The sequence below is a fragment of the Mya arenaria genome, chromosome 12 (assembly GCF_026914265.1).
Source record: "Mya arenaria isolate MELC-2E11 chromosome 12, ASM2691426v1".
Classification (NCBI taxonomy): domain Eukaryota; kingdom Metazoa; phylum Mollusca; class Bivalvia; order Myida; family Myidae; genus Mya; species Mya arenaria.
Genome location: NC_069133.1, coordinates 65,604,883 through 65,869,050, shown reverse-complemented (window position 1 = coordinate 65,869,050; position 264,168 = coordinate 65,604,883). Strand labels below are relative to the sequence as shown.

The 264,168-nt window shown below is 34.2% G+C and overlaps 2 protein-coding genes across 7 annotated transcripts; both read right to left on the bottom strand.

Annotated features, from left to right (window-relative positions):
• Positions 1-75,306: 75,306 nt before the first annotated feature.
• On the bottom strand, positions 75,307-198,362 carry LOC128210975 (guanine nucleotide-binding protein G(i) subunit alpha-3-like). 6 transcript variants are annotated; one of them, XM_052915336.1, is made up of 9 exons: positions 198,145-198,362; positions 88,003-88,126; positions 83,836-84,020; positions 83,111-83,299; positions 81,107-81,216; positions 80,617-80,745; positions 79,405-79,534; positions 77,080-77,233; positions 75,307-76,634 (listed from the first exon to the last, which is right to left on the bottom strand). In XM_052915336.1, exons 1-9 carry the CDS (start codon positions 198,193-198,195, stop codon positions 76,447-76,449), a joined length of 1,260 nt encoding a protein of 419 aa, XP_052771296.1. In that variant the 5' UTR covers positions 198,196-198,362; the 3' UTR covers positions 75,307-76,446. The 6 variants fall into 6 exon arrangements, with proteins under 6 accessions (XP_052771296.1, XP_052771297.1, XP_052771295.1 ...); XM_052915337.1 differs by lacking the exon at positions 198,145-198,362 and adding an exon at positions 184,367-184,568; XM_052915335.1 differs by lacking the exon at positions 198,145-198,362 and adding an exon at positions 178,942-179,168.
• A 29,382-nt stretch (positions 198,363-227,744) lies between these two features.
• On the bottom strand, positions 227,745-254,277 carry LOC128211820 (ferric-chelate reductase 1-like). Its single transcript, XM_052916895.1, has 14 exons — positions 254,089-254,277; positions 246,426-246,572; positions 245,988-246,139; positions 245,662-245,753; positions 244,615-244,711; positions 244,078-244,275; positions 243,380-243,475; positions 242,903-243,071; positions 242,538-242,654; positions 242,143-242,258; positions 241,533-241,622; positions 229,885-230,053; positions 229,247-229,399; positions 227,745-228,440 (listed from the first exon to the last, which is right to left on the bottom strand). Exons 1-14 carry the CDS (start codon positions 254,141-254,143, stop codon positions 228,286-228,288), a joined length of 1,806 nt encoding a protein of 601 aa, XP_052772855.1. The 5' UTR covers positions 254,144-254,277; the 3' UTR covers positions 227,745-228,285.
• Positions 254,278-264,168: the final 9,891 nt, after the last annotated feature.

Here is a 264,168-nt window from a genome sequence, read left to right as displayed (position 1 = left end):
GCTATAAGATATATGCCCAAGTGCCTTCTTGATATATGATGAATACTCTTCCTCAATGTCCAATATGAAGTGTACTGAAGCATTCTTGTTTTCGAACCGAAATCATTAACACTAACGAGTGTGTAACTACTCTCCCCCTGCGTATCAAATACCCGTATAATTTGTACCCAACACCTGTGTACCGAAGCGATAAGATGGATTTGTTCCGAGTAATGGAAATATACTGTATTGTCCGTATACATCGATCCGAGATGCCAAGATAAGCTCCGCCCCCTTAGATATTGTTACTACGGGCCCCAAGCGTAAATTCAAAATGGCGGCTCTCGCTGCTACGAAAGTATCAGAATCCGATTCTCTTGCGAAGATTCCGGACAATATATCAGTTAAATATTTACCAGATCAAGCCAAATCATCGGGAAAGGTGTTAGAAAGGGGATTAAATTACATTCTACAAGGTTATATGCATGACATTAAAGTTTTGGAAGAGGAAATTATCTGCCATGTAACCGCGAGATGCTGGACTTCAATGAGAAAAAACGACAAGCATCATAATTTTGTTAAGTGTCGATGTGGACAGGGATTCCATACGATATACGTATTGCTCATGAAAGGCAGGGTATGTGGATTTCCAATTGTATTTAACAAATTTTATTATACTAGTAGCTTTATTCTTAAATATACATCGTGTAATATAAGCAATTTTGGATCGCCATGTCTTTTGCATTTCATGCCGTAATACGGAATGCGACAAAAATGCTTGCAAGTCGTCGAGTAGAGAAAGAAGTAATATACTGTATGTTGTATTTCAATTTATTGGTTTTCATATTTCTAGTTACTGCCTCATTTTAGACATTTAACATCTGGAAAGTCAAATGATACTTCACGGATCAGTGTAGGATAAACACATGCCAATTTCACAGCATGATATCCTGCTTTTGTTTTGATAACTTCTGTCAACAATCTCTGTTTTCACTTTTTTATATATTGAGCGGTCATTGTTCACACGTGATTGGCTTAATCAAGTCACTTTAGGAACTCAAGTTGCACAACTTCACCCATGTTCCTGATCAACAAAGTTACACAAGTATTCCCCAACAATGGAATGTGCCAAAGGGATCAAAAGTCAAGCCAGTTCCAGTGAACCAAGTCATAGTAGCACAGTCAGAAAAGGAAACCTGTCCTTTACCAGATAGATACACAGACCAAGTTTACAAATTTTAAATTTAATTAAATAAATGAACTACAAACACACAATTCACTTTACAATGCTTTATTCCAAACATGAATAAACTAACAGTTATTCAATTATATCAAAGAAGCAGAAATAAAATCATAATTTATTATTCCTATATAATATGTAAACAAATTTTAACTCATACTTCTTTGGGCTGAACTATATCGACATTTAAAGTTTGTTTATATTGCCACCAGTTTCTTTAAAATCTGAATTTCACAACACTCTGATGAAAGTGCAAACTGTATTTCTTCAACTTGGACTTCTTTTTGTGACAACTGTTCTTTTAGGGAAGCATTCTGAGCGGTAAGTGCAAACAAATCCAAAGGTGATGTCCCTGAAAATAAATGCATAATAAATTTTACATTTAAGACATGATGTTTAAAACTGACTCCTACCATTTCTCAAGAGTGTGGGAATACCTCTGTTTTAAATGCAGCACCTATTGATTTACCGAAAGAGTTCACACCATTAAATTACCACTCAACCTGTGAAGACCCAAGTAAAACAGAACTGACAACAAGATCACAGGCATTGTTAGAGTGTTGGTTTCACTGACATGGACATTCGGTCTGTGTATCTACTCCTGGTACAGTGTCTGCAGGATCCTGGACCAGCTTTTCTCTGAAAGAAATTGTTGATATATTTATATGTAAATTTACACAAAAAACTGTATAATTTCCGTGTAATAATGTTCTCCTTCAGCTCTTTTGAGTGTTCTGTTCTGTAACATACAACATACTTGTATTAAAATATATGTAACTATAATGCTGTTGTTTTGTATTGAAAAAGGAACAGGGGCATTTTAAAAATGAGTAGAAGTCTACAAAATAATACAGTCTCAGTTTTGCAATTTATCCTACATGGATACTCTTTAGATGATCCATTTCCTCTATGAAAGTGCATAATAGTAAAATATAGTTAGTGTGACAAGACTCCACAATGCCAGTCAGTAACACATTATATAATAAAACAGTAGTTTAAACTTGACACATTCAGAACCTGATGGAAACTGTTTGAGGTTTCAACTAGCATGATCATGGAGGTCAATATTTAGGACATAATAAAGTAAACACAATAAACATTTGCAGAATTCAGAATTATACTTGAAATGATTGTATTTTGATCGTTTTACGATAAAACCAAATTTTAATTTACTAACCTTCGAGCAGACATCTTCATGCTGGTTTGTCCTGTTAACATTCAGTTTCTCGTGTGGCCGTCCACAGGCTTTAATCCAGCATTTGCACTTCTCAATGTCGGATTATAGGTCGGAAATCGTTTAAATCGGCCTCCATTTAGTCCCTCCGGATACCTTTCATCCACATAACATATTTCCCATCCGCATCGTTTAACCATTTTCACAAATAAGTCTTAAAACTTCAATAAAATGTCCGGTTGTAAACAGTTATCGCTGCTGTGTGTGGGGGTAAAGATGGCGGACGGGACTCGGTGAATACTTTGCAGCTTTCACATTGGTCAGTAATGATTAGTTTGATTGACAGGTATTTCACTCCAATGCAATTTGGCCGAATTCCAATCTGCTGACGTCACATCATAAGCGTTTAAATTGCGCGATGTTAAAATGACGTCATAAAACAAAAGAGTGCGTCGTCAAAATGACATAGATTATATTAAAAAAACAAAATGTGCTTTAAAATGGCTTGACGAGTAGTGAATACACTATTGAAAAAAAAGAACTTTGTTTTGAACCGGAACGTCGTATTCACACACCTCTCATGGATCTTTGCAGATATTGATTTCAGTCGGCAAACGCCTCATGCAATCCGATTCTGCAAAAATGCACTCTAGTTGGTTTCAACCTTCGGATCCAACGCAGCCCTAAACCCCCAATTTTCTTCGAAAATGAAATCCTGCAGAGGCACACACTTCAAAAACCCAACACATAAACCATCCGTCTCGGTAGGATCGAACCTGTAGATTGACAACAAGACTAGGTGCCAAAACCCTTGCACTTGAACCTTCTTATATGAATAACACTTATCCATTCTCAATTTGTTTATATTCTTTTTTAGGACAACTATCTTGTCAATAGAGTAAACAATGTCCTGATAATGTAACTTCAAATCAGAAAATATCCAAGAAACGTGTGCAAAATTAACCTTCACTACATAAGTACAGAAATGTTTCGAAAAGTGCTATCACCCTAAACCCAAAAATCATTTGTCATGGTTTAGTGCTATTTTTGTTCTTTAAACCAAAGTAACTCTTGTTAAATTAATGCGTAATATTCCTTGACGCTGAAGGAAAAGTTTTTTGGACGAAGCACAAGCAATTTTACAGCGGCATCATAGAATTGTAGAAAAATATAATTGTTTAATGTAATAGTCATATCTGTTTAACTTAAAACTGATGTTTATTTTAATAGACAATCATTTATGTACAAGAACACGATTTCCATTTCATGTCTGAAGTTATAGAGCCTTTTCAGTCAGAAAATAATTCAGTTCTAATATTTTAAGTATCTTCTTGGGGGAGAGTGTAAGATAGGTTCATCCCAACCCGAGCGTATGGTGTTTTTGCGGAAACGAGGTTTGGAACATATCTTACACGAGCGGTTATGGTAGATGCATTTTTCCCCATCTCAGTTAATTCAAACAAAATAAAGAAGAAACGTATTTTTTCGCTGGAACTCTTTTGTGCGTAGTGATATTAAAATAATGCGTATAGATATTTGAAAACTCGCGGTTGTCATGGATATGCACGCGGTTATTCAGATAATGTTAATATTCAAATTGCTCGTTATATGGTTATGAGGAGAGTGCAGCATTGATGGAGCATGAATACTTTTTTCATTTTTGGTATATTTTAGGCTTGTGCTTGCTATGTATTTATGCATCCAAATTACGTTTACAAATGAACAAAGGTCATTGTTTACATATTTCATTGTGTATATTTGTTAAAAACAAAATGAATGTTGTTCTGTTCTGGTTTTCATGTTCATCTATTTTTTATAAGTATAAACTTAGTATACATTTGATAACTGTTGGTCATGACGCGTAGCGCTCATGATTTCAAATATAAAATGGTATTTTTTTCACGCTCACGTCTCCATCTCCTTTAGTTTATGTCAATGGCGTTGTATAAAGAAACGTAGAATTAGCATTTATCTTCTATCTACAACTCCGCCCAAAATCAATTACATGGTTGATTTTAATATAAGATAATGTTTATTAGCCAGTGTCTAACAATAAATGGTTCCTATATTTTGCGAAGTTTTAAGACACTGCCAGCAAAGAGACATAACTGCTTTTTCCCCTTAATATATTAAGAATAAATTACCGCTTTTGTGCCAAGAAAGATAAATCAGCCAGCGAATAAAGTTACCTAAAGTAGTTATTTCCATTCTATGGCAGTATTCAATAATGAGTCCATTTTTAATACGAATAGAACAATGTTTCTGATGTAACAGTTAAGTGTCCATGCATTTTTCCGATAAATTGTACTGCTAGTTGATTTTCTTTAAGCAAAATGAGTATTTTTGCAATGTTAAGCATAACTATTTCCAGTAAAACAACAATATATGTACAATATTTGTATGGTTTCATTTACTATCAACTAAATGATGTTTGGTGATTTAAAGAAACTATTTTCATGACGTTTTAATGACCATACAAATATTAACGTGAACCAAATATTTGCAACTCTAGTCAGCCGTTTAAGTAACGTATGATTAAAAACAACTGTTGAACGCCACTTAACAAAAATATAAATAACGTCGTGGTTGAATAGACAAAGTTTGATAATGATTTCGCGGCTGATAATTTGAAGACTCTTGGTAGATGTTTACGAGATTTAACCACTTTATGTTAGCTTAATTTGAAAGTATTCCACTTATTTCAGAAGGAATTTGGTTCAAATGGAACAGTTAACATTGCAGTAGCAAATGCCTGTATGTACTCAGGGTAGATATTACGGAAGTTATAACAAATGTATAGCTGTAAGAAATAGGCAAACAATCAAGAATGCGCATTGTTAATTTTATAAACTGATGGTGTTTATATACTTTTTATTAAGAAATCAACATAATAACAGCTTACAAAACGGCAAATATATTAGATATACATATAAAAATCAAGTGCGTGTCTTTTGAATGTTCCGTCATAAGAACAAAGCTAGTAGCTTACGCATTTAAGAAAACTAACGGATATTTGTAATAAAAATGTTTTCATCGCTCCTGTGTGTATCAACGTGATTCATGTTGGAGTATAATGAGTATCATTGCATTTTCAAAAGAACCATCTGACGCCAATAAATCAGTCCAACTTAGTATCTATCTATTACATATTTTGATATAGCGATTGTCCTCTTTATACAGTTTCTATGTCATGCAAGTATGGCCCTGCTAATAGTTATCTGCTACAACAAAAGCATGCACATATGAGCATTCTTGTTTTTAACGAAACGTTTCATTGACAGAATATGTTATAACGCACCAACCAACGAAGGGACTCTGTACTAAGATGATAAAATGACACATACCGGACATTCAATAAACCTTTGAAATAAATCATGAACAAGTGTTTTATTAATTATACACGATTGTCAAAAGGGCTTAACATGGAAATCATCGAGAAGTCAAGGTAAAACAATGCTATGTGACATGAGGAATGAAGCTTACCCCTTCATCATTTACATCAGTTCAAACCTCATCTATAGCCGAATAAAAATGTAATAGATCTAGCTAAACTACGAATATGTCTCAAACTTATTCACAGATAATATTCTAAGCATTAAATAACAGCAATCTACTGAATGCTGTTGTTGTAAAATAAAGCCACATTGCGTTGGTTCAGAAGAGGCAATTAACTTGTAAAGTTGAGTGTTTTCTATCTTTCCCTAGGAGTATTAAACCACACGTCGTTATCAACATTGCAGCATAAGTGATAGTTACTGAAATAGATATATATATACCATATACTGCCAGATATAGACGACATAAAATATTTATCCTCAATATTATATCGTTTTCGGATTAACATCGATTGCACATACATGGCTTATATCCGTGTAGTCTTTTGACTCAATCTTTACGTGTTCATCAAACAATTAAACAATTCAACAACTTTATATAATGTTTTATGTATATGATAATAATTTTTGCCGTTTTGGGTGTATTGAACCAGCAAAATCATATCAAAGGACCAACCAAAAGTATCGGTTTAACTAATCAAACGCATTGGGGCTACTAAACTTTAAACAAAAGACACACTGTTACATTCACATTCGCAACCAAAGCTATCTTCACATGTAATTGCAGCATAACGTGCTATAACCTTACGTTTCGGTTTACTCTGGGATCTCATCGAATGAACTTCTGAAAAATGGTGGTTATTTACAAAACAAGTTTATTTTCCTCCACTCTTAATCTTACGCGTTAATATTTTGTGTTCCTATGGCTGCAAAGAGCAGCACAACGTTCACATTGTTAACCCATATCATATACTCACATTTTTGTATATCGAACTATAACCTAACGTACCAATGTTTCTCTTCTGCCTATGTCTTATCAAAAGTACTGTGAGCCCCAAAGAAGACGCTCATACACATTGATCGACTTCCATCCCTGTATTTTCTGATGCACCATATCAATCACCTTTCAAAAGGGGTTATCTCAAACTGTTCAACATTAAGCTCTGTCCAAGAAATATTCTCTAGCTGGTACATGAGTGAAATATGTAAATTTGATATGACTGGTTGCGTTGACAAGAGGTCGGCATATCCCTATTCAGGCTACTCTTAGCACCACCTTGTTAAAGTAAATGTGATAGAAGCCTTATCTTCGTTTCACAAACAATATTGAGCGCAAGCAGCTGTACATCAAACTGTTATTAGAGCGTGACAAAACTTCGTTCGGTAGATAATCAGCCGTTTCAGTAAAAAAGGTAAGGCATAAAAGAATGGACGAGGAGAGAGCGAAAGGCTGTCCCCTCATGACTTGCAACGCCGTGTTTGTGTTAGATATTGTAACAACAAAGTTGCAAGGGGAGGTGTCTCCCCTCCTGACTAGCAACACCATGGCTAAATGAGAGCTGCGAATAGAACGATTGAGGCGAAGTGGTGTCCCCTTTCCAAGAAACACAATGGCTTAGTGAAAGAATGTGACTAAATATAAACGGGGGTGCCCGGGGATGTCCCCTCCAAGGAACGCCATAGCTGAGTTAGAAAAACATTATTCTTGTACCTGCACCTTTAAATTTTGATCTTTTGTTATGGAATATGCTTAGGCCATAAGAGGCTGATTATTTGTAGGAGCGAGCGAGCGAAAAATAAACACTTTTATTTAAGCCAATCAGAGGCGAGCGAAAGCGAAAAGCAATTTTAAAAAAAGGTATATTTCTTATCAAACATTTCATACTTTAACGTGAATTAATGTTATTAAAATGCTTCAAAAGGTTGTCAGTTATAATGAAAAGGTTTGTTTCACATGAAAATCCTTCTCGGTAATCAACAAATGGAAGAAAACAAAATAAAGTCGGCGCAGCCATCACAAATGTGCGGGCGCATACTTTCCGACAAAAAATGATCCACTTGCTGTATCCTTAGTCGTTTTGTAATATATATAGATAGTGTTACAAATCTGCACACCATAGCTTTAGGTTGTTATCTTCAACAGTCAGAATTAAGGTGCTAGTCGTGTCATATCAATCGTAACAGAAAACTAAAACTCTTTTGGGATTTGATAGTAAGGCTTTTGTGACAAAAGATTTGAACATAGTATCAAATCTAGATATAGATTTTAAATGTTCGATAATTCCGAACGAAAACAAAACACTTTGTGTAAAGTAGAACAATGAAACATAAATACAAAACAAACACAACAACAAAAACAAACAATCGTCTTATTCAATACAGTTTTTTGTATAAAGCAGCATATACTCAACTATTTCCAACAGGGCAAAATAAGATATTTAAATATTAATGTATAAACGTATTCTGCACCATTAATGCGTCGTTGTCAAATTTTATGTCTTCCTTCAGCATGTTGCAATAACTTTAATGACGGCCCTTGATAAGTGTGCACCTGTCTTGCTCTCGGAAATCCGTGCCCTATTTTACGAGTGAGCTGTTGCCCGAACATACACCGCATATAGTGGCATACCATTCATGTGGTATTGAAGTTAAAGAGATTGTAAGAATACATCAGTATTGGAAACATGTTTTCACAAAGGTTGCGAAACGTAACTGTTTACTAAATCTATTCACTCGGATACTTTTCTGGTGGGTTCAATATGGGACCTGTTAATGTGTTCTTTCGACAAATGCTGACCCCCCTGAACTATATTCTTCAGGCTCATGTTTCATTGACATTACATATAGTATTTTACAATATCTCCCTGAACAAACAAAATGCTGACTGTTGCAAAGTATCCAAATGCAAACAAGACAATACCGGGACAGTCATTCACAACAAAAGAGAAATGCGATATAACGAAACAATACTTAGCATAAAACCCTATTCCGTTTTCCCGTCAGGCATTTTGCGAAAGAAACATCATATGGTGAATGTGCTTCTCATGTTATCACATTGTTTAAGCTATATGATCAATTGGAGAATACAGAATAGTCAGTCATTCTCGCTACAAACGCAATTCCTTAATATCATCATTCTAAAGAAATGTAGGTATCATATTAGTATTACTAAGTGTTGATATTTAACAAGCTATTCATTTCCGGGGAATAAATTGTTAAGCGTTCTAGAATTCTAAATGTCACCGGTGTCATATGTTACTTTTCTGAGAAATAGACGTAGATTTTCTGACACGCAATATTTGTTTACTTTTGTTTAATTTAGAAATCAAAAATTTCATACTCATTAAATTTATTAGCATGACTGAACGAGATCACGAAACTATTCGCTATTAAAGACAACAACAGAAGAATGTAAGAAAATGCAAATCAAGAATGTGTTTTAATTTAGGTAATAGAATAAGAAATATCATTATCAGATTCGTTTGTACAACGTCCGTCGCAGATGATTTTGTTTATCAATTTTAATAATTGGGACCAAAAATGCACTCTTAATAAGTGAAATTATCATGCAAGTGTTTTTCTCGTAGACTAAACCTAGTAGAACATCAAATGTTGTCGTCAACAAAAATAAAACATTAAACTGAAAGAACATTTTTCACTTCAAGAAAGAATGTAAGTAGTGTCTATGATATTTTGTCATTCTTATATACGAGACAACTGTCTAGCAGAAGTAAAAACAATACCTTTTATACTTCTGTTCACATTATACTTAAACACGATTAAATAATGAATAGTTTATGACAAAATAGGCTTTGCTAGTAAAGCACATGTGAAGTACAGAACCTAGATATAATTTTATTCAATTAAATGTTAAAAACAGTGATGCAACTACTGAGATTGAGACACCCGTTTTTTAATCAATTGAAGAATTTGGTAGCATCTGGTTATGCAACAAAATGAATAAGTATTATGTGTAGGGTTATATGACAATAAAGCCTTAACCCAAATGGGAGACTTAAACCGTTAAACAAGAACTTATCACAGACAAAGGAGAATTTTATTATATTCATATCGTATAAACAACGTCTGATATTGTCATTACTAACGTTTCTTTAAAGTACATAGCAGGCAAAAGTAGTACTAGGTGTTAATATTTCAACACACTCAGTTTTTTGTCAGTAATACTGTTGGTAACGAAAGTAACGTGTTTGGTTTATAATAAATCACGCTGATAAACATGTGTGTTTATGAATCCATTTGAAAACGCTAGGCATAACAGTATTAAAAACTGTTCCCATATTGCCCAGATCGTTCCAACAGCTCTTCAGTGATCGGATCGCAGAAGCTGTTGTCCGACATCGATTCGCAGCAACCAGAAATAGTTGACATCTTTTCAAGATTGTTTTTACAGAAAAACATACAAAGAGAACAAAGTCATATAAGGAATGCATTAATCTAATGAAAAATATCGGTCAGGCTGATTGACTTAACTGCAGTGCAACATATATTCTTATAATATCTCCCTTTATAAACAGAGCAGAAAAAATGGTTTTCACAGATGCGTTCACACCCAAATAGCAAAACATATCTTCGCGTACCTTCAAGATAGACAATATCAAAAAGTTTTCGTTCTAGATTTGTGTGCGAGTTTGAGGCCCGCAATTTCTTTTAGGTCAAGGGTGAATTTTAAAGGCAATAACTCTCAGTCTCCCGCGTGTTACATTTTTGTTTGCATTAAACTTTTATTTCTATTGATTGTTGACTATTTGTCTCATTTTTATATATTGTAAATATAAAATAAAACAATGAAAACTTCAAGAACAAGCTAAGTTGCATAAACGTTACTATATCTTATCTCTGGAAATTTAATTGTTGCTCTTTATTGGACTTGAAAGTATCATATCAGGGTAGCCATTCTATTTTATCAACTTCGTGTCTTACATGAAAATTTTACGAGTCGGAAAAACTATTGCTTCCGTAGAACATCTCCTTGTAGCAGGATGTTATTTCATATGGTATTATAATGGTTTTTAGAATGAAACATTATTCGTAAAAATGTAAAACATTGTTTTGTCGCTAGTTTTATATTCCTACACTCATTTATTGTCTTATCCTGAATGATACATATAATTGTCATTAAGACAAATTTGTCAATGACTTGAACCGGTTTTGAAAATTAAATTGAAAAAAAATGAGACAAAACAAATTGGTTTTAGATGGCATTAGCTATTAAAGTAACGAGTAATTGGAAAATAAATAGGAAAACATTTCTCACGGTTTATCGGAGTTGGACGGCAAACATTTCCATTCTTCAAATATTTCTTGTTTTTACATCGACTGATCTTGACGTTCATTTCAATATGTGAGCACAGCTGGGGTCAATCAAGCCTAGTTTCATAAGACTTTCGGCCTGAATGACCCAAACGATTTCGCTGTAATAATTTGCGTATTCCAGCACCTGGACGACCGATTACCAGGGTAATAAAATATTTTGAGATCGTTGTCCCCCCTGACCGTCTGCAATCTTAAAGCGATTTGAACGCAAAGAAAAACTAAAAGTACTGTTAAAACTCAAAGTAGCGGTTACTTCCCTTAGCTCTAAGTTACTGCGCTAAATAAAGTTGGAAATTTACTAGATTCAAGCAAACTTTTGTTCCCGATTATTCGATTATGAAACGATGAGGTCGCCGATCACCGAGTTACGAATGTCTGCCGATATAATCGATTATCGGCGATCATCGGCCCATCACTACTCATTAACATATCGGCTTTGTAAACATTCATTTTCGAACGCAATATATGTATTTGATATATATATTACCTAAGTAAACAATTGCGCACAACAAAAACCGCAGCAAGTTTTATCAGTCTACGAACACTGATATGGAGAATTTGACTAGTGGGTATTAAGCTAGTTTTGATACTATTCTATTTCATTCGATTAAGCTTTCCAAACATTTAAATTTGCAGATATTCTCTGACGATAAACTGTTTCAAGAAATAGAGTTTCAAATATATGTTGCCATTGATAAGGCAGCAGCATCCTGGCACCGATCCGCGTCATATACACTATTGCTGTTCGATCGTTTATTTATAAAATAAAAACAACCACGTCCCATGATATTAGTTGTATTTTTAGCAATTATCTATATCTTTGTTGTCGATTAATTTATTCTATTAAAATAGAGCAACGCTGATTTTCAGACCTTAACCAGGCAGACTGCCTGAACCCCGTTCGTTGACCTCAAGACTAAAACTCAATAAGATTATCTCAGATTTTAACTATTTGGACAGTACTTAAATTAGTCATTGGCGGTTGACTTAGGGTTGAAGTCGATTTATCTCCTATGGTTCCAAGAAAGATACGAGTTTAGCAAAACGCAGGACCTTTGATAATTATAATTCAAGTATTTGGGCCATCCCCATCATATGCTATAACGATTAACTGTTCCATCTATTCTGAAAATATCTAATCAACACCTGCCAGTAACGGTAATAAAGCTCCTAAAATATACGCTTTTGCATTCTTACCACTTAGTAGGTCAAGAAATGTATGATGACCTAAACTTATATATAATATCGGCGAGGATCATTGTATTACAATGCACAGCACAAATCGTGTTCATACAGGTTAAGTTAACATACGCTTTCATTTCGTAAAGTAGTTTCCTGCTGGGTTAGATACAGATGCACAATTTGATTTTGATTGGCAAAGGTTTCATATATATTTAATTTTGTACATCGGCCCTGAACCCTATGATCTGGAAGCACCGTACTTTGGAAATGTATATTGATTATGATCAAAATTGCTAGCGCTACCACGGCAAAACGCAACAACCGAAACCACTGCCACCACTGCCACCACCTCATCCAAAACCAATGAGCATTTTTGTTAAGTAATAATATATAACTTGATTTAACCAAAATGAGTTTCATTTACTTGCCTGTTAGATAGTTGTTTTTCTAGTCATATTCTATCCAAGACATGCTCGTTGTTAAACAAAATACATTTTGCTTGGTTGATTTTGCGATATATCATTTGTCATGGTTTTACATGGATGTCCTGCTGCAGAGACCGACACTCTCAAACTGAGCTTTGTGAGCGGTCATATGGGAATATCATTGCCCTTACCTTATTATCTACTGACCTAGCGACAAAACATATCCATTAGACTTCCATTTTTCTGTCAAAATGCACCATCCACGGTATTTCTTATTCAGCATTTGGAAATTGGATTGGCGTCTTTTTAACAAAGACAGATACGGAATTCTCAAGACAATAATACCACTTAGACATAAGCAATATTTCACTTTGAAGGATAATCGTCCCTATACAAAGCATGTAGGACCTTGTTATTCCCAGATCATATTCTTCACAGGTCTCGGAAAAATAGGATCCTATTATTCACAGTTTCAAACTGTGACATATATGATTGACGAAAATGGTGGAAAGCAAGAAAATCATATTCTTCACAGATTTTGTCAATGACTCTGCTGATAGATAAATTTGATATAAAAAATGAAAAAGAAAAAGAAAAGAAAAAATTATAATTGGAAAACAATAATAATAATAATAATAATAATAATAATAATAATAATAATAATGATAATTATAATAATAGCATGATAAAAGTAATAATAATAATAAGAAGAAGAAGAAGAAGAAGAAGAAGAAGAAGAAGAAGAAGAAGAAGAAGAAGAAGAAGAAGAAGAAGAAGAAGAAGAAGAAGAAGAAGAAGATGAAAAAGAAGAAGAAGAAGAAGAAGAAGAAGAAGAACAACAACAACAACAACAACAATAACCAAAGCAACAACAACAACATCAACAACATCAACAACAATAATGATAATAAGTAGACGGGGTGGTACTACTAGTATGAGGAGGTTCAGCAATAGATGGTGGTGGTGCTGGTGGTGGCAGCGGAGGCGGTTATGGCAGCAGCAGTAGTTCCAGAAGCTGCAGTCGTAATCGTAGTAGTCGTATAACGGGCTGGTTCGAGAAAAGTTTGCGGTTGCATATTGAATCGACATAATCACTACAAAAAGTGCTAGTTGAAATAACATATTTTTAACATATTGTTATACTATATTTCACTCTGTTTCAAACATGAACAAATTAAATTTGAAAGTTTTACCTTTGGCCTGCTGAGTACAAAATATTGTTTGCGCATACTTCACTTCTCATAAAGCTTATGATACGTAATTGTCACAAGCTCCGAAGTGTATATAGTTTTCCCCTTACGCCGAATACCAACAATAACCTCTTCTACGCCATTGAAAAAAAACAAAAAAACAACAACAACATCACATATTCTTAAAACTATACCTGATACTAAAACAATAAAACATATTCTTACACCAACAATATCAACAACACCACCACCAATTCTTAAAACTAAAATCTTCTCTATATTTATCTTGGTCGGATTGTGTCCCCTAATGGTGAATTGTAACACTATCGCAAATGCTCGACCATATCAGTCAAGCTCGGAACAGAACTACATTGAATCGTTAAACCAAAGCTCTTCTAGTAATGCGGTATTTATTTCTTGCACGAAATTTAGCCGTTGAATGCGTTGGAAATATTTTTCCAGTACATCTGTCTTTGCCAACATAACTCTCGACAACAAACAAAATGCCATCTACCATTACTAGGCATACACCAACTATTACTGTGCCAACAAGAACCAAAACTGTTCCTACTTATACCACTAATACCCGTACAGCAACAACATAAAAAAATCTCTACAACAACCGCCTACGCGTCTAACACTGCAGCCAACTAACAGCAACAACAACAACAGAAACGACAACAACATAATCAATAATTATTTATGACTAGAATATATACGCATACATGTATATCAACAATATATATCTGCCATACAGGAAATAGCAATCTGTGGCAAATGTGACTCAGTTGTAAAATTTACTTTAGTTTTTAAGTTAAAAAATGATGCAATTTTTTACCTGTGAAGAATGTGTTTTCATGGTACATATAAAACTGGCTTCGATCACAAATTTGCCAGGAGCTGTGACATGTATGTTCGAAATGGGATACAAATGAGATCTTATTTTTCCCAGCTGTGAAGAATAGGATCCTACTTTTCCCAGGTGGGAAGAATATGATCTGGGGAAAAAAGGTCTTACAAAGCGAAACAAAGAGAGAAAGGGTATATCCATGAAGAAAATGTATGTGTTTCGTATGTATGTGTTTCGTTTTGAAACAAAATATTTACTGAGGATTAGTATTTCAGTTAAAAAAAATGATATCATCTTTAAATTAAGAGGGCGGTTACACATTATGGCATCAGTATAAAACTATACAACATCACATTTACAATGTAGCCTTCTATTTACAAAAACATATCAATACAACATAAAAGCAATTGGACAATAATATCACATATTTGCAAACTGATTTTTTTATTATAACATAACCATTAATTTCGCTTATTCACAGACGAATACCCGATCGTTACATGATATCTTTAACTAACACACATACGATAATCGATGTGTTTTCAGATAAGTTAAATGTCTGTAAAGTTTTTTTTCATTTTCATGATGTAAATCCTATGTCGCATTTCAATTGTTTATGAGGTCTTGCACCTAAAACGGCACTGAGTCCATTAGACAAGCTCTATAAATGAATTTCTTATCACAAGTCTCTGCATCAGTACAGTAATGTCGCATCTAAACTAATTGCTTTCGGGAAATTGCTGAAATTTAATCATTTTGCAAGGCACGTACTCCCAGTATGAAATATTTCATGCTTGTCACAATCAGTGATCCAATCATCTATCTAACAACGATGTTTACTTGAAAGGTTATTTGCTGTCTAATTTGATAAAAAAAATGCTTTAAAAGTTCTTTGTTTTACATTTTCGTGATAGAACCTGATTAACTACAACACCGGTCTTGCTACACGCAGATCTTTGTCAATTTCAGCAAAAGTCCAGAGCTATGAAAGAAATATATAGCGCACATAGTTGGATAACACGATCATAGTTCTTAATACTTATCTACAACTACACGCAAGTATTGTGATTTAGTACAACCCCAACTCGAATCAAATCATTGTCCGATAATGTTTGGAAAACTCCATTGTGAACACTTTCCACTGCAAAACGGGTGTGATTTTCACCCAGCTTAATTAGTTCAAGCGCTGTACGCACATAATCACCTATCATTTTTATGGGTGTCACCTTACGTATAATCCATGATCGATTACCCCGATATTATAACGACGTTTAGACAGAACGAAAATACAATATCGCAGTAAAAATGATGACTTTATACAACGTTATTCTGTATTTACATAACATAATGATGTTTTCACATAACATAATGGTGTATTCACATAACATAATGATGTATTCACATAACATAATGGTGTATTTACATAACATAATGGTGACTCGTCAAAATATTATGATGGTTATACATAACGTTATCATACTTTCACACAGCGTTATGTTGTATGCACATACTGTAATGACGAAATAACAGAATAAGATGAACATGTGCGAAGCGAGGCAGTTACCGCATTTCATACGTCTAGCCCATTATGGGCAATGGTTATAATATACAAAGTATATGAAGTTGTTGGCTGATTTATATTAAAAATACTTTAAATTAATTACAATGTATAAATGTTTACAACTTATAAACAACGGCGCCATATAATGTGCAGATAAAGTAACATATATTATACAACGTATCCAATGCTTGCCTGACAGTATCATAGCATCTGTATAGGTACTGTTCCAAAGTAATTTACCGTCAAATTATCTTGTCTCTATTAATTCATTATGTTTCATATAACGATTTTTACTCGCTATGTCAGGCAATTTTCGCCAAACTAATCAGTTATCTGTATGATTTGTAACAATAAAAGTCTCAAAGACCAATACCACCAAATACGGTTAGTACAAAGACATGAATAACTATCGAGAAATTGCATTGTTATCAAAGCAAGAACAGCTTATCTACAATATTGACTCGACAAGATTTTGTCAGGGGTTATTTTATATGATTGTTTAATTCAACAATTCTTCATTGGTTAACTTGTACTTTGTTTAGGTTTCACATATATTTAGTTACATAATATCATAAATATACTGCGACTAAATATGCGTTTTTGAATAGAGTATAATTAAACAGAATGTAACAGTAGCTGGCTTTTCCATATGTTTTAATGTTTTAATCAAGCAAAAGAAAGGTTTGACTGAAAAAAGATTGCAATCTAATTGCCATGTACCCAATGGCATATAACCGACGATAAACATACCGCCATAGGCCTTAATAAAAATCACCATTTTATATAAAGCTATTTCAAGGAGTGTGTGATCTGCTTGTATAATTTGTTTTTGTGTGTGTGGTGTTTTAACCTCAGTGTCTCTACTTGTTGTTTTGGCCCTTGCCTTGTTCCTCAAAGCAACGTTTATTTTTGAAGTTTTGACTGCTTGACTTGTCCTTGTCTTAGATTGTCCGTGTCTTGGATTGTCCTTGTCCTAGATTGTCCGGGTCTTAGATTGTCCGTGTCTTGGATTGTCCGTGTCTTGGATTGTCCATGTCTTGGATTGTCCGTGTCTTGGATTGTCCGTGTCTTGGATTGTCCGTGTCTTGGATTGTCCGTGTCTTGGATTGTCCGTGTCTTGGATTGTCCTTGTCTTGGATTGTCCTTGTCTTGGATTGTCCTTGCCTTGAATTGTGCGTGCCGTGAATTGTCCGTGTAGTTTTCATTGTATTATTGAACTAGATGTGTTTAACTTCCTGCGTAAAGAGGTAGTTCTTTGTTTAGGAAGACGAGAAAATCAAGGTAGTGATTGCTGACAAACTCATGGAACATATGCATGCTGATCTCACGGCAGTTCTGAGGTTTGCGAATAATGAGTGATTCTTGTTCGCAATAAAGCAAAATCTAATGACATAAAGACTTATTTAGCACAGTGGAATTACTCGAATATTCTAGAAAGGTGATTATTCCGCAAAATAAAAAAGCAGGTTCGGTTTGACTAAGAATGCTCCTTGTGTTGTATAGAATATAGTACTGTTAATGCATTAAAGCAACGACTTAAGCGCTGTTGTTTTGAATCATGTAATTTTTATATGAAATGTTTTGTGTTACAATAAAACTGAGCTGTATACAACACTTTATTGTGGAAATTTGTGGTTTAATTAATGATATTACATTATATTCTAGGAGTCAAGTTAATGCAATAATTCTTTTTATATTGGTGCATACACCACATATAGCTGGACACACATACTATATTAGTTATTCAATTAAGAAAATTTATATGTAAAATACGAAAACTCTTCTAGGGTTTAGAAAGTACAATTCATGTGTATACAAACAAGTGTTTTATCTTCTCTTTCCTTAGTAGTATAACACCAAACTCAAGTATAAAAAAAATGTCGCGCGCGTAATTAAAAGTAATTTAAATATTGATCTAGAGATCTAGTATTTTATATGCACTGTTGTCAACGTAGAAACATACCGCTGTTAAATCTCCTTTTTTCTTATGGCGGAATGTGTTCTTGCTTATTTGAAAATGACCCAATCCAACGAATTAACTTGTTGAACATCTATATAATGTATCCTTGATACGTGGTAAATCAATATAAGATGTACTAAGACCTCAAAGGTTATCAAAGGTACAAACAGACCCAATCTTTCATCTCATCAAATTAAGCATTAAGAGACAAAAAATGACCGTCAACATTCAACATAACCTTACGTACTAATGTTTCATTTTACTCCTGGATATCACCAAATGCACATTGGACATGTAGTGGTTATTTAGAAAACGAACGTCTCATCATCTGTTTATGAAACACTTTATTTCGCTTCGCCCTTCATCTCATCAATTAATCCAATGCCTTGAAACAAGTATTTTATTGCCCTCGGACAATTTGCCTTCCACTGGGGGCAATTAACAACCAAAATCCATGGTCAACCATTTGTTATTGTATAATTAATCTCACCATTAATATATCCAAATTTAATCGTACGTAACAATGCTTTAAAATCTGCTTATGCCTTATCAAAAACTACGGAGAGATGTATAAAATGATACGGCCGTCACATTCTTGAAAGTGTGGATCCACCATTTCCGCTGGATTATGTGACGCACCATGTCAATCAACATGTCATTCAAAGGTGCTCTTAAACATTTTAACATCAATTTTTGTCCAAGAATTACTTTCCAGCGGGTACCTGTGTCCAATATGTAAAATTTATTTTACTGGTTATGTTTACAAGATATATATTATATTGTATCGTAAGTCATTGATCTGCGTAATTGTGAAAATCTTATAAGTATATATAATCTAAAAACGTAAGAAACTTTCTATTTCTAATCTTAACTCCATGTGAAAACAAAAACAATGGAACAACAAAACATATGTTTAAAGAAGATCTTATTAAACCTTAAGTTTGAATTTAAATCAGAAGGATCTAGCTTCCTAGAATATCAACCAAATCTTATATATGTATGTTCATGTTTGTTTGCCGGTTACTGTGATTGAACTGTTCATAACTTCTTTAATAGCTTTTTTTTCCTGTTAAGATTGAGGTATCTAATCCACTTCCGTTGTTGATTAATCAAAAATGGGAAAACTAATTTTTTTAAAATGCGTGATCTAGGTCTCCAGTGGCCACATCCCTGTTATCCTGTGGATCTCATTTGTCAAGAAAATAAACGCTTATGAGATATAACCACGCAATGTTGTCCTTAAATCAAACCATAACCAATGATTACAAAACGCAGGGCTTTGTTAAAAGAAATTGAGAGTAGCGATTTCTCATTAATTTTGAACAAAAAGACGTTAGCGAGCTGCACCGAAGTGAGATTTTACATTAACAATACTGAATAAAACTGGCAGATACTAGGTCAATATTACGCGGTATTGTTACAACTAGTACGATTTAACGCGTTGTTTAAACTCAGCTTAAATACTGAAAACAAATAATTTACAACAAACATTTTTATGTAAATTGTCGTCCAAAGTAGTTTATCAATTCAATAAGATTATTATTGCATAAACATAAGTCGTTTGTTTATAGATTTCCAAATTTTTCCTTCATTCAATATCAAGAATTTATTGTTGTTATGTTAACATAAGTACGTGGTTGCTTTATCAAAGAGGAGCTTACGAAGTGTTATGTATCTGCTCTTCGTTAAATTATAGTTCAACTGCTTGCTTATAGATAGTAACCAGCACATGGGCTGTTCGTGCAATGTGATTCGCAATGCTCGTTATATATTTGCGAAGGAAAATGACCGTGACTTTGTTAGCCTATCTGCAAATATTCTGTAGAGTGGGGAAACAAATGTTCAATAACATTCGCTTGGGTTTACTAAGGAAACTAAGGAAAAAAGAATTCTTTTTTGGACTGTCTATGAAAATTGAAGCAGTCATATGCAGTGAAAATGTGTCTTCCTGTCACACAATGAATATAAAAATGAGTATGTCTTCCTGGCCTCTTCTCGGCTGCTAACAACGGCCATATGCACTGAATTCTACATTAAATGGATTCATACCAGCTCGTCAAGTCACAACATTTACACATACATACACTAGATACGAACGTTTTGAACATTGTAAAATAACAAATCAATTTATCAATTTAAACATATAACCTTTTTTTCTCTATTACAATTAAAGCGACACTCGTATTCAAAATCAGTACAAACACATGTATAACAAACATCAGTTTTGACTGATAAACCTTAAACTACTTACTAAATAATGCGTTTATGGAAAATATTTATTACTGATAACAAGATTATAACCGTGTATCTAATACAGAAAGCAGAAGGCGCAAACATTTTAAATAATTGGTGAATGCTAAAAGATTCACTGTGGTCTTCTATAGTCTCATAAGGTAGGAATACCGTATTTTATGCTCATTTCTTTCAAATTAAACTCGGTATCCTTCATAAGAACCATTGTTTTCGACATTTATTCATCCTATTTGGAATATTTACACAATATTATTAATTGTGGTAAATCATATCTGGGAGTAAGAGTGCATCTTTAAAGAAATATGTTATAACTTGTAATGCTCCCTTGACTTATTTCCAACTTTCATTTCCTCAAGCCTTTGCTTAGATTCCTGAAGTAATGCTCAAAGTACGATTAGATCACTGCTCATTTAAGGTAGCGTTTCTGACTAAGAAAGTCGCTAAAAGGTTGTTCAGCTATAAAAATATGAAAACAGCAGCCAATTGTATAAACGTGGATAAGTCCTAACCGGCGGTTATCTTTTGGTTATCTTCCTGGTTTGGTCAAGTTATTCGAAAACCGATTGTATAAAAATTAAGTTATCCTAACCAGCGCGTGATTCAGCTAACTTTTGGACAAAATTTAACCGACCTCTGGGAGTATGGTTATCTGACCTATCCAAAACAAAGATGGCGGACCAGACATAAAAAAGCTTGATTCCCAACTTATTCAACGATATTACAGACACATGGACTCTGCCTAAATAGAAAACAAATGTTACAACATCGATATCCATGACAGTCATGAATATAGAGGTGAGAAAAAAATCTAATTCTTATTTGTGACCCAATTTATGTATGAAACTTATCCACAGAACCTTGAAACAAAAGCAGTGACAACAAGCTGCATTTTGAGAACGATATTTACCTTGTTATTGTGTGCATATTATTCCATAATCTTACACAAGTCACGAATCTGGGTCGAGACCAACAATTGCTTGCAGGTCTCGCCCTTACTGTGTATAGATATACCCTCTCTTTAAACATATTTTGTTTCATTTGCACATATTTACAATCAAAATAAACCGCGTGTAAACATTGAGAAAAGTTGACAGCAATGACGTCATTTTCAAGGAATCTTACCCATTCTAAAGACTATTTCTACAACTATCTCTTAATACACCCTGATAGGGGCACCCATGAGGATAATTGCTACTGTTCAGTAGTATGTAATTATATTATTGAAAACACATACCAGGTAAGGAAGTGTGTGTGTGTGTGTGTGTGTGTGTGTGTGCGTGTGCGTGTGCGTGCGTGCTTGCGTGCGTGTTTGATATAAATGACTAAATGTATGCATAATTGTGATTTGAGACCTTAACTGTAGGGTTAGCAAATAACATGTCATATATAAAGAGATAGATACATTATTTATCTCGTATTGTATATAATAAATGTATGTTTCAGTTGAGTGGCTTTAACAGCCAAAGTCGGAAGAACCAGTGTTGATTAGTGCAGATGTCTGCTACAGTAAGGAATGGAACCAACACCAGATCTAATACATCAAGAGCAGTGAGGATATACATAGCATTATCAGGTTAGTTTGTTAACAAAACTACATTGTGAAATTGAAAACATATTCCAAAACATAAAGTACTCAGAACAGTCATTTGAATAAAAGAAAGTATATATTTATTTATAATTCGTTGCGTCTTCATAAGTCAACCTTCATTAATGACAATGAACATAACTGTCATATAATAAAGTGAGAGCAATACTTTATAGGAATTATTAAGAATGCCTACCCTACCCCATGTTATGGGTAGGATGTTAAATACCTGTTTGTCTGTCTGTCTGACTGACTGATGTCCAGTTGTCTTGAATACTCCACTTAAGGGAAATGGGAACATTTTAAATGGAGTTTTACAGGAACATTCAAATGTAAAGCATGTATTTTGATACTTAATTGCTTATTAAATAATTTAAAATTGAACATTGGAGTACTTTAGAGACCAAATTGCATTCTGTTGTATTAAAATCATGTTTTGACCTTCCAGTTCTTGTAACTTATATAGGTGAGTTTTCATGGTGTTTTAAAGAGGCTTTCCCTTTATTGGTAATACTATCATTCATCTACCTTTAAAATGTGTTCAAATGCCTAAACTGATATTGACACAGGACTGAATTTACTGTTAAAATGGTTTTAATAATTCAAAAGAACATTAAATGTCTAAATGATAAATGGTTGGTTTAAAATAATAATCTTATTACAAATATGATAAAAATAAATACATTATTGCCACAGTGTGGTTTTGTTGACTTGTTGTCATTTTAATAAATTTGCATGTCTCTTCAACACTAACATAAAATATTTGATTAATCTTGAATACATGTGTATGTTGTTACACACTGACTTGAAATTTATTTCCATAGTTTTATGAAAATAAAGACAAGAAATTATATTCCACGTCTGTTGATGTTGTGGTCCTGGTAAGAGGAAATAGAATCACGCAATGCTTTATCTAAGGCCATATATAGAATAAGTTAAGTATAATATAATATTATGCCGAGTGGTTTAAATTGTAAACTAATAATGTCTCTGTATTGATACTGATACCAAAGTAACTTATAATATAACTGACTTTAAATTCGAATAATAATACCCATAAACAATTACAGTTAAAGCTACTATTTTGAATAACATATAAAACTAAACGTTTTAATGTCAACATTTAAAAACATGATAATTATATTAAATTAGTATTATAAGGAATGGCCACATACAAAACTCATTTGATTTTTTCAAGGACAAAGTTAAAATTGACTATACATTCCTTAGATGGCATCTTCTACAAAAATACACACACTTGAATGGACGAAGCCATTGCATTTTATTGAAAGTGATGCTTTTTATTTCGGGTTAGCAAATACAATTTATTGCCAGCTGATATTCACTTAAAACTTGTAACGGTATATTAAAGAAGTTATATAAATGATATTGGCATGCTCATGCCTTTAGTTGCTGCAATATCAACCATATTGTGCGAAGTAAAAGTTCAACACCCCTGTTTCTGGAATGAGCTTATCCCTTGAGATGTTGCATGTGTAATATTTGTCAAACTTATTTTGACAGAAGGAGCGTATACATACATTGTTGACAGTTTTTTTCAGGTATTTGGTTGAATATTTACCATTTTAATATGCTGGGCAGATTTAATAAAGTTTGTCATTAAATCTGCCGATGCACAGAATTCTATAAAGAGGAAATATGCACTTGAAAAGGTAAGTGCGATTTTATTGAATTGGTTTGGTACTGTACAGTACCATGATATATTAGATTTTCATTTGTCATTTTCATTTTCAAAGGTTCACCATAAGCCCTATATATTGGTGTACATTAAAATAATAGGTACATGTTTACGCTACTGTGGTGTTAAACGCAGTTATGGATTTGATCGGGTTTTTTTCATTTAAATTCAACGACATTTTCGTAATGTCGTGGTATATGCCGAAAAGGTCAGCGATGTTAACAGAAAAATGCGGTAAACACGCACTGACCGGAACCATGTTAATCAGTGCATTGTGGGTATTTTTATGAAGTATTGGCTAGGTTAAAGTTGTCCAAGTTGGTTAACTTAGCCGGCGCATTTTCTGCCTTTATACAAACGGATAAACGGTTTGGATAAAATGGCCAACTTGGTTAAAGTTAACCGATGGACAACTATAACCAGCGGTTAAATCTAACCAACTTTTATACAATTGGCTGCAGATGCTTATAATTCGGTTAAAATCATTTCAGCACTAAAATGGACATGCGGCAGGAGGTAAAAAATAATCGGATAAAAAACTATTCAATATATTTTTCGTCATGGGATTGAAGACAATGTGTACTTAATAACGGATGCACTGACCTTTATTGTTATCAAACCTATCAGCATATATACACAGCTAAATATGTTCTAAATATATCATCGGGTAAGAAATGTTTACCGGTTTGATACTGGGAAATATGCTTATTCATGTTATTTTAACTAATTATAGAGTTGAACATCACCGAACATCTGTGAACAGGCACGAATTGCTCACAGGAACCTGAATATATATTCTAGTTAACATAATACAGATTAAGGCATAAATGGCAGGACGATTCTTATTTGTTCTGACAATATAAGTATACCGTCCTTTTAATTAAAAAAAATACTTAGATTCTGTATATAAAGCTTCAATTAAAAATTACTCAGGACCTTCTGTTTTCACAACATCATCAACCAGACTATTAAGAAGGAGTCGTATCATTAAAATGGTTTACTTTAACTTTCATCATGTGTAAATGACATAAAATACCAAAGGACTAAATCAAAGCGAATTGTTTTGATCATTCAAAATGCAGTAAAGATACATGCATGTTTTTATTCTCATTCTTTTTCACATCTGTTTAAACAGTAAGTTGATATGTTTTCCTTTCGATTGGGGTATCTACATCATCCTTGACATTGAAGGTCAGATGTTATCAAATACCGGTCTAATTTCAAATGTGACATCATTATAATCAATAATACTCCTCGTTACACATACCCGTCCATAATAACAGCATTCTAGAGGAAAGTCAATCCTTATTTTTTATTTAGTATCTGTTTGTATTTCGCTTTTAAATGTCACTGGTTTCATCTACTACTGTTCTTGGAATATACGAAGTTTTACTAAAACGCATTATCATTTAAATATGTTGTGAAATTCCTAAAAAAGTTTTAAGTTACTCAATTGATTAATTAAAAAATGTAGATATATCTTTAGAAGCATCGTATACTTCATGATCAGTCATCGAAAAGATTAATCAAACTTGATATAAGCGTAAGTCAAAGCAAGTTCTGTATATGTGATACGACGTGAAACAAAAAAGAAGACACGTAATTTTGTCCAATCCGTGTTTGTCGAGTTGTCCTAAAATTCAATGCCAGATAAAAATAAAACAAAAATGTAACTAGTGAATTCGTGATCTTGAAGACAATAAATGAAACAAAAATACATCTATCTTACAATAAGAAGAAAATATAAAGTATGTCAGTTTTTAAAAGTGCAATCTCATGAAAAATCGAAGAAACAACGCATATCTCAAATATTGGCCATATTGTTAATCAAAGAAGTCAATTTGTAACCGAAAAGCTCCTTGGAAAGCTCAACTTATCAAATGAAAGTTCATTATGGACAAAGATTAACAATTATTTTTTGATAATATTTATTTTTATTTTTTGAACAGCATGTTAAACCTAAAAGATAATAATACTATTGTATAAAGTCTTTAAAATCAGTGGACGTGCAGTCGATATTATACGGCTACCCCATACAGTTTATTTATGTATTGTTGATAGTTAATAAACTTGTTTATTAAAATGTCCAACCAATAACCTGAATTAAGAACTTACCACATCCACAGATGAATTCATTTTTATGATGTTGTTTTTTTTAACAATAACGTCTGATAATGTCTCATTAGATTAAGACATGCGTACAATACTATCTAAAACAATTTTTTTTAGATATTTCCAATCATGCTGACGGGCAGTGACACGCAGTCAATACGGAATTTGTAACGGAGCTTAAAATCGTGAAACGTAGTTCTTACACTATGGTCCTTCTTTAAAAAGATATAAGAAATGAGTATAAAGTACTGCCTATGTGACCATATACAATAATTATACGGTTACAATTGTTAAAATACGTTATATGACTATTTAAAATGGTTAAAAAAGTATTTTTCTATGTCAAATATCGGGTTTCGTTGTTACATTGGTTTAAACCGGTTACATCGGTGACATCGAAATGTTAACATAATCTGCTTTTTCATTGATTCATTTCTTGCCTTTCACTTTGCTTGAAATTGTCCTTGATATATTTGATACACGCTTGATGCATATTATCTTCTGAAAACACTTATGTTTACTCGACAAGTCTTAACAGGGTTTCGTTCCTTCTATTTTGAAAATTATTCATTATTGGTACAACTTGTACTACGTATAGGTCTTTCTTATATTAAGTTACATAAAGACACACATATTATGTGACCAGATATATATTTTGAAATATATTTAGAGTTTGAATGGAATGTTAAAGCTACTGGCTTTTACATATAATGAATGTAAATAACGGGTTTATCTTTACTCGACAATTACGGAATGACTTGAACTTCTACTTGTTCAGTAAGAGTTGCAAGTCAGTGCGTTCTAGGTATTTATTTTGGGAAACCTCATGGAACATCTACAGGCTGTCCTCGATTAAGGTCTGATGGCAGAGAATACTTGTTCCTTATCAAAGTAAAGAATGTAATAGCAATGCTTGAATTGAGTTACGTATTGGATTGGTATATCAAATAATTGATAATTGTCGGAAAAGGTCTTTATATTTAATTTAGTAATTTACATTAGAAATTAGTGAAATTAGGAAAGAAACTCGAGCCTTAACAATTTTAATGATTACAAATTATTACAAACCGCACCTATAACTGGACAAATTGTAATTTGAGTTGTTCAAAATTATATAAATATGGCATAGAGCCGTCAACAGAGAATATTTATAGTTCATTATGTGTCATTACAGTTTCTAATATCGATCTTGGAAGAAAACAAGAACACATTGCGTGGGCTAATACGAGGTCATTTGCTTGTTAAGTTGTTTTTATATCGTCTTTTCTTGGGAATTTTATACCAGACGTCGTTTTCAACAATGTCGCATAATTGATATTTAATCATTTTTAGATCTAGATACCATTTATTGCCAGATATTTACGCGGAGATTGCGCAGCAACAACTATCTTCAATATTCGGAAAATTCTGTGTTTTATCTGTATCATTTTATTGCTCAATGCTTACTTGTAAAATCCAACCACGTATCTACAAACTAAGTCTTTAACAATACATGACATTAATATAAACGATTGACACGATTGAAGAAGTATGTATTATTTTAACTCTCTTAAGAAAAGTCAGAAACAATCATGCCAACACAACATATGCGATGAAAGATCAAAATATTTACGAACATTGTAGTGCAAGTACATGTTGACGGTAAGCTTTCCGATTAGGACTCGATATGTGTACACTATAAAATAATGATTTAATTTTTGTAGCATTGGTTACGAATTGTTTCATAATCTAATCTTTGCATACGTTGCATACGGGTATCACTTTATTTTATAAAATACTGTCTGGTGGTGAATATAATAAAATGCATATTAGTGTGATGATGTCAGTTTAATGTCCCAGTAGGTAAGTATATTCAAATAACAACGTCCGTCCGTGGGTCCGGCTCAACTTCTCGCGCGTGTACGGTAATTTCCTCTTGTATGGACGTATTTTAGAATAACTTATGTTCGACATACCAAGACGACGTGTCGTGTCCGTCCATCCGTCCCCTCAATTTGTTGTTTCCAAGCTGTACCTTTGGTAAGGGCAGATTTTAAAACAACATTCCACATGTGTCCAACATACGAAGAAGACGTGTCGCGTGCAATACATGTGTCCCTGTCGCTAAGGTCAAGGTCAAATTTCTCTTAAATGGACAAATTATAAAGTAACTTGCCACATGAGTACGACATACATAGACGCCGTTTCGCGTGAACGATCTATGACTTAACATATTTTTTGCCATTTTCTTAATTTTGATAATCGTGTGTAACTTCACTACTATTACCTTTGGAAAAGAACAGCACCACTTTTATTTTTTTTGATATACTTTCGAGTGATAATATGTCAGATTATGTGTATTTTTATTGTTTTAATTCTGTTTTGTCAATTCAAGATAATGATTGCGAATATTCTGTGATGGTTTGCTATTTAAACTATTTGATGCAACACTCACATATAAAATGAAGTCTATTTGTTAATATCAAAATGTTGGACTAAATATAGATCCTAGTTATTGATTCTTTCAAATAAAAATTGAACATGAACATTTTGCATTTCATGAACATCAAATTAGTAAAACAGATCAAATGATATTTATTCATTATTTTGATTGCCTGTAACTGTGATTAAAGCTTTAAAAATAGCTTTTATAACCTTTACCAAAAATTAAAACGGCAAAAGTACCAGGTCCTGACCCATTACTGTTGTTGATTTAACGAAAACAGAAAAACTAATTTGTAAAATTGCGTGATCTTGGTCTCTAATGGCCACAGAGCTGTTATACCAGAGAAGTAATTTGCTAACGAAATGAACGCTTATGCGATATATACACGCAATGATGTCCTGAAACCAAATCTTAAGTAATGATTTAAAACGCAAGGCTTTGTTCAACGATTTTATAATAAAGGCATTGAAAACAACTGGAAGACACTTGGTCAATATGGCGTTTTTTTAACTAAGGCACGTCGTTAAATTTAGGATAAACTAACAAATTAAAATGTGTAATCGGAGTCCATATCATTGTGCCATTTTAATAATATGATCCTTGCGACAAAATCAGCATATTTCAACTGTATTTAGATCATGTTCGGTTATATCAAATAGGACTACAATGTTGTTATTATAAATACCTGGTTTCATATAACGAAATGTTATGTATCTTCTGTAAGACAAATTTATCTAAAAATGCTTACCTAAAATACGTTCTGGTTGTTGGTGCAATTAATTTAGAAATGTTCTTTATGTATTTGCGAACGCAATATGTACTAACCTGGTTAACCGGTATATAAGGTCGTTCGCAATAAATAGGTGCTCATTAACTCCGAGTGGGGACCTCCAGATATTTAAAATGCCCTGGATCGGTATTTCTTTCTCCGACAACATTCTTACTAGTTTACTAGGCTAACTAAATAAATTGTGGTATAGTTTGATTAACTGTTTGATTATTGGACGCAGTGATAGTTGTCTAGTGGTAAAGGTGTCTGCTTCAACTTGATTTTAAACTAACAGCGACAACCTTTACAAAGACATTCACATTTGTAAAACTTCGAGACGAAAATATAAACAAATTAGTAAACAATTCCAGAAATATGTTATGACTTTTGGTTTTGCTATGACTCATTTCAAATTCCAATAAAGACAATGATAGCGATTGATATTTTCCTTAAGCATTTGCTAGTGTTTCTGAGATAATGAACTAATGTTTTATTAAAATAATGACTTTATTATCGATTATTTAAGAGTTCCTGATTAAGAAAGTAATCAAGGTAGTACAGCCAAAGGACAAAGTCAAAGGTGCAAATATATAAAACAAATCCTTCATGCAGTAAAAACACAGGTAAAAGGTGGTCGTACATTGTCAAATGCAAAACCTCTACAACAGATTTATACTTGGTAGTTTGCGTAATTAGAGTGAAGGACTTTCTTTAAGGTAGCATTTAGTTGGATTCGATTACTCGGATACTCTGACCCTATCCTCATCCGTCCATAAGCCTTATGTGTTAAATATCCTATGACATTTCGTTAATCATACTTTCTGCATAATCGAGTTGCGATTTGCTTTTGTTTATTGAAATAAATTCATACACTTAAACTTGTTCACTTCGTTTATACCAAGTCAGATATGGCAATATAGGTATTGCATACTGTTGTTTATGTGTTAAACATCTTTGTTTGTGTAATATAAAATAAGAGATGTCTGTTGCTGGGATTCAAGACTCAATATGTCTCGGTATAAGATTGATAGTCCCGCAAATTCACCACTTAGCTACGGGAAATTATACATTAGCAGGTTCTTTTTACAAATATAACAAAGTTGAACAACGCCGAAAAGCGACATAAGTGATCAGGAGTGTACGAAACACACACCTTCTCCAGTTAACGAATACAATGTCAAGGAATAAATGTCAGGAACAAGTTAATTTGTTCTGACAAAGACAAACATACCGTGATTTTTATGAATGAATAGTTTCTACATTCTGATTTTAGATTTATTATCACCACCCTTAGGGCTTTTTAACATATAAGAAATAGTTTTCCAACACTTGATTGGATATTCATATTTAAGAATAGTATCATCTCATTAAAAATGGTCATATTGCATCAATATAATACATTATGGGACCGCAAATGCTGTTGTACGGCATAGTGTCACTTACTGCATAAACAATTCACATTTTCTACATAAATTTCATTCAGAATCGCAAAAAGTACAAATAATGTTCATTAAGAATGCATTTCATTTTATCGAAAAAATCGGTCAGACTCATTTTCAATGCAAAATATATTGTAAGAATGTCTCCTTCGATACACCAAAGGAAGCTTTTGCATAGCATGTTTTACATGATAATAGCAAGCTATGTTCTCGCTACGCCATTCTACGAATTACGTCGACGAACATGTTGTTTACAAACCACAATGTAGGGCAATACCAGACAATTTTTATTGAGGGGATGTGTATTTTAGAGGCAACTACTATCAGTTGTATATTCTCCACGTTTTTACTTATTTTATTATCGAACTCTTATCTGCATTGCTTGTCGTTCATTTGTGGTCCGTATTAATAATATCTGTCATGTGTTTCCGTTCCGGATAGAAAAATCTGACCCGAGGGCACCTGCGTTGCCAGGTAACGAGGTTTGCCGAGTTAACGGCCACGCAGCGTGCCCGAGGGTCGGATTTTTCTATCCGGAACAGAAACACATGATTGATATTTTTTCTAGCACACCTTAGATTACATTTTTTTGTGAAAAAATAAATAGAAAAGCGCATTATTGTATTTTCACCAAAAAGCGCGTGCGTTGATGTTTACTGACGTCATGACGCGCACTAATTTTTATTCACTGCATACGTCAAGAAGTTCCTTCAGTATCACGTCTTTTAAGGGTTATTTTGTTTTGTATTGAAGGTTTATTTTTGTAAAGTTAATGTTTATGGAACTCATCTATTGAAATCTCATAATTATGGTTACAAAGAGTGTAAAATAAAAGAAATGAAAAGTATTACGTCACAGCGCGTGACTCATCTGGCATGGGGGATGCCAGATGGAGTTTTCCAGCACGGCTGAATTCACTGGAAATGCCTATCCGGTGTGCTAGAAATACATATATAGGACGACACCTACATATGATAGCAGTGCAAATAGTTATGCCACAATATTTTACTAGCATCGTTTATCAGATGAAATTGCTTTGTGACGGAAGAACGGAAATTACTATTTCTGTAGAACTGCTCAAAATAGGTGAATGGAATTTCTTGGTGGAGTTTTACATTTTTCGTTATTATGTACCAACTTGTCTTTTATTTTCATTTCCTGCACTCATTGCAACACCTACTGAGTAAACATCTTAGGAAATTCAGTATGCCAATGTTGGTAATACCAATTTCGTAGTAGAAGCTACTCCAAGTAACATACAAATGAATTATACACATACACATTTTAAATTGTATTCAATTTGTTATATGCCAGCAAATATCGTATATGATGTGGACAACCTGATTATTGTCTCCTATAAGAATGTCATATATAGAACAGTTAGCGAGAGGGCTCAGTTGTAAAATAAGATCACTAATTTATTCATTATTCCATCGATTAACTCGATCTTAATAATCTGATTATGAAACGATTTTTGCACGGCATCTGTCTAATTCAACCTATCTTCAAGACCGATATAATCACTTATCAGGAATGTGTTACCAGATGGCGCCATTATGTTTTCGTTTATTTACTTGAATATCCATACCTTAACATCTACTAAGCGACTTCCAATTCGTACCATTGTTTGGTACCTGTTATTTAACATTGATCTACATTAGTCTAGATCGGCCCAGCGTTTCATTCCGCCAAGAATACATGAAAATCACGATGAGGTACAAATTGTTCGAAGTATTTAGTTGGACGTTACTAACGCTCGGGTCGGAATCATCCTTTGTTACACTCTCGGCCATGGAAGATACTTATACGTATAAACCCATAAATTAGGACGGTTATTTGCGAGAAAAAACAACAACTCCGGAATATTTATCCCCAGCAATTAGTTATCCTTGAATGGGCTATCTGGTCCCCAGATCTCTGGCCTACAAGCCTAAACTATAATATCATCTGAAAAATGTTTACAACTTTGAAATCTTATAAAACCATTAAGTAAAACATTAAAATCTCCTGAATTTCAAGAGAAATATATGCCAATAATAATTATCAATGACGCTCTGGGCGAACAAATATCTTGCCCGAGTTAATCTTACGAACAACATTAAACATGACAGTTTCGAGATATTTACGACAACCAAACTGTTCTTGTCTGTATGGTTGACGTGTTAAAAGGCTTTTCTTAAGTAAAGTGTTCGGTTCTAAGATGTTTACACGGAGTGGCTTTCTTTAAAAAAATCGGTATAAAACTCTTATAACTGTTGTGTTTTTCAGAGCCTTATCGGATTTCAGTCTCTTTACAAAACCAGAATAGCAATCAAATATGTGTTTTGTAAAGTTACGTTTGTATGGACGTTTGAATTCTGTTATCGATATATTTTACATAAAATAAAGCCAATTTTAAAAAAAAGTCATATAAACATGAGACTTTAACAAACCTTATGTTTAGTAACAGATCTTGTTATCAAACATCTCCAATGTCAAACAGTAATAAAAACATATAAAGAGTCGACTTATGTACGAAGAAATCATATTCAAGGAATAAACACAATTAAGGAAACAAAAACACAGAATATCTATTTCTGACTGCTCATCCGAACTAGACATAGCTGTTAGCAAAATGATAAAGTAAAGAGCATTCCATTTGGCTGGTTCTTAGAAATCGACCATAGGGAACACAAAGATGTTTATTTTCAATAAGCTTGGTGTTTTCGACATGGATTATTCAAACGTATTAGAGACACTATTCCTACGATATGCTCGGAAAGTAGAAATTTATGCAGGTTTCGAAATTTATTAGTAAACTGTTTGAAAGTTTGCTTCTAGAACGTTATTCAATTTGTAAAAAGGGATGGCTTTCATTCAAATACCAAAAATGTATCAGCGGACATTTTGATAATGAATAATAATTATCAAAATTAAATAACAAGCGCTATTGTCTATCAATTACATATATCAAATACATACTACTTGTAGTTTTTTTGTTTGTTTGTTTTTTTGTTTTTGGGGGGGGGCAGGTTTTTAGTAAAGTGTTACGATTTGGTATATTCAATTATCCTTCATACACAGTGGTAGATGCTGATATGCTGATATATGCTGGCAAAGATAATGATTGACCAAATCATAGGAGCAACCATTTTCTTGTAAGTAACTGTTCCTGATAATGTCAGCAAGTTCTAGTAGCATTTAGGTTTAAGTACAATACATATTTTTACTTTACATCTCTAAACCATGCTGTAATTCCCATGAATGTCATGCTACTTACAATTTTGTTGTTTACCATGTAAACTATTATTAACCTTAATAAATACTCCGGAATTGAACCGACCATTTAACAGTGAAATCACCGGTGTTGAGCAAAAAAAGTCACGTGACCACAAATGCAAACGCCAGTAGTATTTTTGCTCGATTGATCGTCAATCCAGGTAACATTCTTATCGATATTTTTGTTATACGCGAGAGTTCGTTAAAGCGACTTAGCGCAAAAAAGAATGCATTGTTTTGTCTTTCGATCGGTGTAATGGTCACCATTCATGTCTGCATAGTTTCCGAGAACACTTCGATACAAATATTTTTCAGGAATGCAAACGCACGTAGCTAGTGTTAAAATGCCATAGCTTTAGACAAAACGCAACATTGTTTTCAACTGTATTTCTTTTAATTGCTCAATAATGGTTTTTATTTGTTTTATGAATATTTTGTGCGATGCAATTTGTATAAAAATGCATTTTCAGAAGTATTTCAAATTTGGCAAACGCATGTTGGCATTTTCATAAAGCAAACGCAAGTAGTCTACGTAAAATGGCATTTTAACACTAGCTATGTGCGTTTGCATTTGTGGTCACGTGACATTTTTTGTTCATCACCCGTGGAAATGCCAACTAGGGAAACCGTGTGCGTAAGAACTGGCCATACAGCCGCGAAAACGAGTAGATGTTTCATTGTTTACAGTACTCTAATCCATCTTACTTTTTTTGCAATTGTTAGCATCAATTTAATCAAAACGACTTTGAAAGTACAATTTCAAATATGTAACCTTTTTGACACTTTATGCTTTAATTTTCAGGTAACCATTTAACTGTTTTGGTTTGTTATTTTATTCAAATTGTACTTCATGTCGGAAAATAGCTCATGAGACTAAATATTCTTGTGATTATAAGTCGGATTTAAAAAAAAAAAACATTCTTGTATCATAAATCTTGGACGTTTAACATTTCTTTGAGAGACGTATTCAGAACACTAAATTCGCCGGCAGCCGAAATCGAGAGCCTATGCTAACAGTGTCTACAAATGTTTTTGCATATTTTTGTAAGCTATCCTGCTGAAATTTCTTATTAGTTATCCGGACACAAATACTTGAATTGAATTGAATTATATTCTTTTCATAGATGTTTTGAATAACTTATTGTTTTGCTAGGCCTTTATGCTTTTGAGTCACGATCAATAATACTGGTAATCCTGAATCAATTTATGATAAACTATTCAATAAAAACAGATCCATTTAAGTATGAATCCTGAATATTGCAGTCTTGTTTGGTGAATACCAACTTCATTTTTGCCAAAAGCTACATAAACAAGCTCAGTAGCAAAATGTTTAAACATTGCAAACGAAATTAATAAATTGATAAAAGTAAGCTCTTCAGATAATGTAATAATTGCATTGAATCTGTATGCATTATCGTTACTAGTAACAAGTGTTGTATTTTGTTGCAATTTTTGACATATTGGGACGGTCCCCAAATTACGGGTTTAATGGAAGAAATTTGCGATAACTTAAACATAACATTAAGATAATGAATTAAGATATGATTGAATTTAAGCGTTTACATATATAACGATAAATCCATCTCATTCTGACACTTTCACTATGCAAATTACTACGTTCCAGACGATATTCGACAAATAAATGCCTACTTTTCTATTAATGGGCATTTTGTTTCTAGGTGATCCATCGCTACTCCGAGTTCCATGAATGAGCCAATTAGTAGTGACACAGACCTGTCAACTTCTGTACGTCCTGTTGCTAATCCAAACAGTGTATGTGACTATAACAACGATATTTGTTCGACGTTCTGTTGCTAACTCCCAACAGTGAATGTTATTTACTTTTATTCATTACACAAATCAACCTCTATACTATCTATTGCTTAGTCAAGCAGTGAATTTGACTATAATCGGACATCTAGATATAGAACAACCTCTTTGCGTCATTTTGCATAGCCAAACAGTAAATGTGACTGTAAACAATTTTACAAACAGAACAACCTTTTATGAGTTCCGTTGCTAAGCCAAACAAATAATGGGACTATAATCGATAATTTCGACACAGAACAACCTGTCTACTTTCTGTTGCTAAGCCAAACAGTGAATATGACTAAGTCCATCAGTTAGACACATACTGAACAATATATACGTGCTGTTGCTAAGCCAAACAGTGAATATGACTAAGTCCGTCAGTTAGACACATATTGAACAATATATACGTGCTGTTGCTAAGCCAAACAGTGAATATGACTAAGTCCGTCAGTTAGACACATATTGAACAATATTGAACGTGCTGTTGCTAAGCCAAACAGTGAATATGACTAAGTCGGTAAATTCAACACATAACAATCTCGCTACGTTATCTTCCATAGTCAAACAGCGAATGTGACTTTAATCGGTCAGTAAGACACAGATCAAACCCTCTGTATATTGAGTTGCTTAGTCTAACATTGAATATGACTTTTATCGATTAATTATACACATAACAACATTTCTACGTTCTGTCGCTAAGCCAATCAGTAAATGTCTTAAAGTCACATGACGGATAAACTGATCCATTGTTTATATTTAAAGAGCTCTAAAGATTGTTTGGAGCGGGTGCCAGTTGTAATGAATTAATCAAAATAATGTTGAAATTAAACATTATTGTCATTCACTACGTATTGCTAAAAGCTCAGATAGATAATTATATTTAAGAACTTCATACATAATTGAACAAAAAATTTGCATTTGAATAGGAATTCAAATGCGTTTTCTCAACGTTCTATGAAGGCATGCCGATCATGAGATGAACAACGTACGTGTCCTGAATGTTAGAAGAATAACCTGATTCTTTGATCGGTTTCAAGTTGAATGGCTCCAAACAACATCTGTGTTTTTGTTCATCGGCTCTTAATACTGTGGTTTGGTAGCAACGTACTCAAAATAATGTATATTGATTATGATGAACCTTCGCAACCACAGCAAACACAACGACCATCATCAATGATGATTGTTGTTAAGTAACAATATTTTCCCCATTTTATCGAAATGGATTTAATGTTCATGGTTTGTAAAAATATTACTAGGATGATCATACTAAATTCTAATGCCTCTCGTACCATTTCTTATACTTGGGATTGAGTCAGGAATTTCCAGCCTTGGAATCCGACACTGTACAACTGAGCTTTGTGAGCGGTCATACAGTACTTTCATATCCGCGCGCCATTCTTATTTATAAGTCTTAGACAATTATCAAAACAAATTTATTACACTGTCATAAGTCCGTCCTTTCTCTTCAGATGCACCAAACGCCCTTTAGTTTTCACTTTCTCAGCATTTTGAAATTGATTTGAAGTTTTATTTAAAAAGGCAGATACATAATTCTCAAGGCAATAACACTGCTTAAACCTTAGTTAGCAGTATTTCTCATTTGCAGGGTAATTTGAACTGTTAAAAGCGTAACCTCGGTAGAAATGTTATTCCATTAAAATGTGTTGTTTTTTCAAATGTAAATCCTTACACTGTAAAAAATGGCTGAATATACGGAAAACGCTCCACGGTAACACACATTAAACAACTTACACAACTTATATGAATTCCATTCTGCGAAATCGAGGCTTCAGGCCATAGATCAAGCTATCCACGGGTATCAGGTGACTGCAAAGAGAAATTATACAAACACAACAAGCTTATGGCTTAGAGACATTTGGAATGCAGATTTGATACGATACAGCGATATGGCAAATTTATGGCAATACTTCTGTGAAAAACTGCGGAAACAAGCTCAGTAGAACAAAATATCATGCAGTAAGAAAATCCTATGATGAAAACCCGTTAAAAAATGTGACACAACCTATGTACTTAAATAGACAATCATAACTCTAGTCTTTTTAGGATACACTCTCAAAGCATAATAAACTGTAATCTTTGGCAGATTCTTTAGCAATTAGGATCTGTTTTATTGTGATCTTTGTCCTTGAATTGAAGCAATTTACACACATTTATACAGCTAAATTTGAGACAAAAGTAGTCCCTGATGTGATGATGATACATAAAAAATAAATATTAGTTGGACATGACAATTGTATCAAACATACACTGAATGCAATGCAATATATTAATCATTAAGTTATATTTAATTCAATACATAGCTTGTAGTAATTTATATAGGCATAACTATCAATCATATTTTCCATCTCATAATTGTACCAGCGTTGTTGTTGTTGTTGTTGTTGTTGTTGTTGTTGATGTTCTTATTGTTGTTGTAAAACTATAAGTCCTTACCTTAAGGGGTGAACCCCTCACCTCGTACTAAATTCGCCCCACCGGTTCATCTTATACCGGGATACTCCAAACTCACAAACCCTAAGCGCGTAAGGATGTCCGTGCTTCCAATTTGTACGGAATTGTTAGTTGTATATTTCTGTACATTCATAATATAAGGTGTATATTCACGCCCGTATATGCATCATGTACGGAAAACTAAACATTTCCTATCCCAATCCTCCCAGCTTTATCGAATTCAATTTTATTGTATCATCTAACAGATGTCGCTTTTAATTTCTTCAAAGACTGTAAAAAGAATAAAAGCGTTAATATTTCTATAAATCACGATTTTTTTTCTAACACCTTCCAGTTACTCTGCGAAACACGGAACATCGGTCGCACATGTCACTGGTATATATGATAAATGTTATTCATAAAATGTGTGCTGGATTATGAAACACCCTAGGGCAGAGTGATTACAGAACTCGAAATTATTGTATAAAATGGGTATAAGGGAAAGAGTTCATTTCAGTAGATCTTTAGTGTTACTTTTCTCTACACTCAGCGTGTACGGGAATTTGTTTATTTCCGTACATCCATGATAAAAGGGAACAGTACACGCCCGTATATTCGAATTTGTATTGAAATAGCATAATCTTGTATTCTCAAAGTGAGCATAAAATCCCGTAAACTCAACATGTGCGGAAACCGTACATGCCCGCCCATTAAATATAAACGATGATTGGTAAGTCGTACATTCATCAAAATATTATTAGTGCTATTTGGTATCAATCAACACAGCATTGTCAACTTTCATGATCTTTATGATTAAGAAGTCTTTTTAATTTCATAAAAAGCTGTTAAAAACACAAAAAGCATTAAATTTTCTTCAAAATTAATGATTTTTAATAACACTTGCCTGTTTTTCTACGTGGAATATTAATATGTCAATGGTATACATGTTGTTCACGTTATAAATGCTGTCAAATGAAACCCTAAAAGACCTAACTTGACAACAGAATTCAAAAATCTTTCCTAACATAACAGGTAAGTACACGCCCAAACATCGAGTCATGTATATCAGAATCAACGAGTTGGATGAATGTACATCCCGTACACTTCCCTTACACGTTGACTGTATATTCTACCTTTTTCGCAGTGTTACTGAGCGTAAAGCTTTCAGTTTAAATAGGTTTTCACCAAAAGTGGAATTATAATGTAAAGGATTTGATTCAATTAAAACATCATATTTTATCATTTCAAACAGCAGTCCTTTTAATAGGTAAGCTTTTAAATTTAACAAAAAGATGGTTTCAGTATATTAGGCTTAGTGTTCGAAATTGTATTTTGGCCAATGAGATAACATCACTTGTGTTCAAATCTGCCTTACTTAATTTGGTTAATCAAACGTCAGCCGTTATTGATTTTTGATTGGTAGGTTTAACCGGAAGTTGGGATAGTAGACAAAAACATCAAACAGTAAGTCAAATAAAACAATTGAAGGTAATTAATGTGTATTCACATAATTACTAATAAACATTTTAATACTATCTAAGTGTAACAACCAATTACAAATTAGTTATGTGGAAATTTACAAGACATTACAAACAATATCTTACGAATGATTTCTCTATAATAAAACATATATTGTAAATTGACATTCTCGTACATTTCTCGCTGTTTCTTTGACATCACAAAAGTATGCAGCAGTGAGAAATCATTTGTCGAATGAAAACCATTCAAGGTCTCTAAGAGTCGAGTCTTACTTTGTTTATGAGATTCTATTCAAACGGCACCACATCCATTAGACAAAAGCCCCATCAATGCCATTAATCACACGCCTCTATAACTGAATATTTAATCAAAAACTAAACTAATTGCCTTCGGGAATGTCCGGGAGATTTAAACAGTTGGTATAGTATAAATCTTAAACAAATGATCGCAGTTTATTGAAGCTTTCAAAAAGACTCAAACTGTTCTCAAAAATGCAATGGACTATGTAACACCGATGTTTAATCGATACAATAATTGGTCAATTATATTATGTTTGTGATCAACAATTCACTACCAAACATATCGTGCAACACGTAGTTTCCGGTACAGGTCAAGCACACTTAGGAAAAATATTACATAAACAAGTTTGTTGATTTTGTCCATGTTTAAGTTATTATTAGAGATCAATTAAAATCCGAACATTTATTTTTACATTGTTCCTTTTGCGAGCAGCTAAATATTTTTACAATGAAGTATACATATCAGTAAATTAATCAAACAAACCAAAACAACGCATACAGTTTCGTACTTTGAATACTTATCATTCCTGGTCTATCATTTCTACGAAGGGTTTATTTATACATGAAGCTATTGTAATATATACTCGTTGTTGAAAATATTTTCTTGTTAAACGTTTTTTTTATTTGTTGCGACTTTTTCTGAAACATGTTTTCGATCAATGTATGTTTATTATAATGAAACATTTCGTAATGATAGTTTCCCTTAGAAAACGGCATTCTTATTATCACAAAATAACTGCTAACATTTTAATCAGTGCTTAATAGTACACAATTCTATAGTTTTGGGGCTTGTTAATCGTCACTTATCGTGAATATATTCTGGAATTTGAAGTGGGTATGATGATGATTAGAAAACTGTATTCTTGCCTTGAGAGACTTATTTTGACAAAACTGGTGACATTGCATCAATACATGATTAGATACATAAATATTGGCACGGACTGGTTCTTTAAGCTAAAACATGAATCGGGTATACGAAAGATTTATGAATGGCAATAAAGGTATCTATGCAAATCTTCTAGAAGTCAAACTTGCGCATTCTTCCCTTGAAACGGATGCATATACCGCCTATAGCTAGACTAAAGGTTCATAAAGGTTGTTCAATTATAAATATGACGAAGGGAGGTTCAAAACATTCTAAGCTCATAAAGGCACTTTTCTACTTCAAGCTCTTGATATAAAATATGAACACTTAGCGAGGGTTCAGATGATGCAATTAACTTGTTAATATTGGGTTTTATCTCCATCCATAGGAATATTATACCAGACGCCGTTATCAACAATGCCATGTAAGTGACAGATAATTATATATAGATCTTGATACCGTATATGGCCAGATAGCTGCAGTTTTGATGGCATACAAAAATTTATCTTCAGTATTTTATCGCTTATAGATGATTGTTATTGAAGGATATTTTCTTAATATCCATATTTATATGGCAATAATACAGAAACAATCTCATTAGCCGAAAGTTTAAACATAAAATCCATTAAATGACGCAGGGTAAAGGCCAAAGACATATAACACAAAAACAAACAATCATAAACCAGAAACATGGAACAACAGCACAAAACATATCTACCAAAACACCATGTCTACATATGACTCAATGTTTAGCTGTTCATCAATGAAGTAATGAAACAACTTAATTAACTTAGGAAAAAGTACTAAATATATATCTTATACTAAGGGAAACAGTTCGCGTTGTACTGAACTATCTAAAGTTTATCAAAGGACCAAACATACCCATCGTTTCAAATCACAACACGCATTGAAGTTACGTTATTGGTAACTAACCAGGCTAAACGACTTATTCCCTGTACGAGGAAGCATATGAATATTAATGGGAGGATAAAAGAAGCGTAATTATTAACAACACGGGCGATCAGGGGATTAAGAAAATAAAGACATGTCATGTTTGTACCACATTTATAGAATGCATATAGGATTTATTGAACTTGAATTCAATAACTTAAGAATTAATAACGACGATAATGGTAAGTAATACTCATTAAAATCATCAATAAAACATTGTCGATTTGGCACGCAGAACAAGATCTTGGCGGCGCATGAACTTATCAGCCCAAGTTCGACTGGCTTTAAAGTCCGAGTTTGTTGGCTGAATCAACTCAATGGCAAGGTTACATATGTCATAAATTGACAAAGGCAACTGAAGATCGCGTTGTTTCAGAACGCACGCACACAGTTTGGCGTCGATGTTTTCGCTATAGGTGAGCGGCCTGCCCGACTTCGGTAAATGTTTACTCTTATTTCTTTGGCCAAGGTCGAAATTGGTTTTTACCTAATCCGTCTCGGAACTCTTACTAATATTAAACTGACATGCAGCACACCTTACTCCATGTTCTTTCACAAATTTCACTACTTCACTCCTTGTTTTGCAGTTAAGTTGCGATACGCACCCCTGTTTGAGGGGGTGACACCAGAACACCCGTTTTCACTATTACGAGCACTAACTGACACTTTATAATCATCATGCGACCGCTTCGACGGAGTGACCGGCGGATCGGTTTCGCTGTCAAGAGGACGTTTCTTCGGGCGACCGACCGGCGCTTGTTCTGTGCTGTAGGCAGCGGTGACCTTTTCAAAGACGCTGGGACAGCAGCTTCACTAAAAGCGAATTGTACTAAGAACTTATCTATGATTGGTGGTGAAACTTCATGAAAGGGCCTTATAAATTATTTTTGTAGTCAAGGTATATCTTTGACTAAATTTAGCATAAAGGTGATTGGATTCTTCAAGACCAAACGCCATTGTATTTTAACGCTTTATTCAAAATAAATATCAGACAAACTGCAAGTGGGTTTTTTGTCGCTCCATTTACCGCCTTGCAATATATACTTACCACACGCCTTTAATCTCTAATCCGTGCGCTGTGACCAAACACAGAGTGACTGTTTGATCTGAATCCGACAGAATTTATCTCAATGTATGTGTTAATATTTGTAAACTCAGTAAAATTTGTTGGGGTTTTAATTAACTTGATGAAGGCTTTACACTTTAATGCGTTATAATTAGCCATTTATAACTACCGTTAAATTAATTATCGTGCAAACACGCGAAACGTTGAAACGGTTTTATTCTTATTTCGGACAAAATAAAATGTAAAATATCGTATTTTCTATGAATTTGGATAGCATTTTATTTATAATTTTAAGGTGTCCAAATTTGAATTACGGTAAATATCGTATACGGATCGGCATAATGTCAATGTCTAAATAATACAGGTGATTTAAAAATAAATATTAACAATCGTACCATTACTGTGTGATAAAGAACACTTGTACCAAACAGTCTTAGGAGCATTGGACCGTCGTCAATATCGTATGACCGCAATGAAACAAACAAGAAGTACACAAAAGTAGCATCTCATTAAAAATTGTCTACTTTCACTTAAAACTTAAAAATGCAAAATATCTCAGTTTAACAAACCCTTTAGCTCACGGACATATGCAATACATGCTTTCTTTTGTATTCACCTCTCAATTATACCCCACATTTATATAGGCGAACCAATTCCACAGCTCTTTACCAGCTTTTGGCGGGAACGAGTTAACTCCCTCGCTCGGTTGTTGATGGTTGTTGGCAGTGCTAGTTTTTTAGAGAAACTCGATAAAATCCAGCATCGGGTTTCGGATTTGGAATTGCTTGACTTGATTCAGGTATGCAATTTTGAAAATGTAAAGAATCAAAAGTGTAAAATTGGGGAAATACTTTTGTAAAATATATAGAATGTATTTCAAATGTGCAAACCATACCTTGCTGTGACGCAGAAAATGAGCATAAACATGAATTGAGATTGGTATTTCAATATTTGATCATTCACAAAAAAAGCGGTTATATGTAGGATAAAAATCGCATTCAAAACATTAGTTGAATATGTCGGCATTTACTAAAAACAGTTTATAAATCGCAAAAACAAACAATTATATAATTAGTCTAGTACCTTATACCATAAGTGCGTCGTTTTATGGACGGCAAAATATGTTCCCGTGCTTATATATATAAATATATATTCCTACCTTCCTACAATCCGTCCACAAAATCATCTTTACTTTACAATGTCGGTTTGCGCCGCAACCAAATCATGCATTGTCGTTTAAAACTTGGGTGTAGTTCGCTTAACCATGATCTTGACAGAAAAAAATATCATTGACTCCCCTTCATGTACATGCACCGCAATTGGAGATGCATCCCATTTCCTCATGATATGTCCTTTATACTCCACCCAGCGACAGCGATGTTTCAATGACCTTCCTTGTGCACCAACTATTCATATATTATTTTTCGGTGACGATCGCCTAACTTTTGAACAAAACAAGGATATATTTCTGTGTGTGCAGAGGTTCATATCAAGTTCAAAGATATTCGATGATTGATCCGGTCTGTTCGGATAGTGTTCGGTGTCGGGGGCAGTGTGTCATGCATGAGATGATAGACGTTCTATATAGCTACATGTTAAAGAAATGATAACAGTATGTAAGCATATACACCACATATGTTTTTTAAGCATCATGATCGGATTTGATATGTTTATTGAACTAAATAACTCTTAGGAACGGAATTTACATAAGATTTAAGTAGCTTGTTTTCCAATCCTTATTATTTGTATCGTTGTTAAATACATTGTATATTTAAATTTGAAATAAATACTTTTTAAACTAATCCGTCCCTGGCGTAGCTAATTTACGAATTTGGTCTTGTCAGCAAACAAACCGCCTACCATGAATTGTTCACGATCTATCGAATTTAAGGAGAGTGACTGTCAGCATGCATTTGTTATGGAAACATATTGTAACATGTTGCAAATCGATGTATGTGAATCTTATGGAAACTTGTTGTTACATGTTACAGGTTACAAATCGCTGTAAATGAAATCTAAGGAACATGAGCTTACATGTTACAGGTTGCAAATCGCTGTAACTAAATCATGCGGGAACATTTGTGTATAAGTGTTATTTATGGAGTCAGTTTTTTCCGAAAAACATTTGTTTAGCTGTAAAATGTGTCTTACCCTGGGGCAGATATTGTTGAGTCGCAGTGAATGAATAAAACCGCATTTTAATTTACCTCCCTTAGTAATTTCACTTGCCGTAAGAATCCATGCATCATTTACATATACCCCTCTTTCGCTTTTATTTCACACAACATCCTGTGCCTTAATTATGTTTAATACTCTTTCAACCAGTATCGGGTTTCGCATAATATAGAGGATATTTTTATAACAGTGAAAGATTGCCGTATGTGTTACCAAGTGAGCACTAAAACCGTTTTTTCATGAATAGGATCATGTGGTGAAATATATTGCGATTTTACAATGAAACCAACACTGTTGCTTTTCACAATATGTCTTAAAAGGAAATAACATGGCAGTTAATGTTTGTGTTTTTATAATTATATTTGAACTGTTTGCAAAGGATGGCCTTGTAATTGTGCCTCACACCTTTGCTTGCCAACGTTTGATTTGAACCTAAGGGCGAGCTAAACAGTGAAAAATATCAAAATGTTATTTCACTGTTTAAAACAGTGACCTATCATTCTTATTTCGTTTATTTCGTTGATGAAAATATATAAACCACCAGAAAGCATATTATCAATTAAAACGTTTGAAATTAAGCTCTCCCTCTTGATGTTTGTGCATCCTATGTGATAATATTAAGTTATATAGTCAATAGATGTATATTTGATTAATCAGTATTGTGTGAATGTCTCATAATTTTACAAATTAGTTTGAGTAGTATAACTAAAGCAATGAAGATAGTTGATTAGTATTCTTATAGAAATGTAATAAGTCGTTATTCATTTCCGGCAGATACATTGAAAATGTTCCATAATTCTTAATGTCACTTGTATCATATGATACTTTTCCGAGAAATAGACGAAGATTTTACCGAAACACAATATGTTTATGTTGTTTATTTCCCAAGCATTTTTTTCAAAGAAAGATTATATGTTCTTTCAAATTATTATACACATTAAAATATTGAGCATGCATCACCGAAATTACGCAATTAGTGTTTGCTATTAAACAAACATAAAAAGAACGTTAGAAAATGCAATTACTTTGTGTGTGATAAAATGGGTTATAAAATAAGAAGCTACATTATTTCGTCTACAGTGCCGTTCCCAGAGTGTCCTAAAATTCAATTTCAATGAAAAATGAGGTTAGACATGCAATCTTGATTTGGTTTAATTGCCAAACAATGCTGAAAAAGCCTACTCGTAGATGAAACCTTCCATAAAGGCATCGGAAATTGTCCTCAACAATAAATATAGCAATTTAGATTTTTACTTGATGAAAGGTCGACTGTTGCTATTGACTATGGAGTTTTGACCGTTAATTTATTACTAGCAAACGGGACAACAATAATGCCATGTTCGTCTATACACATATTACGATGATACACCGCGGAGCTCAAATGTCCAACCGCAAATTATATGACTGTTAGTAAGCGAATGATCGCTTGTATGGCAATAGTCATCTTCATCCTGAACCTTGATTTAATTTTCTTAAGAACAGTTTTGGACAGTCCTTTTTTAATAAACCTTGTCTCATATTGTCATTGACAGTCTGTGTTGTTTGAGACATACGCATCATAATGTTGAAAACGGAATGCATCTTCTTTTAATTAAACACGCTGAAGAGCATATTCGTTCATGAAGATTTACTGAGCCCACTCCCCCGCCATTCGATATTGAGTAATGAATACATTCTTTGAATGCGGAAATAATTCATTTCAGACTATAACTTATATCCTCGACTTTCACTAAGAGCGTCTTAACGGGTGGTCAGACAAACAGTTGAGTCTTGTATAATGAACAAATTAGTACCTAAGTCGTTCCGAAACTCTTTAAAAATGTAACAACAAAATTATTTCAAATCGAGTTGATTTCAAAATCATAATACTTTTCGAAAGAGACAAATATAAACTGTGTTTTAAACAATAACACATAAATGATATTTTGTAATATCTAACAAAATGTTGGTGCCAATAAATGGACAGATTTTAACTTCGTTTATATATTTTGACATGAAATGGCATACACGAAATGACGTCAAAGCCACTGAACCAGAATCATAGCATCATCGAAATTATGTTAAGAGCTTCATTGTATGCTTATATTAACTTATTTTTGTCCCCTCCCCCACCATATAGAGTTATTTTGTGTTTAAATAGCACAAATAAGCATTCCATAACACCATTTTTGTACGATAATAATAAGAATTGTAACAAATGTTTTCGAACGTTTCTGTCAAACAGAACGACAGTATTTGATGACTTTAAAAGTCACACTGTTGACTGCATACTTGCTTTTAATACCTTTGTGTCATTTTACACTTGATTCTTTAAGAACATTTATCTTTCTCTAACAAAAGTTAAAAATTGTGATTTTGAAGATGTACCCCGTTTTTCTGTTTACACTGTCAAAATCTGGTGTTTGTTCTCAATATTCTTTCTGTACATTGAAGCGTGTTCATTTCAAATGGGAAATAATAAATAAATAATGAAGTATTAATTTATATAATATGAGACAATATATGTTTCAGGTTTACTTAATAATTACTGTTATCCTCATTATATCAAATTTCTCAAAGACAGACGATATAAACAAAACTACCAGGCTTTATCCTGTGATTTTTTAAATGGATTTTTTAAAAACACATCTTTTATGTGTCTTTAGGCACAAACAGTATCAAAATTGTACTGTATACCTATTTCATAGATAGTTCCAGAATCGCTTCCGTTATGAGACTGCAGCTGCTGTTCTCCGACTTCGCCTTATCAACCGCCATAAATTGTTTCGTATCTTGTACATTAATCTAACACATAATCACAAAAAAGAAAACCAAGAAGTCACACTAAGAACGCATTTTTTGATGGAAAGCTAAGAAGATAATTTAGGATGCAAGATATAGTGTCATAATGTCTCCCTACATAAACCAAAGAGGTAAAAGAAGGGTTTGTACGAGTCTGAGTCACTCAATTAGTTTAGAAAACGGGGACTAGGGTAAGGGTGTCCTTCAGTGTCAATAACGATCAGTCTTTTTGTCATCCGCGATATTACTTGTTTAAAATTGAACTTTAATTGATACTGTTTGTCCTTGAGTTGTGGCCTTTCTACAAATACTACATATATGATAAAGCAAAGAAAACTACAGGTAAAAGCCCAGTAACTAAAATAATCGCTATATGCCTCTCTGGAACATTCATTTTCTCGATTTCTATATACATTATGAAATATGATTTGCGGGTTATTACCAATAGATTTATATTGGACGACCTACGTTTGAAAGCAGTACGTATATTAATTCGATCAATTTTATCAGCATCGTTTATTAGATCAGTTTGTTATGTTCTGGAGCCATAGAAAATATCGTTTCCGTAAAACATCTCTTTGTAGCAGAATAAAACTGCGTATAAAATTTTGATGGAATTTATAATTCAATATGATTAGTAACTATGTAACAAATTAATTGATTCCAGATTTTATCAGCGGCGTTTTTTAGATGAAATTGTTATTAGCCGTAACAGCGGAAATTATTGTTTACGTTAAACTATTATGTGTAGTAGAATGAAATCTCAGACGGAATTATGATTGATTTTAGAAACTAACCGTGACTATGAAACAATTATCTTTGTTGTTTATTCTTAAGTCATAAACTTCTTCCAATGAATGCATTGAAGACATTCATTTACTAATGCAATCCATTCTGCCACAATGCTTGTAATATCAATACCTTGATTGAATCACACCTAGCTACCTACCTGATATATACATATATACATACACATAAACTACTAAATCATTTTGTAAATTGAAAATGAAACTAGATTTGGGTATCACTGCTTTCCCTTTCAAGCAAAAATGTAATCGGCTGGTAATGGAAAGTTTTAAGAACGGGTTCGATTGAGATAACGTCATCAAATTCATTTTACTTCTTCCAGCGAATGGGGCAAACTTAATAATCTGATAGGAAAAATATTTATGCACGGGCTCAGACATAGTTAAGCTATATTATAGGCCGTTATAACCATTTATCCCCGTCAACAGGAGAGTCGTGTTGCCGGTTGACGTCATTATGTCTTTGTTCGTATATTCACTTAAAATGTTGTACTTACACATCTGCTATGCAATTCCCCATTCAAACCGTTGTTTGCGTCGGTGCTTTAGCATGGTTGTTTATCGGTTTAGTTTTGCTTTGTACAGATTCCTTTTCATGCTGCCGATAAATAAATGTACATGAAAATCACACAATAACATCTGGATATTATTGAGAAAAGTTAAGGGATACAGACTAAAACACATCATGGTTTTGATAAAGCTGTATATAAATGCAAAAAACAACTAGCGATTGTATTCGAATGTAACATAAAACGTTGTCATCTAAAGAATATATGTCACTTTGAGGACAACGGAGACCATGAAAAGGTCATCAATGTCAAGAGAAAAATATGTCTATTATAACAACCAATGACACTCTCTCATATATTTACCGTGGTGATCTAACGAACAACACTCGATAAGACAGCTTCGACATATTTACGACAGCCAAACTATCCCTGCCTGTCTTTTTGAAGTGCATCGAGGCTTCATCTCAGATTAAGATGTTTTGTACTACGAATCGGAATGTTTACAAGGAGTGGCAGCTGAGGGACCTCACTTCTTTGCCCTTGTTTATATACTGTGGTTAAGGTTTTAAACGTATTTTTATAATTAAGACTAGTATTTTTGTTAGGTCGTGCATATTATAGCCGCATTGGATCTAAGTTTCCCAGCAACTGATAAAGACCGTGTAGAAAAACGTTTGCATGTCCTGTATCAGAGGAACTTCAGGTTTATTCTTTTATTAAACATTATAGAAACAACAATATGTATTTGAAATAAAAATGGGTATTGTTCGATAGTTAAATGTTAACATAGTTACAAATTATGTTATTTTCAAGACCTGGCTATAAAAAAGCTTCAATTACAGAGAAAAACAAAACAACATAAAACAAGTCGATTGGCAGAATGTATTGTATATTGTCCTTGTTAGATTAAACCAAAGACACATTCAAACTGCTAGCCCGAATAAGAAGACATTGTTCAGAAAATGATGAAAATTGTAAATAAATATGCAATACGACCAACAAATTGTTAGAAATGAACCGTTGTAAAGACGGTGATCTTCGTTTATGTTATTTGGGATTCCATCTCGTTATTATATAAAGATATGAGCGACATTGTGCATTAGTATGTTTAACTTATTTGCTGAAAAATGATTTGTGTACTGATAAAAACTTATTTTTAAATCAAAAGCTCCGCTTTGAGAGGCGTATCCAACAGTAACTAAATAGTCCGGCAGCCGAAGTCGTGAAGCTTGTATGGTGAAGTATAAAACAGTCTCTATATGTTTTGGTAGCATATATCCTGTTAACATATAAATGCTTCTTTTAATTGGTGACAGTTATCCATTGGTTTAAGTATATCTTCTTTTGTTGAAATGCCTTTACCCTTTAAACAAACCGGGCAAAATGGTTAGATTTTCAGATATATTGATTATTTGTGATGTATGCAATGACAATAATCATGTAACAATGTCAAAAGCTGCCTTCATTTTTTTGTGATAAAGACGTAGATGTAAATCTAAAAGAGTTTTCCTTCTGCTTTATGCTGATGACACTGTTTCGCTAGCTGAAAGCTATTTTTAATTGTGAACCGCTTTGAATACAATACTTTCTGATGTAAGATGTGTAATTGAGTGATTAACAATGATAAGAAAGTGATAAGACAAAAGTTGTTGTTAAAGAAAACATAAGGTGAATAATGATCCTGATACATTTTTATAATGGAAAAAAACTAGAGATAATGGAAGAGTTTGCAATATATTGGTGTATAGTTATTTATTACGGTTACCTTACCTTTTAAAAAAACAAAAAAACGATTTGTTAAGCAAGCTTTAAATTCAACTTTCTGTCAAACAGACATGGACTTCATAGGTCTCTTCATTCAAACTTGCTAAATGCCATGATTGCCCCAATTATGTTGTATGGTAGAGTGTTGGCTTTAAAAAGACTTCATTCTCAAGATCAATTTCAATTAATGTATTGTAAAATTATAGTAAATCAGTGCACTTCTTATTTCATTGTGTTTGTCGAACTAGGAATTATACCTTCATCCATTTAAGCGAAAGGCAAAATGCTTAATTGCTTTTTTACCCCTGTCTTGAATTCTTCTTCCCAAATTTGGGGATTTACTTAGTCTTAGGAAATTGATAGAATCCATTTAAAGTTTTGTACTTTTGAGCCAGTATGGTTTTGCATACGTATTCAATAATCCTAATATGATATGTAGACTAAGACTTTCTGCACACCAACAGTTGCACCGGAGCAAGGCTTTATAGTACATGAACATTTTATTAAGCACGTGGTATTAGAAAATGGAACGTCTTACTGGATGGTGTGAAACAAGATTTAAATACAATCTAGTTCATACAATACAGGTATTCTCCGACGGTTACAGAAGTCTGAAGAAATGGAGCTGCGAATAGATATTTATTGCCAGTAATGTTTGACCCCACCACTAAGCATGCTCATTAAGTTAACATTCGCTTTCATCTCGTTAAGATTTTTGCTTCCTTGTAGATATGAATGTTCGATTTGATTTAAAGCATTTAAGTGACATTTGTAGGTGACATGTCAACTCGCTCCATAAAGCAGCCTTGGTATTGTAAATTAATTCTGAAAGCGGTGAATTTATAAACTGGCTTTGCAACTTGTGTTTTCTTAAATCGTGTGTTTGTGTAGCATTGCTATGAGAAAATGAATGTTGATTCTGATCAACATTTCTATCGCCACAGCAGCAATCACAATTACCACCGTCACAACAACGATCCTCATTGATAATGGTTGTCAAGTAACAAGTTTCCTCGGTTGATAATGTCATGTAATAGTTCTATGATAACAGTACAACCTTCTAATACCAGAAACTGCGACCGTTGGTATAATTTTAAAGCGTCAATTATAACTTTATAATCGGGTTCGGAAGACAACTCTTCCCTTCCACTCTTCAACTGAGCGTAGTGAGTGGTCATACGGGACTCTCCTATCCGCCAATCTTTTGTATTTACTAGTCTACGACAACCTTCATGAATTATGTATAACACTACCATGAGTTCGTCTTTCCTCTAAAATAAACTCATCGCCTTTTACAGTATTTATTATTTAACTATTTTTTAAACTAGTTTTGAGTTGAATTCACAAAGACAGATACTAGGTTCTGAAGACAACCCATCTACTCCAAAATTAGCAGTGTTTACATTTGAACGGTATTCGAACAGTAGAAAATATAAGCGTAAAAATGTCATTTCCTTGAATAAAATGAATGTGTTCTCTGAAAAAATTCTCTGTGCGTTAGGATTTCAATTAAAATATTCTCGGAATTCTACGTCACTTCATTGTTGCAAAACGAATCAGAAAAGCAAGACTGTCCTGAAAAATCTACTCACAAATGATTTCTCTATAAAAAACAGTTATTGTTACGCACCAGTCTATTGTAACCACGTCTCCCCCAGGTCCGGGGTATACCGGGGATAGCCGGGGAAATGGGCCGTGTTTTTACCTTTCAGGTGGCCCCGCAGTGCCGGGTGAATGCGGTGGTCTTACCTAGGCTTCTTGGGGGCGGGGGCATTTGGCGGGGATTTGACCATCAGTTCGTCCCCGCAGGGCGGGGATTTTACCCGGGGTCGGATTGACCGAAAGTCAAAGTCCCCGCTATTCCCCGGACCTGGTGGGGGGCGTGGTTACAATTGACTGATGCATTAATTGACATAATCGCGTTGTTTTATGATCATTTTAAATTGTCTGTACTAGTTTAGGATCATTTTAAGGATGTAAAAAAATAAAGTGTATAGTTAAACATTGTTTCTGAGATCTAAATAAAACGGCACTAAATCCATTAAACAAAATCCCTATGAACGTCATTAATATTCACATAACTCAACATCTGTACAGGTATGTGGCATCAAATAAAATTGCCCCCGGGAAATCAAAACATTTCGAAATGCAAATACTCTCAGTGTTTGATAGTTTTTGAACAATTCAAGCTGTTCACAATAAGTCCGATGACCTATTTTACACCAATTTAAAATGGAAAGGTGTATTGCTGTCTCCCATTACACTGAACGAAACCTCTACCCTTCAATGTTTCATTTTCAAAAATATTATATTTAAATCAAATCATCATACTTGTATCAGCAACAACTAAGGAAAAACATGGCAGGGTGATGCAAATGTTCATGTAAATTTAAAATCATGTTCCAGCGAGCTCATGCTATATTACATACTGGCTTTTACCCTGCAGTTTTAATAGAAGCACTCTAATCGAAGTTCCACCGACTAAGCTTCATCGTCCATGTGTTAGCAGTTTTGATCTGTAATTTACAGGACTTGTTTGAAAACATTCCCCTCATTTAAAAAGGAAATTCGGTCCAAGGAACCGCTGAACAGCCCAGTAGCAAATGCATGTATGTACCCAGAGAAGGTTTCATGGAAGTGACATCGTACGGCATATATATTACAATTATTTTGTACAAAGCAACTGATATGGTTGACTGATTTCTATTAGAAATACAACAAAGTAATAACCAGTTTCAGCTGTAAACAACATTACTAACATCAGTTATAACAAACAATGCCATATAATGTGCAAGTAATGCAAGTAATGTAAAATATACGCGAAAGTGTCTCTTTTAAATGGTTTGTCACGTTTTTAATTAATACAAGGCATTTATAAAGATTAACATATTTACATATTCAGATGTTAAAATACTGACAGGCATGCAATAAAGTTATACCTGCCTTTCGGTATTAAAACATCTGAATAAGTAATGCTTTAAACTAATTGAACAACGAATTGATTATCATTTTCTAGACGTTCTTTTAATCTGTTTTTCTTTCTTACAAAAATTGTCATTTTTATAGACGCTATGTCTATGGCTAAAAAACATCAGTAATATGTGTGATCTGTTACTGTGTTATTCTTAACGCTCTTTATACAATTACTACAGAGACAAATAAACCTAAAATATATGTAAAGCCTCTTGTTATCTGAATTTAACAATAAAACGTGCTTGAGCACAGCCTTTCAAAATGGTATGACAATGTAAAAAAATAAATTATTTTAATTAAAAATTAAATTAATAACTACATTGCATAGAAATAGATAATTACAATATTTATACAATACTACAGATCATCTTTGTATAAACATTTTTTTTCTTACACTTTAAATTGTCATAAACGGAACCGAGTAAAGACTTACATACCAATATATCTGGATGAAAGCAGCATACATTCCGTCAACATCTGTATCATTTAAAAAAATCCTCTCTTTAAGTTATGTAATATCATTACATTTCTGTGATAAATCAACGTATATCATAATAATCACGACATTGTAAAATCAATATTGGATTTATTGCAGCGTCAAACAATTAATCTTATTAATTTCAACAGTTTTGAATACGACTGAATCATTTCAAATGTGTCAATCTTCAATTACTGTGTTACATCTGAACACTTTACATATAGTGTATCAAGTGTACCGTTTTCTGATTTTTACACTTCAGTTCGCGCTTAAACTTCCGAGTGGACGAAGACACATCGTCAGAAGTTCCAGCTCAGACAAAGAAATTAATTCGCACTTATTAGCTAATTTAACTAACGCTTACATAAAAACATAAGCTACTTCAGGGATCTAAGGTTTTTGCATTCAAAACAGTACTCCAGTTTTTCAAAGTTAATTTCCGCCTCGATATTACGAACTTTACGAGAAGACGTCTGCCATCATTGTTACGTCAGTGGCGCACGCAACGTGCGTGTACACGTGCTTGTGACACCGGCGACTTTGCTCGAACTGGTCCTTGATGTATTTGATACACGTTTCTGGACTGTTATCGCCTGAAATGAGATACGTGTACTTAATTAATGAATTTTCAATATGGGCTTTATCACTAATACTGACTCGACAATTTTTTGACAGTTTTTCTTTCGTTTACTCGATTTTAAAAGAAAATTAATAATTTGTGCAACTTATACTTTACACTTATATTATATATACTTGAACTTATTTATCTTGTCCATTGTGATGCGACCCATTGCTCCTTAACAGGATTGAGTTTTTGTGCGTCTACAGGGCTTGTCCAAGTAGTTCTCAGTATACTATTATCCTATGTTTAGGTGTTTTTAGTCACGTGATTACATAACGTTTGCGTCGTTTTAGAAAATGTTAAGGGTATATATTTTACACTTCAGTTACTGGCTCTTTCATATGTTTCACCAAGCCTAACTGGTTTGACTAAACGAGGGCATTTCAATAGCACAAAAACCAATGATGTAAAACCGAAACTAAACATACCACCATAGGTCTTGAACTGGACGTGTTTGAGTTTCTCCGTGAAGAGATCGTACTTGTTCAGGAAGAGAAGGAAGTCTGTGCGTTCAAGATAGTGATTGTGTGAAACTTCATGGAACATCTGCAAACTGTCCTCAAGGGAGTTCTAAGGGTAGAGATTATAACAGTGAGTCTTGTTTTAATCAATTGAACATAAAGGATAAAATGAAATATTTAGCACAACAAAAATACTTGAAAAGACAAGAAGAGTGGTTTATCCCAAACACCAAGACAAGTACATCAAAAGTATCAAAACACAGTCTCGGTTTGACTGAGAATGTTCGATGGCATTTACTAAGTTACATGACATAATACTGTCAACTTTCACTGAAATGCTTTCAGCGATACAGTCATGTTTGAAAAGAATTATCTGTAATGTAAAATGTTCATAATAATTGCATTACAGTTTTATTACCACCAATGAGATAATCATGGCACGTTAGGATGATTATGGCAGAATTGCTCCAAAATACGAGAACGTGCACAATGACTCCATTTTCATGAAATAAATATGGCCCATGGATACCTGGTAGGCAAACCATTTACAAAAGCAAAGCCTTTGAAGGATTTAAACGGAATTATTGATGCAAGGGCAGTGAAAATAGTTTTACCGTTATGACACGCTCCGTGTTACAGTAACGAGTATCACCGGAAACCGTACCGAATGGTTACAAGCGGTGAAGGTAAAACAACAGTGAGACAAGGAATAGTTTTATCGAAAAGCTTTTGTTTAATCCTTTTACTGAAGAATGTCTGTAAAGTGCTAGGGTCATTCCAGCCTAGATTCTCATGAAAATGCTCGTAGGGTTGATTGAACCTAGCTGTGTTCTCATATTGAAATGTTTATCAGAACTTGTCGATGTGCAACAGAACGAATTTTGAAGAAAGAAAATATTGCCGTCTAATTCCACACAAACATGAGAAAAGGACTTCTACTTTAATGTCCAATTACTCGTTGTTTCAATGGCTAAAGTCATTCCAAAACAATCGTTTATGTCTCATAGGTACCTTTCAGTTTTCATATTAATTCAGTAAATGATGCAGTTATTAAATCCTTTATATGTCTACAAAATAATTTTCAAAATTATTTATTTAAGTAATTGACAGATGACAAATATACTGGATAAGCCTAGATTGACCTTGACTTTAGGTTGATAGTTGGCTTAGTGAAAACTATTTCAACAAAGCCCTCGGGCAATTCTTTCCACTGGGGTCAATTACCAACCAAAAAGCCATTATCAACCCTGTCGTTTTCTATAAGTAGCCACCAATATGCTGTTGGCATTTGTCTCTTTTTGATAAATCATTCTGGAAATTATTGACCACATTCAATGCATAGAGAATGACAACGTTATTCTTTTTTATTGACACAAATTGTTAACATTACACCAATACGCGAATAGACTTTGTACTAAGATGAGAAAAAACACATACTGGGCATTTTTCAATCCTTTTTAATGAACTCTTTTTTTTTAGGAGCGTATTCCTGAAATAAAACTCATTATGAATATCTTTCATGAATGCATTGGGTATATTAATAATTTATGAATCTCGGTAAATGTTGTTACAGAACATGGTAAAACGATACTTAATGTCATTATGACAGAAGATTGCGTATTAACCCCTTTCTATTGGTGAATACACCATTCAACAAAATTAACGTTACCGTCATATTGGTAATTGGTAACTCACGCCAGGCCTTTCATACAGTAAAACCGTCAGAACGACCGTCTCATCATCAATCTATGAAATGCTTTATGCCGTATCACGATTAAACTTACCAACTCTTCTGTGGTCTCGTCATAATCGCTGAGGGCCCCAAAGAAAACCAAGGGCGTCACATTATTATTCCACGTTATACACTCACCAAACTATAACCTAACGTACCAATGTTTCGTCTTCTTCTAATGTCTCATCGAAAGCACTGGGGGCCACAAAGAAGCCTCTTGCTTCTCTGACCCGCCACGTCAATTACCCTGCAATATTTATTCAATTTGGTAAAACTGCCCAACATCTTTCCGACATTTCATTTTTTTGCAATACATATTGTAAACCTGGTTCTTCAATTAAATAATTGTATCGGAAACAAATGGTTATATTGTAACTCATATCATGAATGCCTGCAACATTTTAAGAACACTTTAGGGAAGAAACTTTTGAAAATGTGCACATCTTTAACATGGCATGACTCCACGCCTCGGTCCATAAACACCTTCGGTGGCTGACTGGCCGGTCCATATAAAGCCATATGACCCTCAGTGGTGTGTTACATTTCTTAAATATTCTTGCAAGAATAGATTACGATTCGGGCGGCGAATAGCGTACTGGCTTACGTTGCATATAACAGACAATAGAAATGAATATTTTAAACGTATCATATTCATTCCACGCCACGCCAATATTACCATATCAATAGTGTCAGACTATATGATATTATTTCCCACAGCCATAATTCAGGTTCCTTGCCTGTAATACTATACGTGACCGCTAAGTAAATCTCTTTGGGAATTACATATTTGTAGTGCCGTGACGCAGGATGTGTGAACTTCATTGCCCGTTTTGATAAGTGTTATTTTTATGTACACACTTTTATTGACAATATTATTCGTTTCAAACAGAATTTAATCAAGTATTTTTTTTATCGCACAGTAAGATATTTAATATAAGTGTTCTCTGTACCATATATGCGTCGTTGTCAAACTTGACGTTTTCTATTTAAATATGGCCAATAACTTTATGGACGGCCCCGGATATGTTGTCATGCACCAGATGCTTATACGACCCTCTCTCATCCTCCGGAAATCCGCCCCCCCCCCCTAATGGAAACGTAACTGCTTAACGAATGTGCTCTTTCCAGAGTACGCCCCACCTGCAGTGGGAAATAGATAATTAGATTAAATTATTTCTCTGTCGACAGTATCCCTTTCGCGCTATATGACGTCAGTGGAATTTCCAAATTTTATTTTAAAGCGGCATATCATAAATGTCTTTTCAGTGTTTTTTCTTTCTTTTTTATCCAATTTCTTCCATAACATTGATATGTGTCCTTCCTACTGGTCATATATTAAAACAGAAATATATTTATTTAATACCGCACGTTTTGAAAGTAATATAATTATATATATATGTGTGTGTGTTATCCACGTGCATATTTGAGAAATTATTCATTTCCGAGAAAGACATTGTTAAATGATTTATCATTTGAAACTTCACTGGTGTCATTTCGTATTTCTTACAAAAGATGCAAACCCACTGATACGCATTTGTCTTATTCTGCTGTAAGGTTTCCATTTTCATTTCACAAGAAAAGAGATTTGCAGGTTTATTCAGTGTGAGAAAAGCTTTCAAAGTATCACAACCATTTTATGCATAAGCATGCATCAAATACAACACGAAGCCGACTTTAGCTATTAGAAACTAAAGGAACAATGCAAATCCAATAACTGTTCGTGATAAGACGTGTTAAATAACGAGTTGCATTATTTCGTCCGATCCTTGTTTTGCCAAATTATTTTCTTTCGTTCCATGAGTGTTCTGTAGTTCAATTGCAATGGCAAATAAGATAAGAAATGCATTCCTAAATGGTGATCGTGTGAATGATGATGACAGTTCACTACTCACGGACCAACACTGGTTTAATTGTTTCACTTATGCCGTTATAAATGACGATGATCATATGACATTTTGATCTGAAACAAGCAACCGTCAAATAGGAAAAACAAAAACGTTTGATTACTTAAATAGCATACTCATATTGTAAAGATCAAACTACGCTTTGTGTAATTGTTTTTCGACCGTTATCCAAATTCCACTATTTGTTTACTGAATTTTCAACAATAGTCAATTGAATAAACATGATGAAACTAAAAATTGTTTAAGAACCGTTCCGAATAGTGAGGGGTCGATTGGATTTAACCAGTTAGATAACGTTTACATGTATGAGGTAGCATCATGTTACCCATGAATGTCTTTTTTATTTTATGTTAAGTTATGTGACGGCATTCCTGTTATCAAAACGTGAAACCATATCATTAAAGTCACTACAGAAGAAATAAATGTCACACGAATTGTATAAATTAAAAACATATTGTGTATGCTAGTTTAATTTTGAAAACAAATACTTACCAAAGATATGATATGTGTCAAATCAACGGTCTGCATGTCTAAATGCTCAGCCGATTATTAAAAAATAGGTGAACATAGTATATTAACTATATACGTCAAAAATAAACTATAAAATATCTCGTATCATTGCTCAGAGTGTAAGCAGTGGTTTTCTTTTTGGAGCAAAACATGTTGGTCATATATTAGATTATAAAGTATAGTTGTACATTAACAATGAGCAAGCAGTCGATAAGAAACTGAAAAGGAACTAAAACGATCGTAGTTTTGTATCATTTTTATGGAAATTCTGTACGTATTCAGCGAGGTGGAAGTTATGCTAAACGATGTTTATGGTATTCAACCCTCTTTATGGTATATGATGACAAAAGGTCTGCAATACTGAAAAGGGAAATCCTGGATAACGAATGGAATAGTTTTTGCTGCACGGTCCTATTAGAATTGCTTTTGAATGTGCTTCAAACGACTTTTATGCCAACCCCCAAAATGGACGATGTTTAGGCCATCAGATAAAGCACTAAATAAAAAGTAAGCAAGCAAATTTTGACATCATAGTTTATTACCTCAGCAGTCAAGAATGTACAATAGCTGACAGAATACAAAAATAAAATATATCGCAACTAATTCTAACGAACTATATGTGAACACAACGAAAACTTCAATCAAACACAATGGTAATGCAATTTTTGTTCTTAAAAGTATATCAACCTCTCCGATTTCAAAAGGCGCTCAGCTACTAGGCAAATACATCACCCGCAATGACCTAAGACCAATTTTACAGTATAATCCAATATTGCAGTCTGGCCTTTCGAGTCAAATGGATCAGCTTGGAAATTGACCGGTTCTTACTTCTCAGAATAATTATTTAAATTAATGGTAGTATTGTATGCAGACTTTGATCGTTGCTCACGCTGGGGAATTGTCGACATCTGGTTTAAATGGTAAGAGATAAACGAGATGATCATTAACAAAGGGGTAGACTTTAGGAGACCGCCATAAAACACCACACCAAATACAAATATCAATTTATCTCTGCATTTAATATTGCTTTAAAACTTCGTAAGAAAGTCGTTTTTCGAACTAGTTTTCCATCGTGGTACCCTTGTACTTGCGAAGCTTATGGAATATACTCAAACGACGTGTTATACAGTGACAAGACCTACATACTTACCTAGCAGTAGCATTGCAATTTCGTTTGTCAGTTTTATACGTGTAGTTCCAAATTACTTGTCATGGTTAGGAATTCAAATACAATGTATATCCATGTATCCATTTAGCATCTAGCTCGCACACACGAGGCAGCAGTGTAACCTCGCCCTTCCTATATGTTCTGCCTCTGATCGTCTAGTAACCGATACTTTGCAATCTGACCTGACACAAATATACACAGTTTCAAGTTTTTTTTCTTCCTTACTTATGTTCTTTACTCGTTAACTTCTGACCTTGTTGTAGGTAGAGTGGATATTTTGACTGTTCTTACATATAATGATACGCCTGTCTAACTTAACGCAGTAACTTTATAGTTGGCAATTGGCCTACCTTTAACTTCGTTTTCCTTTTTCTATATAACTAGAGGTTGTAGCTTTTTATTTTTTATAACTTTAAACGTTTTTTATGATACATAGGGAGTATATCGGCCTATACATCAGTATGTTCGGTCTCTTTGTGTTGCTCGCTGTCCCTACTTTTCCTGTTGGTTCTATGAAGTTATAAACACTGCCAACTTATCAGTAAGATCATTCTGTCTTCTGAAGTTGCTCGCTGTCTTTACTCTGCCTGTTAGTTATATATAGCTACCACTCCTGCTTACCTAAGAGCAGAAGTGTCAGTTCATTTTATCTCTGTTCCAGGTCTAGTTGCAGCTGATGGTCGATGCTCCGACTCCTCTTGAAAGCGTCCTAGGACATCTTTCCCATGGCTGACACCGACAACGCTTGTAAAGAGATAAACTACGAAAAGATCATTGGAGGAAGCTATTTGCAAATATGAAAATGGTTTTGATTTTAAAGTTAACAAAACTTTTTGTATACACTCATAATAGGCACAGACAAAATTCAAGACTTTAATATTTTAATTGCTGAAAATATAAAACGGTCCGCATCAAAAGTATTGTTATTTATGCTTATCATTCTTTAATTATACAAGGGAAACTGCATGGACAAGCCAAGAAGCCAACAACTTAACAAGTGCCTATTTAATGGTGCACAAACGAAGTCGATGGACTCATTGACAGAAACTAACCGTCAAACATCAAGCAAGACAGATAAAACATGCAATAAAACATCATAGTAAGTTTAAAGAAGTTATAGCGATATAATGTTAGCTCGAATTAGATTCAGTATTAATCACCGACGAATACCAAACGTTGACAACACAATGTTTCTCAAGGTCAGTGTATTTGTTTTGCTAGTCCATAATTTGTAAATTATATTATATATCAATGGTCTTTGCAGAATTATGTGTTTTCACTCCGTCTCCAATGAGTTAAGGTTTATTTAGGTTGTTGAAATATAATGCATCAAACACATAATTATATTTAAAACAGTCTTCATACGAACTTTAAATGTCTGTCTTGTTAATAATTAGTTTTAACAATTTTCAAGATCAGTCTATCAAGTATCTGTAATAACCAACACTAATAAAATTAGAAAACGTCCACTATGTATTATGAAAACCCTTTACAAGAATTAAACACAGTCTGAGGAAACAAAAACACGTTAAAACTTGTTTCTGTCTGCTAGTCCGTACTAGACAAAGCTGTTAGCAAACTGATAAAGAAAATTAACATGCCAGCTGGATGGTTCTTCGAGAAAACAACCGCTGGGAAATCTCCAAATTCATTGTACAATATGCGTTGTGTTTTCGTCCCGTAATAAAACATGCAATAATGAACGACATTGTTTTATGTAATAATAAAGGGGACGAGCTTTATGCAAACTTTTAAAGTTAATGCTTAACATTTGCTTCATGAAAGTTCTTCATTTTGTAAGAAATTTAGTCATGGTGTAAGACGCATTTCCGAAAGAAAACAAAAGTATTGAAACAAGTTATTTGGGAAATGATAACTTGGATTATTGTTATGCTTACACAATAAATAAAAATAAAAACTGTATTAATTGATAATCATATTCTTCAGTTTAAATGCGGCTCCATTTTAAAAAACACACATCTGTATACCGTTTTTTTCTTGTGTCTTGAAAAGGAAGAAATGCAAAATACAATAATCAAATAAAAAGAAAAATAATACTCCCACGTTATGACGCCAAGAAAAAAAGGAATGTCTAACGTTTCTTCGGAAAGACCGATGCAGTGACAAACAACTATTGTTTAAAGCGATTGGCAGTTGTAATGCAATAACTATAAAGCTAATGACATTAAACGTTCTAGTCATTGATTACTTAATGCTTTAAGTTAAAATATATTCTGGCGAATAAATAACATTTGATTGAAAACTGAAAGCACTTTCGCAACTTCCTATGAAGCCATACTGAGCATGTAATAACCAATACTTTCCTGTGGCATTTCAACAAGTAACATCAACGATTAAATGACAAGTGGGTGTGTTAGCTTTATTAAACTCGCTCTCAGGCAAGGCCCTTTCGGCAAGTGTTCCGATAAGATTGTTAGTTATTTTAGGTTTCTTAAGCATAGTACACAGACAGAGTGTAACCCTGGTAAGAGCTACCCTGTTTTTTTTAACTTGTACCAGTTTATCGCACTGTCGCACGGGACCCCCATTTATCATCCTTCGCGGAAAACGATTGATATTTTAGTGGTGCGACGGGAAATAGAACCTGCGATCCCTGGACACGGATCCGCCAGTTATAAGTGATAATAAGCTGTCCTCTTGTTGAATACTTAGGTCCTGGGCTAATGACTGATGTTCCACTTGATCTGATTGAAGAAAACTTCTCCTTTATAGTTTAAAAAGGACATTGTTATTTACTACAAGTTACAAGATTCAAGATACAATTAACGGTAGTTAAATCCAGGTATAAAAACACTTTTTGAAATTTGAAGCAGCGATTTTGGTCTAGTGGTAAATGTGTCTGTCTTCTTATGCAAGAAGTGCTGACAGGAGTAGGTTTGCCTGGTATCTTAAAGCTGACATAAGTATTGGATTCTAAACCAAGAATAAATTATAACAGCCCGTCAATTAACAACGTTAACGAGACATTCACAGGCTAACACATGAGCGTCCATCAAAGTTTAGAACACTGTAATATCGATTAGAGAAAAGAAGCAAGGTAGGTCATCAATTTAAACGAATATGTTTTGCCAAGGAAATAACTATATAATTATGTTATATCTTAATTATTGATCACTTTAACACGTTTTTTCAGACATAAAATTTAACACAGCCAAAGAAATGGTAAAACGGTGCATATTTTTGTATGTATAAAGCATAATTTCACAGCTAATTTAAGATCTAAATTAATCATCGGATTTGTTCTTACTGGTTTATGTTACTCGGTGACTTCTTATCACCACATATTCAAGTTGGAAGGTAGCTTGTATCTAAGCAATTCTGATTGTATGAGTAACATCTCCCGCATATTCCTGAAATGTTAGATATTTTCATTTTCATCGCGTTGGTCGTATTTTCTGTCAGAACGAGTTCCGCGGTATATTTATGAATTGCTGCAGACCAAAATGTACATTTCCTCATGTCCAGATATATCGTGAAGATTAATTCAGAAAAGCAACAAAGTGCTTGCATGTTATTGTCGATGCGTTTAATAACTTTGTTTAACCGACACTACTAATAACATAATAACATAAAATGGCTTTGGCCGGAATAGTAACTCCGACTTGTCTGGGCAAAAGATTGATAGTCCTACAATTTAAGTAGTATCGCCGAACTTGCTATCAACGTGATCAGGAATGTAAGCTCTCGGAAACTTATATAATCTTGTAGACGCAGTTTATGTTCAGGAATTAAGGTTAATTCACTACGAAAATGAAAGCATACCGTCAATTTATTGAAAATACCCTCTGACCTTTTAGATATTAGAAATAGTTTAGAATTTATAACAAAAGTCATGTGGATAGAAAATCTTGGGAAAATACTATAACACTAGTATCATCTTAAGATATAGTCTACTTTTACTTACAACTTAAAAATGCAAAATCTCTCAGTTTAACAAACCCTTAATTTTACGGACATATGCAGTATATGCTTTCTATTGCATTTACCTGTTCAGTTTAACGTCACATTTGGCACTCACATAGGCGAACCAATTCCCAAGATCGTTGCCGGGAGTAGGTTTACTACCTCGCCTGGTTGTTTCAATTCTTCGGCCGTGTAAGTCTTTAGGAGCAACTCGTTAAAATCCTGTAAAGGGTTTAGTTTTTGACAATAATTGGCTTTATTCCGAAATATAATTTTGAAAATTGTAAACAATTAAATTTTAAAGATTGGGAAATACTTTTGTGAAATATGCTGAGTCGTTTTGTCAAATATAGATTGTGTTTCTAATGTGCACACCATTTCATTAAATAGGCATATATATTCACTACAATAACTAGGGCACGGAATGGTCTAGTATAAAATGTACAAACATTGACAACCTCATAATTGTGCATATCTCGTTTGTTTCTCTTTCCTATATCAGCAAAATTGAATGTTTCAAAATACACATTCACATTTTACTAATTATCTTATTGCCATACCTATAAAAAATGTAAACCAAATGCCGAAATATTTGTTGTTAGAGAAGAGGCTCTTATAAAAACAATAACATTTTGAAGATTCACGCGTAATGACCATTCGCACGGTACCACTGCCCTAGCATGTACAGAAGTTGTCAGTTCCTTGCAGAGGTGAAGGCACCTAGTACTGGTTAACCGCCCAGGATAGGTTTGAACTGTCACTCTGGGACCCTTCAATGTGCTCACGACGGGACTCGAAGTATAAACTACTAACACCACCACCATTAGTGTACTAGTTTTTTAATATAGTATATCCCTAAGCAATAACTAAGATGCTATGTTTATAATACCAACTTAGACTCTTTGTGGATTCGATGTTCAGGCTGCTTTGATGCAGAACTTGAGAAGAAAAATAAATTGATATTGCCCTTTCAATATTCATCAAACAAAACCGAAACGGTTTATTTGGCGTAGAAAACAATAAAGTTATCGTATTTTAATTATTAGTTGTATAAATTAGCATTAATTTGCTGTAATTTGCTGTAACTTAATTTTATGGAAACATGTTGTTACATGTTACAGGTTGCAAATCACTGTAAATGATTCATTCGAGAACATTTGTGCATGTATGTTATAAATGGAGTGTTTGTTCCGAAAACGTTTGTTTAGTTTTAAAATATGTCAAACCCTGAAAAAGATTGTATATATGCGCAGTGACTGACTAAAACTGCATGAAGAATTTATCTTTACCTCCCTAAATAATTTGACTTGCCAAAAGAGTCCATGAAGCATTTACATATACCCCTATTTCTCTTTCATTTCAGGGATCATTCTGCGCCAAAAATGTGGTTAATTCTCTTTTGGTTAGTATCTGGTTTGGCATTTAATTAGAGATTTAAATAGAGGATAATTGTTAAAGTGTAGGATTGCCATGTATGAAACGTTATTTCATGACTTGGATCATGGGGTGAAATATATTTTATAATGAAAACAACACTGTTGCTTATCATAACATGCGTTAAAAGGATAAACAATTACAGTTGTTCGAATATTGCAAAAAAAGGTGTCGTTAAAATTGAGCCTCTGCTCTATGCTCGCTAATGTTCGATTAAAAGAAAAAATGGCGAGCTGAACTTTTAATACAGTAAAAAATATCAGAATGTTATTTCATTGTTTAAAACAGTGAAATATCATTCTTATTTTGTTTATTTTGTTTATAGAAATATATAAACCACCAGAAAGAATATTACCAATTAAAAAGGTTTGAAATAAAACTCTCTCTCTCCTTTATGTTTGTACTTCCTATGTGAAATTATTGATTTATATAATCAAAAGAAGTATAAAGTACATTTAATTAATCCGCATTTCGTGAATGTGACAGTATTATATAAATTAGCTGAAGTAGTATAACTAAAGCAATGAATATTGGTATTGTTGAAGAACTGTAGTTAGTCCTTATTCACGTCCGGAAGATGCAATGAAAACTTTTCATAATTCTAAATGCCACTGGAGTTATATGATACTTTTCTGAGAAATATGATTTTCGTAAAACACAACAATTGTGTATAGTTTATTTCCTTAGAAAAAGTTCATTTACGCATTTGTTTTAAGAAAGATGATGTTTTCTTTGAAATTATGATACACATTAAAATATTGAGGATGCATCACCGAGAATACGCAATTAGTGTTTGCTATTAAACAAACAAAAAATGAACGTAGAAAATGCAATTACTCTGTTAATGTGATAAAATGGGTTATAAAAAAGAAGCTACATTATTTCGTCTACAGTGCCATTTGCGGAGTGTCCTGAAATTCAATTTTAATGAAAAATGAGGTCTGACATGGAATCTTGATTTGGTTTGGATGTGAACTGATGATAAAACGGCCTTCTCGTAGACCAAGCCTTCTATAAAGGCATCGAATATTGTCCTAAACAATACATATAGCAATTTAGATTCTCACTTGATGAAAGATTGACTGTGGAATATTGGCCGTATTTTTATCACTAGCAAACGGGACAATAATAAAGTCATATTCGCCTATTCCTTGAAAGGATATACAAATATTATGATCATACAGCTCATATAGCTCAAATATTTGTCCAACCGAAAATCATATGAATACTAGTAACCGAATGGTCGCCTGTATGGCACAAGTCATCTACATGCTGAACCATGATATAATATTCTTATAAACATTTTTAGACAGTGAGGAAACTACTGTATTGAACCACTTTTATATATAAAGCCCTTTCTATGAACAATATCAGACCAGGGACTATATAGCTATCCAACAAAATGCATTGCTATGTGATATTAGGTTATATGACTACGCATTCTTTACGAAAAAAGGGAAACTCCAACCTTGAAACAAGAACCAGCCACAACCAAAGAAGACATACATTTTATTCGATTCGTAGAAACAACGTCACATATAGTCAATGATAGTTGGTGTTTTTTCTGGTGAGGCATAATGTTGAATAAGGAATGAAACTTTCCTTTAATTAAACACGTTGAAATGCATATTTGCTCATTCAGATGAACTGACCACAACACTGCAAGCCCCCCCCCCCGCCATCCCGCTATAAGACATCTAGTAGTCTTTGACTGCGGAAATAATTCATTTGACACTATAACTTCTCGACCTCCACTAAGAGCGTCTTAACCTGGATGCCAGACAAACAGTAAGAATCTTATATAATATACGAATTAGAATTTGTTCCGAAACATACTGTCGTAGGACGTTAGTGGTGAAAATCTTTAAAAACAAAATCGAGGTTTCCAATCTCATAAAACAACTTTTCGACAGATGCAAATACACTATGTTTTAAACAATAACAAATTAATGAATGTTTATATTACCTCACAAATTGTCGGTGCAACCATATGGACTTGCACTTTGCTAAGATATCATCACAAAACGGCATGCACGAAATCTGTCAACCTGTCAGCTCGTGTGACTTTTGTGTGATTTTACACTTTAGAGTTTAAGAACGTTTCTCTTGCAAAAGTGAGAAAATGAAGATTTTAAAGATGTATGTTTTCCTGTTTAGTGTTTACAATGTCCAAAGCTGGTGTGTGTTCTCGATATTATTTCCATACATGGTTGAAAAGTTTAAATTCCAAATGGGAATGAACTGAAACATTTTACCATTATGATATTAGACAATATATGTACTAGTATTAGTTTTATTTGATAATTATAATAACCCCCATAATATCAAATCGCTCAAAGACAGGCGGAATCAACAAGCCTACCCGACTCAACAATTTCAGCGCGACGTTACCGGCTTGTAATTGACCAAAGATTACAAACATTTACTTTTATCTTTATTAAGCAATGGCCTCCCGCATTAATTTTGAATGTATTCTGGAAAAATTAATGGGCATGCATGGTAATAAAGACAAGATCTGTCAAACAGTATCAGTATTGTACTGTATGTATATTTCATAGATAGTACCAGAATCGCTTCCGTTATGGGATTGCAGCTGCTGTTTTCCGACATCACCTAATCTACTGCCATAACTTGTTTCACATCTTGTACATTAATCTTATACAGAATCACAAAAATATGAATACCAAGAAGTCACACTAATACGAATGCATATTTGATGGAAGGCTAAGTAGATAAGTTGCGATGCAAAATATAGTGTCATTTCGTCTCCCTACATAAACCAAAGAGGTGAAGGATGGTTTGTACGGGTCAGAGCTAATCAATTAGTTTAAAAAATCGGGAGAGTAGGGGTAAGGGTGTCTTTCAGTGACAATAACAATCAGCGTTTTTTTGTCATCCGAGATTTTTTACTTATTTAAAATCGAATTTTTAATTATATTGTTTGTCGTTCACACGTGGCCTTTCTAAACTAAATTTTCCATCGGAACATATATTATAAAGACTGATAAAGTTTATAACCCCCATTAATTCTGTAATTCTTTTCTGCCTTAATATACCCATGCTTCCCATAAATTAAAAAGTACCTAACTAGCTTGTACCTTACTATTGCACTGATAGGAGAAGTCGATAGAGATCGCCTGATAAGCTCCAAAGTTGGCAATGATGAAATTATGATAGATTTTAGTAACAAACCATTTTTGTGACATTTTTATGTAACAATAATCTTCCATGCGATGTGGGCATTAACTATCGAAGGCAATCCATTCTGCCAAATTGTTGGTAATATCAATGCCGTAATTATATAACACCAAACTACCTATCAATGATAAGTGTATATGCATATCAAATACTGAATCATTTTAAAAAGTGAAAGCAAAACGAGATGTGAGAATCATCTTTTCCCTTTCAAGCAAAAAAGTAATCGGCTTTTAATGGAATATTTAAAGAACGGGTTTGATTGAGATAACGTCATCAAATCTTATTTTTCCTCCAGCGAACGGCGCAATCTTGATAATCTGATATGAAGAATATATATTAGACGTCAATATGTCTTCATTCGTCTATCACTTAAAATGTAATGGTTTTACATCAGCTATGCAATTTCCCATTCAAACCGTTGTTTGCCGCGGTGCATTAGCCTTGTTGTATATTGGTTTAGGTTTGATTTGCATATGTACACTGATACATTTCCATGCTGCCAAGAATGAAGATATAAACAAATAAATGAAAAACTTGGTAGTATTTAGTTAGAGAAACACACGTCATGGAATTATAAAAGCAGTAAATGACTGAAAAAACAAGCGTTTGTATTAGAATGTTACCTAACACGATGACATCTGAAGAATAAATGTCACTCTGAGGATATCGGAGATCATGAACAGGTCATCAATGTCTAGAGACAAAACGCCAATTATAACGACCAATGACACTCTTGTGCGAACTCATATATTTCCCGTGGTGATCTAACGAACAACATTCGATAAGAAAGCTTCGGCATATTTACGACAGCCAAACTATCCCAGCCTGTATGTTTGACGTGCTTCGAGGCTTCATTTCAGATTCAGATGTTTTGTAAACTACGGATTAGTATGTGTACAAAGAATGGCACTTGAGGGACCTCACTTCTTTGCCCTTGTTGTAAATAATTATGCAATATGATCAACAACTTGTTAGCAAATAACCGTTGTAAAGACAGTGATGTTCGTGCATATCTTATTGTGTTTCCGACGCGTTATTACACAAAAGTATGAGCGACATTGTGCATTATTATGTTTAACTTATTTGCTGAATTGATTTGTGTATGGATAAAAACTATTTAATCAATACCTTCGCTTTGAGAGGCGTATCCAACAGGAAACTAAATAGTCCGGCAGCCGAAGTCGAGAAGCTTGCATGGTGTAGTATAAAATAGTATTTATATATATTTTGGTAGCATAGGCCCTGTTAACAAAGGAATGCTTGTTTTGAGTGTAGTTCATGATAGATATCTATGGATTTTAGTATATCTATTTTGGTTGATGTGCGTTTACCCTGTTTAAAAAATGGCCAAATAGAAAGCTTTTAAGATATATTGTTTATTTGCGATGTATACAATGCAGGTTATCCTGCAACAATGTCAATTGCTACTTTCAAATGTTTATTTGATGAAGACGTAGATGCATATCTAAGAGTGTTTTCCTTCTGCAATATGCGGATGACACTATGGGCTGAAATCCATTATTTAATGTGAACCTCTTTGAATACAATATTTGCTTATAGTAAGATGTGGAATTTAGTGATTAGCAATGATAAGACAGAGATAAGACAAAAGTTGTTGTTGTTAGTAAACATTAGGTGGATAATGTCCCTGATATAGTTTTCATGATGGAAAAAAATAGTTAAAGTGGTTTTTCTTGGTGTATAATTAAGTATAACGGAAACTTTAAATAAACCAAAAAAACAATTAGTTGAGTAAACTCGAAATTAAATGTTTTCTGTTATACATATACCAAGAAGGCTTGGGCCTTTAAATTAAACTGTTGGCTACTGAGCTTTTTTCTGTACTTTTTCATATAAATATTGGTCTTCACAGGTCCCTTCATTCAAATTTGCTTAAAGCCATGATTTCTATATTGTATGGTAAGGAAGTGTGTGCTTTAAAAAGACCTAATATTATAGATCAATTTCAATTCAAGTATTGTAAAATTAAAGTGAATCAGTGCATATCTAAATGCATTGGAATAGGCGAATTAGGCATGATACCTTTTCCATTCAATGCCTTTTTACAAGGGGAAATATTAAATGCTGGGGATAGTGCAATATGTATAGTATTGAACAATACTATGTTAGTTTTTCAAAATAATAATAGTCTTATTTCTGCTTGGATATCTTCTGTTCAAATACTCTACATGATCTTGGTCTAGCTGAATTTGTTTTTAAATGAAATACTTGTTTTCGAATTATTTCTAGATATAATTCCGTATTGTCTTTGTGTATTACAATGTAAGTTAAGAACAACAGACATCTAAATATTGAACAAAACCCTAGATACTTGATAAATACCACTATTAGATAAAGTGTTATCATTTTCATGATATAAAAACTTTGTAGCGCAATATTATTATAACCATCCATCTAAAACTTCAATTACTTTTGAATTGTAAAAATTTACTAGTAATATATATATTCTAAGAAAATTATGTCTTACTTCCATTATTTTAATTGATTTTTTAACATCATTCTCCATAATCACTAATAAGCTCTTAGGCCGACTTTATTAGTTTTATTATAACAATACTATTTAATTTGTTAATTTGTTAAACCTCACATCAGTAAGTCAATTGTCATAGCCTGATATTGGTGTATTTTGTTTATTATTTTCAATTGTATCTCAACTTAAGTGATAATTTATGTTTCACTGTTTTCATATTTTTTATGCCAAAGATGTTTATAGAGCTTGGAACTTGAAGAATTCAATATAAACTACGTAAATATTGCTACCTACCTACTTGTTAATGTAGTTTACTCAATGATTTAACGAATTGGTAACAGTTAACTCGTACAATAACATGATAATGGCATTTACATCAAAGGCAGTATCATAACTGCACATAAATCTTTTATTTTCTTTGTAAGGCTTCATGGGGATGGACCATGGGGAAAGGTGTCCTTGATTTCTAAAATGAAAACAAATGAAATAATGAAATCTCCTGAATTTTATGTATTTACTAATATGACGGTAGAACCATCTTTATCATGTTTAACACGCCAGTTAGTACGTTGAAGGTGCGATGTGACATGTCTTAAGATTACTTTCCTTATAACGACGTTATAACAACATACATTGCGCTTCGGGACAATTAGTCATCTAGTGTCTATTATTTTTGCAATCAAGTATTCCATCTTTGCTGCCAAGTAGCGTAAAGGTGACTTTACTCGATTAGTTGAACAAGAACCCTCCCGCACTTCGTTTAACTAAGTTAACGTTCCTATGGATAAATCGATGGAGGAACTCAACTCTAAAAGTCTCACGAGAGTATTAAGCAACCAACAGTTGTACTGGAGCAAGGCTAATTAGTGCATAAACACGTGATTAAGCACGTGTAATTAGAAAATGAGGCATTTTACTGGATGGTGTGAAACTAGATTTAAACGCAATCTAGTTCATACAATTCAACTGATACATACCTATTTGCATGACTTTTTCAGACGGTCACAGCAATCAGAAGAAATGGAGTTGCAAATAAATATTTATTGCCAGTGATGCTTAACACGACCACTAAGCATGCACATTAAGTTAACATTCGCTTTTATCGCGTTAAGTATTTAGCTTCCGGGCTAGAAATTTATGTTCGATTTGATTAAAAACATTTATGTGATTATTAATAGGTGGCATGTCGAATCGCTCCAAACAGCAGCTGTGTTTTTGTAAACTGGCTCTGAAACCGGTGTATTTAAACATTTGATCAACATTTCTATCGCCACAGCAGCAATAGCAATTACCACTGTAATTTAACAAGTTTTCTGGGTTGATCATGCCATGTAATAGTTCTATGTTAACAGTACAACCGGTCGTTGATACCATTTTAGAACGTCAATCGAAACTTCCCTTTTGCAAGTATATTGTACTGAACAGTCTACGACAACCTTCATACAATATGTATAACACTACCATGAGTCCGCCTTTCCTCTCGAAACAAACTCATCGCCTTTTACAGTATTTCTTATTGATCTATTGTTTTAACTAGTTTTGAGTTAAATGTAAAAAGACAGATAATAAATTCTCAAGACAACCCATCTACTCCAACGTAAGCATTGTTTACATTTGAAGGGTATTTCGAACTTTATAAAATGTAAGGTGAAAAATGTCATTTCCTTGAATGAAATGAATGCGTGTTTTTTTTTTAATTGAACTTGTGCGTTAGGATTTCATTAATGTATGTACACAAAGAATGTTGTATTAATGAAAGCATGTGGATAATTCAATTCAATTTTGATAGCACATTTTATCATTACAAACAACTGTCGCATTAAAGATGCTCTCTCACAGATTTACCAAATTTTTTAGTAAAAGCCAATGTACATTCTTTTTTTTGTCTTGGAATGAGTTCATTTTCGCGTAAATATCTACAAACCAATAATATAAGATTGCTGACAAAATATCAGATCGAAGATTATCATATTTCCGTTCAAAAATTAATGTTTTACGGCCTAAACTGTTACTGAAAATGCATTAAACATCAATTTTTGAAATTAAATATAAAAATCTGCGATCTTATTTTTGGTCAGCAATCTAATTTAACTGGATTCAATGGATTTTCGCAAAAGTTGGCTCATTCCAATACCAAAAATAAATAAGTTGTCCAACGTTCATTCTGTGAGAGTGCAGCTTAAATAGGGTAGTTTTGAAAGGAAACACTTTTATTATGTGTTCGAAATTGAGTTTTGGTCAATTAGTTGGCAATATTTTTCAAAACCGCCATACATATTTGGTGGATCATAAGTCAGCCGTTATTGAATTTAATCAAGGAATCGGAATATACGACAGCGGGGTCAGTATACGAAATAAAAAATCAAATAGTGAGCTGATTAAAAGATTTTAAGACACTGTTGATCTAATGACGCCCCGCTGATTGAGACACACAAGGCACATTTATTGTGGTAAATGCATTCTTATAACCTTAAAGTTTAACAATTTCTGAATATTCACGGAATTCTACGTTAAATCGTTGTTGCAAGAAGACTAGTCTGAAAAATCTGCTCACAAATGATTTTTCTAAAACTGATATTGTTAATTGACACAATCGCGTTGTTTAATTATCATTTTAAATTGTCTGTACTAGTTTTTAATCATTTCCCGGATGTAAAACCTTTCAAAACAATAAAGTTTATAGCTAAACATTGTTTATGAGATCTTAAAAAAATGGCAATAAATCCATTTGACAAATTCCCTATGAACGTCATTAATATTTACAAAACTCAACATCTGTACAGTTATGTTGCATCAACTATAATTGCCCCCGGGAAATCAAAACATTTTGAAACGCAAACACTCGCAGTGTTTGATAGCTTTCGAAACCATTCAAGATGTTCACAATAAGTCCGATGACCTTTATAACACCGATTTTAAATTGAAAGGTTTCTTGCTGTCTGAGTACATTATTGGTGTGTTGTAGTAATGTATTTTATGATTTCGCAATAGACGATTGTTGACCACCAAATATAACTTGCAACACGCAAATCTTCGTCAATCCAAGCACAAGGCATTCGATATATCATTTAAGAATACCGTTAAAACATGTTTTCCAATTCCACACCACATAAATAAAATTAAGTATATTTAAATTAAATCAGCATAAGTGTTTAAGCAAAGTTTAAGGAAAAAACATGGCAGGTCGATGAAAATATCCATGTAAATTTATATTCGTGTTCCAACGATATCTTGTTATTATGTAGTGTGTATGTGTGTGTGTGTGTGTGTGTGTGTGCATGTGCGTGTGTGTGTGCGTGTGTGCGTGCGTGCGTGCGTGCGTGTGTGTGCATGCGTGTGTGTGATCTGTTTGTCGTGTGTATACGTTCGTGTCTCCCGTTTCAAGTCATTTTGGTCATTACCGTAAGTCTATAAACTGGTTTTAACCCTGCAGTTTTCATTGTTTTAAGGGCGGCACTCCCATCAAAGCTTTATCGACTAAGCTTCATCTTCCATGTGTTTGCAGTTTTTATCGGTTATTTAGAGGACTTGTTTAAAAACATTCCCGTCATTTGAAAAGGATATCCGGTCTAAAGAAACACTTCACAGCCCGGTTGCAAATGCATGTATGTACCCAGGGTAGATTTCACTAAAGTGACATCGTACGGCATATATTTTACAATTATATTGTACAAAGCAACTGGTGTGGTTGACTGATTTATATTAGAAATACAACAAAGTAATAACAAGTTACAGCTGTAAACAACATTAATAACAACATTGATAACAAACAACGCCATATAATGTGCAAGTAATGCAAAGTATACGCGAAAGTATCTCTTTTGAATGGTTTGTCACGTTTTTGATTATTAAAAGGCATTTAAGGAGCGTTCACAAGAACATTACTTATTCAGAAGTTGAAATACTAACATGCATGCAATGAAGCAATACCTACCTTTCGGTATTTAAAGATCGGAATAGGTAATGTTCTAAACTAATTAAACAACGAATTGATAATTATATTCCAGACCTGCTTTTAATCATGTTCTTCATTCTTACAAAGATCGACATTTTTATAGACGCATTGTCAGGCAATTATGGCCGAACACATCAGTAATCTGTGTGATCTGTATTATTCCTAAAGATCTTTATACAATTACTACAGAGACAAACATAACTAGCATATATGTACAGCCGCTTGATGGCTGAAATTTGCTATCTACAACAATAAAACTGTGCCTGAGCACAGCCTTTCAAAATGGTATGACAATGTACAAAAATAAAATATTGTAGAACTACATTGCATAGAAATAGATAATTACAATACTTCTACAGATCATTTTTGAATAAACATTTTTGTTCTTACCGTTTTAATTGTCATAAACGCAACCGAGTGAAGACTTACATATCAATATATCTGGATGAAAGCAGCATATTTTACGTCAACAACTGTATCATTTAAAAAAATCCTCTGTTTATAAAGTTATGTAATATCATAACATTTCTGTGATAAATCAAAGTATATCAAAATAATTCACCACATTGTACAATTAATAATGGACTTATTGCAACAGTTAACCCTATTAATTTCAATACTTTTGAATACCATGAATCATTTCATATGTGTCAATCTTCAATTACTGTGTTAACTCTGAACACTTTACACACAGTGTATCACGTGTATCGTTTTCTGAGTTTTATACTTCACGCTTAAACTTCCGAGTGGACGTAGACACATCGAAAAAAGTTCAGCTTAGACAAAGAAAATAATTCGCAACTAATAGGTACTTTAACTAACACTTACATGAAAACATAAAGTACTTCAGGATATCAAGTTTTTGCATTCAAAACAGTCCTCCAGTTTTCCGAAAGTTTATTTCCGCCACGATATTAAGAACTTTAGAGAGGACGTCTGCCATCATAGTGACGTCAGTTGCGCACGCAACGTGTGTGTACACGTGCTTGTGACACGGGCGACTTTGCTCGAACTGGTCCTTGATGTATTTGATACAGGTTTCTGGACTGTTGTCGCCTGAAATGAGATACGTGTACTGAATTAATGAATTTTCAACATGGGTTTAATCAATAATATTGACTCCACAAATTCTTTTGACAGTTTTTTTTCTCGTTCATTCGATTTTAAAAGATAATAAATCATTGGTGCAACTTATACTTTATACGTATAATAACTTATTTATCTTGTCCATTGTCGTTTGACCTCTTGATCCTAAACAGGATTGATTTATTTTACTTGGCTTGTCCGAGTAGTTCTCAGTATATTATTATCCTATGTTTAGGAGTTATATGTATTTAGTCACGTGATTACATAACTTCTGCGTCGTTTTGGCAAATGTTAAGAGTATATATTCTACATTTCAGTTACTGGCTCTTCCATATGTTTCACCAAGCCAAACTGGTTTGACTAAAACGAGGGCATTTCAAAAGCACAAAAACCAATGAACGTAGAATAAACATACCACTGTAGGTCTTGACAAATGTCTTGAACTGGACGTGTTTGAGTTTCTCCGTGAAGAGATCGTACTTGTTCAGGAAGAGTAGGAAGTCTGTTCGTTCAAGATAGTGATTGTGTGAAACTTCATGGAACATCTGCAGACTGTCCTCAAGGGAGTTCTACGGGTAGAGATTATAAGCGTGCGACTTGAATCAATTGAAAATAAAGGATACAATGACATGATTTTATTTAAAATACTTGAAAAGGCTAAGACAAGTACATCAAAAGTATCAAAATACTGTCTCGGTTTGACTCAGAATGTTTCTTGGCATTTACTTATTTACATGACATTATACTATCAACTTTCAATGAAACGCCTTCAGCGATACAGTGATGTTTGAAAAGAATAACTCGTAATGTTAATTACCGTCCATGAGAAAATAACGGCACGTTAGGATGATAATGGCAGAATTGCCCAAAATGACGAGAACGTGCACAATGACGTCATTTACGATATAAATATGGCCGACTGATAACTGGTAGGCAAAACATTTACATTAGCAAAGCCTTTAAAGGGATTTAAACGAAATTACTGATACAAGTGAAGTGATTTAATGACACGCTCCGTGTTTTAGTAACGAGTGTCACCGGGAACCGTACTGGAAAGTTACATTCCGTGAAAGTAATAACACAGTGAGACAAGGAAGAGTTTTATTGAAAAGCTTTTGTTTAATCGAGAAATAAAGTAAAGTGCTAGGGTCATTCCAGCCTTGATTCTCATTAAACTGCTCCTAGGCTGGATTGAACCACGCTATGTTCACATATTGAAATGTTTATCAAAATTTGTCGATGTAAAACAGTAAGAATATTTAAAAAATATGGAAATATTGCCGTCCAATTCCATACAAACACGTGCGAAAAGGACTTCAATTGTCAATTACACGTTGTTTTAATAGCTAATTTCATTCCAAAGCAATAGGTTATGTCTCATGGGTTACAGATCATCAGATTACATTTTTTTTAGTAAATGATGTAGCCATCAAATCCTATGTTTGTCTACAATATAATTTTCAGAATTATTTAATTTAATTAAATGACATAACACAGAGTAAGCCAAGCTTGACCATGACTTCCGGTTGATAGTTGTCCTAGTGAAAAATATTTCAACAAAGCCCTCGGGCAATTCTTCCCACTGGGGGCATTTATCAATCAAAGGCCATCAACCACTTATTTTTATAAGTAGCCACCAACTTGCTGTGGACATTTGTCGCTTAACGATAAATCATCATGAAAATGATTGACCAAATACATATAGAGAATGACAAAGGCAGTCTTGTTTTGAATTGACACAAATTGTTAACATCGCACCAATACGCGAATAGACTTTTTACTAAGATGAAAAAAACACATGCTGGACATATTGGCATTTCTCAAACCATTCCAACGAACTATTTTAACACAGCTGTTTATTGCTGCAATCAAAGTTATTATGAATATATTTCATGAATGCATTGGGTATATAAATAATTTATGAATTTCCGCAAATGTACTTATAGAACAAGGTAAAACAATACTTAATGCCATTATTGCAAAAGTTTGCGCCTTTACCTATTGATATTTGTGCATACAACAATTGGACAAAAATAATCTGAATATGGTCCAGAGCCTTCCACAGAGAATATTCTTAGCTCATAATTTTATTTAATAGTATCTACTTAACGCCCTTAAAGTAAATACATATTGCGTTGGTTCAGACGAGGTCACTTGCTTTGAAATGGGTTTTTACTCCATCTTTCCTCATGAGTTTTATACCAGACACCGTGATATTCAATTATATGAACAAAAAGGTACAGGATATGGACAGATATTTGCAGTATTGACAACGCTGAAACGTCTATATTCAATTTACATGAACGTTAATTGGAAAATTACGGGTCATATCCGTGTTGACGTATGAATCAATGTTTACTTGTTAATCTTAATATATAACATTTCAACAACAACACAAAAATTCAATTAAAATGTTTTATAAATAGTTAATAAGTATTTTATTTTAAGTGGTACGATATTAGAAGTTCTAAACTCCCATAAGGTTATCAAGTTAGCAAACATACCCACCGTTTCATCTCATCCAAATCATGGGGCATACAAACCATTACACAGAATTACCGCTACCGTCATATTGGTAACCAACGCCAGGCCTTTCATACAATAAAACGGTCTGAACGCCAGTCTCATCATCAATCTATGAATTATGCCGCATCACGATTAACCTTACCAACTCTTCTGGGGTTTCGTCATAATCGCTGAGGGCCACGTTATACACTCACCAAACTATAACCTAACGTACCAATGATTCGTCTTCTTCTAATGTCTCATCGAAAGCACTGAGGGCCACAAAGAAGAGTACGACTGTCACATTCTCGAACACATGGATCCACTTCTTCCTCTGGCTTTTCTGACCCGCCACGTCAATCACCCTGCAATATTAATTGGTAAAACTGCCAAACACCTTTCCGACATGTTTTGCAATAGATATTCAAAAGCTGGTTCTTGAATGAAATAGTTGTATCGGAAACAATTGGTAAATATTGTTACTCTTATCTTGACTGCCTACAAAATTTTAAGAACACTTAAGCGAAGAAACTTTCGAAAATGTGCGTATTTTCAACATGGCATGACTCCAATTTGACCAACCAGAAAAGAAGTTTACGTTGAACATAATTAACTTCAAAATAAACGAAAGAAAGATTTACAAATTATTAAAAATGATCGACTGCACTGTAAATATTACTTCATTTTGTTGTTTGCCGGCTACTGTTATTGTACCTTTGAGATGTCTTTCAACAAACAGAACGAAGGTTAAGTTACCTTATCTATTTCGGTTGTTGATTAGAAGACAGTTGAAAAACTAATTTGTTAAATAACGAGATTTAGATCTCTAGTGGTCACAGAGCTGTTATCTCTATGACGTAATTAGTCAACAAGATGAACGCTTATATGATGTAGTCACGCAATGTTGTCCTTAAATCAAAGTCTGTGTTTTAAACGCAAGACTTTGTTTGGAGACTATTCAGAGAAGAAATCTCACGCGAATATTGAACCAAAAGGCATAAGCGAGCTGCACCGAAGTAAGATTTTACATTAAAACTATTGATTCAAACTGGCAGATACCGGGTCAGTATTCTTGCGTTTTTACATCGAAACAACTTGATGATTTCGAAAAACACGCTGTTTTAATGGCTTTTAGTTTCTCACAAAGAATTATTTCCAACAGAATCATTTAAATGTCAAATCAACGTCCAAAGCAGTTTGCCAATTTATTATAATGGTCCTTGCGAATAATTCAACATCAGCAATTTCTTCAATACAAGTCGTCTCTTAATAGAAAAGATATGAAAGAGAAGCCTACGCAATATGTCGATGTTCTCTAAGGCAAATAATTTACCTCCAAATGCTTACCTAACGTATGCTATTTGTCTGCAAATGGATTGCTTGTACAATGTTATTGGCAATTTTCTTGATGTATTTGCGAACGCAATATTTATGTTGCTTGGTTTACCTGTATATGAGGTCGTCCACGTTAAATAGATGCTCAATAACGCCGAGTGTAGGCCTCCGTATATAAAGAATGTCTTGATGCGTTGGAACGTACTTCTCCGACAACATACGCTCTAGGTTACTTAAGAAACTGAAGAAATAACAGGAGAAGGATTTGTTTGACGTTTCGAAACATAAATAAATGAGGGTGGTCGAGTGTTCCAGTTTTAAAAACTGTTTAGTTCTGGATTCTAACCAAAATCTGGTTCTTACTATCAACAGATGTAAATGCTTCCATTAGCTTTGTTAACAAAGAATTTTACAGGGCTGGACCCATGGATTGTCATTAACGATTGTAGTACTCAAACATACGAGCTGAAAGCAAAATGCGTCTCCAATCTTCAATGAACGATAAAATAAATCAGTCATTTATTGATGTTTTCATTTGACTCAGTCCAAACCAACTATTTGTTGTTGTTATATCTTGAATTTATGAAACTTAAGTGACGTACTAAACTTCCTGCGGCCTAAGGCAAGCTGATTCACCCTTTCTGTGAACAAGTTCGGTGAATGCCCGCTGAAAGCCGCTGTCATCCCATAATGTAAGCAATAGTCTCTGATCCTGCAAGACAAACAGATGCAAATAAATGGCGAACCCTTTTATGACTATTAACTAATTTAACAAATCTAATATTTATACAATAAAATGATATGCTGCCGAACTTCCGGTATAAAATAAGCTGAACGTTAGCTGCTTTTTTCGATATGTTTTGTCGTAGATGCTTGTTCCTGACACGTCAGCGTTACAATTATCTGAACACTATAATGCTATAGTATTGCAAGTCTATATTATAATTCGGGCGGCAAATAGTGGCTTGCTTACGTTGTATATAACAGACCATGCATATAAATGAATATTTTAAACGATTTAAATTCCAATGTGTCTTCAAAAGCTTGTAGAAGCAAACATTCGTAAATTGGTGGCCATGATCGGTTGGTACAGGCATTTGAATTGTTTTAGTTTCATTGTGTTGTTTACAATAAACTCGAGTCCAATGCTCAAATAAAATGGATTTCACTTGTTTGCCTTTGCTAATATCGTTAAGATAGAAATAGTTTTAAGATAGCACTGAGCCCGAATTTTTATTTTAATATTTATTTGAAAAACTATTGAAAAAAGCTTAGAAGTCAAAGGTTTCAATATAAAGCCCGTTTAATGGCACAGGTTAAACGCCAAAGACATAGAACATATTACGATCGAACATATTATTGCTCATTCTGATCCTCAAATTTGTTTAGAAATAGTACAGACAACTAAAGAAGAAGACATTTTCAAAAAAAATACTAGATATTTAGCAGTAAAATACACATTAAATAGGACGCTGCACAGTTCTTTACCCAGTAATTCTAAAATACAGCTATTTTTCGAAATGATAGTGAGGTTGAAACGCGTTCGATTAAATTATTTAATCAGATTGACCTGATCATGCACCCTAAATAGCATAACATCGCAGCTGAATGAAAATATAAATATAACGTAGGATCTTTTTGAACTTGTATTTTTATTTAAATCGTATTTTGTATTATATAAAATGCCGACTTAAATTATGATTAATAATTATTATAAATGTTATTGCATTTATACATTCATAGTGCTGACATATAGATAATTTATTGTATGTCCAAATATGGCCGTCTATAACGAGTTAGAAATGCAATATATTTTTTGCAAGGTTTTCACTATGAGTTCAATAGCTTGCCTGAACATAAATAAAAAGAAACAACTCTGGCTGGGATTCCAACCCCGAACATAAATAAAAAACAACAACTGTGGCTGGGATTCCAACCCCGTTAGGACTGCACAAAAGATCAATAGTTCTAAACATTTATGACTTCGCTTCACGGAATTATAATTTATTCGTGCTTATAACTGATAACATTGCTAGGCATAGCCGAACTTGCCCCAAAAGTATTCGGGAATGTACCAATCACTCATTAGCCATCTGATAACTAGTCATTGTGTAATATATGCATGCATGTGAATCAAGATCAGACCTATACAAAAATATCATCCATATTCTGAAAAGATTGTTAACCTTCTTTTTTGAAGTTTCTGGTTTCCACTCTTCAATAACTATACATCTTTTAGTAAAACAAAAAGTTTTTGCTTTCAAAGCATGTGATTGGAAATTTATGAACAATGCTCTAAAATAGTACCGTTTGATTAAAAAGATGGTCTTCTCTCGCTTTCAACAGTATAAAGCAACTCTAAAGCTACGGTCATGTCTAATAAATATAAATTAGGCTTTACGAAATGTTACGGGGATTAAGTATTCTCGATCATGTATCAATTTACTAATGATTTGTCAATGATTAAATAATAGTGTGGTCAATTCTAAACACCGCACCGCTAAATGAGAAAAAATCTAAATCTCGGAAGATGATACAAATCAACTAAATCATTCACAATTGTTACATGACAGTTTATTTATATAATACAAATATATATATATTACATGTTCGGATATACCCCCACATTTCACACTCATATATGCGAAGCGTTTGCCCAGTTCTGTACACGCCATTGCCAGAAGCGAGTTAGCTCCCTTGCCCGGTTGTTGCAAATCGTCAGGGGTGTAAGTCTTTTTAAGCATCTCGTTAAAATCAAGCACCGGGTTTCGTGTCTGGAAATCTATGGCTTGATTCTGAAATGCAAACATGCAAATGTAAGCGCGTGAAAAAGGTATAAACACATGCAACATTTTGAATCATATTCTGCTTATATATGGTAAATTGAGTTGAGATTGATATTTGACTTGAGTACTTTAGTGATATTGGGGCCGGTACTTTAGAAGAGATATGGTTCAGGAGAAGAGAGCATTCAAGAGTCACGCGAATATCTTGCCTTTTGAAACCTAGTGAATGTATCATATTCATTCCACGCCTGCGTAATATCAATATTACCATATCAATAGTGTCACAAGTGTATACAGTATTATTTCACACAGCCATAATTCAGGTTCCGTGCTTGTTATACCATACGTGACCGCTTAGTAAATCTCTTTGGGAATTACATATACGTAGTGCCGTGACGCGGGACGTGCGAACCTAAATTGCCCACTTTAGTAATCGATATTTCTATGTACTCACTTTTATTGACAATATTATTCGTTTCAAATAACATTTAATCAAATATTTCTTTATTGCACAATATGATATTAAATATAAGTGCACTCTATACCATATATGCGTCGTTGTCAAACTTGATGTTTTCTATTCGCATGTGGTCAATAACTTTATGGACGGCCCCGGATATGTTGTCATGCACCTGATGCTTATACGGCCCTCTCTCATCCTCCGGAAATCCGTCCCCGTAATGGATACGTAACTGCTTAACGAATGTGCTCTTTCCAGAGTACGCCCCACCTGCAGTGGGAAATAGATGTGAAGTTAATGGGGCAGTTATAATACGTCTTGTTGTAAAACATGTTGATACACAGGTTGATGCTGTAACTGTTTGACACTCTACTCATTCGGGTACATTTCTGCTGTGTTACATATGGAGCCTGTTTATGTGAAGTGGTAACATATGCCCTACCCTGTGGAAGGTATTGTTCAGGCTAAGAGATTGACTAAAATGAAATAGTTTACTTAAATGCGTGATTCTTTACATAAATAAAATACATTATTCTTTGCTGTTTTACATGAAAGCTTTCAATTTATGTTGGATTAAATTATTCTTCAGTCAACAGTTTCCCTTTTGCGCCATATGACGTCAGTGGAATTTCCAAATTTTATTTTAAGGCGGCATATCATAAACTGTCTTTTAAGATTTTAACACCTTGTTTAACCTGTGGCATTATTTCAGATGTCAACCATTCTACCTCGGGACATCAGTTTTGAAAAATACCCAAATAACCATTATTTAACTGTTTGTTTTTCACTAAACAAAAAAAAAACGTGTCGCACTGCATGACTTACTACAGCAAGGAAAAATGTTTTGGATGCAAACTCGATAAATACATTGACTTTGGACAATACCGGGAAATAGAACAGATATTAACAATATATGAAAAGTGCGATGTATCATCTTTACAGCAATTAAAACCCTTTTTTTCGTTTTCTTTTAAAACAAAAGAACATACAATGTTTTTGGGTTTTTTTTGTCCGATTTCCTCCATAACATTGATGTGTGTACTTCCTACTGGTCATGCTAGTAAAACAGAAATAATCTATAATTGTATTTATTTAATACCGTACGTTTTGATAGTGATATAATTATATATATATTGTGTTATCCACGTGCATATTTGAGCATTTCTTTATTTCCGAGAAAGACATTGTAAAATCATTCATGGTTTGAAACTTCACTGGTGTCAATTTGGTTCTTCTTATAAAAGATGAAAATCTACTGAAACGCATTTGTCTTATTATGGTATAAGGTTTCCATTTGTATTTACGCCATGACAAATGTTACAACCTTTGCAAGTATATTCAGCCTGAGACTCTTTTGTATTATCATAAGCGGTAAAAGCTTTCAAATCTATCACAACTATTATATGCATAAGCATGCATCAAAGACAACACGAAGCCGGCTTTAGCTATTAAAGAAACTAAAGGAACCATGCATATCTAATAACTGTTCGTGATAAGATGTGTTAAATAAAGAGTTGCATTATTTCGTCCGATCCAAGTTCTATCAAATTATGTTATTTTCTTTAGTTCCATGAGTGTTCTGCAATTCAATTGCAATGACAAATGAGACAAGAAATGCATTCCTAAATGGGTTTCGTAAGAAATGATGATGAAAGTTCACTTCTCGAGGACCAAGACTGGTAGAATATCACCAACCCTGGGGTCATAAAAACAACAACAATATAATTACAAGGAATAATAAATAGTTTCACTTATACCGTATAAATTACTATGAGCATATGTCATTTTGATCCGAAACAAGCAAAAGGCGCCAAATAAGAAATCAAAACGTTTGATTACTGTAAGAGCATACTCATATTAAAAAGATCAAAATACGCTTTGCATAATTGTGTTTTCGACCGTTATTCAAATAACAGTATTTGTTACTGAGTTTCGAACAAAAAAAGCACACTCTATCAATTGAAAAAACATGATGAAACTAGAAATCGTTTAAAAGCAGTTCCGTATAGGGAGTGAACGATTGGATCTTACCAGTTAGATAATGTGAAAATGTATAAGGAAGCACCTTGTTACCCATGAATGTCTATTTTATTTTATAATATGTTATGTTATGGCATTCCTGTAATCAAAATGTAAAACCATAACCGTGAAGCAAATACAGAATAAATAAATGTCAAACGAATTTTATAAATTAAAATCATATTTTTATGCTAGTTTAATTGAGAAAACAAATATTTACCAAAGATATAATATGTGTCAAATCAATGGTCTGCATGTTTAAATGCTCAGCCGGTTTATTGAAAAATAAGTGAACATAGTGTATATTTACTATATACGTCAAAATAAAACTATAATAATGTCTCATGTCATTGCTCAGCGTGTAGGCAGTGGTTTTATTTCTGCAGCAAAACATGTTTTGGATATATTAGACTGTATACTATAGTTGTACATTTACAATGACAAAGCAGTCGATATGGAACTAAAAAGGAACTAAAATGATCGTAGTTTTGTTTCATTTTTATGGAAAATATGTACGTTTGTTAAGGAATGTTAAACGAGTCCATGGTATTTATCCATTATTATGTAATTGGTTGATAAAGGGTCTGCAATATTGAAAGGCGAAATCCTGGATCACGAAGGAATAGTTTTTGTTGCACGAACCTATTTGAGTTGCTTTTGTACGTGCTTCAAACGTCTTTTAGCCCTTCCCCCAAAGCCAAATATGCCAGCACAAATTTATTCCCTAGTTTAAAAGCACAAAGTTGTTTAACTCATTAGATTAAACAATAATTAAAAAGTAAGTAAGCAAATCCTGGCATCATAGTTAACCACCTCAGCAGTCGCGAGTGTACAGTAGGAATTTGTCAACGTAGATAGTTGACAAAATACAAATCTTAAATATACGACAACATATTCTGACGAACTCTATATGCACAAAACGAAAACCTATAATGGTCATGCTGTTTTTGTTCTAAAAATTATACAAACCTCGCCGATATGAAAAAAAATAACTATTAGGAAAATACACCACCCGCAATGCCCTAAGAATAATTCTACAGTGAATTACAATACTGTAGTCTGTCCATTCGAGTCAAAGGGATCAGCTGGGAAATTGACCGGTTCTTACTTCTCAGGATCATTGTTTAAATTAATGGTAGAATTGTATGCAGACTTTGATTATAGACTGACCATTGCTCACGCTGGGGAATTGTCGACATCTGGTTTTAATAAAAGAAGATAAACGAGATAATCATAAACGAAGGGGTAGACTTAAGGAGACCAACAATAAAACACCACACTCAATACAAACAACAATTTATCTCTGCATATACTATTGCTTTAAAACTTAATTTAAAAAAGTCGTATTTCAAAGTAGTTTTCCATTATAGTACCCTTGTACTTCCGTAGCTTATGGAATAGACTAAAACGACGTGCTATACAGTGACAAGACCTACCTACCTCGCATTGGCATTGCAATTTCGATTACAATTGTCAAAATAACTTGTCATGGTAACGAATTCAATAACAATGCATATCTATAAATTAATTTAGTATATAGCTCGCACACACGAGGCAGCAGTGTAAGCCCGCCCTTCCTATATATTCAGCCTCTGATCGTCTAGAAGCCGATATATTGCAATCTTACCTGACACAAATAAACACAGTTACAAGTGTTTTTTATCAAAGTGAATGTTCGTTTCTCGTTTATCTCCGACCTTGTTGTAGGTTGGATGGATATTTTGACTGTTCTTACATATAATGATACGCCTGCCTACCTTATCGTAGTAACTATATAAGCGCGTCAATGTTCTGGTTTTCAGGTCGTTTGGTAATAGATGGTCTGTATCCTGATTGTTGGTTCCCCAGTGACAAGTTGGCCTACCTTTAACTTTGTTTCTCCTTTTTCTAACGGTATTTTATATAATTGGAGGTTGTAACTCTTTAATTTTTATGATTTAGAGTGTCTTTGTATAAATAGTGAGTACATCTACCTACCAATCAGTAAGATAGCTCTGTTTCTTGCTGTTGCTCACTTTCCCTACTTTGCCTGTTGGTTCTATATAGTATAATACTGGGCATACTTATCAGTAAGATAAGTCAGTCTCCTGCTGTTGCTCGCTGATGCTTTTCAGCCTGTTGATTATATATAGAAAAAAAAAACCAACCTATCAGTAAGATGGTTTTGTCTCGTGTTGTTGCTCACTAATCTTACTCTGCCTGTTGGTTCTATATAGTTACAACTCCTGCCTACCTAGGAGCAGTAGTGTCAGTTCGTTTTTCCTCTGTTCCAGGTCTTGTTGTAGCTGATGGTCGATGCTCTGACTCCTCTTGAAAGCGTCCTTGGACATCTTTCCCATTGCTGACATCGACAACGCCTGTAAAGAGATACACTACAAATACAGCATTGGAGGAAGTTTTATATATATTCTTGCAAATATGAAAATGTTGTTCAATGCTGTTGATTAAAATTAACAAAGCTTTTTGTATAAATTCATAGTAGGCACAGACTAAATTCAACACTTTAATACGAATTACGAATACGACTTTGAATTGCTGAAATAATACCACCATCTGCATAAGAAGTACTATTGTTCATGCTTATCATTCATTAATTATACAAGGGAAAATGCACGGACAAGACCAAGAAGCCATCACCTAAACAATTCCCTAAATTATGATGAACTTGTAAAGACGATGCACTCAAAGAAAGCTATTTACCGTCGAACACCAAGAAAGACAGATACCACATGCATAAAACATAATATTATAGAAATTATAGAGATATTATGTTAGCTCGAAGCAGATTCAGTAATAATCGCCGACGAATATCAAACGTTGTTTCTCAAGGTCAGTGACATTGTTTTACTAGTCCATATTTTGTAAATTCCTTGATTGCAACGTTTTAAAAGCACGTTTTAACTGTGTTTCTCCTTGCAAACATAATTATAAGATATAAACGTTGTCTAGAAATTCCGAATCATTTTGATTTTATTGCAGGAAAACAAACTAGAACATATAAGTAAACCACATTAAAGCTTTAAATTATTTTATATTCATATACATAAGGTAATTGCATTGGGATTTCTTAGGGATATCATATTGCATAGTGAAAATAATGTAGAAGTGTAATGCATTCAGCGAATAACTTCAATGACGCTATCTGCTGCTTGTTGGTCTATGATAATGTGTTTGTTAACTCAGTTTATTAGTGACCGATAGCAAGACAATTGAATTTATCGCCAGTATTTTGTCAGTCTTCATTGCTATAGGAAATAAATCAATCTTCGTTTTATATCATTGCGTTTATAACAAATACATAAACTACGATCTGGTTTAAGAAAAGAAGACACATAGCGTCATAGTGCATCAAAACAAATAAGAACAGATAATCAAGATGTTAACATCGTTGTCAAACCTGTAACTAAACTAAAGACTGTTGTTTCAGACGGCCTACTTTTTTACAAATTCACGCTTCTGCCAAGTAAAACTTGTTTGACTTCATTTTGGTAAACCACTCATGCGGTAAACATAAGAATGTGCCAATACACCGGTCAAATATATTTCGTAGAAATGGAAAATTTAAATACAGACTTTAGATATGTGAAAACAAACCAAATGTGTTCATTCTTGAAGCGAATGAAGCAGTTTAAATAATCTTATAAGGAAGGATTCATACACCGGCTCTGGCATATGCAACTTATAATAAAGGTCTATATTACCGCTAAACGCCGCCAACAGGAGACCGTTGTTACTAGTTGACGTCTTTGTATCATCGTCCGTATATATGATTTAAATGTAAATACGCAAGCCTATTTTCAATTCATAAATAATGTTGTTTCCTGGTGTTAGCATTGATATCACGTTTCTTTAGAAATGTTTTTTTCATATACTGTCAATAACACAAATACCACGCAAGATTCTCCAGTGATTATATAAAAGAGATAAGAGATACAGGAAAAGAAACCTAACCAAGCGATTGCTTCGAATGACCGTTTCTGTACTGAAAATCCCGAATTTGCACAATGGATGAATATTCGCAAACCTCAGCGAGCTTATGTATTTGACCGAAATCTCTAAAATGTATGTAACTGTGAGGTCAAACCATACAGTAGACAATGAAAACGTCTTATTTGCCATAATCATTATACGCCTTCAATACAAACTAGTGACGCTCTGTGAATAGTTGTTTCTATGGAATTCTTACGAACAACATTAAACAAGGCAGTTTTGACATATTTACAATAACCCAAATGTTCTTGCCTGTATAGCTGTCGGATTTCGAGGCCTTTTTTCTTCTATCTTGTTTTAAGGTCGTAATTTGTATTTGTGAACGGTGTGGCAGTTAAGTGACATTAACTTTATGCTTGGCTTTGTAAGCCTTTTTCGTTTATTAAGATAAGTTTCATTTCTCATATATTGTTACTTTTTCAGTAGTGTATTTCAGAGACTTTCGAACCTACGGTAGACAAGCATACACCAATGGTCTATGGTCTAAATAAAGTTTGTACTCTTCGTTTCAAATGAGTTGAGTCTTTTATTATGTTGTTAAAATATAATACATAAAACAAATATATTTAAAACAGTCTTTATACAAATTTTAAATGTCTGTCTTATTAATAATTAGTTTTTACAGTTTTCAAGATCAGTCTTTCAAATATCTGTAATAACCAACACTAATAAACCAGAAAACGTCCACTATGTATTAAGAAAACCTGTTACAAGAATTAAAGACACTCTGAGGAAACGAAAACACATTTATACTTTTTTCTGTCTGCAGCAGCCCGTACTAGACAAAGCTGTTTAAGAAAATAAATATGCCATTTGGATGGTTTATCGCGGAAACGACCGTTTGAAAATCCCCAAATTCATTGTTCAATATGCCTTATGTTTTCGTCTCGTAATTAAACACGCAATAATGAACGACGTTGTTTTATGTAATCACAAGGGGGGAGAGCTTTATACAAACACAGATAGTTTTGTTCTGCCTTTACTCACTTTGAATTCGACGGTAAAAAATTCGTTAAGTCCAACATTTTATATTTAGCAAATGTGAATTACATCCTGCATTGATTGATATTCGAATTATTTAATTTATATGCGGTTCCTTTTAAAAATGAATTCTATACTGTTCTTTTGTTGTGTATTGAAAAGGATGAAATGCAAAATAAAATAATTGATTAATATGAGTAAGCGCTTATGAAACCTGAATTACTGCATCTACATTGTAACCTTTATCAGTTTTGTGCATATAGGCTGTATTTCTTTTGAAGAGCATATGGTGATGACCCTTATATTACAGGGTAAATGGAAACAGTTCTCGATCAATCAAAAGGATGGAGAATAAGAAGGCAGAATAACTGAATATAAGTCTGTACATATATGGCAGTGTACTATTTGACACATCAATGCCTCTTTATAAGGACGGTATTGCGACAACACTTCCGAGACGTTATGTTACAATTAGTTTTCAAATGACTCCCGTTACTGTATCTAGGTGAAGTGCTACCGAGTACCATCAATGTGACAATAATCGATTAGAAAGACAAAACTCCTCCCACGTTATGATGCCAAGAAATAAGGAATGTCTAACGTTTCTTCGGAAGACCGCTTCAGTATCCTACATAAAACGATTGTTTGAAGCGATTGGCAGTTGTAATTCAATAATAATAAAGGTCATGACATTAAACGTCCTAGCTAGTCATTGATTACTTAATGCTAAAAGTACAAATAAATTCTGCGAATAAATAACATTCAATTGAAAACTAAACGCACTTTCGCAACCTCATATAAAGCCAGCCAGAGCATTTAAAAACCAATACTTTTTTGTGGCAATATATATTCAAAAAGCTACAGAAACATGCTCAGTAGCAAAAAGTTTAAACATAAACCCGGTTTAGTGGCAATGGGCAAACGCCAAAAACATAGAACACAAAATCACAAACAAGAAACATAGAACAGCACAAAACTCTACAAACAGCACAGTGCATAAATACTATATATATAGATATAAAAATAATTGGTATTTTTATCAAGAATTGTTAGGTATCGCCTTGGAACGGTCAGTAAAATGTAAATTTACTGGGGGTTTAAACAAGTTTATGTGCACAAACCTCACTCTTATCCCAACAATTCTTAATAAAGATAAAACGCAAAAGGTAAATCTTATCAAAGTATGCATTAACTTGAGGAAACTTATCAATAAAACAAATAATAATAAAAAACGAAAAGGTAAACCCCAAGTACTTCAATGATAAGAGATCCCAACTCTATCTGCAGACGGAGGGAAACAATTCAGAGCACCTAATGCAAATACTTTTCAAAGATACGATGCAGTCATCGTAAGAAACCAAAACATCACACACAGTCTGCCTTATAAAATAAAAGGTTCAAAACTGTGTGATCATAGAGTTTCATAATAAAAAGCATCATTGTACTAAAACTGGGAATAAATAAAGAAAACATTATTAGAAATAAAAGCGACATGTTTATGCTATTCTCTCCTTCCAAATGATTTGAAAACGTAAAATATTTGAAGAAAATTAAGTCACAGCCAAAACACTCTGAGTCAGTCAACACGTGCCCGCCAAAAAAGGTTTTAAAGATAACATGAATTAGCAAATTCTTCATAAAAATCAAAGCACTGAATGTTTAGTTATAAAAGGATGCTATATTCAACCCAATATTTTGTTTCAGGTATTCATCTTCAAAAACAAGAAGGCAAGTGCTCTTCAAAATATTACCTTTATATCCACGGTTTAAATAAAATCCAAGTAATTCATTAAGTCTATCTGCCCAACTACCTGCTAGAAACATTTTAATTTTACGAATTTTCTTTAAAAAATTCACCATAAAAATCGGGATGAGCAATACTATCAGCAATGAGCGATTTAAGACTACTATTGTACTTTGATATGAGATTATAATGACCATTAACAAATTTTGAGAAAGTTTTCCTTTATTTAAAATATCGGAAACCCTGCTTTAGAAGTTTTTGCGGCATAAGTTTACTGCGAGAGCTGATTTTTTTACATCTGTACATATTCTAGCAAATCGTATCAACTGTGCAATAAAAACACCATATGATGGTGAAATAGGAACATCACCATCTAAAGAAGGGTAATTAATTATTTTAAAATTAAAATCATCACGTTTATCATAAAGATTGATGCTCAATATATCTTCCTTTACTTTTAGTTGCAAATCTAAATAGGATGCTTTTAAAACGGATGTATTAGATTTATTAAGTTGCAATTGTGAAGGGTATATCGATAGAATGTTATCTGTAAACACAGGATTATCTAAACTTAGAATATCATCAATATATCTAAACGTACTATTGAATTTATCAACAAGAGCTAGATCTCCAGACTGAAATAATTTTAACATATATTCACTTTCATAGCAGTATTAAAAGGGGTCTGCAAGTAAAGGTGCATAATTGGCACCCATCGGAATTCCAATAGTTTGATTATATAAACATTTACCAAATTTAAGAAAAGAATAATTGAGTACAAACTTTAAAACTTCAATGACATCTGTGCATGTCCAATAGATATATTTATCTGAGCGATCATTAGTAAAAAAAAAGCTTTTTTAACATTAACTGCCATGAAAGTAGTTTTCTCCCTCGCAAAAGTGTTTTCGATAAGAGGAGTCAATTTGTTTGTTCATAAAGATTGTGGAATAGATGTATAGAGCGTTGAAAAGTCATAAGTATTAAGTACTGAGACTTTATACCGTCTATTTTCAAAATCATTAACTAAATCTAAAGAATTATTGATAGACCAAAAGAGATTAATTCCAGAATTCTCATAAACTTTACTACAGTATTTTTTCACATGAAACTTTATAGCAGTTAAGCAGGATGTAAGTAAAATTGAAACTTGTTTAGTAGAGCAAGAAATAGAATTAACAATATATCGTGATTTATACGGATATTTATGCATCTTAGGCAACCAGTGTATTGTAGGAATGTTTTTATGATCATCATTCAAAAGAACTTGAAATTTAGCATTATAATCAATATGATTTTTAATAACACTTTCTTCATCGAGTTGGCTAGAATTGTAAGTTCTGGAAGATTGTAACTCTCCAATAATAGTATTTACATAATATAAACGTCAAACTATGATTACATTATTAGCTGCTTTATCAGCTGGTACAAATACAAGTTTTTTTATGTAGGGATTTGATATCCATTATCAACTTTGGAGTTATCGAAATAGACTTTGGGGGAAGTGCCAACGGATTATTGTTGAAAAACTCTATTTTCTATTAGGTACAATATTTTATTCGTCCACGGTAATAAGGCATTTGGTTCAACCCCTTCTCTTTTGCACCAGCTTTTACTATATTTGGATAAAGTGTCTGTCAATTCTAATTTACATGTATGGAAATTAATTTCAGATGCAATCCGATATTTAGGACCTTTAAATATTTAGGGCGCAATTCAACAAGTAACATCAAAGATTAAGTGACTAGTGGGTGTGTAAGCTTGTTTATACTCGCATTCGGGCAATTTATGACCCTTTCGGTAAGTGCTCCGATAAGATTGTTAGTCATTTTAGGGTATTGAAGCATAGTGCACATACAGAATGTAATCCTAGTAGCAGCTACACTGGTTGTTTTAACGTGTACCAGTTAATCGCACTGTCAAATGGGACCAACATTTCACGTCCATCCCGGAAGACGAGCAGTATTTTTAGTGGTGCGACGGGGAATCGAACCTGCGATTCCTGGATCGACAGTCAAGTGTGTTTCCAGTAGAACAAGGATCCGCCAGTGCTTTAAATGTTGGCATCGGGGTTTTGGTGTACTCCCAAAAGAAAAGTCAATGACTAGTCAGAAAGGATGAAATTTGGGCGAATTGTATAACTTTTTTTACCTATATCGAAGTAAAAAGTAAACTTGGATGCATTAAGGGGGAGGCACCCACACCCCGCTCCACCCCTTGGATCCCCTATAGTGGTATAAAATTGGTACTTTTAAGTTACATGTCTTAAATGCTGCAAGGCTTTAAACATATTTTGCTGAAAGGCTTTGAATATATTCTGTTGATACCGCATGATTCAGATACCGCACTGACATTTGTCTGTTTCAAAAGCGGTGCATCTTACTCTTCTAAGATGTAATGTTGGCAATTAAAGCTCATGCTAAGTTGTGTTGTATTGTTGTCAAGCTACTTAACTTGTTTCTGTAGCTTTTCATTTGAAGTTCCATTGATAACAATTTTAAAGCTCTGGTTAAAATCCTTTCTAAAAAAATTCTCAGTTGACCTTGTGACAAAAAAGCAAATAACAGGACAGTAGTTAAAATTGGATCTGAATTATTTTTACAAAAGAAAAACTTAGTATTGAATATTTTCCTTTCAAAAGGAGTCGTTTCTGAAGGTAAGGAATTTATGGTTGCGAGAGTCGCTAAATCAAATTGACTCAAGCTTTGTTGTAAGTGTTGGCTTACGAATGATGGTGTATGGATAAAGCCATTTTGGTCTACACGATAATCGCCCAGTACTCTGTTCGTTTGTTTCAATTTTCTGCAATAGTTTAATGCATTCGATAGTGTTAAACTTTGTTTATGAAATGTTCAAACGGCAACTCCATTTATCTAATAGGGCAGACATGGTTTCACCAAACACAAGTTTCTACATTTTGACTGTTTTAGTGTAGCACAAGTAATTCCTCCAGGGAATTGCCGAAATTCAAACAGTGACGCGTTTACATTTCGCCACACATGAACTTGCAATGTTTGCAAGTTTATCGAAAAGATTCAAGCTGTTCAGAATACGGCCAATGTTTAATTTAAAATGAAAAGGTTATTTTTGGCTAAAATTGATAAAATGATGTGCTACAGTACTGCAAGTACCTCATGCGCTTTACTTTGGCAAACTAACGCGATTCTCTGATAACAGAAACCAGAACCTGTCAAGTAATAGAGCAAGAGAGAATATGAACAACCATTATGTGATTTTCGGAAATATTGTTTGCGAGTTTATTCTTATGAGAGTATAAAATTGGAAATGTTAGACATAAAGATAAATGTCAGGTACACTTGCTGATATAAATTTGAAACCATTATTAGATTACACATCAATAAAACACAACAAAAACAGATATGTTTTTTTAAAAAGTATGCATGCTTGGTCAGTGTAACATTGAAGTGATGCCAATGCGAACACAGATTGTTTATTTTTATAAATTTCTAAACTCTGAAAAAGGTCTCCACACGCTAAATATAATAAATAGAGTTTATTGGAATATTGACGTCATCGTGCTGTAGCTCGAGACAGCTTAATTACTTAGTGATCTGTCGATTACCTTTGCTGCTTTCCAGACCTTATTAAATTTTCAGTCTTTAACATACTTTGTGTCAGAATGAATAGCCTGACGAGATTTAACAATGGTATGAACACACATGTTTCTGACAAGAGACTTGCTTTGGTCAGTTTGACCTTATCAAATTTCACCTCTAAATATCATTTATCAGACAATTGTTCAGGGTAAAAGAATTATCATTTTGCTTAATAGTTTGCTATGATATAGTTATGAAATGGAGCAAAGTTATACTGTTTTATCACATTTGTATTCTAGTACTAGTTCAACATCCAAATTCATCATATTTCAAAAGTAGGAATATGCTTAGGTGCTGTCTTTTTAAATCCACATGTGTATTTGAACAAACATTAACATGTTTTCGAAAAAGTTGGTACGTGGCATTTATTTGCTAAAGTTGTACACACAACTTGAGGTCCGGAGGCGTATGTTTCATTGTTCACAACCACGCTTCATATGAACGATATTGTGATTCGGTGCTTTTTGAATATATTGTCACTTATTCTGTCGATGTAGTATGGAAATGCCCATAGCAATCAGTGAAGACATGGTGTCCATTTAATTTTTTCTATGTTTTTCTTTTTTTTAAACTTAACGGATTCTGGTTCTACTTTACTATTCCGACATGCGACCGTTTTTGGACAGGAACTATTTTAAAATATGTGTTCTTTCGATGTTATATGTTTTAGATTTTTAATTGGATATAGACATTTTTGTTTAATTGTAAGAATCTCACAAGACGCATAAGAAAGACATTTAAAAAGTTTTTATTTCTATGCTTATGAGAGAAACGCTATCTCCTGTCAAAATGCTTATAATGTGTTTAATATATTTATGGTTTGGCTTTCAACAGTTTGACACGTTCATCCATGTGTTTTAGAAAAAGGTTATCATTAATCTGCACATGTGGAACCAGTTCATTGTCTTTACATTGTTCGACCATTAAAAAAACAAAATTAATCTCAATTTCAAACTGATATATGTCCTAAATAATGAATATTCTAACAATGACATGCCAAGCAACGAGTTTTTGTATATAAACGATATACAAGCGTCTTAACAATTAAGGTTCAAGTATCACTTAAAACTGTCCTGCTTGTTTGGGTATAACACATCAATCTACGATTTAATTTGCTTTACAAAGTATGACCTTAAAATTAAATTTACCTTCTTAAAACGTTTCAGGCTGAGCGTGTTTTTCGATTTTTCACTTTCCATGTCTTCTGAGTTGTTACGTCCTCTTGGCATTGTATCTTTTGATAATCCGTATAATATTGCTTTTATAATATAAATTATCCGTTCCTCTCGAAGTTCGAGAATAAAATCAAATATTTGTATATGCTACTTATGCGTTCAAATTTGTACCAAATTCCATATTAGCTGGATTGACATCCTTTCGAAACACAGCCGTCCGAGAAACTCCATTCCGTATTTGACAGCGGTATTGGTATTTAGGAGAGCGTTTCCAATATACTCTATCTGACTTCGGAGAGTTATTCAATAAGGCCATTCTGTACATTGTATTTGCTTTGCTTCGTTAGTATGGGGAACCATTATTAAAACCGAGCTGAATCGAAATCATTATTGGACTTAAGTTATGCAAGTGTGTTATACAAAAACAAATTAGGACAACTGCGAACATTGAATTGTCTAGTTGTTTAAGGCATTGAAGTATAATTATATTTAATTGGTGTGTTCGGTTACTACAATAAATATATATACATACGCGTATTGCGTCGACAACTTATTATAAGCATATCATAGTCAACATCAATTAAGATTTTAGGTTTTGCTTGTATCTTTTCATCATTGTGTTCATGTAATGAAATGATTTACGCCTACCTGATGTAGTACTGCCTAAATTGAGTAAATGAGAAGGTTATGTAAGGCTACAGGACGGAAGTCTAGCATTTCGTGTTAAAGATCCTTCTACATCATGGCTTTTTCCAGTGGAAATGAAAGAATGTTTAGTGTTACTAATAGATACAAATCTCTGCGTTTGAACTGTAGTCAACATTATTTTTTTAATTATCTTATTGGTACAATGACACACAGGTTCTAGGTGTCACGAATAATACCATTTCATAACGCTTAACTGTGGAGCCATTGTAAGAAAAAAAATCCCTTTTCTGAATGGAATACAGAGACAAATTTCACGTATTTATGGCGAAAAAATACAATTTGCCAATTGTGGCCTCTCTGTAATAAAGTCATTATCCCTTTTTCTGTTGCCTTAGCTTTTCTAACTATTCATTATTGATAGTGTAATTGCTTAAGAGTGTCTTTGACAAACTGTAGCACGTGATCAACGTAATGTAAAATGTTTGATGTGTTACCACTCCATTTACCCGAATGTAAGGTAGCACAGTTTTCTTCATCGAGACATTATATATCCAATTTAACAAAAGGAATGAAATACCTTTTTTTAAAAGCAAAACACATTTTGATACCATATGTCTGTACTATATCAAAAAATGACTATGAAAAGATCAGTCTGGTGTAAGAGTATACAAATAAGACGAAACAAACTAAAATGTTAAAATAAAAAGATCATAAAATGAGTCATTTCCTTAACGGCCAATGTTGGTCACTTTAACGACTTTATTTATCGCTTTTCACCCGACAGTATTATCCTAGGAAGCATGTTTTCTTAAAAATATTGGAGCATAAGACATTTGTCAATAGCTAAACTGTGTCTATGCCTTGCACGAAGGTGTTATAAAAGGCATTCTTAAGTTAGAAAAATTGATAAACCTGGTCACCATGTCAGATAGAATTTTCGTTTTATAAGTTTCTTTTCCGATTGAAATGCATTCAAAGACATAGTGACTGTTTACGTGTAAGGGTTTCCAATTATTCTATATTTTTGCTTAAATTACATCTCAAACTACGACGATGCAGTTTTATTGATGCGTCCGTACTCATCCCACTATTGCTTGAATAGTAAGTCGTTTCAAAGAAGCTTATGCCATAAAAAAAGAATCCCTCTTTTAAAAGCTTATTGCAAAAGTCCGCGTAAAATGGCTATTACCCTTATAGTCTCAATATAAACTTTCATTGCTATCGGGAAAGATAGTTGTGTCAATAATCGATTAGATCATCATTTATCCGCCTCCATATTATATTGCTTTGTCACACGGGGAATGCCATGCATTCCAACGGATTAGCCATCTATAGTGGTTCCGTATTAGTGGTTCAAAGGATTGCTATGACAGGACAACGTGAGAAATTTATCACAACACTCCTGACATTCTTATTTCCGTATATTGACATTATAAATATCTTGCATTAAAAACTGGTATCTTGTACAAAGTTTGTACTTTATAGATCGATCGAATAAATTACATCCCATTATCAACTTAACATGAAACCCTGAATAATTGCCAGAAATAAATATATTAGAGGTGCATAATGGTCCATAATATTGGATTGTGTCACTCTAATAAAAGTGTTATCTGTTTTTATGTTATCGTTTTTCGTTTGATTTATATTTGACTGTATAGTATTTAAATCAAGTGACGCCCTACTCGACTTCTCGTATCGTATGTATGTGTAGATAGAGGTCCTTGTGTTGGCTTATTCAATATTCCCTTTAATATTTATGCAAAAAGCTACAGAAACAAGCTCAGTAGCAAAAAGTTTAAACATAAACCCGGTTTAGTGGCACTGGGTAAACGCCAAAGACATAGAACATAAAATCACAAACAAGAAACATATCAGAACAGCACAAAACTCCACAAACAGCACAGTGCATACATACTATGTCTACACATTTCGTATATAATTTAATGGGAAATGAGCGATTGCAAAATATGACAAAAGAACATTCTTTAAGTAAAATGGAGGGCAAGAAAAATCCACTTGAAAAACAAACTTTTAAAGTTGGAAAGGCTGCCATGACAGTTCCTCTAAAATTTCCTTTTAACTCAAAATAATACATCAAGCAAGAATTGATACTCAATATAGAGAAGTTTCAGGAAAAATACATTTTTGATGTACAGTGTATTGAGCAAGTGGAAACATGTCACAACGGAACTACATATTACGAAGCAGCATTCTGCATCCATCTCAAGCGCTACGAAACACTTTATGTCTGATCCCTTTAATACCTTGGTAGCATATACGAATGATCGGTTCAGCTTGTGCCGTTTAAATTAAATCCCGAAATCCGTTAAAAGTAAACAGCTTTGCAAATATTTTAAACTTTCACGAATTAGTGCAAATATCAATCTACCAACAATGACAGCTAAACGTTATGAAACATTTTCAAAATCATTCTATACGATAACTGGTTCTTAAACCAGAACTGGCCTGTTTTATTTCTTAACAATACGCCTAAACATCTATAGCAACATGAAGACCTTTAGACTTAAGACTTTCCTAAAAGGGCCAATTTGAGGTAATGGATTTGCGAATGAATATTCATTACCTGTGATGAGCCTCCATTTAGCCATAGAAACCATACTTTTTTTAAAACAAACAACTATGGAACATTAGCTTTATGGATCCAAGACACAATAATGTCATATTTTTATGTCTGGTAACCTCATATTAATTTGTTCATTGAACTTCCGGTTTCAATTAAAATAAAAAAAAACGAGAACCATCAGTTCATATGTAATACATGTTAAGCCTTTTTTTTACAGATAATAAATCGATAATCCGAACCCCTTATAATATCAAAGATACCTGGCATCCATATTCAACGTCAATGCTGATGGCTGAATGAAAAAACAACAACACTTATTTGAAGCAGTAACAGACAGAATGTTCACCGACTTACACAAGGAGAAAGGAGACTGGTAACATGACTTACGCCAGACGGATTAAGACTAAACGTTTTCTCTTGCTTCTTTTCGCTCGGTGCTTGTGAATTGACCGGTATATAAGGCCATATAGGACGAATACGATGACAAAAGATAGCAGGTATGTCCCAGCGTACGCACGTTGATGAATGAAAAAATACACTTATTTGTAAATTAGATACCTTAAATGTCGCAAGTAAAACAATTTTGTTAGTATTCGTCGTAAAATAATATCATGAGAATACAATGGTTTAAGGGTTCAACAGTTCAAACGTGACAATCTAATACAACGTTCTATACAAACTGATTAATCGCACATCTCAGGTGAACTCGGCACCTACTCTTACAAGATGTGCACCGCTGTTCAATGTTTTTCAATGATTGTTCAACGCTGTAGTCAATAGCTTACCAATGTACCGGAGCAGTGTTATATGGCGATAATTCAGGGATCTCACCTATCTTCCTTATTTCTATACACAGGATTGATTGACCAATTCACAGGTTGTTTTTGTATAAAAGCTGTTTTTTAAGGCGATATTGAACAGGTTATTATCTATTCTGTCACCGCCATATGGATAGGTATTATTATTTTGTAAACGTTACTTTCAATTTCTTAAAGCGTTACTTCGCTATCTAACATATTATTTTTTGCATCTGCTTCAATAACAACCAAGAAGTGCCCATATTTTCATCAGCATATCCATCATTTATATCGTCTAAGTTTATATATATATATATATATATATATATATATATATATATATATATATATATATATATATATATATATATATATATATATATATATATATATATATACAATGCGCAATGCATTCAAATTGCTGCCAATGAAAATGACAACTGCGTCATTTGCAAATATAAACAGTCAATATTCGGATTTGTGCCATTGATAGAATCATTGTGCAGTGAGACATACATTGTCTTTTCATTACAGCCGTATTCTGTTTAAGCTGTTTATTGACTTGAACAACAAAAACAACTTTATCAAAATGTTTAACGAGTTCAAAAACTAAAATTCAAAACTTATGTTATATTAACAAAATAGAGGGACGCTAGGGTACCGATATGTGTAAGTAGAATTGCGTTTAATTATTTTTGCTGAATCGTAATATATTCGATATAGGTCCGACGGATGGCATGGGTTATTGCAGAGAGCTTTTTAAGCGCGTGCTGTTGTTTATGGCTAGACAGAAAGTAGGAAAGTATGTTATGGTTGTAAAACAGTTTAACTATTCATCTTATGTTGAAGCATGTAACCCAAGATACGTTTACATGATACTAATTTCGGCATATATGTAATTCTTATGCTTAACAATATGTATGTACTGCAAGGAAAAAATAAAACATATTTAGTAATGACCAAAAGAGCTATTTTTCGTGATGGCAATGTATCTATGCATATACTCTTGCTGTAAGATTCTGATCTTGTAATTGTATATTGTTTTGAAACCTATTTTCACATCAGAACCGTCTTGCACGAGCGATAATTAGGGACGCAACAATTTAAAAGCGCAAGACTGGTAATAAGTATATTCATAGGATAATCACCCTTCTCCTCAATATTTTATTTTAAACATTCTGTTTTAGTTTTAAATAGATGCTATGTTATTATGCGTTCAAGATTCATAGTTTCGAATTAAACAAAGCCTGGATCCAATGAACAAAATGTGCTACAAATGCAATTAACAAACACAAGGCTCTACATCAGCACTGTAATGGCGTAACAAAACTAATTACCGTCAGGACAAGCGTCTGCATTAAAACAGCAAACATTGCTAATGTTTGTAACAAAAGCCATTAAAAGTGTATGTTTTGAGTGATTGATTGTTTTCTAAAGAGTAGTCAAGCCTAAACTGTTTATAATTAATTGTATGTTTACTTCTTCTTGCTGTTCCTGCTTTACATTATATATATTGGCAACATATTTGTGAGTGTTGTGTTGATGCCATTAACTGACCCATCGTTTGTACATTATATAACATAAATATTGTTGTTGCTCCTACTTATCATCTTGCTATAGCTCAAGACAGCTTTATTGCTATTTTTGAAAACTACTAGCTCGCTAATCTGTCGTTTGCTAATTGGATTTATAAGAGCAGGACATCTAATCAGTATGTTATTTGTCATTCAGAACGAATTGTCTGATGACAGGTTACGACTGTGTATACATAAAAATATTTGGTAAAGATGCACCTGTGTCAGTCTTATCCCTCAGCAAAATAACTACACTTCTCTCCGAAGAAGTTGTCACACTTGTGTTTTATCCACTCCACAAATCAAGACTGATCAGGAAGAGAAACCTTAGTTTGTTTACCGTCATTTTGTTTATAATAAATTATTACTAGATTAAAATTAATTTGTTTCTTTATGGTTTTGTACGTTAGAAAGTTGTGTATAAAATGGACTATTTAACGATAGTGTTGGGCGCACCAAAACGCAAAAATCTATTGACAATATGAGCACACTTATTTTCCACAATGTTACAGTCAAGATCACATCAAAACTATCTAAGCGCCGTTTGACAATACAAGCTTTTTAAAATAAATATTGAACAATAAATGGCATCATTTTTTCCGGTAACGAGAACAATTCGCTTCAAATATCTGCAATCATAAAACGTGCACTGAACGTTTCACTGTTTTTCAAAAATGTGTTAAAACAACTTTTTGTTTGTGCTTGTGCGATGTAAATTTTGATTGTGGCAATGTCAAAAACAAATATTTGTTTACCTTCTTTAATCGTTTGATGCTTAGCTTCTTCATCGATTTGTCACTGTCATTCTTTTCTGACATGTTAAGTCTTATTCGCAATTTATTAATAGATACTCCTCTATCGCTTCAATATTCTAACTGATAACTTCACTTGGTTTGAAGTCATGAGCTAGATGTCAATCCATTTCATCACTGAAATTTGATGTCTTAATTGACACGTTGACGTTAACACAATAATTATAATTCAAACAGAAAACGGTTCCTTTAATTAAGTGGAAACAAAAGAATAATATAGATATCATATATAGATATTTTGTTCTGATGAAAAAAAAACTTCCGCTAAACGTTTTTCGATATTTGACAGTGTTTGAATATGGAATAGATAATAGCGCTATGAACAACGAATTACTCTATCTGAATTGGACAGTTATTCAATATTGTCACACTGTAAGCCATATTTGCTTTGCTTGTAAGTAAATGGTTTCATTATCTTCAAACTGAATGGAGATCATTATCGGGTAAAATGTGCCACATGTCCTTTCATTCGATACATTTTGCATCAATAATAGCTATATACATTGAATACATTAAACACTAAATACAACCGATTTGTTTTTTATGTTAAGGCAGAAATACATATAATTAAGGACAAGACTAAATACACAAACGTATTGCAAACCCCCACAAAACTAAGTACAGCAATTACTGTTAATAAGGGTTTTGAAGAAACAAATCAATTTGTGTGTGTGCGTGCGTGCGTGTATATATGTATAAGTATGCATATTGTGTGTATATGTACGATGCATAAAATTATGTGAAGTATTTGCACTGCATTTCCTGCATTTATTGTTTGATGTATACTAAAATATATTCAAACTTGTGTGTATTATTGATAAATGCATTTGGAATAAACTTATAAACGACAACCAAAACCTTCTGCTCCTTATGGTAAGCGTGTTTTGATTATCCTGTGCATTACCAAATTGTTTTTGTTTTTTTTCTACCTATACCTCACTCGGTCGACTTCATAACTGCCTTCATTTTCGTTTGGTCACATTAAAATTAAACACTTGATATTTGTATTTGATAAATTGAAAGGCTTATACGGCTGGGAAATGAAATTAATAAAAACGCAACCAAACCAATAAAGTCACTAATAAGTCAATAAATCTAACCATTTCATTTAGAAAAAAGTTCGATTGGAAAGTCGTATCCTTTGGAAAACTTCAGTATAAATCAATTTCTTTCTTAATGGCACACAATGTATTGCTTCCGAGAAACTATGCTACATTATAAAACCTTTCAAACAGGATTACACAGATCATTGTAGTTTATGTCGTATTTGAACGACAAGCCTTCTTATAGGGGATCGCTATTCGTGTCTCCTTGTGATCGAAATTATTTCAAGTACATCTACTTTGACACTAATCGATCAGTGAGACAGAAGTTCTCCCCCAAGCATTAGTGGGAATGACAACAGGGACATTCGCATGAATTCGTTTTAGCATTAAAATGCTCAAAAGAACTTAAAAGGCGCGGTTATAATGGTCTTGTAAAAAGCTCCTGACATTACATGTTTTGGTTATTGATGTCTAATTGTTCGACGACATGTGTATTAAATAAACAGATGTTTTAAATACAATTATATTTCGGAAAACGTTGTCCTTTGCGACAAAGCGTTGACAACTTTTCCCTCTTTGAGCACGTACAACAATGAAATGGTGGCTCTTAATAAACAGGCATAAAAGTTAATGATATCTATTGATGACTTTTTATCGAAAAACGACCGCCAAGGCATATTCACCGAAGACGCATGCACCCGACCCAGCTGTTCAAGAATTCGATCAAGCACTATTAGAGTTCACGTAGTCATACGCCTGAGCATGTACTGCCAGTTCAAGAGTTCAAGTGGTCATAGGCTCTTACTTGTCCCTACAACCATTTTAAGATTTCCAGTTATCAGAGGCTTGTTCTTGTCGCTACTACCAGATCAAGATTTCAAGTTATCACAGGCTTGTACTTGTCTCTACTACCAGTTCAAAAGCTCAAGTGATCCTAAGCTTGTTCTTGTCTCTACTACAAGATCAAGAGTTCAAGTGATCCTAGGCTTGAATTTATCTCTACTACAAGATCAAGAGTTCAAGTGATCCTAGGCTTGAATTTGTCTCTACTACAAGATCAAGAGTTCAAGTGATCCTAGGCTTGAATTTGTCTCTACTACAAGATCAAGAGTTCAAGTGATCCTAGGTCTGTACGTCTCTACTTGCAGTTCAAAAGTTTAAGTGATCACAGGCTTGTTCCTGTCTGTACAACCAGTTCAAGAGTTCAATAAGTCTGAGTTCTTTACATGAACTACAACTTCCAAAGTTCAAGTCGTCATAGGCGAGTACCTGTTCTACAGATTCAAGAGTTAAAGTGGTGATAAGTTTGTTTCTGTAATACAAGTTCAAATGTTTAATTTGCAAAAATATTCAATCTGTACCACCGGTTCAAGTGGTAATGAGCATGTCCCTGTACAGGTGACCACGTATTAATTTGTTCTTTAAACTTCCGGTTTTAATTGAAATAAAACCAATAAGATACACAATGCCATCAGCACTGATAGGTATAGGGCTAATCATTTCATATTCTTTTTCTCGTTTATATTGACTGGTGCTAAAATCAGCCTACGCAGTTACCAACAATGGTAGCTATTTGGTGTCAAATAAAGTAATGCAAACATTCAAAATCATTTTATACGATAACGTGTTCTTTAACGTGTACTTACCCGTTTTTTTAGCAATATACCTAAACAACCAAAGCATCATGATGAAGAACTTTAGACTTAAAACTTTCCTAAAACGGCAGTTTTGAGGTTAGGCGAATAAATATTCATTACCTGTGATGAACCTCCACTTATCCGTAGAAAGCAAACTTATTTTGAAATGTCTGTGGAACATCAGCTTAAGGTATCCGAAACACAATAATGTGAAATTTGGATGTCTGGTGACCTCTTATTAAATTGGTCACCTCTCTCGCGGTTCAGTTGAAATTAAGAACACGGTACACCATTCCATAAGTTCTTTTGTGATGTATGTTTGGTATAATTTACACATTTTTTTATTAATCGTTTATAAGAACCTGTTCAAATGCTATAAAACTTACATGGAACACCTGGCTGCAACATTCAATGGCAATGCTAATGGCTGGATGAAAAATACACTTATTCTGTACATCCGATACCTTAAATGTCGCAAGTAAAACCAGTTTGTTAGCATTCGTCATCATACAGTTTAATTTGAATTGGACGGATTCATGGGATCAACAGTTCAAACGTGACACTCTTATAGGTCCAATACAACACTGATTGAACGGCACTTGCTTCGCGATATTGTATAGTCACTGTTACCAAGACAAAGTGATGGACATGTTTTTCCTTTTAGTATATCGCTTTTCATGTTTACATCATTTTACTCCTGTTCTTCAATCGTTCAACGTACTAATTTGGAATTCGAGATAACAATTTTTCAATTTTTAAATAGTTTTTTTTTTCATAATCTGACCTAATAATTCAACATGTTTGGCGGTGTTTTTACACAAAACGCTCGATTTAAATATGAACAATCTATACCTAGCACATATTCTGCAATATACATGTTTGTAACCATGTTGATAAGACCTCATTTGATCTAACTATTCTTATCATTTTCAATCTATTGAAAGCAATTGCCTTATACATATGCGGAGTACATGCATCTAGTAAGATGATATTATATACTGAAGCTTGATGACAAACAATTGTCATTCTAAGTTTATATTTTTTTGAACGACATGAGACCACTTTCCCCACACATCTTACATGTGTGCGTGTTAACACATTCGATATTTATACGAGGAATTTCAATTGAACCTTCTTCATACATTTTAAGGAAATCTTAAAAATTCACAACTGTACATTTAAACAGGTAAAATAATTGTGTTTAGCAAATGTATTTGTTAATAAATACTCTATGATAAATATTTTTATTTTTCAAAACTTTGCCATTGTTATCTATTTGGCAATATATATATCCGTGTGTGTTGCAAAACGAAACTTTTGGTAAAAGTAGCACCTTAATAGTTATAGTCCGTAACAATATCATCCTAATATTATAATTATATAAATAAATTGTGTAAGTATTTACTCTATAGCTCCATCTAGTAGAAACAGCAATTGTATTTGTTAATGAATAAACAGTTCAATTCCGCTTAAATGAATCTAATAATAAAGTAAAATACGTTCTGTAAATGTAAAGCTGATACAGACAGATTCATCAGCATAAGAAGTACACAACATTATTTTGAAAATATTGATACAAATCTACAACAAAGAACTTAAATATAATACGGGAGAAACTTTCTCCTTGTCGGACGCCAACATATCATGCAATAAATTCCCACTGTTTGCATTATTTTTTACTAAGCATTTTTTTATAAACATTAACAACCCACATATCCAAAATATATCTAATGAACTCTATCTTCATCTGTTTTAATAATTCTTTTATTATTCATAATATTGCAATAAATGAACATTTTTCATAACTAAACTTGAATTGTTATTAATATTTATTACCATCATACGATGTTCACGTGTTTAAATAATTGGTTCGTCGTACATAAATGTATGACGAAATGCCTTTTTGTGTGTGTCGAAATAAGGTTCTGTTTATTCTGTTCTGCTCATTTTATTATTAATATATAGTGTAATCGAAGGCGCCTTTCCCGTGAATAAAGGCACAAAGATGTGCACGAGTGTGGTATAAACATATTTAAAACATACGTGCTACCAATAGTTGAATATGCCGGTTTTGAACACGTTTTCAATTCACTTAGCAAATCATGGTTATCAATGCTTTTCAGAAATCTATTAGTCAATACTGTAGTAAGTAGAATACCAAAGCACCGAGTAGTTTTATAGTAATTTGATAGATCACACGTATCATCCTTATTTTTATTCATTTGATAAATAGAACCAGTTTTCAGTTTTCTGGTATAAAAACAGTTTTAATGCGACATCAAGCAGGTTTTCATAATTTCTTTACACCACCATATGCCTTGTTGTTATTTTTTTGAAAACATAACTTTCCATTTCTTAAAGCGTTACTTCGTTATCACACATCTTATTCATTACATTTGCTTGAATATCAACCGAGTTCTGTCCAAATTACATCCGTATGTCCATCAGTTATATGGTGCGAGTAAAATCAAACTATAAATACAATGCACATTGCATATAAAATTGCTGTCAATGACCGTGATTCTGCGTCATTCACAAATATTATCATTCAATATTCGCATTCGTACAATTGAAAGAGAAATTGTTCTTTGAGTCATAGATTTGTCTATGCATAACATAACGTTATCCGTTTAAGTAAGATATTGACCAGAACAACACAAAGCATCTTTATCAAATGTAAAACGAATTGAAAAAGTAAAATGCAACACTCATGTTATATCAGCAAAATAGAATGACGCTACTTTGCCCATAGGTACAAGTATAAGCTCGATGAAATTCATTTTGCTGAATCGTAATGTATTCGAAATAGGTCCGATGTATGTTATTGTTTCATGCAGAGAGTTTTTGATGCACACGATGTTGTTGATGGCTAGACGAAAAGAAGCACCGTAAACCAATATACTTTCACATATTAAAGCCGCACTCACATAGATTGATCGATTCGACACCTTTCTGTTATTGTCAAAGAATCAGCTGATGTAGGCATCAGTGCTTTTATTTCAATCTTATGAACTAACTCGCAATAAGATTGATATCAATTATAATTGAAATTGCCGAAATTGTCATTTTTCTTAAAGCGTTCACAAGGCTTACAGCCATAATACACCAATTTTCCAACGTAAATACTAAAACCTGCGAACTGATCGTTTATCATCAGTCTTTTATAGATGGTTTTCAAACATTAACGCAAAGTTTGGCTCATTTTAAGATAAAAAAAAGTTGTTAAAACGGTCAGTCTGTGAGAGTGTAGGTTTAAAAACATATATTCTTGCTGTAAGGTATTTTATCTTGTAAATGCATTCTGTATTGAAAACTAGTTTCACTTTAAAAATCGTATTGTACAAGCGGAAATTTGTGTCGCAATAATTTACTGAGAATATTTACTTGCAAATATTGTCACTTTAATAGCGCAAAACTGTCAACGAATATATATTTGTTCGAGAATCACACTGCTACTTAATATTTTTTTTATTTCAAAAAAACTGTGTTAGTTTTTTATCAATGCTATGTCATTATGCATTCAAGATTCCTAGTTTTGAATTAATCAAAGCCATAAAACATTCCTGGATCCATTAGACAAAATGTGCTACAAATGCCATTAACAAACACAAGGCTTTACATCTGCAAATTAATGGCGTAAGGAAACTAATTACCGTCAGGACAAGCGTCTGCATTGAAACAGCAAACATAAAGAATGTTCGTAACAAAAGGCCGTAAATGTGTTGGCTTTGAGTGGGTTTTTTTCTCAAGTCTAAACTGTTTATATATATATATATATCTAAATATTCGCAACATTTTTTTGTGTGTTGTGTTGATGCCATAACCAGTTGCAATATTTGTACATTATATAACATAAATATTGTTGTGCTCCTAGTTATCGTGCTATAGCTTTAGACAGCTTTATTGCTATTTCTGAAAAAATTGTAGCTCGCTTATCTGTCGATTGCTTATCGGACTTCAGCTGTACTTCTAATAAGTTTGTGATTTGTCTTTCAGCAAAAAATCGCCTGATGACACCTTACGACTGTGTATACATAAATATAGTTGGTAAGGATTCGCCTGTGTCAGTCTAATTCCTATGTACAATGATCACACTTCTATTCGAAGAAGTTGTCAGGGTTATGTAAACTCTATTTCACAAATGAAGAGTGATGAGTAAGAGAACCAGGAGTTTCTTTGCCGTAATTTGTTATGGTATCAAGAGGAAAATATATTTGTTTCTATATGATTGTTTATGATATAAATGTGTGTATATGCATGTGCAATTGGTCTAACCAAAAGGCAAACTTCAATAAACAGTATGAACATACTTATTTGCCACAATGTCACAGTGAAGAACATCACTTCAAAACTATCTAAGCAGCGTTATTCAATATATGTTTGATAAATAAATGTTGAACAATAATTGGCATCAATTATTTTTAAATGTGCATAGATAAAAATGTGGAAAACAACTATTTGTCTTATGCTTGTGTAAAATACGTTTCGCTTGTGTCAATGTCAAAAACAAGTTAGTCTTTACCTTCTTAAATCGTTTGATGCTGATAGTCTTCTTCGATTTGTCACTGTCCTTGTTTTCTGACATGTTTAGTCTTTTTCGCAATTCCTTTTCCAGATACTCCTCTGTGACTTAGATAATCTAACTGATATGTTCACTTTGACGTTATGAGCTAAATAACAATCGATTTGGACACTAAATTTTAATGATTTTATTTAACGTGTTTACGTGTCACATGATATTTTAAACTTGAAACAGTTCCCATTATTAACTGGACAAATTAGTTATATAAAGATATAATATAGATATTATATTCTGATGTACAAAACCTTCCGCGAAACTTTATTCCTTATACGACAGCGTTTAGATATGGAATAGATAATAGCGCTCAGAAGAACGAATTGCTCTATCTGTAGTTGGAGAGTTATTCAATAATGCCACACTGTACACCATATTTGCTTTGCTTGTAAGTTAAAGCCGTCATTATTTCCGAACTGAATGCAGATCATTATCGGGTAAAAGGTGTTAAAAGTCTTTTATTCGATACAATTTACATCTGTAATAGCTATAAACACTAATGCATTAAAAACTGCATGAACAGAATTGTTGTTTAGTTTGAAGCAGGAATGTATAAATACATTGGTTTTTAAATCACTAAATAAATTAACATTTGTAGAACGTATTGCAATAACCATCAAAACTACTTGTAAAAGTAGCAATTTATATTTAAAAGGGTTTTGAAGAAAAAAAAGAATTTATATTAAATACCTTGTGTTCATGTACCTTTACCCGTCTTCACATAAGTTTGGACATATGAATGAATGTGTGTGAGTGCGTGCGTGCGTGCGTGCGTGCGTGCGTGCGTGCGTGTGTTTATAACTATACTTATGTGTATTTTGTTCATATGTAAGGCACAAAAATTCGTGTTGTATTTGCTCTTAATTTCCTTATAAATATTTTTTATTATATCATCATACCTTTTAAACAGGAGTCTTTACTACACCGAAAATTTATACCATGTCGTATTTTAATGACAAGCCTTCTAATGTGGGATAATTATTCGCGTCTCTTTGTGATCGCAATGATTTCAAGTACATCTTCTTTGACATGAATCGATCAGGTAGACAGAAGTTCTCCACCGAGTTCTATTGGGAATGACTACGAGGAAATGACTTGCATTCCTATGGATTATCGTTCCGCATTAAAAGATTAGAAGAATCTTAAAGGCCCGGTTTGAATTGTGATGCCTTCGTAAAAAGGGCCTGTCATTACTTGTTTTTGTTATTAATGCCTAACTGCGCCAACTATATATCTTTTGAATTAACGGACGATTTAAATTTAATTGTATTCCATTGTCTTTTGCGACAAAGCGTTGACAACTTTTTCCCACTTCGAGCACGTAAAACAGTATTGTGGTGGCTCTTTACAAACAGGCATATAACTAATCAAAACAATTGAAGGAATCCTGTCAATTAAACGGCTACCAAGGTATATCCATTGACGACGCATGCACCCAACCCAACTGTTTAAGAATTCGATGAATTATAGGGGTGTATCAGTTCTACTATAGGAGTTCACATGATCATACGCTTATACATGTACTATCTGTCCAAGAGTTCAAGTGATCATAGGCTTGTATTAATCTGTATTATGAAGTTTTTGAGTACAATTGTTCGTAGCTTCGAATCTGTACTGCAAGTTCAAGAGTTTAAGTGGTCAAGTGACTGTACCCGTACTACAAGTTCAAGTGTTCAAGTGGTCAAAGGCTTGTATCTGCACTGCCAGTTCAAGAGTTTAAGTGGTCAAAGGCTTGTATCTGTACTGCCAGTTCAAGAGTTCAAGTGGTCAAAGGCTTGTATCTGTACTGCCAGTTCAAGAGTTCAAGTGGTCAAAGGCTTGTATCTGTACTGCCAGTTCAAGAGTTTAAGTGGTCAAAGGCTTGTATCTGCACTGCCAGTTCAAGAGTTCAAGTGGTCAAAGGCTTGTATCTGTACTGCCAGTTCAAGAGTTCAAGTGGTCAAAGGCTTGTATCTGTACTGCCAGTTCAAGAGTTCAAGTGGTCAAAGGCTTGTATCTGCACTGCCAGTTCAAGAGTTCAAGTGGTCAAAGGCTTGTATCTGTACTGCCAGTTCAAGAGTTCAAGTGGTCAAAGGCTTATATCTGTACTGCCAGTTCAAGAGTTCAAGTGGTCAAAGGCTTATATCTGTACTGCCAGTTCAAGGGTTTTAAGTGGTCAAAGGCTTGTATCTGTATTGCCAGTTCAAGAGTTTAAGTGGTCAAAGGCCTGTTTCTGTACTCTCAGTTCGAGAGCTCATGTGGTCAAAGGCTTGTATCTGTACTACAAGTTCAAGTGTTCAAGTGGTCAAAGGCTTGTATCTGTACTGCCAGTTCAAGAGTTCAAGTGGTCAAAGGCTTGTATCTGTACTACAAGTTCAAGTGTTCAAGTGGTCAAAGGCTTGTATCTGTACTGCCAGTTCAAGAGTTCAAGTGGTCAAAGGCTTGTATCTGTACTCTCAGTTCAAGAGTTCAAGTGGTCAAAGGCTTGTATCTGTACTACAAGTTCAAGAGTTCAAGTGGTCAAAGGCTTGTATCTGTACTCTCAGTTCAAGAGTTCAAGTGGTCAAAGGCTTACATCTGTACTGCCAGTTCAAGAGTTTTAAGTGGTCAAAGGCTTGTATCTGTACTGCCAGTTCAAGAGTTCAAGTGGTCAAAGGCTTGTATCTGTACTCTCAGTTCGAGAGCTCATGTGGTCAAAGGCTTGTTCCTGCACTTCAAGCCCAAGAGTTCAAATGGTAAAAGGCTTGTATATGTTCTACCAGCTTAAGAGCTCAAGTGGTAATAGGCTTGTATTACCAGTTCAATTGGTTCAATTGTACCTGTCTATACTATAGTTGTACATGTGCCATAAGATAAAGAGTGTGATGGTTTAAATAAGTTATTATGATAAGTTGTTTTAAAGTACAAATATCCCTGCATTGTTCGAGTAGCAGCTTTCAATCGCCACCTGATTCAGGATACTGCATAGTCTCACGTATGTTCTGGATAATTCCTCTATAGTTGATTGAATAATTACAGTTTCATATTGTATACATTATTTTTCACTGTCATATACATCAATTAATTTATTTGATTTTATGACCAGTATAGATTCTTAAGAGAGCAATCTTATTTATTCAAACGCAATTTTGTTGAAATATTGATGTAAAATTATCACATTTGTTTCTTTGAGTTTATTCCATGTAAATGTATTTGATGTAACTTATGGATTTCCATTTCTTGACTTAAACGGACAGACAATTACCTGGATTCTCGTTTCTTGTTTGCCGTATAAGCATTTCCGGCTTTAATTGCCGCGCTTGAATTTACCGTACGGCAATCGAAATGAGTCACTCCCAAAATTGCGTTATTTCTTTTTTATTGTATAACTTATTGAAATTTAAGTAAGGCATTTCAATAGAGTGCGATCGAATAGATATTTATATGACACATTTAAAAATAGAAAAAGAAGTTTAAAAACGCGATTTAAGAGGAACTATGTGACGTCAATATTCAACAGAAAATTTACGGTAAAAAGTCGGTAAACAACGCACCACGCGCTATGTGGTGTAATGTACCAACATGCGTTGTTCTACCGAACTTACTACAAAAATAAAGGTTTGCAAGAAAATAATCACTCTTCGTTATCGGGTATGTGGCAAGCTTTATTACGGTCTTCTGCGTTTGTTCTTTTGTCAGATGTTTCTATCTGGAATAGAAACCAGTTATAGATATCATATTACTGTCATGCAATGTACGCATCGAAATTAAACTCTTATTTATTGCTTTAATAATGAACGTATATTACAAACACTTCTCCTATTCTGAATGGAATAAAAATATATATTAACGGCATCATGTTCACATTTGCTTTTATAACAGTGTATGATAACACATTTAAACATTTAACTGAACAGGTTAAATGAATATTCTACTATTGAGATATAAACATACATAAGCAATAAAGTAATGTTCCTTTCTTGCTGAATCATTCCACTAAACGAAAACAAACAATTGCGAAAACGCAACAGCTGCATTAATTCATATTGATAGGAAGGGTTTCAATACATCACAATGAATGCACATGGACCAAGGGTGTATCAAGCATATCCATAATCTTTGTCATATAATCAAGGCGGGTTGTTTTATAGAGCAGAACTGAACAATTAATCGAGTTGCAGAGCTTCTTCTGAAAACATACATGTATAGATATGTTGAGTTGTAAGATTAAAAAGGTTATTTCCGAATAAATAAAGAGAACGTTCCAAAATAATAGGCCATAGATATCTAACCTATATATTGTTGTATGTTTTCACAAAGGCAGTTAACAAAATAAACCTAACTATTACATTAAGTTGCATTATTAATAATAACGACTAACAAAAAAAATATTTTATATTATAACTAATATTAATAATTTCCTTTTTATAAGAGGAGGACAGTAATTTATGAAACTGAAATTGATATTAGGCTTTTGAATGAGTTTTGGTATAGGAATGTTTTAGGAACTCTGAAATATGAACAGTTATAGACGACTATAGGTTTGTTAATATGTACGAACGATACCAGATTTTACGACCTAGATTAACACATGAAATGACGCTGTGCCATTGAAATTGAGAAAATGCAATATGATATACAAGGATAACGTATTTCGAACACATGGAAGCTCTACCAGTATTCCAAAGTTGAGAGCACCAATATGAATCAGGCAGAACACCAAATATTGATATAGCGCGATTGTACCGATAAGTGAGCCCAGTTCTTCTGAGCTATCTTGAAAATCACATAGGATTGTCATATTTACTAGGCAGTAGCAATAATAGTAAGGTAAGAAAAAGTATTAACATTTTAATAAACGTAAATTTTAAAAACCACCAACTGTGTAGCGGTTTTGAAACTTCTCTTTTCCCCACAAATATACACTTACATGCGATTAATATGGCAAATAAGAATTAACTATCAGATTCCTCTCTGGGGTTTTTTCATTGAACGACAAAACTAATGTCGTTTGTTTCTGCTCGTTAACAGTGTTTGTCTCTTTGATCAGTGTTTTGCTGTATGTACATTTAAGATTTCCCGATGATTGATACAACAATATTAAATGGAATGTCATTAAGCGTCCCTGAATCTACAAGACAGAAAATGCTGCAATTGCAACTCAAAGCTCTAGATTAGAACGGAAATGGCATAAACAATTAATTACTGTCAGGGTTTGACTAAACTGAAACTAAAACGCAAGCTCTGAAATGGTTTAGTTGTCAGTAATTCATTATTTTACCAATGGTTATTAAATCAAGTTATTGTTTTAATGCTGAATTTTTCTTTACTTTCTGTTATAATTAACCACGATGACAATGACTCGGGATTGTTGTGTGAAGGTCATAAAAAACCGTTTTTGACGGTGTGCATGACCTTTTAATTGTATTGCATTATTGCTACGTGACATGAAACAGTATTGTTCTTTTATTTTTTAAGTCATGCATTTAAGACGTTCGTGTTCGTCGATGACATTCAGACACTAGAACAAGTAATAAGGAAAACTGTGTTAATTACCGCACCAGTCATGCAATACGGCAATTAGAGGAAATGTTTTCACAAATAGTATGTCATTACCGAGAATATTTTCTATGATTTATGCCTTCTGGGAGCTCTAAATTGAGTCTGTCTCTCGTTCAGATAATGTCAGCCTCCTTAATTAATGTATAAATTTTTATATATTATCTGTAAATCATTGGTTATTACTTACTATACTCGAGATGATCATCACATAAGTATTATATAAACTTCGCGCCAACTTGTTATAAGTAGAACATTACTCATTATAAGTCTCAAGAATAAACCCATCGAATCAAATTACAGCCAACATAGGTTTGGCATACTCTCACTAGCAATTATAACGACTGAACAATGGGATTGTTTATCGAGTTATTTTAATATTTCTTTATTATCAGACTTCGCTTCTTCATCACTGTGTCTCATTTTTACCGTTTAAGCCACACATATACTGTGTGTATTTATACTGCTTTGCGTCTGTAGTTTTGCCCTCAAATACAGTAACATGACATTTAGTGCAAACCGTTATCAGCCGAAGACTTGGATTGAAAGAGAAACATGATTAAAATTACATTGTTGATATATAACTCGTATTCATTTTACATATTATTAAGGGAGACGTTATTGTAAGTACGGGGCTGTTAAAAGGTTAATAGCCATTCTATATTACCATTAAGGATTTGGTTCTTCATTATAGATAACAGGTTATTTGGTACATTGGCCTTCAATAAAATAATTAGTTTTTCAATAATGGTGCATGCGCTTGACCACACGAAAGCAAATTTAAAACTTGCAAAGAACTCATATGATTATTCCAACTGTACACTCGACTGAAATATAGAATTAAGAATCACCCACTCGTTCCAAATTCGAAATGAGATCATTTTCAAACCGTATTATCATGATTAAAAATAATATAATATATATTGTAACATTATGCAGAACAAGATTAGAAAAGATTACGTATCAAATTAAAACCAAATGAGTTTTATAAGCAAAGCTATATAATGATAATATTTCGTTATAATTTGTGAAACCATTGCAACTAATTATCTTAAAATGTTTTTCAAATATGAACCAAAATTTTACCCGATTCACCGCAACTACATTTAATGGGTCATTCTGTTACAGGTCATGACAACTTAATTACCAGCGGGTGACATAGTTTTATTTCAGAACACATCTTGTATTAGGTTCAACCCAGTAATTAAGGTATTATCCAGGTATTGGCCTATATCCGTTATATCTAAATAAACACAAGGGTATTAGCCAGGGATTTGCCTAGGTCAGTTTTACCCTGGCTTATACATCAAGGTATAAGCCAATGATAAGCCTTTGTCAGCTCACCCTGGTCTAGACAGGGGTTTTACCAAATGATTTTTCAGGATCAGTCTCACATTGGTTTACACCAAGGGCTAAGCGAATGATTTGTTTGGGCCAGTGTTTGTGTCCTGGTTTAAACTAAGGTATGAGCGAATTAATTGTTTGGGCCAGTTTTCTCTATTGGTTTACACCAAGGTTTTAGCGAATGATTTGTTTGGGCGAGTTTTCTCTACTGGTGTAAACCAATGTTTTAGGGAATGATTTGTTTGGATCTGTTTTCTATCCTGGTTTACACCAAGTTTTAAGCGAATTATTTGTTTGGGCCAGTTTTCTATCCTAGATTAGACCAAGGTTTTAGCGAATGATTTGTTTCGGCCTGTTTTCAATCCTGGTTTACACCAAGGTTATAGCGAATGATTTCTCTGGATCTATTTTTTTATCCTGGTTTACACAAAGGTTCTAGCTAATTATTTGTTTGGGTCAGTTTTCTATCCTAGTTTAGACCAAGGTTTCAGCTTATGATTTGTCTGGGTTAGTTTTCCATCCTGGTCTTGACCAAGTTTTTAGAGAATGATTTCTCTGGATCTTATTGATATACTGGTTTGCACCAAGGTTCCAGCGAATTATTTGTTTGGGTCAGCTTTCTCTACTGGTTTACACCAAGGTTTTAGCGAATGATTTGTTTGGGTCAGTTTTCTCTACTGGTGTAAACCAATGTTTTAGGGAATGATTTGTTTGGATCTATTTTCTATCCTGGTTTAGACCAAGGTTTTTGCCAAGGATAAGCCTATATCAGCTTTCCCCCGGTTTAGACCTAGGTTTTAGAAAAAATATTTTTCTGGTTCAGTTTCCTCATGGTTTATACCAAGGTTTTAGCGAATGGTTTGTTTGGGTCAGTTTTCCTTCTTGTATTAGACCAAGCTTTTTGGCTAATGATTTGTGTTGGTCAGTTTTCTATCCTGGTTTAGACCAAGGTTTTAGCTAATAATTTGTTTGGGTCAGTTTTCTATCCTGGTTTAGACCAAGGTTTTAGCGAATGATTTGTTTGGGTCAGTTTCCTATCCTGGTTTACACGAGAGTTTTAGCGAATGATTTGTTTGGGTCAGTTTTTTATCCTGGTTTACACGTAGGTATTAGCGAATGATTTGTTTTGATCTGTTTTCTATCCTGGTTTACACCAAGCTTTAAGCGAATGATTTGTTTGGTTCAGTTTTGTATCCTGGTTAGACCACGGTTTTAGCGAATGATTTTTTGGGGCCAGTTTTTAATCCTGGTTTACACTAAGGTTTTAGCTAATGATTTGTTTGGGCCAGTTTTCTATCCAATTTTAGACCAAGATTGTAGCAAATGATGTGTATGGGCCAGTTTTTAATCCTGGCTTAGACCACGGCTTTAGCGAATGATTTGTTTGGGTCATTTTTCATCCTGGTTTACACCAAGGTTTTAGGAAATGATTTGTTTGGGCCAGTTTTACTTCCTAGTTTAGACCAAGGCTTTAGCGAATGATTTGTTTGGGCCAGTTTTACTGCCTAGTTTAGACCAAGGCTTTAGCGATGATTTGTTTGGGTCAGTGTTCTATCCTAGTTTAAAACAAGGTTTAAGCGAGGGATTTGTTTGGGTCAGTTTTCTATCCTGGTTTAGACCTAGGTTTTAGCGATTGCTTTATCAGATGGTTAGGGTCAAAGGCACCCTATTTAGATCAAGGTTTTAGCAAATGATTTGTCTTGGTTCGCTTCATCCTTGTTTGGGTCAGTTTTCTATCCGGGTATACACGTAGGTATTAGCGAATGATTTGTTTTGATCTGTTTTCTATCCTGGTTTACACCAAGCTTTAAGCGAATGATTTGTTTGGTTCAGTTTTGTATCCTGGTTAGACCACGGTTTTAGCGAATGATTTTTTGGGGCCAGTTTTTAATCCTGGTTTACACTAAGGTTTTAGCTAATGATTTGTTTGGGCCAGTTTTCTATCCAATTTTAGACCAAGATTGTAGCAAATGATGTGTATGGGCCAGTTTTTAATCCTGGCTTAGACCACGGCTTTAGCGAATGATTGGTTGGGTCATTTTTCATCCTGGTTTACACCAAGGTTTTAGGAAATGATTTGTTTGGGCCAGTTTTCCTTCCTAGTTTAGACCAAGGTTTTAGCGAATGATTTGTTTGGGCCAGTTTTACTGCCTAGTTTAGACCAAGGTTTTAGGAAATGATTTGTTTGGGCCAGTTTTACTTCCTAGTTTAGACCAAGGCTTTAGCGATGATTTGTTTGGGTCAGTGTTCTATCCTAGTTTAAAACAAGGTTTAAGCGAAGGATTTGTTTGGGTCAGTTTTCTATCCTGGTTTAGACCAAGGTTTTAGCGATTGCTTTATCAGATGGTTTGGGTCAATGGCACCCTATTTAGATCAAGGTTTTAGCAAATGGTTTATCTTGGTTCGCTTCATCCTAGTATACACAAAGGGTTTCAGCGAATGATTATTCTGGATAGGTCGCGCTGGAACATATCAGTATTTTGTTCGAAATCACGCTTGCATCGAAATGCAAAAATTTTAAACTAGTGTTTCAATAACATACTACAAAGCTTCAGAGGGCCGTAGTGTCAATGATTGAAGTAGCATTTTTTTCTGTAAATATTTCCTTTGTATGAACTTTCGAGTCGGATTCTTTATATAGTTACATATTTATGGTTAAGATGAAATCAGACGCATGTTCAGGTAAGAGTGACAAACATATGAATGACTGACAAGCAAGTGGATAGAGCCTTCCTGTCTTAGTTGTGCTTTATAAACTTGCTTTAGGGATTTTATTGTCATGTTTTCGTTTATTCTATTACTTTTAGTATATCGGTTTGTTTAGATACGTCGAACAACAAAAGTAGTATGAAAATCCCGGAATTAATATTAGTTTTCGTTTACTGTTCACTTTGTTATCAGGTGAACACATGTTATGTTGGTATTATTTAAAATGCTTTAATTAGTTCACGCCGAAATTCAGATTAAATAAAGAACAAATATACAAATATACATGATACCAATATTGTATTGGGTTTCACCAGGCATACAACTGTAACATTATCAGTGATAGCACGATATAACGACAAACCTTCAGTCCAGTCAGAACATACATATGGTATGTTCTATTACCTGTTCTGTATCGCTTATCTTGCAAGAGGAATTATATTCCTTACTGTTTTATTTACATATCAAAAACAATACACTTAGGGAAATTATTCCCCAATAACATGACAACAATAGATACATATTTGTGATATAATTCGATATTTTCTAACCGTTGAGTTGCTGCAGATGTAAGTAAAATCAAAGGATGGCACTGTAGCCTTCTGATGTAGGATACATGCTTTGTCATAGACATCTTAAATATGTTAACATATTTTTAGTACCAGTGTATCTTTTTTGTAAACTAATATCTATCTGTTGTGATAATGGTGGGAAACAAAACAAACCAATATTCGGTAAGAGTGATGATAAAAATATTATGCATATTAGTGTTAAAATTGTTAATAACATAGGTAAAAATTAAAGAAAAATCAAGTTGATGTTGTATGTTGCTGTCATGAACAGGTCTCGATGCATCTTGAATAGATTCTACACTATAAGCAATTTACTTTTCCTCCTTCATTTCACATAATGCAATGGAGTCCTCACATCCATTCGCCAAACATTTGCTTTGCAGTAAATCAGTACGTCATTTGCATACGTGTTTCGTTTGACAACCATTCAAATACTGTCATTATTAAATGATTTAATGGGTACCCCTCATCCAAATGTTACACGATCAGGGATTTTTTGGATGTATGATAACATAATACTTGTAATGTTGTTAATATGCCTCTACACACCCAATGACAAAGACAGTATTAGGAAACCTTTGTCGATATGCTTTTCTTTGCCAGTAAAACGTTTTACATAAAGTTATTCCATTGCCATTTCCCATTGCTGTTAAACGAACAATTATAGACATTGTTAGTTATGCATGTTTTCACATCTGGGATGGCAAAGTATAACACTAGATGTGTGCGTTGACACTGGCGGTAACAGTTGCATGACGATAATGGTTATGGCTTTAGAAACCAAGTGCTAGTCATAACACCACAACTATTTACTATGTATGCAATTTCCATACATTTCCATAAATGTTGATATGCAATATTACAAACGGACTGAACGTTCAAAATCCCAACATAGCATGTCTTTTGTAAATGATATGTTGGAATTTTGAACGTCATGGTTTTGTTTTGCAATACGACCCATATAATCATGATCCTACGGAATTGAATTTATGCTATGTTAATAACAACAATTGACTTAGAAGTATGAAACTTCCATTAATTCGATTTGTTTTTCTTGATATTTATATTACAATGTATTTTGTGGTAGGCACAGTTTTCACGCAATTCTATTTGAAAAGTAAAGTGCATTACCTTTTAAGAGTTGTAGTGAATAAGGTTCTTGCATCAATCGAAGATTAAGACAACCGTTATTTTCGTCATGTGTATAGATATGATAGCTAAAACGTTTAATGAATACAAAATATTGAAACGTTATGTTCAGATTTGATTCTGCTCCAACAGTATTCGATTTTAGATGTGATATTAGGCAAATGAAACCTTTCAAATAACGTCTTCATAAGGCATGTTTCAAAACTATGGAATGCAGATCTTTAACATATGTTAATATAAACAGTAATCAAAATCAAAATTACCTGTTACAGTAAGATTACATGATTAATATCTAAAAAAACAGCCGTTTATAGGAGTATGAAAGGGAATTGTGACATCTTACTGTACTTTATATTTTTTATGTAAATGTACCAGTTGTTGTGATTGTTGTGATACCGCCATAAACATTTTTCATGTACTTACATTTAATTCTCATGTTTCTAGCGAATGGGTCCGATAGTCTGACATCAAAGCCTAGCAGGATCGAATCCGCTTTTACACGACGGCATTGGAACATTCTTATTGCGACTTTAATAAAGCCTAGGTTCAACAAGACTTGTATTGACCGGTTTAACCCCGCCCTCAATTGATTCCTAACCCCAATGTTTAAGTAGTCTTGTAGATCGGTATATTTCTTTAATATTTATGTTTTCTCTGTCTAAGATCATTGTGTCATTAAACAACATCAGAGTCATACTTTGGCAGTCGGGTTGTTCACTTTAAATTAAACTGCGTTATTGCTACTAGCCAGGCTAACGATCTTGTTCTTCAAAGTTGATTTAACATTGTTCTTGTTCGTCGATGAAAAAACGCAAACACAATAAAAGAGTAACATGTAAACCTGGGTAACCTACAACTGTCATGCAATATAGCTATTAGTGAAGTATCTACACACCCAGTATGTCATTTCTGGAATATTGTATGTGATTTAAGCCCTCTGTGGGTATCAAATTGAGTCTGGTTGTCTATGGTTAAATATCGGATTCCATAATGAATATTATATGGTATCTATATGGCTTGTCTGTAAATCATTAGTTATAACAGCTGAATCAGCTACTGTCGACAATAATATTATTCTTGGTCAATAGAACACAACTAAAACGGTAAGCCAGAGGACAAAAGAATGATATAAGCTTGAGGACATAAGTAAGAGGTTAGCTTGAGGACATAAGTACGAGATAAGCTTGAGGACATAAGTATCAGATAAGCGTGAGGACATAAGTATGAGATAAGCCTGAGGACATAAGAATGAGATTAGCTTGATGACATAAGTATGCGATAAGCTTGAGGACATAAGTATGAGATAGGTTTGAGTAAATAGGTATGAGATAAGCGTGAGGACATAAGTATGAGGAAAGCTTGAGGACATGAGTATGAGATAAGCTTGATGACATAGGTATGAGATTAGCGTAAGGACATGAGCATTAGATAAGCTTGAGTACATAAGTATGAGATAAGCTTGAGTACATAAGTATGAGATTAGCGTGAGGACATAAGTATTAGATAAGCTTGAGTACATAAGTATGAGATAAGCTTGAGGACATGAGCATTAGATAAGCTTGAGTGCATAAGTATGAGATAAGCTTGAGGACATGAGCATTAGATAAGCTTGAGTGCATAAGTATGAGATAAGCTTGAGTACATAAGTATGAGATTAGCGTGAGGACATAAGTATGATATAAGCTTGAGGACATGAGTATGAGATAAGCTTAATGACATAAGTATGAGATTAGCTTGAGGACAGAAGTATGAGATTAGCTCGAGTACATAAGTATGAGATAAGCTTGTGGACATAAGCATGAGATAAGCTTGAGGACATAAGTATGATATAAGCTTGAGGACATACGTATGAGATTAGCATAAGCATGAGATAAGCTTGAGTACATACTTAGGCGATAAGCTTAAGGATATAAGTATGTGATTAGCTAGAGGACATAAGTATGAGATAAGCTTGAGGACATGAGTATGAGATTAGCTTCAGGACATAAGTATTAGATTAGATTGAGTACATAAATATAATATGAGCTTAATAACATAAGTAAGAGATTAGCTTGAGGACATGAGTATGAAATTAGCTCGAAAACATAAGTATGAGATTAGGTTGATGACATAAGTATGAGATAAGCTTGATGACACAACTATGAGGACATGAGCAGGAGTTTAGCTTGAGGACATAAGTATGGGACTAGCTTGAGGACATGAGCATGAGATGAGCTTGATGACAAACGTATGAGGTAAGCTTGAGGACATAATAATGAGATTAACTTCAGGACATAGTTATGCGATAAGCTTGAGGACATAAGTATGACTTAAACTTGAGGACATAATAATGAGATTAACTTCAGGACATAGTTATGCGATAAGCTTGAGGACATAAGTATGACTTAAACTTGAGGACAAAAGTATGAGATAAGCGAAAGGACATAAGTACGAGATAAGCTTGAGGACATCAGTATTAGATAGGCTTGAGGACATACTTATGCGATAACCTTGAGGACATGAGTATGAGATAAGCTTGGGGACATGAGTATGAGATAAGCTTGAGGACATAAGAGAGTATGAGATAAGCTTGAAGACATGAGTATGAGATAAGTTTGAGGACATAAGTATGAGATAAGCTTGAGGACATAAGTATGAGATAAGCTTGAGGACATACTTATGCGATAAGCTTGAGTACATAAGTATGACTTAAACTTGAGGACATAAGTATGAGATAAGCGTAAGGACATAAGTACGAGATAAGCTTGAGGACATAAGTATGAGATAAGCTTGAGGACATACTTATGCGATAAGCTTGAGGACATAAGTATGAGATAAGCTTGAGGACATACTTATGCGATAAGCTTGAGGACATTAGTATGAGATAAGCTTGAGGACATACTTATGAGATAAGCTTGAGGTCATAAGTATGAGATAAGCGTAAGGACATAAGTACGAGATAAGCTTGAGGACATAAGTATGAGATAAGTTTGAGGACATAAGTATGAGATGAGCTTGAGTACATAAGTATGATATAAACTTGAGGACATAAGTGTAATATAAGCTTTAGTATATGATAATGATAGAAGTTTGAGGACATAAGTATGATATAACTTTTAGGACCTAATGGAGATAAATGAGAAATTTAAGTATTTTCAGACTTAGCCTTTTCCGTAAAATGCCAATCGCTAGTTGGCAAATTACATCTGTGTGTACCAAAACATATTCATAAATCAATATGCCCCTGCTCTGATCCTATGCCATATAACGAGTGTGTATATATATTGCGTTAAAACAGTTAGTCATATGATATGATATTTAAGACCTATCAGCCCCTCTCAATTAAGCAAAAAAGTAACATGTATATACATAATTAATTAATTGTAAATTCAGACACACTGCAATGCGACAAAGGCAGGTTTTTTATGTGTGCAATCAAGTTCCATTACTACCCAAGATTTATAACTTATTAAGTTTTGCGCCCAAACTGTTCTAAAGTTAGCAACTTTTATTCTTAGTATTTATCCAGCTAACCCTTAATGTTATACCGTAGTACATTTTTACATCTGCCTGCTATTTATCAGTTGCAAGTTCCACTACTCGATTATCCAATTTTCTTTTTTAGCCAAAGAGACCTTTACATTGACCATACTAACGTCAAAAATAATTTCCTGCTCTGCTATACAGACCGGTCGACTATTGATCCAGTGAACTTTTGTTTTACTGACCGTTTAGGGCGGTAATCCCGTCATTTAAAGGTAAAGCAATATTGATGAGTGTATGGTTTGTTTGTGATGTTAAAACGTTTGCGTGTTAAACTCTTTGTCATTTTTGCCCTTGTCATGTGCCCCATAAGTAGGGCTTAATTTTGAATGTTCGACTACTAGGCGTGTCCCTGTATTTTTATTGTAATAGTAACATAGGCTATATAACCACAAAGTGTCAATGCTAAGCACCAATTCTACCATATGCTAAAGCAAAACATTTTCACACCATTAACAAAAAAAATGAATTTTTTTATAAATATATGTATAAATATATATATTTACACTAGCCACAACGATACCATTGTAGAAGCAAACAATTCAACAATGGATACTCGTTTTAAAATATTTATCGATTTATAACTTGTCCTCGACAAAAACCATGCCAGTCTAAGTTATGTTGTATCCACTCCTGGCTGATTAAGTAGCAGCTATAGGATGTCTTCAGTCATAGTTTGATATTTTGAGTTAGATAAAAAAAATGATACGGACGTATTTCAACGATTTAATCAGACCAAACACCATTAAAGCAGTCAATACCGATTATTTCACAATTTTTATGTTATGCGATGTTTGAAATGGTCCAGTAGGAGGAAATGACATCGTTACAAGAACGTGAAATGCATTTTAAGAATGCGTTTACCGCTGTTGGCTACTGTTTCGGTTTTATATGGTGACGAGTTTGATAAACAGATGGTACAAGACTCGAGAACTCTTATCACAATTATAAAGCTCATCACGCATTCCTTCCTTATGTCCCCATGTAGATTCAAAGATGCACTCTCTTATAAATTAATGCATTTAAAGAATCTTTCTGTCTACTATTTCTACATGTACAATACATGTAACTGTAATATAAATGAAACGTGCGCGAGGCGCATTTTGATGTTAATATGAGACTTGGTAGAGACTTTCCATATTTTCTGCAATGAATAGAAACTAGATTCGGGGCATTCAGTCCATACGGCTTACGTTAATATTGGCATGTTTTCGAATCGCGTTTTTCGTTGTAGCATCAGGATGGACGATTCTGTTTCATTTAAAAGGAAGGAAAAGCACAGAACTTTCTAAAAGAATATGGCTTGTGAACAAAAGACACTTGTACAATTGAACTTGAACAATACAAAGGTTCTGCACGAAAAATATAGAAAACGCTATTTTGTAGATTGTAAACAACAGTCACACTTATGCCATTTGAATAGACAGGACACGACATAATTCATCATTAAACAAGGAGATGAAGAACATAAAACTACTTGCCGTCTGGAAAAAGTTATGGTTTTCTAAAAGTGGCATACTTTTCAAACGCGAAATTAAATTTTTATTGTCCAAACATTTGTGAGGCGGAAGATAAGCCCTCATGAACCTTACCCAATAAAAACGTGTTTTTTTACCTGGAAAACTACGTGAATCCAAGCACCTGCCGTGCATTTAATCAATGAGGAGCAACATTTTAGATACCAAATGTCATCACCTGCTAAGAACCCTGAATCTGTTCCCTCTTCACTCAAACCATTGAAATGCAGTTAAGCGATCATAGTTTATTTTAACAATAATTAACACGGTCTTTAAAAACACAACCAGTCTTTGACAGTATAACAGCGTTTTTGTTTTTTTATTGGTAAAATGACTTCTAGAGAAACGTCAACACACATATATATAGATATATATACCAAAATGAAGCTTGACATTATCATGCTGCGGTTATAGAAATTTGATTATCAGCAGAACAAAAACTAGATCATTAATCTAACGAATCCTTCACCTAATTGTCAGTGAAATTGTATATGTCATACAAATCGCCTGATACACCAAGGACTTAGATAAAGATTTGTTTGTGCCAATTAGAACCTAGAATGCACTGCTACTGCTTCTTCGCAAAATAGGGCCTCTTTATGATACTTTTCTATAATACTAATCTGGCTCAATCTCCTCAAAAAGTAAACACAATGCATGTATATATGAAGGTGTGTCAAACATTCAACAGACGCGGCTAGAGAGAAGACAAATTACATTACCGTTAGAATACTGCGTTGGACATGATAAAATTATCATGTTGTAGTGTTGTAAGATTTATAGTGTTTAATTTTTGTTTCCATTTGGATGGACTTTTATTTCAGTTGACAGTTGGTAAAGATGTGACATTTTGTGTAGTCAGTTTCAATGTGAATCATGGATCTGTTTCATTGTGAGTCGTGGATCTGTTTCATTGTGAGTCGTTGATCTTTTTCATTGTGAGTAGTGGATCTTTTTCATTGTAAGGCGTGGATCTGTTTCCTTGTGAGTCGTGGATCTGTTTCATTGTGAGTCGTAGATCTGTTTCATTGTAAGGCGTGGATCTGCTTCCTTGTGAGTCGTGGATCTGTTTCATTGTAAGGCGTGAATCTGTTTCCTTGTAAGGCGTGGATCTGTTTCATTGTAAGGCGTGGACCTGTTTCATTGTAAGGCGTGGATCTGTTTCATTGTAAGGCGTGGATCTGTTTCATTGTAAGGCGTGGATCTGTTTCCTTGTAAGGCGTGGATCTGTTCGTTTTGAGTTGCCGATCAGTTTCCTTGTGAGTCGTGGATCTGTTTCATTGTAAGGCGTGGATCTTTTCGTTGTGAGTTGTCGATCACTTTCATTGTGAGTCGTGGATCGGTTTCATTGTGAGTCGTGGATCGGTTTCATTGTGCGTCGTACATATTTTTCATTGTGAGTCGTGGGTCGGTTTCATTGTGAGTCGTGGGTCGGTTTCACTGTGAGTCGTGGGTCGGTTTCATTGTGATTCGTTGATCTTTTTCATTGTGAGTCGTGGATCTGTTTCATTAAAAAGTCGTTGATCTGCTTCTTTCTGAGTCGTGGACCTGTTTCATTGTGAGTCATGGATATGTTTTAAGTGAGGACAGTTTTTTTGTGAATAATTGGTCTGTTTTATTATCCGGGATTAGTTCGTTGATATTTTTCACTGTCAAAGATCTATTTGACTGTAAATCGTGGATCTCTTCCATTGTGAGTCGTGGATCAATTCGATTGTGAGTAGTGGATCAGTTTCATTGTTTCACGATAACCTGCTATATAGCAAGTGGCATCAAACAAGTTAAAAATATTTTTGGTATATTTGAATACCATGCAAATTAAGGGTTTAAGGAGGCGGGCTTCACTCAAAGTGTTTCCTTCCCTAAATGCTAGTTATGTGCTCAATATCTGCTATAAGCTGTTTTTGATGTAACGTTCGTGCTATGAAATGTTACTGTTTATTGAAGAATTTTACTATATATTTCCTGTATGAATGTACTATAGATGAGTCGCGATCCGCGTTTTGTCTAAAACTACTAAGTTTGGAGTTGGTTTGGACTTCCCATATTTATATTCAGTAAAAGTAAATCCCGGCACGAGTTTTGAAGGTATTGCAGAATATCGAAAATCTAATACACCTCTAAGCGAATCTTGCGGATCGTCCTATGGACATTAACGACCATCCGTTGGTGCATAACGTCATTCAATCAGGCATTTACGATAAACAAATAAAATACAGAGTAATTGAAATTATTCTATTTTATTTTGTTTGTTTAAAGTTTATTGATTTTGGCTAAGATTTTTCCTGAAAATAGGGAATTTCTAAGGCTAATTTTGAAAAACAAAATCCATGGATTGGGGAAGTTGGGGTATCGGCTAGAAGGGTAAAAAGGCCCTGGCAATAGAAAATAGTTATAGTTTACTACAACTTCTAAAATATTCATTTTGGTAATCGAATAATCAAATATTCGATCAAAAAACTTCACGGATATTTAAATATTCATTTTGCCGTTCGTTTGCATCCCTAAAATACCAAGGGAAAAACCAAGCAACCAAATTGATATTGTAACTAATAACTATACTCTCAATATTAGATTCAATGATAAACGCTAAATAAGTGTAATCATAAACAAGTTTAAGACACCTGTCTCGCTTGCAGTTCCAAAGCGATATCTCGAACATTTATTAATATACATATTTTTACGCACATTAGTAATATCTTGTTGTTGTTTTGTGATAACATGAGATTCTCGCTTCATATTTGTATATTCTTTAATCTAATGTCTGTAAAAATCGGTTATTGTCTGACTATTGGCTTTATCCTTTCACTTCCCATTGAATTATTAGAGCAACAGTATGTGTCACTTATACTTATATTCAGAACTAGCACAAACTATTGGTATCATTTGATGAGTTGTTCTCACTCAGAAAATAAAAAAAAAGTTCATCTCCAACATATAATATGTATGATATTTATCAACTGTTGGAAAATTTTATTGCATATATTTTCGATGTTTCCGACTTGAACATCATTTCAACACTAACATCAATCGATATTTCGCGCGTTTTCTGTTCTTTAACAGTCGTATTTCCTTGATCAGTATTGGGTCTATGTGCGTTTAACATTCTTCTGCGTCAAAACACTATTATTGGAACGTCATTAAATTTCCCTGCATCCATTAGACGAAGAGTGCTACAACTGCTATTAACAATAACAACTCTCTGCATCAGAAAGGTCTGCATCAGCAAGGTATTGACGTCGGAAACAAACCAATTCCGTTAGGGTCTTTGCTAGGTTTCAACAGCAATGCGAGTTTTTTACACACCACACTTTCAAAATTACTTTGTATTCAAAATGGTTTATAAAACCAATGGTTGTTTAAATACTTGTAATTATAAAAAAAATGATGTGTAATGTTTTGCATGTTCCGTTTTCTCGACAGTATTTCCATGTGCTGTATTCGCCACAGTTGTCCATGTTCTGTACTCGCAACAGTTATGCGTGTTCTGTATTCGCCACAGTAATGCTTGTTCTGTATTTGCCACAGTAATGCGTGTTCTGTACTCGCCACAGTAATGCGTGCTCTGTACTCGCCACAGTAATGCGTGTTCTGTACTCGCAACAGTAATGAATGTTCTGTACTCGCCATAGTAATGCGTGTTCTGTACTCGCAACAGTAATGCATGTTCTGTACTCACAACAGTAATGCATGTTCTGTACTCGCCACAGTAATGCGTGTTCTGTATTCGCCACAGTAATGCATGTTCTGTACTCGCCACAGTAATGCGTGTTCTGTATTCGCCACAGTAATGCATGTTCTGTACTCGCAACAGTAATGCATGTTCTGAACTCGCCACAGTAATGCGTGTTCTGTACTCGCAACAGTAATGCATGTTCTGTACTCGCAACAGTAATGCATGTTCTGTACTCGCCACAGTAATGCGTGTTCTGTATTCGCCACAGTAATGCATGTTCTGTACTCGCCACAGTAATGCGTGTTCTGTATTCGCCACAGTAATGCATGTTCTGTACTCGCAACAGTAATGCATGTTCTGAACTCGCCACAGTAATGCGTGTTCTGTATTCGCCACAGTAATGCATGTTCTGTACTTGCCACAGTAATGCATGTTCTGTACTCGCCACAGTAATTCGTGTTCTGTATTCGCCACAGTAATGCATGTTCTGTATTCGCAACAGTAATGCATGTTCTGAACTCGCCACAGTAATGCGTGTTCTGTATTTGCACCAGTAATGCGTGTTCTGTACTCGCAACAGTAATGCATGTTCTGTACTCGCCACAGTAATGCATGTTCTGTACTCGCAACAGTAATACGTGTTCTGTATTCGCCACAGTAATGCATGTTCTGTATTTGCCACCACAGTAACGCATGTTCTGTATTCGCCATTATTACGCATTTTCTGTATTCGCCAAAGTTACGCATGTTCTGTATTCGCCACAGTAACGCATGTTCTGTATTCGCCATTATAACGAATGTTCTGTATTCGCCATAGTTACCCCTGTTCTGTATTCGCCATAGTTACGCATATTCTGTATTCGCCATTATTACGCATGTTCTGTATTCGCCAAAGTTACGCATGTTCTGTATTCGCCATAGTTACGCATATTCTGTATTCGCCACAGTAACGCATGTTTTGTATTCGCCACAGTTACGCATGTTCTGTATTCGCCACAGTTACGCATGTTCTGTATTCGCCACAGTTACGCATGTTCTGTATTCGCCACAGTTACGCATGTTCTGTATTCGCCACAGTTACGCATGATCTGTATTCGCCACAGTTACGCATGTTCTGTATTCGCCACAGTTACGCATGATCTGTATTCGCCACAGTTACGCATGATCTGTATTCGCCACAGTTACGCATGATCTGTATTCGCCACAGTTACGCATGTTCTGTATTCGCCACAGTAACGCATGATCTGTATTCGCCACAGTTTCGCATGTTTTGTGTTCGCCACAGTAAGGCATGTTCTGTATTCGCCACAGTAACGCATGTTTTGTATTCGCCATAAGTTCGCATATTCTGTATTCGCCACAGTTACGCATATTCTGTATTCGCCACGGTTACGCATGTTCTGTATTCGCCACAGTAACGCATGTTCTGTATTCGCCTCAGTTACTCTTAGGGCGTTTTTGTTGGTAATAAACTGATCTCGGTTTTATATCGGTTTCACGAACTGTGTATAAGTTTCAAATAAAACCAAAACCAGTTTCAATCGTTTTTTAACGAAAACCGAAACCGGTTTTTGAAACAATCGAAACCCCTACCGGAGGCGGTTTCATCGGTTCGTTCCATCCGAAAACTAGTTTACTTCGAAAACAACATGGCGGAAAATGATCAACCACGTTTGTTGAAACTCAATCTTTTTTATAACAATGTCTTACAATGGGCAAATGAGCTAAATGAAAAGGGTTATATAAGTTATTGTGTAGCTCAGTAGCTACAGTAGCTCTGCCATACTGTTGAAAATGTACACAAAGCTAAGCATTTTTATCAAAACCGGTTTCGTAACTGCTGAAACCATTGAAACCAAAACTGAAACTGGTTTGGTATCAACAAAAACGCCCTTAATGTGTTCCTATCTGAAAAGAAGATATTATTATCAGTAGTAGTTGTAATGAAATATGTAATGGCAGTTACAATAAAAATAGAGAAACAATAGTGATCATAATATCATTATGTAAATAATAATAATAATAATAATAATAATAATAATAATAATAATAATAATAATAATAATAATAATACAATTTAAAATTATAATAATATTTATATTTAATAATAATTAAAATAATAATGATTAAAATAATAATAATAATAATATTAATAATAATAATGATAATAATAATAATAATAATAATAATAATAATATTAATAATATTTAATGATAATAATAATAATAATAAAAATAATAATAATAATAATAATAATAATAATAATAATAATAATAATAATAATAATAAAAATAATAATACAATTTAAAATTTTAATAATATTTATATTTAAAAATAATAAAAATAATAATAATAATAATAATAATAATAATAATAATAATAATAATAATAATAAAAATAATAAAAATAATAATAATAATAATAATAATAATAATAATAATAATAATAATAATAATAAATTCATTTTAAACTTTTTTCATTTGTTTTTCAATACTGAAACCCCACTGGAAAAAACGGTGTGTATTCGTTTTTGACCGAGATGTATCACTTTGTTCATACACTACAACTCGATTCTTTCTAATCAATGTTTAGCTTAAAGGCATCCATTAGGTTGATGTCATTTCATTTCTAAGTTTAATGACCTATCCTGTTTGACTCATTTGACTTTAATGGTAAAAAGAACACACAAAAACATGTGATTTCGGTTCAGATAAAAACAAAATATTAACATAATAATGTTTTTATAACATGGCATACATTTATTTAACACTAAAAAACAAGATAGCATATATTTATTCAAAAAGAGCAGAAGTTAAAACAACACTGAATAACAACGCCTTACCTTAATCAAAAAAAAAAATGGTAAATGGAATACCAGTTTAGATGCCATTGCGACTCTAATTATGTGAGAAACTTCCTAACATAAACAGTAGTATTTAACCCGCGGCACCCAAAATAGAGCTAATTGCAGCTTGACGTCATTCTACCACAACTCGAGACAATATAATTACCAGCAGTAAAATCGACAAACTCGTTATTCTGCCAAAGCCTTTACCTTATTCTCTCGTCAGTCGGTGACAAATCTTATGTCAAATAAATCACCTTATGACAGGTTGCAATTGTGTGAACACTAAGGTATTAGTAAGGGATTTGTTCGTGTCAGTTTGACACGAGAATACAGAAACGTATACGCCAAGGATCTGCCTGTGTCAGTTTAACACTATTATACAACAAGGTATCAACCGAAGGTCTGTCTATGTCAAGTTTACCCTAGTATTAGCCAAATATCTGTCTGTGTCTGTTTTACTCTAGTAGACACCAAAGTTTTAGCCAGAGATATGACTGTGTCAGTGTTACCCTAGTAAACCCCAAGGTTCAAGCAAGAGACATACCTGTGTCAGTTTTAGCCTAATGTACACCAAGGTATAAGCCAATGATCTGCCTGTTTCAGTTATGCCCTAGTAGACACCAATGTTTTAGCCAGGGATATGACTGTGTCAGTGTTACCCTAGTATACACCAAGGTATAAGCCAGAGATATGACGGTGTCAGTTTTGACTAGTATACACCAAGGTTTTAGCCAGAGATATGCCTGTGTCAGTTTTTGCCCTAGTGCACACCTAGGTTTTAACCGTTGGTCTGCCTGTGTCTGTTTTAACCTAGTAGACACCGAGGTATACAACAAGGTTTAAGCAAAATATATGACTGTGTCAGTTTTACACTAATACATACCGAAGTATTGGCCAACATTATGGCTGTGTCAGTTTTACACTAGTAGACAGAAAGGTTTAAGCCATAGATTTGCATATGTCAGTTTTACACAAGTAGACAACAAAGTTTCAGCCAAGGATCTGCCTGTATCAGTTTTACACTAGAAGACACCAAGGTTTTAGCCAAGGATATGTCGGTGTCACTGTTACTTTAGTATACACCAAGGTTTAAGTTAAAGATCTGCTTTTGTCAGTTTTACCCTCTTAACCACTAAGGTTTAAGACAGAGATATGCGTGTATAAGTTTTACTCTATTTCACACCAAGGTTTAAGCCAAGGATCTGCCTGTATCTGTATTACACTAGACACCAAGGTTTTAGCTAGAGATATTCCTGTGTCAGTTTAACACTAGTAGATATCAAGGTATAAGCTGAAGGTATGTCTGTGTCAGTTTTACCCATGTAAACACCCAAGTTTTAGCCAGAGATATGCCGGTGTCGGTTTTCCACTTATAGACATGATAAAGGTATTAACCAAAGGTATGGCTGTGTCAGTTTTACCCAAGTAGACACCAAGGTTTTAGCCAAGGATATGCCTATGTCAGTTTTACACAAGTAGACACCAAGGTTTTAGCCAAGGATATGCCTATGTCAGTTTTACACAAGTAGACACCAAGGTTCTAGCGAAGGATCTGCTGGTGTCAATTTTACATGAGTAGACAACAAGGTTTCAGCCAAGGATCTGCCTATGTCACTTTTAGACGAGAAGGCAACAAGGTTTTAGCCAAGAATCTGCCTGTGCCAGTTTACACTAGTAAACACCAAGGTTCTAGCCAAGGATATGCCTGTGCCACTGTTTCTGTAGTATACACTAAGGTATAAGCCAAAGATCTGCTTGTGCCAGTTTTACCCTATTAAACACTGCCTGTACTAGTTTTACTCTAGTATACACCAAGTTATAAGCCAATGATCTGCCTGTGTCTGTTTTACACTAGTAGACACAAAGGTTTTAGCCAGCGACATTCCTGTGTCAGTTTAACACTAGTAGACATCAAGGTATAAACCGAATGTATGTCTGTGTCAGTTTTACCCAAGAAAACACCATGGTTTTAGCCAGAGATATGTCTTTGTCAATGTTACTCTAGTATACAGTTAGGTTTTTGCAAGGAGGCCGTTTCAATAAAGATCCTGGTATAATTAAGGCCGTTTTATCAATCATCCAACGACCGATTTAGTTTTTTTCGAACTAATGTCTTCAATATACTTCTGTGTTTTGTGTATGAAATCGGTCCAAGGACTATTGTTACATCTTCCTAGTAAATAATTCAATTATTAATGTTTACAAAAGCAACTCCGGACGCATACTCGTGTAAGGGCGAAGGGATTAAATTGACATTACCGCTTGTGTTCGAATCAAAACGCAATTTGGATAAGTTCCATGGTTATTGACCAGTGTCGTAAGTGCCTGACAGTCGTGAATCACTTTCATTGTCCTAGATCAGTTATAAAAGTCCATCTTTATACATCCAAATAATTCACGATGTAAATCATAAAGATAACATAAAATATTCCCATTGCAAGCGCATTTCTTACAATTGCACTCAAAACAAGAGCACAATACACCACCGAGCAAAACAACTCGGCAGAAATAACCCGAATCTTATCTTTGTGTGTGACTTGTGCCAATTTAGATATTGAATTTTATTCACAAAGAAAAACGTATAAAGACGTCGGAGTAACAACTTATGCCTTTTCATTGAACTTGAAAATATTTGCAAACAACATTGCACACATCATTATTTTAGAAAAGTAAATTCTTTTTTGGGGTTGTCCAAATGCAATTATATATATGTTTTGATAGATAACCCAATACTGTGTTGATTAGTCTTTTTTTTAATACAAAACTTCACTGTAACTGTTATACATTTTTATGAGAAATGCAAAATGTGTGTTCATCTCCTAGACAATGGATTATAAATAGGTAACAGCAAGTCGAAATAAACCCCTATGCCACTTAACAGGGTACTCGCTGAATTGCTGGCTACTGGGCTTGTTCCAGCTATTTCCATGGTATTTCTAGAGCAACATAACAGTGTAGCTAACACATATATTCAGAACTATAACATGTAATTCGTCTCATGCGAAGAGTTGTATAATAGCATCAATTCGTTTCTAGTTCAAAACCCTTTATACCTCCATGCTTAAAAAGTAATGTATGTATCATATTTTAAGATATGCTAGAATATTTAATTGTATTTCTTCAAAGTTACCTTTTTAAAACGTTTCAAGCTGAGCGTGTTCTTCGCCTTGTCACTGTTATCCATATTTTCCGAAATGTTACGTCCTCTCGGCATTTTAATTTAAAACGCGACTCCTTTAGATAATTTTATCACTGAAAGTTTTTTAATCTTGCACTATGTTTTACAGCTTGAATATGTTTGAGATAAATAAGTTTGAACATGTGATTTAAAGTTTCCTTAAACTCATTGAAGACCCATCGCGATCATTGTATCGGGTGAGTATCCTTTTGTTCTAAGACAAAACCTTCAAAAGTTCCGAGAAAGTTTCTGCCGTATTTGACAGCGGTATTGGAAAAGATAATAGCGTTTGGAATAAGGGATCACTTAAACTGACATTGGAGAGTTATTCAATAATGTCGCACTGCACACAGTATTTACTTTTCCTCACGGGGCAGCTGTTAATATCTCAGAACTGATAAAGATCACCATCGTGGTACTTCATCGAGATTGCTTTGCACGATATATTAATAATTTACATTTAAGAACAGTTTGATTAAATAAAACCGATTGTTGGCAAGTGATCTTGAATGTTAAAGTATAACTCTAGGAGCAGAGTAAATTTGATGTTCAAATGTTTAACATAGGGGTGCCAACTTTTGTAACGGAAAGATGAATATGAAAATTACTAGTTAAATGTGGTCGTTTCCTATCTCAAAGTTTTACCGGCCAGATCCTGACAGATTCAACTCTTTTAGAGATTTCCTTTTCCACCTGTTTCACATTATACAATGGAGTCCGCATATACGTTTACCAAACAAATACGTTTACCAAACAAATACGTTTACCAAACAAATGGGTGTTTGATAACCATTTAATACTAAGATTAACGGTAACGTGTAATACATCGATTTTGACCATACCTTTAAATGCAATAACAATTAAAACTATGCATTGAATGACTGGATCATTGCACACTATTAATCCGAAAATATCAAATCAGTATTGAATAAGAAGAGTCGAACAGTGAGTCTTGCTTTTCCGACCACCTTTTACAAGCGATTAATTGCCATAAACGACCGTTCTTACGGAACCACCTGTCAAACGCAATAAACCACCTACAATTTAACCCTACTGCGTAGTTGATAAGTGACCGCTTTGTGGCATATATAATTTCATCAGTCAATCGGAACGTTGTACTCTGTATGATTCGAGAAATTGTGTAAACGTTTATAACACTTATTTTGTGAATCGGTGTTGTACAGTGATTAATAAAAAGTCTGCCAATTTTTTTATTAAAGAAGAAAGCATGACAGTAATAAAAAAAATTGACATAGGTATTTCACGTCGCAAAATAGGCGATCAAATGAGAGTTAGCAAATGAGAGTAAGCACATCCAAACACAAAAGCATAATATAGGAACACCCAACCAAACGAGTAAACACTTTTTTTATTTCCATGCGACCAAAACACAACGTCAATAAACGACTACATTTTGATGTATTGCATATTAAAGTGGGAAATGGGAAACATGGGAAATGTTAAAATGTGTAAGACGTGATCAATTTTCTTAGGAATAACTCTTCTGAATAGGGAAAGGCTTGTTAGTATTATTTATTATCTAAGCGCACTACTATTAACAAGATTTTTTGAAAGAATCTCAATGTCATTTATCTTTCTGTAAAGGTAGGATGGGCAAAAGTTATTGCGATTATAGACTTTCCGCTGAAGATGTGGTCAGTGAAATGTCATTCAGACACGTTTTTTATGGAAGGGATGGAACTGTGTTACACTAGAGGGGTTATTTGACATTTTGGTTACAGTTGTATGACGAGTATTTTTATGATTTTATAAACAGAGGGCTAGGCATAATACCAGTAATCATAGCAATGTCTTCTTCCATACACGGTTTTGCTTTGCATTATTTATATGAAAACTACATAAACATCCACAGTAGTCGAAAATTAAACATAAACCCCGTTTAATGTCAAAGGGTAAACGCCAAAGACATGGAACACAAAAACAAACATTTCCAAACCAGAAACATGGTATAACAGCACAAAACTCCACGAACAACACATTTTATAGTTATATACTCTATACATAAAGCTACGGGTGTATACAAAAGATTGTTAGGTACCGCCTTGGAACGGTCAGTAAAATGTAAATTTACTAGGGGATTAAGGTAGTTTACGTGCACAAACCTCACTCTAATCCAAACAATCCCGAAAAAAGTCAAAACGTAAATGGTAAATCTTACCAAAATCTGCATTAACTTTAGGAAACTTAATAATAAAACAAATAATAATAAACTAAAGTTAAGTATTTCTTTGATTATGGATCCCGACTCTATCTGCAGACGAAAGATTACAAACTATATATGGTCCTACGATTTTATCACTTAGTAAAGTAATATTCCTATAAAAAATTGAGTTAAAATACAGTTGCGTCGATTCATTCAGCAAACTCTTTTCAATCTCTGGATTTTTTTATAGTTTTCATTAAATGACTATAATTTGTGACCAGCACTGTTTGCATACAATGTATTTTCAAAGGTGACGTAAACGGTACCTATCACTTCACGATGTAAGGAACCCTTATCTTCTCCAATGGGCACTGTTTTAGATGATAAGGTATGCATTTTTCAAATTTGATTGCATTCCAAATAAGAATATAGAGGTGTGTTTTGATGATGTTAGTAGTATAATGCCAATAGCATTGGTTAATTATATTCGGAACTTTTGCTGTCTTCGTCATGATTATTTACAACCAGAGTTATCTTTTGAGAACTGTATATCGGAGGTTAAACATTTGCATAACCTTCTTTAATACATTTACAACGCTTTGAATGATAAACGGTTTGTAACAAGCTTGTTAACAGTAAGCAGTTTTAAAAAATATTCTTATTACACTATAAGATTTAGTATGTATATAAACATAACGTTACACGAATACTGCCAGAGTTAAAGGATAAAGCTTAAATCCTTCAAATGTATTACTGGCATACATGTCTTGATCACATTGTATAAATAGGGATTGAGGAAAAATCTAAAGCCTTATTACAGTCCATATATTTGTTTAGAAAAGATGTAATCGATATTGCTCAATTCTCAGCTTTGGCATTCGACACACTATTACAGTTTTATATATTTTTTTATGAGTTTTCCCTAATGATACATAGGAGTTACTTGACACTTTATTTCGCATATTTGTGTGTGCGTGTGTGTGTGTTTATCATTATTGTATATTAAATTCACTCTAGAAGGCATCGGTTTGTACTTTGGTACAAATTGGCATACAAAATATCATATTGTTTTATAAGAAATTCTTACAATCTCAATGTTGCCCTATTTAAAAGAAATATTGGAACGAACGAATCTGATTTTATTTACATGTTATTCATTTCATATCATGTGTTAAGCATTTCAAATATTTCAAAATCATATTTTTTTTCTTGCAATATATATTGGACATAAGCAGCACATACCTGATTCATCTTAATATCAGACTAACAGCTGTTACAAACGAATACGATATTTCATGAGCAGAAATAGTTCACAATCTGAGATACAATATGAGTGGTTTTCCTCAAAGGAATTGTTCCCCCGTAGTTTTCTCCATGAAGGGGGCGTTGTGTGAAACAGAAAACAACAAATTACACTCTGATTGTTTTCTTTTCGGACCCATATTAAATGTAAAATTTAACAATACCTTGGGGATTTGCTTTGAGTACTTAATGCAAAACTGTTGTCTGCTTTAGAACGTTTATTGAGGTAAAGTCCATTATCGAGAAACCCAAACACAATTTCACAATTTTACATATATCAATAATTCAGTAAAACTGTAAGTGCGAACACTCATCTGAAATACAATAATGTACTTATAACTTGATTTCGACTTTTTAAAACCTTTTTTTAAAAGTAGATACGCGCTGGTCATTAAATAAACTACCATTGAAACTAAAGCGAAAATCATTAAAACCAACATTTTATGTTTTCTTGTTTAAAAGCGCATGAATCCATCCCCAATGATTTACGAGATTACAAATTACAACAAAATTATATTACATAAATATAAAATACAAAAAGATACTTATAATACAAAAATATTGAAGGATCATAATAAACCAAAATATATAATCGTGTTTGATTCTGATATTAAATAAAGTTATAACGAGAGTCGTAAAGCTTTTAAACGAAGCGAATCATTGCTTTTAAATCAAAATCATGGGCTATAAATCAGCCTCTCTGTCGGAGACGATCCAAACAACGCAATACTCTGCTGACTGAGAAGAGAACAGCACCAGAAACAAACGAAAAGTGAAGTCACAAGTAAGATGGCTCCTTGTTAAACGCATGTAAAGCTAGATATGTTTTATTAATGTAAGGTATAATAAGTAGTATCACAGTGATCGTTTTTTAAACATCTATCTTCACATGTATCCAGAGAAAAAAATGTCTTACTACGTTCTCAGTGAAGGCAAAGTACGCTTTTTTAAAACTGTTTAATACAATTAAAGTGGCCGGTAGGACTCTAATAAACAAAGGATCTCTGAAAAATAGGCACGAACAAGCATTATCCATCAAATAAGCATAGTTCTAGCAACACTACAATGAAAAGTACGGGGACAAGCCTATAAGCCGAAAAACAACAACAAAAGCGTATCCACAGACACAAATAATTGTGTTCATATGATCGTAGTGTTGTCACCTGCGCATACGTAATCATTTGATTATCCAAAGCTCCAACACTAAACCACAGTCAAACATTCTAAACAAGACTTCTGTCGCCGACGGGAAATTTCTGTTCCATAAATTGCATGTGTAGTGTACTATGTCACCCGGTATTAAGTGCATGACCACGACTGCTGGAAAGTCAGGTGGCCATGCATTAAAATGCATATTGCGAATGATCTAAATTTTCATCCTCAGCAATCAATAATACCCATTACAAGCGCCATTCAAATTAACATTCTGACGTAATGATGAAAATGCAGCTTAAAGTAAAGGACTTACTTGATTGAATAATGAATGTGTTAGTACGTTTATGTGAAACCACAATGTCCTCAGTCAAAACAAATGCGTAATGATATTGCACAAATTATGGTTCTTGTTTCTCCACGTATCAAAAACCTCTTAATGGATTTCTAAAGCACATTGAAAGTGTTGCACTTATTAGAACTATTAACACAAAAATGCTTCCGTATGTTCTGTATACAAGTAAACCTATGTGTAAATATGTGAAACGCCCAGTAACCTTTTTAAAGAAAATATGTCTCTATATAAGATAGACATGTGAACATGTTTGTATATCTGGGACCGTATTCATTAAGCACCCTCAAAAAAGATAACTTTGTAAAAACTGTGTATTTCTAAGTTGACTTTAATGAAAACTAACAATGTTTTTACACCTCAAATATGAATTACAGAAAAGGTCAAAATAATAAATGCATGAAATACATTTGATGAAAAATGAAGAGAACTTCATTGTTAAATATTCGAACATTTTCACTTAGTTGACATTTTTCACTTAGAAGCTTTATGAATACGGCCACTCTGCGATTCATTACATGTTTGTATATCTGGGTAACTCCGTACATGTTTGTATATCAGGGTGACCCTGTACATGTTTGTATATCTGGGTAACTCCGTACATGTTTGTATATCAGGGTAACCCCGTACATGTTTGTATATCTGGGCGATTCCTCCAATGTCTGTACAAATGGGGGATTTCTCCCATGTTTGTATATCTAGGTGATTCCTTCCCTATGTGTATATCTGTGTGATTCCTCCCATATGTGTATAACTGGGTGATTCTTCGAATGTTTGTATATCTAGGTGATTCCTCCCATGTTTGTATATCTGGGTGATTCCTCCCATGTTTGTATATCTAAGTGAGTCCTCCCATGTCTGAACATCTGGGTAATTCCTCGCATATATGTATAGCTGGGTTATTCCTCCCATGTCTGTATATCTAGGTGATTCCTCCTATGTTTCATGTCTGTTTATCTGGTTGATTCCTCTCATGTCTGTATATATGGGTGATTCCTCCCATGTCTGTACATCTGAGTGATTCCTCCCATGTTTGTATAAATGGGTGATTCCTCCCATGTTCAATGTCTTTATATCTGGGTCATTCCTCCCATGTTCAATGTCTTTATATCTGGGTGATTCCACCCATTTTTGTATACCTGGGTGACTCAACCAATGGTTGTATATATTGGTGATTCCGCCCATGTTTCATGTCTGTTTATCTGGTTGATTCCTCTCATGTCTGTATATCTGAGTGATTCCTCCCATGTTTGTATATCTAAGTGATTCCTCTCATGTTTGTATATCTGAGTGATTCCTTCAATGTATGTATATCTATGTGATTCCTCTCATGTTTGTATATCTGAGTGATTCCTCTCATGTTTGTATATCTGAGTGATTCCTCCCATGTATGTATATATGAATGATTCCTCTCATGAAAATGACTAAAGAAAAAAATGCATTAAGTATGTATGCATTCGCGCTTAGAATTATTACAAATGTAGAGTCGGATCATTTTTTTTACCATTATACATAGTCGCCCATATAAAGAAATGATGACAACCAGTGTTCTCGCACTGCACTGACTGCGTCTCGTATATTTGCACCATGAAACCGGTCCATACGCCCGCGTTTAACAGTTTTGGTGCTCGAATAAGGAAGGCATATTGTATATACTTATTGTTTGCTATCCACTTTTAAAATTTAATATGAATATTTCTGCAACAATGTGATAAATAACGCGTTAGTTGAATGAAAGCGCACATGAAACATATCTACTCGACCGTGTAACAATAAATAGCCCTACTAACAGATGCAGGGGCATTCACAGGATATGACGGTAAAAGGGGCGCTGCATAAGGGAGTGAGGGTGTATGTTGAGACGTGCGAGACTCCACTCCGCACAACTTGTGGTGCAACTCTTGGGACGTGCGACACTCCTGACAAATTGAGGAAGAATCTCGGGACGTGCGAACCTTCTATCCTGCCAGCTTGGGGTCGAATCATAAGACATGCGACACTCCACTCCTGACAACTTGGGGGCGAATCTCGGGACGTGCGACCCTTGTATCCTGCCAACTTTGGATCAAATGTTAGGACGTGCGACCCTCCACTCCTTACAACTTGGGGGCGAATCTTCGGACATGCTATTCTTCTATCCTGCTAATTTGGGGTCAAATGATGAGACTTGCAACACTCTATTCCTGACAACTTCGTGTCAAATGTTGGGACGTGCGACACTCCATTCCTGACAACTTGGTGTTGAATGTTGGGACGTGCGACACTCCATTCCTGACAACTTCGTGTCAAATGTTGGGACGTGCGACACTCCGTTCCTGACAACTTGGTGTCGAATGTTGAGACGTGCGACACTCAAATCCTCGCAACTTTGGGGCGAATCTCGAGACGTACAACACTCCTCTCCGAGAAACTTTGGAGCTGATCTCGAGACGTGCGCCGCTCAACTCCGGGTAGCTTTGCGGCGAATCTCAAGGTGTTGGAATCTCCATTTCGGGCAACTTGGAGGCGATTCTGAAGACGTGTGACACTTCACTCCTGGCAATTTTTTGACGAATCTCAAGACGTTCGACCCGCAACTTCGAAGCATAACCGAACCATATAATATATTTTACATCTCTGTGTATTCATTGCAGTTTGTTTCAGCAGTATTGCCATGAAAAGCTCAATTGACCAACATCAGGATACATGTATGAATAAGTAGCATATTCGAGTGTGTTAACAATAAAACAATATGGCAACAGAATTACATAAACGCTTTACCACAATTTATTTTTATTTTGTAATACCTTTATAACAGGTTAATAATAAGGCTGCAAAGACTTACTGTTTCGAATTGTTTTCCTTTGTATTACATAAAAATGGAGCTTTAACATGAATATGTTTCAAATAATAAAAGTCAAATGTATCCAACTACACAAATATAAGCAGACTATCATATACATTTTACCGCATTGAACTTCATTAAATATTCGAAAGTCATGTGGAAATAATTCCTCATGGGATAATTTATCATACTAAAAGTGCCCTGTTATACAATTTGTTCAGTGTAGATAATCTTAAATGAAAATTAAACATCGCTTAACCTATGTCTAAGAAAAATTACAAAGGCAGTCATATTAACAGAATATGGAAAAAATACCCACATGGAATCTTAGAAGCCCAATTTCTAACAGCAGGATTTAAATATTTCCCTCTTAATCATTTGCATATTCAAGTCCTCAGAATACAATTATACATTTTGCTTTTGAACAGTTTAAGAAAATGGTTAATGATCTGCATATATCGTTCGATATAAAACGAAAAACCCACCTAGCTCACTGAATAAAGACAATGTATTTCGATTTAAAGATCCATTTATAATTATTTTTTCAATCGTAGGATCGTACGTTACGCGCAATTTCTGGAATGTTTCTACGCGCTTGATGAAAACGTCAACAGACCACGTATTTTTCATTTTTTAACCTATTTGCCAACAAACTTCCATAAAACATTAGCTGAACGAACAAATCTAGATCCATTGTATGCACGGTGATGGTTCATTTCTGAAAGTTAATTTTTGCATAAGCCTGAAAATGGAAATAAGTTTGTTTCTAGATCGGGCTTCCTGCGGAGGAATTTATTTCTTTTAATCAAAGTCAATAAAAGCGATATATTTATGTAAATGAGGCGGCACGATCTCGCTAAAATGCCCTATAAATCTTAAACTTCGTGCCAAAAGTAAATTTAGTTTCAAGCTATAGGTTTACCGCGGCAACAAATGATATGGTTATCTTAAACATTAAGGCATTACACGTTTTCAATATAGATGTCGCTATGAATACAACCATCTCGGTGTTCCAGATTTTTTTAAATAACTATACCTGCTTGAAAAAGGACAGTTACAATAATCATATAAACACCTTCCTTAACATGAACAATTTTACAATACTAGACTTTTTCCAGACACCATAATTTAATTGTTTTTCATAATAGATTGCTGTTTTATTTTCATGAATTTAAATATAACATTTCAGCGTTAACACACTTTATTTATAAACGCAGTCATTCGTCTCATAGAAACATCAAATTTTCCACCGCTCACTTGTTATTAATATTGAATTTCACAATTAAGATACGTTTGAAGCAAACAAGTGCATGTACTTTTTGTTTGATTCTGTTATATACAATTAAACATTCATTTAACTGAGCTCATGTGTTACTTTGTTCTGAATCACAGTCATATGATCTAAAACGAATGTAACTCGTAAGTAACACAGCTGTTACCAGGTTAATGATATGTTCTAAGTCACAAAGAATATAATAAACAATATTTAGAATAAATGAAAAACCTTTTAAAAACGTTGCGACTTATGTTAACTTGATTGAGGAGATAACTTCCAACGTATAATAAGTATTAATACGGTGTTATTGAACCATACGTTCACATGCATCTGGCGAAAAGCTCCATTTTTCGGCGTTCACAACATAGGCCAAAGGCATGACGAGCAGCAATACCTTTGAAACGTTTCTTCTATGTATGTCAAATATGCTAAATATTTTATTTCCAACTTGCTATGCTATGAGAATTCCGACTTTTTCTGTTTACGTGGTTCCAAATATCTCGAACAACTTTCTCCTTTCTAACAACATATTCAACCGATTATCTCCTGTTATTGTTCGCTGTTTAATACTCAGCGATTTCCTCTATCATAATGTGGTAGATATGCATAAGTCAATTTTATGTATATGGAAAATGATGTATCATTGCTGATATGATACTATGCAAACGTTTTTCTAAGTATGATACAAATGACAGTATATACGTAAACTAGACGTTTCTTTCAACATCTATTTTCTTTTATTCAAATCAATTCCAGAATAAACAGTATTACTTGCATCATTGATTAATTTTAAAGTAGTAATTCCAATTTACACCAATATATTGACTGTTTAAAGGATAAATAATTTATGCATTGATTGCATAATATTCAACCAAAACGCGTCTATGAAGAACGATCTGGTATATATGGAGCTTCATTCATTTTAGTAGGTTAAGATTACTATGGACTATCAAGTACTTAAGAATAGTAGTTACCTGTATAAACGGTATAATATGTATCTTCTATTTTGCTTCGTGAATTGAAAGTAGAAATTAAATTATTTTGTAATGCACTTCCAGCCAAAACAAATATATATGTAGACCAAATATTGTGCTTTTTCATTAATCGATCTTCTATTTTTAGATGTTTGATTAGTTTTCCTATTCCATAGTCCCGGGGGCAGAGATATACAACTAGACTTGTTTTTTAAATCAAAATTGCCAATGCTTTCACTATTTACATATGACCGACCACTGATGCTTTTAGGCAATAACTAATACAATCATAGATATCCTTTTCTCCCACCTCAGATAAGTAGATCCATTAATTTAACCATGCTTGATATTCTTATCTTGCCCACGGGCGAAGATAAAATGCCCGTATGGAACTTCTTTTAATGGTCACCATATTGTAATTACCTCCCGTTTTGAAGACTGTCGTCTGTAGCGCATCATGGAAACCTTGTCTTGTGGCAATATTTAGAAGGCGAGTTAATTATTTCTCGCTTCAAATGTCACCAGAAATAAGTTTTCACGCACCTTTCAAGAAATAATGCTTCACTCTTCTTAGAACTATTTAAAGACCGATCAGACCATTTACATACTCTGAATCACTGCGCGAATATCCATGACAACCACGAATTGCATATCCGTACGCAATTATTTTCACTAAGCACAAAAGAGTTCCGGCCAAAAAAATACATTTTTACTTAATTTTGTTTAAATGAGGTGGGAGAAAAAGCATCTACCATAGCCGCTCGTGTAAGATAGGTTCATCCCGACCCTCGCGCAGGATGTTTTGCGGAAACTCGGTAAACCTCGTTTCCGCAAAACACCCTACGCTCGGGTCGGAATGAACATATCTTACACTCTCGGTCATGGAAGATACTTATAGTCTTCACTGTGTATATACTGTGGAGCTACAACATAGCGTTATTCCTTTTGGCGAATCTTACATGTATTCAAATTGAAGGACGTTGTGCTTGAATTGTGGTTTGTTATATGAATTAACGCTTAAAGTAATTTGAATAACAGATACACATAAACATTCATATTGAGTGCTCGTTAACTGCGTCTTTACTAAGCAAATTATGTCTTACATTGTACATAGATACAACACCGCTGTCTTCTGTCCGTGCATGACAAAACTGTGAGAAACACGTATGGATCAGTTACCAATATTATCTAATATCCTAAACATTTGGGCAAAACAAATTATATTTCAGACATCTATTTAAATATTGAAAACAAGGTTTATTTGAATTCCTCGGTTTACATATTATAATATGTTATCGAGTAAAGGACAGTTTCTGTATTCAATCTTTTTTATAATAATAATAATAATAATAATAATAATAATAATAATAATAATAATAATAATAATAATAATAAATCTTTAAATTAACAATTATACAACATCCTCTGTTCCAGACACCATAAATTACATCATATTTTGTTAAAATGCCATCTGCCGAAGTGTTCATAAATGGATAGCTTTGCTCCTTGTCAACGATTTTATACTTATATTTAGCGTAAACAAACTGGTTAAACATACAGCCATACCTGATATAAGAACAACAGCTGTTACAAACGAATACGATATTTCATGAGCAGAAATAGTTCACAATCTGAGATACAATATGAGTGGTTTTCCTCCAAGGAATATGATAACGATACATGACAAAAGCAAGATCAGACCCACATTGTTCCGGTATTTCGTCTGTCATAGAACCGTTCCACACATTGTTCCAACGTAGTTTTCTCAATGAAGGTGTCGTTGTGTGAAACAAAAAACAAAAAATAACACTCTGGATGTTTTCTTTTCGGGCCCATGTTTAATGTAAAATTTAACAATATTTTGAGGATTTATTTGCTTTGAGTACTTAATGCAAAACTCGTGTCTGCTTTAGAACGTTTGTTGGATTAAAGTCCATTATCGAGAAATCAAATACACAATTTCACAATTTTACATATATCAATAATTCAGTAAAACAATAAGTGCAAACACTCATCTGAAATACAGTAGTGTAGTTTTTACTTGATTTCATATTTTGTAAACCTTTTTTTTTCAAAGTAAGCGCTGGCCATTAAATAATATTTTATTAAAAGTAAAGCAAAAATCATTAAAACCATACATGTTATGTTTTCTTATTTAAAAGCAAAAGAATCAATTCCCAACGATGAACGAGATTACAAAATACAACAAGATAATATTACATAAATATAAACTACAAAAAAAAATTATATTACATAAATATTGAAGGATCATAATAAACCAAAATATATAATCGTGTTTGATTCTGAGATTAAATAAAGTTATAACGGGAGTCGTAAAGCTTACAAAAGAAAGCAAATCATTGCTTTTAAATCAAAATCATGGGCTTTTAAAATCTGGGTAAGTATCGTAGTGATCAGTTTTCAAACATCTATCTTCACATGTATCTCGAGAAACAAATGTCTTACGAGTTTATAATGGAATGGAAAAGTACAACTCTTTGTTTAAACTGTGTAATACATTCAATTAAAGTGGCCGTTGAGACTCAAGTGTAAAAGTGATCTTTGAAACATAGGCACGAACAAGCATTATCCATCAACATTTTCCTAGCAAAACTACGATGAAAACTACTGGGACAAGCCCATAAGCCAAAAAACAATAATGAACACACAAACACAAATAATTGTGCTGCTATTATAGTAGTATTGTCAGCCTCGCATACACGGCCACCATTTAACAATTATCCAAATCTCAATCAATTAAAACAATCAAACATTCCAAAAAAGACCTTTGTAGCAGCAGGGGACTTTCGGTTATATGTTTTACATGTATTGTGTAGTATGTCGTCTGGTATTAAGAACAAGATCAAGACTGTCGGAAGGTATGGTGGCGACGCATTAAAATGCATATTGCAATGATCTTGATGTCCATCATCAGCAATCAATAATACCCAATACAACTGACATTCAAATTAACATTCGAATGATGGAAATGCAGCTTAACTTTCTTGATTGTATAATGAACGCGTTAGTACGTTTATATGATACAATAATGTTATCAGTTAAAACAAATATGTGATTCTTTTATACAAATTATGTGTTATTGCAAAAACTATAAACTATAAACACTGTTCTTATTTCTCCACGTATCAAAAACCTCTTAATGGATTTCTAAAGCACATTGAAAGTGTTGCACTTACTAGAACTATTAACACAAAAACGTTTCCGTATGTTCTGTCTACTAGTGAAACCTGTGTGTTAATGTGTGAAACGATCAATAACGATTTTTCCAGAACAATATGTTTCTATATAAGATAGACATGAGATCATGTGTGTATATCTGGGGCCGTATTCATAAAGCATATGAATAAAAAAAACATAGTGAAAAATTGCATGTATTTCTAAGTTCAATGTAATAAAAATAACAATGTGTTTTACACCACAAATATAAATAGGACAAGAAAAAGGTCAAAATAGTAAATGCATGAAAATACATTAAAGAGAATTATTTATTGTTAAAAATTCGAACATTTGCACTTGGTTGATTTTTTTAACTTTATAAAAACAGGCCCTGGGCGATTTCTTACATTTTTGTATATCTAAGTGATTCCTAACATGCTTGTATATCTTGATGATTCCTTGAAGGTATTTATGTCTGAGTGATTCCTTACATGTTTGTATATCTGGATGATTTCTTACATGTTTGTATATCTGAGTCATTCCATATAAGTTTGTTATCTGGGTGATTCACCGCACATTGTATACTTGAATGATTCCTCGCATGATTGTATAGCTGGATGATTCCTTACATGTTTGTATATCTGGATGTTTGTATATCTGGATGATTCCTTACAAGTTTGTTTATCTGTGTGATGCATCGCATATTTGTATTCTGAATGAATTCTCGCATATTTGTAAAGCTGGGTGCTTTCTCAGTTGTTTTTATATCTGGGTGAGTCCTTACATATTTGTTTATCTCTGTGATTCCTTACATGTTTGTATATATGTGTGATTCCTTACATGTTTGTATATATGTGTGATTCCTTAATTGTTTGTATTGCTGAGTGATTTTTTACATTTTTGTATAGCTGAATGATTCAGTACATGTTTATATATCTGAGTGATTCCTTACATATGTGTATATATGGGCGATTCCTTCTATGTGTTTATATCTGGGTCGCATATTTGTATATCTAAATAATTCCTCGCATGTTTCATTGTTTCCGAATGCGATTTTGACGAACAAAACTCTTCCTACTCCGGATTCCCTGGAGTGAAAAATAATGCAGCCTGTCGTACTGCACCATGTATATATATAGTTTGGATTTGAGCATGTTTTTAATTTAAAAGTTGTGTTTTTGGCGAATCCGGAGAACACTCCACTCCGGGTAACTTGGGGGTTAATCTCAAGACGCGCGACACTCAAATCCTCGCATTTTTCGGGCAAATCCCGAGACGTGCTACACTCCACTCCAGGTAGCCTTGGGGCGCATCTCAAGGTGTTCGACCCTTCGGATATCTTGGAGACGAATCTCAAGACGTGCGACATTCCACTTCTGACACTTTTCGGCGAATCTCAATACGTTCGACTCGCCACTTCGAACCATAACCAAACCATATCATATATTTTACCTTTCTGTGTATTTAAAGCAGTTTCTTTCAGCAGTATTGCCATGGAAAGCCATTGAAAGCTCAATTGACCAATATCAGGATTTTATTACAGGTCAATTGAATGGTTGCTTATGCTAACTGTTTTGAATTACCTCACTTTGCATTACATATAATTGGAGCTTTAACATTAGTGGGTTACAAATGATAGTAGTCAAATGTAACAAAGTTCACAAAAATAACCAGAATAGCATATACATGTACATTTATACGCATTTAACATCACATGATATTTGAAAGGCAGATAGAAAAGATTTCTTATAGGATAATTTATCATACAAAACGCACCAATAATACAATTTGTTCAGTGTAGATAATCGTTAATAAAATTAAACATATATAACTTTACCCTTTTAACTCTTTTTAGTCGACTTCCAGGCTTCCCAGAACTGCCTTCCATGTCGAGATGGTTTCGTTATATCCTTACTCTTTCAGAACAATCACAAACTGTTGAAGCGATTCATGGCAATGGAGCCTTTTTAGAGACTTATTTTGAGTTCAAGCTAAAGGTTAACGTATATTTACAAAGCACAACAGACTAAATATCCGTTGAAGTAATGGCCGTACCAAGCGCATTCGAATTTGCCCTGCTACTGGAGTAAGACAGAAAAAATGTAATACTGCCAGATTGCGAAAAGCAATCTAACAGGGCCCCCTCTCTCTCCTGAAACGTAAACAACACTCTAATGTTCGATCTGTTCAGTTTCATTGTTAATATCTGCAAACCTCGAATAAACACAAGAAAGAAAGTGATTATTCTCCTTAAAGTACACAGACCGATGCTGTATGGCCATGAAACGGTGAGAGGTCTTTGGGAAACATTTTTACACGACGAAAATCCTTTAAGAAGAAGAGAGTGCGACTGTTTTAAATTGTAATTTGTTCATAATTGGCTTCTAATCTATTTTTAAATAAAATTAATTCATAGCGATCAGGCGTTGCTTTCATAACATGTTAGCATTATTATGATTTATTGGAAATACAATGATGGTTGATATAAACGTGCGAATGATCAATAAATTATTTAGCACAGAAATCATGTAAATTGTGAAAAGCAATATAAGGAAATTTGAAAAGAGAAGCAATATTGCAGTAATAAAGGAACAAAAAACATATAAAGCACAGACAAATCATGTGTTGTAAGTATTAATGTTAAGAGGTAATATAAAAACACATAACAATCGTCTTGTTTTGGATGAAATTCGTGAATAAACCATGAGACAGAATCCTTACTTATTTCAAAGGCTCTTAAGCAAAATATTGCTTATTTTACAACTCCTGATTTATTATTATTATGCAACAGAGCAATAGACTTAGCCAAACTAGGGTGTACTAAATAATATATTTGTCCCTAATTTCCACAAACATCTGCAGACATCGGACATTTTAAGACAAAATGATACTCGTCTTCCAGGTCGCTTACGTTACTCAACATAAAACTAATATCTAATAACCCGAAAAATCCTTGAAAACATTTGAATGTGATCGTAAACGTTATATGATAAATACTGAAAACTTTGAAAGTGAAGTAAACATGCAGCAAATATTATTGTCATATTAATGTGTTGTGGTTTATTCCAAACATGTACCCCTTAAATCTATGTTTTACATTTGATAGGAATAGACATATATGTTCTCTCATAATAAGGTATGAATTTTATCTTATTCTGGCTCAATGTTTATGCGAAAAGCTACAAACCGAAACGAAATCCTCAAAATACACTTTAGTTGATTTTTATGAGCATTGCGTAACCACAATTTACCATTTACCGTATGAATCATGAGGAAAAAAGCACCAAGCATGAGATCTTAATAATTATTAATTGATCGTTATAATCTCTTAAAATGAAATAATGGGAAAAAGACACAATAAGATACAGAATAGTAAGGTTATGGGCAGATAATAACCGTTTATATAAATTGTATTTTTTATTCATGACGCCATGAAAAGACCAAGTGTTCCGTGCCGAAAGAGGTGGTTGTTAACCACTGCCCAAATGAAGAAAGACTTGCTGTCAGTATTTTAAATGGAACATTATATACTTCTTCACAATATCTGACATGCCGCATATAGTATAGTTCTTACATTAATCATTTGTGTGTAATGCATTTGCTCCTGTCCACACTCTCTTCGAACAGTCCTCGTACTTGTCTGTAATTAATGTTATCTAATTTATAAATACAGCTAGAAACTTTGTATGTACATAAAACAAATCGTTGTACATGAATAATGAGCTGCACCTTTCAATACCCACACTTCAGTTTTGCATTATAATTTTCGTCTAGCATATGTCCAAGAAATGGTACGAAGGCAGTCATATTTATTGAATATGGAAAAAATACCCACATAAAATCTTAGAAGTTCTGAATTGTCTCAAACATTTGAAGCCCACTTTCTACAGCAGGATTTAAATCTGTCCCTCTAAATTATTTTCATATAGAAGCCCTAAGAATACAATTATAAATTTGCTTGTGAACAGTTTAAAAAGGAAATATTTAATAATCTGCATATATCGTTCTATATTCAACGAAAACCAAGCCAGCTCACTGTTGAAAGATAATGTATTTCGATTTCAAGATCCATTTATAAAATATTTTTCCAATCGTAGGAGCGTACGTTACGCGCACTTGCTGAAATGATTCTACGCGGTTTATGAAAACGTCAAAAGACCAGGGTTTTTTCATTTTTTAACCTATTTTTCGACAATGTTCCGTAGAAAGCAGTAGCTGAAATATATATCCATTGTATGCACGGTGATGGTTCATTTCTGAAAGTAACTCTTCGTATAAGCCTGACAATGGAAAATAAATATATTTTCTAGATCGGGCTCCCTGCGGAGGAATTTATTTCTTTTAATCAAAGTCAACAAAAGCGATATATTTATGTAAATGAGGCGGCACGATCTAGCTTAACTGCCCTATAAATCTTGGACTTGGTGCCAAAAGTAAAATTAATTTCAAACTATAGGTTTACTGCAGCGACCAATGCTATTGTTATCTTAAAAATTCAGGCTTAACACGTGTTCAATTTAAATGTTGCTATGAACACACCAAATTCGGTGTTTCAGAACTATCTAATTAACTTTACCTGATAGAATACAGGACAGTTACAATAATCAAATAATCACTTACCTTAACATGAACAATTTCACAATACTAGACTTTTCCCAGACATCATAATTTAAATGTTGTTCATAATGTATTACTGCTTTATTTTCATGAATTTAAGTATATCATTTCAGCGTAAACACACTTGTTTTTAATTACACACATCATATGTTAGTAAAATTGAAATCAACAGCATTTTTTTCAAGTCTAATAATATAAATGTATTCTTTCTTTAGATGAATGATGTAAAAATATTATAGTTTACATAGAAATCCATTTTTCCTTCAAACGGTTATTCCAGAGTCGTTATGGGGTCGATATAAATTAGTTGAGTATTATATGTACAATAAACAGAACGCATTTTTACAATAATCATAATGTGTCTACTCCCGCTAATTTCAATGGCATAACGAAGACAAAACAATTATCAATAATCAGAAAATTAAATTCCAAAACTAATCAGACAAATATGTTTAACTTAAAGAAAATAAGCTGATATCGCTTAATGAGCATTCCAGTAGAAAAAGATAGTAAAGATCAACATACGTGTACTTAGGTGTGTACAAAATAAATTCGTAAGTATACATAAATTTATTGAATTTCACAATTAAGATACGTTTGAAGCAAACAAGTGCATGTATATTTTTTTATTCTTGGATATACTTCTAAACCGCCATTCCACAGAGCTCATTCGTTAGTTTGTTCTTAATCACAGTCGTATGATCTAAATTAAATAATGCGTCAGAGACAATCAAAGCAGTAATAAAATCGTTAGTTATACAGCTGTTCACATGTATCAGCAAAAGCTCAATTTCTCGGCGTTCACAACAAAGGCCAAAGACATGACGAACAGCAATACCTTTAAAACGTTTCTTCTATGAAAGAAATGAAAACAAACTATCCGGAAGACAAGGTCGACAAAACAAAACATGTGCGTATCAGCACTGCGCGGTGGCGATTTTTTTATTCAAAAAGTATTTCCCTAAGCTTAGCAGAATACGTCAAATTAGCGTGTTATTTTTATGCTTACATAGCCCTGTTCAGACAAAAAAGACATTTTACTTATCTGCAAGAATAATCCGAACGAGTTTTGATGACCATTATAAACCTTAGGACGACGTCTCTTTCATGGCAATATGTTTTTGGAAGATCATAAATTTATGCCATTACGCACTTCATCCACAATTGCAAAGTTTCTTGCAAATATGATAAATAATTTAATCCCAACTTGCTATGTTATGAGCATTCCGATTTTTTGTGTTTACGTGATTCCAAATATCACGAACAACTTTCTCTTTTCTAACAACATATTAAACTGATTATCTCCTATTATTGTTCGGTGTTTAATTATCACGATTTCCTTTATCATAACGTGGTAGATATGCATAAAGCAATTGTGTGCATATGGAAAATACTGTATCATTTCTGATATTATACTCTTCAAACGTAGTTTTTTCAAACAGGTATGTTACAAATGACAGTATATACCTAAACTAGACATTTGTTTCAAGATTTATAGTCTTTTATTCAAATTTAATCCAGAAAGAAATAGTAGTGCGTGCAACATTGTTTTAATTTTAAAGTTGTAATTCCCATATACACTAGCCAATATCTTGCCTGTGTAAAGGAGAAATAATGATTGATTGCATTATATTCAACCAAAACGCGTCTATGAAGAACGGTCTGGTATAGAGCTTCAGTCATGACTTTCATCAACATTTTAGTAGGTTAAGATTACTATGGACTATCAAGTAGATGGCCACGTTAATAAACGGACACACAATCCAGCAGCTTGCTGTTGTGATGGAGCTGGTGGAAGAAGGAAAATTGTTTAGATATCGCTTAAAGTGTTTGGATTTCGAATAGGAGTGTATCTACTATTTTGCTGTTTTAGATATCTTCGGGAGATATTCATTACCTGTTCAGTACAGTTCATACTTATAATTTAATCCACAGTGACAATACCAGTATTAAAATCAACGAAGGCCCAATGAATCACAAGGCCTAACAGTCTCTAAACAAGAGGTACAGAACCCTCCCACACGATAAAGACAAACTGCGCATGCATCAACATATCTTAAACAGGAAATGTAAGCATTACCGTTTTGGAACATTCAGCGAAACAGCTGTCAATGTAACTTTGAATTAGTTCTCAGCGTGAATTTTGATACGGTAGATTAAGTGTCACGCATAAAGATAATATTTTATTGTTATAGAATATTAAAATCACTACAGTGATGCCCAACAAATAATAAACCATGAACTGTATGCACGAATTGACAAGGCTAATAATACATTTTCGTTCCCATACTTACACCTGTAAGAAATAATTGACATCTTCGTTTTCTGTTGCAAAGTAATAGTAATTACGTCAGTAGAACTATAAATCTACATAATATTTTCGAAAAATTCACTCAATTTTCGGGAGTAATTATCACGCTATAAAACTTACAGGCTTTACGGTTTTACTTCCTCGATTTAGGTAGGTATAGTGTATACACTGTATTGGTGTTGTTTTTATTGTTAAGCTATAAAATATTTACACAGATTTGCCGCAGCAAGCAGATAGGTAACATACAAAATATACTTTAAGAAGAAACTTGAATTATTAGATACTCCTCATGCATTATTGTGTAAAAATGCACTTAAACCTTGACATCGATTCGGCAGTGAAACAATAGCAACCGCCTTCTACCAGCTGCATGGGCAGAGACAGGATATGGCGATAAGGGATGCGCAACTTGGGAGAGGACGAATCTTGAGACGTGCGCCCTTCCCACAGAACCGAACAATAAAGCATGCATTCTAATGTATTCTATGCATATTGTTTCAGTTCATTTGACCAATATGGGATTTGGATAGGGGTGACAGGTACCCCTCTCCAGAAACATCTGTGAGTGAGATGCTGTTTCTACTGTGTTTACAATGAAACATTATGACCTCAGGAATATATCTATACCTAACTTGCGATTACAAGTTAAGAGCAAATGAATTGTTTAATAGTTTCATAACAGGAAAATAATATGGATGCTAGAAAAGGTAAACTGTTTATAAAGCACCCTCATTTTAGGTAAATTGACTTGGGGTTATTGACAAATTTTATTTCAAATTTTGAAAGTAAAGAAGTTACATTTAATATCTTGAAGACTAGTAAAGTCCTTTGACAGTGAATATTACAGATTATCATGTATTGGACGTAGAATGTATTAACAGACACAAGCTTGATACACTGTAACATGAATACGTTCTATTGAATTTAGTGTATCATCGTTTAATTGTATAGTTGCATCGTTTAAGCTTAGGTGACCTACATTCGGTAAAGTTAAAAATAATCCTTATGATAATTTTATTATGTATGAATAAGGATTTGTTTAGAATGTTCTAGAACTTTCTATCTATTCCATGCATTTGAGAAGGCAAATTCTTAAATAATTTGAGATGAAGTTTTTGAGGATTTTGTAGTTTTTGAACATCCTTATCAAACCTTTGGTATTCAGTGCAAGCCTCTCTTAACGTTTCACCATTGAGAGATTACATTTCAACCTTCTGAGAGTATTATTCCGAAAGTGTTGTTGGATATGAATAGTGCTCATAATGTGTTTTACAATATTGCGTGTGGATTTAAAAATGTAGGCATTACAATTACCAGGATCACTGAGGATATTTTGTGAACATTTGGCCAATATTCTTTATTCAAAGTACTTTAATTTTATCATTACTTATTTCAAATTTCTTTCGTACAACTGTTAATCAATCGATGTTATTGTTGTATACAGTTTGTTGCAGGTTTCTCTTACTCTGTTATTTTGGTGGTCGTAACAACGCATATGTATATTATAAATGCTGAACACTATTCAGATCACAATCATGTAGCAAGTCTTATATGCTAAGACCTGATAATAGATTCCCAGTGATAAATGTTTCGAATATAGGAAATAATTGTTTCTTAAATAGCCGTAAGCTAAATATGTTGAAACCAATTTCATATCACATAAGGGACTTTCTTGTTCAGAGAACATATCATAGAAAAGTGTTTGAAATAAACGATATCACATTACTATTATGAGTAGAAAATAGTCTGAAAATAATCGTACAATTTAGTTTACTTGCAAAATAACAAATTGTGTAGGTAACAGATGTAGAAGAGATCATGGGAGAGACGGCAAACAAGTAAAAGAACAAATAAAGTCGCTAAATAGTCATACTTAATCAAAGTTTCTATGACAATTCTAGAACATTTCGGTCATTTTAAAGAGTTCATTTTTCCCCTAGTGATAAAATATATGAATTCCTTGGAGTAAATGGCAACGACGCTGAAAGGCAATGAAAAAAAGAAATTATGTTGTTAACTTTTCTTTTCTCATGTGTTCCCACATAAGTTTTATTGGCTTTAACACAATTTGTTCTCACCATTAAAATGAAATTATTGTGTTTTTTTTTATCTGAAGTAGATCATCAGTGACTTGCACCCAGATCAGTTTGAATTTTATTGAGCATCGGAGTTTAAGAAATGTACGGTATTACCGTTTAAGCATGAATTTCCTATTCCAAAGAAATAGCACCTATTGATAGTAGCCATAATGAAACGGAATTATTATTTTTGGTTTAAAAATTATCTCTCCAGTAAAAAAAAAAAACCTATGATATGCAAAGCATTTTCAAATCATATAATCAAATGTGAAATATGTTTACCAACTTTGTTATCCGGTATCGGGTCAATATTACATTACTTAAGATCAGTAATTGTAATGGCATGGCGGTACCTAACAATCCTTGATAAAGATACCTAGTTCTTTTATATAGTATGTATGCACTTTGCTGTTTGGGGAGTTTTGTGCTGTTGTTCCATGATTCTTGTTGGTGATTATTTTGTTTTTGTGTCTACGGCGTTTATGTTTAAACTTTTGGCTACTGGGCTTGTGTCTGTAGTTTTTCATATAAGTAATGGTATGGAATTACGATGACAGACCACTACTCATTAATCAGTAAGTCATTTCCTCATAGTTGATATTAAGACAAATGGGTTAAAACTAATAAGACACCGTCGTTAATTGAGCATTTAATACGAAACGTAACAAAATAATGTTTAAGATTAACAAACACGATAAATGTTATTTACAAAATAAATTCGTAAAATTCGTTATAAAATATCATTCAAAAAGGTTTGTAGGAAACTTTGCTTTAAAATATTAAGATTTTATTGTTTAGGTCCTTTAATGTAACAAACCAAAATGTATTTTTTATGAAAACGAGCAATTTGCAAAACTTGCAAAACCAAATACTGTTAATAATACTACGTTAATTTCCTCTGAGGCACATCAATACAAACAATGCACATTCTGACCAATAACAATACCATATTTCTGTCTATCCAATTACTGAGTTTGACAGCCAACTGTCCTACGCTTTTCCATGGACTGAGCTTTGTGTAACTGGCAAAAATGGTGGACATATGAATACATTAGTTAAACGAAATATGTTTGACATTCAAATGCATAAATCAAAACGCAGATTTTTGTCATGTTTAAAACGAACAATATGCCTTCCGTACTGAAAATCGATTCATATTGTATGAACATACATGCACTTTAGAAAGCATAAAAATGCACACCGGTCACATAAAATATAACATTGTATCGCATGCTTGATTTCAGCTATTAAACAACGATGCGACATCTACAGATGAATGGTATGGGTGACTGCCCCAGTTCGATCTCGATTACCTCAGCGTTTTCGAGCATATACACGAGGAGTTGAATAATAGTGTTTATTATATACCCATTGAATAACCACACTCAATACATATCACACAATACAGAAGTTTGTATTCCAATCCTGTGCAAAACGGAATGACTCCACTCTACAGACGTCACATCATAAACGTATCATATGTAAAAATAACGACTTAAAACAAAAAGGGTCCTTAAAATTACATTTATATTAAAAAAAATGTGTGTATTTTACGTGATTGAACCAGTGATGTATATAGTAAAAGGGTTATTTGTACTGCATTTGGATCCGGAATGTCGGATGTGACTCGGCTTGTGCCTCGTTGACTCCGAATCTACAAAAATCCACTCGAATCTACAACATTCCGGATCAAAACGCAGTACTAGTAACGCTTTGATACAAAACTGTTGTTTCCGTGTGAGATGGAAAATAATCCAAATAGATAGATTCAATGATATATGTTCACTTTACCACAACCTATCAGTTTGGCAACAAGCTTTGTCTAAGATTTAGATTATTGTTAGCACAATACAACAGTAAGAGTATTTCGATCATTACTGTGATATATTGCGCAATATTTAGTATAGCTGTCTGAAGATTGGAATGTGATACATCACGCTTCATCATCACTAAATGTTTTCTACATACCGTGAAGCTTATTTATATTTCTTTTTAAGAGTTCGGATTAACTACCACACGCGTACATGAACTTATTTATTTAGAATGTTAAATTTGCTTTCAACAAATGCAGATGATAAACGGCATTGGACCATGAAAAATACGTTTGCCGATCTTGTAATTTTCCGGCAATCCTAATGCAAGGTGTCCAACAAAGGAACATATAATGTGCATTAGCATTTTTCCGTTTACGCAAATATATTTTGAGTAAGAAATAACAATATTCAAATCAAAATTAAAAAATATAACAATGGTTCAAGACAACGCAGATTACTGTCTTACAATGTATCAGCCAAAAGCTTTGTATAGAATGGTTTGGTGTTTAATAGTTAATAATTTGCACGATCTTAATACTTCCGAACCCTCGCAAACGTATTAAATATGAATGATGCATGAAGCGATGGTTTAGACAATGAAATTGAAAACACATAAAATGGTCAACCATAAAATGTATAGTTGTTTTTTTCTCAATTTCTAAGAATAATTCAAATTCTAATGTTGCGTCGACATAAAATATAAACCTTTTCTTTGTCTTAAAGTGATAAGGATATGACAACTGGCGAGGACGATTATAGTCTTTTTTTTTCATTTTGGTTCGTTCTAGTTAACAAAATCGCTGGAACCAATCTGTTTTAAAAAACGGTCCCGTATGCATAAGTTTGCATTTTGCATATAGCAACGATTTTTCAGGTAATGGCCTTATATCATATTGTATTGTAAGTGGCGTGTGTGCAAATGTAACAGCATTGCATTTATCGCTTTCAAGGTGTTGCCGCGCGTAAGTTCAAGAATTGATGTGTAAGTTGTTTTCGTTACACTGCGAAATGGTAAACCATATAGATGTTATCATGTACTTTTCGTATGTTATTTAAAACAACGAATTGTCCTCAGGTTATTCCAAAAATAGAAAAGAGAACGTTAATCTTTTATGATGATAAAACGTACCTTATATTCAGCTTTTTCTTTGCAATATATATTACAGAGTATTTCAGTGAAATATCACCATACCTTTATAACTCGTTTGAATCAGCTTTTCGATTTCCCAGAAATGTATTCCATACGGAAAGAAGTATATCTTTTTACATCCAGATACATAAACAAAATCATGAACCGGTTGCAGATTTTAACATAAACGTTACTACTGCCCTTCCATTGAAGACATTTGCATAGTACATGGCAATGCAAAATATTTTAAATATCCTTGTAATTTAATGGCCAAACGTACGCATTTGATTTTGCGCTGTAAGTGGCAAACAATCAATATAACTCTTTGAAAATCGGCCAAATTACGATGGCTCCTTCAAGTCTAACGTAAACAACACCTTACTGTTCGGTTTCATTGTTTATGTTTGCGAACCATTGAAAACACGGAAAAGAAAGTTTTTATTTTTTCAAAATTTTAGACACTCTGATGCTATTAAAAGAGGGATAAAGGAGATGCCATTCTTTAACCTTATTTACTTGAGAGAAAAAATGACTTATTGGAAGTCTGTATACTTTTATAAATAATGTTAGCGAAAATGTACGCACTGCTCTTGGAACAGAAAAGAACTAAACATAATATCTTAGTTGATAAAGATCCCTTTTTTATATAGTATATAAAAATATTATGCACTGTGTTAATTGTGGAGTTTAGTGCTATTGTTCTATGTTTCTTGTTTGTGATTTTTGTGTTTTTGTGTTCTATGTATTTTGGCGTTTACCCAGTGCCATTTAACGGGGTTTGTGTTTAAATTTTGGCTATTAAGCTTGTTTTGGTTGTTTTTTCACATACATATGAAGAATAAACAGATCAGTGACACATTACACAAAATACAACATTCACACTCGCATTTATATATGCATAACAACTTGAGGAAAACTCCTCATATACTATGAAATAATTTTGTATTTTAGGTATAAAAAGCAAAATTAAATAACATTTCATACACTTATTATTTAACAATAAAACATAATAGCATAATTATTGTCAATAGTTCATTACTATTTCAATAGAAGTAAGAGTTAACAAATAGAAATATTAAATGAGTTGTATTATGAGGTTTCAACACTACCATACTATGCCTAAAGCCACCCCAAACCAACACTACATCGATATGAGGTATTTTTACCACCAAACATGCACACAGTAACCTCGGAAAATATATACACTACCATACATACCCACAGCAGCTTCAGACCAACACTACATCGATTATATATATGTCATATAAAGTTCATTGAATAGTAATAACGTACCCACAACTCTTCGATATAAAAAGTAATTGAATTTAGATTTTACAGTACGTACAATATATTTTATCACTCACTAGGTTGAATACATGTTCGTAAACATATAAGCAGACACACGAACGAGCACACACAAGCACTGGTACTACACTGGAAACTACATAGGTAAGCCTTGTGGCCGAATATTTCAATGTTCAAATGTTTTAAGACATTCATAACGACCCAATGAATAAAAGCCCATCATTTAACGAGATACAATGAGACAACAAAAGCATATTATATAAATGTAAAAAAAGTTCTTTATTATCCACTCTTTGATAACCATTTTTATATTGAGACTGACGATGTTGTGACGCTTAAAATCCGGACGGAGATCTGATCTTAAATTTTCACTTGAAATCAAAACCAATTAGTCGTAATCAAGGACACAGACCGACGAGATACTAAAACGACAACAAACGCGTATTACAGAAATGTTAAACGATCGTTATAAATCACTAATTGATAATCATGATTGATTCTGAGACTGAAGAAGTCGTTAAGCATATAAATGGGACGCAGTTCTTGACTTACATTTTCTTTTTGAATTAAAGTCATATGATCTTTATCAAATGCGTATTCTGAGACACACCCAGCCGCCAGAAACTTCACTTAATTAGAACATAAAAGAATAAATAAACGATGAAGTCCCAAAAATAAACAATATGATACAAAGGTTACGCATCAATGTTGGGGGTGCAAGTGTATGGTGAATATTTGGTTTTAGCAGGATTTCCCTTCATTGACGCCTGTATCAAGTGTAGACATAGATTGTTCGATAATTTAGCGGATGTCTATAGTATGGATTTTCTTTGAACTCGTAATTTCTAAATTAGTGTTTTTTACTTGATTTCTAAGACACCAAAATGAAAGTCTTTCAAAGATAGGCACGAACAAGTACTTTCTATCATATACAAACTTATAGCTGAATCTAATGTACATACATTATATTTTTAATATCAATAAATTTGTTATCGCAAACAAAATGTACCATATTTTTCCATATTCTTCCAACCTAGACAACACCAATCGGAAATCTCGTTTGTAATTCAGGGAAAGCACCTGCAGTACTGCTGTTGTTGACCTTGTTTGACCGAATATACATGTCTCAATAAAAACGGTCAATGGCACAGTCTCAACGCAAATGACAAAACGAACAAAAGCAAACAATCACAAACCAGAAACACGGAACTACGGAACTACAACACAAATCTCCATACACAACACACTACCTAAAGTAAATATAAAACAAGGGGTGTTTATTAAGAATTGTTAGGTACCGTCATGTATGAGTGTAAATTTACTGGGGAATAAAATTATTTTGTGTGTGTGCACAACCTTACTCTTACACCAACATTCCCGAATAAAGTAAACTTATCAAAATATACATAAACTTGTGGAAACTTAAGAATACAACAACAAAATTAATAGGTAAACCCTTGTACTTCTTTAATACGTGATTCCAATTATATTTGTAGGCGACGGAATACAATACAGAGTACCTAATGGAAAAACTTTTTAAAGATACGATGCAGTTATTGTTTGAAACTATAAAAATCCTACACAGTCTACCTTAGTCAGAGACTGATTCATTATGTGTATTTAAATCAACATTATAATTTACAACTTCATCTCAAATTAATTACATGCTTGTGGTGCTCTTAGAAGATATCTCTATTAAGAACAACTTCAAGGTGGATAAAACATCGAAGGAAAGCTGCCTTGCACATTTTACTTCCTGAAGCACACTTCCATACCTTTCGTGATAAAAGAAGGTAAGTTAACCACATGATTTCTTGTAAAATCTCAATTAAACACCATAACATAATTATATTGCAGATATAAATTATATGACTATTAAAGTGTTACTGTGAAGCTCATCAGTACAACAGTCATGGTATTCTATTACTGTGAAAGGAAATGTCATTATATTATCTGACAGAATATAGCTTTCTGTGAACACCACACTATGACACATTTCACAGATTACATGTTAAGTGTAGTTGTTGTAGACATCCGTTATCTATTTTGCAGGAATATCTGAGGAGGACTATCCAAAACGTATATGGTGAATGGAATTGATTTCAAATATATATAATCAAATTTCAGTAAACAACGTAACCCGTTAAAATCTACATCCGGCATAACATTCCAGACTGATAAAACACAGGCTAAAATTGGTTTAAGCAGTTCCAAGGAGTGGCAGCAGCAAAACATTGTATAACCTTCAAACTTGTTCCTCCAGTATGTCACTTTTGTGTTTTGTGTATATATTTTTTTAATTATTTCCTTATTTATTTTTTTAATGCTCATCATTTGATTTTACTTAAGTTTGAATATTTGAAAATCATACATTTATATGGAAATTAATTATATTCAATCTAAACAGAATGATAAATTGATAATATAATCTATTCGTTTAATTGTCATTTCTTTCATGGCAATACCTGTTAAAATTATACGTGTATGCAAAACAACAACGTTCTCGTGTGTTTCAACAAAGGCATATAGCAATTATACGGAACAGAACAGAACAGACAGTTTATTCGACTTATACATGTGTACATCGTCGTAATACATATAGTTATACATATAAACATGTCACGTATCTTAACTTACAAACATAATATAATAAAATAAAATATAAGCAAAAATATTATGTAAATTGAATACCAAATAATTATAATGTTAACTTTGGCAGTGAGGGAATGTTTCATAACTACTATATCAAGTTAAATTATTTATAAGTGAGTTGCGTATAATAAATGATTCTTTAATATATTTACAAACATTCATAACTTCCTTTTTATCACATGATACCAATAATTGATGGAATTTGAATACAGATGGATTAACATATTAGCATCGCTTATTTAAGTTACACGTAACTGACGATAGCATGGACAAATTTATACATATGAGGTGATATTCATCCTCTATATCCCTACTATTACAACATAAACAATATATTTCGTTACGAAGTATATTGTAACGTGCACAACGTCCTGTTTGCATTCTTAAAGGGTGTGCAGAAACTCTCAATCTAACAAAGTATAAACGTAAATTCTTTGGAACAAAATCTAAATATATGTCATAGTCAAAGGAAGTTTTGAAAATTCTATACATATCCAAAACAGACCTGTTACTAATATTGCCATACCATTCTTGTTTAAATGTATCTATAATTCTATATTTAAATTCGTTTATAAATACATTAACATGCACAATATTTGGGTTATCAAATACGTATGCAAAACCATAATCATTTAACAGTTTTTTTACCTTAGAAACCCAGTTTATATAACCCTTATTACAGTCATCAATGGCCTGGTTATACACGGATTTTTTATAATGTTATTACTGTTGCAAATCTTAAACCAGTATCTAATAATTCTTACATATCGATTAATGTATAAAGGGTGTCTACCTAGTTCTCCATACACTGTAGCATTACATGTGTTTATTTTAACGTGTAACAATCGCAAACAAAATTTTAATGTATACGTTCTATTTCTTTTGACTTACTAAAACCCCATTTTTCACAGGCATAATTCAAAATTGAGCCAACAAAAGAATCAAATAGTTGACAAAATATTTTAGGTTTAAGGTCGTATTCTTTGCATTTATATAATGTAGTATTCATGGCCTTGAGAGCTTTTCCAACCAAATGCTCTTGATTCAATGTAAACTTTCCATTGTAATTTACCACAGTACCTAAATAATTAAAGTTATCAACAACATCGATAGTATGGCCATTATATGTCAATGCTCGTTACGACATATTCCACCCCGTTTACGGAAAACCATTATTTTTGTCTTTGATGTATTTACATTTAATCAAAGACGTCATGATGGTGATCCAACATGTACTACTACAGCAATAGGCAGTATACATATAAAAGATGAAGTTGTATTCATTTTTTCACGTTTAAGAATTTTGATGATTACCACAAATATATTTGCATTTGTTATTTCAGTATAAATTGAAAACAATTTGACAAAGTTACATATGCAATTATATTGTCAAAATGACTTCAGTACTTATCGTGCGAAATTGTTGTTAAGTGGTATTAAATAAACGCAATTAGCTGCTGGTGCAAAAAAAAAGTTCCAAAGAGTTAATAATACTGTCAATAGAACAGAAAAACAGTACGATTTTACACAAAAGTATTCCCTTAATTTTCTTGAGCAATTATCCCAGTATGCAAGCGGCTAGATGCAAGCGAGTTTTTACGGTTTTGTCGCTTAAGTGTAAGGTATCTTTATTGCATAGCCTTTGTGGTTGTTTTTGTTTTGTTTTTAATCTTTATAGACAAAATAAACTAAAAAAAATAGCACTTGTGATACGAATTTGATACGTTGATCCTTTTTTACTTGGCCTTGTGGCAAAATCATCTAGAAATAATTCCATCGCGTACTAGCAAGTGTAGAAAGGTCAAACTTTAGGAGTATTTCCAGTTTCCATTATAACCTCCCTTTGAATTATATTAAAATGGAGTTACGAACTTAATTTATTCAAATTAATGAAAGCCAAATTGTTATCAAATTAACATACATTACATGAAAATCACAAACATTCAAATGCATTGAACTGTACAGTATATACTTTGATTTCAGAAGATAATATTTCATATGGGATAACAAAGATAATTAAGACACTATGTTTATGATCTAATATCACAAGAATACCCAATTTCGTCAGTATACATAAAATATCACTTTACCTTCTTAACTCTTTTAAATCGACTTCTTGGCTTCCCAGAACTGCCTTCCATCTCGAGAGTGTATTATATCCTTACTCTTTCAAACAAATAGTGATTCAAATACAGATCTTATACACACGTTATCAATTGAGACTTTTGCGAATGAGTATTTCGGGTTGCAAGATGCTTTTAAAAATGCATTTGGCATAGCACATCATACTAAAAATCCATGCACTTCTTTGCAATACCACGCGCCTTAGAATTTTCGCTGTAAGTGCCGTAAAATTAATAAAAATATTAACGTTCTGAAGTTTTGCCAGATTACGAAAAGCAATATAACACGGCTCTCTTTCGTTCCCGAAACATAAACAGCACTCTACTGTTCGATCTGTTCAGTTTCATTGTTAACGTTTGCGAACCATTGAATACACACAAGAAAGAAACACATTAGTTCTCAGTAATGTACACAGAAGAGTGGTATGGTCTGGAATTCGCGAGAGGTCTTAGAATAACTTTGTTTTCCTCTTTAAGAAAGAGTGCGATTTTTGGAAATTAACTTGTTATTGGCTTTGAATTTATTTTTTCATAATACGTATGCATATATACATATCTATAACATAAAAATCGCTAACTCTATTCAAAATGCTCAAATTTCATTTAAACAGTTACACTTTGAACGTGTTATATCATGATGAATGATTTTGGTATGAACGATGAAGGGCAATGATGCAACAACGAAGAAACACTTGGGTGATTTATGGAATTTGCTCGCGTGCTAACTGTGCTGATACAATATAATCCCAACATTAAATGAGATTAATTCTTGAAAGGTCAGCAATTAAAACGTCCTTAAGTTTGGTAACTGTCACCAGGTTTATATGGTCAATGTTAGAAGAACTATGAGATAAAACAAGAGGTGAAACAGATGGTTAATATATTGAACAACAAGGCAATATTCTTCTGTTAATGAATATATATATATATATATATATATATATATATATATATATATATATATATATATATATATATATATATATATTGCCAGGATCAGTGTTAACTCAGTATGCACACTGGCTTTAATCTGTTTTCCAACATTGACGTGTACAAGTATAAAAAGAAAAGCTCAACAGTTCGACGTTCTTTGGGGACCGATAGCCCGATGAACAATAAAACGTTCTCAAAACTGTCGTATTATAAGAAAACAAAACTACTTTGCAGAATCGGAAAAAATAAATTTCGTCGACGAAACAAAACGTTTTGTAATCAGAAATGCGTTGTAGCTTTGTATTTTGTACTTGATTTTCTTTTCCCTGAGCATGGCAGAATACATCAAAATAGCTTGGTATATACATCATACTGTTCAGACAGTTTAAGACAGTCGTATTATCCACAAAAATGACCAGACGGCTACAATATGGTAGAAATCATGGATTGCCTCTTTGTGTGGAGATACGATATATTATCACGCGTTCAATTTGTTTTATTCACAATATGATTAGTTTGCTCTTCGATACTTCTTTTTATTCTACTCGACTTGTATTCTGAATATCGGAGCAATTTTGTCTTGACCTAAATACAAGCTTTCGAAGAGATAAATGATGTAAGATATTCATTACACCGCATTACACCGCAATCAAATATGCTGAAAAAGTCGATATGAATGTTCTTGGTATTCCAACAATACAACAATTTGAGTATTTAGATCATTGCTGAAAACAAATCTTGCAGATAATTATACATTACAATATACCATTAGAAAATGTTACCACAATGTTTTTATTATTTCTTTTCAAGAGGGTGGATACCAACATAATTTATTACTTAACGAATGTTAAATCAATGCATAGATACATTTAACAAATGTAAATGAACGACACTGGTTCCCGTCTTAACCATTCTTCTATAAACCTGTTTGCTGACGTTACATGCAGCACACACAAAAAACTTTTATTTTTTATTTTTACAATCATTACAAACTAATGTTGAAGCCATTGCTGACTGCAAAGAATTTATGGACATTTCCGCTTTAAGAAAGTAAAGGATTTAAATCATCTCAAACATATACAAATCACATTTACAGCAAGTCAGATATAAGATGTCCTTGGCATCGACATAGATCAAAGGTCACAATCTAAATTAGAATCATCAAATACAATATGTTCACAATCATCTCAATAAAACTGTGAAACATACAGGGACATGCACAGTAGTTGAAAATTCATAAACTGCACTTTTCGCAAAAAATAAAAGCATAGAAACATAGAATTGAAACAACTCTATTTCACATCATATATTGTCATAGTTGGTTTTCAGTAGTCGAAGCAGGCAGTTTTGAGAAGTGAAATAGGTTAAGATTTGCGATATTATGTAACCCTTTTGAGGGTTCAAACAAAGGAAAGATTGTGGATTGGGGAATAAAAACAGCAAGTAGAAGGAACTTGTATTAAAAGTAGAGTAAGCTTACCATTTACGCCATCAAATTGTATTACAAATATGACGGCTGACGATAAACTCATTGAGTTTCTTTCACAAGTGAGCAAGAATTTTGACAAAGTAACGGAAATATAAATAAAAAAACGTCGGACTGCAAAATAGAGTTGAACATAATGAACAAGAATTACAATGTCATGAAGTAGAGCATGATTTAGGTTGAAACGCTGGTAAGGCACAAGGTTTGTGCCCCATGGTACTGTTCACACTTTATAGATGCAGAGGCGAGGATCATCAGAAATAGTATAGTTATGACTGGCCTTCAAGATAGACTAATTAATTAAGTTAACAGCTTGTACTTGGCTTCAAAATTGATGACCTTGATATTGACGCCAGTGACATGTATGTTGAGAAGGCCGGCATGATGAGAATAGTTATTGACTATAGAAACAGGAATTCAAAACGCCCTATGGTGATCAAATTCAGGGACTATATTTATACTTAGAAACTAATAGCAAATGCGTACAAACTGAGAGTGAGCACATTAAGAGTTATTGAGAGATTATTGAGAATCTATTTAATATATCAAAAGAAAATCTAAGAAACTATTTTGACAAAAGACGTGTTTATTTTGGAAAAGATGTTGTTTTAAATATAAAAAGCATTTGTATTTTAATTAGTACTCTTCATCTAGCAATTGTTCAACGAAATAACGATTTGCAGTACTGAGTCGTTAGTCTCAAACTGAGGCTTAATGCGTTAGGCAGAAAGTACAAATAAATATGCAGCAAATTATTTATTAGTGGCAAAGACAGAAAAGACATATTTCCACATTGGCTTAGCGTTTAAGGATCGGTCAGGTTGGCCGGAATAAATGTACATGGGAATCATGACAAAAACATTCCTATGTGCACAAAAGCAGCTTAACACATGCGAATTTCCTGGAATGAAACTGTCATCGACGGCAGGGAGGAGAAGCAACACAACGGCAATGAACGTGATCAAAGCAGGGGCGATATTTTGCAAAGAGAAAACAGTTTTGAGGATGTGCAGGTAACGCCACAAACTATAAACACTACACAACCACCTATCAACAAACACCTACCTAGATTTCTGCAGACCTCTGTGATTGTTGATCAAGTACACATTACCTCATGTTGCAGTTCTCTAGCCTATACAACGTCTCAAAATGCACAAAAACAACCAAACATGCAGGGTAAACAAAGACATGTGGCCGCGTCAGAGAAATCCCGGCTTAAAGCAGGTCAACAGTATCTACTTCTAATAATAAATCGGTAATGAACCAGATTCGTGTAGATTACGGGGGTATTTCAGACCACAGACTACAGGTTAATGTGCATCAACAGGACAGATCAGCAGAACGGCGATGTAATGGGAATATCAAGGAAACATCCTATGGGAAACAAGATCAGGGGTGAGTTATGACATCGGGTGTGTCACGAGAGTTCAAGTCCTGTGTAGAGTACGTTCAATGACTAGCAGTGAAATCTTGAGGCAGTGGAGAAATTAAACAGTTATCCAATGTTTAATGATATTTTAGTATTTACCGAATCAGTGTCAATGAGAATTGAATTGTAATGTGGAGTGTTTTCAATATTGTAGACTTAATATAAAAGGTAGAGCTATTTAATTGATGTCGAACAGTGGTGGTATTATTTCCTACCTATATAAAATATTGAAAAGTCAGATTAAAGTTATAAATTGTACTGGTAATTTGGGTTAAAAAGAAGTTGCTACTTGGTTTAATTGAACAATTTTATATATCTATGCTTGATCTATAATTTCCATAGGGGAAGTAGCAGATAATTTTACATTGTAAAAAAAACTTTTTCCCAATCTGAGAATGAATGCATGAACATATTGCCAGATTTCTTCACGATGAATGCTCTAATTTTCATGAACCGGTAAAAATAAAACAGAACATAAGAATGCTAATATTTGTTAGATTTTTTTCAGCTCTGGAGGGGATAAGTGAGTTGGAAAGCATTGACATATATACAATTCTCAACATTGTTTAGGGGTGGATTATGTGATTTTCAAAAGAGATTTATTTCAAGCTTTTTTAGCTTTTTCGAAATTATGGATTCAAATAATGTATCTAATCATTGTCTTTTAAGTTTTGGTATGAAAGCATACATAAATTGAAAAAGTCCCCATGCTAATCATGCAACTTATTCGGATACTACTGTTGAACAATTGGAACTATTATGTGAAGACATAGATGTGTCACCGGTGCTTGTTTAGATGTGAATCTCAGTTGTTTAGTTACATTTTTGATAGCGAATATCAAACTGTTTGAAACACATACATATAGTGATAGTTAAGGAGATATGTAAAACATAGTAAAGGTGCTGATGTATGGAACGAACTGATTTTAAAAGTACTATTTTCAGATTTCTCACAGAAATAACCGTTTTGGTACTTCACGAAAATATAAAGTACATGCAACAAATGAAAACCAGTTGTAAGATAGACTAATATATATATGAGGAATCACAAACACACGAATAACATACACCTAAATGACGTAATGCAAATTATTATTGGAAAATGCTCTGTTTTTATAATGTTTATATCAAATGAATTTTTAGAATACTTCAGATCAATTTATGAGTCAGTGTTTTGACAGCAAGATGAAAAAGTTTGAATTTTAGCGAAATATAATATAGAACTAAATGTTATGTTTTGGGATTTAAGGAGCTCCTTTACAAATGAAAATATATATATAGTGGTTAAGCCGGTTGATCTCACTGTTGCATTATTGAGCTCTTCAAGTATGTATTGAGCAATGATATATTATATCCATTTTATGTACATTTGTATTGTTGTGTTTTAATTGATTATATGCATAGATGATCAGGGGGATATTTTGCATATGTTATCATGTAATTAAGCAGAGAGTTATGTGTATATTATAACAAATGAACTCGGAAATCTTGTAGTGCAAGAGCATACGTATTGATTTCAGTTTTAAGCCGCAGTCCTACATAATGTTATTGTAGTTAATTATAGAATTCTGGTGTCCCGAATAAGAGTACCTCACACAAACAACAAGGCATGACATATCCCTTTTATAGGAAGAAAAATGACATTTGCGTAATGTGTTCGAAGTCGAGTTTTGTTAATTTGTTCTTAAAGGTAGCCTTTATACTGGTCTTAAACATGGATGCGAAGATAAGATTTACTATGTTCGACCAAATTTGAAAACATATATGTATCATCTTATCTCTTTAAACATGAATGGGGTTCAATCATCGCATTGTAAGATGCTTTTTCTGCAAAAACAATGCAACTGCATGGTTGAGAATATCTATGTGATTCTACGACAAACGTCAATCTTTATAAAAAAAACCACCATCTTTTACGATAGTTATATCCACTACTTTATGAACACGTCATAATTATGTTATTTCCCCATGTCTAAGTATTTGGATACTATTGTTTTTGTTTGTTGTTGTAAACAATTTACGAATTACCGTCAGCTGAGTTCAAACATTTAAATATTTAATCAACTCTGATCGTAAAATAAGCCATCTTGCTGCTCTAGATAAAACATAATCCCAAAGAAAGGCACACTTGAGACTTTTGCAGAGCAGTCGGTCTGAAGCACGATGTATTAAAAAAAAACGAATGGGCAGGGTAAAATAGACTAAGTGTTCCTTGAATTTAATGGCCAAACCATGCATATTTGATTTTGCTCTGTAAGTGAAACAATAATAAAATAAATCATTCTGAAAATCTGCCAAATTAACAAAAAACCATTTTCCCAGAAACGAAAAAAAAAGTCTAAAGTTTGATCTGTTCAGATCTATTATAAATATTTATTTCCCAGTGCATAAACACGAGAAAGAAAGAAAAACACTCTTAGATGTACATAATCTGCCGTTGTATGTATACAGGCTAATAAGGTGACATAAATTAGTCTTAATATAATTGAAATACAACGTAAAACAGTTTAAAACAGTTTAAACTAAAACAACTGCTTCGAAGAGCGTTCAAGAAATGATCGTTTTTGGATTTCTAATGTTTGGGTATATATTTTTGTTTGCAAAAGTTACTATAAAAATTTAGCAATTACCTTCATTCTTTTTGAGATTCATGGTCTAGGCGCCAAACATTATTTATTTTTCTTTCTTCAACCCATTCAGACAGAACGTTTTTAAATGTATCGACCTTTTTATAGGGGAATCATTTAAATTTATAAAATCAGCATAAATGCATCGGACTGTTGAATATGCAGACGGAGTTGGTAACTTTTCGCTTGATGTCTACTATTTAGCTATTTAAGTGTTAGTTTTCTGTCGAAAATGGGTTAACCGTTTTTACCGTTGTTTGCAAGAACTAACATCCCTTGAAGAAACGTAAAAAATGGTTTTAACTACATTTGAATAAACGTTTCTCCCAAAAGTTATTGCAATTTCGATTAAAATAAATCTGTTCTGTTGCAATAATTTATGAAAAACTGCTTTTGTACTTTACATATTTCCAATATGGTCTCTTTTTCTAGCTACATAGGCAGCTCTGAAAATAAACCATGTGAGATGCAAGGGAGTTCGGTTGAATAACCCTGGGCTTCATATTCAATCGATCCATGACACGTTACACGGGAAACAATATTTATGCGAAAAGCTACAGAAACAAGCTCAGTAGGAAAAAGGTTAAACATAAACCCAGTTTAATGTCACCCGGTAAACGCCAAAGACATATTACATAAAATCACAAAAAGAAACATGGAAGAACAGCACAAAACTACACAAGCAGCACAGTGCATACATACTATATATAAAAAAACTAGGTGCGTTTATTAATGTTTGTTAGGTACCGCCTTGGAACGGTCAGTAAAATGTAAATTTACTGGGGGTTTAAACCAGTTTGAGTGCACAAACCTCCCTTTTATCCCAACAATCCTAAATAAAGATAAAACGCAAAAGGTAAATTTTATCAAAGTATGCATTGACTTGAGGAAACTTAACAAAAAACAAATAATAATAAACTTATAGGTAAACTCCAAGTACTTCTCTGATAAGAGATCCCAACTCTATCTGCAGAGGGAGGAATACAATTCAAAGCCGCTAATACAAAAACTTTTCAAAGATACGATGCAGTCATTGTTAAAAACTATGAGCATCACACACAGTCTGCCTTATAAAATAAAAGGTTTAAAACTGTGTGATCATAGAGTTTCATACCTCACCAATTACTTTCAAAAGTCTCGTAAAGTCTCGACTCGGAGCAATTCAACTAATAGTTTACATAATTGGTGTATAAGGATAGGTAAGGATAGCAAATGAGTGAAGGAATTGGTTCTTGAAAACTAGTTTTATATTGTATTCGCTAGCCTTTCAATTGTATTGTGAACAAATAACTTTGTTAATCAGATCCGAGCTTCTGGCGAGGAAACCACTGGTATAACTTTAATCGTCTTTGTTATAACGTGGCAGGAAACTGAAAACTTAAACCTTGCACCCCAAAAATTGTTACCGCTGTGATGCTTTTTTCACATAACTTTCGCTGCTATTTTGGTTTTAGTGGGTCTCGGACCCACACCACCAAAGTCAAGAAAAAAGACCAGCCGGCTGGTCAACACGAGCACCGGGACCTTAACAAACGTGTTGGATATTTTGACCTGTTTACGATACATTAAAAACATCACGTGATTATGTCAATCAACCAATCACGCAACCCCACAGCCTTAATTAATTTTAAATCGCGTTATAAATGCTAAGGAAAGTTGTGGTCTTCAAAAGATGATTGGTATTTTTGTTTTAACACTCCTTATGATTTGCCACACCTTTTTTTGAAAAAGTGCATTTTTCAAATTATGAGCGAGTAACTTTAACTCTAATTTATAATAATAAATTATCGCTAATGACATGATATTTTATGTGACATCATTATCAATAAAACGTTACATTTTCTTACGTTTATTTAATTTTGAAAATCAGTATGTTTTGTATGTATCCTCAATCATCAATGTATTGTTGTTTCTTCATGATATATTTTTTAAATAAGAAGGATGTTCTATAAAATAGTGAACAATAGTGGATTAAATTATTTCCAGTTACCAAAATATAAAATATCTCTTAAAATAGCTGCACCCCAAAGCCACAAGATCTTGGTAAAAGGGTATAGTTGACTTTTTCGACTCAAAACATATTCATTTTGTATAAAGACATCATTGAACCTCAAAAACTATTCTTTTTAAAGTTTTATGTTTTGGTCCTTCAAATGACTTATGCACTCTGGAAGGCATTTTTTATCTATAACACTTTTTATAATGCTGGAAATTATTCACTCAAAATGAAAGAATTCCTGGGAAAGCAAATATCTTACCGATTCTAGCACCAGATGGCCTTAGACTGGACAATTGATTTCCGAAGATAAATGTTCTGGAAATGGGTTGTATTGCAATTCGTCGTCTAGTAAAATGAGTTGGCCACATAAACATCGAAATCAATCTAAATAACGAAGTATTGATGCAGATGCAATACGGTTTTATTTCACAGTTATAGATATTCTACAGACACTTTAAAAAATCATATCTTAAGCCTTTCAGTGGTACTCTATTTTGACATAAACAAATAAATATGTAAGAACCAATAAGAAAAATAGGGTACAACCCAAATGTATTTGGAATGTAAATTTGTTTTGTTTTGGGGATATTTATTGTCATTTTTTACAGATCATGTTCAAATTTTTATATGCAGTACGTGTTCATTGTTTAAAAAAAACGTATGGTAAAACTACCAAATATCAATATTGATAAGAACATACATTAAAATACAAACATCACTTTTTACAGACAAATATTGAATTACGTGAGTGGAAAAATATTAAAGAATAGTTCATTAATTTGGAGACATTTGTTTCATGCTGCTGACTGATCTCCAACCAAACAAGTACATGATATTTGGCCTTGACACTACTTGGAAACAAGTTACCATTACATTTAGAATAATATCATAAAACATTTACACTAGCACTAGACGAAGCTGTTTCTTTATACACATGCATATATTGTAGATGCTGGGGACTATTCAGACAATAAAACAATTTGCATGTGCTGAGACTGGACAATTGATTTCTAGAGACAAATACTTTCTCGAAAATAGCCTTCCAGCTAATGTTGTTCTATTGAAAATCAGGCTTAAGGGGAACAATTACATTTTCAAAGAATTTCTCCTGGAATAATGTTCGATATAGACGATATGAAATGACTGTTATGTGTATGCTATAGAATATCTGGTGTAAGTGTGAACATAACCTTAGAAATTAGTAAATTTGTGAACACTTATTTAGCTTGCAATATAATAAATGTGGTAGATAATAGGTGTAAAAGAAATCAAAAGAGACAGCAAATAAGACAAGGACAAAATATACCACTAATCAATCATGTCTTCTCCGACACGTCCAGTACATTTCGGCTTAATATTAAGCGACTATTACTCTCGCTTATATAAAATTATATTTTGAAAAATGTTGAAAGGCAACAAAGAATTGACTTTTGTCGTAACGTTTATAGAATATAATATGTGCATACGTTTTATTGACTGTAACACAACTTGCTCCCAACCATTCAAAGTATTTTTTCTTGAGTATGACACAAAAACACAAGTTGTTTGCATTAAAGCATGTATAAAACGATAAGCAAATGTTTCGTTACTTTTAAACGATCAGGAAAGTTTAGATTAAAAAAAGGTATATTTATATTTATTCTTCTTTGATGATCAATCGTTCGAAACAATTTTCTGCTTAGGAAAACGGCCCCGGATGCAGCCGTTTGCATATGGCATAGATCACCGATTCTTCTATGAAGTGGCCTTGTGCTCCGCTAAAGGAATACCGCTGAAAGCGGTTAAACATAAATTCTTGAAAAGACCGACTCCTTTTTGTACGACAGATATGAACAATATAACAAAATAATTGTTGTAGAAATCCTTTTTCCTAACAGTTTAATTACTACTGTATAGCTTTGGCAGAAAGTTCTTGTCATAGTTGAAATAAAGTGCTTAAAATTCAAGAGATTCCAAAATGAAATACATTCACGTTTATTGAGATACAAGTCCGTTTTCCTTACAGTTTTATTACCTCAGTGTAGCTTGGGCATGCACTCCTACTATAATAGTTCAAATAAAGTGTTTGAAATTCAAAAGTGAGCCGTGGATCCATCCCTTCAAATGATTCCAAAAAGAAACAAAAAAACGTTTAATGAAATTAAAATGTGAAATTGAAGATGATATCACCTATTCCGTTTGCAATTCATTACAAAGAATCGTATTGATGATGTTTCCTCATAAAGACAACATTACCTTTTTAACTCGTTTGAATCGGCTTTTCGGCTTCCCAGTACTTTTCTCCATACCGAAAATATTGTATATCCTTTCACATTCAAAACAATTTATAAAATGATCAATGTTTCTCAATTTTAACACAGGCGTTACCACTTAAAACTTTTGCTGTGCATTTTTTTCTGGTGGCAAGATTAAATTAAAAGATAATTTAGCAAAACAGACTATATAGTCCTTGAATTTAATAGCCGAACCATTCACATCGGATTTTGCGCTGTAAGTGCCACAACAGTAAGGTACTATAACAATTTGAAAATCTGCCAAATAATTACAAACTCTCTTTCGAGAAACATAAACAGCAGTCTACTGTTCGATCTGTTCAGTTTCAGTGTAAATGTTTCTTTGAATAATCAAAAGACAATGTTATATAATGTTTGGTTATTCAAAGTGTGCACATTCAGGCATTGTATGCATAAACGATAAGGATATGCTGTGCTTTAAACTTAGTGTTTTTGAAACACAACAGCATTTTCCCTTAGTTTATAAACCGCTTTGATGCTAAGGCTTATTGGCAGAATTAATCGTAATGTTTTCGGATTGTGTATTCTCACTTTCAAAAGATCACGGTAATTTTTCGGGCCGATGTTGCAAATTATATTTTGAATGTAAACAATACGTACAGTTTACCAATTAACCATGTACGTTATACAAAATGGCACAGGCATACAGTTTTTAGTCGGACCTATTTGAGTCTAGAAGGATCTTGGTAGATAGGTGTTTTTAAACGGAATGTCTAAAAATAGGGAAATGTAATCGAAGTTTCCGAAATATATTGTTTTAAAGCAATTGTGTTCAAACGTGTTAGGCTATTAGAACCTATATACAGCTTCGTATAGAAACTACCCTAAATTGTAACTATTACTGTAAAAATGTGCAATGCCAAATGTCAATTTAACAACCGCTGTAAAAAATTTTTATCTATTTTGGTGGACATTACGGTAAACATCTCGTCTTTTACAAATTTACTTTTCAGACATCTGTGTGAAAATTGCAAATCTGCACATTTATTTTCTTCACATACAAAAACACCAGAATAAGAGAAAATATGTTTTATGATTTTTTGACATTATATTTTATTGTAAGTGTTTTTGTTGCTGTTGTTTTTATTGTTTATGTTATTGTTATTTGTTGTTGCTGGTTTATCTTTCGTTTGTTGGTCGTTACAACATCGAAATAAACAGTAGCAGTAGCCGTACATGCAGCGATTCACAACCGCTTTTACGTCTTAATATTACCGAGTGCCTTTGCTACGGGGTTTCATATATATCGCGATGAACGGTACACGTTCACGACACATTTGTTGATATTTTGGTGAGTGCTACGTGAACTCTCGCACCAGCATGGACGTAACAAAAGAAGGCGGTGTGCGGTGTGGCATAAGCTTTTTATATACACTTTGATTTCACTGCACATAGCAGAATACGTCCAAACAACATGTTATTTACAATGATTCCATAAAATGTTCAGATAGTAATCCTGACGGTTTCTTAAAAGTGATCCCATTCAAAGATTTCTTCCTCATATGTTCAACTATAAGTTATTTCTCATTCATAACAATCAAACAAACTGCAAAAGTCGACCAAATGTCATTTATTAGTAGTCCAGACTCTAGGTCAACAAAACAAAAATCTATCATTAAGCAAATGTTGTGCCAAGACAAAAATTCTGTGTTATATCTTGTAGAATATTTAGTATAACTTTCCGTGAATAATGGAACATGCTACATCACACTATATCATCAGAATGTGCTTACTCCATACCGTGCAGCTTTTATCTCTTCCTTTCTGAGACGGTGAATTAACCGCCACACATGTGACACCTGCCAAGTAAATAGACATGACCTATCTTATTCTTAAAGAAAAAATCAATATCGGACATGGTTAAAAACATGCAGATAATAAAGAGAATAAAACCGTAACCTGTCACTTGCTGTTTTCGCAGTTATCACCTTCCTCGTGTAATTGTGCATGTTATTGTTTCCCTTCAACAAAGTATTCATGCCTGCCTCATCTTAACAATAAGATGCCCGCGCGTACACGAGGCAGTAGCCGAACAAGCAGCGATTCACAACCGCTGTTACGTCTCAATATTACCGAGTGCTTTTGCTACGGGGTTTTATATGTGACGCGATGAACGGTGCACATTGTAGATATTTTGGTGAGTGCTACGTGAACTCTTGCCCCTTTAAAATGCGTCATCTTACAATTCCGGATTTATGCCATTTCACATCCTTTGTCTGTACATAGATCAAACCAATGGTTTTACACAAAACAAATAATAAATCAATAACCACTGTCAAATTTAGTTTCGACTTAATGACACTAACTAAACTCAGCTACTTGTAATTTACTTGTGGGACCAAATGATATGATTATTCCATATAATGCATAATTAATGCATAGTTTGTTTGTAACCTAGTAAGGTTAAAGTTTCGTTTGCATCAACATCGCATTTAAACATTGCGTGCCATGTTTGATATATTTTTTCAGATAACGAGACAGATATATCCAAAATTAATCTTTCTAAACAACTAGTGTATTCATGCTCTACTTACTTACTGTCACAAAAGGATTTTTGAGACTAGTAAGAGTAATCCATCATTTAAGCTATTACAAATATTGGGTCAAATCTAAATTTGAAGCAATTAAGCCCATGATAAAATTGAAGTGACTTTTAAATGACAGAAGATGGAAAATGTTAATAACACAGGGAACAATTCTTAACAAATTAACACTTTAGATTGAATCATGGACAATATAATTGAAGCAGTATCAAACAGAATTGCAAATGTCGCTCCGTTCATACGTTTAAGGGCAGGTGGTGGAATAAAGATGTTTCCGTTTCAATACATTGACAAAGAAAAATATGTTGACCTCCATTGCTTCAATTGATGTACGATAAAGAAACCAGCCTCTTTATTACTAATCGATCAACGAAAATAAGCGCGATAAGATGGAACATTGAAATAGAAATAAGACAGCCATTTTACGTCTACCATTCTCATTCATCAGAGGTTTGAAAATGATAAATAACGTTGTTCGCATAGCATAATCGCTCTAGTGTACGAGAAATACTTTTAAAGGTTGAATTACTGATCTGACTGATGTTATTCAGTGTAAATACAGACTGTTTCTAAAACATTTAGAAGCATTTTTATCTGTGTATAACACTTATAGGGAAATGAATACTGAGAAGTGCATTTAAGAATTTTAAAAATCAACTCACGAAAACATGTGCAAGTGGTTGTTACTCGTGTGTCCGTGTATTTGAATATTAGGATTGCACTCAAAATCTGATTTACAATTATTGCTTAGCACTACATTCTGGGTACAAAACAATGAATGGTATTGTACTATGAAGGACTGTACATAAGACATCCATAAAAAAAGATTCTCTTCGACGGTGTGATAAAGTTGTTATTTACTTATTGCCTATGATACTGATTGTCACTTTAACTACGGTGTATCCTGAAAAATGTTCCCGGCAAAAAAATTATGTAAAAATACCAACTGTGTGGCGATTATCCGGACCTGATTTGCCCGGACACGAGGATCATGTTGTACAAATGAAACTGTTATTCATTTTTAAGCAGTATATCTTATTCACGCTGGCCAATACTTTGAGTGTGTAATGACTGATACATTGTGGATTCAAACATAAATTTGCACAGTTAATTCAATAAAAATATATCTATGAAGAGCTCATTTTTAAAATTATAGATACATTCAAGATATTTCATCAAACTGTGAAGATGGTTATGACTGATATATCAGGTATTTAAGAACGGCACCTTAGTTGACAGCAAACACCATTTTGACTCAAATACATAATGCCGATTGTGGAAGACTACCGGTCATAAACGATTTCAGCTATTTCTTTAAGAGGTGGGATTTTTTAGGGAGTGTATATACTATTCAGACTAAACCATTGATAGTTTGCTGTTTTATGGAAATTTCCCAGCACATACAATGCATTCGTATACTAAACACTGATATTCCGATTAAAATATCGTCGATCATCAAGTTTCGGTTGCATTTTTGTTTTTCATAGTCTCAAAAACCTGCTTTCGGGACATGGGCTACATTAACATATTTGCTGAAGCAGGGATTGTCGGTGCCGTAAATACATACAAAAGGCAGACCAAGAAATAGATAGCAGAATTACCAAAAAACATATGTTTGTGTACACGAGGCAAATAGTGTGGTTGTACAACAAGAAAAGTTCATGAACTTGTGTGGCAGTGATGTTATTTACTTAGCCCATGAAAAAAGTTTAAGGTCTACACCACACCACTGCAACGTTCAGGGTTTTTCACCTGAAGAAAATCTCATTTTACTATTAGCCATATATAATTTGATGCGCAATACATCGCAATATACAATCGGAGGATGTTTATTACATGTTGAGTGCAGTTTACAGTACAAGGGAAACTAGAGTGACAAACTCTGTAGATAAAATAAACGAAGACATGTTTAGGGGCATAGTGTGGAGACCTTACAAGTACATAATGTAAAGACAAAGATTCACTACACATTCATCAAAATAACAAAAGACCCAACAGAAGTTCACTGGGGGCGAACAGTCACTTCAGAGATTAACAGTTGATATAAAATGTATATTTATGACATTTTTTCGGAAACAAATAGTGAATAGGTTGTGATGGCGTGATCATCCAATATAATACCTCAATAGGATCATAGAGTTACAAATGTTCCAAAGTTCCCGTCACATGATTCTTTGTCTTGCATGTATACAATAGTATCATATTCTTATATGAGTCATGAGTATTGTTCTTGTATGAATATAAAAGATAAGCAAATGTTTTGTTACTTTTAAACGATCAGGAAATTTTATATCTAAAAAAAACTATTTATATTTATTCTTCTTTGATGATCCATCGTTCGAAACAATCTTTCGTAAAGGAAAACGGCCCCGTATGGTATTCAGTCGTTTGCATATGGCACAGAGCACCGATTCTTCTAATACAATGGCCATGTGCTCCGCTAAGGAAATACCGGTAAAAGCAGTCGAACGTAATGTCTTGAAAAGACCGACTTCTTTCTTTACGACAGATATACACAATATGACAGATATGAATAAAGTGTTTGAAATTCAAGAGATTCCAAAATGAAATACCTTCGAATTTAATAAAATATAAGTCCGATTTCCCTTTAGTTTAATTACTGCAGTGTAGCTTGGGCAGAATAACCTATTATAGTTCAAATAAAGTGTTTAAAATTCAAAAGTGAGCCGTGGAACCCTTTCAAAACAGTAAAAACGTTTGATGAAATTAAAACGTGAAATTGTAGTTGATATCACCTTTTCCGTTTGAATTCATTACAAAGAAACACATTGATGATGTTTTTCCTCATCAATACAAAAATACCTTTTTAACTCGTTTGAATCGGCTTTTCGACTTCCCAGCACTTTTCTCCATACCGAAAATATCGTATATCCTTTCACATTCAGATAAGTTTATAAACTTATCAATGTTTCTCAATTTTAACACAGGCGTTACCACTTAAAATTTTTGCAGAGCATTTTTTCTGGTAGCAAGATTAAATTAAAAGATAATTTAGCAAAACAGACTATTTAGTCCTTGAATATAATAGCCGAACCATTCACATCGGATTTTGCGCTGTAAGTGCCACAACAATAAGGTACTATAATAATTTGAAAATCTGCCAAATAATTGCAAACTCTCTTTCGAGAAACATAAACAGCAGTCTACTGTTTGATCTGTTCAGTTTCAGTGTAAATGTTAGCGAATCTTTGAATAAACAAAAGACTGATAATGTTTGGTTATTCAAAGTGTGCACATTCTGGCGTTGTATGCATAAACGATGAGGATATGCTGTGCTTTAAGCTTAATTTTTTGAAACACAACAGCATTTTCCCGTAGTTTATAAACCGCTTTGATGCTTAGGCTTATTGGCAGAATTAATCGTAATGTTTTCGGATTGTGTATTCGCACTTTCAAAAGATCACGGTAATTTTTCGGCGCCGATGCTGCAAATTATATTTTGAATGTGAACAATATGTCGAGTTAACCAATTAACCATGTACGTTATACAAAATGGCACAGGCATACAGTTTTTAGTCGGACCTATTTGAGTCCAGGAGGATCTAGGTAGATAGGTGTTTTTTTACGGAATGTCTTAAAATTAGAGAAATGTATTCGAAGTTTCCGAAATATGTTGTTTTAAAACAATTGTGTTCAAACGTGTTGGGCTATTTGAACCTATATACAGCTTCGTATAGAAACTACCCTAAATTGTAACTATTACTGTAAAAATGTGCAATGCCAAATGTCAATTTAACAACCGCTGTAATTATAGTTAATCTTATTTGGTGGACATTACAGTAAACATCTCGTCTTTTACAAATTTACAATTCAGACATCTGTGTGAAAATTGCAAATCTGCACATTCATTCTCGTCACATACAAAAACACCAGAATAAGAGAAAATATATTTTATGATTTGTTTGACATTATTCTTTATTGTAAGTGTTTTTGTTGCTGTTGGTTTATTGTTCATGTTATTGTTATTTGTTGTTGCTGGTTTATCTTTCTTTGTTTCGTTTGTTGGTCGTTACAACTTAAATTCGAAATAAACAACATGTTCACTATAAATTCTTTTTTCTAAAATTGTATTTAGCCAAAGTGTTTATTAAATAGACAGCTGTACTAAAGTTCAAGTTTTGTAGAGTACATTTTAGCGTAAACAAACTTGCTAAGCATCTACAAATTATTATGTTATTAACCTTGATTTAAAACCAGGGTGTATTCACTATTTTCTTAGTTTTATTATAAATACAATATACCTTCTTCACAAAATGAATACTGTGAAATCGATAATGTTCGAGGTTCGTGATTTTTGTGGGTTGGGTGATCAAGGAATTCAAGATCCCACGAAATATAGACCCTTTATTCACTTTTTCTATTGGCATGTTATGTCCATACTCTAGAATATTCTTTACAGAGGTCGCAGTACACAGCGTAAATACCGAGCTCACTGTATATCTTTCTGTTATTGTTTTGTTAATATGTTATATCCGCCTTTAACAAATACTAAAATTAACCAAGACAATGCATTGTGTTATTTTATGAACCAAATGGCAGAAACACGTGCTGAAACATTAACACTAGCACTAAAAGAACCTGATTATTATACTTAATTTTCAGACCACAAGAAATAAAGCAATTTGGATTTGCTGAGACCGGACAATTGATTTCTAGAGACAAATGCTTTCTCTTAAATAGCCTTCCAGCTCAAGTGATTCGATTGCAAAAAGGCAAAAAACACAAAATTACGTTTTCAAAGAATTTTTCCTGGAAGAGTGTTCGATATATACGATATCCAATGAATGTTATGGGTATGCCATATAATATCTGGTGTTAGTCTGAATATTACCGTAGAACTTAGTACACTTGTGAACACTTTTAGCTTGCAATATAACAGATATGATAGATAATAGGTGTAACAGAAATCAACAGTGATTGCGTATGGGGTCGAAAAAGGTAGTTTATTCGTATCAGTTCCATGCATTGATCACACTTCCAAAATAATATTAATGCTACTCCTCTAGTCAGTCTATATTTCGACGGCATGACTTGTTTTCCTTTCCGCAAACATAAGGAACTATTTAATGAAACATGGAAGACCATTATCACTATTCTTAAATCTTTAAGACAAAACAATTAAAGATATTTAGGAAAAAATGCAAAGGGAGAATTTCATGATTTTGAAAATATAATAATATTCATCATAAACAAACATTTATAGATAAATTCGGTAATTGTATTCCAAAATATTATTCATGTTGAGGGCATGTGAAATAGTATATTCAAACTCCTTAAAACGAATAAGAAGATAAATAAGCATACAAGGTGTTTGTGAGAAAAAGTTGTTTGAAAGCAATAATATATGAATGCTGACGGAATGTTATGTTGTATATTCAACCTTGATTAACCCTCCATTCTATCAAAAACGAGGGCAAATAAGCTTACACTAACACCCACCCACCGCAAACACACCCATTAGTTCATAGGGAAATTGTCCATATTACATATTCCCTGTAGGAACATTATTTATATTTTTGTTTATATATCTATAGTTTATATCAAAACGAACACTTTAATGTTGTTGAAACAGTATATATGTATATCGTATCACTCTTTCTGAGACATGCATAAAACAAAACAGCCAAGCGTATGTCTTACCATGTCTCCTAATCAGGGTCATTTCCTCTGAAATAACATTTGCGTCAGAGACAATCATAGCAGCAAAACATTTTTTCATTAGTAAGATAAATGTCACCAGGTTCATAACATTGCCCATGCAAAAAGGATAAAATAAACATTACGTTAAATTGTTCGTACAACTATTAAACAACGGATCTTATATTGATGTATAGATGGGAAAAAGTCCCCAGTACGATCAGAGTGACCTCATTGTTTTCAAACATTTACGTTCACGCGTATCAATAGAAGAGCTCAACTTCTCCACGTTCATAGCGAATGCCGATAGCTCCATGAGCAACAAAAAACATTTTTACTATGCAATAAGTAATAATGAACCTTTCGGAAGATTCAGCGAAAATAACTATCGACGTACCAAAACAGGGCGGTGTGCGGTGTGGCATAAGCTTTTTATGTAAATTTTGATTTCACTGCGCATAGCAGAATACGTCCAAATAACTTATTATTTTCAATGATTCCATCATACTGTTCAGACAGTTATCCTGACCGTTTTTTAAAAGTGGTCCCATTCAGAGATTTCTTCCTTATACGTTCAATTATCAGTTATATCTCATTTATAACAGTCAAACAATCTGGAAAAGATATATGTTGAGCATTTGCCATTTATTAGTAGTCCAGACTCTAGGTCAACAATCTCTCATTAAACAAATTTTGTGACAACAAATTGTGTGTTATATCTTGTAGAATATTTCTTATAACTATCCGTGATCATTCGAAAATGATACAAAACATGATTTAAAAACATGACTATTAATCGTGGACAATATAATTGAAGCGGTATCAAACAGAATGTGGCACAGGTCATACCATTAAGTGCAGGTGGTGGAATAAAACAAATCCGTTTCAAGACATTGACAACCTCGATTGCTTCAATTGATGCGCGATAAAGAAAAATGCCACTTTATTACTAATCGATCAAAGACAATAAGTGCGATGAGAACAAAAAATGAAATAAAACAGTCGATTTATTTGTTACATTCTCATTCATTAGAGGTTTGATACTGATAAATAAAAATGGGTTCGCAAAGCATCATGGCTCTGGTGTACGAGAATGACTTATAAAAAGTTGAGTGAAACTGATTTAACTGAAGTTAGTAAGTGTAAATACAGGCTTTTTCTAAAACATGTACATGCTTGTCTTGCTTAAGATCAAAGTGATATGCAGAACAAGCCTTTTTTGAAATATGAGAAGTGCATTTAAGTATTTAAAATTTTAACTCACGAGAAAATGTGCAAATGGTTGTTACTCGTGTGTCCTTGTATTTAAATATAACACTCAAGATCTGATTTACAATGAAGTTATTGTTTAGCACTATATTTTGAGTACAAAACAATGAATGATATTGTACTTAAGATATTCATTAACTAATATTTCCTTCGACGTTGGTTTAACCAGTATTTATTACAGAAAATATTGAACACAGTAAATAAGCATTTGAAAATACAGAACTGCATAGATACAATTTATGGAGTGAAAGAAACGCATGAACAGTGAGAAAATTACAGAATTGAGAGTTAACCATAATTGGTTTTACTAAGTCTCTCTTTTGTTTTCATTGATAGAGGTATGGTGAGTACAAATAATTAAAACATATTCAGGAATTGTTTGATACACTACTGCTGGTACGAAGTAATAGAAATATCCAAAAATAACTGGTACAATATGAGTATTACGCCATGTTATGGTGGTCAGATGCTATATTTATAAAAATATAATTTCTTACAAAATACACGGAGGTTAGGGTAGTGGAGGAGGGGGGAGGGGTGATAGTAATGATAGAAATGAGGAAAGGAGGTTGAGGAGAAAAAAGAGGGGGGGGGGCTAGTCACTCACAGTACTCAGATATTGTGGGAATGTTCGTAATCGGTATGTGTTAGCGCTTATAGCGTTTTGTACTAGATATGTATGTCTGTACATGTTGAAAAATAGTCTTGTTAACATCTGATGTTGCATTTTTATCGCCAAATAGCAAAAGTTGCAAAGTGACATTAAATTGAGGTCTGAGGTTAGTAAGCAATGCAATTTTCTGGTCGACAAATAGAGGACAAGTTAGAAAATTGTGATATGAATCTTCGATTTCTCCACAGACACATACAGGACTGTCAATGATATTTTTTGAAAACAGATGTTCATGTAAAGAACTACAGTGCATGCGAAGTCGTGCGTATTGAATGGATATGTCTCTGGTTCCAAAATAAAATTGGTCTGAAACGACCGGGTTATTTTCATTAAGTGCATGCTTAAAAGAACAAAGCGATTGTGTTTCTCTAGTTGAATCGGACAGAGAATTCCATAACGATATTGTTGAAGGAAGAAAGGATGAGGCGAATTGTTGAGAGTTACACTGAATATTGCGTATGTTGCGAGCGTTTCTTAATCTGTATGTCGTTACATTACCAACAAATGATGGCATCATGTCGTTTAAATAAGAAGGTGCAAGTGAGTGGTGCATTTTAAAAAGTAGACAAAGTTTGTGTTTTTCGCGTCTATACCTAAGGGGTTCGAGACCAGTTTCCCTGTAGAGATTGTTTAGCGACACCAACTGTGTTGCACCTGATATTATTCTAGCTGCTTCAGTTTGGATTCGTTCTAGATCTTCAGTTTCAGTTTGAGTTATGTTGTCCCACACAATGTCAGCATATTAAAGGATGGGCCTGATGAACGTTTTGTACATAATTTCCAAGGATTTTCGATCGAGTGTAAACTTGAATTGCCTCATGATATTGGTTCGTTGCCATGCCTTCTTTTTGATGGTTTTTATGTGTTCATGCCAGTTTGCTTTCGATGATAGTGTGATTCCAAGGTGCTTATGTTTTTCGACTTCCTGAATTGGGACGTTGTTCATGAAGAGAGGTGGGTGGTATGGCCTGTTTTGTTTTCGTGAGACGAGAAGTGATTCGGTTTTTGATGGATTGAAAGTGACAAGCCAACGTTTAGCCCATTCGTTTATTTTGTGCAGGTCGGAATTAAGAGTGATAGCAGCTTCTCTAGGATCGTCGACAGCAATATATAGGGTAGTATCATCTGCAAAAAGCTTAATGGTGGATTTGATATCATTGACAATGTCGTTAATATAGACAAGAAATAAGAGTGGCCCCAAGATCGATCCTTGTGGAACACCAGCAGTTATTGAAACAGTGTCGGATTGAACACCGGAAATGACAACACATTGTTTTTTATTAGAAAGGTAATCGCGAAACCAATTGAGAAGGCGTCTAGAAATACCATTTTGTTGGAGTTTAGATAGAAGGCCTTGGTGCCAGACTCTATCAAAGGCTTTCGAAGTATCACAGAAAATGGCTCTTATTTCTTTGCCTTGATCGAGGGCTTGGCAAAACGAATGATAGACAGATGTAAGTTGGTTGACAGTGGAGTCGTTTGGGATGAAACCAGATTGAAATGACGTAATAGCATTGTTTTGCCAAAGGAAGTTAAACACGTGTTTATGGATAATTCTCTCTAGAACTTTACCAATGACACTTAGAAGTATGGAGGCTATTCGTTGCCAAAAGTCCAGACGTGTAATTCCAACAATGTGCTTCTTAATCGTACTAAATATCTCTTACATTTGTCAATGTAGACGTGCTATTTGTTGTTTCTATTCGTCAGTTGTTTTTTTCCGTATTGATTTGTCATTTGTCATTATAGTAGTCAAAATGTATATTTGTCAGATCGACCCTGTATAAACTCACTAAAACATAGATCGTATAACAATATGATGATGTAATTTAGAAAGCCGAATCAAGCATATGTAAAACTGCAATCCTACAGTCGACACTCGCATTCGTAAAATGAACAGCTGCAGTCCAATAAGTCCAGGTTTACAAAAGTCAATTGACAAGTTCAGAATTACAAGGATAGACGATTTCGCATATACCTTATATGGTAAATGTCGCCGGGAGAAACGTAGGTGAATGGGTGGAGCTAACGAATCAGATTTTCTTTCGTTTATTTCCGTCGAATCAAGCAAGGGAGATAACATCTTCGCCTACCTCCTGTAAATTCCCGGTTGTACGTCCGAGTACTCTCTCTTTATTTCACAATAAAAACTAAAATAAACTTCATCTTTTATTTTATTTTGACGATCAATGTTCCTAAATGGGTTATAAATCACCATAATATTTTGTCAATTGCAGTTGGGGTATCTGAGCTGGGCTCACGGACCCAGATTTATACTGCCACTGTCAGTTGTTGTTTTTCTACTTATATACCCAAGCAAGCAAAAATTGTTCATTTATTTTATTTACAAGTGGACCATGGGCGGGTCGTTCTGTATGTGTGTGGGGGGGGGGGGGGGGGGGGCTGTAGGGCCTGTGCCCCCCCAGTTGGCCCGCAAGTAAACTTATAGGTTAATTTTTTTGTCAATATTTCTCAGAAAAAATACTTAATTACGCCATAATGCACCAATTCAGACTAAAAATATTAAAAATATTCTAGGAGGAGTACCCGTTAACCCCACTTCCCACATTTTAAACATATAAATGTCATGCCCACTCGAGGGATCATGTCCAAAAAGTTGTGCACCTAAGTAACGCCTCTCTAACGCAAGTCCCTGTTCAAAACCTGCTCCAGCAAACCCACGAAACTTTTGATGGACATCATAATGATATCCACCTAGATTTTTTCTGATGTTATACATTTACTATCTAAATAAGCATGTATGGTGTAAACGTGTAATTTCAATACATCATTGAAACAAAATATACATGTGGATGGAAGAACAGCCCTCCAACCCACTTGTGTCCCCCAGTTATGAATTACGGGATCTGCCACTGTGAACCATAACAATCAAGTGGGGGGATTTCAAGAACATGAAAAAATAGATATCGTGAGTCTTAGATTAGAAAAACAAACGCTCGATTTTTCTCCTCCAAAAGGGCTAGGTCCGCTTCACCTAAATGTAAAAAGGCCCTGACTGTTGAGTGTGGGTGGGGTATAAAAGGTAGCAGCAAGTAATAATTGTTTATTAGCAATAAATTGACTTCATTAAAATACTTTATTAATTACCTATAAAATAATATTCGTTACAGTATAATGTACGAGTTATATGAAGTTGTAATCTAAGTGTATTTTATCCATACAGTTCCAGAAACCTCTGGGGCATCTTAGTGAATAATTTCAACTTAATGAAAATTTAGATTGTTTTCTTCGTAAATTTTAAATTATCTAATATTACTTGCAATCTTAAACATTGCAAAAAGGCAAGAAAGTGTCCTCTAATGGTAGAATTTAAAATAGTGTTTATAGTAATTTAAAGCTGCACTCTCACAGATTGACAGTTTTGACAACCTTTTTTTTGTCCCAGACTCGGCTGATTTTGGCAGCAATGCTTTCTATACAAATAATAAGATTACTCACACTAAAACAGATCTAAATTGTTTGGAAAACTGCCGACATTTTTCATTTTTCTTAAAACGTTACTGTAGTATCACTTTTAGCCATAAAACATCAATTTGCGAACGTAAAACTGAAAAACTGTATCTGATCTTTTGTCAGCAGTCTTATACCACTGGTATCTAGACATTTACGCAAAAAATTGGCTAATTAAAAAAACAAAAAATAAAAATAGTTGTCAACACGGTCAATCTGTGAGAGTGCAGCTTTAAAAGAAAAATAAGACAATGGGACTATTTTATTTGACATGAAATAATTTATAATCCATCCTGTTTCCAAATCATAGTCCATAATGTCATAATATAGATGATTCGTCCATAATAACGTTTGCAATGTCCATGGTCCAAAGTATCCATAATTGGTTTAAATAGAGCCGAGTGATAGCGGAAATTTCCGAAAGACGTAAGGAGGAGTTGAGACATGGTTAAGGTGGAGTTTAGACATGGTTAAGGCGGAGCTATCTATAAATAAAATTAAATTCATCTCGTATGCGAATGTAAAGTCACCACCATACAATGTACTTTGTAGAACTACGAACTGAAATCGGTCTTCTACACACCGCAATGCGCAATATAAAACTAGGCATGTGACTTTCACAGAATGACGTGTGTTTAACATACACAACTTTATAAACACGACTGAATCGTCTGTTCAATAGATGCAACGAGAATAAAACTCCAATTGGTACAATGAAAAATGAAAATGTGCAGTGTAAAATGTAAACACACAACCGATGAGTTGGCGGTTGTAAAATGTAAATTGGTAAATCATCAATGTTACAAACCTAAAATACACACATACACGTCTGGACTTTTGGCAACGAATAGCCTCCATATAAAAGAGATATAGGTCTGTAGTTCCCAACATCCTGGGGGTCATTTTTCTTAAAGATTGCACAAACATGTGCGAGTTTCCATTGTCGAGGGACCTTACTATCCTGCAACGAGTGATTGAAAAGACCTGCTAAGGGAGTTGAGAGCTCTTTGGAAACTTCTTTAAGAATTGTACCGTTTACAAGATCTGGTCCAGAGGCTTTGCCGTTCTTAAGAATATGAAGAGCGTCAGACACTTCATGTGGAGTAATAACGATATCAGATAATAGGGCAGTGTCGTCATTGTTATCGATATTAGGAAGGTTGGCAGTGGAGCTGTCGAGGTTACTTTGAGATTGAAAAAACCTGTTAAGGATATTTGCTTTGTCATAGTTGTCCTCATATATTTGGTTATTGTGTATCAAGGAGGGGATATTTTATTTAGCGCTCGTAGGCTGCGTAAATTGCTTGATAAGTTTCCAAAAGTCAGTGTTATGATGTTGTTCACGTAATGCAGAAGCTAATTTGTTGAAATGAGAGTGCTTTGCTGAGCGAATTAGATGATTTGTTTCGTTGCGTAACTGCTTATAGGTTGCCAGATGTGCCGGGTTCTTGGTTTTCTTGGCTCGCTTGTATGCCCTTTTACGACGGCGGATAGATGTACGAATTTCGTTGTGAAACCAGGGAGGGTGTGATGTGCGAAAAGTGACAGTTTTGTTTGGGATACATAATTCACAGAAGAACAAGAGTTGTTTAGTGAAAGTTGTTGCATGGACATCAATATCCTGATCAAAACATGTATTCCAGTCAAATAAGGAAATCTTATTACGAAGTAGTTCATAGTTTCCATCCGAGTATTTCCATATTGTTGGCTTAAACGAGGTGTTAACTACTTGGTTGTACTTAAAACAACAATAGATTGGACAGTGATAACGTATTGACTGGTCAAGAAACGGTTCACCAACCCCAGATATTGGGATAAGCTCAGGTGAGGAGACTAAAATGAGGTCTATGAGTGATTGGGAATTTTCTGTGAAATGAGTGGCTTCATGAATAACTTGAGAAAGACCATATTTCACGGAAATGTCGTTGATCTTCTGTTTGGTTGGATTCTTAAATTGATCGAGATTAAAATCACCAGTAACAAGAATATCTTTAATTCCAGTATCAAACGCGAGACCAATTGACTGGTTGATGAGATCCAATACCATTGCGTTTGAGTTAGGTGGACGATAGAATGAACCAAGAAGTATATGTTTTTTTCTTACTATGATTTCGAGCCAAATAACTTCGATATCAACTAGTTCAAGATCATTTCGGCGAAATGCTGTTATGCTGTCTTTGACATAAACTAAGACCCCACCATGTCTGTCAGAAGGACGATCTCGCCTAAATGGAATACTGTAGTTAGGAAAAAGTATATCGTGAGATGCGACGCTGTCGTTTCAGTTTCAGTAAATGCCAGTACATCAAAGTGATTTAGCTCAGCAAAGAGAATATCTTTTTTGTTTATAAAACTTTGAACATTGTAGTGAACCATGGAAAGATTCGAATCTGATAACTGGTAGTTTGACGAGCATGTCGAGGAAGAGAATGAGGGACCCGGATTTTCGTGAATGTCGCCAGACAGGATTAATAACATACTTAACCATGTCAACAGTTCGAACGAGTTTAGGAATTTTAGACCTTTAGTTCGTGATTGATAGTATCCGAACAATCCTACCCGTAGCCTATATGTGCAAATATCGACGTTCATGTTATTGCCGTGTGAAAAAGAATATATAGAGTGGTATCCCTGAGTACTGAGTGATAAAAGAGGGTTCGGAGAAGAAAAAAGAGGGGGTAGTGGAGGTCGGAGGAAGGATGAGGGGGTGGGGAATGAGTAATGCACATTTTAAGATGTGTTATAATAAGGGGATAAAAGGTTGCTCGGTGGAGAAAAATAAACGAGTTGGCTTAAAATCTAAGGAGTAATCAAAAATATAATTGGGGATAATTGAATTAACAATTAACAACTTTTAAATATAAACATTTAATCTCAAGGGGATATAAGTACATCCTAATATCACAAAAACTATTGATGGTTGCAATCGCAGATAATTCGGTCGCACGCGCCGATGATTGACAGGTGTCATGAGCTTTTGGTCAGGGAGTGCAGACAGCGAGCAGACAGAGGTCACGGCTAAGAGGTAGAGCATGGGATATTTAATAGTTATCACTTAAATGAATGGAATATTTCCTAAAAAGAAGGTAAGTGAATTTGTTTTTTGAATGATTATAATAAGTTATTGAATATTTGATTTATTAATTTGAATTAATTAGGTATCCGATACTTTACATAGACATGCTCTTTAATTTGAGGTGTTTTTACTTTCAATGTGGTAAAACATCATTTTTGAAAGAGTGCAGTATTTCTCATTAAACAGCTTAAAAGAAAATGAAGTGTTGAGTTTTGAAGTCCTTCGACGTTGTGAAACAGTTGTTGTTTACTGATGGCTACATTTTATTGACCATGGCACTGATTTTCACTTAAAACTCGTAATTTACATTACGGAAACCTCCTGCAAAACGTTCCCAGCAAAAAAGACTGTAAACAAATATCAACTGTGTTCCGGTTATCGGGATCTGATTTTGTCCGGACAAGAGGAAAAATTGCCCGCGAATAATTTATAGCAGGAAATACCTTCAATAAAAATGCGATGTCGACTTTGCAGGTCTTCAATTTAGAAAATATAAGAAATTCAGAAGCAAACAAAAATCAATATTGCGAAGAAAATGTCTTAAAAAATGTTGTAGATATAAAACTGTTTTTCATTTTAAAGCATTATATCTTATAAATGCTGTGCAGTATTTGGAGTGTGTAATTACTGAAGCCATTGCGGTCATTAAATGCAAACATACAATTGCACAGTAAATTCAATAGAAACATATCTATGAAGAGTGCACCTATATAAATATAGATAAATTCAAGACGTTCATCACAATATGAAGATGGTTATGGCTGGTATATCAGGTATTTAAGAACGTCACCTTAGTGGACAGCAAACACCATTTTGACTCAAATACATAATGCTGATTGAAGAAGACGATCGGCCATAAAAAAATTCAGATATTGCTTTAAGATTTGTTTTTTTTTTGTAGGGAGTGTATAAACTATTTAAAATAAGAAATTGATATTCTGCTGTTTAATGGAAATTTCCCAGCACATACAAATGTATTCGAAGACTAAACACCGATATTGCGATTAAAATGTCGTCGATCGTCTAGTTGTGGTTGCATTTTCGTTTTGCATAGACAGGGGCTATATTTTCAGAATTTCTGAAGCAAAATATATCAGTGCCGTAAATACATACTAAGGGCAGACCAAGAAATAGATAGCAGAATTACAAAAATATGTGATTGTGTACACGAGGCATATGTTGTGATTGTACCACAAGTCAGACAAGCTCATGTATCTTTTGTGGTATTAATGTTATTTACTTAGCCCATGAAAACACGCATTAGTTCAACACAACACACCTGCAACGTTCAGACTTTTTCTCCTGAAGGAAATCTCATTTTACTATAAGTCATATATAATTTGAATCGTAACACATCGCAATATACAATCGGGGAATATTTATTACATGTTAAGTGCAGTTTACAATACAAGGGAAACTAGAGTGACAAACACTGTAGATAAGATAAACGAAGACCCGTTTGACACACAATGTGAAGACCTAACAAGTACAAAATGTAACGACAAAGATTCACTTTACATTCATCAAAATAACGAAAGGCCCAACAGAATTTCACTGGGGGCAAACAGTTACTTCGGAGACTAACAGATGATTTAGAATGTATATTATTGGCATATGTTTTAAAAATAAATAGTGTATAGGTTGTAATGGTGTCTCATCCAGTATAATACTTCAATAAGATCATAGTGTTACCAATATTCCAAAATTCCCGTCACATGTGTCTTTGTCTTGCATGTATACAATAGTATGATATTCTTACATGAGTAATGAGTCATGAGTATTGTTTTTGCATAGATATAAAAGATAAGCAAATGTTTTGCTACTTTTAAACGTTCAGGAAAGTTTAGATTTAAAAAAAAACTATTTATATTTATTCTTCTTTGATGATCCATCGTTCGTAACCATCTTCCGCAAATGAAACGGCCCCTTATGGTATGCAGTCGTTTGCATATGGCATAGAGCACCGATGCTTTTAATACAATGGCCTTGTGTTCCGTCCGGTAAAAGTAATGTCTTAAAAAGACTCCTATCTTTACGACAGATATGAACAATATGACAGATATGAACAAAATAATTATAGTACAAGTCCTTTGTCCTAACAGTTTAATTACTACTGTATAGCTTGGGTATAAGGTTTTTGTCATAGTTGAAATAAATTGCTTAAAATTCAAGGGATTCTAAACTGAAATACCTTCACGTTTAATGAAATACAAGTCCGATTTCCTTTCAATTTAATTACTGCAGTGTAGCTTGGGCAGAATAACCTAAATAAAGTGTTTAAAATTTCAAAAGTGAGCAATGGAACCCTTTAGATGATCCAAAAAGAAACAAAACACTAAAAACGTTTTGATGAAATTAAAACGTGAAATTGTAGTTGATATCACATATTCCGTTTGCAATTCATTACAAAAAAAAACACATTGATAATGTTTTTCCTCATAAATACAACAATACCTTTTTAACTCGTTTGAATCGGCCTTTCGGCTTCCCAGCACTTTTCTCCATACCGAAAATATCGTATATCCTTTCACATTCAGATAAGTTTATAAACTTATCAATGTTTCTCAATTTTAACACAGGCGTTACCACTTAAAAATTTTGCAGATTTGTTTTTGGTAGCAAGATTAAATTAAAAGATAATTTAGCAAAACAGACTATATAGACCTTGAATTTAATAGTCGAACCATTCACATCGGATTTTGCGCTGTAAGTGCCACAACAATAAGGTACTATAACAATTTGAAAATCTGCCAAATAATTACAAACTCTCTTTCGAGAAACGTAAACAGCAGTCTACTGTTCGATCTGTTCAGTTTCAGTGTAAACGTTAGCGAATCTTTGAATAAACAAAAGACTGATAATGTTCGGTTATTCAAAGTGTGCACATTTTGGCGTTGTATGCATAAAGGATAAGGATATGTTGTGCTTTAAAATTAGTTTTCTTGAAAAACAACAGCATTATTTCGACGTTTATCAACCGCTTTGATGCTAAGGCTTATCGGCAGAACTAATCGTAATGTTTTTGGATTGTGTATTCGCGCTTTCAAAAGATCAGGGCCAGTCGCCGATGCTGCAAATTGCAGAGTTTTCGAATGATGTTGTTTTAAAGCATTTTGTTCAAATGTGTTTGGCTATTAGATCCTATATGCAGCTTCGTATAGAATCTACCCTAAATTGAAACTATTAATATTAAAAAATGGAAAATGTGCATTCAATTTGGTAGCCCTACATGTTTAAAGAAAGCGTGTCTAACTTTCTAGTGTTATATGACATGCAAACGACACAAACGTCATGATCAACTACACGATGACGGCGTGGTAAATAAGTTCTTATTAATAACTTTAAAAACAAAATAAGTTAGAAAGAGATACTTTAAAATCTTCAATTATGCTATGAGAGACAACTCGCTTACGTAAAATAAAAGTGTGAAACAAATGATACCTTAAAACTGTTCTACTATGATGTATGCCGAGAAGAATGAAGAGTGCGATATATAGTGTAAGTCAACGCTCGGTGCGCCATAGGCGGCCTACTTATAAGCCCGATGTTATCTACTTGTAAATATGCGCAGTAATTGTTCGGACAAAAGTGTTCGAGACTGAAATATTCTAGACACAATGAATCACACCTGTCATATCAATTTCCTTAAAAGCAAACCTTATGCTAGTTCAAAAATGTTTCATAATCATTTGCCAGGAATATGCTCATGATGTGAATCAGAAATCCCAAATGAAGTTACAGAATGTGGTAGGTGTGCAATAATAAAAACTACAGGGACACACTGTTTCAGTCAGGTATTATCTTTCGATTGGAGCAATTGCGAAAGCATACGTTGATGTGATATATTTTTTTTCAAAAGCCGTGGTATACGGTCATAGTTAACGGAAGTGTTCGATACATTTCACATACAAAAACTGTGAAAATGAACAAAACAAATCGTATGAAAACACTATTGTGGCTATTTCCCATGGCAATTGCCATCGTGATATTTACAGAACATAATTTCAATGAAGATATCCGTATATCATGTTACGCACATACTGTACTGTACGTGTTTTATGAAAATACAATTTGCAACAACCATTATCGAAGGTAATCTCCCCAAAGCAATGCTACAGGAATTTGTGTGAGTGTCCCTATACTTTCTGTTTGAATAAGTGTTACAGTATTTATGCTTAATTTTCTTGAATTTAGCTTGACCTTTTTTGACCAGGAAATTCACAAATAGGCCACTATATTTCCATCTGGTATGTCGGTTGAATATCCCAGATAAACACTCTTTCGAGTATTATGTTGTTTTTTTCTCATAAAAATCATATTGCCTACTTTCCTCTTTTAAGTCTGCTGTTTAGCTTTCCAGAGAGTATTATATCTTACACTTCCGCAAAAGTTACATGTTGTTCAAAAGATAGTGATTCCAACTGCAAAAATGAATTGGCCAAGAAAACAGACTATTTATCCCTCTTTTTTTATTGCCGAGGCATGCAGATTCGTGCTCCAACTGGTACAATAATAACATAGTATTTCATTATCAAAATATGCATGATTACTAAGTGTTAATTAAAAATATATCTCTGTCTTTCGGGAAACGTTAACAGCTATCTACTGTCCGATGTGTTTAGTTAATTCTTCGTATTTGACCATTCGTCAATTGGTTTAACCCAAAGAGTTTTACTGAACGAGCCAATGTTGTTGACCTTTATATATAAAGCACCGTGTACAAAGAACGGATGAAAGCATTTATCTGAACACAAAACCATGTTTGAGCTTCTTCGATTGTACCAATGTCACAAAGCCACTAACTATATCATGTTGATATAAAGATGTAACCCAGTTGCATTATCAGTTTTCATCCGTTTAAAATCTTCATTTCGAACGTATGTGTACTTATTGAAGCGGTGTATTCTGTGTCACTGCAAAAATGCTTAAAAGCAGAAAATAACTCCCATTCGATATAGAGCATTCTTATCTTACAATTTTTTTATCCTGACGTCATAAATCTCTACCTCTTTTAAAACAAAGTATTCATCTGAAATGTTTACAAATGAATTTGGATGATAATAAGTCAACACTATATATAATTAACCTCCTTTTACAAAAACATACATGAAGCATTTGTTTAAGAATGAAACAAAACGGCAGAATTCAAATAATTATTTTTTCAACAACATACCACTTTAACAAGGTCTGAATAAATAATTAAATATGAGATCTTTATGCGCTCACTATCCATTTATATTTACTAAACCTTTGTTGTCCAGTATATTACATTAGGCAACACACATTTGAAGCGAAAAAAAGCAATGAACATTATTATCACCTTTTACTAGACACAGTATATTACCATATTCCCAAAAGTAAACGATAATAATATGACATAAAAAATCAGACATATATGTTAGCGCGAATTGATTTATGTTAAAGCTGTTTAATTAATCGGGTTACGCAGAAATATTATTCAAGCATCGGCCGATACCCAAGCTGATAAACATAAGGGATTCAAAGCATTCAAATACCAGAAAAGATTTTAGCGAGATTTTTGAATAAAATAACAACTTATTAAATTAAATAGCATGGGCTTAAATCTATTTATGATTGTTTCAAAATATATAACATCTGTCGAACACATGCAACTACTTGTGTTTTTCTTACGGCAGGTATTTTGTTTAGGTGTTACGACTTTACTTTTTCAATTAACATTCTTTTACAGTGATAGATGTAATATCAAAATAACATGATCCATATTATACCTCCTCTAAGCAACACTTCAAAAGATTTTTCCTATCAAGCTAGATTAATTTTAAGATATTACCAATTACACATCGATGTAAAAAGCTGTTATTCCCTTGTATATTTTGCTACTTACAATTTTGATATTTCAATGTTTATGATTACCCTTTAGGTTATACTTTGAAAGAACTAACCATTTTACAGTGGTATGTCAACTAGTCAACTAGTGGAACCGTGCGCGTGTGGATTGTTGATGTTATCACTGTTTTCGATACTTTAATCCAATTTTACTATTTGTATGAATATGATAACGAACGGCTTTTGTAAATAATTGCTCCAATATGTGTTCATTTTAATATATATAAAAAAAATCCAGGTCACAAGCTTGTATTTTTTTTTATATGTTATGTATGCCTGTTATTCATGTCGGAAAATAGCTCATTGAGGTAATGTTTCTTTTTAACAACTACCCGACTTTAAATAAAGATTTTTGTATCTTGTATCTTGTCTTGATTTGGAAAATGCATATCCCGATTCATCAGGGAGGAGACTGTGACCGACTATAGGATTGTACGTCTTAAACAGACAGAACATGCCGGACAGAATGTAACCGTAGGTTTCTGTTTGTACACCTGAAATTATAACTTATTTAATTATTTTAAACAGAATACTTTATATCTATATACAAATATGTATGTATACACTGTTTATATTGCTGAAAAGGATCCACTCCAACGAATTCTGGGAAAGCCAGTGTAAGATACTGCAGCCAGAAGGCATACGACTGAGCAATTGATTTCTAAAGATAAATGTTCGGGAAAGAGGTTGTATTATTGCAATGTGCAGTTTAGATAAATTGGTTGATAACAGAGACATTAAAGACTAGAAGGGCAGCTTAATCTTTATTTCAAGTAATTTTGCACCTGATGCAGACAATTAATCCATACGATAACATGTCACTGTTATAAATAATGTTAGAACACAGACACGTTTCAGAAAATAATCAAATATTATTTAGTTTGTCAGTAGTAGCTGCTGTACCTTGTCCTATTATAGCGATTTGGAAATATCATTTATAAACCATAATTATTTTTAAAATGAATGTGATTTGGGTTGTGTATTTTCACTTTCTACATAAAGGAGTCTCTGAACACAAGCAACACATTTGAAAATAAAGGCACCGATTCTAAAAGTTGGGATTTTAGAGGGGCGGTAATAATCCTTTTATACAATGAGTACATTGCAAAATTATTTCAGAACCCTATTGCACAACTTGTAATAATCTTGAGCCATGAAACACAAGGGCGTCCGACGCCATTTTGAATTAAGATGAAACACAGCTCAATAATTATGTTATAAATCATACATGGATTATATAGTAAATTCGCTGCCATATTGTGTCACCTTTCAGATAGCAGTGAAATGAATAATATTGAAATATCGTTCTATACTAAGTAACTAATGACGCCTAAAAGATGAGCTAACAGTATCTTTTTTTCTGTTTAGAATACTAATAGCACGCTTGCGTTCACAAAATTATGTCTGACTTCATATTTGTCTTTTTTTCACATAATGTCGAGCGACGGTTTTTATAATCGTGATTGCAAATCAAGTTCACATTGGGCAACAGAAAACGTTCAGTAATAAAAACCGGATATTCTTATTTTATTTATTTCTATCGAGGACAACAAATCTACATGTCGAGCAACGTTTTATTTTAACCTGATTACAAATCAACGTTACATTGAGCAAAAGGAAAACGTACAGTAAAAAAACCCGGATATTCTTACTATATTTATTTCAATCGAGAACAACAAATCTGCATATGAAAGGCAATCTCATTTTATTGCCTGGCAAAACACTTCCTATGAAAATGGAAATCTCATTTTATTGCCTGGCAAAACACTTCCTATGAAAATGGAAATTATTCATCGCACTATATCAACTATTCTGTAGGTATTAATTGCATACTTTGTATAGCTTTGACATACATTCATGCAGACGTAAGATTAACAGCATAGCCTATTTCTTAGATAAAATACATTACAGAAAAGGTTTAAAACATTGTACAGTACGTGTCTCAGGCATTAAGAATAGAACATACAGTATACTCTCTGGTTGATTGTTTTAACCGGAGCGAAAATGTTACTGGTTAGATGTGTATTTTAAACGGTTGAACATCGATTCAATGTGAAGATATTTACCGACTATTCAAAAATAAAATACATATTCACATTCGCGTTAACTTTCTACACAGAAATGTGCATGTTAAAATACATTAATTTGGAATTTATATATAATGTATATCCTTCAACGCACAAAATGTTAATAAAAATGCATGTAGATACCAGTATATGACGTTACGTAGATACTGTTCTGTACGGGTTTTATTACAATACACTTTGGTCTTTGCAACAACCATTTACACAGATAATCTCACAAAGCAAAAATATAAAATTAATGTTAGTGTCCCTATATGTTTGTTTAAATATGTGAAATTATACTTGATTTTCAATAAGCATTTAAAACATTAGAAATTAGCTTGGGCATTTTAAATCACAAATAGGCCACTATCTTTCCATCTGATGTGTATGTTTAATTTCATTGAAAACACATCTTTAAGGTATAAACAAAAAGTTGTTTTTCTCTCATAAATCTCATATTGCCTTTTTTCCTCTATAAGACGGCTTGTTGACTTTCCAGAGGGTAGTACATCCTTACACTTCCAAAAACGTTACAGATTATTAAATGGTTAGCATTTCCAACCGCAGAAAGAAATTGGCAGTGTTGAAAAGACTTAATATCCATTTAGTTTAATAACCGAGCCGTGTGCATTCGTGCTGCAACTGGCACGATAATAACCTAGCATTAAGTTCTCAAATTATGCATGATTACAAAATGCAATTTGAAAAGCTCTCTGCCTTTCAAGAATGGTAAACAGCAATCTACTGTTTTATTGTTCATTCTAGTGAATCATTGAATACAGACAAGGCAATTTCAGGTCTACTCTAGAATGGTATGACTTATAATGACATCAATTAACTGGAAAGGAATTAAGAACATTTTTGGACTGTCTACTTTATTGTCATCAAGAATTGAATAGGATTAGCTGCGTGCGTCTTTTGGCTCATAATTGCAAAGAAGTAGCGACCCGTTGCTCGTCAAATTGTTTATAACTTGCGAAAAGGAATATTGGGAATATATAAGATATAAGCTTTGAACTTTTATAAATACTCTTTTGCCTTTCCATTATTTTTTTAATGATTGTGAATTCGGCCAGTGGAAATAATATTTGCTCAAGTATTTTCGTCTTAAGGTATGGCAAAACCCATAACTCTGGCATGTTTTCCCTCTCAGTTGGTCGCAACTTCTTTCGACTGAAATAAGCGTTAGAGTCTGAATATGGTTTTCTGTGGGAAACAGTAAACCCACCATGCAGTAAAATAGCCATACTTCATACGTAAAGGGCTGTTTGCAAGTTCTGCCATTTCGTGTTAGCTTTCAGCCAGGACAAGACAAAGAATAATCAACAGCATATATATTTACTTTTGTAATTTCTATTTTTACTTTGAATGACCTCCTTGCTCGTGCGATAATGATGCTGAATGAACAAATAGTTTTAAACGTTGAATTTACTAAGGAGACCCATGTCGTGTATCTGTCTTTATATGACTGTCTCATACCTTTGAGGAGGTGACACTGTTATATGGCTGGATTCATTCATTACTAGGTGACATCTGTCATCGTTTTTTGAGTATTCGACATTAAATATTTATGATTTTAAATTAGCGATATGCGCAGCATTTTCAGACATTTAAAAGATCTATATTTGCTTATTTCTCGATCATCATTTCTTTGTTGTATACCGTTATATACCGAGGAGCATTGGACGATATTTATAAAACAGTAAAAGTAATACAGTTAAAGTTTATCATATGTCCGTAAAAAATATGTTTGTCTTTAGAATATCCCTTCCTTTCATAACAGTGTCTTAGTCGTAAATCGACAAAACTTTCATTTATGGGTAGGTAACACAGATGACAACATGTTATTTTTTATGTGTTTTTTTACTACTTAAATACTGGCTAAAGTACATTTCTCAAAGATATTTAGAATAATTACGAAAATATGACACTTAAGTATTTCATTTAACGGCTTATATCTTAAAGGGCCCTTGGCTCTACTCTTTTCGAATGACGTACGTATTGTTGAAAAGTATCAATAAACATAATTAATAGTGAATACGCTCAAGCTTTGAAAAGAAGTGTTCGAAGTAAGCAGGAAACGTATTAACATTTCTGAATTCAATTTTCTATTTTTTCTTCAAGACGTGTTTAACTTTCATTCATACACGAGTATAACAGGCTCAAACACAACGCAACCGTGGTGATTTGGTTGACGTTTTTATATTTTATTTTTAAATTATGCAATGGAAACTTATAAATAAAGTAATTACGCATTACCTCAAAGACATGGCCGAACAGCTATCACGCATAACCTCACACTTGTTCCAACAGTTATCACGTATAACCTCACACTTGTTCCAACAGTTATCACGTATACCCACACACTTGTTCCAACAGTTATCACGTATAACCTCACACTTGTTCCAACAGTTATCACGTATAACCTCACACTTGTTCCAACAGTTATCACGTATAACCTTATCCTTGTTCCAACAGTTATAACGTATATCCTCACACTTGTTCCAACAGTTATCACGTATAACCTCACACTTGTTCCAACAGTAATCACGCATAACCTCACACTTGTTCCAACAGTTATAACGTATAACCTCACACTTGTTCCAACAGTTATCTCGTATAACCTCACACTTGTTCCAACAGTTATCACGTATAACCTCACACTTGTTCCAACAGTTATCACGTATAACCTCACACTTGTTCCAACAGCTATAACGTATAACCTCGCATTTGTTCCAACAATTATCACGTATAACCTCACACTTGTAACAACAGTTATCAATACTTAATAAACATGTTTATATACCTTATACAAGCCTGGTAGCCATGCCACAAAACACACATTTTATAAAACTATATACCTCACATTTGTCCCAACAGTTTTATTAATTTAAAAATGACGTTATCATTAAATGTTGGGTAAGCGTACAAATAGGAATTCACAAATGGAGTATCTGCACTTAATTTGACAATAGAGGTAATAGAAAGTTCAAATATTTGAGCATTCGTCGATTGGTTTAACCCAAAGAGTTTTAATGAACGGGTCAATGTTTTTTTCCTCAGAGTTACCTTAGACAAAGTTAGACAAATCACCGTTATCTAGGATGGATGCGTTTATCTTGACACTTAACTATGCTTTGAGCTTCAACTAATGTACCAAATCGCTCACTAGAATATATTGATATAAAGATGTTACGCGGTTGCATTTTTTTGCCAAAAGTTTTACTCCCATTCAAAATGAAACATTCTTTTCTTACAATTCCTGCTCATGCCTTCATAAATTGCTACCTCTCTTATAACAATGCGTATTTTTTCCGCATGTACAAAAACATACATAAAGCAGTTGTTTAAAAATGCAACGAAGTGGCAGAAAACAAATCGATTAATTTTCCAAGAAAAACTTACTTTATGCAGTTTAAATAAATAATAAAATATGATATCTTTATAAACTCACAATCCATTTATATTTACAAAAAATCTTTGTTGTCCAGTATACTACGTTAGGCAAAAGCATATCATTATGCATTACCCATTTGAAGCGAAAAAAACTATACCTTAATATCACTTTATACCTGACAAATTATATTACAAATTTCCCAAAATCAAAATTTGTCATATAATGCACACATATATGTCAACGTGAAATGTTTTATAATAAAAGCAGAATAATTAATCGCTTTTTGAAGAAATTCGGTTGATGCATCGGCCGATACCCCAGCTGACGAACATAAGAGCTTGGGAAGATTCATATCCCGATTTCCTCCAATCAGGGTGGTAACTGTGACCGAGACTATGATTGTACTTCTCAAATGCCGGGCAGAATAAAACCGTAGGTAAGTTTGTATAAACCTTTAATTATAACTCTAAAACTGTTTAATACAAAACATTTTATTTCCTGGAAAGGCATGGGCCACAGATGCGGGGATCAGATTTCATGTTATTGGACGATAAATTGCTCCGGATAAATATTCCGGAATCGATTTATTTTTTCTCGCAAAGACCATCCTGCTTTATGATGCTTTTACAGATTTTTTGCAGCTTCTAGAGAGCATATAGCATTTTTGTGATCTAGGATGCAATTGATTTTAATATATTTAAGGTAAATGTCAATTTAATTAGCTTGAATCGGAAAATGGAGTGACTAACATGACGTCGTTACTTCATTTTGTTAAATCAGTAACCCGACATACTGAACTCAACTTGAATTGCTGCTGTTTCCACCAACGCTTATATCGCTTGATTCCAAAAAGTTCGCAAGATTGTCAATTTGCCCTTTTTCAACTTTACCAATCTATTGTCTCTATCAATAACACTTAGTATTTATAACAACGACTAAGTACATGATCTATAGTCAAAACTCGTCCAGGCGAAATGATTTTTAAAAAGTTTCCAAACATCTAGAAAACAATCAAAATATCTTATTAATTCGGATGTTCACTGGCAGTAGAACCTCTTTGTTTATACGCTGTTTATATTGCCACGACGTCTGGGAATGCCAGTCTGTGTTAGATTCTGGTACCAGAAGGCATTAGACTGAACAATTGATTTCTGAAGATAAATGTTCTGGAAAAGGGTTGTATTATTGCAATCTGCCGTTTAGTTAAATTGGTTGATAACAGTAATATTGATGACCAGAAGAGCAGCTTAATCTTTATTTCAAGTAATATTGCGCTTGGCGTAAGCAATTAATCATTCCGACTGCATGTCTCTGTTATAAGAAAGAAATCAAATATTATGTAGTCTGTGAAAAGCCTTGAAGCTGTACCTTGTCCTATTGAGCCATTCGGAAATATCATGTATAAACCATGATTATTTTGAAAATGAATGTGTTTTGGGTTCTTTGGGTTTTTCACTTTCTACGTTGGAGTCACCTTTCCATTTACAAAATCAAATAAAAGATTTGAAAATTGTTAGCACCGATTGTTTAAATGAATTTTTAGACGTGCAGTCAATGGCAGAGGAGTTCCGAATTGCATTTTATCCTGATGCTGAAGATTTAAATTAACGATTATACCGCAACTGTTTGAAAAGAATCGGTCAACACATTTTGGGTTCGTTGTTGCAAATCAACATTATATTGAACAAAAGAAAAATCCGTTGTACTATTTTCATTTCAATCGAAACAATTTTGGATATGTATTATACTTTGCCAGACTACATTTGATATTGATATATCATTAGTCAATTAGAAAATAAGTAGTTGATCCAGTTTATTTCAATTGGGGAATATGTAAGTGTTCGAAAGTCAAATCACAGTCAAGTACTTCCTTAATATTTGTTTCTGTCTGTATAAAAACGAAATGATATCCCCTGTCTTTATAAAATGAGATTATATTCTTTGTCTGAATACAATGAATGATATTCTTATAACTACACCAGCTATTGCTGACATGGTTACTTCACGAATATTCTTGTTTCATTCCACGTTTAGGGACTTGTTATGCTCTCAAGCAGTATATGCTTGGCTGTCTCATAGTAATATATATATTTAACCAGAATCAAACAAGTCAATAGAACTAAGTCTTGGATATGAGTGCCTTAGTAAGCCATGTTGTTAATAGGTTAACAACACAACAATCACGGTATCGAATAACTGAATTTTAACTAACTATTTATATCTTGACTAAAGCAGGTTTTTTTTTTTTAAATTTGAACGTGATACGTCGTACTTTATTACATATGCTGAATATATTTATAATGTACTTTGCGTAGTTATTTTATATACATTTTTTTAATTATGACGGAGATTAATAGCATGGCGTATTAATTGTTCGAAAACATGCAGATATGCTTTAAAGGGATGGCAGAAAAAACACGCAATAAAAATACATAGCATTTTGATGAAAAGCTACTACGTTTGCATGACGCATGCATAGTGTCAATAAAAACAAGCATTAATACTAAAAAAAGATTCCCCGCTTTGTGACAGTGAACACATTAATGATAGTGTCTCTATACATCTTTTCTGGCACTCGGAATGATGATCAAGTATGTTTTAATAAAATATCCTGAGGTTTTTTATTATTTTTGTGAGAAAAAATTATAAGTGTATAATGTATTGGTTCTTCAAGTGGTAGATGATTAATTATTAGAATCTCTTTCTAAAACCATCACACTTAAATGTTTAATTGCAGCTATCTAAACATACGCAATACACACTTCAAAGCATTTTAAAGTGATTGTAAAACTATGTATACATATGCTATATATTACAAGTAAATAGTACATAAATACTTACGTTCTTATACGAGTTTACTGAATTGCATTTATGATAAAGGTCCTTGAAAATGAACTGGTTTGCGCATTCGTTTATTGATTTAAACAAAAACGACTATACTAAACATGCTCAAGTTGTTGCAAGGCCAATAACCACTTTCGTATGTTAAAATACTGTAATGCGCAAAAGACTCCAAATAGAACTTTATTTCCTTACAATTCCTGTTGCAGACATCATAATCACAACCTCTCTACTCACAATGTGCGCATCGTGGATTCTTTAGTGAACAGTTTATATATTTACGACACATTGTAAACAAAGTTCTTGCATACATTCAACAGTTGCGGGAAAATGGAACAATCTGCAAAAAAGTGAATGATGTTATTCCAACATTTCCTTACGTTTATTACACTAAATGAATAATAAGATAAGGCATTTGTATACCCTAAAAATCTAATTTTCTTGCAAACAACGTAAAATACCGAACAAATAACAGTAGCATATCTTTTTGGAAACATTTTGATCAAGCAAAGTAGAGCTATAAACCTAAACGTCACTATGTACAGCAGGTGATATTTCTAAAATGATGAACGAGGTAAACGTGAAATATATATATATATATATATATATATATATATATATATATATATATATATATATATTTGACTCATGCTTCCGCCATCAACCAAAGTGAAACATATATGGCATTGTGAGTAAATGGCCGATTGCTCAACTTTTCTAAACCGACAAGGAACTAAACATCTGGCCACTTAGAATAAAACTTCTTTTTTTTACCGTTATCTATTCAAATTTAGGCTCAGTTTAGGGTTAGTTGTGTACACAGTCGATTCACTTTTTCATTGACGACAAGATATGGGATTTGAAAGATTCATGATGTCACGGACGACAAGATATGGGATTCGGAAAATTCATATTGTCACGGGCGACAAGATATGGGATTCAGAAGATTCATGATGTCACGGACGACAAAATATGGGATTCAGAAGATTCATATTGTCACGGACGACAAGATATGGGATTCAGAAGATTCATATTGTCACGGACAACAAGATATGGGATTCAGAAGATTCATATTGTCACGGACAACAAGATATGGGATTCAGAAGATTCATATTGTCACGGACAACAAGATATGGGATTCAGAAGATTCATATTGTCACGGATGAAGTTTGAAAAGATATTGGATTTGGAAGATTCATATTGTCACGGACGAAGTAAGACAATATATGGGATTTGGAAGATTATATTGTCACGGACGAAGTTGGACAACGTATAAGATTCTGAAGATTCATAATGTTACGGACGAAGTTGGACGAGATACGGGATTCGGAAGCTTCATATTGTCACGGACGAAGTTAGACAGGGTATGGAATTTGAGAGATTCAAATTGTCACGGGCCACGGATTATGAGCTTGGAGGATTCATATTGTCACGGACGAAGGCTGACCTTATTTTTCTTAAGATCACATTGTCATGGACTGACTCGTTACTCCTAGAAGATGGTAGACTTTTCATTATGTTGTGTTTTTTTTAAACAAATATGCCGGAAAATGTATATTGCGTTCAAATTTAGTCTTAGCTTGTCGTATCTAATTTTACTGTGATTGTACATTTAACCGACAACACCCTGTCGGTCATTATGAAACAATAGTGTTCTCGACATAGTAGGCATGTTTGTTTATACACCTTTATATTCTGATACTAAAACTATTAATTCCAAATACAATACTTTTTATCCCTGAAAAGGTTTGTCGGCCTCAGATCTGTCTTCCCTAACGTCCTGGGCCAGCGTTTATTACCCAGATTCATAAATATCTATAAAATAATACATTTGACAAAGAAATGTGTGTCTGATCAGAACAGATTTTTCTGCAACAATTTGTACCATCTTTGCTCTTTTTATAACAATTTGCAAAAAAATATTTTCTTAGTCTCAAACTCGGACTGAAAACATTGGTGAAAATAGGACCTGACCACACTATCACGAAAATACGTAGTCTGCTCTCAATTGAGAACATAATTTAAATTGCGTTTTTATTGTAAAAAAGGAAAATAATTCCTGGTGATTCATATTCTTATTTATGTTTATTTTACCTAATGTTAAAATGCCAGAATAACTGAAGGTATGAAATATTAAAAAGGCCATTGACTATGCATAAAACAAAATGAGTACAATTTGAAATGTGAGTTAGTACATTATTTGTTAACGAATTAATTAATTTTCTGAAGAATATTCGCACAATTCATAGGTGACTTTGTTTTACAAACAGTAAAATAATAGTAATGATTTAGAATCATGCCATGCAGCTATTAGGGATTGACATTGCCAAAATGACTAAAGAATTATTTTTCGTGAATTGTAGCCTAATGGCCTGAGACTGGACAATTGCTTGCTATAGAACGCACTTTGGTGACATCATTTATAAAAAATCGACCATGGAACTTACGTTTACGTTTAGTGAATCAACATTTATAAGAGAAGTGAAATAACAAACATGACATGATGAATCACCGATACGCATAATAGAAATGCTGCTATTTGCCTCATAAATTGGCAAATATTCGTTAAGAATCAAACATAATATCAATATTTTTCAAACGTTTGAAAAACAACGTTAACTACACAATATGAGACTACACCTGGACAAGCTTTTACTAAGCACCAAAACACTTATTAGTATGATTGTTATAACAATGGGGAAACAGCTTAGTTATACTTAATTAAGAGAGGGTGAAGAGAGTGGAGCAAGTGTAGATTGACTGACTTTAAATGTAAGTTCAGACTAAAAAATCGGATCGGTTTTCCTTTTTGTCTGTTTTTCTTATAATGTCGAGCAACGCTTTATACAATCGTTATTGCAAACCACCTTCACATTGAGCAACAGGAAAACGTACAGTAATAAACCCGGATTTTCTTGCTATATTTAATTCAATCGAGAACAACCATTCTACATATGAAAAGCAATCTCATTTTTTTATTTGGTGATAAACTGTCTGTGCAAATTGAAACGTGATTCATCGCACTATATCATCTATTCTGTAGATATTTATTACATACTTTGTAAAGCTTTTATAAATATTTTTCATGGAGATTAAAGATTTACAGCATGACCTATCTCTTAGATATTCCATACATTACAGGCATTGTAAGACGGTTGTACATCGATTCATTGTGTTCATTTCACGTTTATTTTAAGCTGTGTATACAAAAGCCGACAAGTCAAAAATAAAATACATATTCACATTAAGATGTTATTCTTCTACACAGAAATATGAATGTTGTAAAACGTTCAAATGGAATTTACATATACTATGATAATAATAATATACACTTCGACGAAAACAAAAATTAATAAATCGCTTTAAGATACTATAGCTTGTACATGACGTTACGCACATACTGTACTATACGTGTTTTATGACATTTCACTTTGCAACAACCATTAACGAAAGTAGTGTCCTAAAAGCAATGGTATAATATTTATGTAAGTGTATTTATACTCCACTTTCTTTAAATTATTTTAAACAACTGAAGCTAACCTGGACATTTTATTTCAAGGAAATTCACAAATATGCCTATATGTTTTCATTACACTTTACTTTTAAATTCAATGGTGAACCATTTTTCGAGTATAAACAAAACACAATATTTATTTTACTCATAAATCCCAGTTTGCCTTTTTTCCTCTTTAATCGACCTCTTGGCTTTCCAGAGAGAAGTATATCCTTACTCTTCCGGAATATGTGTTGTTGTTTAACATATAGCGATTTCAACTGCTAGAAGAAAATGGCATAGTAAAACAGAGTTAATATCCCTTTAATTTAATAGCCGAGCCGTGCGCATTCGTGCTGCAAATGGCACGATAATAACATGGAATTAAGTTCTCAAATTATGCATGATTACAAAATGCAATTTGAAAAGCTCTCTGCCTTTCAAGAATGGTAAACAGCAATCTTCTGTTTCATTGTTCATGTAAGCGAACCATTGAATACAGACTAGACAATATCAGGTCTTCTATTGAATAAAACAATGCTGACAAGATGTCTTATAATGACATTAATTAACTGAAAAGGTATAAAAAAAATTTAGGCGATAAACTTTCATGTCATTAAGAATTTAATAGAATTAGTTTTGTAAGTTTATTGGATCATAATTTAATGCATTGCTCGTCAATTTTTTATCGGTTGCACAAACTATATTTGATAAGGAACATTTATTATACTAAATAAATAATATAATATGACAGTTGTATACACTCGAAATATATTTTCCTTGCACAAATGTGTAACGTTACAAACCGAATGTTTAACACATGACAGAAGCACGTTTTTTGGAAACATTTAGATCAAGCGAAGTCGAGCTATAAACCTAAACGTCAATATGCACAGCAAGTGATATTCCCACTCGTGAACGAGGTAAACGTGATATATAATGCACACATATATGTCAACTTGATTTGTTGTATGTAAATCAAATTTAAAGTATTGGTGTGGCAGACATTTGATTTTTGTTCCGGCCCAAAACCAAACATAACGGATGGATCGATGTAATGGCCTATTGCTCGGGTTTTCTAAACCGACAAGAAACTAAACAACTAGCCATGAAGAATAAAACTATTCTACTTAAACCGTTATCTATCCAAATTAAGGCTCATCCTAGGGTCAGTTGTGTACACAGCCGATTCACTTTGTCACAGACGACAAGATTCGGAAGATTCATATTATCACGTACGTAGTTGGACAAGTCATGGGCTGTAGAAGATCTCATATTGTCACGGACGAACTGGAGCGCAAGAAATGGGATGTAGAATATTCACATTGTCAGGGACGAAGTAGGACAAGCTATGAGATGTAGAAAATTCATATAATCACGGCCGAAGTTGGGCAAGATATGTGATTTAGTAGCTTCATATTGTCGCGGACGAAGTAGGACAAGCTATAAGATGTAGAAAATCCATATTGTCACGGACGAAATTGGGCAAGATATGGGATTTGGTAGCTTCATATTGTCACGGACGAAGTAGGACAAGCTATGGGATGTAGAAAATTCATATTGTCACGGACGAAGTTGGGCAAGATATGTGATTTGGTAGCTTCATATTGTCACGGACGAAGTTGGGCAATATATGAAATGTAGAAAATTCATATTGTCACGGACTATGTTGGGCAAGATATGTGAATTGGTAGCTTCATATTGTCACGGACGAAGTAGGACAAGCTATGGAATGTAGAAAATTCATATTGGCACAGACGAAGTTGGGCAAGATATGTGATTTAGTAGCTTCATATTGTTATGGACGAACTGTAGGAAGAAATGAGATGTAGAAAATTCATGTTGTCACGGACGAAGTTGGGCAAGATAGGGGATTTGGTATATTCATATTGTCACGGACGAAGTTGGGCAAGATAAGGGATTAGGAATATTTATATTTTCACGGACGAAGTTGGACAAGCTGTTGGATGTAGAATATTCATATTGCCACGGACGAAGTTAGACAAGATATGGGATTCGGAAGATTAATATTGTGAAGTTTGGCAAGTAATTGGTACGGAGATTCATATTGTAACGAGCGAAGGCTGACCTTCTTCATGCATTTTTAAAAATCACAATGTTCTGATAGCAGAATAGATTTTGTTCCACAAATTGAACCATCTTTGCACTTGTTATAACATTTCGGATTTTCTTGCTATATTTATTTCAATCGAGAACAACAATTCTACATATGAAAGGCAATCGCATTTTACTATCTGGCGTAAAACGTTCCGTGAAAATTGGAACGTGATTCATCGCACTATATCATCTATTCTGTAGATATTTATTACATACTTTGTATAGCTTTTATATACATTCATGGAGACGTAAGATTTACAGCATGGCCTATTTCTTAAATATTCCATACATTACTGTGATGATTTAAACGGCTGTACGTGTCACAGGCATAAAAATATAGCATAAGTATACTTTTTGGATGATATTTTTTACGAAGTACAAATGTAACTTCTGACGCATATTTTTATAAGACGTGTGTACACCTATTAAATGTGTACATTGTGCAAATATACATGTTATTATACATCAATTTAGAATTAACATATAATACATATAAATAAATGAAAAAAAATTAATAGATGTAGATGTAGCATGCAGATACCACTTTATGATGTTGCGTACTGTATTGTTCTTATAGTTTTAGATGTTTTATATGAACACAATTTCCAACAATGAAGGTTCTCCCTCGAACAAAAATATGAAATTTATGAAAGAGTCTCAAATTTATTTTTTAAATAAGTGTATATATACTTGATTTTCGTTTAAGCATATCAAACATTTGTATTTTACTGGGACATTTTAAGTCAAGGAAATTCACAAATCGGCCACAATGTTTCAATCTAATTTGTCTGTTTAAATTCAATGATTAACCGTGTGTCGAGTATAAACTAAGCACCATGTTGTTTTTTCTCTTCAATCTCAAATTTCCTTTCTTCCTCTTTAAGTCTGCTTTTTGGCTTCCAAGAGAATAGAATATCTTTACACCTCGAGATAAGTTACAGATTGTTCCATATAAAGGAAAACCAACTGCAAAAAGGAATCGGTATAGTTAAGCAGACTAAATATCCATTTAAATTAATGGCCGAGCCATGCGCATTCGTGCTGAAACTGGCACGATAATAACATAAATGTTTTCCTCCTGATGTGTGGCCCATATTCATTGGTAGGTGATATCTGTATCAGATTGTTGAGAATTCGAGATTATATCTACATTTTAATATGATTTCCAATGGCTTTCATTAAGCTATAGGCGATTTTTTTCATGTAATTAAAAGATCATTGTTAAATTTTTTCTTGATCACCCTTTCTTTTTTTATGCCGTTTTATCAAGAGAAGAATCAGACGATACATACAAAGTAATAATAAAGTAAAGTTTGTCTGTAACAAAGATTTTTTTCTTTTCATTTCAGTACAGGTTATTAGTCGTAACGTTACAGATCTTGAATATGTAAGAACGTAACAGATAACAACAGAAAGTATGCTCTTGGAAAATTTATTAATCGGTATTCAGCCATTTTGTTGCATTTTTAAACAACTGCTTTTGAGGTACTACGAAATTATATATTGGCATAAAGGTGTAATGCATTTGCATTTTTCGACAAAGGTTTCATCCGTTAAAAATGTTCATTTCAGACGATTATGTAACTGATAAAAGGAGGTATTTTGTGTCATTGCACAAAGTGAAAAAACAAACAAACAATTACTCCCATTCATTATGAAACATTCTTATCTTACAATCACTGCTTCTGAGGTCATAAATTGCTACCTCTCTTCTAACAAAGTATTTATCTCAAAGGTTTATAAATGGGTTCGGATGATCCATACTCAACAGTGTGGATTATTCTCCCGCGTGTACAAAAACATATATGAAGCAGTTGTTTAAAATTGCAACAAAATGGCAAAAAACAAATTAATTAATTTTCCAAGAGCATACTTTCTTCATAAGGCCTAAATAAATACTCAAATATGACATCTTTATAAACTCACAATTTATATTTACCACAACAATGTTGTCCAGTATACAATGTTAAGCAAAGGCATATTATAATGCAACATTCATTTGAAGCGAAAACAGCTATAAACCTAAATCACACTTTATACCAGACATATTATTTTACAATATTCCCAAAGGTGAACTTTATCATATAATGCATACATATATTTCAACGTAAATTGTTTTATTTGAAAGCATTTAAAATCATCGCTTTTTGCAGCAATTTGATTCATTCCCAAGCTGACGATCATATGGGCTATGGAAGATTCATATCCCGATTTTCTCCAATCTTGGTGGTAACTGTGACAGAGAATAGAATTCTCAAACAGATAAAACATACCGGACATAATGAAACCGTAGGTTAGTGTGTATACACCTTTGATTATAACTCTGAACTGTTTAGAAAACGACAACAATATTTTTGTATTCCTGGAAAGGCCACAGAATCGATGACCAGATTGCATGTTACTGGACGATAATTGCTCTGGATAAATATTCCTGAATCGATCTATTTTCTCGCATACGACCGTCCTGCTTAATGGATTCATACTGCTCTTCTTTTGCTGACGCATTTTTATTTTGAATATTACATAGGTAAAAATAATCCACATGACGTGTTTTGTTCACAGTATGACACAAAACATCATAAATATTTATTGTGTTGTTGTTTGTTTGTTTGTTTGTTTGTTGTTGTTGTTTATTTTATTTATTTTTTTTTATTTTATTTTTTTTTTTTTTGGGGGGGGTATACATAAATTAAGGGCATTTGTTGAAGTTCGATGGACGATAGATATTTGTTTCATAGAGTTATCAAAAAAAGCAATAATTTTTACTAGTGGTGCAGCTAGGATGCAATTCACTTCAATATATCAGCGATGTTCAACAAACACTTTGTTTCATGTATGCAAACATTTAAGGTAAATGCCAATTAAATTGGCATAAATTGGAAAATGGAATGAGTAACATAACGTCGTTTCTTCAATTTGGTAAATCATTCACCCGACATACTGAAATCAACTTGTATTGTTGTTGATTTCACCAACGTTTATATTGCTTCATTCCAAATAGGTCGCAATGTTAGCATTATGTCGTTGTTTTTTCAGCTTTACCAATCTATTGTCTCTATCAAAAACACTTAAAATTAATAACAATGACATGACAAGTACATTATCTAAAGTCAAAACTCGTCCAGGCAAAATGATTTTGAAACAGTTTACAAACATCTTGGACACCATCAAACTATCTTATTAATATTGATGTGCACTAGCAGTAGTACCCTTTTCGTTATACAAAGTTTAGATTGCTAAAAATGATACACTCAAACAATGTCAGTGATAGCCATTCTGTGTAAGATACTGGTACAAGAAGGCATTAGACTGAGCAATTGATTTCTTAAGATAAATGTTCTGCAAATGGGTTGTATTATTGCAATCTGCCGTTTAGCTTAATTGGTTGATAACAGTATCATTGAAGACCAGAAGAGCAGCTTAATCTTAATGTCAGGTAATATTGCGCTTGATGCAGACAATTAGTCTATACGATTGCATGTCACTGTTAAAAATTGGACACAGACACGTTTCAGAAAAAAATCAAATATCATTTAGTCTGTGAGTATCCTTGGCCCTGGTCCAATTACAGCCATTTGGAAATATCATTTATAAACCAGCATTATTTTAAAAATGGATGTGTTTTGGGTTGTGTATTTTCACTTTCTACATTGGAGTCAACTTTTAATTTTCAAGCAAACAAACCATTTGAAAATTGTGATCACCGACTGTAAAAATGATTTTTTAACGTGGAATAAAATGGCCGAGGATTTCCGAATGGCATTTTATCACGCTGCTGAAGTTTTAAATTAACGATTATGCCCCATTTGTTAATTAAAGAAAAGTTGAAAAGGTGTTAAATCATATTAATCCACATGTGAGACAAAGTTGCATGTAGATTAAAATACACATTATATTAAGACTGTCGTCATCATATAAGCATGTTATACCAGCATTTTGATGTAAATAATCAGTTCATGTATATCAAATAAATGCATTAGGTTAGACGATGGGCTGCTCAAAGATTTCGTAGCCTGTTTTTCCTTTCTTTCTCATTGTATCGGTCAACACAGTATGAGCTCGTTGTAGAAAATCAACATTATATTAAACAAAAGGAAAACTTGTATTACTTTTATTCCAATCGAAACAATTATGCATATGTATAATACTTTGTCAGACCAAACTACAATATGTGATTAGTATTAATAAATAATCAGTGAATGGTTATTTAGAAATAATTATTAGATCCAGTTTTATGATAATTGGGGCATATGTAAATGTTCCAAAGTAAAAAACAAACGGTCAAACAGTTCCTGATGGCTTGTTTCATTATCAAAAATGATATGATATCCTCTGTCTGTATAAAATGAGATGAAATATGTTGTCTGTATACAATGACATGAGAGTCCTATACTTACATTTGCTATTGCTGACATGAGTGCGACCCTAATATTTATGTTTTATTCCACGTTTGGAAACTTGTGACGCTCTTAGGCAACATGTTCTTGGCTATCATCTCGGCTGTCTCATAGCAAGAAAAAGAATTTAAACAAGACAAATTACCTATGTTGTAGATGTGAATGCCGTAGTATAGGTTAACAACACAACAATCAAGGTATAAAACTACTGTGCCAGAAAACTTCCATTTATTATCTGACAAAAACAACTTTTTGTGACAATTATAACGTGATAACGCGTACTTTATCATCTATGATAAAGATATTTATTATGTACTTTGCGTAGTTTTTATTTAATGTTCTTCAATATGACGCAGATCAACAGCATGGCGTATTAATTGTTCAAAAAACATGCAGATATGCTTTGATACAACATACGTTAGTATCCCAAACAATTGAAAAAAAACAACATTAAAATCTATAGCATTTACAAGTAAAACTCGACCGTTTGCATGACGCATGTTTCGTGACAATAAAAACAATCATAAATACTATAACATGACTTTCCTGTCAACGCTTTGCGATTGTGAGCATATTAATGAAAATGTCCCTATATTTTTCTGCCAGTCGCAATGATGTTCAAGAATGTTATTATGAAATTTTCTGGGTTTTGGTTCTTTCTATATTGTTGTGAAAAAATATAAGTGTATAATTTATAGGATCTTTAACTAGTAGATGATTCATTACCAGAATCTATTTCTTAAACCATCACACTTAACTGTTTAATGCAGTCATCTATACATAAAATAGACGCTTAAAGTTTTTAAAGTTAAAGTGATTACAATACAATAGTTACATATACTATAGACTAGTATATAGTACATAAATACTTTACATGTTTACTGTATTGAATTTATGACAAATGTCATTGAAAATAAATTGATTTGCGAATTCGCCAATCGGTTAAACCAACGAGTTTAACATGCGACAATGAGATTATCTACTCGAAAAGTGTCAACCCTTAAAGGCCCTGAGCCAATTAACAAATACACAGGAAAGGGTCCTTAAACACTGTGACACCAGTGCAATAAATGGAAGATGCACAGCAGGGAATCTTCATGCCAAGCATTCCTTAAACTAGGCCTTTAAGTTGTTGCAAGGCCAATGACCTCTTTCATAAACCGACCGTATGGGCAATGCAGTTACATTATTTGACAAGGAATCTGTTAAGGCTAGAAACTACTTTCAAATAGCTGTGTAAATACTGCGAAAAGGTTTATGCTAAGATGCTGCATCGCGCAAAGGACCGCAAAAAGGAACATAATTGACTTCCAATTCCTGTTGCAGACATCAAACTCACTACTTCTCTACTACAAAAGTACTCAATACATCATGGATTCTTTAGTCAACAGTTTATATGATTACGACACATTGTAAACGAAGTTGTTATTCATATATCCAGCAGTTGTGGGAAAATGGAACAAATCTGCAATAGAAGTGAATGATGTTATTCCAACATTTCCCAACTTTTATGACACTAGATGATAAAATATAACCAAATCTTTTTTCATTGCAAAAACGTGTGACACGTGGAATGTTTGTGGAAAAAAATGTTTAAATGAAGTACAGCTATAAACCTAAACGCCACTTTGTAAGCGACAAGCGATATTTCTGAATTCCCAAGGGTGAAAGAGGTTAATGTGAAATATAATGAATACATATATGTCAACGCGAATTGTTTAATGTAAAAGGAATCTCAATCATCGGGTGTAGCAGATATTTGATTCATTCTTCGGCTAAAACCCAAACAGATATGGCATTGTGCGTAAACGGATAAATGGACGTAATGGTTCAACTTTTCTAAACCATAAGAAACTGAACAAATGGCCATTAAAACTATTCCATTTTTAATTTTACGTATTTAGCTTTAGTTTGATGATCAGTTGTGTACACAGCCGATCCACTTTGTATCTGACGATTTTCTATGGAATGGTTTTGTTGCTTGCATTGTAACTGCACATTTGGCTTTCTGAAATTTACATCTTGAACATCTTGCATCCTTAATGCATATGAGCAACTGTAGGATTTAAAGTTCGTCGTTCATTTTGATTGATGCTATATTCCATTCAGTTTATTTTCAAAGTTTAAACTGGAGTTGTATTAATCTGTTAACTTGAATTTTGCTATATAAGGAGTATAATTATAAACCATTGAACAACCTCTCATAAAGGCCGAGGAGCACATCTAAGAAAGCAAATGTTAAAGGCCATGACGCAGAATGTAAAAACAGATCATTTACCACCAAGCAATTCAGAAAATATACGCGTGCACATTTATGCATAAGCAAACGTTGAATATCACTTTGGACCAGCCAAGATACACGAAGGAACTTAAACGAAGCTTGCATTACAGATGCCCAAAAACAAGTAATGTATTTTTGCTTCAATGTCCTTCCATCAATTTCGACAAGATATGGGATTTGGATGATTCATATTATCACGGACCAAGGTTGACCTACCTACATTTTTTAAAGTCATATCGTCTCGAAATAAATCGTAACTCATAGAGGGATGGTCTCCAATATGGAAGAAAACGTATGCTGCGTTCGAATTAAATGCTTGCTTGACGAATCTAGTTTTTATTTCAAACTCGATTTATGTAGTTCACTTTGATTTTACAGGTAACCTATTAAACACCCTATCGGGCATCATTAAACAGTACTGTTATCGAAATGGCATGCATGTTTGTTTGTTAAACTTAAACTGGTAATGCTAGAATTATTAAGGACAAATTAAATCGTGAGGTCTGTCGGCTTCAGATCTTCCCTAACGCCTTGAGCCTGAGGTTAAGACTTATATCAGTTAACGTTTGAAAATACATCTATAAAATAACACAGTTTGACAAAGAAATGTGTGTCTGATCACAGAACAGATTTCTCTGCCAAAATTTGTATAATATTTGCTCTTGTAGAATTATTTTACAAAAGATATATTCTAAGTCTCAAACACAAACTCATAACATTAGTGAAAACGGGCCCAGACCGCACTATCACGTCCAAACTTAGTCTGCTCTCAACTGAGAACATTATTTTCATAACGTTTTTAATGCAAAAAAGGGGAAAAAATCCTGGTGATTCATATTCTTATTTATGTTCATTCTAACTTATATTTAAATGTGAGAATAAGTGTATGAAATATAAAAAAGGCCATTGACTATGCATAAAACAAATTGAGTACAAATTGTAATATTTGAGTTAGTTTACAAAAGTACATTTTTTTAACGAATGAATTTTCTGCAGAATTTTGGTACAATACATAGGTAACTGTGCTTTTAAAAAAATGAAATATTATTAATTATGAACCAGGCCATGCTGTTATGAAGGATTGACATAGAGAAATGACTTAATAATTATTTTTCGTGAATTGTAGCCTGATGGCCTGAGACTGCTTGCTAGAGAAAAATGTTCCGGAAATTGGTTGTTTTCTCTCTGATGGCCGTCCTGGTTTATGGGTTCATACTTATTTATTTGCAGAAAAAACTCAGTTTACTGACATCATTTATAAAGACAATCAACTAAGCTTAGTGAACGCTACAAAACTTTTATTTACGTTAAGTGAACCAACATTTATAAAAGCAGTGCAAACTGACAAAAATCAAACTGACATAATGATTCACCGATACACATAATAAAAATTCTGTTATTGGCCTTACAAATCAAACATGATATCACTTGATGTGAGAACAACGCAAACTATACACAATATAACACTACACATTAACATTTACCAAGTGCCAAAACCATTATAAGTATGATTGTAAGACCAGAGGGAAACAACTTAGTTATACTTAGTTGATTATGAAATAGTGGAGAGAATGGAGCGAGTGGAGATTTTAAATGACTTTAAATGTAAATTCACTAGCCGAAACGTATCTGAATCAAGTGTGAAGTGCGTAACCGTACCCAGTTCGATTGAAAGTATTTCTTGAAAATATTAGATCGTTTTGAAGCACTGATTCCGTCAACATAATTCCATCATTGTATTTTCTAAGTTAACAGTGATTTCATTAGGTATATTAAATACAACACTAAGTGTAAAGAAAGGGCTGCTAAATCTTCTTTATATTAGGACGTACTTGACATGCTAAATACTTGAATAATCGTTTTTATATATCATGCAAAATTGCTGAACTTGCACTGATATTCAGCAATGTTACGCTTGAGCTTCCGACGCCGTTTGGAATAAAAATATCAGGGCCACTTTAACAAAATCGGGTCTCTCTTCTTTTTGTGTCTGTTTTTCTTATAATGTCGAGCAGCGCTTCATATTATAGTGATTGCAAGTCAACTTTACATTGAGTGACAAGAAAACGTACAGTCATAAAACCCGGAGTTTTTTTATAATATATTTCAATCGAGAGCAACATTTCTACATATGAAAGGCAATCTCATTTTATTATCTGGCCAAACACTTTCTGTGAAAATTGGAACGTGATTCATTGTACTATATCATCTATTATGTCTATTCTTTATTACATACTTTGTATAGCTTTTATATACATTTAAGGAGACGTAAGATTTACAGCATAACCTATTTCTTAGATATTCAATACATTACAGAGATGATTTAAACGACTGTACGTGTCACGGGCATTTAAACAATATAACATAAAGTATTCTTTTCGGATGAATAATTTTGAACCTGAGTGAAATTGTTACTGGTGGAAGATGCATATTGCAACGGACGAAGGCGGACAAAATTTGTGATTTGGAATATTCATATTTCCACGGACGAAGGCTGACCTACTGTAGGCATTTCCTAGAATTTGATTGTAACTCTTTACGCCTACAGGATGGTAGACTTTTTATCATATTGTTTTAATAACCAATATGGCTGAAAACGTGTGCTGCGTTCAAATTAAGTGTTTGCTTGTCGTATCTGTTTTTTTACTGTGATTGTACAGACATTACATGATGTACAACACCCTGTCGGTCAATATGAAATAGTACCGTTACAGGAACGGTAGGCAGGTTTGTTTATACACCTTTAGATTGTATTGCTAAACCTATTAAGACCAAATGCAATCCTTCTTATAACCGAAAAGGCTTGTCGGCATCAGATTCGCACCCATAAACATCTTGAGTTTGAGGGTCAGACTCAGATTCGTAATCGTTTGTAGATATTTATAATACGACCAATAATTCTACCTGATCGCAGAACAGAATTTTGGTAGCAATTTCTTCCATCTTTGTTCCTGTAATAACATTTGCAAAAAGAAAATCTGAGTCTGAGTCTAGAACCCAGACCCAAATCGTTAGCAAAAATGGGCCAGATCGCAATATCACAAACATACTTAGCCTGCTGTCAGAACACTTTTTAAATAGTGATTATATTGTAACAAGAAAGGAAAACAGTTATAACTGTTTCGTATTCTTATTTCTGTTAGTATTAACCAATATTTAAATGCGAAAGTGATTGTATGATATATAAAAAGATCATTTTCTATGCATAAAATAAACTGAGTACAATTTGTAATATCTCAAGTTAGATCACACAAATACATTATTTAATTTTCTGCAGAATATTTGAAAATGGTGTTGATCAATATAATACATAGGTGAGTGTGTTTTCAAAAACGGTAAAATATAAATAATTTTGAAACATGCCTTGCTGCTATGTGGGAAATAAATAGTTGAGATTGACATTCAGAAATGATTTAATAAGACCGGACAACTGCTTCCTGGAGATAAATGTTCCGGAAATTGGTTGTTTTCTCGCAAATGGCCGTCCTGGTTTATGGGTTCATACTTATTCATTTGCAGAGAAGATAACGCACTTTACTGACATCATTTATAAAAAGTCGGCTTAGCGTAGTGAAAACTACAGAACTTTTTACCAATACTTAAACGAGCAGTGCAAATAACAAAATTGACATGGTACTTCACCGAAACGCATAATAGACGTTCTGTTGTTAGCCTTTAGAATTTGCAAATGTTCGTTAAGAATCAAACATGATATAATTTTGTAAAACAACGTAAACTTCAAGTGTACACAAGATGAGACTACACCTTGACACACTATAACAAGCACAAAAACCATTATAAGTATGATTGTTAGACCTTGGCGAACAAATTAGGTGGGCGGAACGAGCTTTCCTCTTTACCAATAAGGTTTTACTTAATAATAATCTACATGCTGACTTGAAATGTAACCTACAATTTGATTATCTGATATGCACTCAATGAATACTCTAAACCAAGAGTACAATCACTTTCGTTCCAATCCATTTCAATATGATAGACAACTTGTGTGTGTGTGTGTATTCTGTGCATTTTGTTTGTATAATTATGTTGAATAAAATATGTTTGAATTAAATCAAATCAAGAGTACAGTGTGTAACCGTGCCCATTTCGATTGAAAGCAATTCTTGAAACGGTCTGCAAAAATAATTGTAAGCTAAATTGAATTATTTTAACAACTGTTTAGACTATTTTTTCCCTTCCAATTTATTCCGCTATTTTTTTCTTTCAAGTTTACAGTGATTTGATTTAAAAAAAATCATGCAAAACTCGACTTGTTAATCATCGCCTTATTGGGTCAAAAAATGCTTGACAATCGATTATCATATATTTAAAGTCACAAATCAGTGGTTGTTTCTGTTTTTCAAGTTACTCGTATACTTTATAGTCATTTTTGTAAATTTAAATTAAAAACAAATATCACCAAGAAAATCATTCGCGCATGTATATCACGGTACTATAGTAGTTTTTCAACAAACGGAACACTTTTGATATCGTTAAATGATTTGCATGTATTATTTTGATTTCAAGGGCTTAAAGCGAGCACACGAACAAATACCTTGATTCTGACAGAATGGAAACAAAACAATACACAATGTGTTTTGAAATGGCAGAGCTTTAAGGAAGAGGAATTGTATTTTTTCCAAATTTGGTTACGCTTACAAATATATTGAGTAGGCGGAGCTGGAATATCCCGCTGATGTTTGAAATTCTTAACGATAAAGCGTAGTTCTTAATAAAGGCTTATGAGCCGTATCATTATCTGGAAATGTAGGCTGCTTCTAAACATTTGAGAAACCCTTTGTCAGTGAAAGTACAGTGGTTTAAACCGGTTGTACAGCAAAGGTGAGCATACCGCTTACGTTTTGAGTAAATAAAAATCATGTGTAGTCCTTCGGGGTAATCTAGGTTACACATTGATAAGTTTATCATGTAGATTTATTACATTTATCAGGAACATATTCCTCTATCAGGAAATGCAACAATTCAAAAAGGATACTTCTCGCCAAGTGACTTCACGTTCCCGGCCTTGATAAATGTATTTATTCCTTAAATAAGGTACCTGGTCAATTACCATCAACGGCTCTGATTGTCAACGGATACGATGATAGTCTAAGTCGAGGCTTTAAGCCTCCCAGGGAGGCGGAACTTTACAACCGAACCAAGGTTGCCCACAGAGCAAGTGAGTCGGTCCCCATTTAACATAAGCTGTTCCCTCTTTGTTCTCTTCTCTTGGTCATGTATCGCTTAAGTTGGCATCCATTGCTGTTATACAAGATTTTATAAGCTTAATTAATTGATAATATACATTAGTATGTTCGGCCTGATAATTCATTCAATGATTTTGGTAAATCCCTCCCCATCTGCTCTATATTCCTCTTGAAACTACCCAGGTAATAAAGTGGACTCAAATACGATTGAAACTACAGAAGCATTCGCCCCGTAGTCAAACAACATCCCCTGTACCACGAAAGCCGCTACAACAGGCGGAGACAGGGTTTTAACTATCACTCCTGCTATTGAGCTGTTTCAATCTACCCGAGACGGCTAATCTTACAATCGAAATACAATGAGAATGCTTTGTAAAAAGATGCCCGAGAGTTAAACTTTCTTTATTGAGTACAACGAAACATAATTTGCTTTGTTGCTCCTTTTAAAACATTTAAAGTACAAGAGATGACAATCGTTAAAAGTTATCATTGTATTAAAAGATGTTCAAAGTTGCAAAAGTTTCCTCTGAATATTTTTCGCGTAATGTTCTCGACAATGTTTACATCATGAAAACATGCAAATTCCAATATTGCAACAGATTGGTCTGAGTTATAATTGTTTACAAAGAGCACAACTTCACGTTGCAATCTATCAGTATTTCAAGTTTCAGTCAATTCCTTCAAGATGTTTTCGAATTCTGTTCAGAACAAAATTAGTTGAAGAATGATACTGATAAGAATACTGACTGATTTTCCTGTTTATCTCGAGGAGTCAAGGGCAATGGCAATAATAGACAGACAAAACATAAAGCTTTACGATTACATATATAGAACATAGAAAAGTGGATTCATGTTATCAATTTACACAGTTCGAAACATGTAGAGAAACAAATAAACACGTGATCGCATTTCATCCATTGACACGAGTTAGAACATGTAAATAGCAGTTATAGATGCACACGTGACCGCTAGAATGCACGACAGATATAGATAAAGTGTCACTTCCGGTGGTCCCTGTCCGATAGTGGGCTCGTTCCCCACATCAGACGAGGTTCCATCAACAGTCTTCATCTCATACTGATCTGTAAAACCGAAACGTAAACAATACATATAGTATTAAGGGTACTGATGGAGACAGGTTGTATCACCAGCATGGAACTATATGAGAATGGAAACATCGCCCCATTACTCTCAAATAGCTACAGGGCAAGATCCGGCACTGATGTACCCTGCTTCTCTTCCATAAATCACCATATTTTACCTAATTGATGTGCATAGACAGTACAGAATCCGATATGTTATAGTAATAGCAATGCCGCAGATACTGAAGAAAGGTGTAAAGTAAATAGTTCAGGTAATATAAACCATTCTATGCTCGCGAAATGTTCCAATTTCTAACAGTGTAATTCTTGTTTAAGAGGATAAGGTTAAAGCTCATGAAGATATAGTACACTATTCCGATGATAATGTGTTGAACGCACCCAAGTGTTAACAAAGCGTTCAGTCAAATAAACGTTTACCATCCGTCCTTTATTTCTTCTGTTAGTTGATATAGATAACTGGTTAGTCGTTCCATTAGTGATATCATGATTAAGAGATTTGTCTGTCTATTGAGGTTATATCACCTAATTCAAAAATTGGATATTTGGTTTTACTGTGTGTAGTCAGGATGTGTAACAAATGCTGTACTACTTGAAAGCGACATTTTCAGGACAAAATGCACATACTTATAGCATGTTGGTTGTATATCCTACACATTATACATAAACAAGAAAAATGCCTATCCAATTCCGATTCCAATCTTAAATCAGCGGAGTGCGTAGCATGTGTCCTAATGGGGAATATGGCGAATGCTATACTTTCAGGCGGACATAAGACAAGTACATACCCCGTGATTTCTTGGCGTGGATGCACTTTGCTATGTCAAGGCCAACGTCCCAGGCGATATGGACGACAAGCGCCACGCTGAGCACAATATAGGCGAACTTCCGCTGAGGAGCCGGAATCACACTGTTGTAAAATGCGAAAAACAGGCAAACACCTGAAAAGAAATTGTTACTTCGTTTGTTGCCGTACAGGAACTTGCCCTGATACTTGCTATAGGGGAAATTAATCGTAGGATTTGAGAGTTACAAAACTAGGTCGGCATTAACCAGACTAAGTTGTATTACAACTGTGGTAATGGACATGCATTTGTATTTGCTGCAGGAGATAGCATTGGGCCAAATTATTTTTTTTCAAACAAATAAAGGATAAATAAATATCATGCTTATATTAACAAATAAAGAGTCATCACTCTGGTACTTGAATTTGAGAATCGTATTGTTCTAACGTTATGAAATTACATTTGTTTTAAGTGAAAGTAGACAAGTTTTGAATTAAAAAGTCAAAAGGAAGTAGCTAGAAACATCAGAATGTTACACCTTTTAAAGTTTCATGTATATTGAAACAAATTAAGGACAATAGACGGGGCAGACGAGTGTCAAGATTATCTATATGTTTCTACATTGCTATGAAAATCTTTACCTGCAGTGATGTGTGTTGCCTTGCCCAGAATAAAGTGTCCCCAGTTGAAGATTGGCCTCAAACGCGTCCCCGGGGCGGGCCTCAATACCCCCGCCAGCACCTGCAACGTACTTCCTGCCATCACAGCGACACCGAGACACGCATGCGCATTCCCTGCTGCGCTTGTCCACTGCAAATAGACAACAATCTAATTGTAACATCCTTCGCCGTTTTAATGTATTTAAAAAAGTACAACAAGAAAGCATGGCCAGTTTTTTTGTTTGTAAATAAGTTCTTAGTTTTCAAAGTGTTTGTCAAACGGGCGCAAACACACTGCCGATCAAACACACGCTATTCATATCCCATCACCCGCAGATTGCAAGCCATATTATAGCTAACTACCGTCATGTGATACTTTTTACATTATATGATGATCATCTGAATTTATCATTGCCCATAGCTACAAAAGAGATTTGTCTCATGACGTAGATTTAAAGAATGTACAATTTCCAACCCAGATTTATCAATAACTAAGTACTAAAATAATTTACAACAATTAAACCAGGTCTAAATCGGCTGACCTGCTTCGATGTCTTCAATTAAACATCAGTATATATTAGCTTGACAAGCAGTCTGACTCCCATTAATTATTGCCCTTAGATGACAAAAGTGACACTAAAACAATTGAATGGTTCCGTGTATAGAAAGAATGTCCACTTCGCCATCCGACGGGCAATCTTAATAAACCTCAGCGGAAAAAAAAATATGACACAGGCTAGTATAATTGTGGACATAAATGCATTAATCTCAAAATCATATAATTGTCCTGACCAACTCGCACACCAAGTTTAAAGTTCCTGGACCTAATGAATCTTCAGCTATTGAGCGAAGACCTTTTTTCACATCAAGGTCACCACGACGGTGACCTTTGGCATATTGTTCTCAATATCAAAAGGGGTCATCTTCTGGTCATGACCAAATTGCATACCAAATATGAAGTTCTGTAGTTATCTAGCGGAAACGAAGTGTGACGTACGGACTGACGGACGGGCAGGGCAAAAACAATAATGCATTGGGTGAGACGTAATATCTCCTTGCTCGTGACGTATCCGATCTTGGCCCTGCTGTATAGGATATCATCATCAACGGTTCCTTAGCGTTACATTCATCCGCAACACTCGGCACGAATACGTCTTACATATCTGAAGGAACGGCCACTTCCGTTACGTAAAATCATTCCATTGTTCTTGGCTTCTTGTTAGCAAGACAAAGATTTTTGAAAACTTAATCTTTTTCTTTAACATAAAATAATTGGCGAGAGGAGTACCATACATTATATTCATATGACCATAATTGAAAGTGATTATTCGTTATCGATCCAAAATGACCAACATTTTGGACACGCACATCCTTGGTGAGTGAAATTAACGGAAAGTATTCTAGATTTGCCAATTTCTCTGGTATTTTGGGAGTTTTGTTCTTAATGGAACGCCTTTATTTATCTTATCCCCCACACACAATAACCGCAGGATTTGAGATGTCCCTTGTTGATTTACTGTCGTAGTAACCTGACATATTTATGGCAATTTGAGGAAACAGAAGGCGGATCAACAATCATTCTGCCATCAGCGTTACTGCTCTTGTATGACTGATGAAAAACAGTAGGTGGGTTTGATAAAACTTCGCAATCATTGTTTGACAGATAGAAATGTAATGTTTCCAGGTATTGCAGTAATTAGTGACACTTTTGACCTTAAAAAATAAAATTCCCAATAGAACAGGGCAGTTTTTTCGTATTAGACTTTTAACATTGCAGATCTTGAGATCTGTTTCGAAGCAATGTATAACCTTCCTCTAATCTAGCACTATGTTAACTGATGTACCCCCGTCATTGGGTACGTAATCAGTTTCCAGTGTACAAGAGCGTTCTCCATTTATTGAATTATTAACTTGACATGCCCCAATATCGCTTAAAGCGTTCTTGAAATAATAAAATTAATCTGTACTAAATAATAAGATACAAGCGTATATTAACAATCGTGTATTTTTCAGTGTTAACTTATAGTATTATGTCATTAATCTTCTGATGGTTTTCCATCCTAGATACATTCAAAACGGAAATATGTTCTACTACAACATGAGTGAGAGCTATGTGATAATAAGCTAGTTTTCGTATATCTCTTTTTCTTCTCTATACATTTACTTTATTACAGTCAGTTCTTCCTGTACCCACTGAATATGTCAAAGCCTCACTTTTTCTTCTTACCGTCAGAAGACTATGTCATTACATTTTCAATTAAAAAATGAACCACATTGAATGAGTCTATTACGAAGGCCATGAACCACATTAAACGAGTCTATTACAATGGTCATTAACCGCATTGAACGAGTCTTTCACGATGGACATGCCCACACTGAACGAGTCTATCAAGATGGCCATGAACCACATTGAAAGAGTCGATTACCAGAGCCATTAGCTACATTGATCGAGTTTATAACGATGGTCGTGAACCACATTGAACGAATCTATATCGATGGCCTATGCACCACATTGAACCAGTCTTTTACATTGGCCATTAACCACATTGAACGATTCTATAACAATGACCATGAACCACATTGAACGAGTTTATAACGATGATCATGAACCACATTGCACGAGTCTATTACGATTGCCATGAACCAACGAATCCATTACGATGACCATCAACCACATTAAACGAGTACAGCACGGTGGCTATGAGCCTATTACGAAGGCCATGAACCATACTGAACGAGTCTATTACGATGGCCATGAGACACATTGAACGAGTATATCACGATGGTCATGAACCACATTGAATGAGTCCCTTACGATGGCCATGAACCACCTTGAACGAGACATTGCAAAAAGCCCATACGAATCGGGCTATAATGCTTTAACCGGCAATATAAGACGGACTTGATAACTAAGATAGTCTTAGTATATGTTAGAGTTCAATTCGGCGATCTACAGAAAATGGAGCGAGCGCAGCGAGGCCGCAGGCCGAGAGAGATCGCACCATATACTGTAGATCGCCTAAATGAACTTATTTGGTGTCCGCACGTCTTTGACCCACTAGCTACTCCCGTTTTGTAGTCGCGTGATATGTTGGCCCGAAAGTTAAACCGCTCCATTTAATGAATGTCTGTTTTTTTCGGCTTTGTGAGTTATAAAAACAAATAAAATTAATTGACGTTGTATAAAAAATGGAAAACACCGAAACATGAACGTATATAGTACTTTTGGTGATATGATTGATATTGAGAATTTTTGTATAGAACATAACTTTATTGGGTTAACCTCGTTAAATATTTTATTCATAATGATCAACAAAAGATTGCACGCTTTAGTACGGAATTTGTTTGATTGGTGATAAATTATTTAAGAGCATTTGAAAGGACGAAATGTAAATAAGATTTGTATTTTAATATTGCCTTATAAATATTTTAATTGTGCACTGAATAGAGTCAATACGATTTGATAACTGCTTACACATCTATTTTCAAATTCGTGTTCATGACGTAAGCTTCATTGAACTGCCCCCAGATTACGGCACCCTTAACTGTCAATCATAGTTACTTCGCGCAAGTGCATAAGGTAGAGCGATCTATGAAAAATAGACGACTTTACCAAATCATCTAGATCGACAAAATACTCTCTACAAAAATAAGTGTTTATATTCACCGTCACATCTGCTCTACATGCTATGGAGCTGCAGTAAGAAGGGTAAATCCTTGATTTTCATTGGCCCACAAATATGTGCGAACACCAAGGGCAATTGCAGTACTCAAATTATTCATGGGCTAAGCAATTTATTGCCAAAAACCGCATCAACACAAGGTAATCTGCTATGCTCGTCATCATATTATATATCTCCTGTGATTCGTAATAGGGCTCCACTCGGCATTACAATTTGAAACTTTCAAAACCTATGTCTACTGATATTCCACACAAAAGACGTCATCACTTTATCCCACAAATTACAATGCGCAAACTACTATTTTCATTAACAGTTTCTTTCTTGCTATTATAAAACTTTTATAAAATTATATCCATTTTGTTGTCTGTGTTATCAGCCAAATACTTATTATAACAAACGTTAAAGTCTGAATTATTCGAAGAGTACATCATATTTATATTGCATTGTATATAATGGTTGTCACTACTTTCCATTTCATTCCATGAACTGGAAGATTATAGAGGTGTCCGATCGTCACCAGATAAACAATCATTTTCTCGTTTCAGCAGCCTATCCCCTGCCTAACATGTTATCATTTTCGACAATTCTGACAACTGTATGTCATCCTCGCCAAAAGAGCCTGACATGTCTTGTTAACTTGATATAAAGAGTTTATTTTTGGTATTATAATCACGTCCACCATTATCATTATTGTGCCAAACATTATCAACATCACTTCTCTCTGTAACTGGATCCCTGTCTTCTGATGAAATCAAAATTCGTACCTTACTTACTTGTTTCTCAAATTATCTTTGTGTATTATTTTCTCTGTTGTCTATGTTTGCTTACATTGAAATGCTTTAAGTATGTTGATTCAACAGTACGTGACCGTAACACTTGTTATTTTGTCCACTGTTCCTCACCAATATTGGAGCCTTTATCTCGTTATGTAGCCCTCTGCTCCTAACCAGTATTTGGGGCGTTCCCTTGTTATTTTGCCCTATGTTCCTGACCAGTATGAAAGGCGTTTCCTTGTTATTTTTCCCCACGTTCCTGACCAGTATTGGGGGTATTCTCTTGTTTTTTTGCGCCATGTTCCTGACCAGTATTGGGGGCGTTCCCTTGTTATTTTGTACAGTGTCCCTGGCCAGTATTGGAGGCGTTCGCTTGTTTTTTGTTCAGTGTCCCTGGCCAGTATGGGAGGCGTTCCCTTGTCATTTTGTCTAGTGTCCCTGGTCAGTATGGGAGGGTACCTTTGTTATTTTGTCCAGTGTCCCTTGCCAGTGTGGGGGGCGTTCCCTTGTTATTTTGACCCATACTCGTGGCCAGTATTGGGGTTGTTCCCTTGTTATTTTGCCCCGTATTCATGACCAGTATTGGGGGCGTTCCCTTGTTATTTTGCCCCATGTTCTTGACCAGTATTGGAGGCGTTTCCTTCTTATTTTGCCCCATGTTCATGACCAGTATGGGGGGCGTTCCCTTGTTATTTTGCCCCGTGTTCTTGACATGGCGTTCCCTTGTTATATTGTCCTATGTTCCTGACCAGTATTAGTGGCGTTCCCTTGTTATATTGTCCTATGTTCCTGACCAGTATTAGTGGCGTTCCCTTGTTATATTGTCCTATGTTCCTGACCAGTATTGGTGGCGTTCCATTGTTATATTGTCCTATGTTCCTGACCAGTATTAGTGGCGTTCCCTTGTTATATTGTCCTATGTTCCTGACCAGTATTAGTGGCGTTCCCTTGTTATATTGTCCTATGTTCCTGACCAGTATTGGTGGCGTTCCCTTGTTATATTGTCCTATGTTCCTGACCAGTATTAGTGGCGTTCCCTTGTTATATTGTCCTATGTTCCTGACCAGTATTAGTGGCGTTCCCTTGTTATTTTGCCCTATGTTCCTGACCAGTATTAGTGGCGTTCCCTTGTTATATTGTCCTATGTTCCTGACCAGTATTAGTGGCGTTCCCTTGTTATTTTGCCCTATGTTCCTGGCCAGTATTAGTGGCGTTCCCTTGTTATATTGTCCTATGTTCCTGACCAGTATTAGTGGCGTTCCCTTGTTATTTTGCCCCATGTTCCTGACCAGTTTTAGTGGCGTTCCCTTGTTATATTGTCCTATGTTCTTGACCAGTATTAGTGGCGTTCCCTTGGTATTTTGCCCCATGTTCCTGACCAGTATTAGTGGCGTTCCCTTGTTATATTGTCCTATGTTCCTGACCAGTATTAGTGGCGTTCCCTTGTTATTTTGTCCCATGTTCCTGACCAGTATTGGAGGCGTTCCCTTGTTTTGTTTACCCATGTTCCTGACCAGTATTGGGGGCGTTCCTTTGTTATATTGTCCTTTGTTCCTGACCAGGAGGCATTCCCTTGTTATTTTGTCCAGTGTCACTGGCCAGTTTTGGAGGTGTTCCCTTGTAATTTTGCCCTATGTTCCTGACCAGTATTGGGGGCGTTCCTTTCTTATTTTGCCCCATGTTCCTGACCAGTATTGGGGGCGTTCCCTTGTTATATTGTCCTATGTTCCTGACCAGGAGGCATTCCCTTGTTATTTTGTCCAGTGTCACTGGCCAGTTTTGGAGGTGTTCCCTTGTAATTTTGCCCTATGTTCCTGACCAGTATTGGAGGCGTTCCTTTCTTTTTTTGCCCCATGTTCCTGATCAGTATTGGGGGCGTTCCCTTGTTATTTTGCCCCATGTTCCTGGCCAGTATTGGGGGCGTTCCCTTGTAAAATTGCCCTATGTTCCTGACCAGTATGAAAGGTGTTCCCGTGTTATTTTGTACTATGTTCATGACCAGTATTGGAGGCGTTCCATTGTTATTTTGCCCCATGTTCCTGACCAGTATTGGAGGCGTTCCCTTGTTATTTTGCCCCATGTTCCTGGCCAGTATTCGGGGCGTTCCCTTGTTATTTTGCCCTATGTTCCTGACCAGTATTAGTGGCGTTCCCTTGTTATATTGTCCTATGTTCCTGACCAGTATTAGTGGCGTTCCCTTGTTATTTTGCCCTATGTTCCTGACCAGTATTAGTGGCGTTCCCTTGTTATATTGTTCTATGTTCCTGACCAGTATTAGTGGCGTTCCCTTGTTATTTTGCCCTATGTTCCTGACCAGTATTAGTGGCGTTCCCTTGTTATATTGTCCTATGTTCCTGACCAGTATTAGTGGCGTTCCCTTGTTATTTTGCCCCATGTTCCTGACCAGTTTTAGTGGCGTTCCCTTGTTATATTGTCCTATGTTCTTGACCAGTATTAGTGGCGTTCCCTTGGTATTTTGCCCCATGTTCCTGACCAGTATTAGTGGCGTTCCCTTGTTATTTTGTCCCATGTTCCTGACCAGTATTGGAGGCGTTCCCTTGTTTTGTTTACCCATGTTCCTGACCAGTATTGGGGGCGTTCCCTTGTTATATTGTCCTATGTTCCTGACCAGGAGGCATTCCCTTGTTATTTTGTCCAGTGTCACTGGCCAGTTTTGGAGGTGTTCCCTTGTAATTTTGCCCTATGTTGCTGACCAGTATTGGAGGCGTTCCATTGTTATTTTGCCCCATGTTCCTGACCAGTATTTGGGGCGTTCCCTTGTTATATTGTCCTATGTTCCTGACCAGGAGGCATTCCCTTGTTATTTTGTCCAGTGTCACTGGCCAGTTTTGGAGGTGTTCCCTTGTAATTTTGCCCTATGTTCCTGACCAGTATTGGAGGCGTTCCTTTCTTATTTTGCCCCATGTTCCTGACCAGTATTGGGGGCGTTCCCTTGTTATTTTGCCCCATGTTCCTGGCCAGTAATGAGGGCGTTCCTTTGTTATTTGCCCCATGTTCATGACCAGTATTGGAGGCGTTCCATTGTTATTTTGCCCCATGTTCCTGGCCAGTATTGGAGGCGTTCCCTTGTTATTTTGCCCCATGTTCATGACCAGTATGGGAGGTGTTCCCTTGTTATTTTGCCCCATGTTCCTGACCAGTATTAGTGGCGTTCCATTGTTATTTTGCCCCATGTTTATGACCAGTATGGGAGGCAATTCCTTGTTATTTTGCCCTATGTTCCTGACCAGTATTAGTGGCGTTCCATTGTTATTTTGCCCCATGTTCATGACCAGTATGGGAGGCAATTCCTTTTTTATTTTGCCCTATGTTCCTGGCCAGTATTAGTGGCGTTCCCTTGTTATATTGTCCTATGTTCATGACCAGTATGAAAGGTGTTCCCTTGTTATTTTGTACTATGTTCCTGGCCAGTAATGAGGGCGTTTCCTCGTTATTTTGCCCCATGTTCATGACAAGTATTGGAGGCGTTCCATTGTTATTTTGCCCCATGTTCCTGACCAGTATTGGTGGCGTTCCCTTGTTATATTGCACTATGTTCCTGACCTGTATTGGTGGCGTTTCCTTGTGATTTTGCCCCATATTCCTGGCCAGTATTCGGGGCGTTCCCTTGTTTTTTTGCCCCATGTTCCTGACCAGTATTAGTGGCGTTCCCTTGTTATATTGTCCTATGTTCCTGACCAGTATAAGTGGCGTTCCCTTGTTATTTTGCCCTATGTTCCTGACCAGTATTAGTGGCGTTCCCTTGTTATATTGTCCTATGTTCCTGACCAGTATAAGTGGCGTTCCCTTGTTATTTTGCCCTATGTTCCTGACCAGTATTAGTGGCGTTCCCTTGTTATATTGTCCTATGTTCCTGACCAGTATTAGTGGCGTTCCCTTGTTATTTTGCCCCATGTTCCTGACCAGTATTAGTGGCGTTCCCTTGTTATATTGTCCTATGTTCCCGATAAGTATTAGTGGCGTTCCCTTGTTATTTTGCCCCATGTTCCTGACCAGTATTAGTGGCGTTCCCTTGTTATATTGTCCTATGTTCCTGAACAGTATTAGTGGCGTTCCCTTGTTATTTTGCCCCATGTTCCTGACCAGTATTGGAGGCGTTCCCTTGTTTTTTTTACCCATGTTCCTGACCAGTATTGGGGGCGTTCCCTTGTTATATTGTCCTATGTTCCTGACCAGGATGCATTCCCTTGTTATTTTGTCCAGTGTCACTGGCCAGTTTTGGAGGTGTTCCCTTGTAATTTTGCCCTATGTTCCTGACCAGTATTGGAGGCGTTCCTTTCTTATTTTGCCCCATGTTCCTGACCAGTATTGGGGGCGTTCCCTTGTTATTTTGCCCCATGTTCCTGGCCAGTATTGGGGGCGTTCCCTTGTAAAATTGCCCTATGTTCCTGACCAGTATGAAAGGTGTGACCTTGTTATTTTGTACTATGTTCCTGGCCAGTAATGAGGGCGTTCCTTTGTTATATTGCCCCATGTTCATGACCAGTATTGGAGGCGTTCCCTTGTTATTTTGCCCCATGTTCATGACCAGTATTGGGGGCGTTCCCTTGTTATTCTGCCCCATGTTCATGACCAGTATGGGAGGTGTCCCCTTGTTATTTTGCGCCATGTTCCTGACCAGTATTAGTGGCGTTCCATTGTTATTTTGCCCCATGTTCATGACCAGTATGGGAGGCAATTCCTTGTTATTTTGCCCTATGTTCCTGACCAGTATTAGTGGCGTTCCATTGTTATTTTGCCCCATGTTCATGACCAGTATGGGAGGCAATTCCTTTTTTATTTTGCCCTATGTTCCTGACCAGTATTAGTGGCGTTCCCTTGTAAAATTGCCCTATGTTCCTGACCAGTATGAAAGGTGTTCCCTTGTTATTTTGTACTATGTTCCTGGCCAGTAATGAGGGCGTTTCCTTGTTATTTTGCCCCATGTTCATGACCAGTATTGGAGGCGTTCCATTGTTATTTTGCCCCATGTTCCTGGCCAGTATTGGAGGCGTTCCCTTGTTATTTTGCCCCATGTTCATGACCAGTATTGGGGGCGTTCCATTGTTATTTTGTCCCATGTTTATGACCAGTATGGGAGGTGTTCCCTTGTTATTTTGCCCCATGTTCCTGACCAGTATTAGTGGCGTTCCATTGTTATTTTGCCCCATGTTCATGACCAGTATGGGAGGCAATTCCTTGTTATTTTGCCCTATGTTCCTGACTAGTATTAGTGGCGTTCTATTGTTATTTTGCCCTATGTTCATGACCAGTATGGGAGGCAATTCCTTGTTATTTTGCCCTATGTTCCTGACCAGTATTAGTGGCGTTCTATTGTTATTTTGCCCTATGTTCATGACCAGTATGGGAGGCAATTCCTTGTTATTTTGCCCCATGTTCCTGACCAGTATTAGTGGCGTTCCATTGTTATTTTGCCCCATGTTCATGACCAGTATGGGAGGCAATTCCTTGTTATTTTGCCCTATGTTCCTGACCAGTATTAGTGGCGTTCCATTGTTATTTTGCCCCATGTTCATGACCAGTATGGGAGGCAATTCCTTGTTATTTTGCCCTATGTTCCTGACCAGTATTAGTGGCGTTCTATTGTTATTTTGCCCCATGTTCCTGACCAGTATTGGAGACGTTCCCTTGTTATTTTGCCCCATGTTCCTGGCCAGTATGGGAGGCGTTTCCTTGTTATATTGTCCTATTTTCCTGACCAGTATTAGTGGCGTTCCCTTGTTATTTTGCCCCATGTTCATGACCAGTATTAGTGGCGTTCCCTTGTTATTTTGCCCCATGTTCATGACCAGTATTGGAGGCGTTCCCTTGTTATTTTGCCCCATGTTCCTGACCAGTATTGGAGGCGTTCCCTTGTTATTTTGCCCCATGTTCCTGGCCAGTATTGGAGGCGTTCCCTTGTTATTTTGCCCCATGTTCTTGACCAGTATTGGAGGCGTTCCATTGTTACTTTGCCACATGTTCCTGACCAGTATTAGTGGCGTTCCATTGTTATTTTGCCCCATGTTCTTGACCAGTATTAGTGGAGTTCCATTGTTATTTTGCCCCATGTTCATGATTAGTATGGGAGGTGATCCCTTGTTATTTTGCCCTATGTTCCTGACCAGCATGGGAGGCGTTTCCTTCTGAGTGTGCCCTATGTTACTGACCAGTATTGGGGGCATTTCCTTCTAAATCTGCCCTATGTTCATGACCAGTATGGGAGGTGTTCCCTTGTTATTTTGCCCTATTTTCAGGACCAGTATGGGAGGCGATCATTTGTTATTTTGCCCTATATATCTGACCAGTATGGGTGGCGTTCATTTGTTATTTTGCCCCATGCTCCTGACCATTATTGGGGGCGTTTCCTTCTGTGTTTGCCTTATTTTTGTGACCAAATTTTCTGGTCACGAAAATAAGACAAACACAGAAGGAAACGCCCCCAATAATGGTCACCAAGTACAAATTCATCCTCGTTCGAAACACAAGATGTTTTTTGTTCAATACAAAGAACTTCATTAGCAAATAACTTAATTGTTTCTCAGGCGAGAGCAAAAATTAGGTTTCCGATTTAACTCCTCGTCTGCCTTTCATACTTTTATCGACCTTAATTTGCAAGTGACCTCATTAGCCACATAACATTAACATCGTCACATCACATGATAAACATCTAAGGATCTCATTGGCTATATCTACCAATGAGATTTGTCATCAAGATATCTGATGACGTAGATTCAAAGTACCGACAACCTCAAAACCCGGATTATTTTAAAAACAAAGTACTTAAACCCTCGTCTGGACTGCAATTAAACCAGGCCAAAAGCTTCCATCAAGCATGATATAAAAGCATTTGAATGGTTCTGTTTATCTTGAGAATGTCCACTTCAACACCTGACGCCAAACTTCTGATGCCCATGGAAAAAAAATATGACTCTGGCCAATAATTGGTGTACTTTACTAGAGCATTTTTCTTAAGGCTTTGTTATATTAATTGAGCGACGGGTCGATCTGCTGAAAGGATACTTGCACTCATACAAACCCGAAGCAAATCATTTTTACGCGGTTTGAAATACGACGTAAATGATATAACCTTTTGAATGCTTTCACGATGATATATTCATCGTTGAATGAATAAATATAACCTTTGCTTTCTAGTTATTAATGTTAACCTTACCTTCGGAAGCCAGCCACCGACGACAACGAAAATCAGAATGAAGCTAGCGGCGGTAGTTAACCACAAGAGAATAGCCAAAAAACGATGGATCTGAAATATATATTGGTTAAACTTCAAAGGAGATTTTTTAGTCAGTCTGAATTGGCAGTTGTTTGTGAGTAGAAGTCATCGAAAAGGCAACTGACATCTCATTGCGATGCTTTACGGACAAATTGCGGACCTGCGCTCTTTCATCGCGCCTTGTGTAAAGAGTTTCATACAGAAACACGGCGATAATAAACAATACATTCCCAGTAAAGCTGATAGTTATCCAGCCACAAACAGCAATACGTTTGGAAGGAAAAAGAGGAATGGGTTTTATTTAGAGGAATTAAAAAGGTTAACCACTATATTGGAGAAATATTGTCTATATTTTGAACAGAAATACATTAATTGCGACCCCTTTTTCTTGCGGAGGAGTCGACCAATAGTGCCGCCCGGCGCCGGTGGCATTTTAGGCCCCGAATAACCTACCTAGAATCAGGCCTTTTTCTGATAGAGGAGGTGGCATGAAGTTCGTTGTAACCACAGTTATACTTTCAAAACCCCGTACAACAGTTAGTATACTGACCTGGAACCAGGCCTGTGCCTTGCAGATAAGGCGCCCCCTGAAGCCGGTCTTGTAATGCCTGGCGATCACAGTGGCACTTCCGGCTAGCAACAGCCAGGACACCAGCATAAGCGTCCCTGAAGTAAACAAAATAAAACATTTATATATAATCAGAACGCATTTTTTCCATACACAAGAACCGCCCGGAACCATTCGCTGTACAAGCTTTCACTATTGCTGTTTAAATTTCTAGTGATTAAATTTAAGGGAAAGTGCGCTTGACATTGCTTAAAACTATGCTGAAATATAAATGAACACAAATCAAAACCCGTACCGAAATTAAATAGACAGTAAACTCCTCATAGTGTCCAACATACAACACACAACATGCGATATCACGGATTATGACCACGTACCATGGATTTGTTTCGCCAACGGAAGGGACGAGCCTCTGATAATAGCCGACAAGTGGAAGTCTACTAGACCGTCGGAAACGGGCGGCAGCTCCTTGTGCAACCCCATAACCTCCGTCCCTGAAACAACAAGGATTGCTTCAATCAATTTGTCATTAATATATGTTTTACGCAGTTTATCAGAGTGCCAATCTATGATTGTATCTGTGTATACAAATGTTTTAGGAGAATTTACCATGGGAGCATATATGGAAGCGTATAGTTGCTATGAAGCAGAACTGTGACGACATTGCTGAAACACCGTTATCAATGGAGTTAATCAAGACCGCCCGCGAGTAAGATTACAAATAGTTATTCAATAAACATACCGTCGTAAATATGCCCCCATGCCAGCATTAGGTAATGCGCATGCTCGAGATTGAACTCCCTCAATTTCTTGTGTCCCTTTTCGACATACATTTCCATGACAATTGGGCGGGTGAAGCGGCAGTACAGGCGTCCGTCAACGTAACGAGCTTGGACGTCGCTTAGCCCTGCCTTTAAAAATTATATCTAGTATTTTGGTTTTGATAAAAGTTGTGATTATTCGGATATGTTTTCGATTGGTATTAGATTATTTATGTTATGCTTAGTGGTTTAACGCGACCTACTATCATTTTTGCAATTCAGATTAACATCAAACATAGCTGTCTAATACACAGCTGAAGGAAGATTTTAATTTTCACGCGGGAAAGTTTAACTAGAAAACATAAGACGTCGAAAGGCAAGCTTGACACACAAAAAAATGTCGAAGCAAAGTCCGCAGTACAAATTTTCTGGGTTCTCCTATTACAAGTAACTGTAACCTTGAACTGGCGTTCGTTGTAAGTCTCGTGGTTGTACCCACGTTGAATGGCCAGACTGTCCCCCTGGGCCGTGCATACCACCGTCTCGTCATGACCCTGGGGACAAAAACACATAGTGCTCTTTAAAAAACGTACAATAATGTTTAGGAAGAAGGAAAACGGTCGAATGTAATACAATAGTGTGAACTAGAGGGTAAAAGTGTGTTTCTATCTAATCATGGTTATTTAAAAACTACATGTATTGTGAATAACAGTAGTATATGTAGCTTCGCTAGAAAAAAGAGGCGTTTAGGGACTTTGAGTTCTCAGGGTGTTTTTTTAGTATATCAAGTGTAGGTGTTCTGGTATATAACGAAATAATGGACCTTGTTACTTGTAACAACATTTCATACGAAATCGGATTCCAACCAATCAGTAAATGTTTTAAATATATATTAACTGAAATAGATATAAATCAGTATTTGTGTGGACTTGATTAGCACTTCCTCATTTCTCTAATTGCCACAACAATATTCATCTGGATTTAGGACTGGAAGTTTCTTTAAAAAATTAAAGGCAATATTTTATATAAAATCGTGTCACAAAATATGCATGTTCTACATTTTAACACATAAATGTTATGCAATAATACTTTAATGACTGCAATGAAAGTTATGCCTTCGGAAACTGCTTTATCATTGCAAAATGCTTAGTTCTACCATGTGTTTGTCTTCAGAGAAGCCGACGGCAACATAACCCTCCTGTGAGGCAAACATCTCAAACTCCAGGGATCCATTCGTCCATCGGAAACTGACTGCTGCATAGCAGTCGTGTCCTGTGCATGCGCGGGGATACAGGAAGCAGCCCTTGGAAACCCCGCACTCCGACCAGTCGATTACATCGAAATTGGGCGACAACTGATATTTAAAACATGAGGTACATTACAAGATTATCTTCCTTCTGTATCATCACGGTGTTTATGTGTCAACGGACCTTCAAAGGTATAATATGTCGGATGGTATGTCGGAAAATGGCTCATTGAGCTAATGTTTCTTGATAAGATATGCCCGACTTTAAAAAAAAATTATTGTAGCTTGTATCTTGTAATATTCATGATGAATAAGAACTATGTCATATCACCATTTTCTAAAGAAAGTCCCCCAAAGTTGATTTTACGTAACGAATATCTTTCAAGATGTCACCTCAAAGTTAACAAACATCTATCATCATGGATGGATGTCAAGTACAAAACTCACATCTACTCCCAGTTTATCGGTGGGAGGCGGCTCCAGTGATGGCAACGTTAACGTCTGATCCACCCAGAAGTGGTCGAAATCTTCGACAAATGTCGCACTTAAATATTTTAAATACAAGCACAGTGTTACCATGCGTACTCAAGGAGACTTCCAATGGCTTAATCAACAGTCACATCACATATCATAAATACAGGACGGTTATAACGAGGTTTTTCATAAGTTTTCAGGAATTGTGAGCTACAAGAAAAAAGATTAAGAATAATACGGAACATATGGGACGTTACACATATTTGCAAAAAGGTGTGTTTTAAATATCATAGTTAAACACAGTCTAGTGGTGTAAATGAACGTTTCAACATGTTTTTATTTTAATATTGAAGAGATACCTTGATTACCGGCGAAATGACTCGAAAAAAGTAGGTGGGCATTCAACTGAGGAATCACCATGTCAATACTAGGCATTGGAAATCGGACAAAAATCAGTATCTATCATCGGAAATAATCGGACGAGTAGTTTCGATTATATTCCGATCATAAAATCGATATCAAAGTTCTTAAATATGTTTAAAATAAGTAATGTTCATAATGAATGTGAAGGTATGTTCTGTTATTCTATTCAAATGATTTATACTGTTGTTCAACTATATTTTAGTATGTACAGAGAATAAAGCCACATAGCGCGTATCGATTCCAAGATAATGTAATAGATTATTGGCGACCTCATCCTAGTTAAGTTTAGTTTAAACGTATCTGTTTAACAACGATTATGAAACAACTTATAACAACATTATATAAATCTCTCTGGTTGGTACGATGTTACGCGAGATTTTGGTTTTGTGGTGAGGGGGAGACCGGATTAGCCGGAGAAACACCACTTGTCTGGTTTGGTGACCACAAACCAAAGTCACATGCACCAAGGCCGGGAATCTTACCCTGGTCGCCTAGGTGAGAAGCGAGTGCGCTAACCACTGGGCTAGCCGGACAACCGAAACGTTATCAAAACGGAACATTTATTAGGACCCCAGATAAACGCCATATGCTACTAACATAAATTGCACGTCGCCGACGTTGACGTCCGGAGCACGCCACGTAAACGTCAGTGTTGTAACTGGCTCGTTGTTTGAATGTGTTATCAGGTTCTGAAAAAAAGAACGAATATAAACAAGTATATATGCGTATGAAGATGAAACAAGAGGTATATATTTTCAGGAAACATCTTATTTGGTAATAGTTATGCTTTACAGCTGGTAATCTCGAGAGGAAAGTCCACACCGGAGCTCGAACATGAGAAGAGGACCATCGACAGTCTCATACTGTACTTGAGATATACAACATTAAGAACTAGGATTCATTTCTGCAAACTATCAACACACCCTGATTCCCCCGAGGCAGTCGAGAGCCTGCGTCTTTTCTTCCGGCCAGGCAACGAACTGGCCCACAATGCGTTCCCTGTCGCCGGACGTTGGCCTTGCGCGCAGCTGGATTCCCGTAAGAGCGTGGCCAGCTTTTTCACTGGTAACTGACACTGGATGTTATATCAAATAATAAACAATATTTACTGCACTGGAGGACCAGAGTAGGCGCATCCGTCACGCCATCCGCACACTTTTTTAATTTTTCATGTATAAGAATACCCCAGAACTGCAGCACTCTAGATCCTTTCAAGGTGCGTTGGTCGCTTGTATACTATTTCGCCCATTCAAATGTCAAAGCCAGAATACGTCACAAATGAAGATTAATTATTTTCTCATTGTTGCAAATACAAAAATTATTTTAGGTTTTGCAATAAAATTCACAATCAAATTAGTTACCATTGATAGAGTCCCCTGGCCGGAAGCTGGATGCCGTCTGAAGGTGAAAGCGGAAGTGGGAGGGCGCCGTCTGCCGTTGCTGACCGTTATGTTTGGGGAACATCGTTAGACACGTGTCCCAGGGGGCACCAGACGGGAAACACGATCCTGGTGGAGAGTGGATTACAGTATTAGTATCATTGAATATTGATATCAGCTTTAAAGTAACCTAATTATTCCATTATTATCATTTCAGCTTGAATAAAGTTGTGTTTGCTGTAATATTTAAAGTTACCTTATTCATTGTATTTTTAAATTGCAATGTATGTTGACCCCATACAGGTCCGAAGGCACGCTTAATTGCCAAAGGCAAAACGAAATCAAATGAATATATCAATAAAAATTCCTTCACTGTATATAAATTTGACTTCTGAAGTCAATACATACTGCTAGGTTCAATAAATACCGCTTGGAATTCTATCCTAGTAGAAGCCATGACAGCAATGTTACTTAAGCGGGGTTTCTTTTTTCCAATCGGTATGAAAAGTCGGAAACAGAAACAAATCGAGCTTTCCTCTCTTTTCTTACATGGCCCATATACAATGTTATCGCAAAAAGTTTGAACACAAAGAAGTTGATAAATTTATACAGTGTTAAACATTCAATTGACATTTTCAAATCATTATAAAAAAAGATATAATGTAAAAAGAAATCTTAAGGCAGAATGGGTCCGAAAATACCTCTGACTCGGTTCTTTAACCCGCCGATACACGGGATGCAACTTTCTTCAGTGTAACCAGTAATGAGTATACCATTCTCCAAGTACAACACGTTCAATGCTTAGCATTACGTAAGGCAGGTACTAGTATCATATTTTAACGTCTTTCGGCTTGACACGGCTGGGTCTGAACCCGCGACCTTCCGCACCCAGATTGAACGCGATTCGGGGCTCTTGATACGGTATTGCCATTTCTCATTGAATTCATTTGAACAGGTATCTTTTGCCGGTAAAGATATTCTAATTAACATTAAATACACGTATTTGGTGTGCAAAATGCTAATCTTGCAATCTTAATATAAGCCAAAATAACTAAACAAACATTTATTTGGGGGTCAACTTTATTCGTTAAGATAGAAGCATACAAAGAATGCATAGACTGTTACTGTTGATAAGTATTGCAATTGGCAAACAGCGCACATTTGTTTGGTGGCAACAAAGAAGAACCAAGAATCGTTTATAATGTTCGTGAATATAATACACGCAATATATAACAGTTCTGTAAAAGAAAGATATCAACAATACAATTAGTATTTATACCGTCTACTCAGGACACCCAGGACACAACATTGAAAATAATAGCAACCAACGTACAACCAACTTCAGAATATATATATATATATATATATATATATATATATATATATATATATATATATAGATTTGAGTACATTGTTCAAATCTGTTGAAATGGCGGTGTTTATTCCACATTACCAATTGTGACGACGCCTGTAAAGGGGCATCAAAGGTAGATATTAACAATGTAAGTTTTTTACTGAAACCGAATCCACGCCGGGTAACCATTGGAGCCATAACATTTTGTTATGTGTTGAAAATGCTCAAACGCGTCTTCCGTTATAGTGTCAATAGTGGAATATGGATGTAAACAGTGAGTATGGTTTCTTATTTTTCATTTTTAGAAGTTTATACGAGTAAATTTAAAAATTGGAGAATGTAGTTCCACATAGGAATGGCCATGAGTTGTTCTAAAGGTAAAAGTTCTGAATAAAATTTAATATCTGATCGTCTTGAACTTGCATAACTTGCTAGACGTTAGTGTTGACAACGTACAAATCTGGATTTTCGTGAGAATTGTTCACATACCTTAGGTTTAAGCATTTTCTTTACATGTGTGTGGCTATTTTATTGACAAAAGGTTGCCGCGTTACAAATTTTAGAACTTTATTTGTTATACTTGCTGCACTTCGCTCGATTGTCTGAACGTAGTGGTGCCATTGAATAGGTTGTGGTGCTCATGAATAGTAATTTAGTAGGTAACGAATTGTGAAAAAACTGATAACATTCATTCATACGGCATGATTTGGGGATTTATATTTTAGTAGCTAAATGAGTTTACTTCTAATTTATTTTTGTATCAAAGTGTTGTTTTGTTGTCATAGTAACGATATTAAAACATAGTATCTTAGTAACATATGACGTTATATACACTAAACATATCTAAAGCTGTACAGTAACAAATCAAATATCAAAACCGATATTTTGGAATCAGATATTTTAAATAGTGTAAACGATAGTCTCAATGTTGATGAACTAGTTGATGCTTACAACGATGGTCTCTATTCCCTTCTTGACAAACATGCGCCTCTTAAGCCCAGGACCGTTGTACTAAGACCAATGAATCCGTGGTATTCCCAAGAACTTCATGATGCTAAACATTTAAGACGTCAGTTAGAGCGAAAGTGGCGGCTGACTGGATTGACAATAGATCACGCAATCTACAGAAACCAATGTGTTGTAACTAACAAGCTTCTAAATGTGTCCAAGGTCAATTACTACAGTGAGAAAGTAGAGTCTTGCGGTCGTGACATGAAAGGCCTTACCAAAGTAACCCAACATTTGATGGGTAATACCAAAGATGCAGTGCTGCCATCTGGTAAATCTGCAAAAGTTCTAGCACAAGACTTTAGTGACTTCTTTGTAGATAAGGTTGAATGCATACGTAGTGATATAGCCTGGACCAAGTCTCACCAACAAATAGACACTGTTGTTCCTGAAGCACCTTTTAATGAAGAGCAATTTTCAAACTTTTCAGTAGTCTCTGATATGGACATCTCAAAGATTATTCGCAATTCTCCTAACAAATCCTGTGAACTAGACCCCATTCCAACATGGCTGTTGAAAGATTGTTTAGGTGAACTATTACCATTGATCACCAAAATCATTAACACTTCACTTGAAAGGGCATATGTACCACCAGCTTTTAAAAGCTCAAGGGTAAGACCTTTAATCAAGAAGACAGGATTAGATCAAGAGGTACTGAAAAACTACCGGCCTGTATCGAATTTACCGTTTTTGTCAAAGGTTCTCGAGAAAGCTGTCGATTCCCAACTTGAAAGACACCTATCTGCACATAACCTTCATGAAGAACGCCAGTCTGCTTATAAGCAATTTCATTCAACAGAATCTGCTTTATTATGTGTACAAAATGACATCCTCCGCTCACTTGATCAGAATGAGGCTACGGTGCTAGTCATGTTGGACTTATCTGCTGCTTTTGATACGATTGACCACAGCACCCTGCTTTGCCGACTTGAACAACACTTTGGCATAGTAGGCAAACCTCTACAATGGATGAAATCGTATCTATCCGAGCGTCATCAAACAGTCTGTATCGATGGAGAACTGTCAAAACCTGTATGTTTGACATTTTCTGTGCCACAAGGGTCTGTTCTTGACCCCAAGAATTACATCATGTACACCAAACCTGTGGGTGCGATTTGTCGGAAGCATGAACTTCAATATCATTTCTACGCTGACGATTCGCAATTGTACATGGCGTTTAAACCAAAGGAAGCTGTTTCACGCAATGAGATTCTGCAACGGATTGAATCGTGCCTAAATGACATCGTACTGTGGATGAACAATAACTTTCTAAAACTCAATGCTGACAAAACTGAAATGATTGTCTTTGTACCAAAACGTAGTAAAGTTGAAGACCTTACTATACGAGTAGGTGATTCTGTTATAAAACCATCGACAACAGTTCGAAACCTTGGTGCCGTACTAGACTCTCACTTAGACATGGAACAACATGTAAACTCTGTCTCTCGCTCATGCTTCATGCAAATTCGACAAATAGGTCAAATCCGGAAATACCTGACCGTTGACTCAACCAGAACCCTGATAAACACGTTAGTGACATCAAGGCTGGATTATTGTAATTCGCTGCTTTGTGGATCTCCAAAGTACGTTCTCAATAAACTCCAAAATGTTCAAAATACGGCTGCTCGGGTTATCACCAGGACACCACGTAACAGCCACATAACCCCTGTGTTAAAGGAACTACATTGGCTTCCGGTGCACATCCGAGTTGAGTACAAAATCCTCACTACTGTGTTTAAAGCGCTTCACGGACAGGCCCATTACTTACATACGCAACATGCTAGACATTTATATCCCATCCAGACAACTAAGGTCTCAAAATGATTGTTTAACACTGGTTGTACCGCGTAGTAGGACTGTGACTTATGGTGATCGTGCATTCATGACGGCAGCCCCTAAACTCTGGAATGCCCTACCTAGAACACTTAGAAGCTGTGAAACTCTGCCAGTGTTTAAAAGAGCACTTAAAACTCACTTTTTTAAGAAGTTTTATCTGGACTAATTACTTTGATAACCTTGTCGCTTTAGAGTCTTGAGTCTTATCTGTATCTTATTTTTATGTGTGTCTTTTTAACTCTTATTTTACATTTGAATTTAATCTGTGACTTGAGTAATATTGATGTTTTAATTTTTTTAAATATATATATTTTTTTTTTTTTATCTTTTTAAATATTGTAACATTCTAGTAATTCTGTACAGTACTTTTGAACGTGTTAATGTACATGAAAAAAGTGCTTGAGAAGTCTGGTAAATAATAATAATAATAATAATAATAATATAATAAATACAGTTACAAACGCATTTTAGCTCATGTACAGAATTCATTTATCAGTAATACAGCTCTACTCTAGCATCTTTAATCATGATAAGTGTATACAAATTGAAAACATCAAGATAACGTGTCGCGGTTGTTATTGTAACGATTTATTATATTAAACCACAACATGTAAATTGTAGTCATAATGCATGTAAAATCCAAGCGCAACTAGCTGCTGTATTGGCTGTCTAACAGCTTTTGATCCAGCTTGACTAGATACTATGGAAAGTATGGAATACGATTTCACATACGTGTTTCTTTTCATTTGATCCTAGGAATATAACTAAAAACAAGAAAATCTAAGGCTGTATCGTTTTTCACACACTGTTTTGGTATTCTCATAAAAAGCAGTCTTTTGGATTCATTTCACATAGGTTATCATTTTTATATATCAATTATTTTTAAACAACTCAGCCGATCGAAATGTAAGCACTGCTTGAAAGGCTTTAGGTTCTTCTAGAGATTTCTTCTGCCCAATGGTCACCTATGATACCGATTAGTTAAAGTGGGTGTACTAATACATTTGTGATCTATTCAATGTTATGATTTAAAAAAATAATATAAAATAACTCCGCAATGACATTTAATATTGACATATGATAAACCTAAAAATGTTAACTTGTTACTATATATTTTAAGTTCATGGTAAAGGGTATACTTGCATACTTATGCCCCTATAAAAATGATAAGTGGGGGACAAATATGTTTGCCCCTGTCCGTCCTAGCTTCCGTGCGTGTGTATGTGATCCCGTCCGAAAGTATTACGCGAAATTGTGTTGCTAAAACTCACCTAGAGTCAATAAAACCTTGTTGGAATGTAAATTTGGTGAAAATTTGCACTGGGGATTTTTATCACTGCATTAAAAATAAAACTAAGGCCCTTACATTTAAAAATGGGCACTTGTGTCGCCCAAAAATCCAAGCCTATATGACCAGCAGTCATGTAACATTAGAGAAATGTTAATGGTCTGATGCAGTTTTGCATCTAATTCTTGGGCATTGTTGCCCGCTGTAGATAGTAAACAAAAGTCGTGGTCCTTGAATAAGCGAAAATATGGCATATATTGACTGTTGCCGATCAAATAGCAACAACTTTTTGTAAATAAATATATGTGTCCCCCTGCCATATACTAACTGGGTAAAATCACAGACCTATAAATCATTGGTCCGAGGTAAAATGGATTATTCTTCAATAAAATACATTGAGTTTGCATTTAAATGTATTTACTCTTTTCTAAGGCTTATGACTCAAAAGTGTTACAAATTATGTTATACGGATGTGAGTTGCGGGGTTTTAAATCTACAGAAAACATCGAACGTGTTCAACGCTATGCATGCAAAAGATACATGTGTTCAAATGAATAGTCTCTAAACGCGTTTACGAATTATCAAATCATCTTATTAAAAATTCAGATGATAAACACATTCGAGAAAATGTCTGTACAATATTTATTCATGCTTTAATTAGAATGTTTTTACAAGTTTTACAATTATTTTACAGAACACTGATTTGACACAATCATAATCTGTCTGAAACATGTTAAGAATGTTTTATGTAGATTCTACATCATCTACATGTACAGTTAATACAAATACTCATTCATGTGGATAATTTCTTTGAAAAGTGTCAACAAACTTGTAAAATGAATGCAAATGTGTTGAAACAAGCCTTGCAAGCTCTCTTGTGAAAAACATCGCTATAGATGTCAAAATTGACAGGTGGCGTTTGACAATGTACTTTTTAAAGTCGATATTAAATCAATTGCGTTTGTACTGTATTGCAATTAACATAACATACCAGAACCACGTATACAATTTGAAACAACATTTTTCTTGGACATTTTCGAAAATCGAGGGACAGGATCGCGATGGCCCTATTAGAAATTCGTACGCTGTGTTCTTAGACACTGTGAAAAGTGAGTGTATCTTATCCTATAAACTGGCATACGTGGCGATATCAGCCAAGGAAAGTAATTTTGTGTTAATAATATAAGAAGGTTTCAAAGACTGTATTCGTCCCATAACGTTTTGGGAAAAAGCTAAAAATCGCTACAGAATGTTTATTTGTGCATAAAAAATGTTATTTAGTAATTGATTTGAAAGAAAACGCATGCAAATGGTTTTAAATAGAAAACAATGTGAGGTCGGAATGCCGAAATGCAGTCAGATTCTCGCGGCAAATCACCAGGCCGCTAGGCCGCTCACTTCGAGCCCCTAACTTCACGCACCCAAGCCCCCAATTTAAGCCGTTAGGCCGCTAACTTCAAATAAATGTTATTGGCCCTAACCTTTTATTACATTTTTATTAAATAGAATATGATCAATGGACAACAAAAACAGAACGGTTTGAATAAGCTATAAGGCATAACTCATTCGCGTACATTTGAATTGTCCGAAGCAAGATTCGACCTAGCGACTTCACGGCAAAAAAAGACTAAGAGAAATAGTAGTTGAATGAAACGTTAAAATATATTCTGCAGTTCAATTCCTTAAGACAAAATGACAATATTTGAATGATTATATCTTTTATTTTTATGGGTGATACAGTCACACCATATTTTCATTTGTGTCGATAGTTTTAAAAACTGTTCAATTTGTTATTTATATAGCAAAACTGTACAGGAACAGAAAAAATTCGTCGACAGATCTTCAGTGAAGAAAAGTAGGGCAAACAGTTAGTTATACAACTATAGTTTCTGATGGTTTACGTAATGTAAAATATATTAGTTATCACTAGACATACATTGTAAATGTACCATCTTGACAGTGTTTCCTTTGGTTTCGTGTATGAGAGAAATGGGAGATAAAGTATAGGCGATAATACTCGTATATGGTTCAAAGATGCGTACACAACATTTCTTGGCAAGAATGCAAATTACAGTTTACAGGTAATAAATCATTTATTAAACCTGATGGTAAAGTCGAAGAAAGAACGTTATGTAACATGCAGTTCTCAATGTACTCACCCTGTTCCAGGTACAGTGTGAAAACTGCGAGGATTATACTACAGAACAATTCCATCACTGAGCTTTATACATGTATAATTATATAATTATATTCTCCCTGCCTGAATGAACAAACTACACTGGCGAACTCTAGTGTACGAATGTGAACATCCCAGCAACAACATAATAAATTTTGGAGAGGGATCGGGTCTTATTACCTGATAACAGACATCTCATTCTGATAGCAGCGGCTGGTGTTTGCATTGTACATTTATGAGACAGGTCAACGGCTAGACGTACAGGCAGATTAGAGGATTTACAGACCATGCACTGGATTTAAGGTATTCAACCAACAGTTAAAAGAAATAACCCGTCGGTCTTTTGACACTATACAACTGTGTTTTTATGTCAAATGACCGTATATGATGGGTGTTGGTTGTGAAAAGGGGTTTTGTTAAATAAATTGCCCAAGTTACATTTGAGATATACGTGTGCAGTGACGTCAAGAGAGCGTTATCGTTAATTTTATGAAATAATTATAAATTTTTAATAAATTTTCTAATTATCATACTTTAACAAACACAGCGTGTATCATTTGTATTCATACTCACCACTAATTAATTATTGTAGGGCATATTTGATTAATATGTTATTGTCCACTGATGCATATTTCGGGTCATATTTTTGAAGTAAGTACACGCTGAAGAGTATGTGGTTTGTACAGCTGATTGTGTACAAAAGCACAGTTATGATTAAGTTGTCATTTTATTTACAAGTGAGTGTGGGCTTGGGTAGTTTAGATGTAAACTTTAGGCCTACATTCAGAATATAAATACTCATTCATTTTTGTATTAGGTAGTGGAGTTTTGGAGATGGTTCTAGATGGACTTTAGGGAGTTATTGAGACGAACTGGTGTAGCCAGATCGCGTCTGATAGTCTTCCTCGAATTACAAGTGTATGTAGTAATCACGGAATAAGTTGAACAGTGTATTTGTGTTCAAAGTTGAGTAGACACCTGTTGAGACTCTAAGGCAGTAACAGATTGTGGAGCATATTTGTTCTATCCTGATATATAAACTGTTAACTACACAACGGCTCGCTTTGTTTCCTTGTCTAAAATTGTGTTTGTTATTTATCAGTTTGAATGTTCATGATATATATATATATATATATTATTACTTGAAATGAATACTGGTTAAACCAAAATTTATCAACTGCAAATATTAAAAATAGCACACGTCCCAAAATATCATGATGAAAGGCAAAGAACAATGGAAGTTTATGATTCAGTGTACGAGTATATTACGTTATTATAAATAATTATGTAAATGAAGGTAAAGGGACTATATAGTAATATTAAGATACAAACATACCAGGAAATCCATTTAATAAAGATACTGTAGAAATAATTTAATGTAAAGCTTAATCAAGCAACTCTCGCAGAAACACACACGGACAAACAAACTGACACATAGCCAATCGAACATCTTCTTACAAAACAGTAAAAACAGAAACAGGAAGACATTACATTGAGACAATCATACACAGTGGTTGGAGACGTTCCTGCAGGACTGTAACTTGGCAGTCCCAATCATACACAGTGGTTGGAGACGTTCCTGCAGGACTGTAACTTGGCAGTCCCAATCATACACAGTGGTTGGAGACGTTCCTGCAGGACTGTAACTTGGCAGTCCCAATCATACACAGTGGTTGGAGACGTTCCTGCAGGACTGTAACTTGGCAGTACCAGTGCCATTCAGCCAGGTAATTAAATGAACGAAAACAAACAAACGAAGACCACGGCACGCATATATGAACGATTCATGTGAAGGACGATATTCTAGTTATACGACACAGTGCCGGGATCCCTAGACTACCAACGCGCGAAAAACAACACTAATTTTGCATAACTATGTACAAGGAAATGCCGAATTTATAGACCTCAATAACAATATACAATCACCAGCGTAGCTGCACGTAGGTACTACAGGTTCGGGTCTGCACATTTTTTTCAGGAACTGTTTTATTTTTTAAATTCCAGAAACGCATTTAAAGCTGAATGGGTAAGGGGGTATATGCTTCAGGTGAGAATATAAGCCAGCCCTTTTTAACATCTTTTTTATAAATACTATTTTGTTTATCTTCTATTCAAAATATAGTAGAAATTAGTCAAAGTCATGACAATGGGATTTACATTGAACAATATACTATGTTCGCGCACTGATTTGTGTCATGTAAAAGCAAAAGGGTATGTTTAAACAATGACAATGCTGTTAAGCCTATGTATGTATATATGTGACGGCGTGACCTCTATGAATACTTTTTTTATTTCTTTAAGCATGGCTATTACTATCACGGAAATGGCTATGTTTGTCAACGGTTTAGAAAACCATGGTGATTCTTGGCGAATTGTGAATACATTCGTAGCTCATCTTCTTGAAACCTTATTGATTCTTGAAGTCCACGACAAAATTGATCTTTTTCAAAATTATCTTGCTAATTTTTCAAACCGTAGCGAAATCTGGGTGTTGTAGTCGATCGGACACTTTCCTAAAGATTGTTATTGAAATTCGAAGGTAATCCTGGATGAGCGCCATGTGTTGATGATTCTGTACGGCAGGTCAAGAAGTGCAACGTGCCAGAGCTACTTTGCCAAAAGGTACTTTTTAGCAGGATGAAGGCATGATTGGAGTAATGCGGAAGGCTGAGCATAAATATATACAGCATTTCCGTTTAGCGAGACGCACTTTAAATGAAAAAAAAACAACTAAGCATAGTTAGATTTGAAAAGAAAACATAAATTGTATGTGTTTTTCTAATTTTATTTTCTTAATATCATGAGAAGATTTAACATGTGGGTGAACTACCAGAATTGACATCTTCACATATTTGATATCGAACAAACTACCCGTCTCTGAATTGGCTAAGCAATGGTGAGATATTGCAATTAGTCTGTAAAACGTTTGTTGTTAGCGGTAAATGTCTGTACTTGGTGGAAGATATATGCTTGTTGATACTTGAGGTGAAGGATTTGTCTTCGAACAATTAAAAGCTCTAAAGTAATAGTGTTAAGGGTATTATGATTTTTAAACAAGACCATTATTTGGTTAGTCCATAATGGACATGTAAACCAAGGTGCATGTCTTCTATTGCTCCACATATACACAGTGGACTTTCTATGGTATTCGTAGAGGAGGGACGTTTTAAGAACGCTGCAATGCATTCAAAGGCAAGCATGGTGGATGTTGTTCACCCTTGACCCTTTGTTAAACTGTGCGCGTACTTCATGTACTGTACATGTTTATTTAACGCCAAGCGAGATGATTGCAGTGATGACGTTTCTCTTGTGGTTGACGGAAACGCGTTCCACAAACTAGCTGATCGTTCTTGGTAAAAACGATTGTGAGACGTGTTGCGATTTGAAATGGAAGTTCCGTAACTGCGAATAGTTTCTGAGACTATATGACGTAGTTTCTGTCACTGATGAAGGCATTCAAATAAGGCAAAATAATACATTTTGTAGAAAAGTCTTTACGTCTCGATTTGGGTTGCTCAAGAAATGATTCAGCATATAATTTTTCAAATTATGCGAGACGAGGCGCTCCAGTTGTTAAACGAACTGCTTCTAATTGAATACGTTCCAGGTCATCATGATCTGCGATGGTTATGTTATCCCAGACAGAATCAGCGCACTCAAGCATTGGGCGAATACTGGTTTTGTACATAATTTTAAGAGAATATCAGTCTAGAGTGAACTTTTTTTCGGTATTTCATTAATGCGTTTCTATGCCCTTGTCTTTAATAATAGAAATGTGTTTGTGTCGAGTACTAGACGATGATAGCGACACCTTAATGTTTGTGGTTTTCTACTTCTTGTAAGATTGCGTTATTCATATGATTTTTTGGGGTGGAATAGTGTTTGTAGTGTTAACGTGAGATAACGTCCAGCTGCAGAGATTCTGTCTCTGAAAGGTAACTAGCAACTGGTTGGCCCATATTTATTTCAAGATGAGAATCCAATGTAATAGCAGCCTCAATAGGATAATCAACTACAAAAATAGCTAGTGTCGTATCGCCAGCAAAAAGTATTTTCTTTGATTGTATTTTGTCGACGACATCGTTTTTTCATACATAGGGAGATGGAAACTGTATCAGAAAATGTTCATGAAAGGACAACACATTGTTTTGACAATTCAGATAAATAGTTATCAAACCATAAGAAATGACGCCATGTTATTCCACTTCTATGTGGAATTAATAAAAGACCACGATGCAAGACTCTTATCAAAGGCTTCGGAGATACCACAAAATACTGCCCTGATGTATATTCCTTCATCGAGGGCTTGACCCGGAAAACCAAGATTGAAGAGTCGTTTTAACATTGTTTTGAAAGAGAAAATGAAAATATGTTTATAAATAATGCGTATAGTGACCTTACTAAGAACGCATAATCAGGCGAAAATTTGTATGTAGTTGCTGACGTCCTGAGTGTCGTTCCTTTAAAAAAAGCACTAACATGAGCGAATTTCCATTGGCGAGGAAATCTGATCGCAGCATCAGTCCTTGTGCTCTCCTTTTCATGAATGAAATATTATCATCATACTGTGTTTAAAGAAATAAGCCAGTACCAATGTCACACTTCTGAAAATTGAAGTTAAGGTAACAGTCAGTTGCCTTGGTAACAGAGCGCAAACGAAAGTAATACATCCAGTTTTGTGGTTTATTTTTCTATTACACAAACATGAATAAGTAGATCTACATCAATGTTGTGAATACAAATTATTGCGAAAAAGCCATTTTCATATATTTTTTACAGTATTTGCACAAGACTAAAGCATTTTTACATGGGTTCAGCTATACAATACTTTTACTCTAGTATTTTACATAGAGGGTGTCCAGTAACATTTAGTTTGAAAACAGTTCCTTGAGATATTATTTCGCTATCAACTAACACTGAATAGGTGAACGCTGGAATGAACATAGTAACAAGAACTGTCATACACACTGCTGGCAAGTTACCCTTGAAGGACAGTAACTGCTAGGAGGTGAGGGGAACCTTGATGGAGTCATCATTGCATGGTCTTACAACAGGGTGAAATGATATAAAACAAAGTCAACTTAACCACATAACAATCCTTTGTAAACATGTTTAAGGATCAAACTAAACATATATACATTTCATGAATAAATCTTTCAAAAGAATGCAAGAACATTATTTGACGGTTTGCAGTAAACATAATAGTGCTCCGAATATAGATTCATGTTTACATATTGATACAAATCACAATTATTCATATCAGCCTGTAAAAAGTTATGTACAATACGAGGAATAACTCAATAATTATTCAAGTTATGGGCCTTGCTTTGCAAGTACATATTGTCTCTGGCAATTCACAAAGTCTGTGTGAACATCTTTGATGTGAATGTGAACAGTTTTTGCATAATGGCCAAGGATAAGATTTGTGCAGGCTGATGATACCAAGGCAATGAAAAAAACTCAAATTTATAAAATAAAAACATACCCGGCAATAGTGTACATTGAAAAAGCTTAATATATAGACTCTTGTATAACACAAGAATGCCATGAAATTAAGAACAAATGAGTGTATGTGGACTAGTTTTATTGCAAGGAGGCATACAGTATGACAGGACACTTTGAACAGTTTACAGTAAAACAACACTGAAGTCAACATTAACATTGAAATTTTGTCAATTTTTTATGTATTAATCTGCAAAATCAAGATAAAAGTAGCTAGAATTCATTGTAAAACTTCTGATAAAGGCGGAACAACTTCTTATAGACTATAACTGGCACATTACATGTATGTTTACACCTACAATTAGCAAAAACAACAACATTTACCATTATTTCAAAATAGTGTTTATAACTTTGTCATAGTCAACTAGGCACAATCTGAATTGTAATTAATTGTAAAAAGTTACATTTTTCAAGTACATGTTTTATGTTTTTTCTTTACAAAACAGGAACACAGTCAACCAACATACATTTAACAGAAATCAAAAACTGTAAACTTCATATTTTAGTTTAACTGAATAAAAATCCAAGAACTATATCACTACCTGACACGGACCGTTTGCTGTTACAACAAAACAAGGGATAATTTACAGTGGGATGCTTTAATATGACTGTGATCAAAACTGCTGACACTACATTGAGTATGCATTCAACATTCTATGAGATTCTTAGAAGTTAGTAAGGCTGCAAAAATACGTCAAAATATTGGATCATACATGTAATTGGGTTTTGTACTCTATGTTCAACGGTTCTGATACACATGTAATTCACAGTGATGGAACAAAAAACATCTATAGTAATTAGGCAAATAATGAAAAAGGAATGATTCAGTACCCCAGCTGTACCTGTTGATGCAACTCCTAAAAAGGTTAACATGCTTCTAGATACAACTATAAGAACCCGACTAGAAAAATGGGCACACTTGTAGCCACATTCACAACTGATTACAGTTAACTAGAATTGAATTCTAGTATTCGGCACCAAATGTTGCATGAGCGCTGTTATCATATCAATGACCACACTTCAGCTCATCGTCAAATATGTACATTTTGATGCATTTGAAAGCCAAGATGGCTGTATGAGAACTACAGTTGCTGCCCATATCAGATACTTCCAGCCTCTTAAACATGTGTGCTAATGCCTTTGAATCCCAAAGTATCAAAATGAATATAATATATTGATATATGGTTTAAAATGAGGCAATTCCAATCACCGTAAGCTCCGTTAAAGGCAACAGTTTCCACAAAGGGAATACTGGGATTTAAGGTAAAAACTCCTTAACAAACATCGTTCAATCATCCTATAAATCGTTATTATAAATAATTATGTAAATGAAGGTAAAGGGACTATATATAGTAATATTAAAATACACACATACCAGGAAATCCATTTAATAAAGATACTGTAGAAATTATTTAATGTAAAGCTTAATCAAGCAACTCTCGCAGAAACACACACGGACAAACAAACTGACACGTAGCCAATCGAACATCCTCTTACAAAACAGTAAAAACAGAAACAGGAAGACATTACATTGAGACAATCATACACAGTGGTTGGAGACGTTCCTGCAGGACTGTAACTTGGCAGTCCCAATCATACACAGTGGTTGGAGACGTTCCTGCAGGACTGTAACTTGACAGTCCCAATCATACACAGTGGTTGGAGACGTTCCTGCAGGACTGTAACTTGGCAATACCAATAATACACAGTGGTTGGAGACGTTCCTGCAGGACTGTAACTTGGCAGTCCCAATCATACACAGTGGTTGGAGACGTTCCTGCAGGACTGTAACTTGGCAGTACCAATCATACACAGTGGTTGGAGACGTTCCTACAGGACTGTAACTTGGCAGTCCCAATCATACACAGTGGTTGGAGACGTTCATACAGGACTGTAACTTGGCAGTCCCAATCATACACAGTGGTTGGAGACGTTCCTACAGGACTGTAACTTGGCAGTCCAAATCATACACAGTGGTTGGAGACGTTCCTACAGGACTGTAACTTGGCAGTCCCAATCATACACAGTGGTTGGAGACGTTCCTGCAGGACTGTAACTTGGCAGCACCAGTGCCATTCAGCCAGGTAATTAAATGAACGAAAACAACCAAACGAGACCACGGCACGCATATATGAACGATTCATGTGAAGGACGATGGGGTCTAGTAATACGACACAGTGCCGGGATCCCTAGACAACCAACGCGCGAAAAACAACACTAATTTTGCATAACTATGTACAAGGAAATGCCGAATTTAAAGACCTCAATAACAATATACAATCACCAGCGTAGCTGCACGTAGGTACTACAGGTTCGGGCCTGCACATTTTTTTCAGGAACTGTTTTTTTTTTAAATTCCAGAAACGCATTTAAAGCTGAATGGGTAAGGGGGTATATGCTTCAGGTGAGAATATAAGCCAGCCTTTTTTAACGTCTTTTTTATAAATACTATTTTGTTTATCTTCTATTCAAAATATAGTAGAAATTAGTCAAAGTCATGACAATGGGATTTACATTGAACAATATACTATGTTCGCGCACTGATTTGTGTCATGTAAAAGCAAAAGGGTATGTTTAAACAATGACAATGCTGATAAGCCTATGTATGTATATATGTGGCGGCGTGACCTCTATGAATACTTTTTTTTTATTTCTTTAAGCATGGCTATTACTATCACGGAAATGGCTATGTTTGTCAACGGTTTAGAAAACCATGGTGATTCTTGGCGAATTGTGAATACATTCGTAGCTCATCTTCTTGAAACCTTAGTGATTCTTGAAGTCCACGACAAAATTGATCTTTTCAAAATTATCTTGCTAATTTTTCAAACCGTAGCGAAATCTGGGTGTTGTAGTCGATCGGACACTTTCCTAAAGATTGTTATTGAAATTCGAAGGTAATCCTGGATGAGCGCCATGTGTTGATGATTCTGTACGGCAGGTCAAGAAGTGCAACGTGCCAGAGCTACTTTGCCAAAAGGTACTTTTTAGCAGGATGAAGGCATGATTGGAGTAATGCGGAAGGCTGAGCATATATATACAGCATTTCCGTTTAGCAAGACGCACTTTAAATGAAAAAAAATACTAAGCATAGTAAGATTTGAAAAGAAAACATAAATTGTATGTGTTTTTCTAATTTTATCTTCTTAATACCATGAGAAGATTTAACATGTGGTGTGAACTACCAGAATTGACATCTTCACATAATTGATATCGAACAAACTACCCGTCTCTGAATTGGCTAAGCAATGGTGAGATATTGCAATTAGTCTGTAAAACGTTTGTTGTTAGCGGTAACTTGGTGGAAGATATATGCTTGTTGATACTTGAGGTGAAGGATTTGTCTTCGAACAATTAAAAGCTCTAAAGTAATAGTGTTAAGGGTATTATGATTTTCAAACAAGACCATTATTTGGTTAGTCCATAATGGACATGTAAACCAAGGTGCATGTCTTCTATTGCTCCACATATACACAGTGGACTTTCTATGGTATTCGTAGAGGAGGGACGTTTTAAGAACGCTGCAATGCATTCAAAGGCAAGCATGGTGGATGTTGTTCACCCTTGACCCTTTGTAAAAGTGTGCGCGTACTTCATGTACTGTACATGTTTATTTAACGCCAAGCGAGATGATTGCAGTGATGACGTTTCTCTTGTGGTTGACGGAAACGCGTTCCACAAACTAGCTGATCGTTCTTGGTAAAAACGATTGTGAGACGTGTTGCGATTTGAAATGGAAGTTCCGTAACTGCGAAGAGTTTCTGAGACTATATGACGTAGTTTCTGTCACTGATGAAGGCAAAATTATACATTTTGTAGAAGAGTTTATGTCTTTACGTCTCGATTTGAGTTGCTCAAGAAATGATTCAGCATATATTATTTTCAAATTATGCGCCAGTTGTTAAACGAACTGCTTCTAATTGAATACGTTCCAGGTCATCATGATCTGCGATGGTTATGTTATCCCAGACAGAATCAGCGCACTCAAGCATTGGGCGAATACTGGTTTTGTACATAATTTTAAGAGAATATCAGTCTAGAGTGAACTTTTTTTTCGGTATTTCATTAATGCGTTTCTATGCCCTTGTCTTTAATAATGGAAATGTGTTTGTGTCGAGTACTAGACGATGATAGCGACACCTTAATGTTTGTGGTTTTCTACTTCTTGTAAGATGGCGTTATTCATATGATTTTTTGGGGTGTAATAGTGTTTGTAGTGTTAACGTGAGATAACGTCCAGCTGCAGAGATTCTGTCTCTGAAAGGTGAAAGGTAACTAGCCACTGGTTAGCCCATATTTATTTCAAGATGAGAATCCAATGTAATAGCAGCCTCAATAGGATAATCAACTACAAAAATAGCTAGTGTCGTATCGCCAGCAAAAAGTATTTTCTTTGATTGTATTTTGTCGACGACATCGTTTTTTCATACATAGGGAGATGGAAACTGTATCAGAAAATGTTCATGAAGGACAACACATTGTTTTGACAATTCAGATAAATAGTTATCAAACCATAAGAAATGACGCCCTGTTATTCCACTTCTATGTGGAATTAATAAAA

Bases quoted from the DNA above. Each gene is read 5' to 3' on its own strand.
- LOC128211820 (XM_052916895.1), bottom strand. From the start codon at position 254,143: ATGGAATTGTTCTGTAGTATAATCCTCGCAGTTTTCACACTGTACCTG. The intron at 246,573-254,088 runs GTGAGTACATTG...ACTCTCCACCAG, and splicing joins CACACTGTACCTGGAACAGG to GATCGTGTTTCCCGTCTGGT. The intron at 242,259-242,537 runs GTACGTGGTCAT...TGTTTACTTCAG, and splicing joins GTTGGCGAAACAAATCCATG to GGACGCTTATGCTGGTGTCC.
- LOC128210975 (XM_052915333.1), bottom strand. From the start codon at position 97,330: ATGCCAAGAGGACGTAACAACTCAGAAGACATGGAAAGTGAAAAATCG. The intron at 88,127-97,249 runs GTAAATTTAATT...ATCTCTTTACAG, and splicing joins GCCTGAAACGTTTTAAGAAG to GCGTTGTCGATGTCAGCAAT. The intron at 79,535-80,616 runs GTAAACCAAGCA...TTAATATTGCAG, and splicing joins GTGGACGACCTCATATACAG to GGTGATTGACGTGGCGGGTC.